This window comes from Leptosomus discolor, chromosome 1 (assembly GCF_034619465.1).
Source record: "Leptosomus discolor isolate bLepDis1 chromosome 1, bLepDis1.hap2, whole genome shotgun sequence".
NCBI lineage: Eukaryota > Metazoa > Chordata > Aves > Leptosomiformes > Leptosomidae > Leptosomus > Leptosomus discolor.
The window spans coordinates 158,253,229-158,541,586 of record NC_141391.1 but is presented as its reverse complement, the minus strand read 5'-3'; the positions used below and the strand labels follow the sequence as shown (position 1 = coordinate 158,541,586).

Genomic DNA, 288,358 nt, shown 5'->3' with positions numbered 1-288,358 from the left:
GTGCTTACCATCTGTAAAGCACCATGTACTGCACAAAAGTGAGTGATCATCAGGCACTCTTGTGTAGGAAAGCTGATATCGTGTACAGCTGCTTGTTTTGCTCCTGGTCACTCACTGTTCCCAGAAAAGCATTCAGGTGTTTTGAGTCCCAGATTAATTCCTGTAAGGCTCCCAGGATGTAGTCAAGTGCATTAAACCCTGAGGTTTCAGGGAAACTAAAGCAGAGGGATACAAGGTCTGATCCTCTAAAGTACCAATAGCTAACTCAACTCTTTATTAATTTCATTAATAGATGAGTGTGCTCATTCCCTTTAGGGATGCCAACTGCTGTGCAACATGCTCAATTCTGTTAAAAAAAAAAAAAATCCCTAACAGTTTCTGTTTATCAGTCTGATTTCTGTAATATTCTACTACAGCAAAAAGATCAAAGTTGCTGGTGGTCTTCTTGGCCTTGATGATCTAACATGTAATAAAAGTTAAAAATAAAAGATCAACCTCACTAAATGTTTTGAACAGATTAAGTAAAATATTTGGGAATACTTCCTCTTGGGTAAGATTCTGAAAATGTATCACAAACACCAGAAATTACTGAGCTAATAAAACCTGCCACTGTTCCAGCTGACTAAAAATAGAGGTCTGTGACAGGCTAAGAATAAAAACATTCAGTCAGAAGTTTGTAACTGTTAGTCATAGTTTGATCTCTTAAATCTATCTTCAGTGCAAGAAATTATTAATATAAAAGCAAACCCAAAAATAAAGTTTTGGAGAGGATATATTACAGACAGCTTCAGTAGGTGTATATTTCTGGTCTAGTAAAATCATTATAATAAATACCTAACACAGCAGTTGCATTTTTTCCAGGCGTATGAAGATCATAATTCATTATATTTAATCTACTTTTGAACTACGCGTGCTTTTCTAGAGGACTTACTGCACTTCATCCATCAGCCACCACACATCCAAACTAGCTCATCCACAGTGAGACCCGTCAGGTCCTTGGCATCAGGGGTCTCACCCTGCAGATCTGCTGCTCCTGGGCCACGCTACCTCCTAATACAGACGTAGTCAACCTTTCCTCGCCCTGTTCCCAGTACATTTGGATTTCTTAGCATGGTGTTTAAGAAGTCCCTACTGATCATACACTCAATAAGAATGCTGGGACAAACTCTTCTGTTCAATATCCCACTGTGATCCCTGTGGTGCTGTGGGAGGGAAAGCTCATTCCCCTGACCACCCAGGGTGGAGAGCAGGGAAGGCAGCCCCGGGGTGGATGACAGGAGGAAGCATGTGCAGCTGCTATTGCAGGGGTGCAGGACATCACTGAAGGACCAAGAGCACACAGGGTGCAGCAGGAGCTGCAAAGAGAAGGGAGAAGTAGTTCTTTTGCGCAGCCCCACTAAACCTGCATCTCTGGGGAAGTTGCCAAGGGCCGTGAGGCGGTTGCAGCTGGCAGTAGCACAGATTGCTTGGGACTGCTTGTCCCCTGCCAGGGCAGCTGGGGTCAGAGGAGAGAGAGGAGAGACTGTCCTTGCACATGTGACATACCTCATCTGGAAAACACAGTCTCCATGTGTTCTCTCTTCCCTTCTGCTGTCTACTATATGACCAGCAAACCAACTGCAGCGTTTTTATTGCTAGGCATGGCCCAAAACTTTACTTTCTTTCATTTAGGATCATGTTCCTTTGGGTTTTGTTCCCCACATCTTTGGCCAATTGCAACAACTTATTTTCTAGGGGACATTTTTTCGTCCTATCATACTTCACAAATCTCACAGTCTGCTGAGGTTCAACCTCCCTAGGACACAGTTAAAAGTTAACTGCCTCCTCTTTAGCTTTATGCTTCTCTACATTTTTTTAGGAAAAAAAGAGTTCTTTTTTCCCCCTAAATCAATGAGACCTCTTTCAAAACCTGGGGTTAGAAATTCCAGCATGAAATCTTGTGCAACAAGGGTGGAGATATAAATATCATAAAGTACAAATTCATCACTGAATCTGGAGCACATCCACAAATTTAAAAGCCGATGGGACACTCAGAGTAGAGATAAACACAGATGGACAACAACACTGCCAGAGAGATGGATTAGACAGGACCCATGAGTGACGTTAGGGAATGGCCAGATCAAGACAGTGCATTTTACTCCCACAAACATCCTTGCTTCCCACCTCTTCCAGTAAGATGAGGCAAGAAATTTCTTACCCCCCACTAAGAATTCTTGCAGCAGAGACCTTTTAAGGGTGCAGTCAGTATGTCCTGCCTGGGTCTGTGCTTCTGGCATGTCCCTCTTTAGAAAACTGACCACTCAGTGACCTTCCTGTGCTCTTTCCACTTGCTGTGTTGTCACTCAGCTATTGGCAATGCCAAAATTTCCCCTCTGAACTGTATCCTAAGTTCCCATGACTACCCTCGTCTGCTTTGTGTCCTCTTCAAAAAAAAAAATCGGCTCCTTGGACCACATGTGCGTGAACTTGCCCATTGGAATAAATTGTTTCACTGCATGCGAGCAGACTGCATGCAAAAATCCAATTCTTCCCCTAAGTTTCCGGGGCCTATAAGAAAGATGGGGGCAATGTTTTTAGTAGGGCCTGTTGCGATAGGACAAGGAGTAATGGTTTTAAACTAAAAGGAGGTAGATTTAGACTAGATATAAGGAAGATTTTTTTTACGATGAGGGTGGTGAAATACTGGAACAGGCTGCCCAGAGAGGTGGCAGAAGCCCCATCCCTGGAAACATTCAAGATCAGGTTGGATGGGGCTCTGAGCAACCTGATCTAGCTAAAGATGTCCATGCTTACTGCAGGGGGCTTGGACTAGATGGCCTTTAAAGGTTCCTTCCAACCCAAACTATTCTATAATTCTATGGTGACCCTACCTGGATAGCACCCTTCAGGTATTATGAAAAAAAAAAAAAGGGAGCATGATATTGCTCCTTCTTCTTCCTTGCTTCTCCCTGGGGGATTTCTGCTCTCTGGGTGCTTCAAAATGTAAAAGAAAAGCTCTGATTTCTGAGATAACCCATTCCCTCCCCATTTCTTTTGCTGGCTTTCAACATCTGTCTAGTCAGACAACTACTACCAGCATACTTGCCATAAGTGATCACCGCCCTATTAGCAGGGAGTGATGCCTCCCACAGTCGACACCTAACACACTAGCAATGCGCTAGATTTGTTTAAAACTTTGAAGTGGTTTAAGCAATTCTTGCTCCCATTTCTATATGTAGCAGGCATTGACAATGAATGTAGTAACCTAAACAGCACCCTGGATGAATCACAGAAAAATTTTATGCAGAAGGTTTTTGACATTGCAACACATTTCCCTGTATTTAGACACAAGGAATGTTGTCTCAAAAGTTAAAAAAACTCGTGCAAGTTTGAAAATGAAACCTGTAGGATGATTTTTAAAATTCTGCCTGACTTACCTGGGAAAAACAGTCAGTGGTCCTCTTACAAGATCAGCTATAAGCAAGTGGTGAGCTTAACACAGCAGTCAGCTCATACACTTTGGATATTCACACTTAAGAGATATTTGTTGCTCTGTGCCAAGTCAGGCTTGTTGCTGGAGTCCCCAACATTAGCTATTATTTTTTCCTTAGAGTTTCTAACTTTCTGGGATTTTTTTTAATGCACTGTAGTTGCAGACACAATCAAATTTGCAGCTAGTGGTTCCAATTCATTTATGGGCATGGTTGATCCACACTGCCCTGTGTGCCAAGATTGTTCTGGTGGCTCCATCCTGAAGGCCCAATTCCCACTTTAACCAGGGCCTGATTCCCTTTTACACTCCTATAAAGCAGCAACAGAAAAAGGCCTTAGCAGAAAGAAGAACTGAGCCCTAAATAAACTAAAAACACATATTTGTCAGGTAGCTCATCCAAGATGTTATAGCCATTTATAAAAACTTGTTATTTTTCTACAGTCATCCAGGAATGTTGTTAATAGCTCTTCACCACGGTGCCAAAAGACACTTTTTGAAGGGATTTAATGCCCATTTCATTGCAAATCTGATCTTTGTTTTTGCCTGTTCCCCAGCCAGCAGCTATGAACAAAACAGGCTTTGAAGCCTGCAGCATTATTAATCTGAGACTTACTACAGTAAGAGAGAGAGAAGGAAATAAATCCCTTCTCCTAGCACTACTAACTCAGTGTAATGGCCCAAGAATGACAAGTTAAACATTACTCCAAAATTATCAGGCTTCATTTCTCATGACAGATAGCAAGCAGCAGATTGCACTTTATCTTTTTAAGCTGACTTGACTGCAAACAAGGAATGCACAGAATGCCAAGGTCCTCCGTTCCCTTTGTGCAGCCTCCTCCAGCAGAAACTGTGTATCATGATGCAATATTTAGCACTTTGATCTTCTAGTGCTTAGGACAAAGATATATTCAGAGGAAGAAGATGGCTCCCTGGAAAAAAAAAATCTGAAGCTCTTTCCCTTTGCAGACCTGTGGAGCTTACGCCTGTGTTGATTCTGGAGGAGAATACAGGGTTTGGTTAGGGGGAAACACTTCAAAAAAAAAACTTCATCAACATATCTCTTGAACTCAGCTTTGATCAGCTTCGTTTACTGTCCTGCAAAACAGTTGGTAACCACTAAAACATTTGGAATGATGTCATGTGGTACAACAAGGATCAGCACCAAGTATACGATGGTCAAATGCCTTTACGCTGAAGACACTCCTCTCTGTCAAAGGGATATCGGGTTAATGACAAGCCCACGCTTCATGGGTGCCTAAAAAACTTTGCAAGTGGTCAAAATCATCAGGTATGAAACGGTATTTTAATTTGAAAAGTTGAACAACTTTTATTTATTATCATGCTCACAGTTGCATGATGATAACTTGTCAATTTTTTTTACTGCTTTTTTTCCCCCTTTATTTCCCTCCTGATAGAAAAGCTGCCTAAATAAAATGCTTTTTCTGTATCTTCTCATTACTCTTAAAGTCTGATACTTCAGTTCCTAGAGAAGGAAAACAAGCAGCAAACTGAGTTTAACACTGAAATATTGAGAGGGATCCATCCATAACTTATAGTTAGACAAGTTTTGAAAACTAAGGATTGGAACAGAGTTCAATTAGAACTAAAATTAATGGAGTTGTTGAAAGGCTTAGAAAGTGAGGTTTATCTTTTTAAAGAATATTTATGCCAGTTGCTAGTTTCCTTAGAATTTGTAGTGTATATTCATCAGAGGAAGTTCAGAACCAGTCCAAATATTCAAAACATAGAAATACATATCTAAGGGAAGTAAATAAAAATGCGTTATTATGTTAAATGCTGATAAATTATCACTTTAGGAGAAAAAAAAAAACCCAGATCTTTATTCAGCTCTCTCTTATTTGCATATCATTCCTTTAATAAGTCTTTCCCTACATCATAAACTTAGGCTAGATATATTGGAAATCATCAACTGCAAATAAGACTGCAGCAAAAACATCCATCCCAGGCAGACAAGACAGGAGAGCCCGTCCTAGGATCACAGTGTCTTTATTCTGAAGCTGCATCAATCCCAGGCTGGTCTCATCGATCTCAGTACGTAAGGGAGGTATTGCTGACATCAGGACTCTCTGTGGCTGTATTTTGAGTATGTGGTGAGCGTGCACTGCACTGTCCGAAGTCCCAGCTCCCTAAACACCTAGCCTGAGGACTCTGGTGCACCAAGGAGGCGTACCACACTTCTCTTCAAACTTCTCTTCAAACTAGCAAGCCTAGGGTACACCATCAGCATCAACTGCCTCACTTTTCTTCACTAGGCAAGGACCAAAGCTTAGTTCTCCTCCATTCAGGATCATTGCCTTTGGGTTGTGGCCTCCTTTTCCTGAGGGCATAGGGAGGCACCCACCACACCGGCCAGATCTCTCTTAGGAAGCTGGGAGAAACCCAGCTGCAGCTATGGAAAGGTGCAAACTGCTTTTGTAGCCCATTGGTTTGGAAGTTGTGGTGACTTTTACTCTCCTTCCTATCTTACCTAACCAGCAAGACAGACTTGTCCCTAGCTGCATTAATTGTTTCTAAAGAAGAGGATAAATGAGTTCATGTAGCATCCCAATACTGCAGTCCTGCATTATTATTTCTCAGCAGGACTCTGGGTAAAGCTTCTATCACCTGCCAAGGCTGTCATCATGTCCATCAAAATAAGCAAACATCCACAAGGCTGTTTGTCTCCTGGCATGCCCTGGAGTATTTTCTCCTGTTCGAAAGGGGAGTACACGGACAGGGTTGCAGCATGCAAGCTCTGGGTTGGAAAACTTGCCCATTGTCCCACACTTCCAACTGTCTTGGATCCATCTTAAGGGCTAATTTCCTTTTCTACATGCAAAGCACATGTATTTTCTTAATTCATGCTTTTAAAAAATATTATGCAGAATTTATTCACTTATTTCGTATAACGCTGAATCTCTTCGTGCTGCAGAAACAGTTTAATGAGATAGAGCAGGAATATGGGTTAGAAAAATGGCACTGCAGTGTCTTCTCTGTTTGTCAGTAATGTTTTGTTATTATAAAAATGCTTGGGGTTATATTTTTTCTGTGCTGGACTGATAGATTGTGTTTTAATCTTTTGTAAGACCGGTTGTTTAGATCCCATTTGGAAGGCCGTGGAGAAAATGCTCTTTTCATAAAAACAATTCATTTCTTCTGTAAATATCTGCTGTCATATTTATCCTTTTGGAATTAAATTCAATTTTTTTTACTAAACTTGCTACCAGAGGAAGCAATAGTTGTAAAGACTGTTTAAATAGGTACCATTTGTGAATATAAACAGTTTCAGATTTTTTTTGTCTGAAGGCATAAGTGGTTTCATAATTTCTGGTGCTGTTTTGTGAGTGTTTTTATACAGAAATAGACCAAAGCATGCTGAAACTACACATAAGCAGTGGAGAAGGGGGAGGAGGACAATTGTTTTAAAAAGGGCTGGATAACAAAACGGGAGGCTGGGAACACTACATGTATGTGAGTTGCAAAAGGAGGAGGGAGTCACTCTCCACATTTGGAAATGATAACAAATATCAGGCTGTTCTGTGATCTCACAGTCCAGAGCTGTAAATCCAGGGAGAAAAAAAAAGATCAGTAGACCACAGTTTGGATCAGGATATGAGCCTTCAATGAACATGACAAGGTAGATGTCTTTACTACAGGCTAGTGGTGGTTCATGAGGCACCACATCATAGATGCCTTCAGATTTTTACTGCTACTTAATGTCTACTTACAGGGGCACTTAAAGACAAATCACTTAAAGATAAATCATTGACAAAGGAAAAAAAAAAGAAAGAGGCAGAAACATAAGGAAGAAAGCAAAATGAGAGAAAACATATTTGCCAATTAATGGGTTAAACTCTACCCTAATGCACACCACTCCACTCCTGATCGTTGCATTTTTCGTGTTCCTCTGGGCTGCACCCCTCCCCAGCTGCTGCAGCCCTGTCTCCAGGCGTCTTTGCATCAGTTACATGAAGCAAGGGAGGGAGGTAAAATAACCTGGCTTTCTGAATCCATACAGACACAGCGGCCAAGGGTGGCAGCTATGGGCACAGCCTGATCTCTGGTTTCTTCTCCGCCCGCGGCGCTCTTGCTGGCACAGAGGGGTGGTCACCTGCACACCGAGCAGTGGGGTACCACAGCCGTTCTGTAATGTACCCGGGCATCAAGGGTGATTTGATCCTAAAGATTTTTTGGCTCACAGGCCCCAGTGTTAAAATGTCTAAGTTGTCCCTTCAAACTGCATGAAAGGAAAAGAAAAGGGTGACCCTGCTGACGTTTCAATGAGTTTGTGAAACTTTCCTCCAGCACCATTTTGGGGTATCCCTGCTCTCAGCAAGTGCTCTGGTAACCCTGTGCAAACACATGCAGGTAAGCACCCCTGCTTTCCAAGGCTTGTCCGAGCCAGGTTGGCAAGAGGCACCCGCTGCACCCATTGCTTTGGAAACGTGTCTGCAATGCTATAACTGTGTCACAAGACTGGTCCCCAGGGAATTTCCAGCATTAGCTCCTCTGTCTGAAAGACATTTCTTTGTCTTAGCTTAGCTGTCCTGCCCAGAATCATCTCCCCCTCCACCAAGTCCTTAAAAGCCAACTGCTGTTTGAAGAATGACTTCAGCCTCACGAGATCAGAAGCTGTGGGTAGTCTCACACAGTGATGCAAAGCTTCTGAGGTAAAGGATGACACAGCAAGCAGGGAAATGGGAAATCAGACCCATGTGGCTTTCCTGAGGGCTTTTTTTGTATTTGCTGCCTTGTTAAGAAGTCCCTTCCAAAAGTTACCAAGGGAAGTAAAAATGGGATCATACTACTCATCATTCATAAGCCCTGTTTTCACATCACATTGATTCACTCCACATTTCATTTTTTTGTGGCACACAGGATAGCAACTACCAATAAAACTCATGAGTTTACTGTTTCATCACTTAAGGAGCAGTGCTTGAGCTGGCCATTTACTGCTTAGCTCTTGTTCCCAAGCTGTATCTGATAACAGTTCACAGGCAGGAGCTCTGGATGTTCATTTGTCTCCAGATTCCAACACTTGCATATTATATTATAATTTGGTTATCTGGACAGGGCTGTTTCATCTCTCCCTGTTATACAGCCACAAATCTTCCTCCAAGCTGCTAAGTTACAGCAAACTCCTGATTCAGACTGCAGCTCCTTTGAGCTCTGAGTACCAAATGCTGCGGTCTAAAACGATTAAAACCAGAGATGAAACCTGATTGTTGTTCCATGCATCTGCTTTAAATTGCTTGTTCTGTTTATTCTAGAGACTTCAACTGGTGCAATGAAAAGGCAAGCCTCCATTCTGCAGAATTAATCTTGCTACTTTGGGCTTTGCCCTTTTATTTACCCTTCTTTTTCAGAGCATCACTGAAACCTTGCCTTCATTGCAAAATCAACGTGACTAACAATTAGTGTGTGCCATTAAATTAAGTTCTACCTCTAAATTAAATCCAGTAAGTTATAAGCAGTTGTGTTTTAGCTATGGCTGACTGGTCCAGGATCCCACTCATTTAAGGACCACTCATCAGCTTAGAATAGATCCTTGTTAGAGGGTGCACGCAGGCAAGTGCCATTCCAATGCTAGCAGTCCTTTCCTGTCTTCCCACAGCTCCCCCTGTGTGGCCAGCACTAATGAATACACTCTCCCACGCTCTGCGGGGCAAGAATCAATAGTGTGATTCAGCTCTTCCAGGATTTATACAAAAAGGATGAGCCCCAGAGGTGTCAGAGGCCATGTAATGAAGGAGAGGAAACACCTCACTGCCTGGCCTAAGGTGGCACTCAAGATGGATGAGCCAGAAGGGAGAAACTCAAGTCTGGGCAGCACAGTTAAGACTGACAGGGACCCAGGGACAGATCTTCCGCTTATGTCAGCCTTATTTCCTTATTCATACAACCCTTTCACGAATCAGGGAAATTATCTAAGTCCTGCAAAGAACCAAAATAAAGCCTTAGCATCATTTAATCTCAGTTGAATGGTCTGCAAGTCTTGACCAGTCTTCGGCAGGAAGATGAATCCCTGTCACTTGCATTTTTTGGGAGCTGAAATACTAGCTTAACACCACAGCTTTTGTGCTGTGATCCGTGGACCACATGAGCAGACCAAAACTGCTTCTGAAGAGTCTTTAGAAGACAGGTAAGGAAAGCAAGGCTCACATTTTTGATGTAGAACCACCAACTTCACTGGCAGGGATGTATAGGTACTCAAAAGAACGTGGGCTTTGATCCATGCAATCTAGGTAGGCAACAAACAGACTGAAACTGCCTTCCCCAAATGGCACTGAGCTACCTCTTACCACCAATCCTCCACAGAGGTCAATGCCTTGTGCTCAGGTACTATACCTGCATGACTGTTTAAAGGGCTCTATTAATGTCTGCTCCCTCTAGGAGCAGAAGCACATTTGAATGAATTTGGCTGTAGAAACAGGCACTATCACAGTAAGATTTGCAGAGCTAACTCATATATAAGGCGATTCGCAATTGCTTAAAGAAAAAGGCAGTGTAAATCGATGTATTAAAAAGTCCTAGGGCAGAGGTATCTGCCATTTGTATTATAAGTTCCATAAAGCAAAATACCAGCTTTTATTTTAAAAGTGAGTGGTCAATGCAAGCTTGTGGCAAACTGCAGTAGTCTGCCTAGGTCTGTGTAATGTATGGGGATTTGACATCCAGTTACATCCCAGCGCATTCTGGAAACAGAGATAATGTTTCTGGTGCAAGGCCAGGTTAAATGCATCTGGCACAATAGACCCTGCAGATGCTCAGTTAGACAGATGCAGAAACCTGATGTTATCCTATTTTCAGATGCCAAACAGAGTTTTTTCTGTTTTTACAAAGCAAGGACATAAGAGACATGAAGAGGAAGTGGTTTACCGCAACAAAGGCATCCATGGCTTGTAACGCCCTTCCAATTACAAGGAGCAGACAATTGTTCATCATAAATGCTAGAGAGAGAAAGCTGAAAGAACAGAAGAAGCAGCTTGGCATGAACAGGACTAAAAAGGCTGTATGTGAAATTGCACATTCACATAGGCTGATGCACATCTGGCATGACTCTGCTGTAATCAGCAGAGTTAGCCTGTATTTGTACCCATCTACACAACAGCTGCACCCAACCCTGAAATTCTCCCCCTGCAATTGTGGCAAATACCACTTCACCAAAACCTTTCCTTTGTTCTCCCCCTAACACTGGGCTCCCTCCTTTTCCAAACAAATCTCTGCTTAAAAGTCATAACAATGAAAGTTTATACCCTTTCCTCTCTCGTCTGCCACACAGTTTATTTGCTTAGGGGCTTTCTAGGAGGAAAAGATTAGCAAAGACCCAAACTCCAGCTATATTGACAAGCCTCCTACTTACATTTGCATCTTGCTGAAGGCTGTATTTGTTCTGGGACTGGTTGATGGCTCTCCCTGATTTCATCCTCCTATTACTTTCAGAGGAACTGCATTAACATAATACTAGCATAGCACAACGGTGAGTCAGGGTCTTTTACCTGGGCTTTCTAGAAGGCAGGGTGGAGGGACTTGAGGATGGTTTTAAGCATAAAGAATGCCCAAACCCACAGTGTTTTCAGGTTTCTTCAGTCAAATGGTATGTACCACTGTGGGAATAAAACCACAGAACTCTGAGGTTTTAGTGAGCCTTTGCAGGCCTTTTTTTGTGAAAGTGGCTTTCTAGACATGTCCAAGTGGCAACCAGTGAGACTTGCTTCATATGGTTGTTCAGTCAGGTTTGGTAGATAAAACTGATAGTTCTCATTTTTCATTTGGCTGTTTCTGGCTGAGACATGCAGAGTATGTTGCGTTAGGGAGTGCATCACCTTCAAAACACAGAACAGAAAAACCTCAGAGAGCTTCCATCTTCCCCAGGGTCATGTGTGACCATAGCTGCATTATGAAATAGCAATAATAATATCTTCCTACTGCATCTTACCACGAAGCTTTGCAACTGCTGAAAAACACATGTGGGGAACAATGGAGGTGCATCCAAAAGGGAGCAGAGACAAAGGGCAGTGAGCTGCCCGTCACCCAGAAACTGCAGCTGCTTTTTAGCGACCCTAATAGATAGACTTCTCCCATTCCAAGGAAAAAAAATATTAATCACCACCAACAGTTAGAGGAACAACAATGATTTCACTTGCTTAATGTTTTTATTTTACATGAAGCTACACTGACAAAACCACTTCTTTTTATCATGTTCTTAGCTTTTCCTGATAAGGAAACTCCGAAGACACGTGGGATACTTATCTTTCCCATAGTGCAGCACCTGAGGACAACACCAAAGCAAAGGAACTCTTGTATTTGCCCAGCATCCCAAATCCTCCCAGCAGCACCATGTGGAATAAGGCAGAGTTGTGAGGACTCGATCTCAACCAGGCACCCATTGGTACAAGACAGCAGCTGTAACGTTGCACTAATCTGTGCGGGGCCTCAGAGAAATAAATCTCACTATTTAAGCACACACCAGTCAGAGGTGCTGTGTCCAGCAAGATGCAGTACAGCAATGTATCAGTAAGGTTCTCGCTGCTACTAAGATATATTCCTGACAAATGAGCGGCCCTTCTCTGATTAGCATGAAAATATGGTCAAACCTTTCTAAAAAATCAATTTTTCTTAGCTGGTTGATAAAAAAGTCGGTATTTTCAGTCCAAGACAAAGCCATGAATCAGAAGCCATGAATCAAATGACTAACCACAAGAGATAAATTGGGTATGATCTTCCCTAGCTCAGCTGTGCCAGAGAACTTCTTAGCTTAGTAACACTGGTTGACACTGGCACCATCCCAGTGGTTACCAGCGCTTCCTTATTAATGTGAATGTTTTCGACTCAGCACTTCCATGGTTTCATAAACATTGAGGCTGACATCATTTAAACTGTAAAAAGCATTTATAAGCATTAAAGCTCAATAGCAAAGCTAACCTGAGGCTTGAGCTAAGCCTTGATTTATGCACTGAAGGTTCCTACTAACCAGGCTATGGGACACCTTCAGCACAAAACTGAATTTCTCATTTACTGCTGCCTCTGTAATAGAACAAGTTAAATCCCTGGAACCATATCTTCAAGCTCCAGGTTCAAGTTGTTCGATCTGGGTTGATTTTCCAGTCATTCTGCAATGGGTGTAGCATAATTCACTCACTATACTGAAGGCGCATGGAGACATTTGGTGTAAGGGCAGCTTTCATAAAGCAACTCTACCAGGTCGCTGAGAAAATAACTATGTCTCCAAGCAATGCCTGCTACCAGTTCTGCATGTAGAGAATGCAGATATATGAGAATATGAGATAGAACCAGACAAGACAGATTTCACAGTAACATCACCTCTGTCACAAAGGATCATGCACACCACTTACTATGCCCGGAGCATTAAACCAGCATTTTTTCAAAAGCAAGGCCAGTTTTGCCCTTTCCCCTACAATAACTGTGAAGGGAAAACAGTCCCTCAAGACCGACTCTCTAGACGACCTCCCTACTCCTTTTCCCTGTGTTACAGTGAGCTCGCTCTGGTGGCTGGAAATCTTTATCTAGTGCAAACTGAAAACTCCACCTCGTTCTTCCACTGCATGAAAATGGCCCTGCAGTTAAGAAATCTGATCTTACAGCTTTTACTTATAAATGCGACTTCTTCACTGGAGACTCAAAAAAGCCTATTTAACGCAATTTGCCACGTTTGACTCAGCAATTTTATTACTATATCCCTTATCAGCCAAAAAAAAAAAGGTTTCTGTGAGAAAAATATCTTCTTGACAAAGAGTTAAAAAGAAGTGTTCAAAAGGTATGCATGGTAGTGACAATTCAGTACAAATAGACAGGTACAAGTTAATCTAGTAAAACAGGGATAAGTAAGAAGAATGTATTTGGGAATAGTACAGAGACTCTGGGAAAGGAATAAGGGGGGGAAAAAATAGAAAATCAAAATGAAAGAACTGATGCATCCCCTATTGCAGATATTTGCTGGTGAGGACGCCTGTATGATGACAAATTTTCCAGCACAGCACTTTCATTCTTTGCTACAGGTAAGGTAGAGCAGTGCTCTCAGCACTTTGAATAACTTTGAACACCTTTGGTGTTATTCTTCAAAATACAGAATGAAAGGAATAGGCTTGCAGCCTTAATGGTTGCAGTGTAAAACCTGAAAGTGTGACCTATGTCCCCAAAACTCAGTGAAACCACTGCATGGGATGGTTCAGGTTGCTTTGAGAGACCCCCTAAAGATGCCATTTCAAATTTCTGGCAATAGGCTCTCTTTGTCCACTGTGTTAATCCAACTTTACTGCATTGAGAGCTGCAAAGATGCTGTAATGTTGGTGCTCACTCACCAGCACAGTCAGTGCTGTGAGGTCGATGCCTCACCTTGAGCTGACCTGGCATAAATCAGTGGATCAAAGCTGTGACTACGCACCACATGTCTGGCCTGGAACATGTGCTCTGAACACCCAACCGTCAGTGGAATGGTCATGGTACCCTCAGGCTGTTTCTCTTCTACATTTTGTGTCTCCTCCTGCAGCGTTGTCCCCCACAATGAATCTACAGAGAGATTCCTAAAACTACACCTTATAGAAAGTGCAGGTTTCCTCACTTTTCAACCAGAAGGGTGGTGCACAAATGGAGATACAGAAGGACCAGATTTGCTTTGTGTTTCATGAAACAACCCTCCCTGGCATATTCTGATCTGTCCTTCATCAAGTGAACTGGCACAGGGCAGGGAAGATGGAGATGGGAGAAGTGGACTGGGCTGAGCTAATAGGAGCCATGCTTCTACAGCATGCCTGAAGGGAATGAATGAAAGAATATACCTCAACCTAAGAATGAGAAACTGGTCCAAAAAGTCTTCATCTATTAAGGAGAGGAGCCTGCTGACGAATGGGAAAGGAATGCACAATCAGGTTTTGTCAGGTTCGACTTCATCAATCTTTCTGCTGCAGGTTCTGCCTCTCAGATGTGATACACAGGGCTGGCCACAAAACAAGAATTTTGTTTCACAATTCAGAAGGGGAAAAAAGAGGTTTTTTGAAGTTTTTCAAATCTGTTTTCATTACACATCAGAACAAAACCACTGTATTTCCAAAACCTTCACATGTAAAGCCCGGAGAGGAAAGAGAAGGGGACGACAAGAGGCAAATGGGCTAGGGCCTCGGTGATTCCCTTCTGGAGGGGAAAGCCTGGATCCCAGCTCCCAAGCTCTGTCAGACAGGAGAGGGACAGTAATTTGGACTCCCACACCAGAAGGCCAGGGACAGCCAGATTTTCTCCCCCCTGCCCTGCTTTAGTTAACTCTCTCTCACCTTCTGCCCCCATCTCCTTGGAGCCTCTCCACTCCATGTAAATAATTACATATGAACCGAGCTAGAGAGAATGAGAGTATGCAGTCCAGTGGTTAGGAAGTTCCCCGGAGATAAAAGGGAGCTGCAGATTCAAGTTCTTGCTCCGTCTGATTTGAAGCTGATTTTAATTAAGTATTCACTGGAAGAAAGCGAAACAGCCGGTATAGCTTGGCGGTTGGGGAACCACTCCAAATCAGAGCAAGGACTTGAACCTGGGGACACACTTCCCAGGGAAGCCTCCTAACCCCTGACAGATTGATCAGCTCTCACACATGAAGCAGGAATGGGAGGAAGGCTGAAGCAGTCAGCCAGTTCTGGGTGAGCTGCATTGTCTGGGGGATTTGCTCTGAAACGAAATCTGTCAGAGGGCACACGACCAGCCAGTGTGTTACAGTCATCATGTGAACTGATGTACAAGCATGCTGGTCCCCCTCAGCCCCATCATGCAGGCCCCACACAGATTGTCTCCCACCAGGATTTGAGGAAGCTGAGAAGTTGACATCAGGCATGTCCAGAGTAGGACTCATTTTCTCCTTTCCCACAATTCCCCTACCAACCTAGGAATGTTTTCTGCTGATATTACAGTTGAAACAGATACATTCCCTCAACAAGTTCCAGAGAACCATCATTTCCAGGTGGAAAAGTTGGTCTTGAATTGTATGGGATGGATCCAATACTAGCAAGAATAGCAAAATTATCAATCATAATGTGGGAAATGGAAAAGTACTTGACAAATGTTTCTGTTTCAGATTCAGAAGGAAGCAGAATGATATATTCAGAGCCTAACTCGATACTTACTATTCCACTGGCAATTAAAGATGATGTTAAACAGCAGTCATTAATAACAACATTTGTAAACCTGCAGGACTTGATTACAGTCCTGGTGAGGATTGCCAGCTTGGCTGACGGAAGTAGCTGCAAGATGGAAAAATATTTAGATCTTTTAAGGTGTTTAACTCACTCCCACATAACAATCCATTAGTGTTAAATGGCTTAAAAGCCATCCAAGGAATAGATTCCTAAAAGTAATTTTAGAAGAATCACTATCATTCAGGGAGGCGATCTATCTGGAATTTAGGGGAGCTCTATTCTTGGTGCCAGCTACTCTTGTCAATGACATCTGTACCAACAGTACAGACAAAATCAAAACCACTCTGGTAGAAGTTTGAGACAACACAAAAGGGATATAGAATGAGAAAAGTGATGTGGGGAACAAAGTTTGTTATAAGACTTAATTCCCTGTCATTTGTATTACTCGCATTTTCAAAACTAAATGTGAGTTATAAGTCTTGCAACAAAGGCTTTATGTCACCCTTTAAGCTATGAACTAGCAACTCAGATATAATTAACTTTGAAAAAACTTCATGGTCACATTAGAGAATCAGCTGAACATGACCCTTCAGAGCAATTCTGATCCTTAGATAAATAAGCAGGGGAGTTTGTAAGAGTCTAGTGTATAGCTCTAGTGAGAATATCGCTGAAATACCACATGCAGTTCTGGCATCCAAACTTTACAAAGTGTATTAGAAATTTGGAAAAGGTTCAGAAAAGAGCTACAAGAATGACCTCTGGTCTGGAAATTAGGCTGAGACTAAAGAGGTTTAATCTGATTGATCCCAGAGAAGTTTAAGAGGTAATGTGATCACAGCTCACAGATACCCGGATGGTAGAGTAGCTATTATAACTATGAGAAAGATATTTTTAACTGTAGGTGTCATATCTAGTGTAAAAACCATAATGAAGTCCACTAGGTAGAAACCAAAGCTGAGCAAACTTCAAGTTTAGGGTATGCGTTTTCTTTGAACTGTGAAGGGCATAGCAATTGAATATGATTAACTGAATTCTCCGTGCCGTGTCTTTAAGGAAAGGCTGAAAAGCTGTCTGATATTTGTTTATTTATTTATTATTATGGATGAAAAAAAAATCATGAGGTGCTGCAATGAAGTTTGTAGATGCACCATAGAGGAGGTCAGACTAGCGTATGACCATAACCTCTTCCAGATTTAAAAATCTCTGAATATGTGGCTATAATTGCCTCATTTTTTCTCTTTCTAATGGAAGATGGTCACTGGCTTTACTACATAATTTCCTAAGTGTCAGCATCTGTCAGTATTGGACAGTATGGGTATATAACTATATAAGGAAAACCTTGTTAAATATCCACTGCTAAAAATAACTTTTAAGGAGCTTTAGTTTTTTTATTGTAATCTAAATAAGACTTCTGGCTGCACACTGCAGGAGGACATCGCTTATCTTGTGACACTATGGAGAATTTGGGGCTCCAGAATATTCACTTGAGTGAACTATACTGATTTTTACTTTCTCCTCCAACTAATAAGAAGCTTTATCTTTTTCTTTAAACCAAAAGGAGGCTACAAGATCTAGCACAGGAAAAAGCTGTATTTTATGAAGATAAATATTCCTCCTGAACATTTTATATGGCCAACAGTCACATCAGTTAATCAGATGAGATTCAAGGTAACTCAAAGATACTGTTATTCACTGTTTATTTGCTAAGTCATGCATGTACCCTTCTGCGATCGCTATCATTGCACAGTAAGAGGACGTCCCATTTTCTGTAGGAGGTGGCTACTTACTTACAGGTTGAGCAGCAAGAACTTACTTAAAATGAATGTTGGTGCAAAATAATTACCATAAAACAAGCAACAGGAGAAAAGTTACCTGGGCGTGGTTTCCCTAGGAATTCTGTTCTGGTTCAGTAGTGCTCAGTTCACAAACACTTCAGCAAATCTCAGATGATTAATGGCTTTTCTTGGCTTCCAATACAGAGCAGATTAAAATCTTGCCGTTGCGGTCAAGACTTCCTTAGAATTTTGGGATTCATTGAAACCAAAACACCTGAAAGGTATCTAATGAAGTAGAGGGGAAAAGAGATGGTCCACCGACACTCTGTGCAAGAAGTTTCCCTCACAATTCCCCTCCCTATGGGCTAACAGTCAAAGCAGAAGCAAAGGTGTCAATGGTCTAATGCACGTCTTACAGTAACATAACCCCTGGATCTCATTGGTCAAAGCTCTGACCTCACAAAAGATGCCATGCCAGCACATCAGTCCTCAAGTCTAGACTGGCAGTTAGACAGGACACTCTTAACAGCTTGTATTTAGTGTGTGGTGGCAACCAGCTGAGTCGGCATCTGCCAGCAATCAGTGTGCTCTAGTAGTCAAGAGTACCACATATTGCTTTCTTAAGCTCTCCTAGCTCCCATTATCTAGACTAGGGAAAATCACAGTATCTCATATCACAGCGTATGATAGCCACTACTAAATACTGACTATTAATAGGTTCACTTCTATGTAGACTTCTGCCTTTCTCGTACTTGTTATAGATAGCATACCCTTCTTCACATGATGTTGAAACACAGGGGTAAGTTTCAGCTCACCTTTCAGCTCACTTCCAAGTTTAAAAATACAGATTTCCATTTGGTTTTGCACAAATAAACACCTTCCAGTATGTTTTGATGAGTTTAAGAACAGCACTTGCGCATTTTGTTCAGAATTTGTGCCTGGCACTTGGGTGCTTCTACAAACCCAAGGTTGTATTTGTCCACAAGCTTTGCATAGGGGCAAGGTGGACCTTGGGCTGTAAAGCAGACCCTTAGTCTAATGGACTAGAGCTCCACCACATCCAAGAAGCAGCACGGTCCAAGGCAAGTAAAGACTGCTATACATTGACTTAAAAGGCATTGCTTCGAAACTGACAGAAATCTGGAATTGCTACTGTGTCTTTTTTATTGCTATTTATTGTATTGCACTGCTGTAGTCTCACACAGGGATTAGCACTTCAGCGCACTTGACATTGTACAGCCACGTACTTGCCTTAATAATTAAACTATGTGATCCTGCTCTGCTCTCTCCATCTCCCAGTAACGACCCAACCCTGTGAAGGGCAAATTTCAGACTGTTCTGTGAAACTGTAAAATATGAAATTATTCTCATGAGATGTGACAATGTGAAAGTTGAAGCTTATGAAAAATAGCTATATCTTCTTTGCAGAGCTAAGCATGATGAAAGATTGTCTGGGCATGATCAACTTGGGTGTTGCAGAGCCAAAATAATAAAACTAGCACACGCTTAGACAGCAATATCTGTACGGATGTAATGCAAAGGTGGAATTTCTCCCTGTCCTGCCTCTCAGTGCTACGCTGACTTGCAGAGCACCTAGGCCACCTGGATGCAGCAGTGAGATCCCACCCTTCCCAGCGATGGGGACTGGCAGCTGGGGAAAAGTTCCCGCCGCCTGGGAAACACGCCTTCCAGCGAAGCCTGTCTGGAGACGCAATGCCACATGCAGCACATCGCCGTGGCTTCCCTCCAGCTCGGGGCCGCCACGCAGCTGGCGTAGCCTGCAGCAGGAGGGGGGCCTGCACCGCAGACGGAAGTGGGAGACGAGGTCTGAGAGCATCAGTCTTGCCCTGACAGCCTTTGACTAGACAGGTCTGGTTACAGCAGCTGAAGATCTGATCTGCAACACACAAATCCAGCATGAACAATATAAAAATGGAAAGCATCCTGTGCTAGGGGAACATCTGTTTAGGCGGTGAAAACCCCTCGGAGTGCATCATTCTGGGTGAATCAGCACAGCTAAGACAGCTGTTCAGCTGCCCGAGTGGCTGATTTAATTTTTTCCCAGCTTAGCTGTGTGCCATCCCCAAGATTTATTAGCCGCAGCACTGCACAATTCCAGGAGGTGCGGTTATCAGGAGGTACTTGGCTCCCCAGCACTGTTACTGGGCTTCGCACTGCATAAATTACAAGGTGTGCACTGACTAGCAGATAAGCAGACCCTCCATTACACCTTGTTGTTCTGAATTGTCATTCCTCACTGTATTTCCACATTGGTACTGACAGCACTGAACAAGACCAGCTCTCTTCACTGGTGTAAATTGGCTTCGCCTTGTGAAAGTCAGTAATGCAATGTAGGTTTGCACTCACTAAGCATCTGGCCCAGTTTCAAAACTCTCTGAATGAAAACTGTCTGGTGTCAGAATCCTGCAGACCTGATGTTCTGTGTAATTAAGCTGACAGTATTAGTTGGGTTTGTCTCAGCCCTTGCTAGGCTTCTGCAATCTCTGTAGATGGGAAGAACAAACCTTGCTCTTTGGATGCCTCCTTTGATGAAGCAGAATTGTGGCCACTTGGCACAAGATGAGTATTAACAGCTTTATCAAGCTTATGAAAATGAGTCCAGGAGAAAGAGAAGACCCAGTCCCCGTATCCTTGAGATGAGTTCTGGGGGGCTCTGTTGCACCTTCAGCTCTCCTGAGGCTATGCTGTCCCGGGGCTGCCCAGACAGAGTCAAAAACCACAGTTCTATTTTCTTCCCTTTTTTGGGCAAGGCACTGATTTCCAAATTGATTTCCCTTCTGATACAGGTCCAACATTGTGCCAGGCCCACGTATAGGTCAGCTGGACAATATTGCTTTTTTTGATGCATATCAAAAATTTATCAGCAAATGAAAACAGAAACATGCTCATAGCAAATTCTTCAGCTAAAAAAATCTGGTTTGTGATACAACTCAGAGCACCTGAAGACTTCAGGGTATTTTTTTTTGACTAAAAATGACAGTTTTCAGTTTATTTCTGAGCAAAAAAATATATTAAAACAATTTCATATATAGTAGACACTTCAGAGGTACTGAAATATTGCAGGAACTCCAATTCTCTGTCAAGTTGAAAGTTATGAAGCAAAATGTTGATAGGCTCCACCTGGATAAACCTTGAAAAAGAAATCTTCTGTGACATTGCTTTCTTACACATACCTGAGCAGTAGCCGTTTTATGAGCATGGATATAGAACTCGGATGTAAGCCAGGATTCAAGGAAGGCATGAATCTAGTCTAGCTCTAAACTTTGCCATAAATTCCAACACCTTGAAAGAGACAAATGCCTACCAAATTTTGAAAAAACATTTTTCTCCTTCTAGCCTAACCTCTAGTTATAACCACAGCTTTGCTTAGAGCAGACTACAAGAAAAGATGCTCCTCATCCTCTTCAGAAAATATTAGATTCCAATTCCTTAATCAATTAATTCCAAGTAGCAGCCAGTTTATTGGTGACCTGAAACATAGAAGACACGGAAATCTGCTGCTCTTGAAGAGACTGGTCTTTGATTTAATGACACCAGAAATGGTTGGTTGTACAACACCCTGTCTACCAGTATTTCAGTATTTGTACCAATACAATGAATAAACTGGTGCCCAAGGAAAATCTGGAAATTCAGACAACTACGGCTTGAATAAATTTTGAAATCAGAACCATAATTTTGCTGAGAGTATTTTATAAATGTCTCTCTGCTCCATGGAACCAGATTCTGTTTCCTTGTTATGCACTATGAAACTGTGGTTACAGCATTCAGCTGAGCGCCCTGTTTTCATATCTCCTATTTGTTTCTAACCACCCAGCTGAGCATCAAGTATTCTGTTACTAACACCCTATGAATCCAGGCTAAGCAGTTTGGTTGGAAAATAATGGTATTCGAAAACATATGTTGCTTTTATAGCCTTGCTACTGCAATAGACCAAAACCCCAAGACCTAAACATCTCCAAATTCTCCAGAAGAGACAGGAAAGGGAACAATGCATTTTTTAACAGCTAGAGGATGACCAAGGAATCAGTGAATGAAAGAGGACTTTTTCTCTCCGTACCCCACAGAAACATCACTTGGCACAAAGCAACATGATTCAGCTGCTGGTGTATGAAAGCACATCGCAGGGCAGACCCACCAGCCATACTAAGAGACAGTCTCTTTTGCTGCTGTCCCTTCTCTCCTAATCTCAGAGGGAACCTTCAGTGACATCCTTTGGCAAAAATATGCATAATTCAGCTGACCCTAATCTTGATGTCCTCTTTCAAACAGAACTCAGTTCTTGGCAGTTTTATCTGAGTTAGTGTTAAACAAAATCTAAGTAGAAATGGAATAAAAATATCAGGCTGTCAGCTCATAACAATGAGTTGCTGAGCCTTGGCATACAATACAATTCAAATTAATGGAAAATGATAAAAAGCCCACAGGACAGTCATCTATCAAACTGACATGCAGCATTACAAAGTGTAGTTTACCTAATCTATACTGCCTAACGTGGTTAGAGTAATGTGACTTCTCAGCCTAAGGGACAGATCTCCAGGGCCCTCATATCACCTCCCTCCTAGCACTTTGTTCTGCTGTTCCTGAGAGCAACATGTTGAAGATGAATACTTGCTTGCATCACTACCTTAAGGTCAGCATCTTAAGCCCAGAAATGGAATAAAGATTACCACAGTGTTTATTTTCATCTCACTGTAAGAATCTTATCTTCCCAAAGTTTTGCATTACTGCTCAGCATGGCAGGGCAGGATGTAACAAGCAACTCTTAGAACACTGTAAATGCATTACTGACATGCCATTAAATTGTCATGTTATTATGCCATATTTCCAAAATAAAAACTGATTAGTTACAAATCACAAAACCAATAGAAGATACTTGCTATTAAATCACTGTGGGGAGAAAGGAATTATTCTCAGGACTGTGTATTTTCAAAGAGAGTTCCTGCAAAGAAATAACTTTTAAACTAAACTTTATTAAATTCAGTGTTTGAATACTTTTCCCCTTGGTAAAGACCTTTTATCCATTAACACTGGAAAACAGCCCTTCATGGGATTCATTCCAAATCAAATTTAGGAGAGAAGCAGGCATAGTGTGTTCACAGACACATATGTGCAATTAAATGAGTACATGCTCTCATAACAAAGAGCCAACTCAATTACCTCCCAAGTATAAAGCTTACAGAGAGGCAGATGTGATCTTTATTCCAGAAGGTTTACCAAGCAAACATGAGAGAAAGAATGTGGAAGAAATTTATGTGAAAGCAAATACTTCATACCTTATAAAATCCCCATTGGCTGATTACAAAGATCTCTTGGAAATGCCAATTAGTCAGGTGTCTCTTTGTCCTTTTTAATTCTCCTACCCTTATTAAATCAGTATCTCAGACAACCTAATGGCTCCCCAAAGTCTAGGTCAAACAGAGAGGCAAGAGGAGGTGGAACGAAAGGCTGTGCTTAATTTTGTGCCATGATCTAACTGTGGGTGAGGAGAGAAGGAATAATTTAGTTTGATTAAATAACTAAATATACAGTGCCTTGAAAGGAAAATTGGACTTCACTCACAGAACTATCAAGACAATCCCTGACCAAAAACCATTACCACTGATGGTTGCAAAATTGTAACGAATTCTTTTCAGGACATTTCATTTTTTTACTGCCCTGCACATAGGGACTTTTATCTCCTCTCCAACAGCACCCTGTAAAGAAGAACCTCGAGACTGAGTCACAGCCTTGACTGCACCCACAGCACCCTCCACCTTCATGGGCAAAACAAGACTCTGCTGCTCACAAGTTGCTGTTCACCTCAGACCTTTTCAGCAGATGCATGAAATCTGGTCTTGGCACAGGAGGGACAGCAGTCACCGTAGACTTTTGTCAGGTTCAGGGATACTTGGGAATTTGGCTAGTGTAGAATACCATACATTAAAGGGAAAATTGCATCAATGGGGCAAAAATGTTCTGAGTGAGAAGGGTAATAATAAGAGGTACCAATCTTAGCCACAGGAAGGTTTGGAAAGACAGAGCTTGGACTGAAATAAGCTGATACAGTTCCACTGACCTTGAGAGAGATACTACTCATTCACATCAGCTGGAGACCTGGCTGAGGATATGTATCACAAGCTACTTCTCCCTTTTGAAATGATGGTGTTGTGTCCAGCTAAGAACTGAACTATCTATTGAATGTACTGTGTTCATCCCCCTTGATTAGACAGGACTTCAGAGCAACAAATCTCTTAAATTAAACACTTCAGTTTGGTATCTAAAGAGGGGTTGAGATGAATTTCAACATAATCATACTAAATCCTCACTTCCCATCCCCTGAAGACTGCTTACATTCTTGCTAAGAAAGCAGATCTTCCCCAACTCGAAGATCAGATTCTTACAGAAGAGTATTTTTTTTTTAAAGTGTAAATACGTGAAAATAAGCACATGCATTTCTGGGAACCTAGATTAGATTCAGCTGCTCCTCGGTAACATTTGTATGATATGAAAATGTTTAGAGGTCCCAGGGAGAACAAGAAGTGGGAGTATGCTAATTAACGAACTATAATCTTAACACTTGCTATTGACTAAAAGCAGAGAGGGAAAGCAGTCTGACTTGCATGTTCTCTGTAAAGCAGTGTAGCAAATGAACTTGATCAACAGTTTTCAGTGCATATTGATGGACACGGCTGGTTCATGTTTAATGCAATTCTATGACCTCTAGCACTAGATTTGGTCTGTCCTTCTCCTAATATTTCACATGCTGATGACATGGACCGAGCAAGGTAACACAGACCTCACATCTCACTGAGAAACCATTAAAAGGGTTTGTATTCCGCATTTGGCCAGACCAATTAATATTAAGGTTCTCATGAGAGAACCACTGTTACTTCTTTTCTGGTATTTTTGGCTATCAGAACTTTAATGCGTGTGGCATAATGAAAATGATAGTAATGTCAGGACTTAGGGAGTTTCAGCTGCCAAAACAAAACCCTACACCTGCACAATCCTGAGAGGCTGCACACCTTGGGGGGATCCATCTCCATGGCAGAGCTTCCTGGATCAGGGCCATTGCTTATTTTATACCCATGGACTGAAAATTCCTGAATTATTCTATTTTGCCTTCTACGAGTTGCAGCAGTGGATGAGTCATTTTACCTCATACCTAACATGTCATTTCCCATCATCTATTGAGTACGCAACCACAAGAAGTTGAAGCAAAACCAGAGCTATTTCTTATCTCATAACTGTGTTTATTTTGAGCTAATCAGTCATACTGACATCTGCTTGGCCCTAATCCTGATTTTGTTAATAAGCCATTTGTATAAATCTGTTCTATGCAAGACCATGCCTTACTGCACCCCTGAAGACTGGTGAATGCATTTTGGAAGCCAGTAATGCTTTAGGATAAGCCCAGCTTGAAACTCCAGTAATTTTCCAATAAATGTTGTCCATGAATGATCTCATGAACCTCCAGTATGAAGACCAACTTTATCTCTGGGGCCAAAGTCATCCAGTGGGCAAGTTTCCAAAAAGGAAAACAAAGCAACCTCCTTCCTTCCCAAGATCTTCCCCCAATCTCTGTTGCTGCTTAAAAGAAAAGGTCTGCTCTTTGATGTGAGCCCTTGGAAATACTGTGGTTATTTAATTATTCTGTTTCTTGTCTCCTGTTAACTCTCCTAGATCCTTGCTACAACATTGATTCATATCTCTGAAGGCCATAGCAGACCAGATTGATCATCTGGTCTAGCCTCTTGCATAACGCACCACAACGTTTCACCCTCTGATCTCTAAATCAAGCCTTGGACCTCCTTGGAGATCCAGGGTATCTTGATTTTGTCTCCAAGTGCTGGAGAATTTACCACATCCTTGGTTAGCCATTCCAGACGTATGTTGCCTTCATGGTTAAGACATTTGAGTTTCATTTCAAGTTTGGATTTTTCCTGTTTTTTCACCTTCCAAGCCTTACATCCTGCTGTGCTCAAGGCACAATGAGTGCTCTTTGGTATCCTGTCCTTCACCCCATACAAAGACTTCAGGCTGAGATCCAGGAGGCCTCTCATTCTCGTACTCAGATAAACCACCACCTGGAGCTTCAAGTCTCCAGCTGTCAGGAGTGGATTTAACATCAAACTTGCTCTGATAATTCCTCTCTGACATCTCTGCTGGTTCTCAGCATGTGGTCCAAGGGCAGAGAACAGTATGAGAGGCAGCAGAACTGGGCAGGGTGGGACGTCTGCTCCTGAGCAGTACTTCTTCCTAGACAGCCCAGCCTTGGCTCCCTGCCCTAGCCCCGCTGCCACCTTGTGCCACTGCTGCTTGCCCATCCGCTTGACAGCGTTTTGCCACCACTTCCCAGGACACACCACTTCCTCACCCAGCCTGCAGTGTTCGTTCCTCATCTGCCTAATCTTGCATTCCTCCTCTTGAAAAACATGGTCTTCCTCAACAGCACTGGTTATGTCACTCTCAGTGTGCCTTTGGCTATTTATTTCCTCAGGAAATGCCACATCACCTGGAAACTTTGTATTTTCCCTGTTACAAAATAAAGCTTACAGTAACGAATTTCTCGTTTCTGTCAACTTCCCTATGTCCTTGAGAGGTTCCAGATCCAAAATGGAGTCTAAAGACAGACCTTTCAAAGAGCCCATATTAACTGCTTCCACACGCTCCCACAGCCATCGGGATGTGACTATCACCATGCATCACAAGGGAGGCCCAGGAACGACTGTGCCAAAGCTATAGCACTTAAAGAGTTCAGCAACGACTGTGTTCACATCTAGACATTCACTTTTCTTTCATCCTGCAGTGTGGCATAATCTGAATTTGTAGCACGCTACTGTGAATGCATAAATAAGCATGTCTGTAAAAAGTGGGAGCACTAAAGTCAGGTTTTCTGCCACCCTGCCTGCCCATGGACCCATGGTAATCCCACAAAAGGCTGTAGGGATTCAACTTGTCCTCCAGCCAAAGCACTGGCACACTGGCAGAGTCTCTTGCTCCAAGCCAGATGCCTACTTACCAGAAAATCCCAGGACCTTAGCAATGCTGAGGTCTTTATCCCTCAGCTAGTTTGTCTGAAATTAGCCAACCACTTCAAAAGTTTCTGAGGGGAGAAAGGAATGACATGCAGGCAGACAGACACTCATGCAGATGGACAGTCACAGGCTAAAAAGGGTGTGGTGTGGGGAGATAAATCATTTGCGTTGTGGGAGTTTGCTCTCAATCACCTTACTCATCTTTTCTCCTCTGCTTTACAATCTCTGCTGTGCAGTTGCTGGCTGCTCACCCTTGATGCACACTGAGACAAATCTCACTGGCTTTTTTAGCCTTCTGGCAGTAATTCACCTAAGAAAGTTTCTCTCCTACCCCTCTTCCTGGTAAATTAAATATTACAGTAGCCATTGAGAAAAGCTGTGAAAAGTGACTACTGAGTGTACCCAGGCTCCATCTGTTGCTCTCAACAAGTCCCAGGAAAGTACTGACAGGCTTAATGTGCTCTGAAAGACCACTGAAATCTGTGAGATTCATCTGAAGCAGCCCACGTCCTATGAGTCTGCAAACCCAGAAAGCATCCCAAGTGACTTGTTCAGGACCGTGCTACTGTAAGAAAAGCCCTGGAGTCATTGCGACGTGCCAATGCCAAAATCAGTGCAGGAAGAACCAGGGTGCCACTGAGGGGACGCCACTCAGCAGAAAAGGGACAGTTATATGTCACCTTGGGCTGAGCTTCACCTTGGCTTGCCTGCTTCCAGATGGCTGCCTGGCCAATGTGGTTTTCCAGGGTGTGGATCTGGCCAAGTGTCTCATGGGCACACCAGTTTGGGCTGGGATCATACCATGTCTCTTTTTTCCCAAGGCTGACCTCTGGCAACGCTGGGGTAGCAAGGAAAAGATTCTGCAGCAGGAGGCAGAGAAACGACCCCCATTAGTTGCCAGGTTTGCTTCATAGGGACAGTTAATGCAATTAAAACACCACGAGCACAAACCAGACTGCACATCCAGAGTACTGTACAAGGCCTCCTCTATCAGCCCAGTGCGCATTTGCCACTCTCATGGGAAAAATCAAAGGGCTCAGGGCAGCAGACAGTCTGTTACTAAGCTACAGAAATAGTGAGCGGCTCATGTCTAGACTCAGGAAAGGAAATTCCTGTCCATGTTTAGAAGAGCCCTCACACACGTACACATACAAATAAAAACCAGGAAGGCGTACGCTGCTGTAGTCTTTGAGAGCAGCCCAAGGGAAACGGTGTAATTTGGTAGAAGAAGTATACAAGGCATTCACTTAGACACAACCTGTCAGGCCTACTAAGGAGGGTGCTTTGACAGACAAGTCTTAGAGAAACTGGATCCAGCACAGCAGCACAGAACTGCCTCTGCAACAAATGTAGGGGACAAGGCCCTGGGCAAGACCCCAGACACATCAAAGAGCTGGAGATCTCTTAACAGGAGTCTAGAAGGTTGCAAGTTGTCATATCATCTGAGAGAGATGCATACTTGGAACCATTATAGCTCCTATCTTTTGGCCTGGGAGACCATGTCTGTTCAGATACGTTAATCACTGAGAAGGGAACTGGGTCATATGCGCATACTCACAAGACCCTACAAAGCTCCTGGCCCAGACATATTTATCACATTATAATAAGACCTGTAGAAGTGCCAGTTTTGGTGGGTACCATCTAGTGTGGTTGCAATCACAGACTTTATTTTTCCACCATGATGAGGACCACAGTCTCTCTTATCGAAAATAAATAAATAAAAAAATGAGAAAGGTGAATGCTGCAAATCAGACTGACCTGTTGCTTTAATTAATAGCAATGCAAGCCTTTTGTTTGTTTGTTTGTTTGTTTTTCCCCTAAGATATTTGCTACTAGACTGGAGGGCACCCTGCTTCATTTAGCAAAGACCAGAACAGATTCACAAAGACTTGCCAGGTCTCAGACATTATGTGATCTGAATGCAATTTCTCCACCCAGTCAACACTCTACTTTTATTAATTTCATAAGAGGCTAGTAGGGAGGAAGAGAAGGAGGGAGGAGGGAGGGGTGGAAATGCCCTTTGACCAAGCAGAATGCCAGAGCTCAGTGAATTGTTACTAGCACAATATGCTAAAACTAAATCTGGGCCATGTCTTTTCATTTCACAGAAAACCTAGCCTTAGGACTGGAAAACAAGATTTCTGTTCCACTGGGCTGGCACAACAGCATTAGACAACTTAAGGCAGGAAGTGAAGAAGAAATTACCAACGAGATGTCAGGGGAATATAAAGTAAAGCATCTTTTACAAAAGAAGAGAGCTGGGACAATAGCTCTGCCCCTGCACATCACTAGGCTGTCTGCTGGCACACTCAAGCCAGGGCCAGCCCTTCTGGCTGACCAGACCACCATGGCAGCCCCCTCCCACAGACAAGCTCCTTGGGCAAGTAGGATAGGGCAGCTGTGAGCACGAGAGCACAGACTGTTGCCCACTGGGAGCCCGGATGCACAGAGTATGGCCAGCACTCTCAGAATGCCATCACAGCAGTGCCTACAGCTCTTGGGAAAAATAGGGAGGGTCTGAGTGGATCCTAAGGAAAAATAAAGCTCAGGAGAAAAAGATTGCCACCCTCATGACAATTCATACTCTCCACATCCTGTTTCTCCACTGGCCCCAAGTAAAAGAGTGTCTGCAAGCAGACCAGAGCCTCCTTAGCTGGGAACACTGAGCTCTGTGCATCCAAGCAGCTTTATTGTAAGCATTTCTCTTGTGTCTGGTGTCTCACCCTCTTCCCAGCTCCACAGCAGAACCTCACTGTAAGTTTTTGACAGAGGCCAGAAATCAAAGAACTGTACATCACAGCTCTTATTCTTTGCCTTGCCCCCAGATAACGGCCTTCTTGGTCCACATTTGAAAATTTTGAAGGACCCAGCAGTGTTCCCACCTTATCTGAAGTCACTGTGAAAAAGATGAGTGTTCACTTCATTCAGCCACATCCATGATAATGCAAGCTGTACTTATCTCAGTCTATCATGCCATTTGCCTCCCACGTGAAAAAGACTTTTTGCCTGAACATGAAAATGCTTTCGTTCAAGGCAAGTCTTTTAGTTCAGAGTGTGGGTCGCTAAGTGAAACGTCATAGCCTACACTATGCAAGTGACAAGGTTAATGGATCTGATTGTCCCTTTTTACCTTAAATTTGCTAGATCCTGCACCTCTGGTTACATCTACACGGGACAAAGGAGAGAGATTTCAGGTAGCTCAGCTACTGAAAACATCCTCATTAACATTTCTCCTGATAAAAACACCATAGCATTATATGTGCATGACACAGAAGGTCATCTACGTTCTGTAAATGACAGTTGGTATAGGACAATGCGTTCCCCTTTTGTCTGGTCCCCCAAACTTTCTCTCTGGGAGATTCCTATCTGAAAGCTAATGCCATGGTTGCACTCTTCACTGATGTAGAGTTACACAAAAGGGATTTCAAATACCATAAACCATAAACCACCTTCTTGGAACTCATTCCTAGGAGCAGATGGGTTACGCTGCTTGCCAAAACTTTTGTCCAGCACAGAGAGCATTCAGCGGGTGCTGAAACTTAGTAGGTGATTTTTTTTTCCTGCACCCAAGCAGTTTTCTATGAAGTTCTACACTGAACAGCTTCCCTCTCTGTTGTAAGACAGATGAAGTGAACAGAATTACAGTACGTACTGAGCCCAGAAAAACTGCATTTCATATTGGTCCATCGTGCTCTTTTCTTGTTAATTGTGCTCATGTAAGTGACAGTGACTATTGAATAATTTTGAGACTCTGCAGACACAGACTAATCAAAAGCTTATAGAAATCTGTCAAAAGCTTCTTCCTGGTGCCTTGGGCCCCTATCACACCCTATTTAATTACACGCTGTTTGGATTCAAAGGCAGCTAGTAAGGAGAAAGCAGGAATGCACCTGGATAAAGAAACACACAATCTGTTTATTTTCTTCCTTCTGTCCTTGCATCATATTCATTTGTTAATGGGTAAAATATTTTGCAGTCCCTTAAATTCCACATTCTATGCTTCTTAACTTTTTTTTAACTATATGGTGCAGCCAGGTGGTGAACCAATAACATTTTTCACCTCAGCTGACACAATTAAACACTATGATTTTCAACCACCAAGAAAAGTTGGCTGGTTAAGTAAGGGCAGTTTGACAACTGAGATATTTATGTACAGCCAAAATGAGATAGTGCCCTGTATTTTAAACAGTTCAAGTCAGAGGAGAAAAATGTAAAATTGGTTCCTAGATAATAATGCCTAATCTTTGTTTTTATGGCACATTGCTGTGCAATTAAGGTTGGCTCGTGAAAGCTGTGCGTGAGCACACTCAAATTGCTGAATGGCCTCATAGATGGCAGGAAGGAAAATAAATATTCTACTGTTTATACTTTCCAAAGTAAAATCTTCGAGATAAACAGTGTGTCAGGCTGACAGGTGTGACTTCTTTAACCTTCGCCTGATGAATTTTTCATTCACAGCTGAGGCTGATAGCCTGAAACTGTTGATGGAAAAAACCCACTGTTCAGATTTTGATGGAAATATGAATGTCTGGGTCTTAGAAGGGTCTGACTTCTGTGCAAAGAATTACAGACTCTGTGTTGCACAGGCATAACGGAAGGACTGTGCGGCAGCCACACTGCATCAGGCTGGTGTTTCACTCAAGGTTTGGCAATATAAGGGTATGGCATTTTCTAGGAAGATGATCAGATACATGTCCCCCATGACAGTTGGAAAACAGAATGGTTTTTCAGAGGATTCTCCTGGGTACTTAATTCTTCATAAAAACTCCAAAGCCATGCACTACGACACCATTCTTGATTTTGGCAAGCACCTCACTTGCCAAAATATCCTGTTCTTTGTGGAACTGCTGCTTGTAAGCAAACAGCAGGAGAGTTAATAGCATCTTCCTCTGGCTAGCTGTGCTTGGTTTGTCCAGGGTTTCTGCTTAGGTCAGTCCGGGTCCAAGGAGGACTGAAGCACAGATGGAGAGAAATTGATTTGTATTGAATACAATGAGGAGAAAATGATGAGTAGGGATCATCTGTGCAAGCAATTTCACATTGTAGAAGAAAGGCTGCAATCTCCAGGCTAACCAAATGTGAAAAAAGGCTTGCTGAGCCCCTGCCAGTACATGGAAATTCCAAGAACAACAAGTTAATCCAATAAGATCCAATAAGACATTGAGATTGAGAAGTAGAGAGACAAATTATATTCATACTCCATGAAAATACAGAGCAATTGTAAGTCCTATAAACTCCCCAAGATTATTTTTCCTGTCCAAGAAAATCACTTCTGTCTCATATGGCTTGAATTTAAACCAACTAGCTTAAATCCTCGCCCTTAACTCAATCACTGAGAAAATAAAGAGAAAGTAGGATTGAAGTTCAAAGCAAAGTGGTAGGCAGCGCATGGAGCTGGGCACAGGGATGGTGTGCCAGGCAGACACAGATCCCTGCCCCACCACTCTCACATGGGGCCTGGGCCAGATGGGGGTTGGTTACCTTAAAAAGCTGTAAAAGCAGGAACCAAAGGGGAACCCCTCCACTGACTAGGGTTTCTGAAGGGCTGTCACACTCCAGTGGGCTTGTCAGTGGTCAGTGGCCACATGCAGATGCATGACAACTCAAGGATGTCATTTTTGTATTGACAAGCATCTGAGAGTGTTTGAGAAGGGGAGGAAGGATAGATCTAACCCCTCACTGCTTCTCTAACATAAAACCTTCTTCTACATATTAGCAGTCTTCCCAGCTGTTTCAGGCATAGATCATTTCAAGTTTTTTGGAGTAATTATCTGCACAGCCTCTTTTCCCCTCTGGATTTATAAGGTGATGGCAAGACTGTACTCCATCAGGTCGCCTAGCAGTGAGGGAGAGATGAAAACTGAGTCTAAAACCTTTATCACTTTTAGGTGGTAAGTTATAAACATTGCTGAGGAAAGGCAAGAAGACTGGAAAGCCCTGAGCATGACTTAAACATAAAACAATGGGAAAATCAGGGCTAGGCTATGACTAAATTGCACGGGAGTCTAGACCACACACATATAAAAATACATAAACCAGTTCAGAGCTGAGGACCAAGTATGGTTTTTTTCATTCCCACAGATGATAACTGAGAGGATCAATTCTCCCCCTAGAAGCTCATTTCTACTTAGAAGAGCGACTTTGTAAAAAATCTGCTTCCTGTGAGTATTCAGTACCTACCATGCTTATTCCAGCAACCATATGTGCATTAATTTTTGTTGCTGTTAGCACCGAAGAGCAAATGGAGCCATGAGTCAATTCCAAAATGCAAAGAAAAGGGGATTGCAACCAAGAACAGACTGTGACCAGCAGACTCCTTACTGCTGGTGGCAATGCTCCGCCAGCACGACTGGCAGTGACAGCAGTAAGTATAGGGAACGAAACAGAAATCCTCTAACCTTCTCCATTACCACACTTAATCTGGCCTTGGCAATGCCCAGTCAACACAGAACTCCACACTGCTATTTTTTTTTTCCAAAAGACCTGCTGTTCGGTCCACAGCACAACACAATACACATATATAGCACTTCCAGAAGGGTGTACATTTTCTCTTTTCTTTTTTCAGACTAAGATTTTTTTTCTTCTTTCTACCTGAAGTTTAGAACACGAATCTGGATAATATCTCCTTTGATTTGCTTCGTTCCTTAAAAAAAATAATTCAAATAAATAACCAGGAGGAAAGAGATGATGTGTCTCTACAAGGTTATTTGTGTAAGATATACTATGCTATAAATTTACATGCACTGAGCAGTCAAATAAAAAGGCTAAAGTTCAATTTAAAGGCCCATGCCACAAGGAAAGGAAATCACAGTGTTAGTTACGTTTCCCCAAATGAGAAAATATCAGGTACAAAGAGATGCAGAGAGGAGGGGGAGAAGTAAAGACACTGTTTTCCTTTACAGAGCCAGTGAGCACCCATCCAAGCGGGATGAGGGGAGAAACGCTCACAGCCAGGCACGAGGCATGGCATGGCTGGCAGCCCTGCAGTTTTCCTACTGCCGCAAGGGCGTTCCCAGAATGTCTGAAAGCAAAACTTGGCAAGCAATATGGGAGCTGGATAGAAAGGAAGAAAGACTGGGGATTAAAAATGAACTCTTTCCAGAAATAAAAACAAAAACCAGCCACCAATTTCTCCCTTGCATAACAGAAGACATGAGGATACCAGTATGTATCAACAGTACGATACTCCCACTCACTCCTCCATTCATGTTAGCTGCACTGTTTTCTTCACTATTTATCAGAAGGAAAAGGCAGCAGTTTTATTTACAGAGTGATATAAATAACAAAGCCTCAAATGAGGAGCACTACGCCCCAGCTCTACAGTAATGACAAAAGCAGTGTGCCTGGCTGTCAGGCACGCTCCCCTATCTACTGGCAGCACAGCCATCCAATGCTGCTCTACCCACGGCTGCAGCCACCCACCAAACACGACCTTTTCCTCCATAAATAACAGTACTCCATCCAAGTGTCATTATTAAATTCTTTCATGTGTGATGCAAGTTGTCCCCGGGAATAAATAGTCTCCCACATGATTATGCAGTATGGTTTTAGAGGGAGACAGTTTAAAGAAAACACTGCCCACACCAGATTAGACTTGGGCAATTCAGAGAAAACTATGAAACAGCATGAGCATTTTTTAAAGTGTCATGTTCAAAATCCCAACATCAGACTTTCATCTGATGCTACATAAAACCTAGCCCTAGGTTCCAGCAACTGAAGGCGCTTCAGCCTCAGACAAAATGGTGTCAGCCTCATCAAAACCCCACCAAGTGCCCAGCTGGAGCTGACCGGGTGAGCATGTCTGGTCAATGTTAACTCTAATCCCATTAGGTCCAGCCAAGGACTGCCCTCTCATAACTCACAAAAGCACAAGTTTGCCAAAGTGCTGGTTTGCAGTCCAAACCAACACTCAGACAAAAACAACCTCAAAATAGAATCAAATGTTCTAATTATATCTTCCCTGAATATTAATAGAATATTACAGTCATTAAAAATAGACCTTTCAAAAAAGATCAAGGCCTTTCCAAGGTCTTCAGCCACAGCACCTCTCTCCCTTGCATTCATAGTGTTCATTGCCTTTACTCATCTGCTGTCATCCTCAGCCACAAGAGGTCACACATTGACCCTTCCAGATCAGAAGAGGTACAGGGAGGTCTCCACCCACACACAGGAGGGATGTCAGATCAGATCTCTTGTTTGGGGAGGAGCAGGAAGTCTGAGCTTCCTGAGAAAGAAGTTCAAATCACAGTGGCATTGCCCCTTACCATTTTTTTCCAAATTCCTATCCTGCACAGGATTTAGGCAGCACCGAGCAACTCTGCTGCTCACCATGTAATGCATTGTACACACATTGCGCTCTCTCTTTTGTCCCAGCTGGCTTTAGCTGACTGGGCAGGCAGGGGAATTATTTGTTTAAATAAAAAATTTTTACAATCTTCAGGGTCCTCTTCGTGTTATTCAAACAAACAAAAAAACCCAATTAAAAAGTCCATTTCTGGTTTAACCTTGTGTGATGACACTGAGGTAATCAATTCACTTCTTGCAGCTCCCTTGCACAAGAAGGAAAGAAGCCTAGTATGAATGTGTAACCCGTATGATAAGGGACAGTTTTCCATTTGCCTTCAGTCCTCTCACTTCCCATGACACTTTCATTGCACCCACAAGTCTCCTATGGGAGCGAAGGAAAGAGAATGACACTAAGGAACGGATACTGCCATGGCAGTGCTTTACTGGAAGATGTTCAGATACTGTCACCAATAGAGCCTATATAGGAGACAACAGCAACTGGGGGAATCCTCTCCCCACATTCCTCTTTCCACAGAGATGGGTGACAGAAGTATTACCCTAATGATATTTGAAGTAGTGTCAGTATTTTTCTTGAGGAGGAAGACTGATGAAAGAAAAGGTAGTGTTATACCTAGAGGGACAGTAAGGGTAAGACCATATGCAATTCAGAGGCTTCAGACAGGCATTCAAAAATCTACTGCGTGGTCTCTCTAGCTCATTGGTTCATAAACTCTAATGGCCCAGGGAATATTTTACAGCATTCCTGCCCCCTCCCTAATACAACTTGAAAGCAGTATAATATCTTGATCTCTGAGCTGTGCCGGCCCAAACATCTGCTGAAGAAAAATTAAGAAAGGACCAGCTGTGTAAAAGATAAACAACACAAACTTTATCATCTCTGTTTTTTCCTCCACTAATATTCTGTTTATTCACAGAACTACTTTATTTTATTGGCAATTCTGGCGTTCAGCTGGTCTCAGTCTATAAAAAGCCTCTTCTTCCAATGGCATGATGCTGATCTGCGCCAGCTATGGATCAAGCCCTACATGTAAGAGACATACCCTATTTCCTGTTTTCCAGCCCTTGATCTCCGGGTTGTTATCCATCGGAGGATGGATAGAGGTGGTCTGCTTGCCACATAATAGCTTCGAAGTCAGGCTGGACAGCTGCTTGATGGAGGATGCTTAACACATGTGTTCCTGGTCCTTGTCTTCTCTTTCACGTGCATCTTTCACCCTCTCAGCTGATGAGCACTCTGCCCATAAATCTTCCCTGGGACAAGCTGCGAGAGTCCACAAAGGCATCTGAGCTTGTTCATGCAGCAGCACTGTGCTGGGAAGGCAGTGGCTGACAAACAAGAAACACGTCTCCCCTCAGGTGGCCTGCTCTTCCTTGTTAGCTGCACGCTGCAGAGAAAAGTAGCTGAAAACCAGCTCTCCTGCCAAAAAGACAGAAGAGTTTCTTGCGGGCACTGCAACTGTTTTATTTATTTATTTTATTTATTTACCACACTCTAGTCACTAGTTTGATTTTCCTTAATCTTACAAATCGCCTGCCAAGGACATAGAGCATCTGGCTTTCTTCAGCAAATAAACCGTTTGCCATGTGTCTGCTGTCCAAAAAGACATGCTGCCCCCAAGTTACAATCCTGAAAAGGACTCTGTCAACATGTTTTATCAGCTAATAATAATAATAAAAAAACCTCCTGTGTTTTTCTTGCAGCTATTTATAAAATGTCTCCAGAAGCCAGACAGTGAATCAGCCTCCTTATCCAACTTTTGTTTCTACCAATGCAAATGCTCTCGGGTTTGTTATTGGAGGATTGTTCAAAAACAGCTGGGCTGCTGGCATTCAAGCTATTCCTTTATTTAAGGGGTTTTGTTCTGAGCACAAAGATGCAGATTCAGAGATCACTCATGGACATAAAGTCAAGCATATACTTAATTACTTTGCTGCACTGAGGTCTAAAGCTTTTGCATTGAAGCAAAACTATACACAAGCAGCCTTTCCAAACAAGCACACACAAGGGGCTGTGACAAGCTGCATACTTGCAGATCTGGCCCTGTGGCAGCAGAAAAGGGGTTGTAATGTGGAGAATGTGAGGGGATAACATACTCAGAGATTTCCACGCAGGGGCTGGCTGCACAGTTCACATTTAGGCAGAGGGCATGGGTAAGGAATTTTAGCCTAGTATGTCACACATGCATACTGCTCCTGGTGCTAAAAAACCAGTAGCAAACCAGCATGATTACCTCCATCCTTCCATCCTCTGTTGTCCCAGCCACAAGGGCAGCATTTGCCCAGGTTAGTAAGCACTCACTCACTCAGGGAGTGAACGCCTCCACTGAATTTAGCAGGACTCTTTCAGGGAACTGCTCAGGCATGAATTTGCCATGAGTTCGCTGGGTGCACTAGAGTGTAACAAGAACTGTTGCTAAGTCTCATGAAATGCTGTACAAGGATCTGATCCAAACCACACTGAAGTCAAGGCAAAGACTCCCACAGATTTAAATAGGTATTAGATCAAGACCTCAGACTTGTAAAATCTTCAGGGCAGGGGCCATGGCTTTGTTACATTGCACAGTGTGCACTTAATGTGCTCTCTAAGTAATAATAAATAAGAATTTGGAGGTAATTTGATGGGGGGGTTGGGAAGAAGTTTCCAAAGCTTTCCAAAGAGCCTTGTTATCCCAGCATACTAATGTATTCTACCAAAGCTGTGTTAATCTTTTTAAATATCTTTGTACAAAGACTGTAAAATCCTGGTTGGTTACGTGGGTTGCAATCATTCTGCAGCAGCTACTCATTTCACATCAATAGCTCAACTTGCAAAAAAATAAAATTATAAACCAATCTCTCTGTTATTATTCCTTTGCATGTAATTAATGTCTCGCTGCCATCCTCCGCAGCACAAAATCTTTGAAATCTTTTCTGCTTCCCTTTACATGATTTTTCTCCAACATGAGACACAACTCAAAAAGTTATCTTCAGTTTCAGAAGTCAACAAACTATCCATCACTTTCAGGGTTCTGTGGAGGAAGACAAATAAACGCGGGAATGAAGGGACAATGGAATCTCTAAAATGCACCCTGTTTCCTTTGACTAACCAACTGATAGACACATAGACAAGAACCAGCTCTGGCAGTTCACACTCAAGGATGACTGTAAAAGCTTTTGACAACTGAATGAGGTTGGGTGGGTTTTTTACATAAAGATACTTGATTTAGGACTGTTTCTTTCCTGTGAGGAAGACAAGTTAGCTCTGCCAGCTTTGAATGAGCCGTAGACTGGCCCCTTCAGTCTTACCTAGGAAATGCACAGGGCCAGCAGCTGTCTGCTTTGTGTTAGTGGCAGACTTTTCCATTCCACCTCTGCAAGACTGTCAGATTACAACTTACTGGCTGAAGCACCACAAGAACAAACCTAGAATTCAACCTGAAATCTTGCATGGCACTTAAGGAAGATAAAGGGCAAAACCCAGGCCTGCTATATACCCATTGCTTGATGTCAAGGGGGAGGATATATTTGTTTTACTGGAACTGTTTATCCCAGGATCTCTACTGGGATACCGACATTTCACAAATGCTTCCTCTGAGATACGCTATCAGTTTGCAAAACGGGCTCTTTGAGTGCTCTCATCAGTTGTGTGCACAGATAACTTAAGATGACAAGTAAGGCAAAGCACAACAGATTGTCAGTTGAGAGGGAGATGCTGATCTCGGTGACAGTCACGAGAAGGCTGCAGTAACTCAGCTTGGCTCTGTCAAATTATTTGCCCTCCACAAATGTCACCAAGTTCAGGCACTATCCCGGGAGGAGGGAGGACGCTTGTTTTCACAGCTTTGTAAGCTTGACTCTGCACTGGTAGTTGTGAGCACAAGTAGTCACAAGTCCTCTTCTCTTTTAGCAAGCCCCCGAGAACCTTACAGGATTAAAGGACAGGCTGCCGTGTGTAAGCTGTTCTGTTGGATAAGGCACACAGCCATGGATGAGAGCAGTCCAAGTCTGCCTAAGGCATCAAAAATTGGGAAGACAGAATTATCTTTACTCAGGTCTCATAAGTAAGTCAGGGAAAATTTTGCTCTGCTGCCTAATTGTTTTTCACCTGAGCAGTTGCAGTCGAAACCTCAGCTGAAGCTGGAACTTCAGCTGAAGCTGAAGGAGGTGGGGTCCCTCCAAAAACCCTCATTAGTGTTCTTTGCACGTCACTTCACCAGAGTCAATGAAAAGTTAATGTTCTCACTCCCTATTTCTTCGTTCAGCTATTCTGACAACCAAGACCTTTCAGTGAAATGGAGGGTTTAAACAATGGACTGAAAGCCTGTCATCTGACCTCCACTGTAAAACTTAAGGAACTCCACGGGCCACTTCTCCAGCTAGCCCACCTCTAGAGTAGCCCCCTGACCAGCAGAGCTGCAGCAGCTGAGGATGAGGCCCTGTCTGAGAGAGTGTTCGAAGTATTCAACACACCAATTGCAAGGCTCACTTCCATTGCCATAAATTGCATAAATTCAGAGCTTAAAGATGTCTTCAGAGACACCAGAAAGTGCATCAAAATTGGACCCTTCAGTCATGAAAGATCCATCTGAATCTCCCATAAGGATGAAGCATACAGTTAAACCTCTATGTTAGTACTAGATGTTCTTCTGGATTTTAGTTCCTGGCTCCATTCTTCTTTGTGGACACTGTTCTTGATCCAATCTAAATCTCCCTTGATCCATTAGTGGTTTTCAACATTTTCACCAAGTTTTCACTAGTAAGCCAATGGCTTTGTCCAGCAAGTTCTCTCAGACTCAGAAGGGACTGTTTGGATGAGAAGAGATCTCTTCACCCACATGATTTCTTCTATCTCCATTCTTGCTCAAGACATCACACTACATCCTCACTCCCACAGCAGAGTTCTCTACTCTGAATCATGACTGATCTTCTGATAGAGCTGTCCTGTACTGGGACTAGTTTCGTCTGTAGCTGTGTCACTACGCTGTTCCTCATTTCTAATCGTAACATCTTCCTAACCCTAATATGAATTCTCCTAAATCTCTGCTCCATTGACTAACCTTTTGTCTCTGTCACCCCTTCAGAAGTGTTGTCTGCTTATACCAGTGTCTTGGTTACAGCTATCCTTTCATGTTTTAATTACTGCAACATCCCTATTTAGGTTATCCCTGAGTAGCAGACTGTAGCAAGGACAGCAGAGCTTTCCAACCTCCTCTCCAAATAACCTCACCGGCTATTCTCCTCAGTACAACAGAAGACTGCTCCCTGCAAGGAAGCCCATGATTAGAGGTTAGTTTGAAGGAAGCCTGCGTGAAGTTAACTGCAAATATCCCCCTCATGATACCCTCAGGTAGGGTAGGAAGCATAATTTCATCTCCATAAAAATGAAGGACATACAAAAGAGAACAAAATGTGTTCCTTCCTCTGCCATACTGAGAAAACTCCTTGAGTGGCTGCAGTAGTCAAAGGGAGCTAGAAGGAGGTTGTAGCATCAGCACCTCCCTCTGCCTCCAGCCACATCCTCCTCTTTATCTACCAACTCATTGTCTGTTATCAGAAGGATGAAGGGCAGCAGCTTTATCTGCTCAAGAGGTACAGGGAACACTTGTGCTAAGCAGGGGATGGAGCTCAGGAAAGCTCAAGCAAGAGAGAGGAGGATGGAGAAGGGCTGTGTTGAGGTGAAGTGACTTGCTTATTGCCCCGTAACAAGTTTGTGCCAGGACACAGAACAGGGTCTCCTCACTTGAACCCCAGCCCTCACATTTAGCACATACAGATCTTTTCTTTTTCCATCTACTGCTACTCATTCTCATGTCCGGGCTATTTTAACCATATGTATAGTTAGATTGAACTGTCTATCTAGTGCAAAGAAGCTGCACTAACAGTCTTGAGCTTGGTTTTTATGCATATGTGGAGAAGGTGCTTTGATGTTCATCCATCATTCAGCTGATTGTGAACATGTTTCCTTAAAGAAAATAAATAAATACAAACATTAGCTGTCAGACAAAGATTTGCCCTGTTTGGTGAGCTATAAATAACTCTTCCCAAAAATGTAAAGCACCACAAGGCTGAAGTGTTTGGACACACCAAACAAAAGGTTAAGTATATGACTTTCTGAAGGAAGAACCTGTCTTTCCAAAAGCTTAAGGGTGGGCCTGGGGGAAGCTTTGTAAGAGTTGAATCAGAGCAAGTACAATATAGCACTCACTGATTTACGATCTTCTCAAAAGAGTTCAAATATCCAGCACTTGTCATGAAGCCCAGACAGAAATCACTTAATGGGCTATAACGAACATTATTCACCAAAGCGAGCACTGTAGTTCCCATCTGTATTTCTTAATGGCACATTAATGAATGGGATGTCTCCTAGTCACTAGAGCTGACTACATCTCTCTTTATCTTTAGTCCATCTAATATCTGTGCTTAAGATGATGAACTAAGAAGATAATTTGCAACCAGTCTTCAAGCAGCAAGGAGACAGACAGATACTACATCTTGAAATACCCTGCAGTTTCAATGAAAGGTTTCATCCTATATCCATCTTTACCAGCATGCTTATCTTATTAAACACTCTTCAGTTGGTTGGGTTTTTTAAGGCCTGACATTTCATATGTTGCAGATATTTGACACTTAGGGACAGATTTGCTCATAAGTCAGCCTTTACTTTTGAGTGGGTTATCACTGGCTAAAGCTCACCTCTCCTGGGGTGATGTGCCCTAAAATTGCACTTTAGCCCATGACAGCCCGTTTCAAGATCTCAGAAGGGCAACAGCACTTCCCCCTCTGCTCTCTCCACAGTTTGGCAATCTGGAGTTAACCTTTCAGAGAGACAGGGAAAAGGGGATACTGCAAAGCTTTACTGTGGGTTTGCAAAAGATTCAGTCTCACTGCTGCAATAATGATTACCCAGCAAGCTTGGAAGGCAGAGGCTATTATTATATCTGACAGAAGCACACGTTTTTTATTGGGAGCAGACACATAGAACAGATCAAGCTGGGATATAGCGCGGGAATATAATTTGGTTCTTAGTTCATTGCTATAGTCTATAGCGTGTACAAAAGTTTGACAGATAATTGCATTTTTTTTCCCTACACATTGCCACAACATTTTTCTTTTAAGGGGAGAGGCATAAATAGCTGCTCTTAACAAAACTGTCCAAGCTTGCTAGCAACTGTTCTTGCCAATCCTTGTCCAGAAAGAGCATTATGAGGACACACATTCTTGCAAAGCTCTGGTGGGAAATCCCCTGTTGAAAAAGGAGCCCATGTTTCCATGCTGGACTGTTTATGTACCGATGCAAGAGACATGATACACACAACCAGCCTGGCAGATAGAAGCGCATTTATTTATTCTGTCGGTTAATATTTGTTTGTGTGCCCTTCTGCACTATGTAAATGGAACTAACTTTAAAGCGTTTATATTTTGGGACATGGTTTGTGTTTCTGGCCATGGCCTTGGATTTGCAATCAAGAATTTTTTAACAACAAAAAACCCTCTCACAACACCTCTGTGATCTTTTAGGTGCAGGCCAACATCAGATTGCCTCCCCAAGGTCTACACTCAGGCTGCAGATTGGTAATACTGGTATTTCGTAATTTGCAAGAGCACAGCTTGGCAAACACAGTATTCTTCTAATGCATTTTTAGTGTACATTTAACTGAGCTCTTAAAACCACTATCTGAAAAAGCAGGCATACCAATGAATTCAAGCCAGAGCAAGAGAGCGATAGTCGAGATAACCTCTCAGCCCTATTACATTTTGAGGTGGAATCACTCTGACCTTTAAGTGAGTCATCAACAGGGGAGTAGTCATAGTCATTAGACTGCCCTTCACCACCAAGCAGCAGAGAGCTGCAAAGGCTCTTCTCCTCTGGTGGACAAACTTTCGTTAGAGAACAAGGCCAACAGATGCTGACTTTTCTGCTTCTGGTCCACCTAAGCCTGGTTTCTTCTTTACCCTGCTTCTTCTCCATGCCACCTCCTGTTTCCATCTCTAGCTCCTCTCTCCATCTCATCTCCACCTTCCTCCTCTCCATATCCCAGTGCACATCCCAGTCTCCAACACCAATCACACTGTCCTTTCTCTCCCCTCACCTGTATGGGAACTGATTTGCCTTTACCTTCCCTTCTTGCTCCACAGGTAACTCCTTTGTCCTTTCTCTAATTGTGTGAATTGCTTTCCTCCCTGATTCAGACTCCACAGGGCTTTGAGAAGGGGAGCCATTTCTGTTGCATTACACCTGTGTAGCCAGTGGCAGCTGAGAAGGAGGGCCATTGATCCCAAATTGTGCACTTCTCTCCAGCTCCTGAAAACACAGGACAGACCTTTGCATATTCACCCCTTCCCCATGCCTCTCACCTTCCCTCTTCAAGCATAAAAATCAAACTCTGTGTACAGCTGACAGAGCTACTGCAGGAGAAGGGCTACTTGATCTCTTCTATCAGAAGATTCATCTAAGTCAAACTTCTAGTGTTTTTCAGACACTTATTCACACAGACACAATGGTGTAAGCTGGCTGCTAGTGTAGTTAAGCACTCTCCTTTCTCTGTCCCTGGGAACAGAGGTTACAGACTGGGTCAAACACTGGTGGAAATGCAAAGGTAGGGAACTGTAAGCTCTCGCTTCCATTTTTTTTAAGTCTAATGTAAACAGCCCATGGAACCTGGAGGCTGGTGGGATGACCCAGGAGTCAAGAGGAGGAATTTAGGTCAGTTTACAGCTCTTATTTTCTATTTGTTTTCAAGCCACTGTTTTCAGCTTAAATGACCACTGTTTTGGGTCAAACAATCACACGTAAAAGATACAGCAAACCCAACCTTTGATTATGCCTGGAGAGCTGAATGTAAGCAAATTGTTAAGCCTCTCCCCTCTGAGCACCACTTCTGTCAGGCTGAGGGATCCCAGACTTGACAATTCAGATAATTAGAAGTGGCGATGGGAGAGGAGCAAAAGAAAACACCACAGCTTGTTGCAATCCCTCAACTGTCAATCTTCCTTAAATTTCACGAAGAGACAGCACAAGGGTGCAAATCCAACTTTAAAGACATTCTTTGCAGATCCCGTTACCTTTTTTTGCATGCATGTGGGGCACACTCTGTGCTAGGCCATTTCTGCAGTCACAAGCTAAACAAAATTGTGAAGGAGATGGCAAAGGAAACTCTACAAGCCAGAGGAAATGACAGCATGCCTTTTGCAGATAGCACCCTTGCCTCCATATCATCATTAATTTAACATCCTGGTAGAAGCTGCCTGGACTGAGTGTTAATGAGGTCTGTCCCTGGCAGACAACATGGAAAAACCACTAAGGTCCGACCCCTGGAGGTCACCAATAATCCTGCAGCGCTTCTCAAAACAATGCAATGTTAAGCCCCGTGTCACAAGCAAATTGGCTTTATCTACTCAAAATTTTAAAAATCAAACAGCAGCCATCATTTTAACAAGTTTGCCCCTCCCAGACCTTGATGGTCAGGGCCACTGTTAACAAGTGATCAATTAGCCTGCTTAAAAGCACTGATAACAACATTTTTGTGTCAGTGATGGGAGGGCTGACTGCCAGGACCTAATCTCCCCCTTCCTCACAGCAATCATTTCTGAAAACCAAACAGCTCACAGGCTGTATGACAACAGCATTAAAACGTCTTGCTGGGTTTCTTTTCAAGAAAAAGAAGAGAAATTAAGTGGAATTTTAAGATGCGTAAGGCTGAGAAGCGGGCCGGCCCTGCTTGTTGCAGCTGTCCTTGCACCAAGCCCCTCCAGCTCCCCTGCCCAAGGAGCACATGCCCCCTCAGGACTCTGCTGCTGACCAGCCTCAGTGGGATGTGGATTCAGAAAACACAGATGTAAATTACTCTTTTCTGTAAAAGATTGAGTAAACTGCTAATACTGATTTGACAGATGGGTGTGGTTTGCAGACCCCAGCCTTTGTGTGATTAGGACTATTTATTCTTCCCATCGCTGATCTTCCCACTCCCATCAGAAGTTTCCTATGCTATCAGTCTCAGGGCTACAGTCAACATAGCTTGTGGGTGCACAGCCATTTACATCAGCTTCAGCTTGGCACTCTTTTCAGTCTTCTTCTTATGGCAGGGAAATGAAGCCAAGTTTTGCCCTGGTATGAGAAATGCAGCTGCTGCCCCTGCAGTTTGGCTAATAAAAAAGATAAAGCAGGTCTAAACTCGGATCTGTAGGCTCCGGGCCGATCCCAAGCTTCGTGACACCATAGGCAAATTGCATCTGGCATGGGAATGACGTACCTCACCGTGTGCACCCCCTTTTCCCTAAACCCTTCCTCACCACCACAGCAGCAGGCTGCTAATGCAGGAAGCTGCCTGTCCTGTCAGCCTGTCTTCTTTGAATGTTGGTCCCTGGCATAGACAGACAGGCAGCCAGGCAGAGACCATGCTTAGGGCTGGGTGTATTTGGGCCCTGGCTGTGAGGTGCCCAAAGGGCAGGTATCCACCACCCACGTAGAGCCTGGACTGGAGCCAGCAGGCCTCTTCATGAGCCCATGGGGCCACATGTGTATTGTAACTCCAGCTACAATGCTGGGACCTTGGTTTTGCCTTGTACTGTAAAACACTACATGTTATTCCTGTCCTTACAATACAACACAAAGTCTCTTAACCTCCCATAAACGCCTGGGAATTGTTATTTGAGATTTTATAAAAGAAAATTGCCTATTTTCTTTAACACTTGTTATTCAAGCATGCAGGTTACCATGCAAAAAGGCAAAGCACCAGCAGATTTGTAGAGGACATCATCTAATGTGATTCTTAATCTGTTTGAAGACCTCATGAGAACAAAGAGCAAACAAGCTGATACAGCTGGGGCTACAGCAAGGCTTTGCCCAAAGCCCTTAGTGCTGCAGTGTCCAAGCAGAGACTGAGTGGCAAGCAGTGGCTTGGAGCCACAGCAGCTTGCAACCTGCTTTTGCTCTTCGCTGGGAGAGGAGAATCATGGTACAAGACCTATGCCTGACAGTGCAAATGCCACCTCTCCCGCTGTGCTCCAACTCTCTTACAATGGTCAGCATGACACGGGGACAGAAAATGGGCACTTCTGCTTTCCTCCCCAGCCCTCTTCTCCCTCCAGATATAGGAAACCTGGCCAGCCTGTGGACACTGCTGCCTCCTTTCTGGACATCCCTGCACCAGGAGCAGGTGATGCAGGCAGCGATGACGCTTCATGTGTATGCTCTCTGCCTGCTGGCTTGTGTACTCCACCGCCTGCCCCTGAACTACCATTACACCTGAAAACAAACGAGGCCCTAGAAATTTCTCACAAAACCTGTTGTTAACAGAAATTCTTCACTGGAATAAACAAAATCCTAAGTCTTAATTCTACTTTCCACTTCAAGCCCCCTGGAGAAGAGCTGTCTGAAGCTCAGTATATAAAGTCTCACCCTCAGGGTGTCAACCTTAGAAACATCGTATTTTGTAATAAAATATAGCTAGCCACGCCAGTTCAGGCAGAGACCTACCTGGGGAAGAGGCCTGAATCCATGATGTCCTTGCCAGCAAGAGTATTGAAAGGTGCCTTAGTGCACCAAGAAGTCATTTTTATGAGCATTACTTTACAGTACAGCTGCATCTGGTCTCCACATTTCCACTAATTCCTGCCATTTCTGAGTAATTTAAAATAACTCCTGTTACCTCACTTTCTCCCCTCCTGCCCATTAGGGTCTTTCAATCACTGATGTCACCTCAGCTCTTTCCTTCAGTCACAGCAGAATCAGTTTCTCACCCCCACTTTGGCTTCTCATTTTCCAGTCTTGTCACCTCATTCTTTGTCTGTTCCTGAAAATTTACACTGGCTTGGGCTAAGCAAGTTTCTTTCACTGCCACTTCTTACCATTTTCAGTTTTCAAAAATGGACTCTTCACACTGTCCAGCTCTCCTTGTCCTTCTTGCTGTGCCTCAAAGGAGGTGCTCTTTTATTTCTCAAGGCATGTTTATTTACTCTTAGTTTTTTATACAAAAGCAAATTACAATTCTACAACAGCTACCTATTTTAGACTTCAAGAACATCATCATGCTATTGGATGCAAAATCAGCTCCTGAAGTGTTGGCAAGACTAATTAGGTAAGGTTTAGAAACAGAGCTAATAGCCACTCCCTACCCCATGCAAATGCTGCTGTTACCCTTACCTTGAAATAAAATAGGTGTAAAGTTACAGATGTGTTAGACATGTGCCCACTCAGGCCCAGTTTGTCATACAGCTCCAACCTCTGTTCTTTGTCAACTAAAGCCATTCAGCATATGTTCATTGTCCCACTGTGTGTAAGAGCACAGTCTAGCCACCAGACAAAGAGCTGGTGCTGGAGACCACTTTTTTTCCATCTAGCTAAGGCTTGGGGGTGGGATTCACACCAGCCAGCTTCTCATCTGCCCATGTCCAGCAAGAAGTCATCAGAACCTCTTCCTCTATATGAAGGTCCACAATCCAGCTCCAGATTGGAGGCCACACATTGCCATAGAGCTAAGAGTAAGAGCTTTACTCCTTTGAGGACTCAGCATGACAGTTAGAAAGTGGACATAAGAGCCATCAGGTTGGAATTAGGCCATTGTGCAAGCAGGACTTTCCCAGGGACAGCACGTATAATTGCCAAGCACAACACGAGATCTGCCTTGATGATCTCATTGCTGAATAATTCAGAGATTCCTTTCAGTTAACTTCAAAAGGGATGAGCGATCTTCAAGGGGAGGCGCTGCCTTGCCACAACCTTATAATAGAGTTATCACAGGTGTGAGGGCTAGGGGAGCATGCGAAGGACTAAGCTGACAATACACTTTTATGTGGGAACATTAGAAATGAATCTGCAGGTCCAAGGTCACCTAGCTCTTCAGAGACCTTCCTCAGAATTGCTCTCCACACTGCATCGGAAAGCTCTACAAACAGTCAAGCTGGCATGTGCAGTCGCTCTGACAAATCACACAAGAAGTTAGAAAACAAATGCTGGCTTCTCCTTTCTGAATTATTTTTCTCCATTTTGTTTAAATCCTAGAAGTTATTTGATTGTTTCTTTTAGTTTCTTTTTTGGCAGCCCTGGACAGTCACACAAACAGCTGCAGAGAAATTGCAAAATAAACCCTCCCCTTTCCCTTTTATTTTCTGGTAAGTTACGTTGGGAAAATAAATATGAATGGCACAGATGTTCCATTTTTCTTTCCGCATAAAACAGTTTATGACATCTTGCAAATGCTGGAAAAATATTGCTTTTAAGAAAGAGATTTCTCTTTCTCAAGCACACTACATTTCAGAGAGGTTTTAAGGACAGTTGTAGAGCAAAGCTTGTTTTTTGGATGCCTTTTTCTTGTTTACTAATAACATCAGAGAAATAAACTGAATGTTTTAAAATTAATTTTACTGTTTATTATTTGGATTTGAAAAGCTATTCAAGTTTTCAGAGTTGCTGATCAGCTGCTACAAATTTATATATCTTTGTAGGCCCCCAACTAACGGACTTAAGGAACTGAGTTTCAAAATTAATGATACATCAGCTACAGCGGAAGATGTTTGGCACAGAAAGTAAAACATTACCAAAAAGTTACAAAAAAATAAGGGCAGCAACTTTTTCTATTTAATTATGTAAAAGATAAACAGAGTGGCTAAATAAAGCACTACAGTCAAATGTATCATCGCACTATATGGAAAAGCCTGCAAGCAGAGAAAACAGTAAGGGAACTAGATAAGGTGCTATTCATCATGCATTTCCTCTGCTGTCAACTCACTTCGTAGCTCCCATCATAAGTAATTGGACCTTTCCCTCAATCACAGCCACGTGGGCTGGAAAGGACCTTGAGAGGTCAGCTAGTCCATCCCTCCACCCCGGGGCAGAATCAGCTACACTTACTGTCACTCCTGACAGACCCTTGTCTAACAAGTCGAAAATCCTCCAGACACAACTCCACCACACCCCTGGGCGACCTATTCCCCTGTCATGGTCTATTGGCCTTTGGAGGAGAGTTTTGTCTGGTGTCTAATCTGAGTCATGCCTGTCATAATTAAAACCCTTGGCTGCAAGGGTGCAGAGGAGCGATGATTCCCGCTCTCCATCACCCACCAGATACATGCACAGAAGTGGTCCTCCACACAAACTGTGCCCCCAGCCCACAGGTGTCCTTGCAAAAATCTCTTTCCCCAGAGTATTTCACATCTGCTTTCAGAAGCAGCGTTGTGGCACAGTAAGGGTAAATGTCCCCTGTTTTCTTCATAAGGTTATAAATTCAACAATAAAAATGAGGAAGTAAATGGATGGTCACTTTTTTTCAGGGCATTCCCAGTTTGACAGTAATTTCAGAGTGGCCCCTCTCCTTTTTCACCCTCCTTTTCCCACAGCTCTGGTTCAGCCAGTCAATCTGCTCATTTTACTTTTCAGACACCCAGCAAATGAGAATTTATCCTTATTGATTCCCCAAAAGACCTGTAAGGACAAAATAGCACTTTGTTTGAATTGTGCTGGTAGTTACCATTCCTGTAGATTCACTGCATGCTGTGGTTACGTTGTAATCAGACTTTCAGATTTCCATGAGAAAAACATTTCTTGGAGGAAAAACTCTCTTCAGCTAAGTTATTGAGAAATGTTCTACACTGTCCATTTGTTTTCTCTTTGCAAGAAGTTCATATGAAGTATACAGATGGCCCCTTTTTCTATCGAAGAAAACCACAGAATTTTGATAGTGGGAACATGAAGTAGCCTGCAGTGTTCACAGTACACAGAAAGCATCCACAGTGTGAGTTCGTGTCCATGCACTTCCAACTTGGCAGTAAGCATCACTTCGTATTTTAGATCCAACCTGAATCAACTCTGACACCATCGTGGTACTCACAGTTTATAAGAAAGCTCTTCAGGAAAATTCTTTTCTCACCTAGTGATTATAAATCATAGTAATTGTCATCAGTAAAATAGTGCTGAACCTACGACACTGGAAGTTAAAACAGTGTTCAGCTCGCTGTTACCACAGTAATAGCTGAGAAGAATAAGACAAATCCTTCAAGGTGATCATTAACTGAATAATAATGATTTTGAGAGGAATTGGGCACTTCACTGTTAAACCATTACCTAGAGAGAGCACAACATAACTATAATTCTGGTTTCCTTATGAAAGATGGACAAAGCAAGCAAAGACAGGAAGAAGAACCATGGCCAAAATAAAGCGAAAAAACTTCTAAAACCAGCTTATTCTTTTAGCTAAGCTCAGAACGTAAAACTAGTAGATCAGATTCCTGATACTCTATGTAGAGGTTCCTTATTTTTCAGTTAAATCTCTGGAAGAAGATATTATAAGTTTGAAAAAAAGGCTCACTAGATGAAGACTTTAATGAAATTTAAATGTTAACATCTGCAGTATAAATTGGGGTCACCCACTATCATGATTCACCAGCAAACAAGGAAAGAAGAAAAGGAAAATGTAATCAAGCAGCCATAGCACAGACCATGAATCAGGACTCTTGTTATTTGGTTCTGCCAAAGGCTTCCTGTGGGAGCACTTCACTTCTCTACCCCCAGCTTCTTCCATCTGCAAAACTGGGGCAATACTTCATGCTATGAGACTTACTTCAGAAACTTATGAAGCAGTCAGACTCCCTAGTGCAGCAGCGCACATGGCCATTTACTAATTATCAGTCCTATTATAAAATAGAAATTATTCAACTGTTGCTAACATTTGTTCCACCTCTGAAGAGATCTCACTCAGTCATGAGCTATATGTCCAGAATAATTCTTGCCGTTTGAAAAACAAGTTCCTTTTTGACCTTTGGTATGTTGTACTGCAGTCCCGAGGAACCAAAGGCCTTTGATGGAGCCCCATAAATGAACACAACAGGAGCAACTGATTGATTTGCACCCAACCCCTGAGTTACCCACGAAGTGTTTCTGTTTCTAAGCCTGGCAGTACTACAACTTACAAACTCACTTATGACTTTTGCAGGACTACTGCTTTTCAAAATATTTGCATCAGAAGACAAGACCAGATGAAATTGAACAGGTTGAATTTTGTTTTGTTCAAGCCCAGTGCTCAAACAGAAACCTAGATCGAAACAGATTAAAACAAAAGACAAAGTTTTTATCAAGCCTGAGAAAAGAAACCACCAAAGCCATCAGAGCATGAAATAATTATAAGCCCATGTGAAGAAAACTTTTGGATACACTGAGGACAATTTTTAATCCACTTATTTACTTTGGCATCAAAATTCTATTACAACTCAATTGGGATTTAGACCTAGCAACGAAAGAACACTTAGGCATATAAACTGCATCCCTCAAACCTCAGATCAGTCACTGTCTACCATGGAGGTGTCTAAGCTTCAACAGCCCCACAGTTTCTGACCTCAGATTTTCCCAGAAGTCCATAAATGCACTTGGGTGTCACATCCTCGGCAGGATTGAGCTTCACTTCCTCTACTGCACGCCCAAAATCCATTTAGGTTCTTCCGTTTATTGAAGGGGTAACGTTGAGCAGTTTTGGAACACACATAACATGAGCAAGAGGGCTGAGCTCCTCACAAATGCAATAATAATTTTTTTTTTTTTTGACAGCTACCACGGTTTTCCATTCCACCTCACACTTAAAATTCAATAAAAGCTGCAATGTTCCTAAATACAGCATTACTTCATCAACATGTCCTGTGAATATTATGTTGATATATGTTCCTGCCATCCGTCTTTCCCAAATTACCTACACTGTCCACCAAACTGTGAAAATATGGGCATCCAGTTAAGGAACGGGAGAGAAGGACAAAAGTAAGGAGAAAGAATAAAGCTGCGAATCACATATTTCCATGAACAAAAGAAAGGAAAAGTATATTCAATAAATTCAATTCCTAATACAAATTTTCAATAGGGCAGTGGTTCTGCTCTTGAAGCTGAAAGCGTGGTCTATGTGGAAATAACTCAGCTTCGTATCAAACAACATTTTTATTGAAAATTCCACTTATGTTTTCACTTTCCTAAGTGATATTACACAGGAAATGCCAGTAGCTGCATGGATCTTTGAAACAGAGGGTAGATGAAATAGGTGAGGGTGTACATTTCAACAGAGGAGACTTAAAATAGAATGTATTATAGCTTTTATGGGAAGTATGATGCCTACTTATTTTGCAGTGATATTTTTTTCATTCTGGGAGCATGCAGCTTTGTCCTTTTCTCCCTTTTGTCCCATCCCTCACTTGAGGTCACCAGACTGGTCAAACACAGCCCATTACAACGAGTGAGCAGAACCTCCTTTAACTTTGGGGTGAATTGAACAGCATTTACTGAATTATTTCTCATTTGTGTGAGGTTTAGTTTAAAATGCATTGGCTCCCATATCTCCACAGTCTTAGAGTAACTTGAAATTAAAAACTTGAAGTTATTTTTCATGAGCTAGAACAATAGCTTTTATATCTGTTGGCACATACAACTGACAGGGTACTGGCAACAGGCAATTTGCAGCATGACTTGCCAATGCCTGTATGCATATTTCTAAGAATAACTCAGTGTCCAAGAATTTGGCCTGTTATATCACAAGCCAGGACTAGCTGACAGCTGTTTTAAATTACAGTGGACTGAATGATATTAGCTTTATTGTAGTTGGACTGATGCTCTGCTTTCTCTTAATCGTCTTAATGTTCTGATTTGTCCTTTAGCCAGCAGTTGCACAGCATTTATTTATAACACTCAAGGTCTGAGTCACAAATGACAGATTGGTTGGATTGTCTTGTACACATGGAACACGATCAAAGTAAAGGACTACACAGTTAGGGAAATTTAAGCTTCTTTGCAAGGGACAGCCTATAGATCCAAGGCTAGGATTTTCCTTGCATAGCAGAAAAGACTGACTCTCAAACAGACCTAGTCTAATTTTCCTAGAAGGCAGGCATTTCTTCCAAGACTTGCACGCTATTGTGAGCTACATAATCACATCCCAATTCAATTTCTTCTTGGGGAATAAGACAAAAGGTTAGCCATGAACCTGTAAACTGCCATGTACCTCAATTAATTACAGACTTCAGAACTCATTTATTATATCAAGCACCAATGTCTATTTAGGGCCAAATCTTGATCACGTTATAGACAATAGTTAATTTTCCAAAGACTTTTCTGGGACAAGAGTATGGCTATTAAACTTACTTGCATGTGAACTTTTAACAGTTCATTAGACATTTCCTATTCCTTCAGGAGAAAACAAATGGATGCAGATTTTGTTTCGTTCAGTTGTCAAAATAATGAAAGAAATAATTTACAAGGAATAGTGAAAAAACTGAATACAAGATTCTGATTCAAGGTTCAGGAAGGAATCCTTCTACTCTGGCATTGGGAAGCTCCAAGTGGGGTCCTGTGTTCAACTGTAGGCACTACACTTAAAGGAAGGTGCAGACAAATTTCAGAGTCCACAGGAAAGCAATGAAAGTAATCAGTCTAAATATGTCATATAAAGAAATGAGAACTGTGGGAAGGTGATGGTAGAATGGAATACTACATGTTAACAGTCTTCAACTATGTGAAAGGCTACAGTATGACAGGAAGGATAAGCCCATTCTCCATTTCAAAAATACTAAACCAAGATGCAGCAGGCTTAAACTGTAGCAAAAAAAAAAATCAAAACAGACTCTTAGGAAAGGCGCTCTCATGGAAGGGTACAGAAGCAACGGAACTGCCTGCCAGAAAAAGTGGGGAGTACCTATCCCTGCAGGTTTTTGAGAAGAGCTTGATCATATCCCTGGTGGAGAGATGAGTAGGGTGACCTTGCAAGGGTGCTCTCAACTCTGTCTTCTAAGATCTGCAACCCGTAGCGTTTTCTAATTTCTAGTTTATTTGAACTCAATACACTGGATAATAGCCTTTGCTATTTGTCATTACTATTACTTCTTTAACATATTTGGAGTCAATAAACAGTGTAATACTGTATGTTATTTAAAATATACTGTCCAAACGCTTTCTTGGTTCTGCTGAAACAATGTTGTAGCACTGGTAGGACTTCACTGACATGCAGAAAAAATGTGTAACAATAAGTAAAACAAACAAAATACCACACTTAGAGGCTGATCTCAAAGGACTCCAAACATAAGCAGCTGTGCCAGACCCTTGTATGTCAATGGTTTGAAAGCTAAAAGTCCTTTATTTTGTTTTACTCTATATTCAGCCTACAAAAGAAATGTTAAAGGGAAGACAAGACAGAAGTCAACATATGAGAATGACAGTGTCTCCATATTTTGAGGATATTGTATTAGTCAAGCATGATAGTACAGTCAAGGTAGAGCTGACACTTGCATTTAGCACCATAGTCTACTTGCCTTATTATATACAGAGAACCCCACAGACATTGTGCCCTGTGAAGCTTCTGCTTAATTATACATCCTCAATTGTATTTGAATGAAGTCCACTATCAGCTAGATGGGGAACTGCTGATATTTATTACTGAGCAGCAAAATTGTGAAAGAAATAGATAATTACTTTTTTTTAAGGTAGCTCAGGTATCGGTGGCAAACTCTCTGGATCCTTCCCAGTCTCCTTGATAAATGAATGTGAGAGAAAGAAACTTTCCATGCTTATACAATAAACTTTCCTGCACATTGGTGGCTCTGCGGTCTCTTGCAATACAAACCTAGTACTGCACAGAGCATGACATGTTTTGTAAAGAGCCAAGGAATAATCAGTAGAGCCTGATAATTTTGCAAAAACAGCAATGAAGAATGAAGAATGAAAATAAGGAAAGTACTCATATGCTTCAGTGATAAATGGTAGTGATAGCGTCAGTGCTGCAGCTATGGCCTCCTCCACCACTCCCTCCGCAGGTAAACCAGAGCTGATACTCTTTCCATCAGTATTCCTTCTTTCTTACACACACTTTTTTTTTTTTTCTAACTTTTGTTAAAAACATTTTTTCAGTATCTTCTTGATTATTTTGGTCTAACTCCCATGTCCACACACTTAAGTCATTAATGTATTTATCCCTTTGTTCCATTGTCTCATGGGGATTCCCTCTAATTCAGTATGTGAGGATTGCAAGGGATTAATAGAAAAGCGAGCAAAACATCCAAATCTCTCATGATTCCAGAAGTGGATGATTTCTCTTTATCTTTTCAGGTATCCCTCACTGAGTTGTCCATTAAACTAATCACACTAAAACATTCTTCCTTCTAAAGGTGGTATGCTTTTGGAAAGGGATTTATTTTTAATCAGCGTTAACAATCTATTATGGTCTACAGAGCATGCTCAGTATGAAAGGGCTAAATCTTCAAAGTGAAGTACAAAAATCTGCTAATCATTATACAGATTTTGCGGGTGTACCTCCAGCTTGCTACTTTGAAAACTTGCCCCTTTGCCTGTCTTGAACTGACTGAAGAATTTCCAGATCTGATGTATCATTAGAAATAAAGTACTGGATTGTGCACTAATAGTACTGTTTGAAATTCAAACATGCCGGGCTTTCTATACATGAAAAAGGAAGTATTTCCAAGGAATGCTTGGAATGTATTCAGCAAGGAAATATATTTAATTATATTGAAACAAAATCCTAACTTTATTATAGATTACTACCCTTGCTGATAGCAAAGGACAAAGAAGGATTTTAAGAAAAAATTGCAAAAATATGGTCTAATGGCATAAGGGCTAAACAAGGTTAAGGAACAGAGGTGCTAAACTTACCATACTTAAGCCACATTAATCTTTTCATTAGTACATAAAAAAAATCACAACTTTCCATCTCAACTCATTATGTTGATGGGACATCTTTGATCTGAAAAAAACAGCAATGATCCCAATGGGAAGCCAGAAGTGTTTTTGATTATTATCTGTAAAGTTTAAAATTCCTTAGGTGAAATTCAGTATGAAATGCATCCATGCAATGATGAAGGTGAGTGAATATGTCAACATCTGTGCTTTATTAAAGCTGGACTATTTTTACTAGGCACTGAACCAGAGAGACCAAATACCCTGATAAAACCAGAAACTCCAGGAAGGTTCTTTGAAGGTATTTCTTGCTGTCATGTTACTGAAAAATACAACTTAATGTTATTTTCCTACATGTTTAATATAACGAGTTTGCCCCACTGCACATCATGGTCGAAAACTGTCATCTTCTAAAAGTGTGCAGAGAATGAGATAGATTTCTCTTGCTCACTGTGGGTATTGAATGGATCGTGAAAATGTGTTTTCCAATGCTGAGTAGTGATATTTCTAATAAATTACACCTTAAGTGCTGCTAGGTCCAGAAATCTGAAATAAATAATCAGAATTTTATCTCACTAGGATTAATACTAGGATTTTGGACCTCCAGAAGTGCGATTTTATTTTTTTTAAAAATAATATCTGTAAATCCTCTGGGGAATGAATGCTGCAAAGCAAATATTTGTAAGTGCAAAATTCAAAGAAACTATACTTATTCTGTTGTCTGAGCTCCTGTTTAGCACAGACTAGAATGTTCCATCGGTGCTAAGCCTAGTAACTAATGCTGGGGTGTAGCAGATTGAGCAGAAAGGCAATCAACACTGTTTTGGAAACACCAGAGACAGATTTCACAAAGTGAAAATCTAGCATAGGAGCAGTAGAGAACAGGAAAGTAGAGGGTGTGCAGGCTGCTGGTTCAAACTCAATGTTAGTGAATGGAATCATTCCTCAATCTCTGCTAGATACAAATTAGGTCATACTCCTAATGCAGATGCCGTATTTAAAGGAAGAATAACTCTAGAGGCATGTCCATGAACAGACTGTAACCAGAGCTTTTCTTCACGGCGGTGGAAACCTTAATAAACATTAATTTGTGCATTTTTACTTCAGTTCAATTTCCACATATTCATACATATAAAAATTCAGTTTTCATTAAGTTTGCAAGAGGCTGAAAAATTATGTGCCATGGAAAATACAAAACCCACTAAAACCTGCTAGAGACATCCTCACTAAGCTTTGCAAAGAAGACCCATTATAAAAAAAAATCTTATAATTTAATTAATGTTCATTTAATTGGTTGTTCACAGTACATGTCTCCTGTTTATTTCCACGGAATTTCTCATGACTCTTATTAGCCATGCCTAGAGAACTATGGTGGACATGCAAATTCTGTGAGCCAGAAGATAATTTGAAACAAAGGAGTTACAAAACCACAATTAAATTGCAAACAAATTACAAAAGCATTTTAACACTTCACAGTTGAATATGGAAGTTACAGTCTGTCAAGAGGTAAATAGAAAGAAAACTAATTCAGTCTTTCACAGTCCAAGGAACTTTTGTCCCATTTCTAGCAAATTACTCCGACGGTAATACAGAAGTACAAAAACAAAAATACAAATGGGAATCAATATATTTATAATACTGCCTCTGGAAGTTCAAAGGAATTTTCACAGAACTGTCAAAATATTTTCACCCAACTTCTTTTCCATTACAATGCTATTATGTTTTGCTAGGAGGACTGTTTGGCCAGGCCAAGGAAACAAAACACACTTTGCTGATTGGTACCAGGCTCCAGCACTTCCCTGGGAAGTGATGCCAGTCCCCATCCCGTGCTGTAGAGCTCTGATCTGCATTAGGCCCCACGGTGATGGGAGGTTGCACATCCTACTTTCTGTGCTAGTCCCAGCAGCTATGAAAGAGAAGATTCACTTTTTGGTTTTGAGGAAAGACTGTAGAGGTATTTTCACTTCAAAAGGAAAAAGCATAGACCTTGCCGTGACAGACAGTATCTTCCCTCTGTCTGAGGTATTCTGGACTTCTCTTCAACATGGAAAGGCTCGAAGTATTACCTCTGTATAAAGGTTAAAAAGGGCACTCGCTTATTGCCCTTCCCCTTTCTCCCCAGTGAAGCCCAGGCTTGTCAACAAATCATATATAGATTAGCTCCCCTGATTGTATGCAAGTAAGTGGACCTGAGCCTTCATTGCTCTGTTTTTTAGCATCTTTTCACTGAATATTACAGTGTTTACAGCACAGCGCCATGGCAGTGATCAGATAGGCTTCTGCATGGTGGATCTCTGCAGTATATGGGTCTTCACCCTGTTGGTTCTACTAACGGTAGGACTTGCCAGAGGTTCTTTTGGTTCTATGGCACAATACCAAGCAAGCTCGAGGCCACTGCATCTAGTTGCAAGACCCAAAGCTTCCTTTAGTCATCACAGAAAAACTGAGCCATCTGTGGGTCGCTGCTCTTCTTCAAAGCCCTTGGATTCTCCCTTTTAAATACCCAGGAGTGTAGAAGGCAAAACAGGAAAAAGATCTATCGTATTCTTTAATGCCAAAACTCGACATCACGGGAATCTCACAATGCATTTCAGCTACAGGCTGCTTGGAGATGTATTTCTCACATAGAGGCACCATGCAGATTCCAATCCTCCGCATCAGTTCAATGAAGACAGGCTCCAGTCCCCACTTTCAGCACTAAGTGGACATATTTCTCACTGTAAACATTGGGTCCCTGCTATGGGAAATTCACTTGGGCTGTGTGGCTCAAAGCTAGACATGGACAATACCAAAGTCCAGGAAGGCACGTACAAATGAGGAATTGTGCTTGCCATTCTAGAAAAGCCTCAGCTCCAGTTTGCTATCAGTACAATCACCAACAATAGAATTTTTAATTCTTTTTTTCCCCAGTATTCGAACTTCCAAGAAGGTCATCTGTCCTAATATTCCCTTTTCTTTCTTCTTGAGCTCTGGTGATTTGCCTCCTTATCCAAGAAACTGATGCAAAGCTCACTGGGGGCAACAAAAGTCTTGAAGACAGGTTCAAGGAGCAAAAGCAGTTACAGCGCATGTAGGCGTTGTCTTATCGCTTTTCCGTGTGTTTTCCAGCATGAGATAATGTCTGCTTTTCTTGTTGCAAACATGTTACTATCTTCTACCTCTTAACATACCTACTAAGACCTTGTACATTCCAGCAATATTTTAAGCCAGAAGGCCTTAAAGTACAGGTCATGACACATTGCCCGAGGGTCATAAACCCATTCCCTTTCACTGTCTCTGGTCTGCCACGGAAACAGACTTGCTCAGTCCCTTGCCAAGAGTCCTCCTCCAATTGCAGCGGCACCCTATAAATCACTGTGCCCATTCCTGCGTGTTTACTTTGAAGCAGCGTGGGAATCAGCCCAGAGGATTGTGGGACACATGTAAGAAGGCCAGACAGAAAATCAGCAGCTGTGGAGTCACAGCAGGGAGTGAGGCTGAGGACACCTCATCGCAGCAATGTGCAAGACAGATGATACCAAAGAGCTCATGATTCAGTTAGGTAAGTTTTCAACTGTCCACGGCTTAATGAAGGACTCAGATGGAGGGAGACGTCTCAAAGCTCGCTGGGAACAAGATTCACAAAAGCATTTTCTGGGTGGATCTGCCCCTTAGTGGCACGAGGGCACAAACCTCATTGCAATCACGTCCAATTGCTCTGCTGTCTTTGGCTGATGATTCCCTTTATTCATTCCCGAGATGAATTATGATCTTAGTCCCTTAAAAAAAGCTCTTGTAGATGCCATCATGTAATGCCAACAAGCAATAACATGGATCTCTTGTGAGAGGGAAAGAAACAAACTGGTTTTGACTAAAACAAAATAACATGGATGGAGAAAACAAAGCATGTTATACTTGAAACTAAGTCACATCTCTGTGCCTGGCATTTAAAGGGTCTGCAGAGCTGCTTTCCTTGGGAGCGTTTTCCTTAGGGCTCTAGGCACTTTAGTGCAACTTTCTTAAGCTTGTGGTACAGACCGATAGCAGGAACAAAAAAGCTACTCACAGATGATCCTTTGTAGGGTGCTGTGCAAGACGATAGGGTTTTGGTCAGAGGGAAATTAGTGCAGACTTCGGGCTCTGTCACTCGATACTCTACAGATTCTTTTTGAGGACAGATTATGCCCGAGATGTCTGTGTGGGAACAACTCAAAAGTGAAAGCCTTTCAACAGAGCAAGGTTCCCAGAGAGAGGTGATAGCATTTCTTATCCCAATTAATAATGTCCCTTCCTACAAGCATTACCTTATTCATACCCTTGGATCACCTTGGCTCCGGAATTGTTACTACAACATCAAAATACTTAAATATTTCAAAATATAGGAACCACTCCTGTGCTCTAAGTAAAGTAGCACTCTGGCAATATAGTGTCCCAAATTAATACCTCTGAGGCAAGATTCCCACATGGATGTCAGGTAACCTGACAGAAGAAAGGGCGTTGAAAATGCAATACACCTTCTTTGTCCAAAATGGGCATAAAAAATATTTCCTGACTTATTCTGGGCAGTTTCATGAGCACCGATGCATAGAAAGTTCTCCAGCAGGCATGAGTTTTCCATGCTGGGTTTTCAGATGACTGTGAAAGTGTCTGCCAGATTTATTGGTGACTTCTCTAACTTAGTCGTTAATCCTCCTTGGACACACCACTTCAGGCCTCTCTGATCTACTGTTATATAAAACAATACTCACGGTGATGACAGTTCCATATTATTCTTCCATAATCTATCCTTGCCTCACACCAACACCTCTTTGAAATGGCCGCTGCCAGTCCTTGATTTAGAGCAGGTAGTTTGAAAACAGATATTGTCGATACCTGCTGGCTATTTCCTGCTTCTTACTGTTTGGCTGCTTTCAACTGGCAGGGTGAGAATGGACTTGGTAAAACATCCCGTCTTGTAGCGATATTCACTCTGGTCCAGCTTTTCCTTTCACTTTGGACTTAGCCTGCCATAGGACCACTGCCTTCTGCTATCTTTTTTCCGGCTAGCCCTAGTGCTGGGAACTAATCTAACAGCAAACCACCGATGTCTCGTAGTTTCCTCCATGTGACAAGGACACCAAACCAGACTATGTCCAGTTGTCTCTCCACAGGAATGTGCTTGATGTCTACAACCTCCTTCAGAGGAAGCGCTGAGCTATCTGGAAGCCCTCCTTCTTCCACTCTACTTCAAGATCCCATTGGTCGTAGGAGAAAAATCAAAGTGTCCACCAAGCGACTAAGGAGCTTGTGTTGAAAACTCCGATACAAAATACCCACAGAAGACCGAGGCTGGCCTGGACACCATATGGAGGTGGTCACCAGTCCTCCCTCCAGCCCAGGGGCTTTAGCGTAGCTGCATGATTACACACTTTATAGCAATGGCCCTGAGCAGTACTGTGAAAAAACACACCAATGTTTCTGCTAAAGCTTAAACAAACAGGATTTTTTCTTATTTTGTCTTGCATCGGTGAAATCCAAAGGCACCTAGAAAATCTGATTCACTGCAGTACCAACTCCATATTGGGGTGAGAGGTTAGTCCTTCTTTTTTTGAGTTTCAGAGTAATGCTGCAGCATACTTTAGAGAAGCATCCAACCCACAGCTGCTTTTAAACAGTTTACAAAAGACTGTGTCTTTTACAACGACAAGGTTAAGCCACTGGCACACGCAGTCGCTGCTTTATCACTAACGTAGGTCCTTTTTTTAGCACAGTCCAGCCCACAGCCCTTGGAGAGCATATCATAGCTTGTGGCACAATTTTAAAAATAAAGCCTTTGTAAATGCCAACCACAATAACCTTAAGGCCTGTGGCGACTATCCTGGAGAGAAAACCACCTCATTATTTCAGAGAAACCTCACAATATTGCCACCAGAAAAGACTGACCTGAGCAGAAACTGCTGTCTTCTTTTGAATTTTCCCAAAAATGCCTCTACGGATGAGCCGGCTTACCTAGGTCATTTTTTAAGAGACACCAAGATTATCGAGGAAATTTAGGTGAACCCAGATACTGCTTTCTGAAGTTTTGAATCCAGGGCATGACTCCTGTTCTGTATTAGAATTTTCAGAATCAGCCTTGATTCCAATTCTATGGCAGTCATGTCAATGCTGTTCTAAGATAATCCCTGGTCCTGCTAACTTACTGGATCTTTATTTGACTGGTTTTGAAATTAGATCACAGGATAAATAGCAGGGATGGATCCACCAGTCCTGCTTGTGAAATTCCCTTAAAAGTGTGCTCTGAAAAATAATTTCTGTGAAGAAAAAGACAGTAATCAGGCAACCTTTTAATGTCATTAGCAGGGTAAAGCTAGAGCTGGGGATGTGCTAAAAAGGAGGTTAACGTAACAATTGCATTGACTGCCAAGTTGAGGCAAGGTACCAATTGCTGGCAACAACTCAGCAAGCTAGGAATTATCTTCCTCTCCTTTGGCTTGTCAGGAGGATTACATTTTCACTGTTTCTAGATCTGGGAAATGTGTAACAGAGGTGTATCTCTTCAGTAAACCATGAAGAGATAGAGCAGATGACCTTAGTGTAGAAGAGCACCTAAAAACTAGAAAGGGAATGAATTTGTGTTTAATTGTTGATACTGTATCTGATTGCAAGTACTGCAGTCTTCCAATTCCTATAGATATTAGATTGCTTTTATGTTTTTTTTAAATTAGTTTGGAACCAACTTGTCAATTTTTTTTTGCAGAATTCCTTATATATACAGAATGCTCTAGTGGCCTGGAGATATTTGCTGTACTCTATAGACTTTACTAGGTGAGCTAAAGCAGGAGCAGGGCTGAAAAAGAGGCAGCTGTTGTTTTGACATCACAGCTGGCTCCAGGTTAAACTGTTCTTCAGATATTGCTGAGGATGTTCTTGGTACAAGGTGGAGGAATTAGCGCACAAAAGCTAGACTTCTCCAGTGCTGAACATGGAGTGGAGGAGTAGCAGTTCCCATGTGCACATCCTTCCTGCTGGTTATCATAATGAGCACTGTTCTCACCAGCTTTTAATTGATATCCACTACCTATCCACTTCTGAGGTAAGTTAGGGGTCTAGTCGGTGTTGATCTTTGTCCTGCATTAAGTGCTTGTCAGCAGCTTAGGCACTCAAATTCCTTTCAAAATCTGACCTACTATCATCAGTACTGTGTGTGCTTAGGAGCATTTACAACCAGTTGATTTGTGGCCTTTTACAAGGTGGTATAGTTTCTAACAAAGAGACTAGCCGTAATTATGTAAGGAACCGAGTTTATAGTTAAAGCCACTATGCCAGTGTTCTGTCCATGGAAATTGCAGTCTCTATTTTGAAAGCAACAGAAAAATTAACTGCATTCTGCAAGTTACTAATCCCTATAGGCCCTTTAAATGGTAGCAAATTCTCTTCCCCCAGGCATGAACCATTACACCTTAATCTACTCCCAACCCCTTTCCAACTCTTATAACTTCTTGTGTTCAGACACCATTTAAGTCAAAGACATCTCTTGTGTCTCATCATTTCCTTCACATATAACCACATCTCTAGGATTGCCTCTTTTCCTAACTGGAGAAATATTTGGAGGCTAGTGTTAACGCCTTTTTTGATGCTCCTTGTTCTAAACAATGAATTTAGCTCTTTTCCATTCTATTCCCATGATAAACAAAGATAAGCAGGACAGAATGTATTAAAAAACATTTAGAAATGTTCAAAAAATGTGGTTGCTTGTTCAGCTTAGCAAGAAAAGAGGCTACTATTGGGCTGTTCCCTGTAGAATTTAGAAAGATGGAAGAAAGAAGAATGTATCTATTTCTGAATACTGTATTCCTAATTGTACAAAATTTATAGAATAATAGAGTTTTACTCAAGTTCAGCAGCAGGAAGGCATTTCTCCCTCATAGCTATTTCTTCTCTAAAGGAGGCTAATCCTCCCAACATCCGAAGGAGATGGCTAATAAACCAGTCAGTGTGTGCAGAAGGGGAAATCATAACACAAAGAAACTGAGTGACTTGCTCAAACAGAAATGCACTCGGTGTCACATGAGGGACTAGTGCCCAAGAGGTCTTGGCTGCCAACTTCTGTGTTAAGACTGCGAGACAAGACTTTTTTCTTATTCATTCACTTGCACAACAGAATTGAAAAACCCACAAAAGGCCAATAAAATGAGCTGATGTGTAGTGAAGCACAGATGACGCCTCTTCTAGGTGGCTAGTGTTGAGCTGGTGATGGAAGCTCACAGGCATCCCTTTCTGACAACTGTCTTAGTGCTGCTAAACATACAGTTCGGTAGGGGATCTCAGAGTACTTGAAGTCTACACCACTAAAATAATGCCAGTCAGAGTGATATGCTCATTACCGGGACTATCAAATAACCCCACACTTTCACTTGGTGCAGGATCTGAGCTTCTCAGCCCCTTCCTGTCCAAACTTGTCCATCACAGCCGCTCTCCCGTACCAGGAGAAGCAGCAGAACTATCTTTACTTCCAGAAGTCTTTAAAGTACTGCACCAGACCTAGGAGCAGTACTTCAAACTTGATTTCACAGAAGCTCTTCACAGGTGAAACCACAGCTGTAAGTAGATTGAATGGATCTTGCTTCAAAGTCAGCTGAAAGATACTCCAAATGTAAACAACAGAATCAAGTTGTTTCCTTGAAAACTTGATCACAACTTCTTGTATCTATTCAAAAAACCCGAGCAGAAGACTGAACAATAGTTAAAGGAACACACCCATGAACATGAGCAGCAACCAAATGGCCAACATGCACAGCATGGTTAGCAGAGATTGATGAAGGAAGAGAAGAGTTTAAAATCACCTGAGACTCTTCCAAGTGGATGGCACAATTTTTCAGAGATCGTTTTGGTGAGGAACAGATTGATGTGGCTTCTTAAAGAGGTAAGAGTTAATTATCCATTCAAAGACATGCTAATGATTTCTGAGTAGAAATTCACTCCCAAAGCCCAAAAGAACTTTCCTTTTGAAAGTTTTCGCTGTGAAAAACACCAACTTGTTTCAATAAGCCTGTATCTTCTGACACGAGTATATATGCTAGAAAACTCCCGGCAACTTGCTTAGAACAGCAGAGCGAGAGGCACACATGGAGCATGGCTACAGCCTGGCTGGCCCCAGCGAGCAATCTCTGTTCTCCCGCAGCACGTCAAGCAGTCTGATGGATGCTCGTGGCAATATATCCAAATAACAAACATCTTGCATTGAACTCAGAAGCCAACGCTGCACACGTGTACGAGCAGCATGTGACTCCCTGCCAACTTGCAAAACCAGGGCTGTACAAGCAACTGCATTCCTCGAGATGGGAAGCCATCTTCCTGCATTATGCCACATAAAGAATCGACAGGGTGGGCGTAGAACGCACCTAACCAATGTTACTGCCTTTTTCCGACAAACCTCCCTGCCTTCTCACCCACAGCCTTTTTTGGAGGCAGAGTACTGCACATAGTGCTGGAGGAGCCTCTTCTCTGTTCTCATGACCACAAGCCCAAAGCCTAGCCATGCTGCAGACATGATCAGATTGATCTCAGAGGCAAGCCAGGCCTGTGACACCTCAGAGTACCTTGATTGTTTGCATAGACTCTTCCAGAGCACTCATGGTGACCATACTGTCACCCCTGTGAAGCACACAGCTGTTGAAGAGATCAGTCAAGGATTTTCTGACTTGCTGCGTTTGAGCCTCTCTGTTATTTCACTCATTTTTGTTGGAGACAAATGGGAAAGCTAGGTTGATTACATCGTGCAGTGAAAGTAGAGAATGAAAGCAGCCATCAAAGAGCAGAAATCCCATAAATCCTTGTAAGAGACAGAAAGGGTGCAAAGTTCAAAATGACAGCATTTCACTGGTGGTGATGGAGGTGAGTGCTCTGGTGGAAACTTGTCTCTCAGCAACGGGAGAGTTTTCAAAGGCTCGTTAATCTATTGCACTCTGCTCTTTCAGGTGCGCAGCATTGGATGAGAGAGGAGTTGGAGAGGAAGGCACCTTTTGTACAAAGAGAAGCTGTCCGTTGGTTTCCTATCTTCCATGATCCCATCAACCTGTTCATGGCATCATCTTTCCTAAACATCTGGAGATTAAGGAAAGCCAATTGTTGTCTCCCAGACAGAAGAGATAGCTTTCCAAACCCCACAGTCATTACCTCATGTAGCTTTAGGTTAGCAGTCACAGGCTAAAGCAGGACACTCTTTACACCAGGTGTGCTGCCCACAACCCACCCACCATTAACTTTCACCTCTCAGAAGGGATGCTTGACCCATGCTTCTCTCTACACCTGGCAGACCCTGCCAACAAAATTGCAAACAAACGGCAGCCCCAAATCTCCCATACAAAGCACGGGACCTGCTCTATGAGTGCCACGTATTGCCAACCCGTCTTTCCTAAACTATCAAGTGGGACAGGACTCACTCACACATTTACTGCACAGGCAGCCTGTTCACCAGGAGGCTGTGAGAAGACTGCTGGGGGATCAGAGGAGCATGCCCTCTGCTCCAGCAGCCCCAGGCTGCTCTGGGCAGTGCTAACGTGCTCTGCAGCAGCCTCTCTTGGCCCTGGAGAGGCTCATTGTGAACTCTACGCCATGCTGACATTATCCTCCCTCATGCAGGATGGAGAGTTACATAAAGTTGGTGAAGAGAAGGAAACCTTGGAGAATGAGTGAGGCAGAAAAGGAAATACCCCGGTATGCTAATGCCCTGCTTCCCCCTCAACAGTCAGATTTTGCCTTCAACTTTACACTATACAGTGAGTCCCAGGCTGTCCTTCTTCCCATGGAATCATCTGAGCTCTGGCAAGAGGACAGTGACAGCCCTGATAAGAGAACAAGAGTGAATCCCTGTTTCTGGGAAAGCAACCACCAACATCCCTTAAAGTTGAATGCAGGCGTGTTTTTCTACTCAGGGAGAGTCTTCTCTAAAGGCCCGCTACATCAACTTTTCTAAGTTCCTGGTTATCATGGGTGTAAAAACTCTTGAAAAATATAAATTAATCCCTTTTCAGCAACTCACAGCCACTCAGATTTTGACAGAAATGGGAAAGCACAGTTAGAAAAACTAAGTCCTGCCTTTGTTTCCTGAACTTTAAACTACAGATTAGTTTGACAGATGTCTGAGCCTCATTAATATTGCTATTGTCTCTCTCTGAATAATAAGCCTGATGATCACTATGCACTTTTGAGACATGCATACTTTAATAATATGCTCATTACTATAAAAGAATGTAAACCACATTAACTCGAGGGTTTTTTCACACAGTCATGAAAAATGCATTTGAAAGGGAGATTTGTAATGTTTCCAATTTCATGAAAAAACTGGAGAAAGAACTGGAAAATACTTAAAATCTGTTGCTAAGGAATTGACATGGCTGGGAATGCTTTCACCTTGTTTTACAGGCGCTCTGCATGGCAAAGCTGGTTCAACTTCCCAAGGACCCCCAGCACTGGGCCTATGCCAGGGTAGCTGGACCAGGAGGAATTTCTGGAGCAACAAGGCCAATGCCAGTGCACTTCCATGTTCTGGTGCTTTCGGGCTCCTACAATGGCTTTGAAAAACCACAAGCTTTTACGCAAAGTCTCAAGCATCCCTAAGACTTCTCTTAAATGCTCTGAGAGGCTTGCTGGCCTGTGGCTCTTTTTTCATGGAAGACCCATCATTTTGCCCCCAAAGTTCAAGTGCAGCTTACTCGGACCCGGAGGCCCAGCCTTCATGGAGCGGATTTTCAGGACCAGTTGGGCAAGTCACCTCTTTGCAGAATGCATTTGCACACCCCATGCGGCAGCATTGCAGCTTGAGCAGCTGGTGCTTATGTGTGTCTTGAATCCAATGGATCCATAGCTTGAAGAGGAGGCAAAATTGATGACCACTTGAAGGTCTTCAAGCAGGCCTCTTAGGATGAAAAATGAACTCTCCCTTTTCAGCCAGATGCAATCTGACCTCCAAGAATATTCCAGAAACTCGCTGTACACTATGTTTGCAACCCAGACTTCCACAGTTTTCCCCTTTTCTCATCTAGCCCTTTGCTCAGAAAGGCATCTGTCACCCTGATTTGGAAATGCAGACCCACATCATCAGCCCTTCCACGTCTACCTGCACACAATCCTCTTCTTTCCACCCATCCCAGGCAGACACACCCTGAAGCATGTCTGGATCCAGTAGTTCTTTGGTCTCCTTTGCTCTGCTGAAACCAGACAGTTTCTGCTTTCAAAGCTCACAACCTGGGGAGCTCAAAAAACAATGACGCAATGGAGGTCTAACTTTAAGATCAGTTCAGGACTTTACTGAGGTAAAGGAGACATGGCTGGAAGAGAAATAGGAGAATGAATGCATCCAAATTTATCCAAGATCTTTTCAGGGACTCCATGGAGAATTAATGCATCCAAATTTATCCAAGATCTTTTCAGGGACTCCATCTTGGTTTGGGAACAAGGCCAATTCAATCAGTCTACTTGAAGTCTCCAAAAGATCGCAAGAGGACAAATAAAAGATGACTCATGTAAGGGTTTCAGGGTTTCTATATGTAAAGATCCCAAGGCAGAGCCCTGGCTTTCCTGGGGTTCCCTTCTCCTCTGCTATTGGTTAAAGTCACAAGAATCATTCAAGGAATGGGACGAGCCAGTCAGGAAAATAAATAAATTGTCTCTCAGGCCCAGTTAAACACGTTTGACAATTTTTCAATTCCAATCAAGTCCCATGGGAATTTCCTAGGCTAAGATTGCTACTCCTACCACCCAAGCTACTGACTGATGTTCCTTTTTCCAGAGTTGCCAAAATTCTCACTCTGATGAAGTTTTCCCCATCTTGGTCCTGAAGAGGATTCTATTAATACCTTCCCCCTTTTCTTTTTTTTGGCAGCCTGTTCCGAAACGCTAAATCCTTATTTCCTCAGCAGAGGTATAATATCTTCTCTTATTAAAAATACTGAAACGCAAGCTTACCCAGAGGTGTGTTTTACTTGACATGAAGAGATTCAGTAAAAATGCTTCCCTGGGACAGCTAGAGTTTCAGCCGTCCTGCAAGGATTTGGCAAATGTTTCAAATGATCTGTTGGACTCTCTGTTTGAGGTTTTATTAACCCCTCTCCAAAATGGCAATTTCCACTACTTCCAAGTGCAGATGGATGGAAATTTCCAAGTCGTTTGTCTGGAGCTATGGCACAGGCAAAGAGAAAGACTGAGTCTCTTTGGATTAATTGCTGGGGAATGGAGTGAAGAAGGATGATAAAACCCCCTCTGTTTCTCAAACTGGCTGCAGGAGCGTTTTACAAACGGGCAGTGAATTTGGCCTCCAAAGACAGTGACCACCAAAGTTTCCCACCATCAGCCTGTAATGCAGGAGAGTCTCCTGCTGTGAAGGGGCAGGAGAGAGCTGGAACCCCATCTGTGAAAGGTCAAGAGCATGAGAAAGGAGCAGTCAAGGGACAAATGTTTGGTGGAGTAAAAACAGTGCCAAATGCTCGCGTGCTGCTCAGTACGAGGCCTTGTGCACAGAGGGGGAGAGGAGTAAGCAGATCTCCCATGCTGTGTCTGCGATAGAAGAGATCTCTGTGCCACAGTATGGTTATCCCAAAGGAGAGATGTCAGTGACGTGCCAGAGAAGTCCGTCCCAAAGCCAAGGTTGTCTGCTGAGAGTCCTTGGCCGTGTTTAAACGATTTGGGTTCTTGCCATCTCTCAGGGAAGCTGATGTGAGTCTTCCCACTAACTTTAATGGATATTGGGATGAATCTCTAGGCCTAATCTCTTTCTCTCCCTTTTTTGTTTGCATCCTTTTAGACCCTGTGACAGATGCCTCTCAGATGTAGTTCACCAGGTGTTTAACTTTCTACTCAGCAACCTCCCAAGCCACATTTCTGTCTTTGGAAATCCCAGTCAACAAAACCCTTCTCACTCTCCACCTCTGGTTGGTTTTTCATTCATCCACCTCTTCCTGTCAGACTCCTGGCTGATCGACTGTCTGTGGATTGTTTAATCAAACTGATAGCTAATGAAATGCATGACTGAGCACCTATGAGGCTTTTCCAACTCTACCTGAAAGCCCCCAACTCTTACTCCAAAGTCTTATCTGGAATAAAACAACTGTTGGCGATATCAGCAAAGCTTTGCTAGCTTACAACACTTGAGGATCTAATCTTCTAGTAACACAATGGTTTCAGTTAAAGTAGACAGCACCTGGCGAGGATTATCTATGTTTTGTACAAAACGATCACTGTTCTGGCAAGCAGAAAACCCCTCAGAATGTATGTTTAAACTGGTACCTGACTCCCGACCGTTAAACCCCAACCTGACTCCTGACACCTGACCTGTGACCTTTGACCCAAACCGGCTACTTTTGACATTGACCTGTGACCTTTGACACCAATCTATGATGCCTGATCCCTGACAGCTGACCTCAGACCTGGCACCTGACAGATAACCTTTGACGCCATCTCATGACCCCTCACACGAGTCTGTGACTACTGACCCATGACCCTTGATTCCTTACCTCTATCCCATGACCTGTGAGCTGTGACCCTTGCTCCTGAATCATGACACCTGACCCTGAGGAGTGACCTTCAGACACTGAACTTTGCCCCCGAGACCTGACTTTTGACCTTGCTCTGTGACCTGTGCCCCATGACACTTGACCCTGACTGTAAACCTGACTCTGACCATAAGCCCTGAGCCCTGACCCTCACCCCTCTCGGGCTCCAGAAGTGAACATGCTCTTGCCATTGATCAGGAGGACCACAGTGGTACCTCAGATAAGAATACAATGGACAGATTTTTTTCTCATACCAATGCATGTATCTTAAATGTTTGCACATGGTCCCCTTAAATTACATTATTACTGAACACACAGGTACAGCTTGAAGACATTAGTTATTACAAAAGAATTGTAGTTACAGCTAGATTCAATATCATATCACAGATCACCTAGGATGCTGCTTTTAGGTGATCTTCTCTAGGACATGGGATTGAGTTATAACTCAAGAACCAATACCTACACAGGTTTTGACCAGTGGAGTTATGGTCAACCATAGCAACACATACCCAGTCAACCAACTGCACAAGCACAAATTTATTCCAATGACACTAAGCACAATTTAATGTTTTGAACTTCAGGCCTTCTGAAAAAATAGTAGTTGCCTCTCAACCACATGATGCACATGCTAAAAAGCCAAACCATAGCAAATTTTGCCTGTGGTACAAGGAAGATGTTGTGGTGTGGGTGAAATGCACCAGCTGAGGAGGCAGAGAGCACATGGAGATAGAAAGGTGGCAATTAAACACCAGAGAGCATCAAGCAGTTCGAAGGTATGGGGATGAGATCACAGCCCATGAGGGGAAATGGGAAAATCAGGGACATGCTGCGGCCATCTGAGTTTGTAAAAGGGGACCAGAGACCTGCAGCAGGGTGTTAGGTGCAGATGCCAGGCAAGGGGCGTGGACAGACATTGTGGAAGAACCAATTTAAGCAGCAGTCAGCTCAGGATGTTTGCAGGCTCTGCAACGTCTTCCTTTGACGTTGACCATTGCCAGCAAAATCCTGGGCTCTTTTTCTACAGGGGACACGTTTCAGGCGTGTGGAGCAGGGGATTTAAGGGCTGACAACAGGACTGTGGATACAATGGCAGGGTGGCTTTCTGGCCAGGGAAAGGGGACCAGACATGGGGAAGTGGGGGCTTTGTGCTGCAAAAACCCTTCAGTGCACAGGGACTGGCTGCAGGCAGGTTTCCTGTGTAGTGAAAGCAGAGGTGAGGGTAAGAGCAAGAGTCACAAGACCATTTCCATGAAGATATGGAACTCTTATCTTCTCCTGGACGTGGCCTGTGTGGTTACCTCGTTCAGGGAATGGCTGGGAAAAATGGAAAGCACTCAGATCTCCAGGGGTATCTCCTGGAACCAGCAATTAAGGGAAAATTGAAAAGTTTTTTTGGGGATGTGTAGAAATCATGAAAGGCCTGAGGTGCTTGAAAGGGAAACATCAAGCTCAGCAAACAGATCCAGCTGTAACCCCATAACTGACAGCAAGTAACGGTGGGCACCTGTCAAGTTGACCCCCCTGAAGGCCATTGTAGATGCTCAAGGCTGATGAACAGGAGAGTGAAAAAGGTCTAGATGCTCCTGCCTTGCCTCAGGCCTCTACCTAAGGGCTAAAATCTTGAAAACCAAATAGGTAGTGGGGGCTGTTGGAGAGGGTGGACCAAAGGCTGTCCAGATGGAGCAGAAATGCAGCTGGCAGGAAGTTAGAGACCTGGTGCTGCTTGTGGTGGGAGCCAAGAGGGGATGAAGACTCTGAGAACAAGTGAATAAAGCCTTTGCGGGAGAGCAAGGAGGGCTGGGCCATTCGTCTCCTCTGTGTGTGCATGTAAGGGAGGCACCAGCAGCACGTTGGAGCTACTTTAAAGCACGCCTATTTCTACGGGGTGAAAACTGCTTTTGATCTCTCCTGCTAAGCGTGCAATGGTTGGAAGGCACTTGTGCATGCACGTATGTTTGTATGAACGCGCCCTCTCCTCTTGCCTCTTGAACGCAAGCAACACTTTCCTTGGTAAACACAAAAAAGGGACTATCGCAGCCGAGGGGCGCTGCTCTGAGCCACCCAAAAAGGCGGGCTGGAGCCGGGAGGGCCCCGGCGTGCACAGGCGTTGGCTGCCCACCAGAGAGCAGCGTTGCTCCAGCGGTGAGCGGTGCCTCTGCCGCTCCGGCTGCTGGAGGCGGCTCCCGCCGCTCTGCAGGGCGGCTTCGGTCAAGGGGCGGCGGGGCTGCCGGTGGAGAAGGAACGGCCGTGTGGAGCGTCGATTTTCTCAGGGCAGCCGAAGAACGGCACAGTTCAGAAAACGTCCTGTGTTGAGAGATTTTAATGGAAGGAAAACCCTCCTGTAGCTAGAATGAAAAGCTTTCCGTCTGAGCGTGAGGGAGGCGAAAGGTAAAGCGACCCTGGGGGCACTAGTGGCTCCTGATGGCCCTGGCTGACTTCACCTGGGCCCCCCACCCACACCATGGCCTTGGAGCCTCTTTTGGGCCAGCCCAGGGACCAGCCTGTTCCTGCACAGGGTTGTTGGTGGGCCTGTCTCCAGCCCTGTCTCGTGGCTGGTATCCTTGGAGCCATGTTGCAGCCCTGGCTCTGGCTCTGTCTGCTCCTGGCTCGCCCCTTGTGGTGCCATCAATGGACCCTCTTACCAGCCCCGCATCCCACCTTCAGCCCTTTGGGGCTGCACCCCCCAGTGAGGGCGCAGCCTGCACAGGGCCACCCTGATGCCCAGCTCGTCCTGGCTCCTGTGGCAGCCCTACGTAGCTCCCAGGCAGGGTGCTGTTTCTGCCCAGCCTGTGTCCTGTGTCATTTTGGGGCTCTGCAGTCCTTGGTCCAACCAAGTGGTGGGTCGGGCTGTAGTGTTTTGGAGGGGAGCTAGTACTTTTGTTGCTGGGTCTTACCTTGTAGTAGCCATTTCTTGAGAAAAGTCCCAGCATGCCAGACCCACTGGGCTCATTAATCAGGCCAGCAGCCAGGTAGCAGAGTACTGAGAAAAACAAATGTGCTTGTGAGTGCGGTGTTTTTTGTGGCAGACCCATTTTTGCCTGCTGGAAGACAGAGTGCTTGCAAATCAATGTAAACTGTCATGACCCTGGTGCTGTAGACACCTCCCTGCTGTCAGCTAACACATGTTGCCAGTTCATTTCTGATAGGCAGTTACTTAAGGCTCATTCTTCATTTGGGCTAGGTGTGCAAGGGCATCTTGAAGCCAAAGTTAAAGACAACCTTGGCTCTCTGACCCGCTCAGCTCTCCTTGGTAGCCCAAGGAGCGTTCCTTCTTCTCTTCTGACACTTCCCATTGCTTCTGACATCTAATCTCTTAAAGAAGCTGGGTGATTTCAGTCTGGTTTTCCATATATAGCTAGTGATATTAGGGACAATAAATACACCACCAGGAGAATTCCACACTCCAAAACAGAAAAAGAATGAACATGAGTATTTGAGGTGATACTTTCATAGTACTAAAAAAGGAATTCCTGAAAACGATTCTTTCTGCATCAGCACAGCCTAAGTGCAAAGTATATCATTTGTCTTGGTCTGTTGCAAAGCTATTGAGGGGAATGGATAATCAGGCTGACAGAGCTTTGACATGTGTTTCTGTGCAGGGAGAGCTGTGTCACTGCGAAGCCTTCCCGAGCGCTTCAGACACATTTCAGGATCCTGTGCTGCCAGTCACAGGCTTTACTCCTGTTGCTCTTAGGAGGGATTCATGCATATTGAGTGCTACGCATGCCAGGGCACTTTAAAGAATCACCATTACTCACTCACATCACTCCATCAGTCGTGCTGTGCAGGGCTTGACTTAAAGTGCATTTTCAATGCATCAAGCAACCCCGAAGTGCAACACAAACAATCCTGCTCGAGGGAAATGACATGGACTCTGTTCTCCTGCTGGGCTGAGACAAAGAGAGAGTAACAGATGTTAGCTGTGCTGTCCAGTGACACGTTGGAGGATGTTTCGATACCTTTGATTTGGTATACCTGTGCCGGGTGGATAACATTAGGCAACGCTACCCAGCAGATGAAGAAACTAGCCCTTTCTCTGGAGAAGAGTGGGCAAAATGTGGTAACCCATAATAAAGGCCAAGACTGGGAAAAAAAATAAATTTCCCATTTGTTAAAATGCAGACACTGTAAGACTCATTTCACACAGACACAGTCCCGTTGTGACGGCTGGGATGAGATCTGAGTTACCTGAGCACAGCGAGAGGTGAACTGGGCCTGCGTTTGCCATGCACACGAGTGATCGGTTTCTCTGAGGAGCAGAGCAGTGCAGGGGATGCCCAGTCTCCTCTGAGTTTGTGCTTCCATGCTTTTTTGCTTTCTAACAAGAGGCAAAACGTGCTTGGAGTTTTTCTCCTGTCTGGGACATTAGTAATGGCTGTGCCCCATGGACATGTCTACTGTCTAATACCACGAAAGCTACTCCACCCTTTAAAATCTCATGGAGATAACAGCTCCAGTCATGACGGTGGTAATTCCTCTGCTGACAGGCTGTGCACCAGAGCAGTAACTCAGTTTTAACTATCGAATTTAGGAATTCCTGCAGAGATCCACTGGTCATACCCCAGGCTACGTCCCGACATCTTCCTGCCATTTGTCCAACGTGCTGTCCTCCTTCTGCCCATGCTGTGACTGTAGGAATGGAGCACTTTCACTCTTGACATAGATGAGACTTGCTGCAAAGCCCATTAAAACTGATGCAGCTTTTTTTTTGGGGGGGGTGGGGTGGTGGTCAATAGCTTTGACTTGAGCCCTCAGCAACAGTGCTCTTGCTCAATGTGGAACTGGAAGCAACCTTGAGCAAACAAGCCAAGCTAATATTCTACAGGGTGATCATCACTGCTTGAAGGACAAGATAAAGCGTGTAGTGGTGAGTGAGTTGAAACAATTAACAGTCATTATTTCTAAAAGCTTTAACCAACATGATCCATGCTACATCAAGCTGGATTTGACTTTGGTGAAATAGATATCTAATTTTGTATGTGTATGTGGGCTTCACACTAAAGTTCAGGAAGAAGAGCCAAATTTCAGCTCTGAGAGACAGGCTTTTGGCTTGTGGCATAGGCAAGGTAGCTGCCAAGAGCACACGTTGCCCTATGGCCTCACTTGCTAATTCCAGACTCCTGGAGACCGAGCCTGCTGCTAAGGCAGAGGTGGAAGTGACTGTAGAGCAGCACGGCTTGGCCGGGAGACGCGGGATCCTTCACAGCAGCAGAACTTGCCGTCTCTCCTTCCAGCCCTTCTGACTTTCCATCCTGCTGTTCCTTTGCCCGTTGCTGCTGTGGAACAAGTTGCCCAGCCCCATCCTTGTGGTGATGGAATCTGATGTTGCCTATGCTTCTGAGAGGTCTGGAGCCGCTGCAGACAGAAATGGACAGTCTCCCGCCTCAGCCGTGGTGGCTTTAGTGGTTCTGCTTTGGTGTGCTTTTCTCAGAGGTCACTGACAAGTGGGCTTCTGAATCAGTTTGTGCTAAGTGCACTTAAAATAGAGCAAAATCGCTAGAAGCTGCATGCCATTTCCTGAAAGCAGCTGGTCCTCGTTTCCTTCAGAGATGGGATGCCGAAGCAGCAGTGTGACTTTGCGTAGCCATTCCTGTGTTGGTGTTGATCTGCAGAATATTGTGAGCATACTGGACTGGAGCAAAAATTTGGTAAAGGGAGACCACTCGGAATTTCAATAACAACTTTGAATAAAACCTTGGCTTTTTAAAAGCTCCTTGGCTGCTGTCTAGTGTTGTGCTAATCTTTCAGTGCGAAAGCGCTCCCACCGTCTTTCAATCATCAAGTGTAGGTTGTATTTTTATGAAGAGGTCTTTAAAAATCTGCAGTATGCCGAATGGGAGAGATTCAGGGTCATGAAAGAACATTTAGCCTAAAACCTTGGGAAATGGATTCATTAGCATGCCAGTGAGTGATGTAATTTTGCTGGTATAAAATTAAGGCTTGATTAATAGGCCCAGCTTTTTTTCTGAATCATTGTGCTCTTATTTGTTGTGTTTTGGGTGGGTGTGTGTTGTGTGTATGTGTGTGAGAGAATAATTCTCCTGTGTTTGTGGAGGTGGACTCATGCTTATTACATTTGCTGCCTATTTTCCAAGCTGGGCTGGTCTTCGCCACGCCTTTTGTAATTTAAGCTACTGCAGCGTTTTACAAACTGCAGGCCAGATTCAGCCCTCATGATGTGAACTGCTGCTTTGCAGAAGGCAGCAAAGTTGTGCTGAGTCTGACATTGCTTCTCTGTCTGTAGAGCCAATTGTTTTTGGGGCTGCTGTGCTACTGAGCCAGAGGAACATAGGAGAAACCTTCCTTCGCCACTGCATGCGAAAGGGTGTTGCCACTGTGATCTCTTGGTAGGCGGAGCTTTCGGCATTTAACCTTTGATGGGTAAAACGTTCTGAAATGTAATAAGGTAAAATCAGGGTCATGGTTTCTCCCCTTGTTCTTGCGGGCATCTGCAAAAAATTGAACTCAGGGAAGCAGTTTTAAAAGAGGTGTTGGAAAGAGAGCAGTGTAGATGGTAACAAAGTATGAAATGCTGGCACCAATGTGGTGTAACTGGCAGTAGCTTTAAGGGAAGTGTCTTTATTAAAAATTGCTTCTTCCCTCCTCCTGGACTGTTGTTCAGACACTGCTGACTTTGGTATGCAGCCTGTGTACGAATGCGCACTTGCTCGTGAGAACCGTTCCAATTAATGGGACCAAGCTGTTTCATGGAAGAAAGGGCCAGAGAATCGCTCTCCACGTACGTTAAATTAGAGTGGACATGAAATAGCTGAGCAAACTCTCCAAAAGGCTGAAACTGTAGCAAAGATTTGTTCTTACGGAGCCCATGGAAGACAACTGTAGTGGTTTCACTGACTTCTGTGACCTTTGGATCGCACTGCACATTCTGTGCTAAAGCTGGTATATTTTTGATTTTATTTACTTGTGGTTTAGCGGTACTGCTTCTATCCAAAAGCAACTGTTAGATTTCTGAAAAAGACGACTTGAGCAATTAGATGAGCGAGCCTGTGCTGCAAGTACATTGCCAGTAGAAACGTGTTAACGGCACCCGTCGGTTGTGTATTAATAGGGACTAATTAATGGGCCTAATTTGGTGCCACAAAGGGAACATCACAGCACTCTGACACAAGATAAATGTTAACGAGTCCCCAGAGGTGTTTGAATTTGGGTTCCAGTTAACGTAACCACATGTATGGCTTAGCCATATGCACAAACCTAAGCAATATTCCAGGCTTGAGAATCTTGCTACCTTTACTTGTCTATTGCGACAAGATATTGGTGCTCTGAAATGTCTCCCCTAGCATATTACTACTTGAGACCTGCCCAGTACAGGAGGATGAGTCCCATCATCCTTCAGAAAATACCTTGTGAACTACCTGCACAGCGACTGAGCCATCCTGAGACTTTGTGTACTACACCCCAGGAGCAAGGCTGTTTCAGCTGGTCTTGTGTGAACTATCACCAGAGCTAAGGAGTGCAATGCTGAGTCCCCCGGGCCAGGTCTGCACAAGTTTATTCCCGATCAGCTGTGTTGAGCGGCACAACACAGCACAGCACAGAGATTTCCATTCCACGAATGCAGCATTGTAGGTCCAAGCTGGCACACCTGGACAGCGCTGTGTTGCACGGTGTACGCAAGCAAAGGCATCTACCTGTGTCTTGCGTGTGCCTGCAGGTGGTAGATACAACCTCAGGTCGAAGAATACAACTCCGTGTTAAACCCTGTTCAGGTACAGGCTTCGCTCAGAAGTGAGGTCTGAGACATTGCTGCTGTCTCTTTGCACGACGCTCTGACTCACAAGTAGCGCAGAAGGAACTCGGGACACTTTGCAAGAAACTGCTATGTCTGTTGGCACTCCTTCACTCCTGTTGGCCTAGAGTCAGGTCCGAACAGGCTGTTGGTGGCTCCCTGAAGGTGTCTCCGTACAAGGACTGTGTCAAAAAAGCCAGCTCTGTGCAGCATTAGAGGAGAGCATCTGAAAGGTCCGTTCTCCATCCCTAGTACAAATCCGGTGTGGTAAGAGGTCTTTGCTGATGTGCAGATATCCTTTGAGAAGGTGTTCTTTGACGGTAGTATGGAATTACCCAGGACATCTCTGTTCCTTCCTGCACTGAGTTCTGAATCCAAAGGGACCACTCTGCATCACAGGCTCATTGTTATTCCCCTTACACCTGTGGTTGTGGGACTGGTTAAATACGTCAGCTACCAGATCTACCAGAAAGGCTTTTGGCCGTGGGGAAGGAAAAGAGCAGCGAGCGATCTGCTCTGTGAGAGCTCTTCAAGGCCCTTTCTTCTCTCTGGCCCTACTCATGGCTACAGTTCTGCGCTCCCCTGAGCAGCGAAGGTCTGAGGTCAAAGCTGGATTTCAGGCATGTCCCAGTTGAGGCTGGATCAGCAGTGTAGCAAGATCATTGCGCTATACAGCATTTCTACCAACAGGCTTGACTTGCTCGTCCCTGCTCCCTAGAAGGTGGTCACCGCTCTTCTCTCCTACCTTCTTGTTAAGAGAGGGATCACTTCATACGCGTGTCTCTGGCCTCCTGCAGACACTGGATGTGCTCAGCAGTGGTTACACCACCTGTGTTCCCCAAACTGGCACGAAGGAGCAACTCCCAGAAGCTGTCCCAGAAATTGCTCGACTTGAGGGAATCCAGCTGTCCAGTGAAAAATAGCACACCCAAAGGCTGGTGCAACGACCTGTCCAAGCCTCTGGAAATGGACACCGCCTCGGTTCCTCTATGGGCGTCACGTATGTGAGAGATGATACAAGCACGCGTTGTGCTAAGTTTGGCATTGCAGGCCCTCCAGCAGAAGCTAAAAGCTTTCTTCTGTAGTCTGATGTTTCTGGATTTGGAAGGAAGGGGGAGGACGAGAGGGCTGGAATAAAACCAAACCTAAATACCTCCCTGAAGCTCTTGTCTGCAGGCACTTAACTCAACAATTGGCTCTTTTGTCCTTACAGATTCTTACCTCGATCCTGGCTGATTTGCCAGTTCTTGCTGGTACCTTTGCTGATTTCCCCCTGTTCCTGGAGGGGCACATCTGGACTATGCTGTATGCCACAAGGAAGGGGGCAGAGCACTGAGGTGTCTCTGTTTTACTTCTTTTTTTCTTCTGTGTTGTCCAGTGACCACAGGTTTGGGAATAGGGATAGACACCTGAGTCGAGGCCCCAATAAGGTAGACTTCTATTTTTACACATCCTCAAGATGTGGCTCAGCTAATCAGCCGCCCTCTTCCCATTTGAATGTTTCCCTGCCTGAATATGAGAAACACCACAGCCACAACAAAGGGATACCTTTCCTTTCAAATTCTCTTCATGCTTTCCGGGCAAGAATGTAAGAGGTTTCAAGCAGGAGCTTTGCAGGTGTACCTGGAACGTAACTGTAGGATTTCTTTATTCCTCCCATGTTTGGGGTTGTTACCTCTTTCTTGAAGCCTTTGTATTCCTCTGACTCGGAGACTCATACTGTGCCTTCAGGCTTCCAGTCCACAAGGTATTGTTATAGCATTTGTGCATGTTCCCTTGCTGGCAGGGCTTGGGAGGTAAAATAGCTCACAAATCCTATGACCCATTACTTGCAGCATGGGTTTTATTTCAAAGCCTTTAATTCTCACCTACTTTGTCCCTTTGCTGTTGTTTTGAAATGGATCCTCTCAAGCTGTCAGACTGGAAGGCTGCCCAAAAGGCTGTGACATAGAGGGAACTGATTTTTTAACAGTTGGTCCACGTAGCTGTGGCGATGTGTCCGTGACGACGTTGGCTTTCCTGAAGCGGGCATTGGGCAAGCAGACACGGGCCAGTGCGTCCAACTTGTTCGGCTCTCTGGACCGGTCTTTTTGGAAAGAAACTGCAAGCAGGAGTTATTGTGATGCTGGCTGTCAGCAACCACAAGTGTTAGGAAAGCAAAGCTGACAAATTGGGAGAGAATGCAGCGGGCAGCAGTAAAAATAATAAAAGCTTTCATAATTGAAACCAGTAGATTTGAGGTCAGGCGAGCTGTGAATATCCCCCTATTGATAAGCAGTCAGCAGCAAGAGAAACATGTTTGTAAACATATATATCTGCAAAACAGCGATCAGAAATAGAAAGATTGGTTCAATATACTGCTAATTTGACAACCCTTGACAACAATTGACTGTATCTTGGGGCTGTTAAGAGAAAAACACACAGTGCCTGTCTTTAAGCACGAAGTGAGCAAGCTAATTCCTCTGGGCTCTTCCAACGTTAGGGTCAAAGGGGTCCCTAGAGAGGGAGAGCTGAAGATCCTGAGTGATTCCTGTGCTGGATCAGTCTCCCGGGAGCAACCCGTCTTACTTGAGGGGCAGACGGCAACCAGTTTGCTAAGTGCACAGCTGAGTGATGAAAGTTCGGGGATGCACATGCCCACGCTGCTCTCCCTGCTTTTCAGGTTGCTTTGTACGCGCTCATGTCCGGCATGCTTCGCCGCGTGAGCTCAGAGCTTCTCTGGCTTTGGGAAACAATAGAGACGGAGCAGCTTGGCCAGCCAGGATTGAAGGTTGCTCTCCATGGGGGCTTTGAAGTCTTTCAAAGGATTCAGCTTCAGAAGGGGTGGGCTAGATTCATTTTTGGAATCACACATGTCCTAAGAAGTGTGGCTCGATTGCCTCTACACACTCAGCTTCCTTCTTTTTTGCCTGCTGCAGGCACTGTGAGTTTAGCTGTGCTTCTAAAGCAGCGTTTTCTTACTCGGTTGGATTCTTCTTCTAGGACTGAGCAAGAAGTCAGCTGGACATGTCTGAACTACCCGCTGCCCTTTCAAAGTCATCATTATCAGAGAAAGTGTTGGTTATTCATATGCTTTCGACATACAAGTCCAGCATTAAAAATAAAGCTAACTAGCTTTCAGAGTTTTGCAAATGCTGTGCTGCAGGAGCTTGAATCTATGAATTGCTGCATCTATTTTTACATTCCAGTAAGAGGTGATGAAAGCGGTGCCCTGGCTGGAGCAGGAGGAAGGTGGATTGTACACGTGTCTTCATGCATGCATGTTTCTGTGATTGCGTAAGTTAAAAACCACCCCAAACCCGACACTGGAGATGGGGACCGTCTGCTGAGTAAGGTGGTGATGTCACCATCATCAGAGATACTCATCTGTAAGGCTTGGTCTGGGTTTAATATGGGTAAACATGCTTGTTCTGTAGGGGTGTGGAATAAAGAACTGCAGAGAGGATTCGTCCTAGCTCCCACACTTCTGTGGAAGGCTTTCTGGAAAATAGATTAAATGGCAAACAACCCCATGTGCTTACGGTGTTGCTGAAAATAGCGGATGGTATTTGGTTTTGCTGAAAAGCTATGTGGAGAGCTTTGTACGCTGGAATTGCAGGGTTATGGATGACAGCAATCGCTCATCCCCTTGAGTCTTGAAACATCTCTATGTTGAAAAATGTTTCTTATACCCACGGTCTATATGACATCTACTGGCTAGCTGTCCCTCCCATCAGAAGGCAGAGCTGTCTGTCCGTGAACATTTTCCTACAAAGGAAGGAGAAAGTCTGGGCGATCAGACTCACATCAGTCTCCTCAGGTGAAAAAGTGCAGGGCAAATCCTGTGGAACCTGTGAAGCTCAGACTAATGCTGCCTGCAGAAAAAGGACTTCAACATCTCGTTATCTGTTCTGCAGATATCTTGTTCTTCCTCTTCTTTCGTTATTATTCTTATTTTTATTATTATTATTAATATTAGCATTATTGAAATGGAATTATTAATACATCTTAAAAGAAGAATATGATGTGTTGTGACTTCTCTGGGGAACGTCCTTGTTTGGTGTGAAAAGGTAGCCACTGCAGAAAGGGGAATGCAAACCCTGTGCTCTCTCGTGTGCCCTGCTTGGCACAGCCGTACAGTGTATATACAATATCACTCACATAAAAAGACCTGGAGCAAGGAGTTAATTTCTTCGAGGGGGCCAGACCGAGCGAGAACAAGTAGGCTCTTGAAGGATGTCCTTCTTTTTATGGCAGAACTCTAAACTCATAGAGGCTTCCCTTATCTTTGTCACTTTCTCTTCTCGGTAAGGCTGACCTTTGTGGGATGATGCCCCTGCTCCTCAAATCTTCAAATGTGTTGACTGCGCAAAACATTGCAAAATGTGTAGCCAAACACCACGTATTTGCAACTTCCCTGCTGCAACTGCAGCTGCTCCTTATGTGGAAAAGTGATATATACTGTTAGGCCATGCTAAAGCCAATGTAACATGGGGAAATTCTCCTCAGGCTGCCAGCAGCGTATACATGGCCTGGTCTGCGGAACGGAAGGAAATGCACCAAAAGCTGGGGATGTCTCTTCTGACAGCCAAATATATATTCTTCTCCAAAACATCCCTCCCCTTCATGCATGGTTTCCCCTTTGCTCAAGGCTGTGATTCAAATCTGCCCTGTTACAGATAGAAAGCTTGTTACTGATGTTGGTGGATCTCTCTGTATCCATGTGACTTGTACGAGCTGCTTCCCAGCTAATTTCTCTGGAATTGCCTGAAAAGCGTCGTTTTATGAAAATGTAACCTGCCCTTTCTCTTGGAATCTGGGGCCTCACATGATTCTTCCTCTTAACTTCCAAGCCGGTGCATCGACCTGTTCACAGTTTCTTTGCCCAGCTCCCCCGATAGATCGTTAGCCGTCTGAGGTACGGACAAAAGCTGTCTATGAGGGCGGAAAGATCTTGATCCTATGGACAGAAATACTCCTGAGATAGATCCCTCAAGCCTGTTTTAGACCTGCAGGCACATCAACAGTTTGAGGGCACGGAGGTAGTGGGTGTGTTCATCAGCTGTTGGGCACTCGAACTTCTGAGTTTTAGTGCTATTGGTTGTGACACTTGAATGGCAGTCAAGAGCACAGGAACCTGGCAATGCAATTTGTAACAGGCACTGGGGAATATCAGTAACTGGATCCTTGTCAATTGCTTTTGGACACTCTTTGAAACCTATAAAAAGATGGAATTTTGGCTTTGATCTCAAAGAATCAAATGTGTTTAGAAAAGTTGCTTTCGTTAGAGACTGAAATCCTATGAAATAAAAGAAATGGCTGGTTAATTGGTGAAATCACAGTGGTGCCAACTTGGGGGATTAATGAAATACTCTCCTGTTTTGGTAGATTGAAGCAGACAGAGAGCCATTAGTTCTTCTTTTAGCCTGGGGATAAAGATTTGGATTGCTTTGTGTTGGAATGTGCAATGAATCCTTAGGGATAAAATAGAAGTGCATAGAGGGAACTGCACTGAACAGATCATACCGTACGGCATGTTGCATGGTGTACGTAATGAAAGGTTTGTATGCAACGTACAAACTCGGGCTGTTAAGGTGACGTTGCAGTGGTATGCTTGCTCGACTCACATTGATGGTGTGTTTATCGTTAATGCGTTTCAGTGATTCTGTAGTTTTAGTGCTAATAGACCATTCCTGTGGTTTGCTTTATCATATGGAACCTGGACAGTGTTTTCTAAGCCATTTTGGCATCTATTCCAGTTGGATGAGAGAAGCTATTCCAGTTGGAAGAGAGAATTGGTGGAGGGCTGAAAACCAAAACATATTGGAGAAAATGCCAGCCAGAGAACACAATGGGGATAATGTTAAAGCCAACGTAGCATAGTTACAGGGTTAATACTCTTAGGAGGGGTAATGAATCCTCAACGCTGTTCATTTTGAATGCCTGTCTTCTCTGTGCAGCGAAGTGCTTGGATCAAAGTCAGAAAGTGTAGGCATAAAATAGAAGGAGCTTGAAACAGAATATCCTGAACTGACCCATTCGTGTCTGTGCAGAAGAGTGAGATAATATATATACAGTTGGAGGAACTGTTTGCATACTTGTACGAAGGGCTTTGTTTAGTATTACCAGGAGAGACTTGTTTGATGCTAGCCTTAAGAGCTGGCACAGGATGGAGCACTTTGGCTCCAGTTCAGGAAAGCAGAACGTTCAGCATCCAAGAGGATTTACTTGTATCCCTAAAGTCGAGCACACGTTTAAGTGTCCTGTTGGCCTGCGGCCCACTTGTTTAGCACCTTTGAGAACCAACTTTAAGGTGGTGGGGTGGGCAGAGAAGTATTAGCTAACCTTATTGCAACCAGGGCCTGGAAATAAACGTGGTGCATTGGCCTTAAGGCCCCTCCCCTTCTTTTCTTTTTCAAGGGCTCATCTGGAGACCTTCCATACTGCTTTGGGAAGAGTCCTTGTAGGACTTGTGGGCTCATGGCAGAGCTCTTGTTGACTTCACTGGGGCAGGGTTTGGTGGTTGGTCTTCAGGGTCTATCCAGAAAGGAATATCTGTCCTGTGAAAAGGGGAATGCTTTGGTGGCTGTAACTCTCTGTTGGCAGCTCAGTGAACGTATCTTCGTTCTAGTGGTAGGTCATCAACTGCTTTGTGGGCTCTGGGATGGTGTGCTCTCACGCAGCTGGCTCTTGCGGGCTGCAGTGAGCAGCTGGGCCTGAGGCACTGCCCACGCGTCTGCAGCCAGGCACTGCCGCGAGGCACAGCCGTGGGCCATCTTCCTCGTCTGTCCCTGCCTTCCCCGTGCAGTGTCACACCACCGCCCATCCACGGGCAGATGTGACAGGGCTTGGACTTGTGTTTGCTGTGGCAGAGCTCTTACTAGCAAACTAAACAACATGAAAAACTTTCCCAATGTCAGGTAGTTATGTGCTGCGTCCTGTGATCTTGTGAATCTGAAGCCAAAAATTCACCGTTCCTCTTATGACTAAACAAGCATGAGCTGCAGTGGGATTTTTGTTCTTTTCGTCTAGCTGGAGTTCGCTTTCTTTGATGTAACACAACTGCGGTCTTCTCTGCAGTGTGTTATGCCTGGCAAGAATGCGAATGATGGAACTGAGGCTTGGAGCACCTTCTGTCTTCACAGTGGGGAGGCTGAATCGCTGCTAAAAGGAAAGTCTTTATTCATTTATTAATGTATCTTTGTCAGCTGCAGCCAACCACAACTCGTTTTCTTAGACACGTGCACGTGGAAATATTCTGTGTTCTGAATGTGCTTTCGCATAACGTGTATGTAACCATGTGCAAGTGCTAATGACCCAGCTAGGAACCATCTCCTACCTGCAGAAGGTCTCTTTAGAAGGCCACTTGCTGGTGCCTGTTTTAATGTAATTTTCCCATTTGCCAAAGGTGTTAGATAGAAAACTAATGTGTCCTAGCACTGAGAAACCCAATCTTTGATTTTTACGGTCCATCGGGCAGAGTATGGATTTGAGAGACGAAACTGGTTCTAGCCAATTTCTCCTTTGACTTCAAACAGCTCCCTTGCTTCTCAGTCTCTGTGTGTTTAAATTGCAGATAATTAGTTGGTGAAGTTTTTGATACCACAGCATTTATGGTCAGGCTTGGGTCAAATGTCAGGGGTCAAGTATCAAAGGTTACAGGTCAGTCAAATGTCAGGAGTTGGGTGTCAAGGTTCAAGTGTTATGGATGGGCCAAATCTCTGCTGACTGGGACCATACGTCATGTATCTGGGTTAAAGGTTGGTTGTTTTGATCAAAGTTTGGATCGCAGCTTGGGGGTAAAGGTAACATTTAGAAATCGGGTGAAATGTCAGGGGTCGGGTCAGTGGTCACATATTGGTCAGGTCAGAGTTCAAAGGTCATGGATTGGGGGGTCAAAAGATAAAGGTAATGGATAAGGGGGTAAAGGTCATAGGTCAATGTCAACATCCATGAGTCAGGTTAAAGGTTGGAGGTCGGCACCAAGAGTCAAACATCAGGCATTGGATTGAAGTTCCAGCGGTCAGATTGAGGTTAAGGAGTCAGGGTCATAGATTGGGATCAAAGGTCAGGAGTGAGATTTGGGGGTCATGTCTTGGGTCAAACGTCACAGTTAAGGGTCTAATACAACAGCTCGGGGTCAAATATCACAGGTCAGGGTCAAAGGTCGGGTTGTGGGGTCAAAGATCTGGGTCAAGAGTTGGGGGCAATTTTCAGGCATCAGTTCAGGATCAGAGGTCCGTGGGGTTTTATGAATCACAGAATACCAGGTTGGAAGGGATCTCAAGGATCATATAGTCCAACTTTTCAAGGTAAAATATAGTTTAAATTATATGGCCCAGCACCCTGTCAAGTTGAGTCTCAAAACTGTCCAATGTAGGGGAATCCATCACTTTCCTTGGCAGATTATTCTAATGTCTAATTATCCTTATGGTGAAAAACTTTTTTCTGGAGTCCCATCGGAATGTCCCCAGGAGCAATTTGTATCCATTCCCCTTGTCTTTTCCACGTGACTCCTTGTAAAAAGGGAGTCTCCATCTTCTTGGTAGCAGAAGGCATCCTTCTTATGCCTTTCAGCAAGAGTTTAAACACAAATTATGATGGGATTTCTTCTTGCCAGAACAGTGATCGTTTTGTACAAAACATAGGTAATCCTTGCCAGGTGCTGTCTACTTTAACCAAAACCATTGTGTTACTAGAAGATTAGATCCTCAAGTGTTGTAAGCCAGCAAAGCTTTGCTGATATCGCCAACAGTTGTTTTATTCCAGATAAGACTTTGGAGTAAGAGTTGGGGGCTTTCAGGTAGAGCTGGAAAAGCCTGGTAAGTGCTCAGTCATGCATTTCATTAGCTATCAGTTTGATTAAACAATCCACAGACAGTCGATCAGCCAGGAGTCTGACAGGAAGAGGTGGATGAATGAAAAACCAACCAGAGGTGGAGAGTGAGAAGGGTTTTGTTGACTGGGATTTCCAAGGACAGAAATGTGGCTTGGGAGGTTGCTGAGTAGAAAGTTAAACACCTGGTGAACTACATCTGAGAGGGTCTAAAAGGATGCAAACAAAAAAGGGAGAGAAAGAGATTAGGCCTAGAGATTCATCCCAATATCCATTAAAGTCAATGGGAAGGCTCACATCAGCTTCCCTGAGAGATGGCAAGAGCCCAAAGTGTCTAAACATGGCCAAGGACTCTCAGCGGACAACCTTGGCTTTGGGATGGACTTCTCTGGCACGTCACTGACATCTCTCCTTTGGGATAACCATACTGTGGCACAGAGATCTCTTCTATCGCAGACACAGCATAGGAGATCTGCTTACTCCTCTCCCCCTCTGTGCACAAGACCTCGTACTGAGCAGCACGCGAGCATTTGGCACTGTTTTTACTCCACCAAACATTTGTCCCTTGACTGCTCCTTTCTCATGCTCTTGACCTTTCACAGATGGGGTTCCAGCTCTCTCCTGCCCCTTCACAGCAGGAGACTCTCCTGCATTACAGGCTGATGGTGGGAAACTTTGGTGGTCACTGTCTTTGGAGGCCAAATTCACTGCCCGTTTGTAAAACGCTCCTGCAGCCAGTTTGAGAAACAGAGGGGGTTTTATCATCCTTCTTCACTCCATTCCCCAGCAATTAATCCAAAGAGACTCAGTCTTTCTCTTTGCCTGTGCCATAGCTCCAGACAAACGACTTGGAAATTTCCATCCATCTGCACTTGGAAGTAGTGGAAATTGCCATTTTGGAGAGGGGTTAATAAAACCTCAAACAGAGAGTCCAACAGATCATTTGAAACATTTGCCAAATCCTTGCAGGACAGCTGAAACTCTAGCTGTCCCAGGGAAGCATTTTTACTGAATCTCTTCATGTCAAGTAAAACACACCTCTGGGTAAGCTTGCGTTTCAGTATTTTTAATAAGAGAAGATATTATACCTCTGCTGAGGAAATAAGGATTTAGCGTTTCGGAACAGGCTGCCAAAAAAAAGAAAAGGGGGAAGGTATTAATAGAATCCTCTTCAGGACCAAGATGGGGAAAACTTCATCAGAGTGAGAATTTTGGCAACTCTGGAAAAAGGAACATCAGTCAGTAGCTTGGGTGGTAGGAGTAGCAATCTTAGCCTAGGAAATTCCCATGGGACTTGATTGGAATTGAAAAATTGTCAAACGTGTTTAACTGGGCCTGAGAGACAATTTATTTATTTTCCTGACTGGCTCGTCCCATTCCTTGAATGATTCTTGTGACCTTAACCAATAGCAGAGGAGAAGGGAACCCCAGGAAAGCCAGGGCTCTGCCTTGGGATCTTTACATATAGAAACCCTGAAACCCTTACATGAGTCATCTTTTATTTGTCCTCTTGCGATCTTTTGGAGACTTCAAGTAGACTGATTGAATTGGCCTTGTTCCCAAACCAAGATGGAGTCCCTGAAAAGATCTTGGATAAATTTGGATGCATTAATTCTCCATGGAGTCCCTGAAAAGATCTTGGATAAATTTGGATGCATTCATTCTCCTATTTCTCTTCCAGCCATGTCTCCTTTACCTCAGTAAAGTCCTGAACTGATCTTAAAGTTAGACCTCCATTGCGTCATTGTTTTTTGAGCTCCCCAGGTTGTGAGCTTTGAAAGCAGAAACTGTCTGGTTTCAGCAGAACAAAGGAGACCAAAGAACTACTGGATCCAGACATGCTTCAGGGTGTGTCTGCCTGGGATGGGTGGAAAGAAGAGGATTGTGTGCAGGAAGACCTGGAAGGGCTGATGATGTGGGTCTGCATTCCCAAATCAGGGTGACAGATGCCTTTCTGAGCAAAGGGCTAGATGAGAAAAGGGGAAAACTGTGGAAGTCTGGGCTGCAAACATAGTGTACAGAGAGTTTCTGGAATATGCTTGGAGGTCAGATTGCATCTGGCTGAAAAGGTAGAGTTCATTTTTCATCCTAAGAGGCCTGCTTGAAGACCTTCAAGTGGTCATCAATTTTGCCTCCTCTTCAAGCTATGGATCCATTGGATTCAAGACACACATAAGCACCAGCTGCTCAAGCTGCAATGCTGCCGCATGGGGTGTGCAAATGCATTGTGCAAAGAGATGACTTGCCCAACTGGTCCTGAAAATCCGCTCCATGAAGGCTGGGCCTCCAGGTCCGAGTAAGCTGCACTTGAACTTTGGGGGCAAAATGATGGGTCTTCCATGAAAAAAGAGCCACAGGCCAGCAAGCCTCTCAGAGCATTTAAGAGAAGTCCTAGGGATGCTTGAGACCTTGCGTAAAAGCTTGTGGTTTTTCAAAGCCATTGTAGGAGCCCGAAAGCACCAGAACATGGAAGTGCACTGGCATTGGCCTCATTGCTCCAGAAATTCTCCTGGTCCAGCTACCCTGGCATAGGCCCAGTGCTGGGGGTCCTTGGGAAGTTGAACCAGCTTTGCCATGCAGAGCGCCTGTAAAACAAGGTGAAAGCATTCCCAGCCATGTCAATTCCTTAGCAACAGATTTTAAGTATTTTCCAGTTCTTTCTCCAGTTTTTTCATGAAATTGGAAACATTACAAATCTCCCTTTCAAATGCATTTTTCATGACTGTGTGAAAAAAAACCTCGAGTTAATGTGGTTTACATTCTTTTATAGTAATGAGCATATTATTAAAGTATGCATGTCTCAAAAGTGCATAGTGATCATCAGGCTTATTATTCAGAGAGAGACAATAGCAATATTAATGAGGCTCAGACATCTGTCAAACTAATCTGTAGTTTAAAGTTCAGGAAACAAAGGCAGGACTTAGTTTTTCTAACTGTGCTTTCCCATTTCTGTCAAAATCTGAGTGGCTGTGAGTTGCTGAAAAGGGATTAATTTATATTTTTCAAGAGTTTTTACACCCATGATAACCAGGAACTTAGAAAAGTTGATGTAGCGGGCCTTTAGACTCTCCCTGAGTAGAAAAACACACCTGCATTCAACTTTAAGGGATGTCGGTGGTTGCTTTCCCAGAAACAGGGATTCACTCTTGTCCTCTTATCGGGGCTGTCACTGTCCTCTTGCCAGAGCTCAGATGATTCCATGGGAAGAAGGACAGCCTGGGACTCACTGTATAGCGTAAAGTCGAAGGCAAAATCTGACTGTTGAGGGGGAAGCAGGGCATTAGCATACCTGCAAGTACGCTGCAGCATTACTCTGAAACTCAAAAAAAGAAGGACTAACCTCTCACCCCAATATGGAGTTGGTACTGCAGTGAATCAGATTTTCTAGGTGCCTTTGGATTTCACCGATGCAAGACAAAATAAGAAAAAAATCCTTTTTGTTTAAGCTTTAGCAGAAACATTGGTGTGTTTTTTCACAGTACTGCTCAGGGCCATTGCTATAAAGTGTGTAATCATGCAGCTACGCTAAAGCCCCTGAGCTGGAGGGAGGATTGGTGGCCACCTGCATATGGTGTCCAGGCCAGCCTCGGTCTTCTGTGGGTATTTTGTATTGGAGTTTTCAACACAAGCTCCTTAGTCGCTTGGTGGACACTTTGATTTTTCTCCTACGACCAATGGGATCTTGAAGTAGAGTGGAAGAAGGAGGGCTTCCAGATAGCTCAGCGCTTCCTCTGAAGGAGGTTGTAGACATCAAGCACATTCCTGTGGAGAGACAACTGGACATAGTCTGGTTTGGTGTCCTTGTCACACGGAGGAAACTACGAGACATCGGTGGTTTGCTGTTAGATTAGTTCCCAGCACTAGGGCTAGCCGGAAAAAAGATAGCAGAAGGCAGTGGTCCTATGGCAGCCTAAGTCCAAAGTGAAAGGAAAAGCTGGACCAGAGTGAATATCGCTACAAGACGGGATGTTTTACCAAGTCCATTCTCACCCTGCCAGTTGAAAGCAGCCAAACAGTAAGAAGCAGGAAATAGCCAGCAGGTATCGACAATATCTGTTTTCAAGCTACCTGCTCTAAATCAAGGACTGGCAGCGGCCATTTCAAAGAGGTGTTGGTGTGATAGATCATGGAAAAATAATATGGAACTGTCATCACCGTGAGTATTGTTTTATATAACAGTAGATCAGAGAGGCCTGAAGTGGTGTGTCCAAGGAGGATGAATGACTAAGTTAGAGAAGTCACCAATAAATCTGGCAGACACTTTCACAGTCATCTGAAAACCCAGCATGGAAAACTCATGCCTGCTGGAGAACTTTCTATGCATCGGTGCTCATGAAACTGCCCAGAATAAGTCAGGAAATATTTTTTATGCCCATTTTGGACAAAGAAGCTGTATTGCATTTTCAACGCCCTTTCTTCTGTCAGGTTACCTGACATCCATGTGGGAATCTTGCCTCAGAGGTATTAATTTGGGACACTATTTTGCCAGAGTGCTACTTTACTTAGAGCACAGGAGTGGTTCCTATATTTTGAAATATTTAAGTATTTTGATGTTGTAGTAACAATTCCGGAGCCAAGGTGATCCAAGGGTATGAATAAGTTAACGCTTGTAGGAAGGGACATTATTAATTGGGATAAGAAATGCTATCACCTCTCTCTGGGAACCTTGCTCTGTTGAAAGGCTTTCACTTTTGAGTTGTTCCCACACAGACATCTCGGGCATAATCTGTCCTCAAAAAGAATCTGTAGAGTATCGAGTGACAGAGCCCGAAGTCTGCACTAACTTCCCTCTGACCGAAACCCTATCGTCTTGCACAGCACCCTACAAAGGATCATCTGTGAGTAGCTTTTTTGTTCCTGCTATCGGTCTGTACCACAAGCTTAAGAAAGTTGCACTAAAGTGCCTAGAGCCCTAAGGAAAACGCTCCCAAGGAAAGCAGCTCTGCAGACCCTTTAAATGCCAGGCACAGAGATGTGACTTAGTTTCAAGTATAACATGCTTTGTTTTCTCCATCCATGTTATTTTGTTTTAGTCAAAACCAGTTTGTTTCTTTCCCTCTCACAAGAGATCCATGTTATTGCTTGTTGGCATTACATGATGGCATCTACAAGAGCTTTTTTTAAGGGACTAAGATCATAATTCATCTCGGGAATGAATAAAGGGAATCATCAGCCAAAGACAGCAGAGCAATTGGACGTGATTGCAATGAGGTTTGTGCCCTCGTGCCACTAAGGGGCAGATCCACCCAGAAAATGCTTTTGTGAATCTTGTTCCCAGCGAGCTTTGAGACGTCTCCCTCCATCTGAGTCCTTCATTAAGCCGTGGACAGTTGAAAACTTACCTAACTGAATCATGAGCTCTTTGGTATCATCTGTCTTGCACATTGCTGTGATGAGGTGTCCTCAGCCTCACTCCCTGCTGTGACTCCACAGCTGCTGATTTTCTGTCTGGCCTTCTTACATGTGTCCCACAATCCTCTGGGCTGATTCCCACGCTGCTTCAAAGTAAACATGCAGGAATGGGCACAGTGATTTATAGGGTGCCGCTGCAATTGGTGGAGGACTCTTGGCAAGGGACTGAGCAAGTCTGTTTCCGTGGCAGACCAGAGACTGTGAAAGGGAATGGGTTTATGACCCTCGGGCAATGTGTCATGACCTGTACTTTAAGGCCTTCTGGCTTAGTAGGTATGTTAAGAGGTAGAAGATAGTAACATGTTTGCAACAAGAAAAGCAGACATTATCTCATGCTGGAAAACACACGGAAAAGCGATAAGACAACGCCTACATGCGCTGTAACTGCTTTTGCTCCTTGAACATGTCTTCAAGACTTTTGTTGCCCCCAGTGAGCTTTGCATCAGCTTCTTGGATAAGGAGGCAAATCACCAGAGCTCAAGGAGAAAGAAAAGGGAGTATTAGGACAGATGACCTTCTTGGAAGTTCGAATACTGGGGGAAAAAAAAAATTAAAAATTCTGTTGTTGGTGATTGTACTGATAGCAAACTGGAGCTGAGGCTTTTCTAGAATGGCAAGCACAATTCCTCATTTGTACGTGCCTTCCTGGACTTTGGTATTGTCCATGTCTAGCTTTGAGCCACACAGCCCAAGTGAATTTCCCATAGCAGGGACCCAATGGTTACAGTGAAAAATATGTCCACTTAGTGCTGAAAGTGGAGACTGGAGCCTGTCTTCATTGAACTGATGTGGAGGATTGGAATCTGCATGGTGCCTCTATGTGAGAAATACATCTCCAAGCAGCCTGTAGCTGAAATGCATTGTGAGATTACCGTGATGTCGAGTTTTGGCATTAAAGACTACGGTAGATCTTTTTCCTGTTTTGCCTTCTACACTCCTGGGTATTTAAAAGGGAGAATCCAAGGGCTTTGAAGAAGAGCAGCGACCCACAGATGGCTCAGTTTTTCTGTGATGACTAAAGGAAGCTTTGGCTCTTGCAACTAGATGCAGTGGCCTCGAGCTTGCTTGGTATTGTGCCATAGAACTAAAAGAACCTCTGGCAAGTCCTACCGTTAGTAGAACCAACAGGGTGAAGACCCATATACTGCAGAGATCCACCATGCAGAAGCCTATCTGATCACTGCCATGGCGCTGTGCTGTAAACACTGTAATATTCTGTGAAGAGATGCTAAAAACCAGAGCAATGAAGGCTCAGGTCCACTTACTTGCATACAATCAGGGGAGCTAATCTATATATGATTTGTTGACATTTGTATTTTTGGTTCTATGCTTCTGTATTGTCATCGGAGTAATTTGGTAGAAATGGGACAAAAGTTCCTTGGACTGTGAAATACCAAATTAGTCTTCTTTCTATTTACATCTTGACAGACTGTAACATCCATATTCAACTATGAAGTGTTAAAATGCTTTTGTAATTTGTTTGCAATTTAATTGTGGTTTTGTAACTCCTTTGTTTCAAATTATCTTCTGGCTCACAGAATTTGCATGTCTGCCATATTTCTCTAGGCATGGCTAATAAGAGTCATGAGAAATTCTGTGGAAATAAACAGGAGACTTGTACTGTGAATAACCAACTAAATGAACATTAATTAGACAGATTATAAGATTTTTTTTTTACAATGGGTCTTCTTTGCATAGCTTAGTGAGGATGAATGAAAACTGAATTTTTATATATATGAATATGTGGAAATTGAACTGAAGTAAAAATGCACAAATTAATGTTTATTAAGGTTTCCACCACCAGGAAGAAAAGCTCTGGTTACAGTCTGTTCATCGACATGCATCTAGAGTCACTCTTTCTTGAAACACAGCATCTGCATTCGGCGCTTGACCTAATTTGTAGCTAGTAGAGTTTGAGGAATGATTCCATTCACTAACATGGAGTTTGAACCAGCAGCCTCCACACTCTACTTTCCTATGCTTTACTACTTTACCACACTTTACTACTCCTATGCTAGACTTTCACTTCGTGAAATCGCCAACTCTGCTGTCTCTAAAACAGCATTGATTGCAGTAAATTCCTTTAGTAAATGTCAATGTACTCCAAATCATTGCACAGATCCACTGCATCCATCCACAGAGCAAAATTCTGATCAGCTCAGCTCTTATCTTTCCAGACATATGTGTTCGGATATGTTTATGCTCCAGCCTGCTCCAGCTGCTCGTTGCTCATTTGTTTTGATAGTTACTTCTTCTGTTGTGTTACTAAAGGCTGTTCCTCTAGCTGAAGATTAACCAATAGGTTTTCTCTTGCTACTATACACTTTCTTCCACAGCTTGGGGAAAAGGTCCTGCAGTCTGAAAGCAAAGACATGTTAAGAGCACCCTGCCATTATCAGTCTCTGTTTTTTGACCTGATAGAAGCAACCCATGCTGACCATGGTGAAATCTGGTTAAAATCCATTTAGGTTATTTTGAGAGAGGCCAAGGGGGCATGGCCATGTCTGCTGCTTCAGGAGACAGAGGAAATGACAAGAACTTCAAGGGTGTAGCCTCTCCTCTCACACCTGATTGACAGGTCTGCTTACTGCATTTCATACACTGTACACACATTGCACCAGACCTGGGACTCGCACAGAAAAAGAATAATGAACACCGTATTATTGGTGTAGATTTTAAAAGGCACGGCTAGGACCCTATTAGCTTCACCGGATTTTCTGTACCTTTACAGGAATGTTCAGTAATTAAATCTTAACAATAGAAAGCAGAACACACAGAATCAAAAATGCTGATTTGAGTCAATCAAGTAGACGTCTAAGTCCATGGCAAAATCATTAGCATGTTTTGACTGGAGAAAAACAGTGGGAAAACACTCTATTTTTTTTAGAAACCACATATTGTGGTTCTACTTTAAAACTATGTTCCATTGCTAAAGTAACTGGAATTCATTGAATAAATGTAAAAGAACCAAAAATAAAGGAAAAAGAAAAGTTTTTCTTGACCCATGGTAAGATTTTTTTGATCTGATTTTTGTTTCAGAAGAAGAAACAGTGTTAACCCCAAAACTCCACTCAAACCTCCTTCTATGGCTAGGATACTTTGTATGTCTCCTTTCTAGGAGAATGAATCACTGAGCATTTTGAGCTTTTACATCCATTTTATGTCTGCACAAATCCCCCCGGGAAAGACTCCATATATCCCTTAAAGGAGAGAGGCCGAAAGACCGTAAAAATCAAAGATTGGGTTTCTCAGTGCTAGGACACATTAGTTTTCTATCTAACACCTTTGGCAAATGGGAAAATTACATTAAAACAGGCACCAGCAAGTGGCCTTCTAAAGAGACCTTCTGCAGGTAGGAGATGGTTCCTAGCTGGGTCATTAGCACTTGCACATGGTTACATACACGTTATGCGAAAGCACATTCAGAACACAGAATATTTCCACGTGCACGTGTCTAAGAAAACGAGTTGTGGTTGGCTGCAGCTGACAAAGATACATTAATAAATGAATAAAGACTTTCCTTTTAGCAGCGATTCAGCCTCCCCACTGTGAAGACAGAAGGTGCTCCAAGCCTCAGTTCCATCATTCGCATTCTTGCCAGGCATAACACACTGCAGAGAAGACCGCAGTTGTGTTACATCAAAGAAAGCGAACTCCAGCTAGACGAAAAGAACAAAAATCCCACTGCAGCTCATGCTTGTTTAGTCATAAGAGGAACGGTGAATTTTTGGCTTCAGATTCACAAGATCACAGGACGCAGCACATAACTACCTGACATTGGGAAAGTTTTTCATGTTGTTTAGTTTGCTAGTAAGAGCTCTGCCACAGCAAACACAAGTCCAAGCCCTGTCACATCTGCCCGTGGATGGGCGGTGGTGTGACACTGCACGGGGAAGGCAGGGACAGACGAGGAAGATGGCCCACGGCTGTGCCTCGCGGCAGTGCCTGGCTGCAGACGCGTGGGCAGTGCCTCAGGCCCAGCTGCTCACTGCAGCCCGCAAGAGCCAGCTGCGTGAGAGCACACCATCCCAGAGCCCACAAAGCAGTTGATGACCTACCACTAGAACGAAGATACGTTCACTGAGCTGCCAACAGAGAGTTACAGCCACCAAAGCATTCCCCTTTTCACAGGACAGATATTCCTTTCTGGATAGACCCTGAAGACCAACCACCAAACCCTGCCCCAGTGAAGTCAACAAGAGCTCTGCCATGAGCCCACAAGTCCTACAAGGACTCTTCCCAAAGCAGTATGGAAGGTCTCCAGATGAGCCCTTGAAAAAGAAAAGAAGGGGAGGGGCCTTAAGGCCAATGCACCACGTTTATTTCCAGGCCCTGGTTGCAATAAGGTTAGCTAATACTTCTCTGCCCACCCCACCACCTTAAAGTTGGTTCTCAAAGGTGCTAAACAAGTGGGCCGCAGGCCAACAGGACACTTAAACGTGTGCTCGACTTTAGGGATACAAGTAAATCCTCTTGGATGCTGAACGTTCTGCTTTCCTGAACTGGAGCCAAAGTGCTCCATCCTGTGCCAGCTCTTAAGGCTAGCATCAAACAAGTCTCTCCTGGTAATGCTAAACAAAGCCCTTCGTACAAGTATGCAAACAGTTCCTCCAACTGTATATATATTATCTCACTCTTCTGCACAGACACGAATGGGTCAGTTCAGGATATTCTGTTTCAAGCTCCTTCTATTTTATGCCTACACTTTCTGACTTTGATCCAAGCACTTCGCTGCACAGAGAAGACAGGCATTCAAAATGAACAGCGTTGAGGATTCATTACCCCTCCTAAGAGTATTAACCCTGTAACTATGCTACGTTGGCTTTAACATTATCCCCATTGTGTTCTCTGGCTGGCATTTTCTCCAATATGTTTTGGTTTTCAGCCCTCCACCAATTCTCTCTTCCAACTGGAATAGCTTCTCTCATCCAACTGGAATAGATGCCAAAATGGCTTAGAAAACACTGTCCAGGTTCCATATGATAAAGCAAACCACAGGAATGGTCTATTAGCACTAAAACTACAGAATCACTGAAACGCATTAACGATAAACACACCATCAATGTGAGTCGAGCAAGCATACCACTGCAACGTCACCTTAACAGCCCGAGTTTGTACGTTGCATACAAACCTTTCATTACGTACACCATGCAACATGCCGTACGGTATGATCTGTTCAGTGCAGTTCCCTCTATGCACTTCTATTTTATCCCTAAGGATTCATTGCACATTCCAACACAAAGCAATCCAAATCTTTATCCCCAGGCTAAAAGAAGAACTAATGGCTCTCTGTCTGCTTCAATCTACCAAAACAGGAGAGTATTTCATTAATCCCCCAAGTTGGCACCACTGTGATTTCACCAATTAACCAGCCATTTCTTTTATTTCATAGGATTTCAGTCTCTAACGAAAGCAACTTTTCTAAACACATTTGATTCTTTGAGATCAAAGCCAAAATTCCATCTTTTTATAGGTTTCAAAGAGTGTCCAAAAGCAATTGACAAGGATCCAGTTACTGATATTCCCCAGTGCCTGTTACAAATTGCATTGCCAGGTTCCTGTGCTCTTGACTGCCATTCAAGTGTCACAACCAATAGCACTAAAACTCAGAAGTTCGAGTGCCCAACAGCTGATGAACACACCCACTACCTCCGTGCCCTCAAACTGTTGATGTGCCTGCAGGTCTAAAACAGGCTTGAGGGATCTATCTCAGGAGTATTTCTGTCCATAGGATCAAGATCTTTCCGCCCTCATAGACAGCTTTTGTCCGTACCTCAGACGGCTAACGATCTATCGGGGGAGCTGGGCAAAGAAACTGTGAACAGGTCGATGCACCGGCTTGGAAGTTAAGAGGAAGAATCATGTGAGGCCCCAGATTCCAAGAGAAAGGGCAGGTTACATTTTCATAAAACGACGCTTTTCAGGCAATTCCAGAGAAATTAGCTGGGAAGCAGCTCGTACAAGTCACATGGATACAGAGAGATCCACCAACATCAGTAACAAGCTTTCTATCTGTAACAGGGCAGATTTGAATCACAGCCTTGAGCAAAGGGGAAACCATGCATGAAGGGGAGGGATGTTTTGGAGAAGAATATATATTTGGCTGTCAGAAGAGACATCCCCAGCTTTTGGTGCATTTCCTTCCGTTCCGCAGACCAGGCCATGTATACGCTGCTGGCAGCCTGAGGAGAATTTCCCCATGTTACATTGGCTTTAGCATGGCCTAACAGTATATATCACTTTTCCACATAAGGAGCAGCTGCAGTTGCAGCAGGGAAGTTGCAAATACGTGGTGTTTGGCTACACATTTTGCAATGTTTTGCGCAGTCAACACATTTGAAGATTTGAGGAGCAGGGGCATCATCCCACAAAGGTCAGCCTTACCGAGAAGAGAAAGTGACAAAGATAAGGGAAGCCTCTATGAGTTTAGAGTTCTGCCATAAAAAGAAGGACATCCTTCAAGAGCCTACTTGTTCTCGCTCGGTCTGGCCCCCTCGAAGAAATTAACTCCTTGCTCCAGGTCTTTTTATGTGAGTGATATTGTATATACACTGTACGGCTGTGCCAAGCAGGGCACACGAGAGAGCACAGGGTTTGCATTCCCCTTTCTGCAGTGGCTACCTTTTCACACCAAACAAGGACGTTCCCCAGAGAAGTCACAACACATCATATTCTTCTTTTAAGATGTATTAATAATTCCATTTCAATAATGCTAATATTAATAATAATAATAAAAATAAGAATAATAACGAAAGAAGAGGAAGAACAAGATATCTGCAGAACAGATAACGAGATGTTGAAGTCCTTTTTCTGCAGGCAGCATTAGTCTGAGCTTCACAGGTTCCACAGGATTTGCCCTGCACTTTTTCACCTGAGGAGACTGATGTGAGTCTGATCGCCCAGACTTTCTCCTTCCTTTGTAGGAAAATGTTCACGGACAGACAGCTCTGCCTTCTGATGGGAGGGACAGCTAGCCAGTAGATGTCATATAGACCGTGGGTATAAGAAACATTTTTCAACATAGAGATGTTTCAAGACTCAAGGGGATGAGCGATTGCTGTCATCCATAACCCTGCAATTCCAGCGTACAAAGCTCTCCACATAGCTTTTCAGCAAAACCAAATACCATCCGCTATTTTCAGCAACACCGTAAGCACATGGGGTTGTTTGCCATTTAATCTATTTTCCAGAAAGCCTTCCACAGAAGTGTGGGAGCTAGGACGAATCCTCTCTGCAGTTCTTTATTCCACACCCCTACAGAACAAGCATGTTTACCCATATTAAACCCAGACCAAGCCTTACAGATGAGTATCTCTGATGATGGTGACATCACCACCTTACTCAGCAGACGGTCCCCATCTCCAGTGTCGGGTTTGGGGTGGTTTTTAACTTACGCAATCACAGAAACATGCATGCATGAAGACACGTGTACAATCCACCTTCCTCCTGCTCCAGCCAGGGCACCGCTTTCATCACCTCTTACTGGAATGTAAAAATAGATGCAGCAATTCATAGATTCAAGCTCCTGCAGCACAGCATTTGCAAAACTCTGAAAGCTAGTTAGCTTTATTTTTAATGCTGGACTTGTATGTCGAAAGCATATGAATAACCAACACTTTCTCTGATAATGATGACTTTGAAAGGGCAGCGGGTAGTTCAGACATGTCCAGCTGACTTCTTGCTCAGTCCTAGAAGAAGAATCCAACCGAGTAAGAAAACGCTGCTTTAGAAGCACAGCTAAACTCACAGTGCCTGCAGCAGGCAAAAAAGAAGGAAGCTGAGTGTGTAGAGGCAATCGAGCCACACTTCTTAGGACATGTGTGATTCCAAAAATGAATCTAGCCCACCCCTTCTGAAGCTGAATCCTTTGAAAGACTTCAAAGCCCCCATGGAGAGCAACCTTCAATCCTGGCTGGCCAAGCTGCTCCGTCTCTATTGTTTCCCAAAGCCAGAGAAGCTCTGAGCTCACGCGGCGAAGCATGCCGGACATGAGCGCGTACAAAGCAACCTGAAAAGCAGGGAGAGCAGCGTGGGCATGTGCATCCCCGAACTTTCATCACTCAGCTGTGCACTTAGCAAACTGGTTGCCGTCTGCCCCTCAAGTAAGACGGGTTGCTCCCGGGAGACTGATCCAGCACAGGAATCACTCAGGATCTTCAGCTCTCCCTCTCTAGGGACCCCTTTGACCCTAACGTTGGAAGAGCCCAGAGGAATTAGCTTGCTCACTTCATGCTTAAAGACAGGCACTGTGTGTTTTTCTCTTAACAGCCCCAAGATACAGTCAATTGTTGTCAAGGGTTGTCAAATTAGCAGTATATTGAACCAATCTTTCTATTTCTGATCGCTGTTTTGCAGATATATATGTTTACAAACATGTTTCTCTTGCTGCTGACTGCTTATCAATAGGGGGATATTCACAGCTCGCCTGACCTCAAATCTACTGGTTTCAATTATGAAAGCTTTTATTATTTTTACTGCTGCCCGCTGCATTCTCTCCCAATTTGTCAGCTTTGCTTTCCTAACACTTGTGGTTGCTGACAGCCAGCATCACAATAACTCCTGCTTGCAGTTTCTTTCCAAAAAGACCGGTCCAGAGAGCCGAACAAGTTGGACGCACTGGCCCGTGTCTGCTTGCCCAATGCCCGCTTCAGGAAAGCCAACGTCGTCACGGACACATCGCCACAGCTACGTGGACCAACTGTTAAAAAATCAGTTCCCTCTATGTCACAGCCTTTTGGGCAGCCTTCCAGTCTGACAGCTTGAGAGGATCCATTTCAAAACAACAGCAAAGGGACAAAGTAGGTGAGAATTAAAGGCTTTGAAATAAAACCCATGCTGCAAGTAATGGGTCATAGGATTTGTGAGCTATTTTACCTCCCAAGCCCTGCCAGCAAGGGAACATGCACAAATGCTATAACAATACCTTGTGGACTGGAAGCCTGAAGGCACAGTATGAGTCTCCGAGTCAGAGGAATACAAAGGCTTCAAGAAAGAGGTAACAACCCCAAACATGGGAGGAATAAAGAAATCCTACAGTTACTTTCCAGGTACACCTGCAAAGCTCCTGCTTGAAACCTCTTACATTCTTGCCCGGAAAGCATGAAGAGAATTTGAAAGGAAAGGTATCCCTTTGTTGTGGCTGTGGTGTTTCTCATATTCAGGCAGGGAAACATTCAAATGGGAAGAGGGCGGCTGATTAGCTGAGCCACATCTTGAGGATGTGTAAAAATAGAAGTCTACCTTATTGGGGCCTCGACTCAGGTGTCTATCCCTATTCCCAAACCTGTGGTCACTGGACAACACAGAAGAAAAAAAGAAGTAAAACAGAGACACCTCAGTGCTCTGCCCCTTCCTTGTGGCATACAGCATAGTCCAGATGTGCCCCTCCAGGAACAGGGGGAAATCAGCAAAAGTACCAGCAAGAACTGGCAAATCAGCCAGGATCGAGGTAAGAATCTGTAAGGACAAAAGAGCCAATTGTTGAGTTAAGTGCCTGCAGACAAGAGCTTCAGGGAGGTATTTAGGTTTGGTTTTATTCCAGCCCTCTCGTCCTCCCCCTTCCTTCCAAATCCAGAAACATCAGACTACAGAAGAAAGCTTTTAGCTTCTGCTGGAGGGCCTGCAATGCCAAACTTAGCACAACGCGTGCTTGTATCATCTCTCACATACGTGACGCCCATAGAGGAACCGAGGCGGTGTCCATTTCCAGGGGCTTGGACAGGTCGTTGCACCAGCCTTTGGGTGTGCTATTTTTCACTGGACAGCTGGATTCCCTCAAGTCGAGCAATTTCTGGGACAGCTTCTGGGAGTTGCTCCTTCGTGCCAGTTTGGGGAACACAGGTGGTGTAACCACTGCTGAGCACATCCAGTGTCTGCAGGAGGCCAGAGACACGCGTATGAAGTGATCCCTCTCTTAACAAGAAGGTAGGAGAGAAGAGCGGTGACCACCTTCTAGGGAGCAGGGACGAGCAAGTCAAGCCTGTTGGTAGAAATGCTGTATAGCGCAATGTTCTTGCTACACTGCTGATCCAGCCTCAACTTGGACATGCCTGAAATCCAGCTTTGACCTCAGACCTTTGCTGCTCAGGGGAGCGCAGAACTGTAGCCATGAGTAGGGCCAGAGAGAAGAAAGGGCCTTGAAGAGCTCTCACAGAGCAGATCGCTCGCTGCTCTTTTCCTTCCCCACGGCCAAAAGCCTTTCTGGTAGATCTGGTAGCTGACGTATTTAACCAGTCCCACAACCACAGGTGTAAGGGGAATAACAATGAGCCTGTGATGCAGAGTGGTCCCTTTGGATTCAGAACTCAGTGCAGGAAGGAACAGAGATGTCCTGGGTAATTCCATACTACCGTCAAAGAACACCTTCTCAAAGGATATCTGCACATCAGCAAAGACCTCTTACCACACCGGATTTGTACTAGGGATGGAGAACGGACCTTTCAGATGCTCTCCTCTAATGCTGCACAGAGCTGGCTTTTTTGACACAGTCCTTGTACGGAGACACCTTCAGGGAGCCACCAACAGCCTGTTCGGACCTGACTCTAGGCCAACAGGAGTGAAGGAGTGCCAACAGACATAGCAGTTTCTTGCAAAGTGTCCCGAGTTCCTTCTGCGCTACTTGTGAGTCAGAGCGTCGTGCAAAGAGACAGCAGCAATGTCTCAGACCTCACTTCTGAGCGAAGCCTGTACCTGAACAGGGTTTAACACGGAGTTGTATTCTTCGACCTGAGGTTGTATCTACCCCCTGCAGGCACACGCAAGACACAGGTAGATGCCTTTGCTTGCGTACACCGTGCAACACAGCGCTGTCCAGGTGTGCCAGCTTGGACCTACAATGCTGCATTCGTGGAATGGAAATCTCTGTGCTGTGCTGTGTTGTGCCGCTCAACACAGCTGATCGGGAATAAACTTGTGCAGACCTGGCCCGGAGGACTCAGCATTGCACTCCTTAGCTCTGGTGATAGTTCACACAAGACCAGCTGAAACAGCCTTGCTCCTGGGGTGTAGTACACAAAGTCTCAGGATGGCTCAGTCGCTGTGCAGGTAGTTCACAAGGTATTTTCTGAAGGATGATGGGACTCATCCTCCTGTACTGGGCAGGTCTCAAGTAGTAATATGCTAGGGGAGACATTTCAGAGCACCAATATCTTGTCGCAATAGACAAGTAAAGGTAGCAAGATTCTCAAGCCTGGAATATTGCTTAGGTTTGTGCATATGGCTAAGCCATACATGTGGTTACGTTAACTGGAACCCAAATTCAAACACCTCTGGGGACTCGTTAACATTTATCTTGTGTCAGAGTGCTGTGATGTTCCCTTTGTGGCACCAAATTAGGCCCATTAATTAGTCCCTATTAATACACAACCGACGGGTGCCGTTAACACGTTTCCACTGGCAATGTACTTGCAGCACAGGTTCGCTCATCTAATTGCTCAAGTCGTCTTTTTCAGAAATCTAACAGTTGCTTTTGGATAGAAGCAGTACCGCTAAACCACAAGTAAATAAAATCAAAAATATACCAGCTTTAGCACAGAATGTGCAGTGCGATCCAAAGGTCACAGAAGTCAGTGAAACCACTACAGTTGTCTTCCACGGGCTCCGTAAGAACAAATCTTTGCTACAGTTTCAGCCTTTTGGAGAGTTTGCTCAGCTATTTCATGTCCACTCTAATTTAACGTACGTGGAGAGCGATTCTCTGGCCCTTTCTTCCATGAAACAGCTTGGTCCCATTAATTGGAACGGTTCTCACGAGCAAGTGCGCATTCGTACACAGGCTGCATACCAAAGTCAGCAGTGTCTGAACAACAGTCCAGGAGGAGGGAAGAAGCAATTTTTAATAAAGACACTTCCCTTAAAGCTACTGCCAGTTACACCACATTGGTGCCAGCATTTCATACTTTGTTACCATCTACACTGCTCTCTTTCCAACACCTCTTTTAAAACTGCTTCCCTGAGTTCAATTTTTTGCAGATGCCCGCAAGAACAAGGGGAGAAACCATGACCCTGATTTTACCTTATTACATTTCAGAACGTTTTACCCATCAAAGGTTAAATGCCGAAAGCTCCGCCTACCAAGAGATCACAGTGGCAACACCCTTTCGCATGCAGTGGCGAAGGAAGGTTTCTCCTATGTTCCTCTGGCTCAGTAGCACAGCAGCCCCAAAAACAATTGGCTCTACAGACAGAGAAGCAATGTCAGACTCAGCACAACTTTGCTGCCTTCTGCAAAGCAGCAGTTCACATCATGAGGGCTGAATCTGGCCTGCAGTTTGTAAAACGCTGCAGTAGCTTAAATTACAAAAGGCGTGGCGAAGACCAGCCCAGCTTGGAAAATAGGCAGCAAATGTAATAAGCATGAGTCCACCTCCACAAACACAGGAGAATTATTCTCTCACACACATACACACAACACACACCCACCCAAAACACAACAAATAAGAGCACAATGATTCAGAAAAAAAGCTGGGCCTATTAATCAAGCCTTAATTTTATACCAGCAAAATTACATCACTCACTGGCATGCTAATGAATCCATTTCCCAAGGTTTTAGGCTAAATGTTCTTTCATGACCCTGAATCTCTCCCATTCGGCATACTGCAGATTTTTAAAGACCTCTTCATAAAAATACAACCTACACTTGATGATTGAAAGACGGTGGGAGCGCTTTCGCACTGAAAGATTAGCACAACACTAGACAGCAGCCAAGGAGCTTTTAAAAAGCCAAGGTTTTATTCAAAGTTGTTATTGAAATTCCGAGTGGTCTCCCTTTACCAAATTTTTGCTCCAGTCCAGTATGCTCACAATATTCTGCAGATCAACACCAACACAGGAATGGCTACGCAAAGTCACACTGCTGCTTCGGCATCCCATCTCTGAAGGAAACGAGGACCAGCTGCTTTCAGGAAATGGCATGCAGCTTCTAGCGATTTTGCTCTATTTTAAGTGCACTTAGCACAAACTGATTCAGAAGCCCACTTGTCAGTGACCTCTGAGAAAAGCACACCAAAGCAGAACCACTAAAGCCACCACGGCTGAGGCGGGAGATTGTCCATTTCTGTCTGCAGCGGCTCCAGACCTCTCAGAAGCATAGGCAACATCAGATTCCATCACCACAAGGATGGGGCTGGGCAACTTGTTCCACAGCAGCAACGGGCAAAGGAACAGCAGGATGGAAAGTCAGAAGGGCTGGAAGGAGAGACGGCAAGTTCTGCTGCTGTGAAGGATCCCGCGTCTCCCGGCCAAGCCGTGCTGCTCTACAGTCACTTCCACCTCTGCCTTAGCAGCAGGCTCGGTCTCCAGGAGTCTGGAATTAGCAAGTGAGGCCATAGGGCAACGTGTGCTCTTGGCAGCTACCTTGCCTATGCCACAAGCCAAAAGCCTGTCTCTCAGAGCTGAAATTTGGCTCTTCTTCCTGAACTTTAGTGTGAAGCCCACATACACATACAAAATTAGATATCTATTTCACCAAAGTCAAATCCAGCTTGCTGTAGCATGGATCATGTTGGTTAAAGCTTTTAGAAATAATGATTGTTAATTGTTTCAACTCACTCACCACTACACGCTTTATCTTGTCCTTCAAGCAGTGATGATCACCCTGTAGAATATTCGCTTGGCTTGTTTACTCAAGGTTGCTTCCAGTTCCACATTGAGCAAGAGCACTGTTGCTGAGGGCTCGAGTCAAAGCTATTGACCACCACCCCACCCCCCCCCAAAAAAAAGCTGCATCAGTTTTAATGGGCTTTGCAGCAAGTCTCATCTATGTCAAGAGTGAAAGTGCTCCATTCCTACAGTCACAGCATGGGCAGAAGGAGGACAGCACGTTGGACAAATGGCAGGAAGATGTCGGGACGTAGCCAGGGGTATGACCAGTGGATCTCTGCAGGAATTCCTAAATTCGATAGTTAAAACTGAGTTACTGCTCTGGTGCACAGCCTGTCAGCAGAGGAATTAGCACCGTCATGACTGGAGCTGTTATCTCCATGAGATTTTAAAGGGTGGAGTAGCTTTCATGGTATTAGACAGTAGACATGTCCATGGGGCACAGCCATTACTAATGTCCCAGACAGGAGAAAAACTCCAAGCACGTTTTGCCTCTTGTTAGAAAGCAAAAAAGCATGGAAGCACAAACTCAGAGGAGACTGGGCATCCCCTGCACTGCTCTGCTCCTCAGAGAAACCGATCACTCGTGTGCATGGCAAACGCAGGCCCAGTTCACCTCTCGCTGTGCTCAGGTAACTCAGATCTCATCCCAGCCGTCACAACGGGACTGTGTCTGTGTGAAATGAGTCTTACAGTGTCTGCATTTTAACAAATGGGAAATTAATCTTTTTTCCCAGTCTTGGCCTTTATTATGGGTTACCACATTTTGCCCACTCTTCTCCAGAGAAAGGGCTAGTTTCTTCATCTGCTGGGTAGCGTTGCCTAATGTTATCCACCCGGCACAGGTATACCAAATCAAAGGTATCGAAACATCCTCCAACGTGTCACTGGACAGCACAGCTAACATCTGTTACTCTCTCTTTGTCTCAGCCCAGCAGGAGAACAGAGTCCATGTCATTTCCCTCGAGCAGGATTGTTTGTGTTGCACTTCGGGGTTGCTTGATGCATTGAAAATGCACTTTAAGTCAAGCCCTGCACAGCACGACTGATGGAGTGATGTGAGTGAGTAATGGTGATTCTTTAAAGTGCCCTGGCATGCGTAGCACTCGATATGCATGAATCCCTCCTAAGAGCAACAGGAGTAAAGCCTGTGACTGGCAGCACAGGATCCTGAAATGTGTCTGAAGCGCTCGGGAAGGCTTCGCAGTGACACAGCTCTCCCTGCACAGAAACACACATGTCAAAGCTCTGTCAGCCTGATTATCCATTCCCCTCAATAGCTTTGCAACAGACCAAGACAAATGATATACTTTGCACTTAGGCTGTGCTGATGCAGAAAGAATCGTTTTCAGGAATTCCTTTTTTAGTACTATGAAAGTATCACCTCAAATACTCATGTTCATTCTTTTTCTGTTTTGGAGTGTGGAATTCTCCTGGTGGTGTATTTATTGTCCCTAATATCACTAGCTATATATGGAAAACCAGACTGAAATCACCCAGCTTCTTTAAGAGATTAGATGTCAGAAGCAATGGGAAGTGTCAGAAGAGAAGAAGGAACGCTCCTTGGGCTACCAAGGAGAGCTGAGCGGGTCAGAGAGCCAAGGTTGTCTTTAACTTTGGCTTCAAGATGCCCTTGCACACCTAGCCCAAATGAAGAATGAGCCTTAAGTAACTGCCTATCAGAAATGAACTGGCAACATGTGTTAGCTGACAGCAGGGAGGTGTCTACAGCACCAGGGTCATGACAGTTTACATTGATTTGCAAGCACTCTGTCTTCCAGCAGGCAAAAATGGGTCTGCCACAAAAAACACCGCACTCACAAGCACATTTGTTTTTCTCAGTACTCTGCTACCTGGCTGCTGGTCTGATTAATGAGCCCAGTGGGTCTGGCATGCTGGGACTTTTCTCAAGAAATGGCTACTACAAGGTAAGACCCAGCAACAAAAGTACTAGCTCCCCTCCAAAACACTACAGCCCGACCCACCACTTGGTTGGACCAAGGACTGCAGAGCCCCAAAATGACACAGGACACAGGCTGGGCAGAAACAGCACCCTACCCGGGAGCTACGTAGGGCTGCCACAGGAGCCAGGACGAGCTGGGCATCAGGGTGGCCCTGTGCAGGCTGCGCCCTCACTGGGGGGTGCAGCCCCAAAGGGCTGAAGGTGGGATGCGGGGCTGGTAAGAGGGTCCATTGATGGCACCACAAGGGGCGAGCCAGGAGCACACAGAGCCAGAGCCAGGGCTGCAACATGGCTCCAAGGATACCAGCCACGAGACAGGGCTGGAGACAGGCCCACCAACAACCCCGTGCAGGAACAGGCTGGTCCCTGGGCTGGCCCAAAAGAGGCTCCAAGGCCATGGTGTGGGTGGGGGGCCCAGGTGAAGTCAGCCAGGGCCATCAGGAGCCACTAGTGCCCCCAGGGTCGCTTTACCTTTCGCCTCCCTCACGCTCAGACGGAAAGCTTTTCATTCTAGCTACAGGAGGGTTTTCCTTCCATTAAAATCTCTCAACACAGGACGTTTTCTGAACTGTGCCGTTCTTCGGCTGCCCTGAGAAAACCGACGCTCCACACGGCCGTTCCTTCTCCACCGGCAGCCCCGCCGCCCCTTGACCGAAGCCGCCCTGCAGAGCGGCGGGAGCCGCCTCCAGCAGCCGGAGCGGCAGAGGCACCGCTCACCGCTGGAGCAACGCTGCTCTCTGGTGGGCAGCCAACGCCTGTGCACGCCGGGGCCCTCCCGGCTCCAGCCCGCCTTTTTGGGTGGCTCAGAGCAGCGCCCCTCGGCTGCGATAGTCCCTTTTTTGTGTTTACCAAGGAAAGTGTTGCTTGCGTTCAAGAGGCAAGAGGAGAGGGCGGGTTCATACAAACATACGTGCATGCACAAGTGCCTTCCAACCATTGCACGCTTAGCAGGAGAGATCAAAAGCAGTTTTCGCCCCGTAGAAACAGGCGTGCTTTAAAGTAGCTCCAACGTGCTGCTGGTGCCTCCCTTACATGCACACACAGAGGAGACGAATGGCCCAGCCCTCCTTGCTCTCCCGCAAAGGCTTTATTCACTTGTTCTCAGAGTCTTCATCCCCTCTTGGCTCCCACCACAAGCAGCACCAGGTCTCTAACTTCCTGCCAGCTGCATTTCTGCTCCATCTGGACAGCCTTTGGTCCACCCTCTCCAACAGCCCCCACTACCTATTTGGTTTTCAAGATTTTAGCCCTTAGGTAGAGGCCTGAGGCAAGGCAGGAGCATCTAGACCTCTTTCACTCTCCTGTTCATCAGCCTTGAGCATCTACAATGGCCTTCAGGGGGGTCAACTTGACAGGTGCCCACCATTACTTGCTGTCAGTTATGGGGTTACAGCTGGATCTGTTTGCTGAGCTTGATGTTTCCCTTTCAAGCACCTCAGGCCTTTCATGATTTCTACACATCCCCAAAAAAACTTTTCAATTTTCCCCTAATTGCTGGTTCCAGGAGATACCCCTGGAGATCTGAGTGCTTTCCATTTTTCCCAGCCATTCCCTGAACGAGGTAACCACACAGGCCACGTCCAGGAGAAGATAAGAGTTCCATATCTTCATGGAAATGGTCTTGTGACTCTTGCTCTTACCCTCACCTCTGCTTTCACCACACAGGAAACCTGCCTGCAGCCAGTCCCTGTGCACTGAAGGGTTTTTGCAGCACAAAGCCCCCACTTCCCCATGTCTGGTCCCCTTTCCCTGGCCAGAAAGCCACCCTGCCATTGTATCCACAGTCCCGTTGTCAGCCCTTAAATCCCCTGCTCCACACGCCTGAAACGCGTCCCCTGTAGAAAAAGAGCCCAGGATTTTGCTGGCAATGGTCAACGTCAAAGGAAGACATTGCAGAGCCTGCAAACATCCTGAGCTGACTGCTGCTTAAATTGGTTCTTCCACAATGTCTGTCCCACGCCTCTTGCCTGGCATCTACACCTAACACCCTGCTGCAGGTCTCTGGTCCCCTTTTACAAACTCAGATGGCCGCAGCATGTCCCTGATTTTCCCATTTCCCCTCACGGGCTGTCGTCTCATCCGCATACCTTCGAACTGCTTGATGCTCTCTGGTGTTTGATTGCCACCTTTCTACCTCCATGTGCTCTCTGCCTCCTCAGCTGGTGCATTTCACCCACATCACAACACCCTTCTTACTGGAGCTCCTCAGGAGAGGATAGAGCAGGCTTTGTTCTCTCTAATCTTCACGTGTGCGACCTGCTGATCCAAACTCTGCAGACTTTGAGGAACGCCACAATATCCTCCCCTTTAAAATACCTCAGAAAAGGAAATCTTTCCAGGCAGTAATGGCATCGCCAGGGCTGGTCACCATGGGTGACTTCATGAAAACCTCTTGGCTCCTACTGCTCAGCTGATGTTCAGCAAGTCATGGTCCCCTCAGAAAAGTCCCATAACACAGTGTGGGAACAGGCTGGGATCTCTCCTATCTTTGCCACCTCTGTGAAAGGCCTTCTGCTGCCCAAGGCTGCAGCTGCATGCAGCAGGGGAGTTAGGGCCCTGGGGAGACGACTGCTTCCAGTGCCTGGGGAAAGCCCATCCCCACCACTTCCTCACACGTCTTCAGGTCCCCGAGACAAGCAAGAGTTTGTGGCTCCCTTGCAGCAGTAACACTTGCAATTCTGTCAGCTGGTGGGTATGAATGCAAGAAGGAAAGCCTCTAATATTAAATTGAGGACAAAAGTGATCCCAGGCCGGACATAAGGAAAACACTGAAATTCCTCTTAAATACCTCTACCACTGACCCTTTCCCCCATCCCAGTGGAGAGTAAACAAGCCTTTTATCCAAATGAAACCTTCTCTTCCGAACAAAAGGTGATCAAAGAATTCACACATTTTCTTGGGCAAAACAAGGTTCAATCTGGATTTTTAGGACACTGGAGTTTTTTTCTCAGGGTGGACCTCTGCAGAGCTGTCCGGTCTGTCAAAGCTGAGTTTGGGAGCTGGCTAACACCTGTTCTTAGAGTCAGAAGAGATTCCTGCGCTCAGACACAGTTATCAGTGGGAAGTACATCTAATATGGAGACAAGTGACACTCTCAAGCAAGATAAAAAATAGCTGTTTACTCAGTCAGATCTCACTGTGTGAAAAACTCACTCTGAGTCCTTGTGATGTCTGGATTTTGCTAAAAGCCATAGGACACACAAGCGTGCTGCTGCCAGGGCTTTCTGTACAGGTGCACTGGCGGCCGTTCAACGCAGAAAGTGGGCACCGTTGGAATTAACGCTGTCAAATGAAAAGAAACAGAGACACAGACATCCCCCCGAGCCAGAAAAGCATTGACCACAATTCATGGCTTCTGCACGCGCAGAGCTGCACGTCAGCTTGCACAGTTCACTGTTCTTGCTGCTCCAACCCTGACAGAGCTGCAAACGTCATGTGAGAACTCACAAGAGGATCCATACTGTTGCATTTGAGCAGGGAATGAAAACAGGGATTATTTGGTTTTCCTCCTTTAAAAAAAAAAAAAAAAAAAAAAATCTCATTTCCAAGCTGTTACTGGAAACAGTAACAGGTTCTGAGGCTTTTAAAGAGAATAAAAGACAGAACAAAATGCTGTTTTGCTAACATGAGTAATGTTTTTTGGCATTTGTAATGAAGTTAAGCTACTAATTTTTTCTCCATCTAGAAAAGAATAATTTCCACTGAAGAAGTGCAGGGAGCAGCATTTCAATAACCAGCAATCCATCGACATCACTAACATGCTCTTGCTTTTCTGCTCACCTCTGAATCCCCCTCCTTCGCCTTCCTTTATCACACACATCAGAGGCGCTAAATCCTTATTCTCCAGCTGATGTAAAACATGTTGGGGCTGCATTTCTCAGGCAGAGAAACTTCTGTGAAGCAGCAGAAAGGAGGGAGAGGGCAGAGAGGGAGATCCAGCCCCTTGCTAAACTGCCTGCTGGCAATGTGCAGGCTCCTCACCACATCACCCAGCCTCGATGGTGGTCCCAACAGCCTCAGAAACATGCTCACCACTACCAACTCCTCTCGGCTTTCCCTGGAGAAGGAGTACCGAGACATCATTAGAACAAAAGCCCTTTGCTTGAGCATTCAAGTCTAAAAACTGTTCTTGAAGGATTCCACCTAGGTGATTCAGCCAAGACTAACAAGCCTGTGGCATAAGGAAGGCTGGAGTTTCTGATTCCCAGCCCCTTGTGTCTATCTTTAGCTCTGAAATGAGATAAACAATAAAAATCAAAACCAACCAGAGAACCTGCTGAAAAATAGCAGTTGTGTACTTTTGGCTTTCTTCCAGAGGTACCTAGCTTTAAGTAATAACAACAACAACAAAGATAAAATTAAAAGACACAGAGAGGATAAATGAGTGATTTCCTGGTTTTACAGGTTTATCATCTGGGTGGTTAGGAAAACTTTACCCTTTCACATCATGCTCCCACAGAGTGACTGTCCACCCAAAGGCGGGTGGTGCTGGGCTTTGTTTTCAGATGCCCCTTGATGTACCTACATTGGTGTTTGTGAAGCAGTAAGGGTGCCAGCCTGCTTGTTCTTTTAAAGTTTATTTTAACCCATTCAGCAGCATGATGAAAACTTTTGAGTTCCCAGTTAATTACAGTAAAGGCAAAACAAAATAACTGGAGATTCATCAAGCTGAAGGCTTGACCTTTTTATTCTGAATTTCAGTCAGCAACTGACAATCCTTATCAGATGTTGCCCTTGGTAATAAGATCACCTTTGGGTAACGAAGAACCAGCTTTCAGTAGTTCAAAAATAAGAGAAAGAGAAAAAAATACATTTTTATTGTTGAACTTGCACAGGCAGTACAGGAAAGCATATTCCTGAGCAACAAACTGGCCCAAAGCAATGACAAAACAATGATAAAATAAATAAACAAATATTTGCAAAACATCAAGGGAAAATACACTTTTTCATACCTATCTAATTAGATTCATCTATTTTAGCATGTATCCTGTGAAAAAAAAATAGTATCTGATCACATTGTCAAAAAATGTATCGTAATACAAATGTATGAAGAAGCTTAATTTTGGCATTTTTTAATGTTCAATTATTTTAGGGCTTTGAGCATGAGAGAGTGAATCTTTTGATCTTATTTACAGTTTAGTAGTGCCCAAAGTGCATTGGAGGTCATAAAAACACAGCAGGATGCAAACATTTATTTTAAGCTATCTTGCTTTTAAGAGTTTACAGAGCACCCAGAAATGGCTGGTTGCCTTATTTTCATTGCAGAATAATAGTAGCATCTGCAGAGAGCTAGAACAGAGCTATAATGAATCACCTTGAAACTGGACAACAGCATAGAAAAAAATAGCATAGAAAAAAACTCAGAGACATATTTTTATGGCTCAGAGGACAATCAGAAGTAACCCAGAGAGATGTTTTTATAGACTCTATTATCTTTCAGGCTTGACCTAAAAGCTCCATAAGAAGCAAAGTTATTTAAAATAATTTTATTTTTAAGTCATGCCCATAAACAATAACTTTGTCACAGGCAATGGCAAAGCGACAGGTAGTGCTGTTAGCAGTGCCATTGCTAAATATTTTGTAAAATGAGATAACTCCTATTTTAATACCAGCACTTGAGTCCATCTATTAAAACTAAACCCTAAAGTGAAATATAAATAACCACAAGCTTTGAAGTGATTGATGAACTAATTTGGGTAATTTCCTGGAAATCAGGATAATAGAGTCATTTTTTTCAAAATTTGAAATAAGAGTTTTGAAAAAAGGTAAATTTTTAACTGCTAAAATTGTATGCATAGATACTATGAAATCAAAACTTAAGACATTTGAGGCTTCTAAGGAGCAACTGATTGAATGTTACAGAAATGAGAGCAGCAGAGGTGTCAAGGCTCCTCACAAAGGATTCCTTACGCATTTTTAAGGGGGATTTAACAAGCTTTTGGGATTCTCTCTCTTCAGAACATCTTTTCTGTTAAGTTCTGCCAGAGGGTTCAGGCTTCAGGGAACCAGCGTTGCCAGCTGGGTCTGTAGGATTCTTTCCCACGAAAGACATTTGAAGAAAATGATTGCCAGCAGTATCGAGAAATTTGCTGTCTCTGATCACAGCTGTTTCTCGAGGCTGGGCAGAGTTTGCTGACCTATTTTGGCCAAGGATTTATTCCCACATCCCAGGCTACAGCCCGCCCACTCTGAGGCTGCCGGGAGAGCCTGACGTGCAGCTGCCGACGGGACAGTGATTAATTTGATTGTCACCAGCACAGCTCTGAACATAAGGCTTGTTCAGGAGGCACATAAAAGGAAACTCGGTGCAGTCACTTGGGTTTTGCTGCTAAGAGAGCGATGGAAGCAGAAAAACAAATCCCAGCACTATTTAAGACTTCGGTCAGCTGAAGACAAGGCCAGCCTCCCCAGCACAGCAGTGTTGTTTGCACTGGTCTGCTGTCACTGGGTGAGCACGGTACAACTGGCCTGGGGAGGGTCACCAATAATATGTGGTTGGTCCCTTGGTGGGTATGAAGCCACCATACCTCACCCAGAGCACCAAAAAGACAGTGGGATCAACAGAGGGAGTATGTCATGGAGGTGTCCTTCTGCCCCACTACTCAGCCAGCTGGTTCTTCAAACCACTTTGGCTATTTACATTGGTAGACACCATGCAGAGCCACGTGGCAAACCAGTGAGCTGCAAAGTGGGAGTTTTCAGATTATGATGAGCTATACCCTGCGCACTTCAGCCAGACCCCACGACCTAGGCAAAGAAAACCTATGGGTCAAATGGTCAGCCACTGTCAAATGGAAGTAGTTTCCCTCACTATCTACAGAGGTGTGCAGGTGAAATTATTACAAGACTGCAACTACTTTGTGGCAACCGCCAAGACAGTACAAGGGATACTGCTACAATTTGTAATGTCTAATACAGGCGTTTATGTTATTGAACCACAGGACCCGATGCCTTATTATCTTGCTCCTTTTGTCATCATTTCAAGCTGCTCCAAAAAGGCTGTGCAAAGTCATCTCTCCAACTCCAGTAACGTTTACTTTTGTTTTGCACATCACTGCTCAAACTGAAATGCAATGAAGACACTTTTATATCATCTTGTGCCTTCCAACTTTGTAGCACAAAGCTGCTTGCCCACAGACATATCTGAAGGAGGTGTCACGCAGGAGGTAAGATGAGGTTTCAAGACCCTACACTGAGGAATGGAAGACTCCTATAACCATGCCAGTCCAAATTCCAAGAGGATAGTCACATGTGCAGTAAATGCCCCTCCTAGAGAACGATCAGGCAACATTATCCATGTTTCAACTGAAGTTGAAAAAAACAGCCGAGTAGAAAGCGTTCAGGATAAAATGTTCTTCAGTGGCACCTACCTGGAGTGCTCACCTGAGCAAAGGTGTGAGCCTAGCCCTTTGGGTAAAACCTAGTTTGTGGCTGAGTTTTATGCCAGAGGGTATATTTGAGATCAAAATGGGGAACAGTGCAAGAAGTTTTGTAAATTACAAAGAAGTACACATTCTTACAACAAATACAGAAGAACTATTTTTGCCAGGCATTATTTCAGCTAACAGAAAAAAATCAAAAATAAAAAATTATTTTCCAAGTAGTGATTTTAACTGGAAATCTTTATCAAGAAGCAATTGTTACACAAGCAATGATGTTTTGAACAAAGCCCCTTTAACTGTGCTATGTAAGTTCTCCAACCGTTATTTATTCTATTAAAAAGAATTTGGAATTTATAGAAGCTCCATCTCCCCTGGCTGGCACAGTTTCCTTATTACAAATTAATTCCCTGCCAAAAATGGTTTGTTTTTATCTGATGAGCCAAAGCAGTTCCTTTGATAGAACAGTAAAAGAATTTAATCATTTATTTATTAAAGTAACCCACAATTTGGAAGACGAAAAAGAAGTAGGCAACCGTTTTCTTGTGAGACTTCAGAGATGAAGTACATTGTTATAATAACCAGATACTTGGAGTTTGCTCAAGTTGATAGTACATATACATTAAGATCTAATTTAATCTATTAATTTTAAAGAAAATCTGTTGGCTGATTTCCCAAAAGCATGAGGCTCCTACGGACAAACCAGGTAGTGGGAAACCTTCCAAGTCTTTTTCTTACAGAAAAATCATTTTGGGAATGCGAACTTAGCTTCAGGAAAATATTCAAAGTTACAGTCAGTGTCAAATAATATGTAACCACAAATGTGACATTAGATATAAGCTGAAAGGTGTGCATTACCTCCCTGATTTTATTTATTTATGCATGTGGTATTATGTTTGTGTTCTGTCAAGTAGAGTTCGGTAGTGATGCAATGTGGACTCCCTCCAAATTTGAATACCTCCCTAACTCCAACAAAGTCTGACATTTTCCCGCAGTCTGGTATCCCCCACACAACAGCTATTGAAAATGACCTGCCTCCAATTAACACGTTGCTCTGAATCATCGCCTCACAGTAAGAATCCAGTGAGCTCAGCTTTCATGGAGTTGAAGTCATCCTGCAGACAACACAGAGATTTGGCCAACATAAAAAGTGGGCAATGAAGGCTAAGGGCAGAATTTAGTATTTCACATTACTGACAACTCCTATAACATGGGAATCAAAGACCATAAACAGAACTCTGTAAGTGGACTGCTAATTCCCAAAGTACTGATAAGGGTGCTGTGATCCAAACTAATCACTTGCACAGTGATCCATTAGTTATGAGAAATGTAAAATAGATGGATGGTATAAGTAAACAAAAGCTTTAGCTCTAACTCTACTCTGTTCTTCAGATTAAGCTCTTGCTTCCTTTTTACCTGTTCTATAATCTTTCACATGTTCTACACGTCTTGTGTATTTTCTCAGTCTATTAAATTGTTTTTCAAGCATGACGCAAACTTTCAAAGTAATTCGTCTGAATAGAGAGACATAAACAAAGTCAACACCAACACAAATTTTGAATGACAAGGCAGAGTATTTATATATCCTAGTAACATCCAAAAGGACATATAAGGTTCGTGACCTCATTACACTGGGCATTAAGCAAATAAAAATGAGATAAGTTGTTTCCCAAAAGGTTTGCAATCTCAGACATCTGAGGGTAGGAATGAACCGATAAGCCAATTCGCATTTCTCTTCAGTCTTAAAATGATTTGGCAGTGGTCTACTTCTTGCTCTATTTTCAAGAGATTAGAATGACAGAGAAATGGAGCAGATACTTAATTAAACTATTTCTTTTTTTACATCATTTTCAGTTCCTAACCTCCTTCTGCATCCGTCTTTACTGTATAATATTATAATGCTAATTCTCCTACATATGTCCTCCTTTCTGGCACACGAAGTCCCTTTCATCCACACTCCATTTCATGGTATCTTTCTAATGCTTTTCTCAGTACAGTTAAGCTAATGAGAGTTTCACTGCACTTCATGGAATGATCCGTTTCACAAGCAGGGTCCTATCTTCAGCTAAAGGTATTTTAATAATGACCAGATAAGTGCCCACTACACACAAGTTCCCACAACATTGGTGACAGCCGTTCTAAGCACCTGCAAGCAGGTTTCTGCTGTCTGGGAAACACTCCTATGGGTGTACTGTAACCCAAAACCCTAGGGTTACAGTAAAAATTGTTAGATCATGCAAAATGAAATTGCTCCTATTATGATAAACCTAAGTTCTGTGCACGCTTGTTGTTAAAACAGGGGTTGAATCATTTAGCCCAGCCTCAAAAGATTTCCTGCAGTACTGGCATACCACTGCTTTATGGAAAGTTTACAGGCATGTTATTTTCTTGATCTTTTTCTAAATACGATGCAAAGCAAAAATACTCCACAAAACACCCTCCTCCAGCATGTTCTCTGCAAAGCCACTTCTCTTGAAGTGTTCAAATTGCTGTCAATAGGAAGCAATGACGAAGTACTGCAAAACTCCAAGGAACTATAACCAGGTAAGAGCTTCTTTTAGTGGGTACACGCAACTGAGGAATTGTAGTAGCAGCCTGTAATAACTGTCACTTCTGATCACCATGGGAACCAAACAGAGGTCTACTTTGCAGAAAACAGATCAGCAGTGACTCACCGCCTGCTTGGGAAGCATGATTACTGAGAATCACTAGACTTGTGTGGGTGACAGGGAACAATACGCTAGTGATGCCATTTCAACCATCGGCCGATACAGCAGAGACTCCTCTGCTAGACATGCAGGACAAAATAAAGTAAATTAGTACTTTGCCTTTGTGTTCACTAGAGACAAATTTCACCTTTATGTTTTTCTGTAGCTTCAGCCTTGTGTGGACTTTTTGCTATGAGAGGATTTCACTTCTAGCGAATGAAGTCCTAACTGAGCTTACACGGGGCTTTACCAGGTCTTCTGCAACCCTCTTAGTGACAGATTTAACCCCTGCGTGATACAGAGGTTTAAAGCTATGTCACATCCTCTGAACTACACAGTGATGTGGGTGGCACACATGAGATGGGCAGTATCTCCATCTGGACTACCCAGATATTGAGTGGGGTCCTTACAACTGTGCTAAGAAGAAAAACTAAATGCACTGTCTCATTAGAGTAATTCAAAGGAGCAGCTGTCTTTGAGGTGAAATAGTTTGTACTACTAGACCAAAATTTGCAATCCAACAAGGTATTTGGATTGTTTTTCAGCTAATCACAAACTGTAGTTTCAAACCTAGGCGTTGATATTTCTGAATTTTTCAAGATTCAGTTGTCTCAGTTATGTGAATTCAAGCATAATATTTCAGGCCTATCAAAGAATCTCAAATCAGAGAGTCTGAGATTACAAAGCGTGAATCCACTGTCTTTGCTAAGCTGGCTCCTCCACTCTGGCTGGAGAAAGAGTGACAACTGCAACGGAAATGGTATGACAGCCCCATCATTTAAATGTTTCTTCTTTACAAATGGTAATTCAAGATGTTTTGACAAAACCAAAGTATATTCTTTAATAATAACTCTGCCATTCAATGCCTCCTTGTGTTCAGTTCTCAATTCTCACATTGATACATCACTTGAGTGCCTCAACATCCTCCAAGGATGCCATCAAATGCACAGCTGGCAGCTGGCATATAGGGTTTCTTTTGTGTTCCTCCTCCTAACAGAAATATCCATAGAATGTAAGTTTTGAAAGAGCAGATATACTCATTTCTCCATGAAATGTCATGTGCTTTTATTAACAAAGGCTTAAGAAATACTGCTCACCATAGTGGAATTTCGATGAGCAGAAAATCAGTTCCCTAAGTGGAAATTGGCCAAGAGATAATACAGTGTCCTGTCACACAGTTTCTAGATCTGTGGGTTCTTGGGAAAACAAAAGTCTGCAAATCTAAGACAAGGGCATGGCCCTAGCTCTTCAGTTTGATGGGTAGATGCCTGCACGGCATAACTGAATGTCTATCTATTGCAGAGGCTTCAGTCCATGATACCGAAACATTTGTCAGTTGATCAGTAAGCTTTTGAGATGAAAAGATGCAGAGGAACAAAAATATTAAGAAACCACCATACCTCCCACACATTCAGAGGATGAATCATTAAGAGGCCAATTCTGCAAAGTGCTCCACACTTCTCTGCAGCTCTGCACAGGAAAAATTAAGCAACGATGTAAAACAAGAAAAAGTACCCTTCGCAACTGTCCCACCACCAACTGCTCGGAGCTATTCGTTAAAGATCACCTCTTTCTTTCCTCAGCCCACACACGGGGGTTCAGATGTCAGCAGTGGAACAAGTGATGTCTGAATTTAGCCCTGTCCATCTTTTTGATGATTCTTCCCAGCAATTGAAGGATAGAAGCGGACAAATAACTAGGGAGATGACTGGCATCTGTTGTTGGCTCTTCGAGCACTAGCTGCACTATGATGTATCCTAGGATGACTGGTGTTTTTTTCTGCTTTGGGAAAGGCAATCGTGATCAGGTCAGGCATGGGCCTAATTGCTTTGTACTAAATAAATTTGTGCTGTGCAAACCATTTAGACCATTTGTGGAACATGTGATGTGGAAACTATACCCTTGTGCTATGGTAAGCAGGTGGGAAGAAAACCTGCATGTTTATTACTCAGTGCTACTTGAGTTCTCGTCAGCTTGGCTTGCAAGAACAAGACTCTTTAGATGTAATCTACAGACATTCATTCATACTGAGATATTTTAACACCACCTTTTAATCTTCAAGCTTATTTCATCTCAGTTCAACGTTGAAGGGGTCAAGAATGAGATGCATATTTGTCTTCAGGAGCTGGAACCCCAAAATTGTGCATAGCCCAAATAGCAGATTTCTACAGAATAGCAGTAAATAATGTCGCAAATACTTAAAACAGAACAAGCAAGGAATATTTTTAAATACTTCTTTTTACAGGCCTCACACCAAACAAAATACCACTTATTTTAAAGCCAGAGCTGCAAGTTACTGTAAATCACAGTCAGTAGTTATTCATTGGCCTTAATAGATACCAGCGAAATCGGCAGTAATTTCATGGTTCACAGTGTTTCACATCTTCATGTCCAAATTTTCTGTTTTGCCTTTTCCTTTTAATTCTAAAAGTGGTCATTAACCTACAGTAATACATTAATGTGGTGTGGGTTGAGGTTTTTTGTTTGTTTATTTGTTTGTTTAAACTGTATGGCATATCGTGTCCTATTAAAAAAGTGTGACTAAAGAATTATGCAAAAGGCTTAATAATTTAAATACTTGTTCAGCCATATGGAAACGTACAATCTGGTTTATGTTGTGTGGGAAACCTAGAGTTGCTTTAAACTTAAAGAATTTTGAAACCTCCCATCCATTATTTAATACAACAATTTGCTAAAGCAGTAATAACTCTCATTCTGTTACAATTTGCCATACTGAAGATGCTTAGAGATGAGACAGAGATACAAGTTCAGGAGGATGCAGCACTGGAGCTTAGTCCCACTAGCTCTGAAAATACTATCACTTCATCCTTATGCAAGGAAATGTCATTATAATATTACACAGAATGGAAGACATAACATAATAGTTTGGCTCATTAGTATTTTTTTCCATGTAATGCTTTATAAAAAGAGATAAAGCTGAAGAAAATAAAAGACACAAATATTATGATGAAGTACATTGTTCTTATTTAAATAAATTTCCTTGAGCAATATATTCTTAAAAGGTGAAAATTAAACACTAATATTTGTCTTACTGTATAAAAGTGACAGTATTAGTTATAAAGAGCCCGATGGTCTTATGCTTATTTCATCATATTCTTAAGTTTTCACAGCAAAAATATTAAAATTTGCAATATTACCAAAAAAGATGCAAACCTGTCAAATATATTACTCTGAAGTAAATCAACAATTAATTTATAGGAACCTACCATAGGAACTATTATGTGGACAGTAGTAATGGTTTTCTATATAAAATCTATCAAAATTGTTGGGAGAAAATATACGAAGCGTAGCTGATAGCTGATGAAATCTGCAATATGGCCACAGAGAAATAATTTGCAGATCATCAAAGTTAGCTCTTATGCAGAAACATCCACCATGAGTTCATTAATTTCATTTTTCACTGGAGAACAGCAGGAGGTTTCCATAATGCAACCATCATAGGAAACTGATTTAACACTGTACTTTAAGCTTTACCCGTAGTTTGAACTTGCAACAGTTTAGATTTTTTGGTGCTCTGATCTCTTTTGCTCTCCAGAAGGCTACGTAAATATAAAAATCTTCAGCACAAAGACAGCTCTCTCTAAAGTACTGGCAACTGGTCTTAGTAGAAGACTGTTCAAAAAAAAGAAAGGAACAAACAGATTTAGCTGGACTGGTACAGCAACATTGGTAAAGCAACACAGTAACACTCCATACATAAACCAGAGAATTACATCATCATTAGAAACTGAGAGATTTGTAGTCTATGCCCTGCAGACACACATGCACATAAACTCCTGGAGCTCAGAGGACCCTTTGCAGATTTAAAGGTGCTTGTCTGTGTAAGTCTTTTTTAGCCTGAGTCAGCAGCCAAGCCCTGATCTTGCACCAATGAAGGCAAAGTGCACTTTCAACTATCCTGAAAAGCAAAAAATGTCAAGTGATTGATTCTTCCCAACCTCAGGCATTTAACAAAAGCACCTAGACAAGGACCTAATTAACCCAGGAACTGTTCATCAACCACAGAGGGAAAGCTCCAACCTCAACAAGGTGCTTCAGTCTCGCCCAGGTCATGGATAATGGTGTTCCTAGCTTAGACATCTCAGCCAGGTTACTGAAATTAGGTGTGATGACCATCTGGAGGTCTCTCTCCCTTTATATGAGTGCTCCTTGCAAGGACCATGGAGCTTTAACCATTCACATGATCAAAGACAATCAGTATATGTATATTCTGCTCTACTAGGCCTGCATCCAGCACCGGGACCAGCCAGAACTGTTTCTGGCTCTCCACCTAAATTAGGAAAGGGTTCTGCTTCCTGTGGAAATTGTTGGCAGCTTTATAATTTCCCCCTCCCCACTGGCTAGACATCAAAACACATCCCTTTAAAAATTTCTCAATGTTTATTTAGTTCATATTCTGAAAGGAAACTCAGCTTGTTTTATTTGTCTTCAGGCATGAACTTGTAAAGGACTTTTCTTTAGTCAGTTAGTTGAAACTCTTAAGTCAGGAATAAGGCCTACAAATTTTCACTGCCCTATTCTGGCTGGTGGAGAATGAAGCCTCCACAGATTCTCCCATAGCAAGAGGAAAGCTCCTGTATGTTACTTAGTGGGTGCCTCACTTTGGTCCTCCCCAGATGAAGATGTTTTCTAACTGGAAATTACTCATTCCTGAGAAAAGCTTTGTCTCTACAGATGCTGGTCTACACACTGCTGATGCACCTCACCTCACATGGGAGGTCTTTGTACCACTGCAGGATTAGCTGTGGTGTGGTCGGAGGTGAATACAAGGACATCTGATTTTTATTCATTCCCAAACAGGGTAATAGAGTTTCCTTGCTTCTTACTTCTCACCAAGAAAGTGACTTTACCCCCTTTCTAATTTATGTCTGCACCACTGAGACCTGGCCCCTGGCCCAGCCGTTAGGAGAGGTACACTGCAGCTGGAGAAGTAACTGGGCGATTCCCAGACCACCGGAGAGCAGCACAGGGAGCAGTGCCACTTTGTTTGTGTTCAATGAATACGATCCAAGCACATAACGTTAAGATATACTGTACCTCCAGCTGTTTGCATCTTGATGTGTTTATTTCCTTCTAATCTTAATTAGAAAACAAAAGATAAAGATGGTTAGAACATTGCAATACATCACTAACTTAGAAAACAGTTTTAAAAAAACATGCAAAAAAGGTACTACTGTTCCAAAACCAGCTACTATTACTTTGGTTAACAGTGTTATTTTTCTTCATTTTTTTGTTTTGCAGCAAATTTTGAAAGCACCAGCCAGTGACTAAACTCCATGCTGTATGTATGCAACAGCAGCATTTTGTTGTATTAAATCTAAACAACACTACATGATTTCATAATTATATGTTTATGGCTTGTATATTAACTTCCTATAAACCTAACTCTTTTTCCCACCGTTCGAAAATATCACATGGAAAAGAAACAGTTTCCAACGGGTTTCATATAAGAACAGAAATAAACCTGAAAGCAAGCACTTACTAACTGTTATTACTGGAACTCGCCACAATGCAAGTAAACACCTTCAAAACTAAAAATAGTGCTGAGGCTCTGCAAGTGCATCTATCACAGCCTCTTAGTCCTAACAGGGTTTTGTTTTCTTTGAATTCGCAGAGCACTCAGAGCATGGAGAAGCTTTTCAGAAGACAATGTACCACATTGTCAGCATCCGCTCTAGGATCCTTCTGAAAAAGTGTGTTAAAATTTAAATTAAACGGGAACAATCACTTCAATGATTATAAATAGCCCCACAGCCTTAAGAGGCTCCAAGGCTAGCCAGTCTGTCTGAAATCATAATTGATTTTTAAAGGAAATACATCCTACTAGATAAAATTAAACTGAGAAAGCAGGAGAAATGCAACACGCAACCTTCCAATACCTTTTGGTGCAGCTTTCGTCTGACTGGAAACCATGGCAGCTGCATCCGACGGCAGGCCAACATACACACCACCATAGTTCCTGATTTAAAGAAACAATTAAAGAGACATCAGAGCTTAATTGTAACACTTCTCCCTATAATGTCAACACCATACAGCAGCATTACAAAGACACTGGACAGTCAGAGAGGAGGGCATCTCTGCACGAGGATCCACAGAGGAGCCTTCCCTTCCCATGGCTATGGGAAAAGTGTATATTAAGTGCCATGTGCTAATACCGTGCCAGGCAAAAAACCCTTGTGGATAGCTGTTACTCTTAAATGGGACCCAGGCTTGTGAAAGGAGCTATTTTTCACTCAAGTTCCTAGTATTTTTCATTAAATCACAACTGTCTTGTGACAACAAACCCCACCTGCCCAGCTTCTTCTAGACACCGAAATATCCAACTGAGGACAGAGCCAATCTGATGGTAATGTTTGACACTGGGACCACTGAAGCACCTCACTTCAAACAATGCACACCAATACAGCAGAACTTTGTCCTCTCCTCATTAACGAACAGCACCTGCATGCCCCTGCTTAGGGCCACACTTCGAGAAAACTGTTAGTAGGAAGGAGCATGAGGGCATTAGGTACATTCATAGCCCAACCCTCTCCCCTTCATGACCTTGCAGTGTGTACTTTCTGGCTCTGAGGCCTATATGAAAAGCAGGGACTGATGCAGGGAGGTGAAAATCTGGGTCCTTAAGAGCCTCTGCTGTGCCTGGAGCTACCTGCAGAGACTCCCATTAGGCTGCTCTGCCCCATTAGGTGCCACATTAATCACACCTCCTCTGGCCCCTGGGGTTCTGAGTTGGTTTCTGATTTGTTTGATGACAGAGTCATACTTCCTTCAATTTCCAGCCCAGTGGAGATCTCCCACAAGTGCTAACGCCATCTTCTGTGGCAGGGCTGGTGTGAAGGCAGAGGTCACTGGCCCTTATTGAGCACGTCACCTACAGCTGTGAGATAATATGCTCTTCTTGCTGTGAAGTTCCCCCTCCCCAACTCACTAACGGGGTGGGGGGACTCATCAACACTGGGCTCTGTGTGAGATTTCCTCCTCTCTTTTCTTATTTTCTTTTTCTCTGCTCTGGTGGTGTTGGTGGGAATTAGGAGGAGGGAAGGAAGGATGTACGTCTGGCGGCAGAACTCACTGCAGCCTACTGCATATAAAGCCAGACCCAGTAGAGCACCTACCTCCTTTTGTCATCATCTGATACGGATTCTTCTGCTCTGTAACATCAAAAGATACAAAGCATGTTAGCAGATTTTTTTCTTTCAGATACTCCATGACCATCTGGGTAGCTTCAGGAGCAAAGGAAGAAGGGGATTATTACTGATCTCAGTTTAATTCAGGTCATCCACAATTCAATAACGTACTCACACAGGCACAGAAAGAGTGACAACTTTTTCTATCTAATGTACAGAAGAATGAAAAGGATTGAAAATAGATGCAGCTTACTTTTCATGACCCCCACCAGTGATGCCTGAAAGTAGATTTGGGAGCTGAAACAGGTAAATTAACACTTCCTGAGTGAGTCCCCACACTGCTCCACACATAACAGGAACATAAAGGCTCCGCACATAACAGGAACAAGTTTGGGCTGCTGTTCCACCAAAAGGGGACTGGAAGGGACTGGGCGTCCATGCTGGCGTGGGAAAGAGGATGAAGAAAGATACACTTTCACAGCACCTGTGCCAAAAGATGTTAAAGAACCTCCCCATAAAAAAAGGTGCTGCAATTCCTGAACGGAGTTGTTTGCAAACCAAATAACTGTTACTAATCCTTCATAAATAGGCAATAACTTCTTTTACCTTTAGGGTAAAATCACAGGTCAGTCTGTAGATCAATAGAGAGTCACAGAGGTTTGACTCTCCCCACTGAAATACTGTCCAGTGTAGGTGAACCAGAGCAGGGGGCAATCGGCATCGATGCGAAGGCAAATGTAGTATGGAAAACATAAAAATTTTATTCTTAATCCCTGAGGGTACAGTGCCTGTGCTGCAGTCTCTGTCTGTGCCGCAGCAGCAGTCTTCACTCAAATCACTCACCCACCTTTAATTAAATATTTGGACTTTGAGCTCTGCTTGCATGGCTGGGTATGGATCAAGGCAGCAGCTGCACTTTAGCTTGGTCTGCAACCTACCAACCTAGCAATAAAAATACAGGCAAAATAATTTGAGTGCTATTAAATCCACAGACATCCTTTACTCCTTCCCTGCAGCTGGGGGCAACTGTGACAACTGCCCAAGGAGTCCTGCACTGCAGCTGCTCAGGGAACCAGAAGATACAGTCACAGCAGTGCCCGGGGAAGGCTACAAACAGCAAAGGGGGCACCATGACCCAAGGAGAGCTCTGCTGTGGAAATGCTCCTGCACAGGCTGTTCACCCAGATATCCTCACCTGAAATTTCCCATCGAAGGACCAATTGCCTGGATTATAGGGGCAATGCAAAGATACTCCCCATCGTGAGCCAATCCATGAATTTCTGATCTGCTCCCAGGCAATTAAATTGAGAGCTGGCCTTCACCCAGTGTTAGGGCTAAATCGTGCTGTAGCCTTGAAAGGCATTTCTGAACTATGATCTTGAACAATAACAGATAACATTTCTTACTGGAATTTATTTATTCTAAAAGGCAGATGTGCCTACTGTTTAATCATCAGGACTGCATGCAATTACTGACCCCTGAAGTCAATGTGATTTTGGCCTGAAGTGCAGAGAGCTCATAGCAAGATGCAGCCTTAAATGCAAGAAAATGCCCCCTAAACCTCAGTCAGCACTCTCCTGGGAAGGTAGCAAATGTCTTAAAAATACTGCTACAAGTTGGAAATTATCTTACACTTATCTTCTTTATAAGCAGCAGAATATTACCAACTACCCTTTCTGCGTCACCACAGCGAATAAGGGTACACAGGTCCTTTTAATAGTCATGGTTTGGGGTAAATCTAAATATGCTGCAGTTTTGCTAAATGGTATTCATGAAGGGCATAGCACTGAGTGGGGTGAGCCTCCTCATCTGCTGTCTTTGCCTACGTCTTACCACTCAAGACAGACTGAGCAATAAACTCCTCATTCTCTGGCTGTCCTGCTGCTCCTCCCTGGAGGAGCTAGTGCCATTTCAGAAGGCATTTCCCATCTCCTATGACCCCACATAGCCTAAGCCACCTAATAGCCCTCATGCATGCAGCCAGAAAAATGCAGAGACAACTTTCCTTGAGGACTGTGAAGCTGCTCTGTCCTAGTGCGGACCAATTCCAGATGAAGAAAGTGGAAAGCATGTGTATATCAGTGGGTAGAAACAAGTCCTGTATTTTTAGTGAAAAAAAAAATTACAACCCTTTTAAGAAAGAGACTTTGGGTGCCAAAAGATCACAAACAATCATTTCTGTTGAACCAACTGAATGTGTCACAGGATTGATTTTCTCATAGAACTGGAAACATTTTCTATAATCCAGATTAACCATTATCCAGAGAAAAGAATCCTTTAAAAGCACTGGCAACTTCAGCTCAAAGCCTCTAAAATGGAGTTGTAAGAATAATAATCAATACTGTTCAACAGGAAATTAATGTCAATGGTTTTTTTTAAAAAGACTCTACTAGGCAACAGGGCTATTTTCTTCTGTTCTAGAAATGTTTTGTAATGGGACATCACTGGGCCATTACTGTCATTCTCTCACCAAAACAAATTATCCAGCTCTATGATTAAGCAGACTAGGTTTTTTTAAACATTTTCCTTTCTTCCTTTCCTCTTAATAGCTACAAATCAAAGTCTAACTTTGCAATACCTTTCCCCTTAAATGCACAACAGCAAATATAATCTGGGATTGTATGGGCCACAGCTCTCGGGCTGCGTGATGACTGGGTACAATCTGTTGTAGTCTTGTTAGGAAAGAGGAGGTGAGCAGACACAGGAGAAATGTGGAAGCATGAGAGGGGGGTGGGGGGAAAAAGAAAAATTCTGTTGATAGCTCTTAAAGAAGCAGCCATTTTCCACCCCTTTCTGTGGACTCCTTTCTAAGCAGTGCGGGAAGGAGTGCTGCTCCAGATCATGCACATTCACACACCTCTTGCCTTCACACACTGTAGCTTAAGGGCCCCATTTTGAAAGGTGCCCAGTAATTTCACATGTTCAAATTCCCAGGTGCCCACTGAGCCATTCTGGCAGGTGCTGCTTCTGTGCCCAGGCTGGGTGAACACGGATGGCTGTGGGGAGCAGGGCTACAATGGCAACACTCAACCACGTGGAAATGAGAATGGAAAGAAGCTCCTTTGGTTTCAGCAGCGTTTCCCATTGCTACTTCTCCCAGACTCACAGAGAGGGTATGGGGGTACAGGAGTCCAGCACATCTTTCTCTCTTCCTCTCTACCTCCAACATGTCTCTAGATGCTTCTTCTGTCAGGGACAAAGGCAGAAACTAGCATTAAAAAAATCTTTAAATATCTCCATTTACAGAGTCCTCCAGGAAGAGCAAGCCAGGATAAGCTTTTCTGCACCAGGAATATACAGCAAAGGGAACTTAGCAGTCCGATGTGCTTTGTACTGATCTGCTGCTGTGTCGCTGCACCTTCCCTCGGATGTTGTTGACATCTACTGCAGAGCAACTGAGAGCACATTTTTCAGCAGGTAGCGTAGGTGGAGTCCCGTAGCCGGTAGGCGGATTTAACAGCAAATCCACATAACAGCATTCTATTTTCAGCTAGAATAAATGTTTCTTTTGGTAAGGATTTGTCTATCCCAAGAGGCTTCCTATCACCCTCCCTAGTCTGAAAAATATACTTCGTTCATCCGCCAGTTTTTACATCCATCAGTCGTATGTCCATTTGACGGTAAAAGAAGCTGCCATTTTTCACATAATGTTTTAAATATCAAATGACAGGCATTCACATTAATTCATTCCATCCACATTTTTCTTACTTCAGCTTTTATGACTCTGTTCATGCCGAGCATTATACAAACTCTTTCTAGCTGTGCTCAGTAGTCTCACCAGAAATTATCCACTAAACTTTGCAGAAGTGACAGATTACTTCTCCTCAGTTTCTCAGCGTTTCTTGAGAACAAGGGCCTGTCATTTGTATTTGATGGATTTCTTCTAAATATTTTGAAACAGGCTTGAACTCCTGTGTCCTCTTCTTCCTAGTGTCACTAATCTTCCTATGAACTTAGCCATATTCTGAGTATCACAGGCATTGCATGATTTTCTAGCACGTACTTTATCCTTTTCCAGCTAGCAATGACATACTTCTCTTTATTCGTGTGGTGGGAGTGTTGGCTGAAGCTGGCCAACAGACGCACCATTGATTTGAGGGTTGGAGTTCACAGGGAGAGATCACGTTCCCAGACCATATGTCCTTCTTGTCGCCACACAGCCCTCCATCTCACAGCGCTTTGCGTAGGAAGATCACATCATTATCCCTATCTTACTGGTGGAGAAACTCAAGGCCCAGAGGGCAACGCACCTGCCCCACAGCCACCTGGGAAGGCTCAGAGTAGGATCCAGCCCTCCTACCCTCCACCTAGTTGCTCACTCCAGGAGATGCTGGTGCTTTGGCAACGAGTCGCAGTCAAGAAACAAGAAATCTTTTGAGTTAGAATAACAAGATTCTGTGTCAAAAAGTATGCTGCAACTAAGGGCACACCTAAATGCTTTTCAGAATCAATTATGACTGAAATTTGGCAGCAAAAAAAGGTGGATTTTTTAAAAGAGACATTTTTAATCTTTAGCTGATAAAAGTGAAAATGTGTAAAATAAAAGCTTGTGTGGATCTATAATGCCAGTTAATATAAATCTGCTTTGTTCATTTCCACGAAACTAAAATAGTTTTTCTGGTATTTTACTTCCCTCGTAAAAATCTGCTGTTAAATATTAGGATGATTGATTTAGGACTTTTCAGGTCACCATTGCCATTCCTCATTAACAGATCTGTGTTTCTAATGTCTGACGAGAAGGCTCAACCATGCTATTACTCACACAGGTTGTTCCACTGGCTCCACTATACTTATCTGAATGAGTAATGGTTCCAGGATTGACCCTTTCACGTTGTTGAAGTCTGCACTAGTAATGAGTTTTTCCTAAGTTACCTCAATACTTTTTTGAAGCATGACAGATGATCTAACACTAACAAGTAGGATGTTCCCAGTTTAACTCCTAAAGCCGGGCCCTACAAATGCTTACACACACATGAACGCAGCTCTACATATACCCATACCTTTAAGCACAGAAATGTGCCTACTAAATTCATAATTTAACAGTGCTTGAAATTTTGAAATTTAAAACTACCAAAGAGCAAAGAGAGAGATGCATTTCTCAGCCAGTCTCTTTAAATTATTTACATTGAACAACAAAAAAAGGCCCCAATATCAATTAAGAACAGTGGGTTTGTACATATAGAAGCACTGAGGGCACGGATGCTGCAGGCTGTATCAGGAAGAGGTTCCTCATGAGCTTGCCTTCTGTAATTTATTTATTGGCTGACACTGCAAACCCAGAAAACAGACTATATGGGTAACACAGATCTCAAGAGTATCTGTGACAACAGTGTTCATCTGCCAAGTGAGACCTGTCGTTAGTTCTCAGCCATGCTCTGCAATTGCAAGGACAAGCCTGTTGTTAAGCTCTTCTCTCCACTTGTTTATCTGACTTGACAGCCTGCATTTTTACACCAGAATTCCTCCATCTAATTAGAGCAGTTATTCTAAATGAAATAAATAAAACTGAAGAATGTTCCTATTGCATAACATGATAATCTTTCCCAGGTCCCTCAGTCTCAAACTCTAGTGGCAAATACCAATTATATGAAACAGAAGAAGTCAAGACCTTGGGAGGACTTACTTAATGTTTCCTTTCATAGGAAAATAAATTTATGGCTGAATAAAGCTGTTCCTGCACATTTCTGCATCAGCAAATGAAAAATGGGCTGAGAAAGGCTGATCTTTTGCTGCTGCTTTTCTGAAAACCAGAAGTTGGCAAGAGGCACAGGACAATAGAGGTTCAGACCTTCCACATCTAGAGAAAAACAGGATGGGTAGGGCTGCCCTCTGCTACTCAGCGGTCAAAGATAAACAAGAGAAAGTAGAGCCAACAGATACTATCTTCAATGCGGAGAACATCTAGAGAAGGTGGGTACTTTAAAAAGGAAGTCTGGATGGGTTACCAGGTCTCCTGCAAGGAAGGGAAATTTGCTTCAGGAGCTCTCTAAATCTCTCACAGGACTTGGTGGAAATTTATGTGGTTGCTTCATATAACGACATGGCCTTTGGAAAAAAGGTGTACTGGTATGTGACAGGGAAGAGTAGTCTGAAGTAATGCAACCACCTGTGGGAGACAACTCTCTCAAAGAAGCAGAGAAAAGACATCTCTGTTAGAAAAATAACAAGCGCAGTAATCTGTAGAAATGTAAACAACACATGAAGTTGTTCCACGGAGATGGAAGCTGTTACTAAAGACAATAAACATCTGGTGGCATTGATTATATGTTAGGAGCCAGATGAATCATGTATGACTAAATGTACTATAAGGCTAATAGGACCGAAGATAAGTCCAGGGTTACATATTTGAAAGAGTAGAGTAAGTACTTACACATCTTTAGCAGTTCCTGTGGCACCTAGAATGAAAAAAAAAGTGCATGTTTACAAGATAATGGCATAAACCTCTAAACCAACCAATAGTACACTAAGCATTTTTCTGCTTTTCTGTCCTAAGCAATGCAGAAACAGCAACAGGAATTTTCTGTTGTCAGAGAACAGGTTTCTCATCATTGTCTAGTTTATCCTTAATGATTATCTATATTATCCCTTAAGTCTATCACGCTTAGATCCGGGCCAGATTCTCAGGGGGTGAAAGTGATGTTGCTGTGGACCAGTGCTGAGGTGCAGTCACTCAGGATGACAGCAATGTAAGATTAAACTCATCTTTCTGAATTTTATATGCTTCACTTTGCTCAGTCTTCAGTCTTCTGATGGTTTTGTCTGCTACAAAGTCACAACTAACTAAGCAGTTACTCCTGAATGCCTGTTTATTTTGCCTTGGGATTCAGTTGTAGACTTGGCACTACATGTGTAAAATGCCACTCCATTCTTCCTGCCAGATAAACAAAGTTTTATTATTAAACTAGACAGGACTAATATAAACATTGGGACACAATCCATCCAAAGCCCCAGACATCTAAAGAGATCCTTCACTCCTTAATTCATCTTGCTATTTAAAAAAAAAAAAAAAAAAAAAAAAAAAAGACAAAAGCTACCACCTGGCTGCCTGATCTCAATCATTGATTTTTTTTCTTTGTGACTCAGATGCTTCTTGCTGGGAGAGGAACATTCACTCAAGTATAAACTCTTTCCTGTTTCTCCCAAGTTATTAATGCCATGTTGCTATTGCTGGTATACCATTCAGCTGAGCAACCAACAAATTACCCCTTCTATTAATTATACAAGCTAAGGTAGGCATTAGAAGACCTTTCACTTCTCCTTTTCCTGTTCCTCTTAGTACTTAGCTGGAAGAGGTTATCTGAGCTTACTCTGAAGAAACTACAGTTGTCAACCCAAAAGATTCTATGAGTTTGGAGGTAGGTTGGGATTTTTTCAGCCATGGCACTCCATTTCTTGAAAAACTTTATTTTTGCTGCTGAAAAATATCCATAAACAGCAAATATCTTTCATCTGACTCTGATGTGTAAGAATATGCCTTCTGCATCCTTATTTTATATACAGAGAGGAAGAAACAGTCCTGCAAGGCCTTCCAGCACTGTCTATCTGAATGGATGGCTTGGATGGCAGGAAACATCTCCCTTTCCAGCTAACTCTTGAACGTAACATCACTTCCAATTCCCATGACTTGACTATCCCTCCTCTTCCCAGCAACAACATAGACTAGACTTGCATAAGACTGTACACATTTCTTTTGTTAGTACTGCTTCCAGCGTCAGCAAAATCTCAGTACAGCTATATGTATCAGCAGAAACTCTTAATTAAGCTGCAGGGAGTACCCCTATGCACAATAAGCTCAGGTCCTTGCTTTAAAACTTTATTCTACCAGGCAGCTTTCTAAGACTTTTTGGCTTTATAGGCACATCTACATAGTATATAAACCCTCCAAATTAATTGTGTCCATATGGAAGGTCGGCATTGCAGTGCCACATGCAAGCTTGAACTCAGCCAATGTGGAGAGAAGTTTTCTGCTACTAAGGCTAGTTCATCCAGAGTCAGCTCAGCTATGTACCTTCAGGGCACCACCCTCCATATCTACACAGAGCCTAGGCATCAGCAACACCTCTGACAACACACATTTTGAAAAGCCTAGCTCCATTGCTGTAACTAGCAGGGTGTTGTTTTTTTTTCCAGAAGAACCTCTTCCCATGCTGTGCCTGTTCTGCACCAGAACCATAACTTTCTCATTTTCTCAACCTAAGCTCACTGGAAACAAACTCAGTTTCTCCAAAAAGGTTTATGTTCTTTTGTGAGGCCTTTGCTGAGCCTTTTCTGAGTCTCAGCTGAAGTCTCAGTGCTTTAGATCCTCATTTGAAAAACTAATGCTTTCCCTGCAGGAAGTATACCAAAATTAAAAAGTGTTTAATACACAAACTGAAACCTTAGCTGAGCAAGAAGAACTGTGTGCCTACCGTACCGCTACATTTCCCAGTGGAGATACTCAAGTTCCAGTCAATCACCAGGCATACTTCAATGCCATGCCCATGTTCAATGCCATACCTGTCTTCAGTGCATTACAGTACACACCCGTTCACACGCTGGGGACAGGAGCTGTCTCTCAGACCCACCAGCCTGGGCTTCGTATAGAGCTATACAGCTATGAACCTTTGTTTGAGAATGGAGAGGTGCCACTTGCACTCACACCTGACAGCACTTTGAATATTAGAGAGGGTGCCAGTGCCGAAAAATCACTGCAGCATTTTGAGATGCACCTCACACAAAAACATTAAGAACTAAGTATGATAAAAACAAATGCACTTTATAAGAGATAGTTTTTACTATTTACAATAAATAAATACATATAATAAACAAACAGTTTGTTTTCTATGGTTTTCTATAAGCACAAACAACCAGGTTATCCTCACTTCCATTGATGGGATTCCATTGATTTCAGTGGTGTTATTTCTCATTTTCACTAGCAAAAGTGAAACAAGAGTTTGGTCCAAATTCACTTGAGTACCTGAATACAGATCTGAAAAGTGTTTCTGGTTCACAAAGCAGTTTTCTTCCTGGAAGAGTTCTGAGCTTGCAAACGAACAACACTTCAGTTAGGTGACACATAAGCATCTCTACATAAAAACTCATAAGGTTTTCTTCATTTGAGAGCCTGAACACTCCTTATGCATAGATTTTATTCTACAAGGAACCCAATGACATCTCAGTTTGCACAGACATGTTTGTTTTTAAAGTCCAATCCATTCACCCTCACCCCTGTTAACTTCACAGACAGATTTCTCTAACTCTTCCATGTTTAGTGAGCAACACATTATTTTATAGCTACTCAAGTTCCTCCTGCCAGAAGTTCAGCCAAAGAATCTTGTTTACTACCAATTCACAAACAGTGCATAGCTGTTCCACAGCAGCAAGGCTTAGTGCTCTCAGAGCCATGATGTTTTAGATACATGACTTGAGAAAAGTCTCACGTATTTGAAAGCTTGTCCATTTTTTTCCCACTATATCAGCTTGGCCTAAAAAAAGGCAGCACTTGACCCTACAAACTTTGTCCTGATAGGCTCTTGTTGGTTTGGTTTTCCAAAATCTGCCTAACCTCGGCAACAGACTGAGGGGTAGCCAGGAACCTGCATCCACAAAAAATAGGCAGTCCTGAATTGTCCTGAATGACCTCTCTGCTCACATCACCTACATAGTAGGACCATGGGTGCATTTTGGCATTTTAGAGCTGCAGGAGGAGAAGGAAGAGTACAGTCTGCAGAATAAACAAGGCCCTTCAGCCATACATCACTCAGTCATATATTGCCCAAGTGATTACAGAAGAAAAAACATTCTGTCTAGAGAAGTGGAGCTGTGATCCCTCAAAAAAAACGTAGCATTTAAACAGTCACAAATGAGTAAGGACAAGAACGTATCCCAAAGCATCTTCCATTTAGTGAGAGAGGGGTTTGCACTTTCAAAACAACAGCAGCTTGTTACTGGCAACCCTGCAGGATTTCAGTAAATGCAGGACAAATGCAAAAGATGGTTGAAAGAAATTGATAGCCACAGGTGATACTCCTCTGTGCTGAGAAATGCATCATGAGTGAACGTGGAAGACAAAAATCTCAGAAAAACATACAAAGGATGAAAAGCAACCATATACTTAAATAAAAACATGGATACAAAAAATGCCAGTATCTAACTTTAGAGCAGATTATGAAACATTTTGCCATTCATTTTTAATGAACAATGTCCTACAGTATTTTCTTGCGAATACTTCAAATTGTTACAAAAGGCAAATAAAAACCTCAAAATTACGCATACATGCATGCAACAGATTATGAATGAGTTTTCTATCGTAGGCTCCTTTCTCTCTTTTGCTCCAAAAGACAGGAATATGGAATCAAGTACTAACATCAATTAACCTACTCAATTTATACCCCAGTTACTTCTTCAACTCATCAGGTGGCAGGTCTGTACATAGACTTGACATGATCAAATATTAATTTTAAAAATTAGTTGGATTTTAAATAGAATGGCAGTATAGTTTCCTGGGCATTCCACCAAACTTGAAGTTAATAAATCTGTTTAAAATTGGTGTGAAAGTTCTCCTTCATCATAATTTGGTTATATTTGAAGCTCTCCGCAGACTAACAGCTTCTTTGTACATTTAAATTAAGGCTAGACTGCCAGCCTCCACTGAGTACCATAATTTAAGGTGCTGTCATTGCTACTACAATTGATACAGAAAGAAGGAGGAAGTTAAAAATGTTAGTGAAGCAACACTAGAATGAAGGGAAATGCCTTAACTCAGAATTCAGAAAAAAAAAGTAAATTAATGTTGAAGGCATATTTTTAAAAGACAAAAAAAAAGAAGAGCTATTTTGGAGCTTCTAAAACACCAGGAAATAACATGAAAGCAGGATATGTAAAGCGAGGTAAGAAAACATCAGGAAAATAGCAATTTGTTAAAAAAAAAAAACTTCCTATGGGTAATGGAAAAATAAGTATAATCCATAGTTAACACATAAAATAGCTAGGGGATTTAAGAAAGCCGGGTACACATCAGTTCACTTGGATAACAGAAGCTGCCATTTCTCAGTTGAGGAGCCTTTTGCCAGTGTCTTGTGCTGTGGAAGGAAAATTTAAACTCTGAGAGTTATGTTGGTGTTCTGGAGTACTACACCACAGACAGAAATGTTATTCTAGATCCTGTCTATTAGTTTAGATCTCGCAGACCATAGGGCTGATAGCCCCTCTGATGTCATTCTAGCCATGCAACAGAAGATAATATCATTAGCTGAACTATCATTAGATATACGTCTGCTTAGGAAAAATCAAGTTAGGCTACAATAGAAATTTTATCAGAGTAAGAAAATGGGGACTAGCATAACACATTTAATGTATTCTGTGAAGTATGCTACAATATTATCCTTAGTCATATAATATGACAGAGAGTGTTACAGGTTAATTATACGTTATGTACCTCTAGCTTTGACATTACTGACTGTAGAATAGTCATAACTTTAACATTAAAGATGTAGTCATGCAGTACAAGCCACAAAATCAATTTGTATTTACATAGTTTTCACGTCTTTGGGAAAATATTGAGAGTTACACTTTCCTTAAGAGCTCTAGAATTCCGATTAAACATAGTTTTCTCCTTCCCCTATATAAAATAATCTTATTTTTACTAGATTCACTCTGTAAGGAAAGCTAAATGGAAAAAAAATTAATAGTAGACATCTGACTTCTTACTTTTATCATCAGTTGACTGCATAAAGTTATTCTTGACCGCCAGTGGTAAAAGTGAAAAGATATCTGGACCTTTCAGAGCTGTATTTGATTTGGAAAGGTCTATCAAGGCAACAGTAATAATTCCATTATACTAATTATGTGTTTTACACTGCATTGTTGTTTTTTACCTGCGCTAAGCCACTGCAGAGCTATGGACTACTTCTAAAGAGTATGCAAAAGGCTGCCACAAAATGCAAGTTCAAATGTATTATGAATAACAGTACAGGTAAGTTAAACTCCTGAAGGGGCCATACCTTCAGTAAAAATAATTTATTAATCTACAAGCCGAAACCTGTTGAAAATAGCTGCCTTTAATGCAGTAGTGGACACAAAAGAAACAAAATTTTAGCTCAACATAATTCATTAAATACTACTGCTGTCAGAGTCAGTCTATTTGACATTCACGCATTTGTGTCCTGGTACAAGTTCCACAGAGTGGCCAGATCAACATTAATAGAGAAGCTACCACAAAGGCACCAATAATTAACTCCAAATTTGCCTCCAAACTTCTCTGATACTTGCTCTGGTGCTTTTACCCAGTAAACAAAAATGGGATGTGAACAAGCATCACCCCAGCAGTATGAAGCTACATTGGTCATAAACTGAAACAACTTCCAGTCACAGCAATGCAGGAATCAACTGGTGGGAGAGAATTAAGGTGTGCAAACAGGACAACTCTAATACAAGTGCTGGAAGTTCCAGCAAATTCATACAGTGCATGCTTTATGGATGAGAGGCTTCTGATTGAAACACGATACCTAAAACCTAATTTATAATAATTTAACAGAAATCAAGTAAACGATAATGGCAGAAAAGCCTCCCCTTCCCCTACAAGTGCGAAGTGCAGGGTTTAGTGGGTAAATCAGCAACACACCACACACAAACATACACACATACATACAACTTGGAGAAGGCATCCTTCACACTCAAAGATATGCCCAGTTCTTCAAATCAGGACTAGCACCACCCGAGGCACCACTGAAGCTCTGGAAACAGTAAGTCAAAAACAGGAAGAGACAGAGACCCAGTAATTTTAACTGGTCCAGCTGCTATTTTGGTGTGTGTTTTCAAGAGGTTATGAAGCTAAAGCGTGCATCTGAAAGACTTAATACAGGTACTGAAAACAGGTGGCAATGTTTGCCAAGCCCAGTTAGGATGAAAACTGATTGAGAAATGCTCATATTTATCATTATATGGTGAAGGTCCACTTATCAATTTCCATATATTTTCCTTTTTTGTGGGGGCTGGGGGCGAAGAAGAGCACGACAGCACCATCACCCCAGATCTCATCTCTTTTGAAAACAACGATGAACAAATAAGGGAGCCAGCTGGACGCACCAGCCGGTGGCACACATTAACACGCAAGAAACCTCAATCTTAGAATACCCTCCAACTTCTCCGGCAGGCAGAGGAGAAGAAGTGGCACAAATTCATTTCAGAAGTGGCATTCGTGGCCTTATAGGGAAGCAAAGAGGATGGAGCTTACACCCCCGGTGGGATCCTTACGTCCAGCTCCCGGCCTGGGCTCGCCGTGCCTCGGACAGCTACTGTTGGGAGACCCTAACGACAACCCCGGGCACCACAAAGCCTCCGGTGGCCCCCGGCCGGCCACATCACCCTCCTTCCCCTGGGATCAGCCTCGGGAAAGGAGGATGCTCTTGCAGGAGCAGCGGGCAGCGATTCCCGCGGCTCGGACAGGTATCCTCCAAAACGGGGGGATGCAGCCCCGCCGGGGCTAGGTGTCTGCCCGCCACCGCCCACCCCACCCCACCACCCCCCGCCCCCGGCCCCGCTCGGCGCCCCCCGGCAGGGCTGCCAGCGGGGATGCTCGCCCCGCCGCTCCCCCGGCCCGCCCCGCCGCCGCCGCCGCCGCCGCCGCCCTACCTCGCCCGCCCGCGCCGCTGGCCGTGGAGTTGCCGCAGCCCATGGGCGCTGCCCTGCCCGGCGCTGCGCCCGGCCGTGCGGAGCGGAGCGGAGCGGCGACGGCAAGCAGCCGGCGACGGGCGGAGCCGGGTGGGAGATAAAGCCGCGGGGACCCCTCCTCCTCTTCTTCCTCCTCCTCCTCCTCCTCCTCCTCTCCCCACCCATCGCCCGGGAAACCGCCAGCCCTGAGCGCCGCCGCCCGGCACCAGCCCCGGCCCCTCGCTGCACCCCCGGCCATCCCCCAAGAAAGCCTCCAGCCGCCTTCCCGGGCCCTGCCCTCGTCCCCCCGGGCCGGAGCTGTTAAGCCGGAGATAAGGCTATAAACCTGCAGGACCCCTAACGACCCCCACAGGCAGGCAGCAAGCTCGGAGCTTCCCCGGGCGGTGAAGGTGCCCCTTGCCCCACGCGTTTCACGGCAGCTTTGGGACACCCCTCGTTCCCCAGGGGGGGAACCGGTGTAACCACGGGTTCAGGCTGCGAACCCTGCATCTGCTACCAGTAACACCCAGTTTGCTATTTTAAGCAGATATTTATTGGTTGCTTTCAGAATTTCTCTTCTTACAGAAACATGATGTGAAACTGAAGACCCACAGGGTTGGCAAGAGCTACAGATTCACTTTTCCCAATTAATATCAACAGCACTGAGAAATGTGCAAGATGAGTTTGCAAAGTCTACAAGCAATCTTTTTTATTCAAAATTTGTATCGTTCCTCAAAAAGAATTTGACTTATTTTCTACTAACCTGAACCTTTCTTCCACACAGAGAAGTAAAATACTTCCAAACCTTGATGGCTTACTCATGCTCAGTCCTCTCAAACCGTCAGGGAGCTGAAACCCAATGGATACAGACAGATGCAACCACAAATATTCTAGCTGGACAGATATTACTGCTACAACAAAACTGTTTAAGAGCTCAGAAAGATGTTTTAGGGGTGTCACCTAAATACCAGTGCAAGCACCATGTACACATATGACTGATAACTGTCTTTACTACAAAAGGACCAGATACAAAATGCTGTTCCCTGATCTTTCATTTTGCCCAGAGAAGGGAAAGAAAGACATCACACTTCTCTTACAGGCTTCCCAAAAAGTATACATTAGAAACAAGCAGCTCCATAAGCATCACAGTCAATAAAGTCCAGTTTCCTCTGGATTTTTGCCCTGGGGAGGCACACCTGCGTGGGCTTGCTGATGCCCAACCAGGAGTGAGCACACCTCAGAACTGGGTGGGCATTTGTAGGATCTCCCTTCTCTGGCTGGTCACCTATTTTCATGACATTTGTAGAAAGTCAGTGTTTTCAGGGTCTTTGCCTATACCTTCCTGACAAATTGCCTGAACCTGAAGAATTAGTTCAAAATTTAAAAAGGCGGGGCTAACAGGCACACACGCACGGCTACACACTTTCTTCGCCACCACCAGCCCCCAAGCATACAGGCAGCGTGACTGCATGCATTTTGCCTCAGAAAAAAAAAATCTCACAGAGGTTCACAGGCACATCTTTTTGACAGCAAATTTTCTGAAAATCATATATAGAAGAATAAATCCTCATGCTGAGCTTTCAAGTGGTACATCAGCCCAAAGTGAATTTTTAATGGCAGAGTTAAGAAGGAAGAAAGAGCGCTAAGAAAGCAAGGCTGAAAGACATGCTGCTTAAGATACAGTATGGTTTTCTGATACAAAACCAAACAAAAATTCTCAGCAACCCACACTGACCATAGAGTTGCCACACTGTGGAATAATCTATGCACATGCTTTTAATATATAATTTACCTGGGAGGAAGCAGTTGTGAGCACAGAAGCTGAGCCATCTCCTCACATATTAGAAGAGGCAGCTGGAAGGCAAATATCCCCTGGAGATGCCTTCGTACCAAGCCGTTGCCCTGGCCGCAAGGAGAAGATATGAGACTGATTCAGAAACCTGCACTAGTATTAAGGATGAGAGAAGGATGCTGTCACTTCCTTCCGAGTGCTTTCACTCCTCTTACAAGTTCTGTGTGTCGTACACCAGCTGAATGCCCTGCGTGTACAAAATAAGGGCTCCACTGAGTTCAATAATAAGGCAAGAAACTTCAAGCGCACCCATCCAAAGCTGGAGCTAGTAGCGCTTCCAGGGGACTTGGGACAAAGGGAATGTGATATATCCTCCCATATACTGTCTGGGATTGTAATGAGTCAGCCCCTCCTCAACCTTTTATAAGAAAGGCCCCGAGGCAAACTTTCTCTCTTGGCAGCTGTATCGTAGGTACCTCCTATTTCAAATGAGACGACACACTGTAGTTTCAACTTTACCTATGTTCTATACAAACCGAGCATTTCACTTTCTTACTGAAAATAACTGGTAAGAAAATAGAGTTCCATAAGCAAGTTAATTAAATGGACACTTTACATTAAAGGAATGAAGTGTTGTGTTCCCTGCATTAACAGATCTCAGTGTCTGCCATCACACACCCTGCACACTCCATCTCCTCTGAGGAAGACTGGGACATGTACGGATATGAGCTTCTCTAAGTATTTCAGAAGGGGTAGTGAGAAAACACTTTCTTACTCTTTCCCTAAATCAACCTAAAATTTACCCAGCTGGGAAAACAGGTTGGTTAACGGGATTATACAAATCTGAAATTTCAGCGATTTTCTCTTTTTGGACATTTTTGCTAGTTTCAGCGTTCGAAGTCCAAACAATCTGTCTGTTGAGCTGGTATGCAGGTCTATGGAGAAGGATTTTTAAAGCCATAGTTACTTCTGGGTATTAGGAAACAGCTCTTATTTGTACAAGAATGTATACTTTCTCAAATCTTTTTTATCTGAGCATCCACAGAGAAACCTTATTCACCCATGATTTTTTCCTAACAAAACACTTGCTTCCAAAGGCTTGTATCTCAGCTCATGCAAGCATAGAAAAAATATAGTGCTAATTACCATCTTCTGGGTATTTTCTTTTGAAGAATGTCTTTTAGATATGGATGTTCTCAAAACCACGAGTGTCCTGAAAAAAATGTCAGTTCTTCATCAGTAGTCAGCACCCTGAGATTAATTTTTTCCTAATCTAATTTTCAACAGGAATGCAATTTAGACCAAACTCTCCCAGTTTAAGAGTTGCATTACAAATCTGTTGTCAGAGTTAAACAATGAAACCACCTTGTTCATGGCGGATTCTCGGTTCCAGTGTTTTCAAGTTCAAATTCCCGTGTTTTCAGGCTACCATGTATTATTATGTTTCTCCCTGGACAGTTTTACAGTCTTGCTACAGCGTTGTTGTTTTATAGCTAGCAATATGGGCTGGTAGTTTTCACTGACTTGTTCAAATATCGTGGTGCTGCAGATGGTGGTTGTGATCACTTAGCCACCAAAAATCAGACAGTTACACCCTGATTTCCCAGTAAATCCGCAAGGATGATTCTACTTGAAAAATTCAGTAGTCCAAGCCCCAGTCTACCACAAAAAAAAAAGCACTCTTGGGTCAACTGGGAGTTGGTTGCTTCTACATGCATCAAGATATTCAACTATTTCATTGGCATAAAGAGGGGGAAAAAAAAAATTAAGAACTTATTAGTAAAAGCTACCATGATTCCACAACCATCAAAGGTGCTCACTACATGGCAGTGGGAAATGCTTCAGAATTTTATATACAGAGAAGATGTCTACATTGCTGTGAACATTTTCAGAAAACCCATTGCATTCTTAACAAAAAGGGTTAACACATTTGATTTGGGGAACAGAAGATCAAATGCCAATTCTAACAAAACCCAGAGGCCACCAAAAAGAAGAAAAACCAAACTACAATCCGCCAGGTTTCTACAGTATTTCTTAGTAACGCTTATATTGTGATAGCATTTGATGATCACACCTGTCTGACCCCAACCGCGCAAGGTACCATCTGGACACACAATGAATTTCCTTCTTTGCTGGCAGTCAGAAAGTCAAGAAACAGCTGATGGGGGAGATAACAGAGAAGCCAAAGTAGGAAGCAGTGGGATAGGATTACTATTTTTAAAAAGGATACACCTCAAAAGAACATGAAAAAGCTGTATCAGGTCAAAGCCAAGATCCACCTTGCTCAGGATCCTGTCTCTGATAGCAGCTGAAAGAACACAGGAAACTCATATGGTATGTCCCCCCCCAAAACTCGCCCATTTTCCAGCATTTGCAGATCATAGTCTGTGATTGCTATATATTTAGCAACCCCTAACACATTTCTCTTCCATGAACCTGTCCCACCCACCCTTGAACCCACGTAAGCCCCTGGCACCCAAAGCATCCTGTGTTCCACTTCTCAGCCACATGTGATTTGAAGAACCTCCTTTTGTTGCTTCAAGCCTGGCTCCTGCCCACTTCAGCTGTTGATGGTTTGTTCCTTGTATCAGGATAAACATTGAAGAATTAGTACCCCGCTTCCCACCATTCATGATTTTTGTTCTTCATAGTAAAATAAACACCAAAGAATCAAAGCATCAATATGCCACATCCCCTTTCCTAATCTTTAGTTAGCAGCAGTGATGGTTAAGTTGTCATTTCCTGGCAGCCAGCTGTATCAATAGGTAGTTAAAATACTTTGAAAGAGATTTTCTGTGAAAGGATCTAAAACCTGCATTCTACAGACTAAATTCTGCTAGTAATACCAAGCTTATTCAAGAAGCAGTGCAGGTACCCTACATAGGGGGAGCAGCCAAACTGCTTTGCCCAGCATAGACTTATTATAATCCATGCAGTGTGTCCCCCCTTGCACCCCTTGTTAGCAATGAGAAAACATGGATAAAAAGCTTTCTGTAACATCCCTCTCTCTTCCTTTTTCTCCCCATGCTCCCTGTGGGAGCTTCTCAGCACCAACCCTGCACTCCTCTGGGCCCTGAGCGGTTCTGGCCTCACCTCAAGCCCATCGCTGTAGTGAGTAGCCCACAGATGGGACAGCTACCAACTAGCCTTAAATGATCCATGCGACAGTATTTATCACGGCAACACAGGGAAGAACAGAATCAGACTGCAAGAACTTAAGAGGAAAAGCAATTTGTCTTTCTCCTTGCAGTGATAGTGGAAATTTTGAAGTGTTTCTTTTAAATCAAAATGATGACTCCTTCTACTTAAAAAACAAAACCCAGTAAAACATGTTGGTTTATAACGGTCCATGGAAGCTGACTTAAAAAAATACCATTTAAACTCCTCAATTTAAAGAAAAAGAGTATTTGCCAAGACCAAGGGTTTTTTCCTTTCTAAGGCACGAAGATTTTCATTCATTTATCTGTTCCTGCTCTCACGGAAGTCACAAATAAAATTCTCATCATTGGGTCAAATCAGACATGGATTGGGACAAAATCAGTGACATCCATGAAACTGCAGCATCCCCTAAAACACATGGCAAGAAATGAACAGGGAACCCACTGGTCAGCCAGGGAGAATCACAAGCATATCACTAAGTAGAGGGCCAATAAGTGCCAAAGAAATGTGAATATTCTGCTAGTGGATATGCCAGCTTTACAAAAAATCCTCCCCAAATCTCTGACAGAATAAATAGTAATTAATTTTGCAATAATTCTTTCTCAATGTGATTATTGTGCATAGTCATGAAATCCCCTTTGTTTTTAAAAGCTAACAGTCCAGGGCATATGATTCTTAGCTGATTCACAAGGTTCAGGAGCAAAATTTTCAAAGCTAAGTCCATAAGGAAGAAATAAGTCACAATTCAACACTAGTATGTTCACATCAGTGTCACATCTGTTCCTAAAAATGTCTCGATTTTAGCACACAGACCTGCACAGAGCTTTTGAAGAATTTGCTCCCAAGCTCAGCTATTACCCACTCCCTGCCAGACTTTTCTTTCAGAGCCATAAGGATGATTCAGTTTTGGGCCGTGTAACCAAGCATTCTCCAAGCTCATGGGATCCCTGTCTGAGTGAGAATCACTACATCAACCTCAAAGCTGATTTAGAAGGTATATTTTATCAGTCTCCTTAAACAGCTGCATTCATATCAGCAGCAGTGAAATACAGTTCCAACATCTACAGCATGTTCAGGCCTAGGAGAGGGAACTACCAGCTTTCAAGAAATGATTACATGTGAGACACCAAAGTCCTCCCTGGGAAAGGCAGAGGAAAACAAGGAAACCTCCCTGGAGATCTTTACCGAATGCAGATTCTGACCTTCCATGTCTTATTTCTTCAGAACCAGTTAGGGAACTATCTCATCTTTTCCCTTACCAGATACAAACAGAGGAACCCAGTGACTTTTAATTAATAAAATCCTATATTTGTTGGCACATTTTCCTTAATTCCCCTCCCTTCCATTTGAAAAAGATGCTTGGCTTAGTGTTGGTGCATTTGCTGCTACAATCCAAGGCAGGTGCCCTTGAAAATAGCAAACAGGCAAATGCTCACACTGTATATTCAGAAACAGTTTGGAAGCCTTTCTGTGCCCAAAAAGTTGATATATATATATGCTGTATTAGATGCTTCTATTAGAGGTCTTCTAAAAATACAGGAGACACATACCTAACGGTGCCTCTGAGGTCACTCAATCTTCATTTTACTATTGCTCATAACAAACAATCTCCTGAAGCTCTATTCCAGAGGACAAAAGCATCTTACTCTTGTCTTTTAATATGCTATGCAGACAGAGTAATCTCTTTGCCCCATCTCTCACTACACAAATTGATTTGCAAGATGCAGGTAAATCAGCTTTTACAAACAAAGAAGGGATCACAAAAATGAAAACATAAAAAAATGGCAAAATGCTAGAGAAAGGACCTTTATACTGAGATGTCATTGAGGTGCTAGTGCAGCAGTGCACCCCTTCGAAATAAAGCATGTGCTTCACTTCACACATATGCTTAATCCCACTGATGTGTACTTAACACACACTTGCACCATTTGATAAGCCTAAACTAATACTCAAGTAGTGTAAGATATCTAGATCCCTGAGAGAAAACTCTCCTCGCCTCAAAACTGTAGATGAGAAAAGGCACGTGGCTCAGGAGATGGTCCTCTGCACAGTACACTGGTCTGTCTGATGGAGTCCCACACTTTTATTCCAAGGAGGCCCTTCTGCACACAAGGCTCTTATTTGCTCGGTATCGTGGGAAGATGGTAACCCTGCTTTATTTTCTTTTCGTTTTCATGCACTTTTTCAGATGTAAATTCTTCCTCTGTTGTTGATACAGATTTCCATTACAGTTTTCCATGCATAGTAATTGCTTTTGCTTTATATTGGTAATGAAGCCAAATAGCACAGTCACTGCCTCGTTTTTGTGTGCAGTGTACTCGCAGATTGTAGAAACAGGAGATACATCCTTATGAGGAAAAATGTCTTTATCAAATCTACATATTTATCCACCTCTGCTTAATTATCTTTTGAAAACTTAGGTAGGCTAAAATTTGCCAGTATTTTTACAGTGGCTATATATCATTCACCCTGGGTGTGATTTTATGTGCCATTTTATTGAAAAAATAGAATTCTGCTTCAGCAAATACCAGCCAGGTTAAAAAAGACAAAAACTGTGAGCATCAAAACAGCACCTCTTTATCTAAATATGCGTTTAATACAAGAGGATACTAATCATGTTGAACAACTGAAACTTCTGTCATATTAGGCATACGGTAAACAGAAGTTTACAATTAGCAACATGGAAGCAGCGTGCGTTAGCCTATTCAAAAAAGACACCCACATACGCCAATTATATTATTTTGCATTGACTGACAAAGAGCAAAAGTATGTTTTTAACACTGAATTTTAATCAGAATGTGATTTTTGACAGATAAAATACTAATAATTTTTAAGTGCTTAGAGAAGGCTTTTGTACACATAATTTGAAATATTTGTAAGAGCAGAGTATTTGTACACACAAAATAAAATAAACTAAGCAATCAGTATGAGTAGTTACATGATGTTCTCATAGGAGACATCCTTTTAGCACCTATATAAGATGACAATCTCCTCTCACTTACATTAATAAAGATTAAGAAATTCACCTTTATTCTAACATGGAGTCAGCTTCTGGATCCACAAGTAGAGGTAAAGGATTGAGAGACACACAGAAATGGAGTTTGGGAATATCTGCATTAAACACTTAATCTAGTTTCGTCACTCCAGGTTTAACATAATGGAGTCAATGCACCAAAACCCAAGACCAGCTGTTCCTCAATATATCCCTGGAATTACTCCCAAAACACTAGTATTTTGCCTACTAGTATTTGCATCTGTAAATGTGTCCAAAAATCATGACTTGCAGCTCTTAAAATGCATTCATAAAAATGATGAACTTGTCTTAAAATAATTGCCGTGGAGATTTACTTCTTTGATCTCTGATTAGTGAGCATTTAGGTTTTGAGGATTTGCATTTGCTCTTCCCTCCACAACGATAAGGACTAGCCCTTTTCGAGCAAAACCGAAACCTCTCTCATCTCATAACGAGAAGCACATGTCGCCCGGGGAAGCGCTGACGGGGAGATCACAGCCCCAGTAGCCCCTCGCAGCAAACCTGCCCTAGAAGGCTCGCGACACGGTGAAACCACGCGTGCCGGCAGCACCGATCCAAACGCACGACAGCGTAAAAAAGAAGAGATCTGGACTCAAATCTACCAATAGATTATTTCAAGCCAAGCCGCTCTTTCTCGACTTAGTTTTCAAAGTACTGAACGTTGCTCCATTTGGCAATGCTACAACCCCGCAGTGTAAACCAAATGTAACAAAACCTCTGAAGTACTGTACGCGCAAGCAGCTCTGTTCAGGCAAGGGCTGAAAAACTCTGGAGACTTTTCTTTTGTCATAGATTTCTTTCAAAGCAATTAAGCCAGTTTAAATGCTGACGAGAACATTTTCCATTGCATTATTATTCATGTTCTCCCAGTCACAGATATGCATTGCTATTCTGCTTGGGGCTTTCTTCTTTTTGCTATTTCATACAGGTTTGATTTGAGAGGGTGAAAAACTAATTGGGAACCATTGGTCCTCTCTAAGAAAAACTCATGCATATTATTAGGCCCTATTGACTCTGTCTGCTGTACATGTTGTCTGCATGCTTCATGGTTTTCACAAAGACAGATTCTTGCTGACCTAGTGATCCTGTCAGCACTTACATTTATGGAGTATTTAAAGATAATGACTGTATGTGACCCTTGAACTAAATGTTCTGTTTTTAAAAAGTGAAAGAAAAACAAGGATAAGCAATGCGTTACCATAAATGAATTTGAAAGAGCTGGAAAAGTATTTACAGATCCAGCCAACATTTATATGCCTGATTAACCTCCAGGAATTTGACAGGCTAAACTCAAGCTTCTCTGTTTGCAGTACTGGAGCCAGGTAGCCAAGTGCACAGGTAACACACAGCGTTGTTACAGGGGTCACAGAACACCTGCCTGCACCACAAATCACACGGTGGAAAGCAAAAGGGCAGGGCAGCTTCTCCGCAGCAAGGCAACCTCCGCGGCTGGTGTGAGGTGCTCCAACAGTCACATAAGGTGGGCGGTTTACAGCCAGCAAGCTGCCTGTGGCCCGGTGGGATAATTCATCTTGCTTGTACCTTGCCCACAGTGGCCTTTATCCTGGGAAAATACTGAGAGAGGTTTGCCAACTGGAAGAATTATTTTGCTAACAGCGGCAGTCTGGCTCTGCTGCCAGCTTTCCTAGGGGCTGTGCTCTTCCCCATGTTACAAGACCAGCACATCTCTGACAAAACACTCGAAGAGCTACAGTGCTATGAAAGGTAATAACAATTCATTATAGTTGTGGTTGCAAGCCATCATTCAGATCTCTGCTCCCCTTGTACTCCTGACGGGCCACAATGAAAGCAAGCCACCAGCATGCCAGGGTGTTGATCCTGCCACCAGCAGCAACGCTGGATGGAGTGTCAGTGCACGCGCTGCGCAATTCTGGCTGTCTGGCAAGCCCTGCATTTGCAACAGTAAGTCCAGTCATATGACAGGAAAGGGTTTCCAGTATTTGGCTTTTTCCAGACAGCAGAAGAACTTCTAAGTGGCCATCACAGGAAGAAAAAAAAATTGGAAACGTCTGATCTCGTGAAGCTGGAAGCATCTGAGCACTGTGGAGGCACAGAGCTCGGTGAGATGGTTCCCGCTGAGCTAGACTGGGGGTGTCCAAACCTTCTGCCTGGCCAGCAATGCAGCAGCGTATTTCCCTGGTATGCCAGCACTTGCTTGTGTATGTGTGTTCCTGACGCTGCCTTGGCAGCCTGCCCAAGCCGAGTCACTCCCCTTCAGGAAACAAACAGGTTGTGATACCAGCGCCCATTTGGGTGCTGCCTGCAGTTTCCTTACTGCTTTCTGTATCATCCTCTGGGTTTTCTGCTGTTTCTCTCAAAACACAGGATGACACCCTGTTGCACCACCATGTCCCACTCTGCCTGTGCCTTGGGCAGCGCCAGCAAGCTCTGCTCAAGGGGGAAGCAACCTGGAGAGCCGTCTGGGGCCTCTGTACTCTGCAGTAGCCTCAGGTATGGACAAGGACCCCCTTGTGCTCCATCATGTACGCAGAACAAAAAGAGCCCAAACAGCAAGCAGGAAGGCTAAAAAAAGGATACAATAACACTAGTGGACTTTTGTGGACTTCTAACAGGCCTTAGGATATGTTCTGATATATATGTAAGTAAGCGTTACGACTTTATCTTCCAGCTTTTGTAGCCTAAGCAGCCATAGAAAGATGCCAAGGCAAGGTGATTCAAAGGAAGTGATCAGTTAGGACAACATGACCTTTTCAATTCTGTTGTTCAGAAGGAAACACAAGAGTGTAGGGCTTGGCTGGTTCTGGTGATCTTGTGACAAAAAAATCAGGCTAAAAGCTAGCTTTAGAGGCAGTGACAACATTAAGTGCATTTGCTTCTGATATTTGTATTAATGTTGTATTTTAAAGACTATAAGAAAAGGGCTCTGAGTCAGTGTTCCCTCTGACACTGAACTGACAGTCCTACCTGCAGAGCCAACCTGCATTTGCAACACAGTATTCTGACCTCTGGTAACCTTTATACCTAACAGGTTACTTATTAGCATTTCATAAAACAATTATATGCCAGATGTCTCTTATTTTAATCTACAGAATCATACCACGTGCACATTTCTTTGACAAAGCACTTGCATTATTCTTTCTGTCACTTGTTGTATTTCACAGGAAGATTTTTTGTTACACCTCAGACGGATACCCCAAACTCCATTGGACCATCACATGAAATAGGAGAAGCGTCTGCAAGGTTAGAGAGCAACATACATTACAAAAAGCACAGGTAAAAGGAGAAAGGAGCCTGTAGCTTAGCATTTGCCCAAGCACTGCAAAAACTGTGGACAAAAGGTAATAATATTAGCTTAAAATATTTCAATACTTCTCCCTACCAACGAACCACCCATTCTCTGTTTGCTCCTGTTCCTTGCAAAGCGAACACAAACTGTTAAATCAGATGCCCTGCATCAGGCAGGCTCCCAAAGAGAGTCGTGCCAACACCACTGGAGGCCACGCACCGCAGGGCAGAGGCAGGCATGGGGGAAGTGGTGGCAACACCTGTAGCCAGTATTGTCATTAGAGACTCCAGCTTATTCTTATTCTGGATCTGGATGGAGGCTGCTGCTGTACTTGGTTACACGAGGAAACTTAATTGTCCTTAAATTACATTAAATCAAAGATGGCAGTTACACCCTTCACCTTCAAAGAGATTTTAATTTGATCCATCCCACTAGCCGGTACATCTGTACGTATCCATTTTGGCATACTACTAATGTGCTTATGGAAATAAACAAAGCCATGTGTTTTACGTTAAAACAAAGAGCATGAGATCTTGGTTAACTGGCAATTAATAATTTCAATGGAATTTTATTTCAGCCTGGTATTATCTTGTGGGTCATATGCAAAATCACAAGATACTCCTTCTCTATGTGTCCAAGAGTTCTCCTGTACGTTAGATGCCCTATTATTAATTTAAATAGTAATTTATTCACATATTAAAGAATTGTTTTGGGATGCTTCTGGTAGTGAGAGTGGTCAGAATCTTCTTTAAATCTTTCACTTGCACAGAATTCATTCGAAGCAATTTATTGCTACCATCATCTAATATACCCTTTATATTTATGCAGGGCAGCTGCACAACTTAGGGTAAATTATTACACCTCTAAAAGTCATCTGTACTTCAAAGATTTGTTACTGAGCATGAAGAAGAAATGGAATATTAGACACTGTGTTAAATGCATAAATAGACTCAGCTGACTTAGCAAACATGTGACTAGCACACTACTGCTCAGAAATTTCTTGTAAAGTATAAGGTATGAAGCCAAAAAGGAAGTATAACGCAATACGTTCTTTAAAGTTACAATGGAACATATGAGAAAGAAAACACAATGCAGTATGACTTACCCTGTAACTAGTCTAACCAGAAAAAAATAATTATAGTCAGCTCTCCATTAATACTGGGTGGATTATCAAATTTGGAAATAAATTGTGCTAAGGATGCACAACAGCTGCCTTGTTTCCAAACAGGCCAATTAAAGCTGGCAGGGCTTACTAGCTCACGCACAGCACCATCCAGGTTCAGCACTGCTGCCTCCAGCCCCGAGCTGGCGCTGGGCAGTTAGGTGGAAAAGCACTTGGGCAAACCTGGAAGCACGGCACTGAGACCCCCCAGTCCTGCAGAAGGCAGGAGTCCCCAGATGCCATCTCATGCTGTGGTCCCTTCTGTCACACGAGTCTGGGGAGGACCATACTTGACTGGCTGGTCACCAAGGGATATTCCTGACCAGCCTCAGGAACAAGACTGTCACATGTAAAACCCCAAATTCAAGTTTGAAGATGCACTAATTTCTGCAAAACTGCAGTAGTACTGGAAGATTTTACATCACTTTGCCAAGAGATTCATATAGCAGACAAATCTCAAGCTTACAGGTCAAGCCAAACTTTCTTCTTCTTTCCTATAGAATGGTTCATTGTCTCAACTGTGAGATTTTTGGGCTACATTCAGGCTTTTGATGGAAAGAAGCACCATCTTTTCTTAGAAACAGTACAATCAGTTCACATAATGAATTACTTCATACTCAACGCTCAATTAATTATTTATTTTATTTGATTCTATTAATTCTTATTAGTTTTATAAGTAGTATATATCAATTTCGTTTTGGTCATTCCAGGGTTTTTACCTTAAGTTTTCACAGTCTAAGAGGCATTTATCTTAACATAATCAAGTAATCTGTAGGTTACACAATATACACATAAAAATTAACTGGACTGCTTACTGCAAGTGTTCTCCAGCCCAGTTCATACTGCTGTGACAGGTTTTTTGAACATTCAGGTGACGGATTCTAGGTACTGCTGTTTCCCTGTTCTCTTTCCATACGTACAACCTTCCCATTAAATCTGAAGAATAGCTATCAGAGTGCTTTTCACTAGCAAGGCTTTTTGTAGCAACTGAGTACCGCATTCAACAACCGGATTTAGGAGACAGGAGTGGAAGCGTTGTTAGTTCCCTGCTAGCACTGCCCAGGGCAGTGAGCAGCAACTGGACCACACAACAAGATAAACGCCATGCCGCTTCTCTTCCAGATGGGGATAAAAATACTGTGCAACGTAAAGCTACCCAGACAGCCCTGAAGAATCCGGCTTGGGTATCAGATGCAGCACACATACCGCAGAGCGCCCCAGAAGCAGGCCGTCCAGAGCTGGACTGGCCAGGCTGCTTCCAGGGTGCTGCCTAGGCCTGGCTGCCCAGCACCGCACCACTGGCGCCCTGCACGGAAAACCCCAAAACCCAGAGAACGCGTCTTCTTGTGTCAAAGGCTTACACATCCCCTACCCAAAGGTCTACCTATACACAGAGGTACCTACTTTTTTTATAATATCACTGCTGTTGTATAAATAAATTGTTGAAATGTTTGGCGGTAGCACTATGGGTTATTCTACTTATTTTAGAAACATTACTTGGAGTTACCAAGACTGAAGAATAATTCTTGAGACCTCATAAAACTAGGTGACTAGGAAATTAATTTCAATTATCAGTAATACAAATAAAAGGTAATTTCAATTATTAGTAGGCAAGATTATTTTTTTTAATTCAAAACCACCTGGATTGTATTGGGAAAATTCAATAAAAACGTTTTGATCACTATAAATAAGCAATCCACCAAGTTTATAGCTGCGTAAGGAACGATGCTAAAAAGAATGACAGATAGTAAAAGCATCACCCTTTAGTAGTTACTGAAGTGTTTTTTGTTTTATTTAAATAAAACTAGTAGAACCTGTTCTGGAAATAGCTGTCCTCAATTTTGGAATGACAACAGGCTTCCACACTTGAACCTTAGACTAAACAAAGCCATCAAGGGGAACAAGATAAAGACCTTAAAGGTTATAGCTCTTGGGGCGGGAAGACAATGTGAAACAAAAACACAAACCACGCAGATGTTTTCTTGGTGAAAGAAATACTTTGACCCAATGGGGAAGACCTGTTGCTGAACTATTTCAAGACTAGAGGGGGAAAGAACAGGGCAGAGTTGTAACAGAAGTATTTGGGAAATACTCAAAAATGCCCTGAAGCTACTTTAACAGATACAGAAAATCTGATAAAGCATGGTCTTCTCCTCCTCACTGAACTTCAAAGAATGTTTTCAAAATCTCTGAAGAAAGAAAAATAAGACTTTAACACAGACGAATAAAATTGGCTCAGAAGTGGTCATGGATTCTTAAGTTCAATGCCAAGTTAGTGCCTTACTTCATATTCTCTAGGCAAAAAAAAAAATTCTCTGACCTCTTTCCACCATTCTAAAATTCGCTGAAACAACATTATTATGACAAAGCCATATCTATTTTTGTTTTCTCATTATGTAAATATATACTGTCATTCTTGATATTTTTGGTATTAGCCAGTGATTTTTATTATGTGTCAGTATCTTTATTCAGGCAGGAAAAGTGGACTGGACGTGAGAACTCTGTTCTTACTCAAGGGGCTGGAACAGGGAGTCCAGCTTCAGTACTGGTGGAGCAGAGTCATACCACGGCAGGCTTGGCACATTGGGTTAAAGGTCCTATCACGAGCTTCAGAAGCAATACCAATCAATGTCAGACCCACAGAAATATTTTAGTCAAAATTACAGGGTTCAATGATCATTTCTCATACATAATTAAAGCAAACAATCACCCAGCTGATCTGCAAAACTTTCCTAAGGCCACCTGCTTGTGTACAGTCTTTCAATCAGCAAAAAAAAATCTGTATTAGCAATCACCTTTCTTGCCATATAAATGCTCATATTTAAGAATGACAGAAGAGAAAAAAATCCACTGGGATTTAGATGCAAAGAGCAGGCACTTACCATAATGGCAAAGCAGGCCAATGCTGATGTTTGGAGTTCTTTTACAACTCAAACTGCCATTTTTTAAAAATTATTTTTCTTCTTTTAAAAGAGGGCAGCAACATGAGTTATCTGAAGACTGTGAAATTTCTTCAAAAGTGATAACATCTTACCATTTTACAGCCCATATTTTTGTCTGCATATTCTGTTTAATTGGCAGGATTCTTCCTCAACTCTTCAGAAATGTTTTCTTAAATGGGATTCTAGTTTTGAGAATCTCCATTTTTGTCTTGAGCCATGCTGGAACAATAAAAGCTACAGCTGACAAGCATGGAGTAACTGATCTGCACATCAGTAACTCTGGATTTTTGGAGAAACTGAGGCATCTGAAAGCAGTGGTCACTCCTCAAAAACACAAATATAATGAAACACTCACAGATCAAGCAAGAGCCTGCTTACTTTGAACACATTAGCTTTGTTCAACTAGAGCATCCGAATTAATGTCCGAATGCCGAAGTTATCCAACCCAATCAAGACAGCGGTAAAACAGTAACAGAAACACGGCTTTGTATATGAAGGACCAGTAGCTTAAAATGCATCCCTTCCAACTCCCCCAAGCACAGGGACAGAGCTGAGAGGGGATTGACCTGCCTGGAGCACTCTGTGGTCCCCCAGTTTCACTTGCAGAGCTGTCCATGAACTGGAACGAATGCAGATGCCACAAACGAGGGCTGCTCGTAAGCAAGCCCATCTCAGCCAGCGGCTGCACTGGCCCTCCAAAGTGGCCGAAGCACCAGGGGTGCTTCTCTGAGCCACCAGGGGCTGTGGTAGCCTGGCTGACCCTGCCAGCAGCCCCCGGCCCTGCGGCGCCCCGAGGGGCACAGCACAGGGCTCTCCCGCAGCTGGAGGCCCTCGAGCCCCTCGAGCCCAGGCTGGAGGATGCGATCTGCCCCTCATTTCCATCACACCCACAGCCAGGAAAGATCTCCCTCAGCTGCATCCCCCTTCCAGCCACCCTACTGCCCATGGGACGGGGCCAAGAGCGGGGCTGCGGGAAGCCATTCCAGCCTCTGCTGCCCACAGCTGGGGAGGAGGTGAACGGGAGTCCCCACAGGCGAGGCCGCCGCGACGCCGGCCAGCCCCGAGGAGTTAATGGCGGCAGGAAACCACCCCCCCCCGCCTGCCGCGCTCCCTCCTGCCGCCGGCCCTCTCCGTGACTCGCTTCCTCCGGCCGACGGGAACTGGGAGGAGTGAGCGGCCCCGGGCTGCCGCCCTCAGCCCGCCAGCGGAGCCAGCCAGCAGTCGTGCCCCGCTGCCCGCGGAGAGCCGCGGCCGCCCCCGCGGGGAGGGACGCCGCCGAGCCCCGCCGCCGGGGCGTGCCAGCGGGCGTCCGCCGCCACCGCGCACCCAGCTCCCTGCGCCCAGCCGCGCCGCAGCGCCAACATGCCCGCCGTCGATAAACTCCTCCTGGAAGAAGCTTTGCAGGACAGCCCGCAGGTAGCGGCCCGCTGCCAGGGGAGAAGCTGGAGCGGGGGGAGCAGCGGCGCCGCGGCCAGTGCCGGGGGAGAGCCCGGCCGCCGGCGTGACGCACCGGAGCTGGCGGTGCCGGTGGGCAGCCCGCTGGGTCCGGCCGGGGCGGTGGGGGGGTTTGACACCTCGGGAGGGCCGGGGAGCAGCCGTCCCGCGGCGGAGAGAGGGGTGTCGGCGGGCGGTGCGGGAGGGCAGGGCGGCGGGGCAGCGGGGCGGGCTCCCGACGGGCGGAGAAGTGGGTCAGGGTGAGTTCGGCTGTCGGAGTCGTCGGGGAGCAGGAATGCCGTGGAGCAGGTAAACGCTACCCCTGTGGCGTCGGGGGGAAGGCTTTGGTCTCCTGCTGGGTATCTGTGAGGGGAAAACAGGCCTTGTCTGCTCCTGGGGGCCTCCGGGGAAGGGGGCTGCACCCCAGCGCGGAGGGGCAGGGTGTGAGGAGGCCTGGGCACAGTGCCCTTTCTCCTCACCTCTCTCAGAGAAACCCCTGCTTTGGCTTTTTTCCTCACGTTGCCTTGTCTTGGTGTGCCCTCGCTGGCCGTAAGGGTTGCCCCGAAGAGATGAGGTGTGTTGGGGAAGGAAAGGTGGGCATGGCTCGGTGCCCTGCCTTCCCCCGAGGTCTCTGAGGGAAAGGGAGACTTTTGCTCTGTGAGTCACCTGGCCCCGGCGACAAAAGTGGGCTGAAGGAATGTCACCGTCAGCATGCCTGCTCCTCGTGCTGAGGGGTCCCAAGAGCGGTGGTTCGGATACAGGGGCTTCCCGTGAGGATAGATGAGGCGAAGTGGGTCCCACCAAAGATGACCTCCTTCTGAAGCAGTCCAAGAAACGAGGACAAGCAGTTGCCGCCCTTTCCTTCCCAGCTGCAGGCAGGGGAGGACATTTCTCCCCTCACCCCAGTGCTGCACCCAGCCCAGTGTGCTGCCCTGTGCCCCAGTGCCGGGAGCCATGACATGATGCAGCTGCAGAAGTGACCTCTGAGGACCATGGAAGCCTCATAGTGAAGAACATGCCATGTTGTGATGTTTTCAGAGGGCAGAGAGGTGTGAGGCTTTGAGAGCTGGGAAAGGAGGATGGAAGGAGGGAAGTTTGGGTGGAAGAGAAAAGTGCGAGGAAGGGGAAAGTGGAAGTTTCAGAGGGGTGGGGAAGGTGCACTTTAGGACAAAGCATGGTGCAGGCAGATATACGAAAGTTATCGATGAAACAGGGAAAGAAGGGGGGGCAGGGTGGATCAGCGTGGATCCTGCTCCCAAGTAGCTCTGTGTTGTAATCCTAACTCATCTGATGGATCAGGAGGAGGAGTGAATACGTAAGCTGTGGGGCAGATTGCTGAAAGGTGTTATAGAGTCTGTCATGACACATTTTCAAAGGAAAGATTAGACATGCATCTGTCAGGACTTAATGAGTCTTGGGGCTCATCTTCATCACCTCTTCTTATCCTTTTTTTTCTGTGGTTCCATGAGATCCCATCCTAGTAAGAACTATTTTCATCATCTGTTTGATATGGTGTAGGTGGAGTCTCCATCCTTGGAGGTTTTCAAAACTTGAGTGGAAAAAATGTTGAGTAACCTGATGTAATGTCAGTCATCCACGCTTTGAGCAGGGGTTTGGACAAGGTGACCTGCGGAGTTCCTTGCCAGCCTGAACTGTTCTGTGTTCCACAGTTTACCAAAATGTGATAGGTTCATTATGAGCAGTTAACGTTTTTTAGTGTTAACCTCCCCGCTGCATTCTGGAGCTGAAGAACTTGACACACAGGATAAGTGAACTCATCTACCTCTTCAGTCAACACTTCCTTCAATGATTAAAAATGTAACACTGACTGAAAGCAGCTGAACAATGCACTGAATTGGGTTTGGAGGTCTTCATCTTTCTTCTGACGTGAACTGAAGGCTGTTAACATCTCCTTTGCAATTACTGGAAATACCAGGCTGTGCATAAACACAAGTATTTGCAGGATGTTTTGGCTTGATTTGGTCATTACTTCTTGTTCAAGTCCTGCAACTTTAGGAGGGAGGGGCATTGTTTAATTTTTATAATGGCCCAGTGTTGCTAAGATCTATTTTTTCATGTGAGGAAATGAGTGGGGTCTTTCGGTCTTTTATATTTTTATTACTTTTTTTCCTTGGGGAGAGCTTTAGACTCACAGCGCAACAGAGTCCCTATGTGAGCTGGGTGCTACAGTATCAAAGCAAAATGCGGTCTCTGTCCCGCAGAACTTACAGCATAGTAGCTTATGGGATCATTTACTTCTGCGTAAAGTGACCTGATTCTCATCTGCCTTGTGCAGTCACAGCACTGCAAAGGGATGGTGAAATGAGGATATAACATCTCTTTGTATAAACTGTGTGAAGTATGTAAATTACGTACAAGACAGAAGAGAATTAGGCTAAAGTTATTTCTTCTTCAGTTTTCTGAAAGTTGTTTTCTCTCTCCCCAACAATATAGTACTTTTGTCTTGATTTGTCTCCAAGCACTGGCTGAAAAAGGCCATAAGAAGTGTCTTAATTTTGAAGTGTTGGGCCACAAACTAGGAGAGAAATTTACGTAAGCAATCATGCTAAAACCAAGGGAAATACTTACATGAAAGTAGAAATTTTTTCCTATGTTTCCAGGAGCCAAGATAATGGTGCTATTAATGAGGCCTCCTAAATGTTAGCTTCATACTTGGATTCCTGCTTTATTAGCATTAGCTGCTATTCCAGAATTTGTCAAAACAGAAACAACGAAAATATACACATGCTGGTATTTTGTTGCAGTGATTTAAAATGGTGTTCTTAAATATAAAAGTTTCCAAGAATAACTTCCAAACTGCTTGAATCATTTATTGTTTTTATTATTTTTGAACAATATGCTAATAACTGAGGCCAAGACTTTCACAAATTATTTCCCAGAGCTGTTCTACCTCAGCCCATATTTAGACATCTGAAAAACTGAACCTGCAAAAACTCAGTAAGATTTAGGAATGCAGCTGATACTCCTGTGCTTGGAAACCTTTTCCAGCATGCAGAAATGTGTGATTTGTAGCCTGCTTCAGTCAATTTCTTTATAACTTTTTAGTCTCGGCTTGAGATTTGTCTTGATAAACATTGTGTCGAGTTTTATCATTTTTGCCTTCCCTAGATTTATTTTTTAGCCGTCTTCATACCCTGTGCATTTCATGTGCTGTCCTAACGCAAAACAAGGAAGATGAGCACTCTATGGATGCAAGATAGTTTGTTGACATTAGTTTTGCTTGTCTTAATGCATCATTGAAGATAAAACATTTAAAACCAGATATTTTTGAAGTGCAATATGTTTTCAATTACTGGAATAATAGCTTAGTGTGGAAAACTCTCAAAGCCATGCTACTGTCCTTGTAGGGAAGTTCTGCACAAAGGTCCTTTGTGAGTTTGGGTTCTTGGTATCCGTTTCATTGACTTGGCCTTCTCTCCGTTCTTTGGGTTTTATGTTCTCTTTATTTGAAAACAGTGCTTTGTATTGAGTATCTCCTTACATGCTAAGATCTCAAACTAGCTTCCCAAACGTATTTTCTGCCAGTGTCTCTAAGGTAGGAAGTATTGTAGCAGCTTAGCATGTTAGCAGTCTGAAATGTTGAGATCTTTAGAGTGACTCAAGGTATGGAAATACTCCCCTGCAATGTCTAGAACAGAACCCAAGGACTGACTCCCAAGTCATGTACTTTAACTGCTGAGCAAGCCTGATTTCTGGCTTAGATACTTTTCGGCAGAGGTGAAATGATAGTTAATCTTAGGCCAGGGTTCTTGAAAAATGCTGATTTAGAGTTTTTCAAGACAAACAAAGTCGGGGCAGAGAGTTTTGCAGATAAGAATAAATGCCTTGGGGAAGTACGTGTGCCTTCTGTTAAAGTAGTGGAGCTATTACTATTTTAAATCTTTGAAATAAGTTTCCCAGATTCGAACCTGGATACTTCAAGTACATTAGAGATTTCTGTAACAGGAGGATAGATAAAGCATGCAATTGCTCTGTTAGAGGACTGAAGTGGTTATGAAGGTACTGGAATTCATGCATGCCCCTCATGTAAGCAGATGAAACTAGTTAATGTCATATAAGTTAGCTGTGCAGATGGGAAGACATTACCAGTTAGCATCAAATAGATTGGATTTACCAAAGTTAAGACTAAGGATGGATCATGACTTTGTTAAAGAGACAGCCTTCCCTCTTTCGTTATTGTCGTGATCTAGCAAATTCTGGAGCTCGGCATTATTCTGAGATATCTTTGTTTCCCATCTCAGAAGCTGTGTCAGCAACATAATTCTTTGTTCCTGGTGATTCCACCAAAACAAACCAAGGGAATTCATGTCTTTAAAATAACACAAGTCATTATGCTCTTTTTCCCCCTGTTTGCTGACAAGGATGAGCTAGCAGAATGGAGAAGGTACGGGTATCTCTGAGTGGGTGTGTACTTCTGTGCCTGTTGTTGTAGATGAACACTCAGTTGTTTGGTCCGATTACATCAGCTAGCTTTGGCAGTGGCCCTTTAAGAGTTGCTCAAGACAGTTGAGAGTGAATAAATACTCTGTAAATTATCTCATGGAAAGGGGCGCTTTTAATGCAGTCTGACATTAAAGAAGTAAAGCGAGCAAGCAGTGGTGTTTGACCCAGAGTCCTTACCATGGTTTGGATTACTGTAGTCAGCAGGCAGATATTCAGGATTTTTTACATTCCTGACTACGTTGGAAGTAATGTCTGTTAGTTAGGGGAGGAGACTGGGAGTCAGGATTTGGCCATGGTATTTTGTCACTTTGCTTCCTTATGCCTCAGTTTACCAATCCGTAATAGAAGGACTAATTTCTGCATGTTTTGAGATTCTGAATAAACAGAGTAATGCAAGGATAAAGGCTTATTATTTCTGATTGATTTGTATTTTTTGCTATCATCTATTTACAGATTTTTATGATTCTTTTTTTATATTTTCACTCGGCATTAAAACAATTTTTTTTTTTTCTTTTATTGAAGACTCGGTCTTTGCTCAGTGTATTTGAAGAAGATGCAGGAACCCTTACTGAATATACAAACCAGTTGCTTCAGGCAATGCAACGAGTCTATGGTGCTCAGGTAATTTTTCATTTGTGTTTCTTTCGTTCGATGTGGAGTAGAAGATAAATTGCTATTATGATGCTGTTATTTACATGAAAGTTGCCAGCTACCTGCACCTCTTGTGGTTTAAGAGGAGTTGTGGGTGTTTTCCATCTGATATCTCAGCCCCTTCCTGCCTTGATGTTCAGAAAAGTCATATGCATGAAAAAAAAACCCTTAAACTTGCTTTGTCTGTCTCCAAACAATTAACAAAGGAAAAATTGTGGTATGTCCTTACCTTATGGTACATTGGAAGGCCAGCCTTGACAAAATTGCTTGCCTAGACATAGGCACAATACAGAGATAGGTATTCACACTGACTTCAGGCATCTAACTTAGATGCTGTGACTCACCGTTTGGAAGGAGCTGTCTATGTCCATTGATTACAGAGAGAGTGTACACTTTGAGTCATACCGAAGCTGAGTGCCAAAAGTAGTCAGTGTGAAAAGTATGGAAGCAGGAGCAGGAAAAAGATAACACTTTGTAACATACTTACATGACCTATATGACTAAATCCCTTTGAAAGTAAAACTTGTAAGGTAAACCACATCCAGTGCTTTGAAAATATTGTAAATCTGAGTGAATTTCAGAGAAGCTAGGATTCCCATGTGCATAAGACTAGATATTTCAAAACACCTTATCTAGATCTTTAAAGAAATACACAGTAACTCATGGAACTTTTGCAACTCTTTATGTAGGTTAGATACCTGAATTCCTTAGAAACAACAGCATTTCTGTTCTTAAACCATTAAATCAGAGGACACAGAGATGAGGAGGATGGGGGTATTTTGAATTTACAGGAAGACTGAGCACCTGATTCTTATGTTATCAGGAATCAGTTCAGCTATAAAACTACTGCAAGTGTATGTCCGTTTGGTGGGATTGCTTTTTTGAGTGACTGATAGTATGACTTGGAAGAGCCATCTGCTCAGCGTATAGCTACCTACACCTGGAAGATCCAGCTTTGGAAAGCTTCAAAGTCTTCATGTCCTGGATCCTGTGCAAATGCAGAGCAATCAGAGGCTTACAGCACAGCTTAGCTACTTAGAAAACAATACAGTGTATAGCCAGGGCCTGGAGAGGTGACATGAAATCAGCACTGAAAGTCAGTTGTCAGCATTTTGGTAGAGTCACTGTGCTTTAAGAGTAGCAAGAGTGTAGGCACATTGGATGGTAGAAATCTGAGACCAAAGAGCAGGTAGGATTGAAATGGATGAAAGAAGGAAATCAGAGGATAAATATGGTTTGATTATGAAGTGCACAGCTTGTGGACTTTCCCTGCTGATGCCTTTTTAGGGTGGCACTTTAGGAAGTGGCTATTCTGGCCTGTGATTCATGAAAAAATGCTTTGTCTGCTTTTGCTTGCCTCTTCCATCTCAGTTTTTGGCCTTCTCTGTTTCTGTTGCCCCACAGTTATGACATTTCCTCTTTCTTCTCACTGTCTCAGCATTTTTATGTATTTACCCATCTGTACTTTGCAGTAGTACTGAGCCTACTTCATTTTCCCAGCACTTCTTGGCCGCTTCTTCCTGCACATTTCCTGCTTTAGTTTGATCTAACTATTCAGTCACTTGTGAATATTGGATGTGCTCCTTGAAATACCTCATCAGAATTTTATGCCATTTTGAGATGGGAGGCACACAGCAATTGTTTAAAGTCAAGCTTTGTAAGGATGTGGAGGAGGGCACCCCACACTACCATTGACTTAGGAAAATTCAGCTTTAGTGGCCAGACTTTACCAAGGACACTGGCTGAACATTTAGTGTTCTTGGTGTTGCTGCTTCTGCTATTTAATTCCTTGGGAGTCACTCATGTGTTGTGACTTCAGTTTGGGTTTGTGTTCTCAGAATCCAGTAGTGGCAAAAAAAATAACGTTGCAGTAACAAGAAAGTATGAGTAGATCATATTAATTATGTAAGTGGAAAAGAAAACTGAAACTTTTTGTGGTTTTTTTTTTTTCCTATATGTGCTTTAAAAGGTCTTGATATTTTTGCATGATACCTAAAAGAATACACTAAAATTGGGGCAAAGTTCTGGTATTTTAAAAAATAATGGAACTATTTAATTCAGCCGTATATGGTGGTTAATTCCCGAGAGAATAGTGGTGTTGGATAGGCTGGCATGGATTTCTGACTAATTGTACAGAGCTTTGCAAATATGAATATATCTTTTCCAGGAGCTGTTACTGAATATTTCAAAGGAAGGCACACTTTCTGACTGAATTCACCCTCAATTTTTGAGAGACACATACCTTCTTAGAAAATTTTATGACTGCCATTGCTGTAGAAAGAGAAGTGTAATGCCGAATTGCCCACTAAAGGAACAGTTAAGAAAAATCTATGTGTAATATTTTTTTGCTGCCTAATCACAACTTCAGAGAAAATCAACTTTTGATAATACATTGTTAGGAGACACATTGTCTGGCCCTCAGTAGTGGCATGTTAGGAAGTGCTACCAACCCTTTTCATTTTGAGAGGGAACGAGGTTTGGTAGAAGGAGTGTAAAAGTTGAGAGCATTGAGAAGCCAGGTTCTGAATTTGCCGTTTTATTTTCCTGACTTAAATTTTGTCTTTGCAAAGTCATTGTCATCTCCTGCTCTGATTTCCTTATCTGTAAAACAGGAGTTACAGTTACTGACCTACTTTGAAGGAATGACCATAAAAATGGGTGGAATCAGTCATGGCAGTCAGACAAAACAGCAGTGGGTTGTACCAGCATTGGAAAATTGTGGTTTATGCCCCCTCAAAACAGTTATGACAGTTTAAAACAAAGTTACTCTTGTTTTCTTCCTATCTACATTCTGAACTTTAAAATTTCCCAGATGTCTCAACCATATTTTCAAGATTTTCTGGAGTAGTTTGCTAGAAGTTTGGTGTTTCTTGTGATGAAAACTCAGATTTTCATGTAATTCAAACCACTGTAGCTTGTGATCAATAACAATAGTTGATGGTTGTGAATGGATGCAGTGCAAAGTCGCAGGGGAGTAGCAATTAGTACCAACTGCATGCTGTTAATTATCCATGTGGATATATGTGTATATTTGTCCCAAAACACTCCTTTGTGTGCAGAGCAGCAGTAAGCTTGTAAATTGACAGCTCAAGCTGCTCTAAACACTTGGATCAGTGCATTTGAAAAGAATGTGAGAAAGAGAAATATGTGCCCAGAGCTTTTTAAAACACTGGAAAGTAGGAATCTTTTTGAACCTTCCATTCCCCCTGCATGTGTGTGTGTGTGTCCCATTTTTTAAGCTACAGATTTCTGCTAGGTGCTGGGGACTTAACTTTTCAGACTTACATGTATTCAAGCAGGACTTCACTTTGCATGGCTTTAACTTTTCTAATGACAGTAGGGCAGTTGTTGGGGTGGGCTTCAGTGAATGATGTAGATGGACCTTTGAAATGACTTGAAACTGCTTTTGTTCCAAGAGTGGAAGGAGAGATCTGAGCATCCTCTCTCAGGGTGGAGGCGTTGCAGGGTGTAGCAGTGGATACCTGCCTAGGCATCTGGAGCCACTTGATGTGGAAGGGCCGATAACACTGGGCTGCAGCTGAGTGATGTACTGCTAGCAGATTGCCTTTGGGTGCAAGGCCCTCAGTGCGTGACAAGCCCCTGGTTGCTGTGCAGGATCGGGACAGTGCTCTCCCCTCTTTGGGCGCCCATGCCGGATGGTCAAACATTGGAACAGGCTGCCCAGGGAAGTGGTGAAGTCACCATCCCTGGAGAAAACATGTAGATGTGGCACTTTGGGACATGGTGTAGTGGGTGTGGGGATGTTGGGTTGACAGTTGGACTTGATGATCTTGGAGGTCTTTTCCAACCTTAATGACTCTGTGATTCTATGTGATGGAGTGGTGACTCTATTTCACACACGGAGTTCTTTAGGGAAAAAGAGACTGTGATGCTACAGGGCAGATGCAGCGTATGATGCTGTGATTAAGGAGAAGTCACAGGAACCAAATGTATGAGCCATGCTCAAGGAGTGAGGTTTGGTTGATCCGGCAAGCCCACGTGTGTAAATATAGTGAAGCATTTTTATATTTCTTCATCAAATAAACCACATCCGTGTGAGTACATTCTGTACTTCCTGCTGTAGTTCTCCAGTCTGTGCTGTGGTATCCTGAAGTACTTACCATGTTAGTGGTCTTACAGAGGAAATCTTCCTTACAGAGTTTATTCTTGTATTTCTTCCTCCTTGAAAGCAAGCCCTGGTGGTGCATCTGGCACTACTGCTGTCTGATTTTTGTGAATGTTGTATTCATCATTCTGGACATTTTATTACCTGAGCAACATGTGATGCAGCAAGGCAGGGAGTGTTAGAAAACTTAATTTACTTAAGCTGCATGCTGAGGCTCTTGCAGTGTCGTATGAGCGAAGTGTGCCCAGTTTACATTCCTGACTTCCTACTGCCATAGTAAATTATTTTCAGACCTTTACTGTCATCTCCAGTTCATCATACTGTAGAAAGGGCTCACCTGGGATCTTCACTTGAAACAAAATGCCATTTAGAAACTCAGGAGACTGTTGTGTGTCTACTGACTATTAGAAGGAATAAACAGTTAAGCAGATTAGAGGAACGTAAGATGCAGTATTTTGTCATTGGAAAGAGGTTTCATGTCATTATTCCTGACAAATCTGTCTAGATACTAAAAGGAGTGATGACAGAAGAGGAATAAAAAGAAACTCATGTTGCTTTTATCAATATATACAGAGGGAGAACAGCATGGAAATTGTGAAGTGTAATTCTGTTCAGCATCTGCGTCTCTTGAGCCGTTGTCTTGTGATTCCAGAGTCACATGAGCAAAGCAGCAACAGCCTCTGGGGCTCACTGCCTTTTTATGTCCAGACTCTTAAGGAAACTCTTTGACAATTATGGAATAACCTTGGGTTATACATATCACATTACATGGATATCAGGACACCTTCTATCTGTCCAGGACTATTTTAGGTAGTGCTTTATACCAGTGGTACTTCTCTCCCCAGATTCATGACACCTCATGTCTACGTTTAACAGTGCTGCTTCTTTCATCTTCCTGTGTATTGACTTCACTAGGCTATAACTCAGGTGTCATGCTCTTTAGGGTATGCATAGATTTTCATATTTATTACGTTGCATAGCTAACCCCAAGTGTTTGGGATTCTTAAATTAGTTCTTGCTAAACTAACAAGTAAGCACTGATAAAGTTTTAATTGCTTTTTTTTGTTTGTATTGCCTTTTCAAAAGATGAGACTTTTTTTCCCAAAAACTTTTTGAAACAATGAAGTTTAAGTTAGTGTTTTGTAAACTTTCAGTTCCACATAGAGAAGCTTCAATAGAGTATTAGGTGGGACAAACGTTTGCAATAACTTGTCAGAAGTCAGTTGTCAGCACTGACTTCTGTGAAATACCATATATTTTGTTGTTCCATATTCATTATAAGTTTGCATCGTATACCTCTGCGCTTCCTGAGGCATATTTACCGTCTGCTGCTAACAGGTCAGCAGAGCATTATCACATGAGAACTAATGTATTTACAAAGCCATGGGAGTTGTTTTTAATACTGCCTAAGAAGTTGGAGTTGTCACCATGCCTGGAAGCAAATTAACATTGCACTAAGCAGAATCTGGAGATTTGAGTACTACAAGGAGGCATAACTGACTGCTTGATACCTGTTTGCATACAGTCCTTTCTTTTAATGCTGCAATGATATTTTCCCTACTAAGTAAAATAATCTAACGAAAATTACTGTATTTGCAAGATCCAGTACTGGTTAATTTTGCCTTAATTTAGAATACTTGGATTTCTGTTCAGGATTTTGTTGGGTTTCTGCCTAACACATCATCTCATCAATAGCACTCCAGAAATGCATGATGAGTTCTGAAGCGTCAGAGTAATGTGGAAGAGATGTGAGCAGGCAGTCAGGGTTGTATAGTAGCTTTTCTTTTGCTGTGGTGTACTGGATTTCAGTCACTTCAGGATGAAAGAAGTGAATGTTGCTGTATTCCATGGGAAAATGTCTTGGAAATAGATTAAAACCTGTTAAAAGTAATTTGCCTGGATTTAGTGGATCTGTCAGTTGAAGCAATGCAAATAACTTTTAAGTCTTGAGACTGATTAGTACCGGGGGAGGGGGGGTAGAAGGCTGATTAGGAAGAAATAGGAGGAGGATTAAACCAAACTTTCCCAGATTAGTGTGCTTAGCAATGCAGTATTACCACTAGGTCAGCAGAGCACTTTGCCTGCTTCCTGTTCCTTATGCAATGTGGCCATGTTTCAATTTGTTAGCTTAATTTGATTTGTTTACAAGTGTTTGGGGGGGGTGGTGTGTGTTTGGTTGTTGGGTTTTTTGTTTGTGCGTTGTTTTTTTTTTCCTAGTGTTATAATGAATGATTTTGCACCTCTAATGGGAACAAAGTCTGGCAGATGCTGGGAGAGAGGATGAAGGACCCAGGATTAACTCTTCCACCTGGGCAGTGACTGAGTAACAAGTTTGTCTGTGGTGTTCTGACACAAAGAACCGAGCCTATAAATGAAAAATGTGACCTGCTGGCATCAATGGGATATCAGTGATGTGTGGAACTGTTGTCCCAAAATCCCGAAGTAAATTTTATGTTGGGCCCTTCCATCAATTTGTGCTGTATCTGGTGTAACATGCCATGAATGTCTGCTTCGGGTCTGTATGTGACTGTTGTCATCTGATCATATACTTGATATGATGTTGTTAACTTAAAATCCTTTGAGACCCTCAGGGTTTATGTATTCCCCCATTATCCTGTCACATACTGGAAATTGCCCCTGGGGAGTGGTGATCACTGGAAGATGCTTCTTCCACACACCTCTCTGCATTGCCCATCCTCAAGCTGTCCCACACAGTTAAGTAATGATGCTCTTTGTTACTCTTTGGCTATTGGGTGAGGAAGTTGAGGATCTGGTAGCCTTCAAAAACCAAACTGGTAGAAGCTTTGAGGATGGCTAAGACAAAGTGATAGGATGCCTTTGGTGTCAGCACATTATTCTGAGGCCTCCTTTAGTGTTAGCAAATTTGAGCCAGAAGCATTTATTTTCCAAATTCAGAACAGACCACACAGTCGCAGACTTCGCAGGAACCAGTGAACTGAAACAAAAAGAGAAAAAAAAGAGGCATGTTTCTAACACTCAGTTTATTTCAAAAGGTTTCTATCACCCTGACCCAGCTGTACCACTGGCAGATGGCATCACAGTTGCTGTGTGAGGACTTAGTCTTCTTGCAGTTCTTACTCAGCTCTATCTTTGAGGTTGTGTTTATCAAAAAGATCCTAGGTCTGAGAACTTCTGCTTCTTTTTGTAATCTTAAATTAATCTTTGGACACATGCATACAGACAGACAAACCCTTTTAATGTCGTCAGTCCGCATAGAAGGAGTCTCGTCCTTCTGGTCATCAAGTCATGGCTTGCTAGCTTCCACTTTGAAGGTGGCAAAGTCTCAGGTGTTCTTACATCCTGAGTGCAGATAGTTAAGGCTCATTCCTAAGCTTCCCTGAGCTCTTAGCAACGTTTCTTGATTTATTATAAGGTACAACATCGTTTTCCATCCACTGGCTTGGGAAATACTTAAATGCCGAGTGTTTGCATAAAGCCTTTTCATATTAAAAACTACACAGTCTGCATAACCAACCTGCAAATCTTACATGAATCCTTGGCATTATTATTTAATGAAAGTGTAATGCTCATTACTAATTGGTCTTGATGCAAGAAACAAGACTAATCCATCACTGTGAGGTGAGAATAGTCATGGGGTGCACATGATCTGAGTTTGGACCCAGATTAACTCAGTTCTGAGCCCTTGTTTTGTACCTCAGGAGGCCTCCGCTCTCCCATCTCCACCACCTGTAAGTATTATCACCGTAGTGTTTTAAATTGGTCAGGATTAGCTCACTCATCTTTTCCTGCCATGCACTCCCCTACAGCTGCTGTGGCTATGTATCTTGGTTCTTTCAGAGCATCTGGGCGCACTTAAGGCTCTGGCTGAGTGTTTGGGCCTTGCTGTCCATATTAACCCTCCTTCCTGGCGTGCCAGGGTGGTGCAGAAGCACCAGGCTGTAATGCAGTATGTCAGAGGTGGTGGCATCAAGCCAAAGCAAAGGATGTTTCGGAATTTCTGGCCTAGATAGTTGACAGTGCCATGCTCTGCTTGCTGAGGATGACAAGGGACAATAAGAGAGCACACAAACTCTGTCCCAGTTTTAATGGTTTTCTGTACCAGCTGCAGCATAAAGGGTGCTATTAAAGCAGTTCAGAGATTGCTCTGAGTTTTGCAAACTCTCTATGGCCTTATGTGTTTGGAGAGAGGAATAGATTATGATAAGATTTAAAATTAAATTGAAAGTTACTAGTTTTCTGCATTACTGAGGAAGAGAAGGATCTGACAGGGATTAAGACAGATCCTAGTTTCCCCCTTCCCCTTTTCCTTTTATTCCAGTTTTAAGTCATTGTTAACAAATCAGGGACAGAAGAGTTGATATACTGATGTTAGGAAAACAGTGATTAAAGATTGACATATCCAATGCTTGTCTTTTTTTTTTTTTTTTTTCTTTTTTTCTTTTTTTTTCCTCCAGCTGCCAAGCAAAATTATATGCCCTCCCTAAAAATCTTGCTTTGTTTAAGCACATCTTGAGGATGTGTGTACTTTCGTTGGCCAGTTTAGCCATGAGAATACAGAACTACATGGTGTTTTATACTCCTGTATCAACTTAAAACACTGTAATTACATCAGTACATTCCCTGGGCATGAATGCATTACATGAAGGCACATCTACTGGTTCTCTTTATTGCTGTAGATTTTGGGAAAAGGTGATTAAGCAATGTGAAACATTCTTATGCTGGTATGACAGCTTACATGTTTAAGATTGTTCTAGTTTTGTTATTTTAGGGGGTGGGGGGAAACCCAAACCCCAAATTAAACACCAAATCCTACCTCTATTCAAAGTAGTTAAACTGAAACTGTGTGTTGATTAGGTCTGAAGCATACCTGTTATTGCTGCTTGTCTATGCAGGTATTTTGGGACTAGTGTTTACATACAACTGAATGTTTGTGTAAGTAGTTTAGATTCAGGCAAGAAGCTGACAACAAAGTAGTAGCAAGAGCTGAGCTAAAGACCTTCCATTATTTCTAATAATATGTCACTTTTGTTTCTAGAATGAGATGTGTCTTGCCACACAGCAGCTTTCGAAGCAGCTCCTTGCCTATGAAAAGCAGGTATGTTCAAAGTATGACCTTGATTTCTTTTCAGCCTCAGCACTTGTGAAGAAGTCTGTGTAAATAGTGTGGTTTCCAGAAGTGCTTCAGGCACTTGCTTTACTTGGTTTCATGTGAGGCTGTTGTAAAATTCCCCAGGATGTTCAAGGGAGTTAGGTCGTTTCTGAGAATCTTAAAAAAAAAAAAAAAAAAAGTGCAAAATGTGAGTTAATAAATAAATTTATGAAGATGCGAACTCGTTTGTTCCTATTGTATGACTGTGACTTTACAATGAGTATAATAAGCATTAGTTTATATGTTATCCAAAATCCATTCATTTAAAACAAGAGGAACAGGGTAAAAGAATCTGTATTAATGAGTTACTGGTTTTCCATTTAGCTTTATTGTTTGCTGCATTTTGTAGGAGTATGCATTACCTTTGTAGTACAACACGTGTTGTATTTTATACTCACCTTTACTGATTTACAGACCAAATGTGTGTTTCTATTTTCAGCATTTTGCCTTGGGTAAAGGAGATGAAGAAGTGATATCCACCCTTCATTACTTTTCCAAAGTTGTGGATGAGGTAATTTGAATTGCCAAGATTCTGTTTTTACAATGTAGAATATATGTGGGTTTTTTTCTTTTGGTCTTTGTCCTTTTGATTCCGAGCCTTTCTGCTGAAAGCTAGATTGTGCCTGGGTTTTATAGAATCATTTAATTGGGGATAAAGAAGTATAATATCACCCTTTCATAATGGTTAGAGCTGTTTCTGTGGCTTTGTCCCACATGCTGTCCTCAGAGCAAAGCTGAACTTCCTAAATAGGGGAATTAGAAAAGAGACTGAAACAGGATGTGTCATCTAGGCTGGAGCCATTTTTTATTTAATCCCATTTAAAAAGGACATTTACATTTTTTAGCTTTGAACACTGCAGTTTGAGCCAAAACTTGCCAGGGATGGATGCGGGGCAGCTGTGTGAATTAGTGAAGTTGCAGTTGAGTTGCTGTGAGAACATGCAGAATCCAGAGGTGTCTCGGGGAGGCTGCAGAAATGGCTGCTGAAGGCAGGTTAGGCGCTACAGCTGTGTGTGCTGAACACTTCTGCTCCCTGTAGGTTGCTGCTAAGTACTGGGAGTCTTTCTAAATGCTTTTGTTAGACCTGCCCATATAACATTTCAATAGCATCTTAGTATCTAGGCCCTTATTGCTTAAGTATCATTTGTCACATCACTGTTCCTGTTGTGAGCAGGGCTGTGCCGGCAGAAAAGTGTTGTTCATCTTGTTAGTCTACTTTCAACTTCGTTAAGAAGGCAAAAGGCTGTATTGAGGTCTGCTGTTTGGCAGAGGAGAGGAGATAGAGTTGTGGGGCAAAAAATAAGTTAAAAATTTTAGAGCCCATGGATAACTCTTAACAATACAGTGAGAGGAATCCCAAAGGTTAAGTTTTCCCTTGGGCTTCTCCTGCTGCATGGGTGCTCTCAGGGGATATGTGAAAGGAGCAATTCTTGTCACAAGTCTTGTACTTGTGTGTGAACTACGAATAAGTCAAAACAAGAACTTTCTCCTTCTTGGGTACAAAAGAACCATTCCGTTTGGGAGCAGAAAGCTGAGAGCCTCTCTGTTCAGTGCGTCGGTCACATTTTCCCTCACAAGAACCTGCTCCATTCCTCAGCGTCCTTTTCTGTATGTTAGCCACCCGCTGTACCTGTTTCTTAGTTGGCTGCTCTACAGGCATTGAATTGCCCTTGTTTAGTTCTGTGTTGTCTAGTGGGAAATACTGACTTCATCACCTGCATAACCCCACCTAGAGACCTCCAGTATGCTGTGAGCAAGCAGGCAGAATATCATGTCAGCCTGTCGCACACTCCTGGCTCATAGTACCAGGTGCTCTAACAGTGTGATCGATAGTTGTCCTGCCTGAACCCCTCTAATACTCTTAGCATGCCACTGCTGACACAAGAGCCTTGCCTTTATCCTAAACAGCGTCACACGAGTGCTTTAAAATGTGTCTTGATGTGCTGAATTTTAGAGAAACTCTTACAAAGACAGGAACAGGAAACTGCTCTGAAGGTAAAAATATTTGAATGGGACCTTTCCTTGTGGTTGCCCCCTGTTGTGATTGTGTCCTGGGTAACCCTCATGAATGCAAAGAGATTCAAGTCATGGTAGTGGGACTGTAACTGTGTGGTGCAGAGACTAACAAAAACTGGTTAATAAAGGCTAATTATGGATTAAATCCTGTTGGGTTAAGCATTAGAATTAATGGTCAAATGAACTGCCCTAATAATATGGTACGTGGGAACTGAAAGGTTCTTGAATCCTTGGAAAACACCAGGCAGGAATTAAGCATTTAGGGGAAAATCCTCATCTGTCTCAGAAATCTTGAGAAATGTATTTTAATTACTGAAGTACATTGAAGTACATTATATCCTTTTTCTTTTTTTTTTTTGTCTGCTTAGTGCTTTTATTTTTATTTTGTTTATTTACAGTTTCTTAGAGAATTCTGCTATTCTCTGTTTCAGCTCAATATTCTTCATTCTGAACTGGCAAAACAGCTTGCAGATACAATGGTTCTCCCAATAATACAATTTCGGGAAAAGGATCTCACAGGTAAATTTTAAGTTTTAATTTTCCTCATGTGTTCCTTCTTGCTTATTTTGTAATAAACTGAGACATAATGCCACGTAATAATTTGTTCTTTGGTGATTCACAGAAAAGTTTTGTGTTTTTTTTTTTTCTGCTATAGAATTTCATTGACAGGTGCGTGCGTTTACTCAGACATAAACAGTGCAAGTTCACCACATAACATTTTATGCACCATATGGTGCAAGTTTGAAAATACACAGCTTTGTTCTTTGCTGGGTCGCTCTGCTTTTACACTAGTGTAATTTCACTGAAGTCATTGGTGTTATAATCGCCTAAAGAAGGGAAGTTTAGCAGTGAATCTGGCTTGCAAATGGTACTTACCTCACCTCAGAAGTTTGGGTTTGTTTGAAAAGCGCAAGCAAAAATGTTTTTTGAACTTCACAGTATGGTATATTCCCTCCCTTTTAAGAATCAGTCTTCTTTAAATCCTTGCCATCCAAGGGTAGTTGCAAATAACGTGATTGCACGAACTTGGAAATTTATTGCTTAATTACTTAGGCAGCAAAGCAATAATGCAAACATTTGGTGTAATTTCAAAAGAAGCAAGTTCATATTCAAGGTCAAGGACACTAACCTACTCATGCAACAGAAACATGAGTTTTTACTGCAGCGTTTTCTTCTTTTTTTTTTTTAAAAAAGCCCACTTCTCATCTCACTAATCTCTGTCCTGTTTATGCACTTTTGAAAGACATCATTTTGATGGGAGGCAGAACTACAGCAAAATGACAACTAGTTTAGGTTCCTTATATCATAGCATCTTGCTTGAAATTGTGAAGACATCAAGGTGTCTATATTAATGAATGGTAACATTGGTAATGGTAATGAATTGGATAGTAACATCTTGGTTCTGTAACCACTTTCCCACCTCTTTAATGTGGCTTCACTGATAACAGTGATTCTGCTCCCATATTTACGGATTCTGTCCCCTGGTTCATAAAAGAAGATGTAAAAAGTAAATGCAAGTGAAGCGTGCAACCAAAGCCTCAGCTGCTTCATGGCAAACATGAAGTTTCTTCAGCTTCCCTGGATGTCAGAATCTTTTTTGTTCTAGCCACCCATCCATCGCAACCGCCATTGTTCTCTGACACAGTCTGTAGAACAGCATTTTAGTAGAGGCCAGGCCATATTGACATTTCATCATAGGATTAAACAAGGAAGCCTAACTGTGTTCTTGTTTTTACTTTTGATCTTGTCATGTGTATGTACTGAGTACTGTAGCAACCTCGAGGTACAAGTTAGTCACACCTGGGAAGAATTTCTGTCTTTCTGCGCTAGAGTCACGAGGAAGTGTTCTGGGGAGGAAAAGGTAGCATGAAGCTGATTAATGTGTAGGTTGTTACGGATAAACAGAGACCATGATGACATTGTACAATTTCCCCTTATTCTTTTCACAGTTGTGTGATGTCTGTTCTGGTGAATGTGCTTTCTGTGTAGCTTTTTGAGAAGGGTTTTGCCAGTTGCAGTGTCCATTGATATGGACACTGAGAGTAGCTTGTGCCCAACAGTGGTGAAGTCACCTGTTTACTTTCTTCTCCTTCTACCTGCATCAGAAACTCATGGCCAGTGTTTGTTCTGTAAGCATCACAGCCAGCAGTCAGGTGTGTTGGACACATATTTCTTTTCACAGAGAAACTTAGCAAACAATGTTCCACACTGATGAAAATTCATGTCCAGGAAAGGGGCTTAGTTCGTATCTCTGGGACTTAAGATTTCTCAGTATCACCTAAGATTGTCAGGAACTTGTTCAGAACTGCTGATCTTTTAGGAGAGTGGTGGGCCTTTTGTCATAACAAGCATCCTGAAATGATGCTTCTTTGGGTAAATTACACAGGCAGATAAGGAATCTTTTTCATAGTGATAACTTGCTCAATCAGGTAAACTCACTTGACTCATAATTTGCTGCCTGCCTATTAATTTATCCAGCAGCTGATCTGGTTTATCATTTTCAACACAGGCACAAACTATGCACCTCTGCTTTGAAAGGATTGGAGTGACTTAGGCATTAAATGTGCCATAAATGCTCTCACTTGAACAGTGTTTACAGCTGGTTTTACTTTGAACGTTTGATTTCTCTTTTCCAGAAGTAAGCACGTTGAAGGATCTTTTTGGCCTTGCTAGCAATGGTATGTTTCCCTGTTTTGTTTGTTTCTAATGGTGTGCACCTGTTATATCACAGAAGACATTTTTAATCTACGCACACACACATCACATTTCTAAAAAACCAATATTCCTTGTCTACAGAACATGACGTGTCCATGGCAAAGTATAGCAGGTTACCGAAAAGGAAAGAAAATGAAAAGGTAACTAACGTGAAAGGGAAAAGGAAAAGTTGTCATCAGCTGTTCTGTCTGCATCATTGTTCACTTACGAACTTCAGAGAGTTCATCCGTTAAATTCACAGTAGCTCAAGAGTACTTGCAATTTTGTTTCCAAGCAGACACAAAGCTTTTAAACATCAGTTCAGCAGTTACACCTGTTTTCTCGAAGTTAGGCAAGTGATCAAGTATTGTGCTGAACTAGAGCCCTTCAGATCTAGGGGAGCTCTTCAGACAGAGACAATCCAAGCGGTTATAAATAGATTTGTGTAGGCCTGCTGTTGTACAGCTAATATGATGATGCTGTATCACTGGCTGCAATTCATTGTGAACTGTCATGAAGCCTTGTGTCTGCTGTTCGTAAAGCATTACATTTTTTTGTGCCTACCTTCCTGCTAAATTTCTTTGTATGGATTGTCGTTCCACTTAGAGTACACATAACTCTGTTGGTGGTATTGTTTTACATTTCTTTGTTGCTCACTGTTCCAAAACATATCTCTGTATGCCAAAAAGGTGAGATTGGCCCTATCCTAAGAGTGCATCCGTTCTACGGGATGGTCCTTTAAAGGAGATGCATTACAGAACAGAATGTGATGCAGCTCATTGTGAATTATTCATCTCTGAATTCTGCTCTTGGAGGCTTGTGTTGTGATCTCAGCTGCAAATGAATTTCTTGCACTGAGATCAGATCCAGAATTTTAATTGTGGTAGTTATGTAGTTTATAGTCACAGGGAGTCCCCAAATGCTTAAGTATGTTGCCAGAGAAGGGCTTGATGTACTTGCTCTGGGTTTTGGATTTGCTTTTTTCATTTTAGTGTGGAGAAGTTGTGTAGTGAGAGTTGTTTAAAGATAACTTGAAGATAATCAGTAAATATATCCATATGCACAGTGACACTTTGTCAACCTCTTTATCAATTTTTACTCAGCTGAAAGCAGAAGTGGCAAAAGAAGTGGCAAATGCAAGAAGAAAGCAGCACCTTTCATCTCTGCAATATTACTGTGCCCTGAATGCTCTGCAGTACAGGAAGAGAGTGGCAATGATGGAACCTATGCTAGGATATACACGAGGACAGGTATGGACACTTTATATAGTAAGTATCTATATATCTATATCACTTAGACATGTCCCTGGGAAAAGTAAAACATTGTAGCTCTGGATTTTTTTTTTTTTTTTTTTTTTTTTTTGAGAACTGACAAAAGGTAACGGGGCGGGGGGGGAACTTTTGTGCAGCTTGCCTAGATTCTAACAACTGATTTTGTTTGGGGCAGAGAGTTGAATGTTCAGGAAAGACACCAATGGAAAAAAAAAAATCCGATACATTTGTATGCAAAAGCAGCCCGGGGTTAGTTTTTTCACAGCTAAGCTATCAGTGCAGCAGCATTTGCTTCCACTGTTTACTCTGTCTGCACAAACTCTCCTATGTAGCAGTTCCCTTCCTGGCACATAATGTTCAGCATACTGATGAGGAGCGTACACGATAGGGAACAGAGCATGCACTGGAGAACTGGAAGGACAGAACAGTGGAGTAGGTTGAGCATAAGGCTGGCAAATCCTCTTTCTAGTCTTCATTCTGCCAACAATTTGATAGAGCATTTCTCAAGTCTGTAAAGTGCAGTAGTAATACTGATAATCTGACTCTCCAGGATGTCAGGACGATCAACGAACTAGTATTTTCACAGCACTTGGTTCTCATTACCGCCCATTTTAAGGGTCTATTTTGCTACAACATTGATGACAGAAAGCGTTGGGAAAATGAGAATTGGGTGGTGAAAACAGAAACAATAGATGCAGTGCTCTGTTTGAGACTGTAGTATGGATCATCATCCCCATTGTCCTGTGTCTTTTGCAGATCATGTGCCCCATATAAAGTAGGTAATAAATGAGAATTCAGTCACTTTTCCCACCACAGGAGTTCACACTGCTTCTTGGCTGTAATTATGCTAAGTGAAGGAACTGCATTGGTTTCCTTTACTGGAAGCCAAACAGATCTTTCTTTCCCCATATTTTACCTGGCAAAACTGCCATATCTCAGTGCTTTATACAGGAAAGTCTTAGGTTGTCGTGGGAATGACTGAGTAGCCAGAAGCCAGTTGATATTGATGCTTAAATACTGTGAACCACCCTTCAGCCCAAGTATATATTTTTCCTGTTAGTTGCTCAAAACACGTGTCTCATATTTCACGTTTCCAACGAATGAGCAGGTCTTAAAGAATTTTTGGAAGAAGCAGTGGCTAATACGGGGTTTACTTGACTGAAAACTGACATCAGCATCTAAGCTAGGCATGTCAGTCTATCATCAGCGGAATTGAGAGCTCTTCCCTCCTGGAGTACGCTTCTGAAATAGAATAGGTGAATCATTCTTTAAGAGGTGTGCTTTCTCTCCTTTGTCTGTAAAGGGAGTCTGTAGTCAAGAACATGGTTGCAGAAATCTGAGTCACTGGTTAGAGGAATCCCACATCCCAAGGTTAGGGAAAAGGAGTGGAATCGCAAGTAAAATGGAATGAAATTGCTAATAAACTGTTTAACAGCCAAGAATTTGTCTTTACATCTTTCCAGAGTAGTTCACTATTTTTTAAAAAAAAAAAAAAAAGCTAATGAATTTGCACACACGTACTAGCCACATCCATGTTTCGCACAGTTGCCAGTAGGTCCTAACGATGACTGTGTGCCCCACAGCAGTTAATCCAAGGCCAAGTCTACACTGAGTGTTTTGCTGCTGTTGCATGCCTGCTGAGCCATACCAGCTAAGTGAATTCATCCTCTGTCACAAAATGTGCACTTTGGCCTTAGTAGCTTTTTTTAGCTCCTTCAGTAGAAAAAAATCCATGGTAAATCTGATTGCCCTGCTGGCTTCTGCTAGCACAGCTGCACTTTGCTTTCCTGGCTGGCTGCGCCATAGCAGTTTAAAAATTTCCAGGTTGGAGTTGGCACTCCAGATTGGACTACTGAATCTGATGGGTGATTTATGTCCCATTCCTTTTGATCTGGTAGCATTGCATCCAGTGGCTTGTAACACCACTAGACCCAATTCTGCACAGTGCTAGTATGGGAGAAGGCTACTTTTTCCCTTATTTCGGTCATTTAGCAAGTTCATTGGAAACATACCTGTCAGCAGCCAGTAGCTCATGTGTGTGTAAAAGGGTGGAAAGTTGCAAAAGTGAGAAATAGAAGGAAAGGCAACATAGCTGTTTTAACCATGTATTTCATCAGCCCAAAGTGTGTCATAATGGGATCGCTGTTAGCACACACCCCACAATCTGTTGTTTGTCTGCCAAAGCCAAGATAACTTCCAGTGTCCGTATTTTTGTGGTTTTCAGATCAACTTTTTTAAGAAAGGAGCCGAGATGTTTTCCAAAAGAATGGACGGCTTTTTGTCATCCGTTTCAGACATGGTTCAAAGGTAACGCAATACTTCTGTTTCCTTTTGTCATCCCATTGAATTCTGAAGAATAGCGCTCTAGCCTGCAGCACGTAGCAGAGAGCGCCTCTGTTTCTTTCTTAGGAGATTCCTTCCATGCTTGTATTGCATTGTTGGGCACATTTTGTTAAGGCAGCAGGTGGAAAGGAGGTGTGTTTGTGCATGTAAAGGGAAGTGCTGTCAGTGCACTGCAGAGGGTGTTTTTACAGCGTAGTCAGGAACTGTAAAGTGTTCACATGCTTTCTTGCATCACTGTGTCTCTTCATGGGACCACAAAAGCATGGAATTTGGGCTTGGAATGCATGAACAGAATTAAAATAATAGAGCGAAAGTGCATTCTGAATTAGAGGTATTTATACTTGCTGGGTCTTCTGTAATACTGTAACAATAACCCATTAACCTCTCAAATAAGGATTTAGAGCCTGTAGTGTTTGATGTTGTAGTTTCACAAGGCAAACAAAACTCCTCGCCCTGGAGAGCATATTGATTGCATCCAGTATAGGCTGTATCAGTCCACTGAGTTCAATGTGCTTTGGCTAAGTCCTTATTTCAATAAATCGCCGCACTTTTGTACTCCTAATTCTGTGATTATTTTTCTTACACCCTCCCCCTACCCCTGTCCTCTACTGGTGATGGTGGTTGACAATTTCTTTATAATTAAGTCCCTGTAAATGTAAACTTTACATTTAAAATGTAATGATACTAGAGAGAACATTAATCATGTATTTTAAATCAGCTGGAACACTAGACTGAGCCCATCACTTTGTTGCTTCATACCCTTCATATCGGACTGTAGCCAAATCATTACTTATTCTGACTCTGGTGGCATTTTAAATAATGCATACTTGTTAATTTGAGAACAGCGTTATAAGTAATTGCCCTGTATAGTAGATTCTTTCACTAAATGATTCTTTACTTCCTGTACCTTTATATTTACTTGTATATCTTTTCACACTCGCTTCTGAAAAAAATCCCTCTGCTGTCTACACAGCATTTGTACAGGCTGGAGTACAGATTTTAAACTCCCTTGAAATAGTGCCCTTTATTTGGTAAGGCTAGAGTGTCTTGCTTGTGTCATACAGGCACAGTGAGGATCCTGCCACTGGATCCTCACCCTAGAATAAGCCCTTGTTTTCCAAAGTCTGATGGATTTGAATTCTGGATAGTGCACAGTAGTAAATGGAAGCAAAAATAGGCTGCTCAGTTGTTTTGCCGAGTCTGGTTTTTGTGTTTTGAGTCTTGTCACACAGCAAAGCTTGAAAGTACAACTCAAATGTAACTAGCACAGGGGTGTGACGTCTTTGGAAAAGCCAGAAGAGAAGCTTGCAAAATTCTGAATGACACTGTGCAGCTTAGCAATTACTGACAAAGGACATGGTTTCATGACTTAAGATTACACAGCCACTGAAAACCGTGCTGCCCACTCCTTTCCTTCTTTAGTGCTGGGGATCACAAGGCCTCAGTGAGTCAGATCTGCTTGCTAATCAAGCTAAAAGCTTTTTGTTTGTCAGATTTGTTTTCTTGGAGCAACAAGCCGATGAGACCCATTGTGCAGCTACAGAATTTCAGCAGCGATGTAGTCTTGCATCTGTTTAAGCTGATGGTGAAACTGAGTCTTCATATTTATTGTATAAATTAAAATTCTTTTAAATATTGCTAACAGTGTAAAAAGACATGAGAAGACAGATCATTAAAGTATTCTCAGTAACCAATTGATCTAATTGCCAAAAATGAATATAACTTCAGAATTGTCAGCTTTTCTCTCCTTTCTACCTCAGAGGTAGGAGAAGCATGCCTTAGGAAGAGGAATCCAGTCTTGGGAACCATGAAGATGCCAGGGCAGTTTTGTCAGAAGCAATTTGTGGTGCAACAGAAATGACTGATCAAAAGATTCATTGAAGTGGCACGTACATAAAAACTCACAGCACTGTTCCATTTTATTTCAAAATGGAATTTAAATAATTCTTATTCTGGCATTTAATGATAATATGGAAAAGCACTAGCTGGCAAAATATGGTGTAATTTACTTCAGATCTGATGGTACTACTCAGCCTTTTTAACTCAGCCTCTCATATGACTTGGCTGGGTGGCAAGATGCACACAGCTGGTCTCATTTTGGAGGTGATGTGGGAGCTTAGGAAGTCTCAGCTTTCTGAAGATGTGGAAAAGCTGGAAATAAGCTGACATGAAACAGACTTAACACCATGATGCAAGAGTGACTCTTCGTCTGGTCAGTCAGATACTGACTTAAGTGCAGCGCTGTGTCTCTAGATTGCTTCAACAGTTACAGGCTATCACCAACTTCTACAAAAGACGGGAGGAGAAGAATCATACATACTTGCCTTGTACTTTTCCACAGGCTTTTTGCCACTGTCAGAAACAGTGGACTTCATGGATCTCTGGTCCTGCTGCGTACAGCCTGTGTTATGTGCTCATCTTCTTCAAAAGGTTTAACCACTCGGGCAGGAAGTAGGGAGAAAATTGCTTATTGCATTGGTTCAGGTATTGATGGCTTTCTAAGGTACGCAATGACGAGGATTCTTATGTTCCCATCCCATGAGTTTTCCTAGTAGCCTGAATATGGTTAATAACTCCTCAAGTTTGGACAAATTTAAGAAAGAAATCAAATATTTGTTAGTATTGTTTCTCCAAAAGTCAAAGAACAGCCGCTGCAGTATGGACCTCGAGAGGTCATCTGGTCTGCTCTCCGTCTGAGAGCAGGGTCAGTTAAAGCAGAATGCTCAGCAATGTGTCCAGTCAAATTCTGAGCATCTCTGCCTCTCTCACGTGGCGCACACACAGTATCTGGTTACAGCTTGTGTCGGTTGTCTCTCATCCTGTCACTTCACACCTCCAAGAAGGGTCTAGCTCCACCTGCTGTATACCCTCCCATCAGGTAGTTAAGCTAGCAGTAAGATCCCCTCCTTAGCCTTCGTTTCATGAGGCTGAAAAACAATTCTCACAGATTCTTCTCATGTCACATGTTCTGGCCCCCTAGCCATTCTGTGGCTCTTGACTTGGCTTTGTTTCTGTCTTCTGTGTACTGGGGCACCAAAACTAGACACAGTACTCCTGTGTTGGAGTCTCACAAGGCTTGAACAGACAGGAATGATTGATTCCTTTTGACCCACTGGTTATACTCCCGTGCGTGCAGCCCGGGATGTGACTGTCCTTTTTTTGCCGCCAGGGCACAGTGCTGGCTCATGTTCAGCTTGTCCTCTAGGACTCCCAGGTCCTTTGCTGAAGGTTGGTTGCTTTCTATCCAAATGCCTCCGATCCTTTACATTGCATGGAGTTATTCCATCCCAGGCAGGACTTTCTTTTTGTCTTTGCTGAATTTCACAAGGTTCCTGTCTGCCCATTTCTACAGCATGCGAAGGTCCCTCTGAACAGGAGCCCTCCACTCTACCATATCTGTCAATCAGTCTTCCCAGTTTGGTGTCATATGCTCCTATGGGTTGCCCAGCTCTTACTCAACACTGTAAACCTGTGAGCCTCTGTGTTGACCCATGAGGAATATCACCAATAGCTCGGTACCAGTTGGGCTTTGTCTTGCCAATTACAACCCTTTGAGCTCAGTAGTCCAGCCATGTTTTCTACGCATCTTGTGGTCCTCCCGTTTGTTTTTCACCAGTTTGGCTATGAGGATACGATGGGAGACCATGTGAAAGGTCCTGCTAAAGTCAAGCATCCACCACTTTTCTCCTGTCCACCAAGCTAGTCATTGCATCGCAGAAGGCGATCAGGATGGTCAGGCATCATTTGCCCTTGGTAAATCTGGGCTGGCTGTTCCCAGTTGCCGCCTTGTCCTTTATGTGTTTGGAAATGGCTGGAGAATTTGCTCCGTAACTTTCCCAAGGGCTGAGGTATGGCTGACTGGCTTGTAGTTCCCCAGATTGTTTTTCTTGCCTGTCTCAAAGGCAGGTGTGACCCTTGCTTTTTTTTTCAGTCATTAGGAACCTCCTCTGACTGCAGTGAACTTTTGAAGATGACAGAGACCAGCCTTGCAGGGGCGTTAGCCAGCTCCCACCGGACCTCAGTTCACAGACCTGTAGCCAGACCTCAGGTTCACAGAAGGGCAGTGCAAACAGGTGGTCTAAAACCGTTTTCTACTTCCTTGTCCACAGATGCACCAAATAGTGCTTGCATCTGACATGGAGATCTAAGCCTTTTTATGTGTAGTTTATCTAATAGGGTTTTTTTTAATTATTGTATTAATTAAGTCACATTTTCAAAATGGCAGGCCTTTAGTTGCTTTCTGATTATGCCCGTTGTATTGATCGGAAGAGTCTGCAAGTGAGACACTTACTAAGGTTGGTGGAAACAAGGCAGGTTTATCGGTGTGATGAGACTGTCAAGCGGTCTGTGGGAAACTGAATATTAAGTGGCTCCTAGTGATTGCCTGATAGTAGAGATGAAAAAAAAAAAAATGATGAAGGTATTTCCCTGGCGTATGATGATGACTCTGACCTCTGTGCTTGCTTGTTCCAGTAAAATGGCTGCTCTGTTTCACCCTTTGGGCCAAATGTGTCTTACAGGAAGATTATGAATGCTTAGACTTTCAGCACTGCAGTATGTATCTGTGTGGTGCTTCTGCAATGAATTATCGCTTACTTTCTGCGTTAGGTTTTGCCCTCAGATATCCCTTCACAGTTACCACTTTCAGCAAACCGGATTTTTACAGATGTGTTCAAAAAGAGCTCAGTTTTGCCAGCCTGCACCAAAGATGTTTTCTGAAACGCACCGAAGTGGAAGACAGTATTATAAACAAAAATTAAAGCTAAAATGAGACTTGAGCTATAGATTTTGTTATTGTGTTGTTCTGAATTCATGGAAAACTTCCTGTGGAAAATCCATGACCAGTTAATAGGTGGTCTCATGGCGGGAATTCCTGCATGTTACACAGTTAGGAATTCCCGCCATGAGACCATGTATTAACTAGCCACAGATTTTCAACAGTAAGTTTGCCATGAATTCAGAAAAATAGACGAAGCTCTGTGGAAGCCAGGAGATACTGTAGTAACACCTACTTTCAATTGTGCTGCTAGACTAGGGCAACACCTGTGTATGTTCACCAGTGTAAATGCGTACAACCATTGGTTTTAGAAGCTGTCTCCCTCAAAAACTAAACTTCACTCTCAACACTTAAGCATTTCACATGTGCTCATTTCAGTATTACAAAACCATCTCATAATTCTGATCGTTATCTCTCTGTACTGTTTGGGGAAAGAAGATAACTTCATTTAGTACAAATTGCAAAAAAAAGAAAGCGTAGCTACTGTATGAAACGTATCGAGAGTAACATCTTCAGTCTGGGCTTTCAAAATAAAGAGCAAGGGGAAATCCTGGCTGTGGTTTTGCTGCCAGTCTGCCAAAGGTAGCCATATTTTCCTTAAACCGTTGTTAATACCTTCAGAGCATATACAGCTTGTCTCTTCAGGCTCAGAGGACATTTTCTGGGAGTAGTTCCCTACTGTATGCCTTTTCCTTCCATTCTTTCCTAACTGCACTGATTTATCTAGTCCTTAGAGAAAGCCTTGGACATGTAGTCTTGCATTATATTTCCTTTAAAGTCTGTTCTAAAAATAAACTTTATCTTTGCACTACTCTCCAACATAATCTCAATTATTTTTGTTCATTTTGGCTTACAGATGTTAGCTCTGTCCTGGTGTAAGTTGTCTAATGATGGCTTTGGGTTTTTTCTTGTGTTGTTTCTTTTTCCAGCATACAGGGAGAGCTGGATGCTGAAGCTGAAAAAATGAGGGTATCCCAGCAGGACTTAATTGCAGTTAATGAATCTGTTTACACCCCAGATTCTGATGTAACTTCCCCCGCTATCAATAGAAATCTCATCCAGAAGGCTGGCTACCTTAATCTGAGAAAGTAAGGCTGTTGCTACCTGCTGGTTTGTTTATTTGCTGACTAGTTGCTACATTTTGGGGGTGGTTAGGTTGTAAAGACCCCTCAGGTCATGATGTCTGAGGCTCTTGAATCACTGTGGTAACTGTACTCTCCAGCTCCTAAGCGTCTCTGTCATCTTTGGAAATGTGTTTTAGAAGTTTAAACCGAACTAGAGGCATTTGAGACGATTTTCCTGAAAACAGATTCAAACACATTACTTCTGTTTGAATTCACCTACAGGGATCATTTCCTGCTTTCAAGTGGCTAAAAATTAAAAACTGATGGGGCTGGGTTCAGGTTGTTCCCAGTTCTTAGGGCTAATGGACACATAGTGTTTACAAAAATAAACAGCTCTATTTTGTAGTTAATAGAGGCTTTCATAAATGACCTCCTTTACATAAATAAAAGATTTATGGACACTGCAAGTGCAAAACTTCAAACGTATACCATACTTGGAGTTACCTCTGCAGATTTTCCAAATAAAATCTTCCATCAGCTTCCGCAGGAGCTATGTATATTGGTGGCATATAGTAACCCTGCTTATGTCATTGATTAAATATCGGCTTATTTCTGTTTGACTAGTAATTTTTTTGTGTGTGTGTGAGAGGACATTTATTAATTTCTCGTAGCATTCTGAGAGCTGGATTACAATATCATAGGACTCCACAGCTAGGGCGAAGATGGACTCTGAGATACTACTTGCAGAATATACTTTTATTTTTTTAATGGTGATTCTTTGTGCTGAAATTGCTCATGGTGCTCTTCAGCTTGAAAACACTTGGGGTTTTTTTATTTATCCAGCCTGATAGTATTTCACGTGAGTTATTCAATACCAATAATTCTTTTGCTCCTTAACTAGGAGATACTGCAGAGAATGTTTTTAACTTGGGACGTTTGGGTTAGTTTAATTCCTCAGCTTTCATTAAGGATTAGTCTCTGCTAGGAATAGGTGCTGCTTTTACTTCTTAACAGAGACTAATCATTAAAAAAAAAAAGTGCAGGGTTGAACATAAAGCCCAGATTAGCATCAGGATATGTTTGCAGTTTCATATATGTTTGGAGTAATTTCTAAATAGTAATGAGTCTTATCACTGCGTCTTCTCTTTAGTAAAACAGGTCTGGTGACTACAACTTGGGAAAGACTGTATTTCTTCACTCAAGGTGGCAACTTGATGTGTCAGCCAAGGGGAGCAGTAGCTGGAGGATTGATTCAGGACCTGGACAACTGCTCTGTTATGGCTGTAGACTGCGAAGACAGAAGATACTGCTTTCAGATCACTACTCCTACAGGCAAAGCGTATGAGACGTGTTTTATTTGAGGACAGGCAGTCACACCTACCCTTTCAGATGCTGTTTCATGTAAAACATGCTTGCTATAGTAGTAAGCCTTTCTGGGTTTCCAGAAGGGTGTTTCCAAATTAAAAGCATGTTCCTTCCCATCCTCCCCCACAGCTGCCTGAACAGCACATGTGGCATCCTTTAGCTGCCAGTTATTCATGATTTTTGTTCCTTTGGTGGTTAATAGATACAAAGCTTGGTGATGTTATTACAAGACCTGGAGTCAAACAGTCTTGGTGTCCGCTGTTAGCACTGATATACTGTGTTTATATTTTAGGGGTATAACCCTTCAAGCAGAAAGCAAGAAAGAATACGAGGAGGTAAAAATATTTTCTTAATGCTGTTACTCTTGTATACAAGTGAGCTTGAAAGGTTCAGTTTCATTTTTCCCTTCCAGTGGATATGTGCCATCAACAACATCTCCAGACAGATCTATCTCACTGACAATCCAGAGGTGGGAGCTTCTTTCCATCTTACAGTCCGTTCCTTCCACCTTGCCCTCCCGTTGTTCTTTACGTGGCAATTTAAAGAACACGGGTGAAAAAAGCTGTTCACTCTTGTTTTCCTAGGCAGCTGCAATCAAGTTAAATCAGACAGCCCTACAAGCAGTGACTCCCATTACCAGCTTTGGGAAAAAACACGAAGTTCACCACCCCAGGTAACATTCTCACTTGCACAGGCTGGAGACTGGGTGCTCGGTCATGCTCTTCTTACAGAGCGACAGCCACCCAGGAGAAAGCTCTGTCTAGGCCCTGGCAAATTCAGGAATTCAGCAAATTCCTCTGCTTCTGGTGTTTCCTACTGAAAGCTGTAGGAGATGCCAAGGGTTGAGAGGAACGCTTACTGCTCCACACTGCAGCTTTGGAGCTCCTTGCTGTTGCCATTGGGATTTTGCTGTTTCTTCAGAAACACACACAGCGCTCTCTTTGTGAGTGCTGTGCTGTACAGCAAGGATTTGTAATGTGGGTAATACAGCAGAGGCCCCAGTATAGGTTGGAGTGACGATATTCTTGCATATTGCCTCAAGCAGTTCTTGTCAGTCTGTCACAGGAATATGCCTTACATAGCTGTCAGAATAATGACTGTTGTTCTCTTGTGCTCATTCAGCACAAGCTCTCCTCCTTCAAAAATTGTTAATAATGCTCTAGGATATGCTTATATTGAAAATACATTTTTTTTTATCATTTCTTTGTGTCCACGTGATCCTAGCATCTTGGTTCAGTGGCCTTTCTTCAGACTTCATCATCAGAGTTGGCTTTCAAGCCCAGTGCTGGACTGAAATCTTGCTTTCAGCAGCAGTGTGATAAATAAAACAGGGCAAGTTTCTGTCACACCGCCTTCAACATGAAGGGACTTCTCTGCAAGTTTTGTCAGAAAATTGTAAATTCTTACTCAGATACTTACTTCTAGAAATTCTAAACCTTTTCCATAATGTCTGCCTCTCACACAGTGCCTTTACTATGATTTATGATTCCCTTTATCATGATCACTTACAGATTCCAAAGATTCCCTTTAGCCATGGGGAATGCCAATCAATTTCTTTCTAATTTTATTCACGATACAGCTGTTTCACTTTGATTACAGGTTTATAAATAGAATAGTATTGCCATCTATTTCACTGGGCAAAAGAAATAGCTATTTCATTGACAACTGATCACCCAAGTCACTCTCTCATCTGTATGCAACCCGAAAACTTTCTAGAAATAGAGCGATGCTCCTAGCAAACCCAGCGTACCACACGTGGTGATGTGTATAGTTACGGCTTCTGTAGCTGTGGGAAACTTTTCATTCTCTTTGAGAATGTGCAGGAAGAAATCTGACCCAGTGTGTAACTGTTCTTCTTAACTACCGCGTTGTCACAAGGCCGTGGCCAAGCAAGATCTTAAAAAGGTGTCAGGATCAGCCATGGGCACCCATAGACACAAGTCCGGGTCTCCGCTCTCTGAGCGGGTCGTGCGGCTGTAAATACGGCCGCTAGAGGGAAGGGAGGCAAGCAGCAACCTGTTGTGACAGCCTGCCCGCGCTCAGTCGGTGTGCATTCAGCGTTGATAGACCAGCAGTTACTTTTTTTCTTAAATAGTTTTAGGTACAAAAAAATAAAACGGAGATTTTATTAGAGTCGTCAGTAACAGGTAAATAGGAAAATACTCTTATTTATGTTTACGTACAGGGGTTCAATCCCACTTTGGATTTTTGAATAATCTTGTCTCCCTCCCAAAGGAAAGACAGGGTGTCACTGACTGATTGAAACTTTTTTTTTTTTTTTTTTCCCATTTTCACTTTAGCCAGAATGTAAAGAATATGGAAAATGATAAAATCATTCCCAGTGAATCAGCTGGCATTCAAGACTCCCCACAACTCATCGCTCCTGGAACACCAATTCAATTTGATATCGTACTGCCTGCCACAGAATTCCTGGACCAGAACAGAGGTGGCAGGTATGGCCAGAGACAGTGGTCGGTCGCTTTAACAGTGATTTTAGGGGAGAAGATTAGGCATTACAGCATATGTGTGTGTGGTGACCAGAATCTGTAATTAAGAGGTTTTATTCTTATTTCATAGGCGTGCAAACCCATTTGGGGAATCTGAAGACAGCAGCAAAGATGAAGAGGAAGGTCAGTGCTTCATTTTTTTCCGGTTAGATTTAGTCATGATTTTAGGCCTAATTCAGGTGTCAGCTATCCCGTGTCTCTTGATGAAAGCACCTGACACCGTGGAGCAGCGGTAACAGATCCATAGTACAGTTGAAGGTAGTTACCTTTCAGAAGCCAGCCTTTTAAACATCACTGCCTGTGAAAACTAACACCTTTTTTCCTTGGCAGTCCAGGCTGTATTCCAGATTAGGTTTATTTCAAATGTTTAAAGGCAACAAAGACTTGGTTTGCTTGGGTTTTTGTCTTTCATTCTTCTTTTTTTTTTTTTTTAAAGTAGCTGTTGACTTCTTTAGAAAGCATTTGATGGGGCTGTTATTGTAATTCTGCTCAAGTTTGAGGTTGCTTAGTAGCCATTTCTTACCCACGTGTACTCTGAAATCCACAATCTAAATCTCACAGAGGCCCAGCATGTAGCTAGCGAGTCCCTGTTCAGCAAAGGGACAGTTTGTTATTGCTGCCCTCTTTCCCTCCTCCCAGTCACGCGCCAGCACAAGTCAGCAGTTCTGACCTCCCTCCACCAGCACACGCGGGGCTCAGACCCTGGCTCTTCCCCTCGTCCTCTGTGCCGGCCGCGCCTGCCGCCTGCAACCCACAGCCCCTGTCAGGAAACTACAGCCGAAGCGGAACCCGCTGACCTGAACACTCGCTCGCCTGTGCTGTCCCGCTGCGAGGCGGGGTGCGTGCGAGCTGCCTGACAGCAGAGTGGCTGTGGACAAGCAGGCACCTCTGCAGTGTCGGCAGCAGCGGCAGCAGCAGCACCCTGCTCCGCTGCAGCACGCAGAAGGGAGAACGGTGCTGAGGGGCCTGCCCCGGGTGCTGAGGGGGCTGCCCTGCGTGCTTAGGGGGCTGCCCTGCATCCAGTACTGCACAAGGGGATCCGCGTAGCTCAGCTCCAGCTGATGCTTCACAACCTTTGTGGTGTCTCGCGCAGCGTAGACACAGCTGTCGTGGCCTTCCAACAGTCGCGTTCAGCAGGAGTCGTCCCGCTTCCCCTGGCTCCCCGCCAGGCGTAGAGGGAGCCGGATCAAATGATGGCTTTGTCACGGAATGGCTACGTAGTTGTAAATGGGCGTCTCACGACGATAGCCAATGAGCAAGGAAGGATTTAGTGAAAACCTCACTGGAAGCAGCTGCGTGGAAGGTCAGAAGGACATAGAAGAAAGCGAGGAATGTGCCCTGTTTAAAGATAAGAGTTAATTTGATGGAAGCCAAGGCTTGTGCACAATCATAAATTTATCACAGTTTATGTGCACTTGATAACAAGGTAGGCAAGTGAATTAGCTCATCAAATAAGGCATAAAGGTCTAGTTACACTTTTAAAGCTTCCAAACAACTGTGAGGGTTTTTTTTTTGTTTGGGGTGTTTTGGGTTGTTTTTTTTTTCTTTTCCCCCTACTGGCTGCCAGTTTGAGCGCTGTTTAAAACTGGGTCAGAGCCCTGCCTGGCTCTTAGCAGGAAGTCACCACCCACAGGTTTAGTGTTGAATTTCCAAAGTGAAAAAAATCATTTAATTGGTGACTTCAGCTACTGGAAAATTGAAGTAGCACAGTGAAGGAAGCCACACTTTTTATCTTCCAGATTCGCTCTTGCAGCAGATGTTCGTAGTTCGGTTTTTAGGCTCTATGGCTGTTCAGTCCGATGACACAAGTGAGGTGATTTACGAAGCTATGAGACAAGTGTTGGCTGCTCGTGCCATTCACAACATATTCCGTATGACTGAATCCCATCTCATGGTCACCAGCAAGAACTTGAGGTACTGTAAAACCTTTGACTTGTCAACATTCTGTTCTCTTCATACCACTTGTGATTAGCAAAAGTATTTTTGGTTTTGTTTTTGTAAGAAAGACATACACCCTTTGAGGGAGCAAGATCACAAGATTCACTGTACTTTGTAAAAATGTCTCTTTTCTTAACTCTGTAGTATCTAGAAGTTATCCTCCTGACTAAGTTGCAAGAACATCCTACCAAAATTCAGGGGCGCAGTGGGGCTAAAAGGTTCTGCAAAGATACAGAAAAAGTGAAAAAAAAAAAGCAAAAAAATGCATTGGCAGATTCCCTTTCCTTGCACGTAGTAACAGCAGGAGAGCCATCGCTGTCCTGTGTCATCGTTGTCACTGGAATGTGCTGACACAAGGCCGTCACTTTAGCCTCAGTGCGTTTGTGTCCATGCGCGCGTGAGCGTTACCAGCCCGTACGCGCGGGATGCTTACCGAACGTGTGGTTCGGGAAGGCACCATGACCGGTCCGTGTCGAGCAGCTGAGAGCCAGGGGCTCGGGCTGAACCTCACCGTCAACCGACGTGACATCACAGATAAAGCACTTGATTCTGTGCATGTTTTCTCATTGGTAAAACTCCTAGAGTGATTCCCTGGCTATTATAAACCACGTTGGAATTACTAAGAATCACTCTGAAGTAACTTCCTTTTTTTTTTCCCCTACACATAATTGCAGGTTAATAGATCCTCAAACCCAAGTTACACGAACAAGTGTAAGTAACTTTTGTTTTGAATCTGGTTTTCTACCGCAGTATTGAGTACTCAGTCACATGAACTCGAGCTCTAACCAAATGCTGGGTAAAAAAAATAAATTCTTTATTCTACTTTTCCAGTTTGAACTCGCCACTGTGACACAGTTTGCGGCTCATCAGGATAACAGGCGGCTGATTGGCTTTGTGGTCCATCTCTGTGAGACTCTGGGAGAAGAATCCATGAGCGCGTATATTTTTGAGAGCAACACAGAAGGGGAAAAGGTTTGCATAACCTCTACTAAAATACTTCATTTAGAAAACAGGTCTTAGGCTTCTTGGCTTACAGATCTGGGAAGCGGTGCGATAGAAGCTAGAGCAGCTCCATGTCTTGCCCCAAAAGCATGCCTTCACCTGCAAGCCTTTGATGGCTTATGTCTAAAAAGCACCAGATTTATAGATGATGCAGCAGCGTGCACAGCGGTGATAACAGGCTGCTGGAAAGGAGGAACGTGCTGGAGAATTTTTGTCTTAAAAACCAGTGGCGCTCTTACGCGCACTGGAAAAGATCCCCCAAGTTTGGTGAACAAAACTGAGTTGAGTACAAAAATGTACCAGCCTCGGGGAGCTTGGAAGCAGAACCCAAGGCAGTTTTATTTTTCTGTGGTTAGCATAGCGAATTGGCGTTCCGCCTCTGCTTTTAGACCTGTCTTTAAGTTTGCATTGACTCTTCTGGGTTTTAGTCCCAGTTAAGGAACAAAGAAACAAACCAAACCGAACCTGAACTTCACATGTATTTCTTTTTTTTTTTTTTTTTAGATTTGCTATGCCATTAGCTTGGGAAAAGAAATCATTGAGGCACAGAAGGTAAGTTTGTTTCATTCCCCATGTCCGTGTTGTGAATACGTCATATTCTGCTTTTGGTTGCACTGTCCAGGAACCTCTGGTGCGCATGAGAAAAAGGAACTGCTGTTCCTCCTCCTGACGGAGTTTTGCCGGTGTTATTTAACGCAGCCCCCAGGTAGTTCATGTGAAAAGAAACTGAGTTTGACTTTGCGGTAGCTTGATTTGAGATAAAATTTCCTACCCAAAATCCCATTCAGAACTACACCCATCCAGCTGGTCACGTTTGAAAGGCAGCTGTGAGCAACGTTTTCAAAAAAAAAAACCCCACACGCTCTGTGTGATGAGGTGTAAATCACACACAGTGCTCTTTCACTCGTAGAAATTCATGTTCCTTCCTCACTTAGGGACCAAAACCAGAGTGTTTTTCCACTTCACATGAGTGGCACAGTTCCCTAGCCCCTTGTGGGTAACTCTTACCCGTATAAAGGTGTGACACCAATACATCAGTATTTGCTGTACAGTTTTGCTGCTAGGATTTCAGAACAAGTTGGGGAATGAGCTTTTAGTCACAGGTATAATAAATAATTTATTTAGACAGTTATCTTTCTCCTTGTTTTTCAGTAGTTAGATCAAGGCCAGGTAAGAACAGCAAAGTAAAGGCTCAAAATGAATGACTTTTTTTTTTTTTTTCCCTCCTTACACACCTAACACATGGTTTTACTGAACCAAGAGGAATTATTTAGACCTTTAGACTAAAGGTTGTCATTAAAAAAAAAAAAAAAAGTTGCAAGACCTTAACCAGCAGCACTGGGACAACTGTGTGCTCCTCCCGGGCTGCTGCAGCCTCCTGCCCTCTCTTTCGGTTTGTTCTCCCTCAGGACCCCGAAGCATTAGCGCAGCTGATGAAGTCGGTGCCGTTAACCAACGATGGGAAGTTCGTGCTTCTGAACGATCAGTCAGAAGAGGATGGAGCCCTACACGAAGAGGGGGAGGAGTCAGAAGCATAAAAACCTTGTCGTTTCCTGGAGCCTGTGGGGGAGCAGGGACAGCGGGGAGGCGGTTTGTGAGCAGCTCTGGTTCTCACACCCGCGAGGCCTCCTCCTGCCGGCAAGCGCGGCCTCCTCGCAGCGGCCTTTCCTCTGGGCTCACAGCACCACCCCAGGACTTGGCCTCCGAGGCTTTTTGTGAAGGGGGAGCAGGGCTGGCATGGTTCAGCGTTAGCCCCTTGCTGCTGGTCCTTCGGTCCGTGCAGCTGCCAGCCACAAAGGGTTAACGGCAGCAGCCGGCAGTTCCAGGGAAAGGGGCACAGGCTGCCAGCCGTCAGCTCCTTTAACAAGTATCAGGCCTCAACGTTCCTGCCCTAGTCCATGTTCATAGTTTGCATGGTTGTGTGCACCTGAAGGAAGGCTGGAACTGCACTATTACTTACTTTGTTTCCAGATGAAGTTATTTTTAGTCTAGTTTAAGCGTAACACAGTTTTTCTCTTTTGTGCTAGCCTATTTACAAAACAATTCGTTAAACACTAAATTTTTCCTATTAATATAATCTATTTTTATATTACATCTAGAATAAGCTTACGAAACAAATCTAAGTGCCTACTCTTACCTTCATGGGGACGCCCTCACAGTTCTGTAATTAAGTAATGGACATAGTGGACCTCTGCGATTTATTATTCTAAATCCCGCTGCCCTGCAAACATCAGAAGTAGTCACCCAACGGGGCATGGTGTGTGCAGTTTTCTATGGTTAGGTTTCCTAAAAGTTGAGTTGCCAGAGATGATAATTGTAGGACAGAATAAGTACTTTTATAATAAGAATTCTTTGTATTTTTAACATGACGGTGACATGCAACAGCTGACTGTACCAGCAGTCTTGAGTTTTAAGAAACTGAGCAATAAAATGCTAGATTATAAGTACAGTGTATTGACTAGTCTCACTAGATATATTTGGCTAATCAGTTTAGATTTTTCCCCCCCTCCAGTTTAACCTGAAAACATGCAAAACTACTTTGCAAGAACAAACAAAACCAAACAAACAGTAGTTGGGGGGGGCGTGGGGGGGTAATCTGTGGCATAGTTTGTATTAATCAAGATAAGGTAACTGGAACAAGTGGCTGGAATTCCTCACTCACTCACCAGGAAACTAGATTTTCTGTGAGCAGAATCAGTGCTACAGCATCTGAAAGATCCCAGTTTGCAAGTGTTTGATGTGGCCTAAATTCAGTTTAGCTGGTTGTTGAATGTTTAGAAGAACCACAGAAGTGTAAGTAACTGACAAAACCTTCTTCATAAATAAAAGTTGAAGCTGTCTTATTAAAAAAAATTAGCACCTGCTGAACTGCTGTTACTGAAGACACTAAGAATGAGGTTCTCAAAATTGCATTTATTAACAGAGTTGTATGTACATAATGTTTGCTACTCACAAACCAAAGAGACGGAGGTAACAAAATACCCTTTTGTACAATGAGTTTGGAAACATGAAGTGTTACATTTGGTCCTTTGTACCTGAGAAGCTGAAAACAGCTGTTGTTGATGGACACCAGATGAAAACTCCAATTTAATTGCGATTACAGACCCCATTGGGACCTCCCCTGGGGCACCAGCCTGCGTTCCCCAGGGAAGCACCGGGCAGTGGGCGCTGCCAGGGCCATCCCGCACCGCCCGTCAGTGCAACCGCCACAGGGCTGGCAGGGGGCCACGGGCAGGGCCCTCCGCACGAGGGGCAGCAGCCTTGTCCCAACGCTGAACAGGGGAGGGCAGGGGGGGCAGCTGCCTGCTCAGGGAGCGAGCCTGGCCTTGCGCCCGCTCTGTCCCTCTCCTGAAGGGAAAACCCCCTAGAGCGCTGTTCTCCTCCCCTGCAGCAAACTCACCGTCCTCCCTTTCCTTTTGTCACCTCTGGGAATGCCGAGTGAGCACGTTTGGGTAGTTTGGGGGATTTTTTTTTGTTTTGGCTCCCTCGTCTCACCCCCAGCCAAGCAGTTAGGGTCCTTTTTGTTCCTACAGTCGGAACAGGAGGGCAAAAGCAATGAGAATAGTAGTAGCACCACAGCAAGAATTTTGCGCCCCTTGGGCGGGGAAGGATTTAATGCAGCTCGCTCTGACACAGAAGGGAGCGCTGTAACGTCCAAATCCAGGACCCAGCTCGTACTTCAGCCGAGAAGCGCTTTCTGCATGTAGATGCTGCTACATGACAAAAAGAAGGAAATACAAACTACAAGCTCGTATGAGCAAGAATGGCTCCATTATCACTGTACATAGTTGTGGGCATGTACGTGTGCCACTTCCAGTATACATTCAGGTCTCCCAGACTAAACAGAGTTCCATAAAAAGAGGCTCATGTCTTTCCTGTAGAATTTCCGTCACCAGAACCACATGAATTTATTAACCACCGTACATTAAGAAAATGCACAGTTCAACTTCTGTTCAACTGCAAAGCGTTACCTACCCCAGATGGTGTCTCTCCAAAAAAAAAATAGGAGAAGGGAAAAAACACAAGTGCAGATTTTATTAAGAGTGCAGGTAATGTCTTGACTGTACATAGCTACCTGGCGCCTCCACCCCGGGGAAGCGAACGCCATCTGTAGGTGACGCTGCAGTTGCTGCACAAGGAAAGGTGGTGCTCGGCCCCTCCAAGAACTTACAGGACTTCAGTGAGACGGGACTATGGAACACGGACACTGCAACTGCCACAGCAGGGAAACCAGCAGCAGCGAGAATCGCTGATCTTGGCAGCGCTACCGAGGGTTCAGTGCGGGCACAATTTGGTCAAAAAAGAAAGCATACACGGATTACAAAAAAACCCAACCTGTATCAAAATAAAAAAAAAGGCAAAAATAAAAATCAACGCAGCATTCTTTAGGGCAGTCTCTGCAGTTACAGTGAATTAAAAATGAAAACTTTAACGAGCCCAGCTGATTTAAACAGTCCAAGAAGCTTCTGCGTCATGTTTTCAGAAACCATGAGAGGATTTTCGTATCAGTCTGGTCTTCCCAGTTCAACAAAACATTTCTCCTCACTTTCTGAATGTTGAAGTGACTGGCAGGAAAGGGTGAATCAGAAGCACGTCAGGAATTGTCTTAACCAGTGACCCAAGGGTGGGTAGAACAGTTTGAACCATTAAAACACCACCTTTCTTGTAATTAGAAGAAATGAAAGAAGCTGACATGCAGAAAGAAGTATGGTCTAAAAATACAGTTAAGAGTGCCAAAACCACCCCCAAAAGTAATTCTCACTTGGACTGACTAGAGTAGTTTATTCTAGTTAGTAGGACCTAGAAGTGTTTTATGTTCTGGGAGATTAAAACACAGCTATATCTTTCAATGAACGTGGTGTTTACTTTTAAGCTAAGCCTAGCTACTTACTTCAGTTAGGAATCTGAGTGAGTCTCACACAATCTAGAGCCTCTACTTGCAGGCATTAACTGATGTTACATTTATACAGAGTTCTCACAGTGTTCAGCAGCTTCTGAAGCCTGCAGTGCAATTATTGTTAACAATCAGGCATGTAAGACTGTATAAACAACACGGACAGTACAACAGACTCACAAAGCCCAGGAAACACAGAACTGAGGCTGAAACTTGGATTAGGCACAACATAGTCATGAACTGTAAGCTCACTTAATAGTTACAGACACCCATCACACAGTGTCTGGTCATAAAAGGAAGAGCTGATTGTGGCTCTGTCTTGGCTCTGGATTTCCTTACTTCTGTGGATGCAAATCAGACCTTCGGTATGAAATGAGAAGTAATTGTTACGTTAACTTCCCTGGTTTTCCCGTTCTCAGATATTGGGGGGAAAAAACCAACAGGGGAAAATAAATGCTTGACAGGATCCTAAGCTCCCACAGTGTAAATACTATCTGTAGTAATAATAAGGGTTTGCAGAATAAAACATTAATAAGGATTTCCATTTTATCATAGCTTTAACATACATTCACAACGTACACTGTTGCACCTCCAGTGTAATCTGTGACTGCACTGAATACAACAGGACTGCACAAAAACATGTCTGAATTATTTTTTGGACATTTTTGAACAGATACACACAGTATCTCAATTCAATTCTTTTTTTTCTCCTGGTTGAGAGATGCACCAGTTCAAATCTTAGACCGATGACCTATGAGGTTTTTTTTTCTTAAGTGTTATGTTAGAGATGCAAGAATGCATCTAAAAATCAGTAAGGTTTTTTTTTTATCTGTACTTTAAAATAACTACCTCTAAGGTCAACATTTATATAATTATTTTCCATCTAAAGAAAGTGCTGTAAATAATGTAAACTCCTGAAAAAAGAGGAGTTTCTACAGGAAATATAGATAAACACAGACCTAGCCTCACTGGATGCTAGTATACTACTGTACATTTTCTCTTGGGTTTAACAGAGCAAGTAAATCAAATCTAGAGCTTTTACCTCTACAGAGTGTTACTGTTAACAACAAGAACACAAATTATTTCAGTAAGTAATCATCACCCATACCAGCCGTATCATTTCACGACAGGATCTGCAGGCACAGAGTTGGAAAGATCTCCGTTGCTTGCTTTAACAGATTCTTCTACAAAAATAAAAAATTAAGACATGGATCATGATTAACATTTTATTCGAGGCAGCAAAACCAAAGTCTTGGCATATCTGCTACGGCTGGTAACATCTGATAACAGCATACCGTGGTCAGCATATGCAAACTGACCTTGCAGCACAAAGGGTCCTGGCCCTATGAAGAAACCCGTATTTGGGGTGAAAGGTTTTGCAGAGTCCAAGTCCAAACATTACAGCAACAGGCAAAGGTATTACCATGTTCAGAACTTTTCACTTGTGTATGCATGTCAAGCTTTTCTCACCACAAAATACATTTTTCAGGGAACTGAACACGTATCACAACCGTGAATGTTTAACTTAAAATATAATTAACTGATGTTCTACACAACGCTTTCCTAAAGGCGGCAGGGGAATACGCCTGTTCTTACTGACCACAAAGCTTGTAGTTGATTTTTGAGTTGAACAATTATTTAAGCTGAACAATTATTTGAGCAACTGTACTCAGTATGATTAAATATAAATTCATGCTAAAAGATGACTTCTTTTGCAGAAGAAAACCCATCTTTGGCTCCAGTGACTGTAATCTCACAGGTCACTTCTGCCTTTGTCAGAACTACAGTAGAGAATTATTTACTGATTCCATTTTTAATATGCTGCCTGAGTTTCTGAGTAAGTGGTGACTAAACAGCACTTCTGTATCTTAATCCTCAGCAGCATCCTCATTTCTTTGAAAAGAATTTTCCCATACCCAAGAGAATCTTCCAGAATTCATGAGGGAGAATACATAAGCATGAATATAATGCACAAAATATCCATGTTCTCTAAGCAAGAGGCCACACCACAAATTAAGATCTTACCCTTTGAATGCAATTCAATGGTAGACCAAAACAGATCATGAGTATCTGAAAGTCACGTATAGTGCCTGCATCATCTGCCCACATAAGCTGAAAAACAGCTGGTAAACAATAGGTGAAAACCACCAGTTTATTTCACACCAGCTGAGGTTGTGCAGAAAAGGCTCATTGTCAAAACTGGTAATTGAGAGAGCAAGTATGATGCTGAAGTTACCAAATTTAATATTATTACAGGTATACAATTCTCCCTGTCCCAGATTTTTTTTTTGTGGGTCTGTTTTTTTGGTGTCCCCCCCCCCCAGAAGCCCAGCTTGGAATTCACCCATTCCAAAGAAGGCCTCTATGAGCTGTTCTTGACTCCTCAATCACCCTTGACCTCATAAAACTTGCTGGAATATTGAATCAACCCACTAGCAAGAAAGCAGCTGTGGAAAAAAAGAAAAAAGCACCTTCCCTACTAAGACACACACTCTCATGAGCCAAAACGTTCTACATATAGCGTTCACCCACCTTCTTTTTCTTTCTTTTCCTGGTTTTCTTCTGCTGCAGTTTTATCTGCTCTGAAAAAAATTCTTGCACTGCTTAGTGAGAAATAAAGGAGTTCAAATTCCTAAGGGAAAAGATACAGAACAGGAGCATCAGTGTATCACAAGAATGAATTGGTAAACAAATATAAACAGGATTTTTCAGAAGCATCTAAGGCAACTAGGTTTCAGTATCTAAATCACTTAAATGCTTTTGAAAATCCTCCTCCATTCTTATCTTGTTCATGTGCATTTTACAAAGCAAAGGTCAGCCAAAAACTTTAAAGGCTAATTTAAGCAAAGCAGCATCAGTGCAATAAATCTGTCACTAATCCACAGAGGCTGGATGAGATTTGCAGCACCAGTGAGAATTTGGAGCAACTTGCCCATGGAAAAACATGCAAGCCAGTAATTTAAATGACCACAAGCTTGATCAGTCTCTGAACAAGGTTCAATGACGTGGGGTTTTTTTAACAGCAGAGGACCAGACACCGTGCACACTCATGGGAGTCATGAGGACACACAGGGCTTTATCTACTTCAACAACAGATGTGCTTTTACAGCTGGCTATTTCTAAATAGCCAACTATCGATTTGTCCCATCGCTGCCTCAAATCAAGAGCAGAGAGAGGGAAAGCATTTACATCACTGATGAAACCTGAACTGGTATGCTTCAAAATTCAGATTCATCCTTCCTGTATTTGACAGCAAGCACATCATTCAACTTAGCAGCTCAGAATTAACACCCAAACAACGCTGAAGGTTCAGTGTTATGTAAAATCCTTGTTATAAGAAATTTAACCAAAGAGTTATTCTCTCCTGTTGAAGCATTTAGGTTTCAGTTGCATTAGATTTCCAGCCCCATGGGACAAAGACTTCCAGTCAACCATATCAAGTTCCTGCCTCACTCAAACAGCACAAACACTTACAACATCCCCTTTGAATCATACACCCCAAGCCTTCATACTTTTTTGCATTGCTGCTGTAGACAATGCTCTATGGTCTTTGCTCTTGATAAGCTCCATCAGAAAACCAGTACCTGAATTGTGATGGGCAAGTACAGATCAGACAACTAGACCCATGCTGTACCTGTAAACAAACTTCCAGTCGCTTGTGGGTAAGGTTCATAGTTTGTAGTAGTTTTTCATCTTGATTAGTGGACTGCACATTCTGTTGCTTAGCTACCGCTCTTATTTCCTTCACGTACTTCTCTCTAACAGACTGGAACCAGTGCAGAGAATCAAACTCCTGGTACTGATCCAAAAGCTTCAGAATGTAAGCCACACCTACAGTCATTAACAAACCACGTACCAAAGTCAACATGCAATCTGTAAAACGTTTTGTGAATGTTTTTAATGGATCAGCCTAAGTTGGTAATTCCCACACAAATACAATTTAAATTGCAACTAATGTGTACAACTAAAGCTAACGGGAAAAAAATCATAATAAAGAACGAGCTTCATTTTTTGAAAACCTCACAACTTATCCAGAGACTTGCGTACCTTCTCATCTGCTGAGATCTGCAAGCTTTGGAAGAAATGGGGGAGCAGCAACATATGACAAAACTGTCTGCTCCCATACTCAGCTATTCCATGCCGAGGAGACTCGGAACACAAAAATAGCCCTCAAATCCATCACGCCGAAGCCAAGATAACCCAAGTTTAAATTGTGGAATTTGTGGTTATGGGAATACACAAGATATAAACAAAACTCTTCTTGCAAATATCAGTTATGTTGGGTACCCAAAGGCTAGTCAGCATGCTGAAACTTACCCATGGCAAACCCATCATCAGTGAAAGCTGCCCCACTTTTGTTCTTCTTATTCAATTTCTCCTTGCAACTGATAGAATGCTCTACAAAATTGAGGGTCTGAAAGAGTGAAAAGCTGTCTTAGAATCATCAAGAAAGACTCATAAATTTTAAAGGATATTCACATACATGCTGTTACCTACAAATGTAATTCCACACCCAAAACTGTGCTAATTGTGTATCTTATCATTAGGCATTTTTGTACAAAAATTTGCTCTTTTTCTAGATTTTTGGGGAAGTTAGTTAAGCTTTGGAAGACCTTTGCATACGCACAAGTAAAAAAGCAAAGGTACATCTTAATTTCCGCTGTTCTTCTAAGGCTCTATTACTTTGCATTCGCTTGGTGATTACTAGAGGTAAACATGTAAACAAGTAAAGGATCATTAAAATAGCCCAGGTTCCTGGAAAGCTTAAAGATATTAAAAGCTACACTATGTTATTTCACTGTATTTGGAAAACAGTAAAAATAGTTCAATAGTCTTATGTTTATGATTATGTGGAACAGGAGATCCAGGTGGGGGGGTGTGCGTGCAATAACTACTTCTTGAGACACGGAAACGTGCGTACACTAACTACTTCTCACAAACCTCTGACAGTTTCAAATTTAAGTACACTGAAATGCCTTTTTAAACTCAAATGGATGGTATGTTCCTGAAATTCTGTTTACCAGAAAAAACCCCACAGACGGGAAGGAAAGAACAAAAGTACTTGTCACAAGTCTTTACTTTCTCTCACTTCTACCCTCATGACATACCTGCCCCCTCACAGTCAAGTTTACAGCTCACCGACATTCCAAAATTAGTTTCTAAAATGGGATGTTACAGATGAATCTGATTAGATTATTTAGGCCTTCAAACTGAACTGCTTCCAAACGCCCAGCATGCTGCACTCAAGTGCGCACCACCTCAACTCAGCTGGACTCTTTCTAAACAAAGCCAACTAGCAAAAGCAAGTCCAACTGCTATAGAGAGGGCCTCGAGTTCACTGCATTAGAACATGACATTAAAAGAGCCTAAAGACACCTAACGTGATGCAGAAAGAGCACACACGACAGAGCTGAATAACATGGTTTTAATGTCCCTTCATCCTTGCTGTTGCAATTCCTCCTTTTTCCCCTTGGCTTCTCCAAATTTTTAGTTTTTAAAGTTACCTTTTGAGTGCTAGTACATGAAAAGAAAAACATGGCTTTGGACGACAATTGACAAAGCCACACTCAAAACATAGTCCCACTCATAGCCAAGGAAGAAAGCAGAATATGGTAGTCAACAGCCTAATACAAAATACTTAAACACAAACCCAATCCGAATCATTTTTTTAAAAACAGGTACTGCTACAGACAATGCAAAACACTAACCAGTGGGGGAACAATTATATAGAAGTTCCGCAAATGCATATTCTTTGGACTGCGGAATTCAGGAGCAAATACATCCACAAGCATTTTGAAGTACTCTGTTCCTTCTGCAAAGTTACGCGTGAGGTCACTGAGGACAGAGTCCAACTGCCTGCAAAATATAAGCAAAGTGTTACCTGGCTTCTGCTAGAAGTTTCTTTGCTTACTCACCCCTTGTGGTACCAACCCCCTCTTCACCCTTCAGCTACCCCCACAACCCAGTATTCAGACCAGAGTGTCCAAGATTACAGCCTACCTCTACAGCCACCTTGAATCCCGTTTCTTGATTTAATTTTCTCAAAAAAGGTCTAATAATAGAATACTTGCATCTTTGTTTTCTAAAGCCCTGAACATTCTAAAAGTAGATATCAGACACGTGGTGAGGAAAGCTCGTTAGCCTTGAAGCCACATGGATTTTCTCAAGAAACCAGGTTCTAACAGTCTATTAGTACAAACGCCACTTGGCATTTTTAAAACAACTGCTTCTATTTTCTGTGCTTTGAAGAAGAAGAAATATTTTTCCATAAAGTCAATTGAACTTTTAACACACACACACACACACACACAACTAATAGCTGCATTTATAACTTTAAAACTACAATTCTCTCATCCCATCCCTGCCCCAGGCCTCAAAAACATGATGTTAGGGTACCTTGCTGCTTTTTGCGTTTCTTCCGAGAGTCCTTCTTCTTTCACCAGCTCTTCAAAGTTAACAATATCTTCCAGATCGGGAACAAACCTGAAAACTTCCTGTTTGTTAGGATTATGCTCAACTGTCTATGTTTACTGAAGCATCTGCCATAATTTAGAAATTTAGTTAATTTAGTCTTCTGGGCTCAAACTACTTCCTTGAAGGTCTATAACATCTGCTGTACCATTCTCATCCAGGCACTATTAAATTAACTTCTGAACAGACACAACATTTTTTTGTACTTCTGCCTTTACCAGGCTACCATCTCCTCTCTCTAGCACTCGCTGCCTTTGATAACTCTAAGTTTACTATTATTCGCAAGAAAACCAACTATTTATTTGTATGTAAGAGTCACTATGTTTTAACAACCTTATATAAACACAATCATCTATACAGAAAGAAGTATCAAATAAATGTTTCTTCCACGTTCCTCAAGGCTTGTACAATTTTTCCTTAATACACCCTCGAAGTGATTATCACCAAGAATTAATGACTTGAAGGACTAATGGCTTACACGTACATTCTATTAACTCTTTTGCAGCGTTTTTTCCATAGAATTTGTTTGATTTTTAGTGGCTTATGGCAATGACTGTACAGTTCTGAATTCCAGCACTCGTTTTGATATCACCTTCAATGAAGGCATAAAAATAGACCTCTTCAAATTTTCTAGGGGACGGGTAAGGAATATCAGCATGAATAGGGAGCAAAGGAACGAGAAGGAATAAACAGAAAAAATTGGAATATTTGTGGCAGTACCTAATTGCACTACTACAGCAGTGAAGTCCACCAGATCTTATCATTCGTACGTAACCCATAGCGTTGCCTTTAAAAACAAGAAAAAACATGGAAGTAACTTATAATTACTTAAATACACTCAAACTCTTCATAACTCCTACAAACTCTGAAATGTAAAATAAAGTTGCCATATAGTTCTGGCAAAGAAACTGTTCTGAAAGCCAAGTTAAAAAAGTTACACTGAACCCTGGTATCAAAAGTCTATGTAGAGAAATAAAACACAAATTTCATGATAGCATAAGGTCCAAGTAGTACAAACCTTTTCCACTGGGCACATTAAACACTTGCAAGTTCAGATCAGTCCTGCACATCTACAGCATCAATGGCTGAAAACACCGTTGTAATGCCATGCATCACTTACAGTTCCTTCAGCTGGATATATGGCCATTTTATGAAGTACGTGAACTTCAGAACACTATTTTTTTACTGGGAAATATACTCAAACTGGATAAAAGTCAGTTCCACAACATAAAGAAAAGAACTTAAAAGGGAACAGGCACCTCTGCAAGCTCTAGCTGTATTTTAGACTAAGACATACAAGGGCCATTTCTGTGTTATTAGATGAGAGTATTTATCTCACATGGGGTCCAAGTACTATCCATCTGACTGGAGTTAAATCTACTTTTAGCCTGAGCTAAAAGTTCAGTTACTAGGCAATAAAGCTCTCTTCCATTTAATAACATTTATAACATTGTCTTAGACAGCATTTCATACCTATTTGACTTATGAGTTGTCTGAACTGGTCAAGATAGCTCTGGCCATCTGGGGTTATTCCAAGTTTTCTGATGCCACGGTTGAATTTATCTGCTCTTTCAAAGGGATACTAGAAAAATATTTTAGAATAATTTGTAAGAATAATTACCTATCCTTAAAAAAATTATTTTCATCATGTCAGTACAATTCAATTTGCAATGTATTCCTACTTCACATCTACAGCTTCATTTGTCTTAGAAATTATACACCTCCCTGTCTATATTAGTTCACAAAAGACATTTGGCAAAGTCACTTCTGCAAGCTGAGAAGCAAAACAGAAGCATTACTGTGGGCGAGAAAGTATTCACAAAACAAATAAGCACTTAACTTACAAAGAAGCTGGCAGTCTATTTTATTAAACACAGTTGATCTCATTTTTTGAGAAATCAATTTTCCAGCATGGAAAAAAAATCAGACCCTAGTCTCCAAATCTTTACATACTGGAATAAGTGCTACATGTTCACATCATTTTGGATTCAATTTGAATATTCTTATCATTCAAAAGTGACAATAACTGTTAAGCACTATTTGGCCCAGAAGTTTAGAACCTCCAACAGACTATGGCTCCATCAAATCATCATTTTCAGGTCACCGAGAGCATGGTTTTAGCCAAGCTCGTGTTTACAGAGCAGTCAGAAGGCAAGCAAGCCATCCTGAATGCAGACATTTGTAATACTGCATTCTGCTAGGACAAAAGCTGTCACTTCGTCTGGAGATACACGTTTAAACAATAGGAATGTTATGGTTTGGTGCACCTTCAGTCACACTGAAGTAGCATTTCTTTTAGCCAAGTTACTTCCAGTCCTTCAAAAGTTACTATACCTTGTGATCATTTTGATCCTTGACTTCCCTGAAGAATCTGATGTCTTTGATAAGTCTGGATTTGATATGTTCATCATACATGAACTGACTAAAAATATAGAACTTTTTCCTCAAAAATTGGTAAGTGAAGTTTACCTAGAAGAAAAAAGAAGTCAAATCAAGAAAGTTAGCAAAGGAGCAAGCATATCTAGCAACCTGTTTTCAGCACTCAGTGACCTGCATTTATATGGAACCTTCCACTCAGTTTACTTCTATTTGTTATTTTCAGCTTACCTTTTTAACTTCACTATTTTAAAAGAATAAAAAAAAAATCCTTCTCCTGAAAGATCTAGTCTCTTCCAGGAAGGGCAGAGGGATCACATTAGCTATTTCAGTTCTATGACCTGCCCTACTCAGCCATTAGTTTATGTCTGGAATATCCTGTAACTGCCCTCTTAAAGCAATACAAACATTTTGAGTTGAAAAGGGCAGACAAGCTCAACTTTCTCAGTCAAGTTACAGAATCTGCATAACCTCCTGACACCTTTTCACTTTCTCAAGGTTTTCTAAAACATTTTCCCATAAGGCAGAAGCACGCTTCAACCCTAAACATCTCAATTACTTCTCATGTCTGCATGAATAACTTTACTCACAATCAGAAGTGAAAAAATTTACATCACTAGGAGATGATGTAACAGGTTTGTTTCAGTGGTTTTTTTTTGTTTCGGTTTGGTTTTGGTTTGGTTTTTTAGTAACTGATCTCAGCAGAATAATGCAAGGGAAGTTATTTCCAATAGTGCAAGAAATCATGGAAAACTTATTTTTCGAATCATCTCCACTTTTAAAGTAATGACTTGAGAGCGGGTTCAGTATCTCAGCAAGTTTCTTTGGTTTTTTTGATAAGGCCAGAAAAATGGGAAAAAGAAAACAGCAAAGAGGTAGAAAGAAGCTGAGCAGCAGATTAGAAAGCATCGACCTGAAAAATCCCTTTGGCACTGTATCCAAATTTGAGACCCACAAGGATAAATTCCTGCTGCAGTAGGCATACCACTGGAAATGCCCTTATCTACTTTGCAAAGGGTTAAACGCCTTCGGCTGGTTAAAATGATCACCTAGCTACAGACATCATTAAAAGCATTGCAGTAAGTAGTCACAGACTTCCAATAAATGATCAGAGATCTGTAGCTTTTGTTTCACAAATTGAAAAGCTGACGCTCGTTAAGCTTCACAAGTGCAAGAGGAAAAAATTAACACTGCCTTTCTTCAAGACTTGCTTCAACTGCAGCAAAAGTATCTGTCTACTAAGGGTCAATAAGGAGAAACTTAAGAGCATGCTAATTTATGCAGGTAACATAGAAATAAAAATATTTTACTATGCTGGTTTGATAAGTATTATTTACCCTTACTGAAATTCAGAGTCCCACCAGAACATCTGTAACTTCTTTGATGTGTTTTTAGATCTCATTGTTAAGTTTTATGTAACAACTGGAAGCGGTATAACTCCCAAGAGACTGATTTCTGCCATGTCCATCAACTGATTTGTTTTATTAATACACACAGAACATTATTATTGCATTACTGAAACTGCACAACCAAATAAACCATCAGGAGATGCAAAAGCCTGGAGGCATTTGTGCACTATTAAAAAAACAAAAATCCAACAATGGCACAAAAGATACTCACTGTTGTGTTCATGATTCCCGTTCCATGAGTTCGAATTGAGTTAGCAATGTGTCGGATATTGATAGTATTCAAGTGTTTGTTATTACTTGTTCTTTCAATGAAGATCTGGGAAATGGGGGGAATGAAATTATTTAGCCAAAACAGATTCTGTGATAAATTATCAATCTACATAGCCCACATCCTAGTTGAGAGCAGCTAATAACTGGCGATTAGGGAAAAGAACCAAGAAAATACATCATGCATACAATAAATTTTATCTGTTAGGTTCTTCTGATCTCCGCAAAGCAGCGATTCAACAATTCCGAGGCAGATGTTGCATCCAAACTCTCATATTTACTGAGACTACACTACTATTATTATCATCCTTATCATCCATTATTATCCTACATTAATTGGTCTAAACTCTTTTGGCACCTGTTTGTACTTTTGGCCCCACTATATGCCACAGCAGTGAGTTCCACTACTGAATCATGTGCTGTGAGAAAAAGTACTTCCTTTTCCTTAAGGAAGCTGCTCATTTTCATAGTGGATCCCTCGTTCTCACATTGTGAGAAACCACAATGGGCTGTTCCCTGTACATGTTCTCCACGTCATTCACTATTTCATCCCTCTAATAACCCGTTTTCAATATCCTTCTCTCAAATTGAAAAAATCACATTCTTAGTATGTCCTTATGTAGCAGCCAATTATCCTTGCTGCCTTCTCCTAGCTTCACTGGAGTATTTGACATGGAGTGATCCTACTGGCACACTGTACTCAAAACATGCTTAGAAAACATTCTGAGACCGACCTACAGCATCCACAAAGATGTTTTTGTAGAGCAGCAACAGCTATTTTACAGCTTGTTATTATGTATGTTCAGCTTGGGGTTTTCTTACATGTATACTACTCTGCATTTCTCACTCCCTTCAAATCAGAGCCAAATCCAGGAAAAAGTATAGGATATACCTTACCTGATTATTCAGATTGTAGAGGTAGCGGGATACAAACACATGAATATTTCTCATGATTTCCAAAACATCCAGACCCTGAAACAATATTATCTATTGAGAATGATTATGATAAAAATTCTCAAGAACTACTGACATGCCTAACCACTAACGTGCACAAATACTATTTCTGTTGTTACTTGAAAGCATTTTAGAAAGCAATGTTTTCGCTTTGCAAAAGGAAGAATCTCTTAATTTTTGTTCAGTGTCTGAAGACAACGATTAGAGGAGAAAAGAGCAGCTCAGCTCATGTTTTAACATCTACACTTCTGCCTGTTTTTTTCCCAACTTCCCCTAAAAGTAAGGGATCCTCCAATGTATTCCACAAGCCCCAGTTAAAAAAAAAAAAGACAATTGAGATTCAGCTGTTCTCAGATTCCAGAAAATGGAATCTTGCCTTAAGAGATTTCTGTAGAAATCTATGTGTCTATAGAGACATAAGCATCTAGCTACTTTTTGATATTATTTTGCCCAACCTATCTAGAAGACTGAAGTTTTCTATTTACAAAATAAGTTTTACAATTGTTTTGCTTGAAAGAGTCCCTTTGGTATCATTGTGCATAGAGAGGATGCAATTTAATTTATACACTCTATTTCCAGTTTTGACAAGGATTTCATCAGGATTTTGCTGAGGCTGGTGGGGAATGGAGCGTGGGGTGTCTTTGTTTTGAAGTAAAGCTCATACCAGAATGAATATCATAAAACCGATGTTGTGAAATGATTTAACTCTTTATAACAATGTGGTGGCCAAATATTGTCAATAGAAAGCCAAAGCCAGAAACAAACTAATTCACTGCACTTTTGGGCCAAGCAGCAGCTAGAGTTCTTAGTTCATGCCCTCTTTCAACTTACAAAGACACAGCCATCATCAACATCAGAAAACGAGGCTGTATTTCTAAGCGCTTTCACCAATGTGCTAACCAGACAAATGAGGGAATGAAGCTAACTGCCAAAAATATCCAAGATACTGAAACTCTCAAAAGAAAGTCTTCAGAAATATGCAAGTTGTATTTCTTTTGCACCAACCCTGTAACAGTGAATGCCTTCACCATTAACCTGACAAAACTACAACTTTACTCTATATACAACCATGTTCAGCAGTATCCAGTCACTCTCCTACTAAGTTAAGCACGGATGTCCTAAAGTCCTCTATGTCCAGCCTGTGAAGCAGTTTCTCATTATGATCACTAAGCAGAACCTACTGAGAAGCAAGTAACAAAGACCCACCGTTCGAAGGTCATTCATGACTTGTGACAGTTGTATTCCATATGTATTGTTCGCCAAATTGCTGATACTAAATTCAAGAAAACATTGACTTCGTACATTCTATTTCATTTTATTAAATCTTAACTAGCATTGGTGTTATCTCCAAAGGCAGATAAAGAACTTGTCTCAGAAGTCAACCAGAAATTAAAGGTCACTTTTTCCAAACAGTGCTTTAATCTTGGGTACTTTCATTTCAACGACTCAGTCCTTTGAATAGCTAGCTAGTATGACAGTGTAAGGGAACAAATGATATTTACATCCTGCGGGCACTGTACCTGTTCCAGAGTCTGGCTGGGAAGATGTGCTTCAGTCATACACAACCCGTAGCGTTGAGTTGCTAGGTTTCTCATTTCACTGTAGGTGGCCCAGTCATGAAGAGCTACAGTCGTCAAGTTGTAGAAGGTCTTGTCCAAATAGTGAGTGACATAAGCTGTAAATACAAAGAAGGATGAACTATAAAATACCACCTATTTAGTTAGGGAAGTGGGGAAAAGAGTGAAAAGATACACTAAGCCAAAGTGTAGGAGAGATGAATGTAATGGAATCAAGAAAACGTGTAACTCCTCACCTTTTATGTCAATGAATCGATTGAAAAAACGTATTGGGTTCAGAAAGAAGAAGTGAGCCAGATCCTTCATACCAACTCTGAAGGGGTTTCTGTCATCCAGCTTTAGGTGTGTATGAACTGATAAGCGCAGGTCCTTTTCTATCTCTTTACATAATTTGTCCAGTAAGTGCTATTCAGGGAAATTAAAAAAAGGTCATGTTTAGCACCTGCTTACAATGCTCTGTCAGTGGAACTAACATCTCTCTCCAGAGATGCATAGAAGACTGATTAAACTAGTGAAGACGGCTTTGCTACGCAGGGCCACACAAGTCAAAGTGATTCAGTACTTGAGAACCAGAAAGATACTCGTTTCCTGTGTTCTTGTTCTAGTACACAACACCAAGAAAAAGCTACACAGCTCAGACAAGGTACAGGGTTAGCTACCTAATGGCGTTCTGTACACGATTAAAACTTCCGTCTAGGAAGTAACACAATTTAAACTTAAATATTATCGCTTCTCATCTTAAGGGGGCTAGGCTTAGGGCTATCTTCCTAGGTAACAATAAGACCTAACTCAGCGAGGAAGAATCTTGCAATAAGCAATTTGGCCTGAATTTCTGCAGATGATGTAATGTTTGGTTTTGAACTAGTCAAAAGAAAAAAAAAAAGTGGTTCAAAGGTTAAAACCTAGGACTCCGGAAATCTGAATTCACATTTTCTCCCTGTCAAACATCCTTTGTAATGCTAGGTAATAATTCACTAAGAGGCCACCTACGTTTACAGAGCCTTCACTACTAAAAGCCATGCATACATACTAAGAACAGTAGTACTTATTTTAGGCATTCACACAAGCAGAAGCTAATCTGACAAAAAGCACTCCTGTCTGCACAGTCAAGTCTGTAACTGAGGTTTTGCCAACTTACGTAATTTAGCATGCAGTATTTTCCTGTTCCCAGCCAACACAGACACCATCAACGACAGGTCTTAAATAACCAAAATCATCAGTGAATTCTTATTGTTAAAACACTTCACAGCAATCTCAGAGGTCTCTGTGCTATTTTTATAGATCATATCAGGTTTGGTACAATAGTTGCTGGCCTAGAAGATCTTTCAAGCTAAGTGTTGCCTTCAATTTCCATTCACCACAAATTACCTCATTGAGCACTTCCATGATTTCTTTGTCATAGGATTCCAGAAGCACCTCATAAGATTCCAAGTGCCTTGCATGCATCATAGCAGGTACACAGTCCCGCAGTGCACTAAACATATACTGAAAAAAGAATCTGTCGGTTAAACATAATAGTTTAAACAGACATGTTACACTAAAAATGTTCAAAGCTAACACACACAAAGTTGCTTGTCTTCCCACTTTTATTAAAAATAAGACTTCATAAACCTTACTGCAATTTCCTGTCCTTAATGTGTTCATGTGAAGTATTTAGCTGCTACTGATCCGTATACTGAAAGGTCATAGTTATTAGCTATTTCATCTGAAATTATTTGCACTATATCCATTTTAGTACTGCAACTGACCATGGCATGCGCAATACTGGAACAGATGATTGATTTTTACCAGGATTAGCATGCTAAAGCATGATTCACTCCTGCAGCAAATACCTGATACTTCAAAGAGGAGAAGGGAGATGGGGGGTGGAAAAAGCTACAGGACAACTATCCCACACAGCAGCACTGACCAGTGATCCATGCTTTAGAAATATGTAAGCACAACGGGGAACAAAGGCTTTTGATGTTCAAGTCTAGCAAGAGGTGTTCATTTCAAATTAGAATGAATGAAGATAGGAACAGAGAGACTGACAGACACACAGAGACTCAGTGTTAACAACAGCAACCTGAGATTTTTAAAGCAACCTAAGAGATACACTTTAATTAGATTTAGAACAAAGATTGCTTTTATATCCTTCAGATTGTGAAGAAATTTCTGCCTCAGTAGTAACTCTTCCCTGGGTTTTACTGTTTGGGTTTTGGTTTTTTTGAACTTTTTCCTTAAGAAAACTTTCCCTTCAGTCTAAGCTTTATTGTCTCCTCCTCTGAATCCCTCCCACTAAAGTGACTTGTTAAACTAAGTTGTTATCATCATTACTTACATGCAGTCTAGCAGAATCAACTGCATTTTCATACACATCATCTAAATAGATTGGAAAGACTGCTCGATGCCAGTATAAGAAACGACAGTCACATTGTGCTCGAATTCTAGAATACAAGGTTACTTATTAGACACAGAATTGGAAGAAGCCGTTCTTCTAACACAGTGATATTTATTTTTATGACAACTGCTTTTCAAGTCCAAGTTTTACATGGTTACTTTAACGCTCTTCAAAAAAAAGTTCTTCAATAAAAAAATTTTTATTTCTTGTTTTCCACTAGGCTATTTATAAATAAAAGGTAGATGCTTTAGAAGAAAGGTTTACTCAGCCTCTGAAAGAATTAAACCTTACATTACAGCAAAATCCTAAATAACTATTTTCTTATTGCATGCAATTAGTAGCCTAAAAGTCAAACATATACTCTAAGTTTCTCCTGTAATTAAAAAAAAAAAGAGACAGGCCTCTCCTGATACCAGCTGTGTAAAACACTTATCCCAGGAATTTATCCTGTCAGCCATCCACTGACAGTGTTTTTGACTCTCCATAAAGCATGCATGGAACCCAGATATTTACCTGGGTTTCAGACAGCCAACATTATGTAACTAGAGTGTCCACTGAAACTACAGGAGCAGTAAAACAGTGTCACATGTGAGCTAACAGCCTGATCTCTCAAACAGACTGGTATTAACTTGTAATTTTGGGGTTTGGGTAAGAGGAAGACTAACTTAACATAGAGTCGAGTCATCCAAGAAAGTGACAGAATCTCTAAAGAACCAGAGAAGTGGATTACTTAATTGGCAACAGTTAGGTAAAATACAACTTGCCCAAAGACCAGTGAGCTCCAGGTTTAGCTCTGGAATTCTTTCTGTCCATCCCTGGCCTACAACACGTGCAAAAAAAATCACAACCAGCATGCAGCTACCAGATTTTGCAATTCGCACAGTGAAGATCCAGCTCCCCCAGCGACACTACACTGCTTTCTACAGATTACATGCCACTGCTTACCGCTCTGTAAGTTCACTGATCAAGTCTAGTTTTTTCAGAACTAACTGAAGGGGCATGAGTTCTTCATCTTTAAAAGTTTTCTGTGCAAACAAGGAAAAAAAAAAAAGACAAGATTATATTTCTTTATAAGATACTACAAGCAAACAAGGAAAGGTCTGCAACAATCACGGTACTTACCATCTGCGTTCCCACACTCAATGCGAGGGAAACAATTAGTCGCCTCTGTTTTGTACTTGGCCCATTGAGGGTGTTCTCAGCCAACACCAAAGCAGAGAGGACATCCAGGCGTTGCTCACTGTACTTTTTATCAGAAATTACTCTTTTCTTGATGACAGAAAGACAGAGAAATTCAGAGAAAAGTCATCTAAGCCCAAAATCAATAGCTCACCTCTTCTTTCCCAAGCTTATGGACTTGTCATAAATTAAGTATTTCTGCAAACAATTTATGTTTTGTGAACTGAGCTAACTGAATCCAGATTCACTTACTCTGTCACTTCAACGGTTCAAACCTATCTATACACTTGGAATGTGTGCAGTTCAGCGTGAACATGGGTCAGGTCATACAGCATACAAATACTGTGCAGGCTGCATGTGACTGCATGCCGATTTTAATTCTAATACACGTAATCTACATTTTGTTCATTATTTTTTAATCATTGACTCCCTGTTGTTGGTAACAAAATCCAGTTTACAGCTGAACAGCCAGAAGACACATACACACAGTAATAACGATAACTTGCAGTTTTCTACAAATTCTAATTTATCAGAAAGATTAAGTGCAAACACATTTGCATGAACAAATGAAGGGAACCAAGTCTTCTGGCTAAGTTTTAGTCACACACATATTTGCAAGCAGCGTAACTCAGAAAAGGTACAGTTTCATGAAAGAGTTAAAGAAAACCTCTTCTGATTCTAAGGCAGAATGTTCAACATGAAGCTCCTAACCTTACATGCTAAAGCTATGTTAGGTATATGCCTTAGACCTTACAGCACTTAGAAACGAAGTGGAGCAGATAAGAGATTAGTACTAATGAATATTTCTATTTACCAGCATTTGCCTTTTACATGTTTTCTGAGTAGTCGTAAAATATCAAGAATTGTTTACAGATGTGTTCTCTTTGATGTCGCTCAATATACAAGTCTTAGCATATTTCTGTGCATTTAGAAATACTTTGTACTGTAATTACAGATATAACTTTCATAACCTTTTCAAATTATCTAAATATATGTGAACTGTTTGAAGATATACAGGTTTGAAGCTTAGGACTTCTTCAGTTCATGTCACTCCTGATATACAAATACAAAGAGATATAGATCAGTTTTGTATAAGTACAACTTTTTTTTTTTTGCTTACATTAGAAGATATGGAGATGCCAGATACATAAGTTGAGATTACAGCCAAATAAAAGGAAAATTTAATAGCTTCACTGATATCAACAGTATATATCCTTTGTAATTCTGCTACTGAATGTAATGAAAGAACAAAACAATCAGTAATACATCAGAATACGTATACTAAAACCTCATTTTTTTTTTCCATTTGCCCTGAATTCAGAAATTCAAGATTTGATAAGCAGAATGTGTAGTAAACTGATCTAGTTTATAGAAAGATCTAACATATAGGTATTACAGTGTCTCACCACCAGAAGCCATTTTATCTCACAGTGAAATAGTGAAGTTATGCCCACATTAGACTCCTGTAAGCCATCAGGTATTAACCACTGCTACTTTGCCAAGCAGACAAAGATTTAAGTAAATAACACCCTGTTTGCTTAGATCTATAACAGATCGCTTTAAGAATGTGCATCAGAAAAGACGTAAGAAAAGGTCAGTTTGTGAAAATCACTAGAAATAAAAACTAAAAACACAAGAGGAACACGACAAGAGATGCAGCAGTTTAGAGGAAGAGAGGAACTATTCTCGGTCAAAACCAGACAACCATCTATGCTGTACTGTTTCTAGGGCAAAGCTCTGACCTACTGGACAGCTTATCTATCTGTCAATTATGACAGAGCACTACACTACAGATTTTGCAAAATTAAGAAAAATACTTTAGTTTTAAATTAAGATGTTTTTTAAACACTTAGATAGGAAGATTAATTATTAGAATTATTAGAATGATTACATACCTTGGCTACAGAAATAGAGTGAAGAGCCTGATACTGCAGGTGCTGAGCGATGTGTGTCACAGAATCTGCCACAACCATGCTTCTTCGGTAAAACATGTGTTCTATTGCCTAAAGTCAAGCCCAAAACAGAACAGTTCATATAGTTACCAAAATTGCTGCCTTTAGAATTTAGCTTTACACTGGCTGACTCATCCACGCTGCAGATACAGACCCTTTCCACTTTGTAATGTGCTGTTTGTAGCAGTTGCAATTAACCCCTAGAAATTGAGAAAAATCAACCACTCAGGAGCATAAAAAAAAGTTTCACGACTGATGTAAATTTTGCTGGTTTTTTTGTTTTGTTTTTTAAATAATCCAGTTCTGTTCACCATTGCTTTCTGAAGTTATCAAAACAAAAGTATCTTCCTTTTGGAAAAAGTACCAGAATTGTGAAGACCTGCACCTGGGGAGGAACAATCCTCGACATCAATATACACTGGGAGCCACCCAGCTGGAAAGCAGCTTGGCAGAAAAGGACCTTAGGGGTCCTGGTGGACACCAAGTTGAATGTGAGCCAGCAGTGTGCCCCTGCTACAAAGAAGGCTAGTGGTGCCCCGGTCTGCATTAGACGAAATATTGCCGGCAGGTTGAAAGAGGTGATCCTTCCCCTCTACTCAGCACTGGTAAAGCCCCACCTGGAGTGCTGTGCTGAGAAGCCCAGAACTAGACACAAGAGTGACATCAACATACTGGAGAGAGTCCAGCCAAAGACCATGAAGATAATTAAGGGACTGGTTTCTCACATATAAGAAAAGGCTGAAAAAGCTGGGACTGTTCAGCTTGGAGAAGAGAAGGCTTGGCAGGGTGGATATTATCAACGTGTATAAATACTGTAGGGAGGATGCAAAGAAGACTGAGCCAGGCTCTTTTCAGAGGTGCCCAGTGACAGGGCGAGAGGCTGCGGGCACAAACTGAAACACAGGAGGTTCCCTCTGAACATCAGGAAACACTTTTTTTACTGTGAGGATAACCAAGCACTGCATAGGTTGGCTGCCCAGGGAGGCTGTGGAAACTCCATCCCTGGAGATACGCAAAAGTTATCTGGACACAGTCCTGGGCAACCAGCTCTAGGTGGCCCTGCTTGAGCATGACAAGGCTGGACCAGACAACCTCCAGAGGTCCCTTCCAACCTCAATCATTCTGTGACACCAACTAAGGAATCCAGTTAGACATTACCTAAAAATCAGTTCTAGCATCCCAAATCTCCTGTTCTTTAACCAAACCCAGTATTGAACAAGAAGCCATCCATGCAAAACTATTTCCCATCTCAGGGTTTTTTCTGTTCTTTTTTAATACATGATGTTTGATCAATGTAAAGACCTACATGAAATAAACAATTTTCATCCAGTGACCTACCTTCAGAAGTTCCACAAGCCTGCATAGAGCTTTCACCGAGGTTTTGGTCATAGGTTTTTGCATTGACATGTAGAGATTCATTGTAGTTTTAATGATGGTGCTAAGACTGTATGCATAAAGAAAACCCTAAAAATAAAATTAGTATGGGGGGGGAAAAAAAAATACTTTCACAACATAGCAACCAAATAAGTCCTCTGTTTTCTTCCATACCTGACAGACAGCTAACTTTTGCCTCTTCACACTAGAGAACATACCACTCCACTTAGTAAGCCTGTGATCCCAAAGCTGAATAAGAGTCTTTGAGGCAGACATCATAAAACTGCCTACAAGTCATCAGATCACCTCATCATTAACCTCTTCTAGAGCCAAATTAAAACACAGGTCAGTGAATTAAATCACACAGCCTCAAAGGTCTAATCATTTCAGACGTATTGTAAACCAACCCACCAAACAACTCCCATCCCCCCCCGAAACAGCCTACCAGAAAAAAATCTAAAACTTCCAGATTCCATGGAACAAATACACTGGCAGTATTTACACAGTGCTACACTTTCTAAATGGATTTGCTCATCCCACAATAAAAAGCGCAATCATTTCTAAATCAATGTATGCTAAGCTTTTAAATACAATGTCAATTACACACAGCATGACAAAAATGTTATTCCACTTATTTCAAAGGAAAAGTAGTAATGATAAAAGGGGTGCCTAGGAAAACACAGCAAGTGGTGTAGGAAACAATTCGCTACAGAGCAAAATTTTAAGCCCACTGCAAATAACTCAAATATAAAAACCACAGAACCTAGTACATGTATGTCTTTACGCGTGGAAGATTCAGGATCATGCTTCTACCACACACCTATTCTCATCAGATTTCTGTCAGGCAGATAGATACATAGAAAAACTAGCAAAAAATAAATTCAGAAATAAGATGCATCTTACATTAAGACTACATGCTGTTAGTAGGCCAAAAGAAAACCAGCTGCCTCGGAACGTAGTAAGATTCTTGCAAAGTACCATCACTAGGCAAAGCACAATGAAACAACACAAAACCTTTACTGGAAGTATGTACTGTGCTAAATAAAACTAAATTAGACACTGGTTCAGTCCAACTTATGTACCTCATGACTGACTCAAAAGGAAAAAAACCCAAAACCTTTACTACAGAGGAAATGAAGCTTTCTTGATATCCTAAGTCATGAGAAAAATCCAAAATTTTAGCCACTGAATATTTAGTCAGATTCTCTTTCCCCACATGCCTTATGGAAAAGCTTTTTACAGATTTACTTAAGAGTATCATTGTAAAATAACACACCAATAATCACAGAACTTCTGTGATTCCTGTTTATGTTCAAGAACTTTTACCAAAACATCAGCTCGCTGCATCACCACATTAAGAAACTGCACACCTGGATGAAGACATTGCAGCGGTTAGAAAGATCTTCAGCAAATTTATCCATGCGTTGCTCCTTTGACAAGATAGATTCCATTTTTGTCATCCATGAGCTCACAAAAACATAGTATGACTGCATATCTCTGAAGAAAGAAACAAAGAACGTTGCTCGCTTCAAGTAAGAAGAGTATGAGGACTTTCTTTTCTCTTTCCAAAGCTTAAATTCTTGCAAGGGAAATACATTAAATATTCAGTCGCCAAAATAATAACTCTCCATTCTCAAAAGTATCAGAATCTCGCATTCATTTACATTTCAACCCTTTATAGATAAGGATTAGTTTGTCTGACAATTATACCTGTGTAAGTGTATCCTAAAGAGTCAAAATGATCTCTTTCAAGAGAGCAAATGTCACTTTTAGCAGTACAAACACTAAACATCTTCAAATTAAAACAGTATATAAACCTGCTAGAAAATGCTTTTAAACACCAACCAAAAATGTCCTGCACTGATGTTAACTTTTTTCCTCCAAATTTTAAGTTTTTGCTATATACATACACACACACAAATGTAACTTGTCATTACATCAATGCCAGACCGGATTTTTCATAAATAAGGTAATACTCCAGAAGTTAATCTGCTTGGATTACACTAGTTGTAATTAAAATGTTTAAGTAGAGTTCACTTTTAAAACTGCTATTTATTCCATGCTACGGAATTTTGACACTGCAATACTACTTACAGTAGTTACAGCAGGAATGTATTCAGGCCATTATGACATCAAAAATTACACTTTAAAGAGTACTCATTTTTAAGGTGACAGTCCAATTATCAAGGGCAGTGCAAGAATTTGTAAAAATGCCAGAATTGGCAGAACTCAAATCAGCAGACACAAGATCACAAGATCTGGATTTTATTACAATATCCTCAAAATTGTGCATCCAAAGGCCACAAAGCTGGTGAAGGGTCTGGAGAACAGGTCTGGTGAGGAGCGGCTGAGGGAACGGGGGTTGTTCAGTCTGGAGAAGAGGAGGCTGAGGGGAGACCTTATCACTCTCTACAACTGCCTGAAAGGAGGTTGTAGGGAGGTGGGGGTCGGTCTCTTCTCCCAAGTAACAAGCGATAGGGCAAGAGGAAACGGCCTCAAGTTGCACCAGGGGAGGTTTAGATTGGACATTAAGAAAAATTTCTTCACCAAAAGGGTTGTCAAGCATTAGAACAGGCTGCCCAGGGAAGTGGTGGAGTCAATATCCCTGGAGGTATTTAAGAGACATGTAGATGTGGTGCTTAGGGACATGGTTTAGTGGTGGACTTGGCAGTGCTGGATTAATGGTTGGACTCCATGATCTTAAAGGTCTTTTCCAACCTAAATGATTCTTTTTTTCAACCTTTTCTTAATCTTAGGAGCTGCAAGGCATGACTTGTACCACTGCCCAAGACCAGAAGCAAAGCAGCAGTACAGTTATGCTCCATCTAGCAATTAAATTCCAGAAAATAATTCAGTCAGAGCTCTTGAATCTTCCTGGGGATGTAGAACACAAACCAGGAAGAGGCAGATTGAAACAGAAACAGGGCAGTAGTGAAAATAATCTGTCAGAAAATCATGTAGGCATGGAGTTGCTTTTCCCTCCTCCCCTCCAACCCAGTTCTGCCAGCCTGCATACATGGCTGGAAGACAACCTGCAAAATGTTGTTTTTATTTCTATTCCACAGACTCAATTTTCCACCTTTTTTTTGGTCTGCAACATAAACAGAAGTCTTAGCCCTGTTATCTCCCTGTGCAGTGCAGTGCAGCACACTTGTTCACAAGACTGACAACTAAAAAAATTCCAACTTGTCTTTAAATGTATTTTAGAAAGAACTTAGAGAAGTGACCTGCAATCTACATGCAGAGCATATAAACCAAGCAAAGCCTTTTCAAATACAGATATTTCCAAAGACCATTAAACAAGCAGTTAAAATAGTCATGAAGAAAGAAATGCTTGCAAAGAAAGTATCACCACCAAGCAGAGAAAAACTCCTCTATAAGCCTACCAGCTACCTACCTCCATAAACACATAGAAAGCAGAGAGCCCTAACAGAAAACAAAGCAGCTCAGGTTACTAGACACTAGTTAAAAAAACGAGGAAGTTTAAAGTATGGAAATAGAAATAACTGAAACAATCAAATGAAACAATCACACCAAAACACATATAGCTGCAGTGAAGTGGAAAAGTTAACACCACTGAACAACACTACACAACATGCTACTACACTGAAAGAACCACCCCATGTGCTTATAAACTATTTGCCAAACAGCACTGTGAAGCAGTAGTTAGGAAGCATACTTGGTAAGTGACTGTGCCTTCTGTTGTAGAAAGTTCTCCCTTTGTATTTTAACTGTATGAATACTTTTCTTGTCCAGAAGTTTGGCAGCAGCCGGTATCTTCTGAATCAGGAAGTTGTCAGCAAACCAGATAATGTTAGCAGTTAATGTGATGGCTGGTACCTGGGGGTGGAAAAAAAAAATACAATGAAAAAAAGAAAAGAGGGGGAAAATACTACACAGTAGCAATAAACATAAGTAACTACAACAAATACTATGCCACCATGCATGTTTCTTATGCCTCTTTTGAACCGTAACACATAACTCAGTTTATTTCTGCATAACTAGTTTCTGCAAAGTGTTACAGTCACGTTACAAAAAGGTTTCTCCCCTAGAAGTCCACTAAGGACACCACAGGCAAAGTTGCAACCACTCTCAGTGATTCTAAATAGTGTTGGAGAATTTAATAATTTTTTAATACCACCTGATATGAAAAAGCCCAAATCGCCTTTGGACTTGGAGGTCTTTCACAATACATGTTTATAGCCAAGGTCAAAACCCACAGCATTTATTCAGTCCCACAACACTCATAACTCAATTTTTTGTCTTCAGTGACACATTAATCTTAAGAAACATTTTAACAACAATTTCAAGATATTTACCTTGCTGCTAAGCAAGTGCACAGGTTTTAGACCATCTTTAAAGGAAAATGGGAGGGTGCAGGGAATTATAAAAAGTAGAAAAATCTTAGGTCTGCTTTCCAACTTGTTTTGTTAAATTGTGTGTTCTTTCTTTTCCCAAATCTGTGCTATGCAACTAAGAAAATTACTTGCCTCATTACTGCAGACTTCCCCCCGCTCTTAATTACTGAGAAAAAGAATAAAGCATTCACCTTTTTACAGACATCCAACAATGACTTGTAAAATTTCTTGTCTATGGTCCGAAAAATTTGAAAATGCAGTACAAAGAGGCCGCAGATACCCACATATTTATCTCTCTGGTCAATTTCTGAAGGTTCACCTGCAGAAAAAACACTTTTTTTGAAGTCTACTCCCAGACAAACAATACAAACCATTTTAGAAACAGTGAAGCTGACAGGAGAAGCATGAGCTTGCATTACCAAGTTTGGCTTCAACATTTGCAAAAGCTGTGCGAAGAGTATGAGCAAATTCTTCAGCAAACATGCTGTTCTTCGACACTGACACTCCACCATTCACAGAATCAAACTGTTGCTCTATACAGGCCTGAGCAAAAAGAAAAAAAAAAAAAGCATTACGATAATGCCATGAATTGTGTACCTTAAAAGAATACTGATTTTGCAAGAGAAGAATACTGCAAGAGCACATTGATTTAACACTAATCTGAAGTTACTTATACTTGACATATAGGTTTTTAACTATGCTTAAATTATTTAGTGTAATAATGGAAAACATTAAAAACTTCTCTCACACCTAGCATTCAAAAAAAACATTAGGGAAGTGATCATGCCCCTGTACTCGGCACTGGTGAGGCCGCACCTTGAATACAGGTGCAGTTTTGGGCCCCTCACTGCAAGAAGGACATTGAGGCGCCGGAGCGTGTTCAGAGAAGAGCAACGAAGCTGGTGAAGGGTCTGGAGAACAGGTCTGGTGAGGAGCGGCTGAGGGATCTGGGGTTATTCAGTCTGGAGAAGAGGAGGCTGAGGGGAGACCTTATCGCTCTCTACAACTGCCTGAAAGGAGGTTGTAGCGAGGTGGGGGTTGGTCTCTTCTCCCAAGTAACAAGCAATAGGACAAGAGGAAACAGCTTCAAGTTGCACCAGGGGAGGTTTAGATTGGACATCAGGAAAAATTTCTTTACTGAAAGAGTGGTCAAACATTGGCACAGGCTGCCCAGGGAAGTGGTGGAGTCACCGTCCCTGGAGGTGTTCAAAAAACATGTTGATGTGGCACTTCTGGACATGGTTCAGTGGGCGTGGTGGTATTAGGTCAATGGCTGGACTTGATGATCTTAGAGGTCTATTCCAATCTAATGATTCTCTTATTTTATTTACTTCACATATCTGTTAAGAGGCATTTCTAAAGAAACCACTTGATGTGCTAGTGGTAAGAAACTAGATGCCTATTTGCATTTCTACATTATAATATGTTACTAACTACTCATTAACTAAACAAGATCATCATGCAAGTCACTTGTAGGATGTGGTTCATGAACATGTAGTGTAAAACCCCACACCACTGGTGGCGGTTAAAATAATTTACCAAAAATCCACGTAATAGTTAAAAAGACACACACTTCAGATTCACTAAAGATATTAGAAAAGTCTTGAATGGAATTGTATTTATGAATATTTTTCATGTATTTTTGTTAGGAAGGGGTGTATGCAGGACAGGAGGGGAAACTGTCTGAATGAACACCAGACAAATCCTACTGATGTCTCAAACACACAATGAAGTCTTTGAACTAATGCAACATTAGAGAAATATAAGATGAAAAATGGATAGCTGGTAGCAATATCCTTTGAAAGAATAAGCCAAATTGTGCTTTACTATTTATCTAAAATTTCCCTTTCAAAGGCTTTTACAGAACAAAACCTTTTTTCCTACGCCATTTAAGACGAAACAGCAAGAACTGAGCAAGTCCTGTTCAACTGACTCTGCTGTGACCAGATTCAGCAATGCTATCCTCTGCCCACTATGCCACAACATCCAATTTCAGTGTCTCGAATACACTTTTCTAAAAAAGAGATAGTTCCTTGTATGAACACATTTAACTGTGTTGAAAAATAATCCTTCTCATCCACCTGTACATTTGCCTTTTCAGAGGTATACACCACTGAAGCAGTACCTAATGACAGATACCTGTCTCTTACGCTAAGAATGAGACAAAATATATAACAAGAGGTCACACTTAACATATTTTAAAGATTACTGAGGAGACTAACTTGCAGCTAAAATAAAGTGAACCTATGCTATGTAAGCCTGCCCACTATTAAAATCTCTGGCGGGAAACAGAATCCCTGAGAATACATAGTCCTAATGCCAAGTTGCCCGCGTTTCTTTAATTCTGCAAAACAGTAAGTATTAGCTGCTACCATTCAAAGCCTGGCACAGTTCTAGCACATGAGAAGAGCAAGGAAGAATCTTACAACAGAGCCTTTTTTTGCTGCTGCCCGCCTCCCCCCCCCCCCCCATGCACAGACAGAAGAGCCAAATTCACACATCACCATATCCAGAAACAAACAAAACCAAACAAACCAACCATTCTAAAAGGAGTGTTGTTTTAACATAATAGTTTCCCCTTTATCATACTGGAAAACATAGATTTCATTACCTGAAATATCATTCCATCAAGTAACTGGCATTCCAGTTTTAACAGCAGCTTTTCAAATGGCTTCAGTTTATCTTCCTGAATTCCAAACTTAGAAGGGTTGTGATGGACAGATTTTAGCAGCCTGTAAGGAGTAGGTGTGGAACACTTACATATAACACAATTAAAACATGCTAACAGTTTTATCATATCCTGTACTATTTTGATAACAGATCTGCACATCTGTGCCCAGCAGCAACTCCAAAATTAAAAAACCAAAACCGAAAACCCACTAGGTCTGTATAAGCCACCTGCATTTGAATATCTCCCACTTATTTAGGTTTTCAGTGAGACAGAGTTACCATTCCACTAATTTAACTACCTTTATAATTCTTGACTCTTCAGCTTTTACTTGAGATATCATTCTTACTTAAATCTGTATTCCCAACCCCATGATTAATATGGATAGGGATAGTCTTAGATCAGTTCTGTACAAAATCAGATTTCTTATTGAATATATTTTAAGCCGCACCAACTACTACTGTTTGCCAAGATGCTTACCATGTACTGTAAATGTAACATTCAGCCCTTTAAAAAACTTAACTGGTGCTGTTAGAAGGACACGGTGGGAGCTTAGACTTACTCTTCACTGAGATTTCTGGAAAACTCTCAGGGCTACCAAAATCCATGTTGCCACACTAACTTTCTTGGAAAAGACACAGGGATATGCTTTTATCTTAATTATGCTGTGGGAGTATTTTTCACACCTTCAGAGACACACCTCTTATACATGGTCCAGTGATCTTTCAGAGTGGCATGATTGTCAATTATTTCATCCAGAGTGATTAAGACTGTGAGCAACTCTCCCAGATGCTCATACATTGCCTGTGGGTTTTTTTTTTTTTTTAAAAAAAAAAAAGACTGTAGTTACTGAAAAGTTTATTGTATTGCATGGCATGTAAAATTTCAGTTCCTTTCAGTATACTATCAGCAAACAAGTCATCAGAGAGTTAAATCAGAGATTTCTTGATTTGGTAGCTTAAAGGTTTAGTATTTCTTGTAGTGACACAAGGAACATTAGTTTGTGTCCTGGCACTGCTTTAAGTTCACTGACCTATTTCAACATTGAAGGTAGGATTTTTAAAATTGTCTACATGCAGAAGCACATATTGCACACATTAAGGGAGTGTGCAGAGACTTTTCAGCTAAGAAAGCTAGAATATGACAGACACGAAGATACCAGCCCTTTCCACATAAAGGCCATAAAAAGCTGATTAACAAAATAAAACCTTTAAAGGAGATCCCAGATGGAAAGTTGTACTTGAAACTCACTTTCTTGCTGCTTTTCTCAGGATTAATGACTAAGACATATATATATGAACATAAGCAAAAGGGTTACAAATCATTCCCACCTGAAAATGAACTCCAGATGTCTCTATAATTTTAGGTGCATTCCTGTAAATAAAATAAATATTGTAATGTCTTTTTAATCCTTAGAACAGAGCATATTTATCAATTGTGTACCATGGTGTGTTCTTTGTTTCTTGTGGTACATTTTTCTTCCTTAACATAGTAACTTCAGAAAACAAAAGAACCTCAAAATCTGATTAAAAATATGTTATCTGAAATCTGTGTGCTACGATCACATTTAACATTGCATTTTTAAGTGTACAGCATGCAACTGTTTCAAACGATTGATTGCATTCAGTGCACATGTGTATTGGCAATTCCCCATTCCATTATGCTAACAGCAAGTAGCCTTGGTACATACAGCCTTGTGGCCCAAAAGTACAAAATCATTTCACATATTTAACCAAGTCATGCCCAAGCTACACATCCAACCTTGTTCATTCAGCACCATACAGAAAGTCTACCTTGTGCTGTGGTGCAAGACAAAAATGAAAACAACAAATACAAATGAGAAGAATGATGCTATCCTATGCAGAGGCAGGAAGGAATTAAGGGCCCTGCAATTATATTCAGAGCTAAACTCTCCTCAGAGTTTTCAGAGGAGCTAAACCCAACAGCCCTTACTAAGCTCAACTTCAGGTGTTAAAACAACAGTTGTTCTGTGAGGAATATATACCAAGATTCACATATTTAAAACAGTCTGTGGAAGTGATCTGATTTTCAAGCTTCTGAAGCTACTGGTATCCACTGTATCAGCCAACAAAAGGAATCTCTCTCAAACAGAGCAAGGATGAAAAAGTAATAATATCTCTTAATCATAAAGACCGAGTGCCTCAAACATCAGTTGTATCAAAAAAAATATAAAAAAAATTTCTTGCATCTCATTATATAAAAGCACTGCGTCTTCCAGAAGTAAATAAATCCACTTCCGTAATGGCTTATGAAGCCCAAACTTGCACAGCGAAGCACTCTCCATACCTCTAGACAATAACATTCCAAAAGTGACCATGCCTTAGACAGAACATTCATATTTTATACATTTGTTTAACTACATAGAAACAATACAGCATTTTAGGGAACAATTACTTGTTGCTAGTATAGAGAACAGCCAACTGATGCACTACATTCACCACCACTTCATGACATCGGGTAACGAAGCAAGACAGTTCCTGAAATACAAGAAAATAAAATTCATATATATTTACAGACCTTCCTCATACACAAGTTATTACATCCAAAATACTGAACATAAACCATTGAACTTGCAGCCCAAGCTCTAACTACATCCCTAACCCAAGTCAGTGGACAGACCTACAGCAGGATGGAAAACATCCTACTAAAAGCTCGAAAAAAGGATCTGGGACTACACTAAGAAGCTACTGAACACAAGCTTCCAGTACAACTTGGACTATTTATAGTATTGGTTCAAAGACAGTAAGAATTGACTTGACAACAGTGCCTAAGTACTTTCAGAGAGAATATCCCTCATAGCAAAGGCTGTGCCTTTTCCTACTAGATTCAAGAGTCACTCTCTGGGAGCTGGTGATAGCCGAATTCAAATTAGAAACTAACACAGAAGCCTGTACCTACTGTAAGAGTGATAATCCACAGAATATTGCTTTAAAAATAAAAAAAGAGACAAGACAATGTCTTTGAGAGAATACTTGAATAAAGCAGAACTTGAGCTCAGTTACATAGTACAAAATGAGTAAGAACAGGTCAGCTCCGACCACATAGATTACTATCTTAATTTCTACAACGGATTTTAACAAGGCATTCCTTGAGCAACAGGATAAACGAAGCTGAGTTTCCCTTAACAGCAATAATATTTGCTCATTAATGCACCCTATAATCCCATCGGAAAAGTCAGAGTGTGATGAGTCTAGCCAGTCAGCACACAGATGGCTTCACAGCAGACAGCCCACACTAGCGAACCAGCCAGCCTGGGCTCCTGCCAGAAGACTGGCTAACAGCTGAATTCTGTCTTCCTCTCCATCAAAAATAGAGCTTATTTGGGCTTCTGCCTTCTATTAGTCACCAGTTTTCACAAAACATAAAAGTGTTGTTACTTCTTATACTTGTATTGCTATAACAGATGCAGCTGAAACAAGCCAACAGATTCCAGAGGAATAGATTAATAGACAATTGAGATCATGTTTCCTGGGGAAGGGGCACCAACTGCCGTTTTAAAACTTCCAGAAAACAGTCCAATTTAACAGCACACACGTATTAGCAACTACATAATACAGACGAGATTATAATTTTATCAGACTTCTTCAAATACACTGTCTTCTGCCGGATCAAGAGTACCTAACTGGTGTTTCACAGCATTATTTTGATCATTTTTAAAAAAAAATGTTTTGACAGCAAATTTGAGGCTATTACATACAGGTAATCAAGAAATCCTGAACTCAGAAGAGGCAATAAGTCAACAGCTGGACATTAGCTCTACGAAAGCAATATATCACCTGTCATCTTCATTCATGTTTTCACACTGCCTTTGGGATACGCTTATAACATTGACTAGAACAGCATTCCCCAGTCTATGGATACAGACTACTACTGAGGGGATTCAGTGGAACGCAACAGTTGAAAAAGAACAAACTCCATAAGGAAAAAAGTTTCCTCATAGCTTTCCCCAAAGCAATGCACACTCGTTAGCATAGTAACCCTCCCTTTGGGGCAACATCCTGCATCTCCCTTCTTTCCAAAGTTCCTCAACAATCAGCAAGCCATCGTAGCACACATGTGAAGTGGCTCACAAGCAATACTGCTACATTTTTGTGTAGTGTTTACCCTATATACATACATATCAGCATATACCCCACAAATAAAAATAAACTTGTTCTACAGAGTGAGTTTGCAATACACATTGATATCCAGACAATCAGTCACCCTGCTCTCAACTTCCACCTGGACAGAGCACGAGGGAAAAAAAAAGTCTGGAAAAACATAAGTGTACAGTAACCCCAATTTGAAACCACTAAAAGGTCTCAAACATCTGCTTGGAAAGAAATAGAGGATGAAGGATGAAACTGACAAAGGTGATAGGACAAAACGCTTGAAAGATGAAGAAACACCCACAAAGATATCCTAACAACTAACTGCACTTGGGCACTGCAGAAGAGGTTGAGAAACAGCTTCCTATAGCATTCAACCTGTTATGACTCAGTAAATGACTACTGCCATGCTACTATACAACAAGAACAGGAGTTTTAGCCCTTTGTTAAACCAGAATTTGTTTAAACATTCTGGAAACTTCCTGTGTATTCTCTACTTCAATACAGATATTTCATACAAGCAATACTGCATAAAAATAGAAACATTTTTTGGAACAGGACAGTCACTTAAGCTATAGTAAAGACAAAAAAATTCCACAAAATAAACTGAAACTCAAGAGCACAGGAAATCCTCAGAAGAAACACAGATCCTGTTTTCATGCAAAGGACCTTGATAACAACCAAACTGTCTAAGAAATGAGTGTTCTTCCCTGGAAGTTTGAATGCGGCACAAGCAATTTTTTTCCAGGCACATGTTTTAGTTTCGCTTTCTTCTATCAGCTAAAAATAAAATAAACAATTAATCCATTCCCAATGTTCAATGAAAACTAAAACTTGCTAATCAAAACCATAAAAACAGAAATCTTTAACTTCACCATCAAATGAAACAACATTAATTTATCTTCTCTTACTGAAATTTTCTTAAATGAATTCTAATTTCTTTGAACAGTGATTACACAAACTATAATTTCTTCTCTCATTAGACTTCCAGAGCTTTAGACAAGTATAAAAAAAAACCCAAAACAATGTGTGATACATTAGCTGGTTGTGACAGGTCTGCAGGCAAAACATAGTAACACATCAAATGACTGCAATGCCTTTCAGCAAGATGCAAGCAGGATACTGAAGACTTAAATCCACTTTGCAAGTAAAAATAAGATTATAATTGCTGTCAAAAAAATCAAAACATACTCTACCTGCAAGAAAGAAACAAATCTGCCCATCTGTATTTGGCAATCTCCCTCCACCATGCTGGAATCTGTGGCTTAAAAGACAAACATTTGTCACCACTTTCAAAAGCCTGTGCTATACCCATTAAATGAACACTGAAGCTTGCCCTCCAAGCCATTTGTTTGTCATACAAGTGGAGCGCACTATTATAAGCATACTCATGGAGCCTTAAAGACTTTTAGTTTCCCTTTCCTAAACTGGACTTATTTTTGAAGTTTTTTTCTCATTAAAAATTACAACTAAGACACAAAGCAGGAAATGAAGTCTCCATCACCTGAAAGAAAATATAGAATATGAAACTTAATACTTCAAAGGCATATGTATTATGTAACTCCATATAAAAGTTTCCTTTTAAAAAAGTTTGTATGAAAGCACAAGGTACTTATATTGCAAGGAACACCCGCTGGTAGTTATTTACTGAAAGAATATACCACATCATTAATCAGAACAAAAAGCTGCGTAGTACACAGTTTCCTCAAGAAACTGATTTTCTTCTTCCTACAAATCATCCTGCACAAAAGAACCGGCTCATCACTACAGCTCCAAAGTATTACCTGTACAACAAAGTACACTTGCAGGATACTATGAAACACAATCTCTACCATCACCAATGTCAAATTGTTTCAGTCAACTACAGCAGTCGTAATACCACCTGACAAAACATGGTCTTTTTAGTGTGATGACAGATTAATGCTCTAGACTTGAGATTTTTCTGTTGGGCCACCCTGAGCAGAAATGGCTCACAACTGCAAGTTTACCTGCATAAGAAATGCAGGTCTTATTGCTTCATAAAATAAATTCTTTTAGAGCAGTCACCAGAGACCAAAGAAGTCTCCATACTACTGAAAGACAGAGCTCTAGGACAAGATACTAAATATTGCATGGTTCCCCTTTACACATTTTATGTAACCTTTACTCTGTTTAGCGTATGTCCCAAAAAAACCCCTATCTGACTAACTATTTAAAGTTCCTAGACTAGCCCTAACCACTCCAAGGACAAGGTGAAAAAAAGTGTTTCTTTATACAGGAGGAAAAGGCCAGCACAGTATTTGTTTAAGTTTCAACCATCCTTGAGCCAGTAACTTTGCCAGCTGTTCTAAGCAAGCTTGCTGTGATCAAAGCAGATGTTAGAAGGAGGGATACAGAAATGCAGAACGTATTTTCTGCATCCCTACCTAATTCACAGAAGTCTGACCTCTCAGGTCCTGCCATCCTCAAGCACTGCCTGCAGAACACCTACCAGGAACAAACTGTAACATGTTAGTCCACAACAGCCTGATTTTTTTGTGCTCAGGGAACCCTTAGTACCATTTTGGCAGCATATCACTTTAAGATATTTAAAACCATAATAAGAAGGGAGAATCTGCTAAGAAAAAAACCAACCCAATAAACCCCATACTTTTTCACGTTCCTTAACTGAACCACAATAGTCATATAGCACTTAAAAGAATTATAAACAGTCCCTAGCTCAAAGATTCCACATTCCCCAATACCTCTGTCAGTCAAGTCTCTTGAAAAGCTTTTAAAAAGTCCTTTTACAAGACTACTATGAAAAGGCCTTCTCTTTCTCTCAAATTTCTGAAATAGAACACAAAACGTGGTGGTACATCTCTAAATCAACTCATTAATACATTCCTCAGGACCAAGATCTGTGCTTATTCCCTGACTAGCATCCTTTAAGGGGGAAACTTAAGACCAATCCTTCGGAGGAGTTACTGGTTTAACTCCAAGATAAAAAGCAGCTTTCACCTAAAGCTTTGTCAATTGAATTGGCTTACAGTCACTTAGGTCCCTGTATTATGTCACTGTCTAAACAGTAGCACGAGCACTATTACCAGCACTTGAAGGGCAGGCGACATTAACACACTGCAACTTCTCTTGGAACAGCTATGATTGCTTAAGTAACGTAGGCAGGACTTGGCCCAAGTTATTTAGTAATGGTTTAATTGTTTACTATAATCAAATTATGGATCTATTGTTTTACTACAGCCAATGAAAAATCCAGTCCCAATAGGAAATAAGTTGCCTTAGGATGTGTTTACATGTGAAAAACAGGTTTTCAATGCCATACTTGTAAAAATACCCGCTATAGTGTATGAGCTGTACATTATACATTTCATACAACCTCAACAGCCCATACCCCCTACTACTCACGTCAATAAGGGTGCAACAAAACTTCCTGTTAATTTAACAATACTTACTGCAGGTAACAGGGCTTCACAGATAAATCTTATTATTATCTTAAGCTAACTAAGGACAGTTACAAGACACTAACATATATCTCTATAACCTCCAAGTCCGTTATTTGGTGTTTATCAAAGATACAGAGAAAGCATGTATCTGTATTATAAAATTATACTTATTGTAGCATTTAATATAACCTGAAGCAATAACATAAAACTACAAACTTTTACAGTAAAGGGAGCTACTTACCTCCTTCTCCATAAAACAAGATGCCATTATAAAATTTAGTTTCTGCCTAACAACAAAAGCAGAAATTTGGTTTTTAATAAACAGGATACATGTAATCATGCTACAAAAATTGTTTAGACATCGTATCTTGTTTCTTTACAGTAAAAGAATAAATCTACATATCAGCTTGCCAATCTGCAAACATTTTCATACCCAGTAATAAAAGACAGCTGAATTTACCTCGTATTTTAACTTCTTGATTTCACAGCAAAGAGCAGCATACACAGTTATTACTTTGTTTAGAACCTAGACTCAAAGGGGGGGGAAAAAACCACACAGATTACAAATAGATTCATGTTTAGAGGGCTTTGTTTTAGCTAGAATAACTCTTTTTTAATTTTTTTTTTTATTTTAAGCTTAAAAGGCTTACCTTGTTTTCTGTCTTTATGAGCTCCAGTAGGGAGGACTGTTCATATGGCAAAAGCTAAAATAAAGAAAAACAAACAAACAAAACAAAAAAACCACAACAAACTTTAGAAAACATTGGTCAAAAATACATTTATACAACTAGGTGAGTACTCCCCCTCCCCAGTTTAATCTCAGATAGGATCAGTAATGAGAGCAATAATTGCACATTACTGTCAATCTACACTGGAGGAAACCTCCACTCTTCTCATTTACATGGAAATAACTTTCCTTTCACTCTAGGCAGAAAGGCAAATAACTACATATACTATACAGCAATTACAATAATTTACTTACAAAACTTGGAAAGCAAAAGCATGGTCATTATGGAGTATGTAGAAAAAAACAGCTCAGGAAACCTAAAATATGAATTAAGAATCCCAAATGCAGGAAACAGGATGCATAATGTATATCCGTACACAGGCAATAACATTTTGTTCTGAAGTCAGCCACCATATTGACTAGTTCATGTACCTCCAGCACTGTAGTGGCCCTACAAATAATTTATTCAAATTATTCAGACAGGTGATTGCTGGAGAATGCATCTTCAGCACAGAGAAGTTCCATATGGTAACAAAAGCGCTTTTAAATGATGCCTGCAAATTCAGTGAAGAGAAAAAAATAATGTTCCACAGAGGACAGAGAACTCATGACCAAGAACTCTCTGGAGGACAGAAAATACTGTACCAAGGCAAATAAGTCAAAGCACAACTATAAATACACACACAGCTCACTCTGCTGTTGCACAACTATTAGCGAGCTCTTCTGAAACCCCAAGCCCCAGATAAAAACACCAGCACCCACAGGGAAGAAGTTTGCTGCAATTAGCCTTCCCAACACGTGAAGAGCTATAAATTCATTTAACTTTCACTAGTATCCAAAAGACCAGAAAAGAATAATATGAAAACATCTTCTCTTATGATATGCACCAATTTATTGATTACGTGATAATTAAAATCGTATTGGACAGGTTTCTCAAACATGAAAGTCAAAATTTTAAGAGCACAAAGGCATCAAGCTTTTACTTCTCAGGTTTTGAAGGGAAGGAGGAACCAGGAAAATAACAGTTGCAATGCATATTAAATATATGAAGACCTTTAATGCGATGGGATCAAGACTGAAGTCCCAAACATCTCCAATAGAGTCATCCAAAGCATCTTCAATTCTCTTCAGCTGAGATGTATATTCCTCAAGAAATTTTCCATAATTCTTCAACTGCACTTCGGCATGAATTTCTGAGAATTTATAACATTTGTACAGTTTTATAGACCATTCAGTAAACTGCAATATCAAAAATTTTATTTAAAAAATACATAATCTGTTGCTATTTAACTTTAGTACTGTATTCCTCATTTTGCTGTAGCGTTTTTCCTTAATACAACCGCATCTTAATACAAAGTTCTTATTTGTTTAAAAACAATCCTCCAGCTTCGCGTCAGTTTAAAAGAAATCTAAATACTATTTAAGAATATCAAGCATCTAAGTGGTTTGCAGAACATTATTTTTTAAGTTTACACATATTTTCAAACTAAGATCTTAAACCTAACAATCACATCAAGATGCTGAGCAAAGAAACAACTATAGAAATGGTAACACAGCAGGTAATCTATTCTACCCAGCAGCTGAAACAGTTCATAGGCAATTATATTAGAACTTTGAGGCAACTGTCTAACCATTTCAGCCTGAGCAGCAGTTGTATCAGTAGCAATCCTCCTTCCACTCTCTCCCTGCTACCTCTCAGTAAGTTAGTTGAGCATTATACAGAAACTTTATGGCTTTTAATCATTCCCCCCACTTGCAAATTCACCATCTTTAAGCAGAACTTCTCTTGCGCTTAACACCTGGACACCGAAACGCACAGCTGTCCTGTTACTGCTAGGGTCAAGCAGGTTCAAAAGGTAACGTGCAGTTGGTCAAACACAAGAATAGTGCTATTAATTAGCGAAGTAAGTCTAAATACAATTGATCCACAAAAGTCTCACTCACTCTGACCTGATCTTTTTTCTTCCCACATGAAGACATTCCACCCCTCCTCTTCCCTCCCCCCCAAATTACATACAATTGCTGACTTAGTTGCATAATCTGAACTACGGGGTGAACGATTACAGCTCAAGGCTTCTACACTCAGTAAGGAAGTACGATCCTTCTTCGTGTGCCTTCTCCATAATTAGATGACAAATCTAACAGCTTGTGATCTTCTGCTATTTGTTGAAAATAGGATTATCTAAAAAAGTTAGGGAACGTTAAGTCAGCTGAGCAACTGAACTTTTCCTAAACAAGAATTCAACTCTGACATAGCTTTATACGTGCCCTTTTCACATTTCGGCAGGTAGGCTGCTCTAGAAAGTTAAAAACCCTTATATTCTTTTATTGTGCATGTTTAACCTCTTAACCATCCACGTTGCCAGTAACTAAGCCAAATGGTAGTTTGGAAAATGGGAAAGCACTGCTGAATCAATTATCACTTAAGGCATTTTCTGGAGAAAGAAAATATTTGACGGAGACAATGCATCGGGCATAAGGGGGGGCTGAATAAAGACAAACTAATAAGGAAAAGATAAGAAGAACTATGCACAGGAAGGCTGAGACTAAGGAGAAATGACTGTAGTGGAGTCCTGAACTAATTCTAAGCTGCTACTTTGAAGCCAGCAGCAATGCCAACCGCAAGGGCACACGGACTGTAAAGTCTATCCAAGAAGCACAGTAACCTCTCCCACACTAAGTTCTGCGATAGTCCCATTCGGTTCTACCTGTGCCTGCAGCCTAGACAGTGTACAGACACTGCCCAAGTGAGGAGACTGAATTTCATGTAAACATGTAAGCAGCAAGTGAATGAAAAACATGAAAAGCAGTATGCACCCCAGACACAGATGTGCAGCCCTTGAGTTGTATCATCACGTTATTCTCTTCCATCAAATTCACCTCATCTTTCAGGTTCTTTCTAGTGCACCTTCTGGAAGCTCTGCTGCGGAAAACCAGTAAAACACTCATGGATGCAGAGCCCTGCAGAACGGAGTTTAACTAGCCACCATGTCAGCTTCAGTGCTTTACTGATAGAAAATTTAGATGGAGACATTATTATTATTAGAGAGGTATGCTACAGTATTCCCCCAATCCCATCTCCGCCCCTCACACAAAAGACAAACGAAGAGCAGAGAAACAGAGAGATATTGGGGCTTTATAGGAAGAACAGAAAAGGTTTCCAAGTCATACAAGAGTAGGAAATTGGCACTGCTGTTCAAATCAGTTCCCTACAAAACAGGCAGCATTTCTCAAATAAAATCTCATGCCAGCGCTCTGCTGAAGACCCACAAACTGTCACCTTTTCAGCAGCCAAACAATGGATTTGAACAATGCTATAGCTCAACAGAACTAATATTAAATATTTCCAAATACTTAACTGCTGATAGCCATTAAATTGCCATCTTGTACCAATCATATATAAAATAAGAGACAAGCGTGAATAATTTCTCACTATTTTAGAGACAGAGAGTGAAAGCTATTAGCTAGCCAGAGACAGGCAGGGTTGAAATGATAAAAAATGACCTGGATATGGGGGAATCTTTATAAGATGCAGAAAAAGTTTCCTAAATAAACTTGCTTACATGGAGAAAGAAAAATATATTACAGAAAGCAGATATTTTCTTTTTCTTCGGAACAGCAGATTAGACCTCGTAAGGTATAATCTGTTTACAATAAAGTTTGATTTAGTTTCTCCTCAGGTGATAAAATTAAAGCATTACAACTGGAACAGTGCAAGAGATCTACTCAGCAGTACAGATACCCCAATTTAATCTTATCTTCTTCCCTAACAATCAGCAATATCACTATTCAATGGACTTACTGCCACAGCAGGATTTGCAAGTGCTATGTCCATAAATACCCATGACCGAGATGCAACAGACCAGACCTGCTTAGTATCTTGTGTCCTCGGTTGAGGACATTATAATTGCTAAATGTTAGTGATATAGGTATAAAGCAAAAGCAGACAACAGCAATAAAAAATGCTTTTCAAGTCACCGTATTTTTCTCTGGCTTTTTCTCTATGAGAACACTGTGTGCTGTTCTCAAGAGAAGATCAGCCTGTTTGTTCACCATCAAGAGGGTGGTAATGGAGCATATTATGTCACGTAAAGTTCTCCCAGCTGCACTTAATGTCACGGTCAAACTGGTGGAGATCTGGCATTTTGACTAAAAGCTACATTTTCTATTCCACAGCTAGAGAACTGGTAAAAACCTCAGCTCAGGACAGCTTCAGTTTCCACTAAAATCTAGATTAAATGAATATGGCATAAACGGTATCATCCCTCGGGATAACATTAAATGTGAAACAGTTGGTCCATGAGTGACATATTTTCACAGCAACACCTGGTGTAATTAATTTGGCACAGTCCAATTTGCAGTGGGTATTAGTGTGACAACCATACACGCTCCCTGTTTAGAAAGTAGGTCACCTCCACAGGCTGAGAAAAACGTGGATTTTGATGGGCACACAAACCCACTGTCAAGAGATTTAACTATTTTTTAAAGGTGAAACTGCAAGTGACCACCTAATTCCATGCCAGAAAGCTTTTACCACTGCTACATACAACTAACTTATCTCCTTATGACTTCTCTGGCTAACCGAGGAAGCAACTGCAAAAATTTGTGAGCCACCAGAAACGATCGGGAAGGAAACAAACACCATCCCCACGACAAGCATCTGCTCCTCCTGCCCAGCTGGTGCACGAAAGGAGTCACGCAAGCCAGCCTGCCCCCTCCCTGCCATACTGGGGGCACTGGAGACTGCTCCCCAGAAGGCGTAAAGGATGAAAAGGGTTGGAAAAGCCGCTCCTCCACCCCAAACAACCCCCGACAACTACGGAAAGGATGGTGGGAGGCAAAAAGGTCCCCGCGACAGCCCACCCCCGCAGGCCCGGCCGCAGGAGGGGCAGCACTCGGCCGGGGGGGGGGAAAGGGCGCGGCGAGCGCCCGGCTCCCCGCAGAGGGCAGGGTCCGTGAGGGAAGCTGGGGAGAGGGACTTCGCTCCGCTCCCCCACTGCTTCCTCCTCCCTCCCTCCCGTTCCCAGCGGCGGTGCAGAGACGTGAGGGGCCAGGAGGGATGCGGGGCCGGGAGGGGACCAGGGTCTCCTCAGCCCGCGCCCCCCACCCCCCTCACTCCGTGGCGGTGACGGCCGCAGCCCAACCCCGCCGCGCCTTCCCCGCGCTCTCACTCTGCGAGCCGTCGTCAAGGCGGTCGAACTCCCAGTCCGGGGAGACGGTCTCCAGCGCCATCGCCAGCGCCGGGCAGCGGCTCCCCCTCCGCCCCTGACTCAGGCGCACGAGACTTCCTGCCCCGCTCCCGCGCCGCACTCTGGGAAATGGAGGCGGGGGGGGGGGGGGGGGGGGGGGAGCGTTTGGACTCCGGTCGGAGGAGGCGGGGCGGGCGGCAGCGCCCCCGCGAGGACGGCCGTGGCACACCCCCGCCCCTCCCGCTGCTGGCGCGAGGCCCTGAGGTGGCGGCGCCGCCGCCGCCTCGCCTCGCCTCGCCTCGCCCCGCCGCCGGCCCAGCGCCGTTCCCGGCCGCTGGCTCCCCCAGGGCTGGCCCAGGGCCGGTTCTCAAGTGCCGGTGCCGCCAGTGCCTGACCCGCTGCGAAGGTCGGGGAGGGGCCGGTGTGAAGCGGAGGGGGGAGCGGGAGGGGAGGCAGGCGGGCACGGCGGCAAGAGCCGCGGGCGGTGGCGCCTCGGTGGGGCGGGGCAGTCCGCTCCCTCCCCTCTTTACTCCGACCCCCCCCTGCGCCTGTGAGCTGCTCGTTCTGGTGAGGCAGGGCCCGGCTCCCAGGTGCGGGGGGTTTGGGAGCTTTCCTGCTTTCCAAACCGTGGTGTCCCGGGTCCGAGCCCCTCCCCAGCGGTTCCACGCCTCTTGTCACGCCGCTGAGCAGAGGGGAAGCGCTGCCGGGCACGGGCGATAGAGCGTGACCCCCCCACACCGCCCCCCTCCCCCGGCACTTCCCCTCGCTGGTGCTGGAGGAAGGGAGCGGTGGGAGGAACTATCCCCGCTCCGGGGCAGGGTCTGGAGCTCCGAGGCAGCTGCAGGGGGTCACTGCTGCAATAGTGCCATCTGAACATCTCGCTGCCGTTTGTCGTCACACAGAGCCACGAGGTTCTTACCTGCGTGCGGTCAGTCACTGGTTTTGGTTTTTTGCTGGGTGTAATATCAGAGAATAAAAATAGAAGTACTGCAAGAGAAGTAGCCGTTCAGGACCATTAACAACGACCGCGGCAATTACATTACCTCAGCAGAATCTGCAGCACCAGCAGGAAAGGAAATGGCTTCAAAAGCGGTGTCACCAGGAGCATCAGCAATTTCAGTGGGGACAGAGCAACAAAAATAGCAACTCCGATGAGACATGTATCAGTTAAGTGCAGGATCATCCATAAAAGCTGAGTTTGTAATGCAGCAGGACTGACAATAGCTCATACTACAATCGTTTTCTGATTAAAAGGAATCCATCCTTTGGAATCTATTGATTTTAAAAGTTTCTGTGGAAGAAAGGTCTGTTGGCAGGTTTATCGTTGATGAGTTTTTACCTATTTAAAATGCATTCTAAGAGACCAGCCTGGGTCTGGGAAAGAAGAGATCAAATTTAATTTTGTGTGAAATGACATAAACAATGTTTGGAATAACTTTTTTTCTTAATGGGAGGAAACTCTGCTTTGGTAAATGTCAAATACTCATAATGTCTCCTCCACTCATTGCCTTCTGTGCAAACTTAAGATGTTCATACCGGGGTTTTGAAGTCCCTGGAAGTTTAATGGTGCGGGATATTGACAGCTGGCAGTGAGCACAAGTGTCTCTGAGGAGATGATAAGTATCACACAAAATGAAACCACAATTTATGCTAGACTTTAAGGGTTGCTTTCTGCCTACAGCTATGCAGATGCAGCTTTCATTGAACTCAGCAGAGCTGCTATACATTTATTCAAAGCCAAGGTATGTTTTCCAGTTTTGAAAAAAACAATAGAAAACATTTCTCTAGAAACCCTATATGCTTTCTTTGAAACAAATACTGTTTCTTTTCATTACGGAAGACTTCACGTCCACAGAGGCTTTCAGACTTCTTAAAAAGTAGTCACCAGGCTTTTTGTTATCTGTCTCAGAAAAACGTGTCCTTGAATTCTGCAGGACGGTACAAGAGAGAAACTTGTAGAACTGGCGCTTGGTGGGGCCCTCCCTTCCCCATGTCTGAACGGAGTTCGCAAAGAGTGAAGTGCCGTAGGGCTGGTTACTGCCCGGTTGTGCGACCGTCGAAGCTGCACGCGAGGTAACCCAACTGGTTGGTCCGTCCCACGGCCGCACCAAAGAGCGCGCTGTGATCCCCACAGCATGAGCTGATGTAACCCTTATTTTGAGCATCGAAAAAGAAAATTATTTTAAAAGAAAAAGTATGGAAATAGTGCATTTTTTAAAAAGGAGCAAGAGGTTTCATAACTCAAGTAAGTACACTGCTTAAATTTTGGGCTGCCATTCATTACGCAGTTATTTAAATGATTTACTGAGTTTCCCTTTGGCTCACTAGGTGGCAATGTGTTGTTGCTTACACTGAGGTTATTTAGGTCAATTCTAGATGCTGTTAGAATTTCTATTTCCTCTGAAAATCGGATTTAGACTTTATCTTGAAGCTGGCTATTTTAGTGACAGCGAGGCTAGCCCAGCTTTGATTGATAAGTTTTCTGTGCTGTCTTATCAGTGGCTTTATGCTGTTTGCTCATGTGAAGTTGTTGACATTTTATAAGCAGCATTTCTGAAAGCTGGGTGACACTCATGGCTTCCATCTGTACCAGGAAACTTTTCTTTGGTACAAGCTTGTAGGAAGTTGCTAAGATTGCTCTAATATCTGTTAGTATCTTCAGGTAATACAGTAACCAGAAAGTCTTTAGGCTTTGTTTAATAGAGTGATTTTTGGCAAGCTGAGTATCACTGAACACGGGCATAGCTGAGATGACAACAATTTCTTTTGAACAGACCAAAATCATCATGAGAGTAAAATTACGTATTGGACTTTCACATGAACCGAGCAAAATGCGAATATAAATACCTTCCAGTTGAAATGACTTGTTACACTTGAATACTACAAACGGTAGGTGAGAGAATAAAATCCAAAATACGGTAGAATTAATAAGGTACTATGACCGCTTTGTTTATGGAGTAAGTGGCTAAGTATCTACGGATTCATAAAACAACAGGGGCTTAATTCCATGAGGCATCAAAAATCTTTTTTCCTTCGAAATTATCCCACTTGGAAATACCATTCAACATTGGACAATACAGTTACCTGATATTTTTAAACAGTATTTTTATGATGTTTGAAAGCTTATTGAAAACTTTAACACAGCATTCAAATGGGAACCGTCTTATTTAAAAACCAACCAACCAAAAAACCCAACACAAACCAAAACCAAAACCAAAAAAACTTGGTGAAAATCATCAAAAGCAAAAATTGCTTCTTGTGTGTACAGGCAAAGCTCCAAGACTGACAGAATTGGAGTTACTTATAGGAGAAAGAATTTGGCTTGCTGGATCTGCAGGAAACCAACTATGCTATACATTCCTTGTCTGTGGAACATTTAATGCTCAGCTGTCTGAGTATGTTAAATAAAATAAAGTTCTTGCTCAAAGTTTTTGTGGCAGGATTCCCAGACAGGATTTACTATCTGAGATATTTGCTCTTTGCAAGTCTGTCCCACAAAGATAACGCCAACTTTTGCAGAAGCAGTTTCTATCCTGTGGTATGGAATCTGAGAGACTATTCGTTTATGCCTATGAGTAAGGCAGATGATAATTCTTTCTACTGGTTAAATTAGTGAAACAATTCTCTTTCCTCATTAAATATATATGCCTCCTATTGGTTACTCTGGAAAAATGAAACATCAAGCATAAGGTTTTTAAATGGTTGTCTAGATAGCAGAAAATCCCTGCCAGCAGGTTGTGAAAGCCTTTCTATCATGGGGGTGTCTGGCCTGAAATGAAGTTAAGACCCAGTGAAAAAAAAAAAAAAAAAAAAAAAAAAAAAAGTGAGTTTTAAATATAAGTGTTACACAGATAAAACAAGACATAACTTTCCCATGAAATGTGGCTTCAGTAAGTGGAAAACATTAAAAGTTTCTGTTGTATAAAATTTAAGTTGAAACTTGTCATGCAATTAACATAGTTAGGGTATAACCAGTATGAAGCCCTACTTTATTTTTTTTAATTATTCAGTCTTTAAAACTGGGTGAACTCTAACATACTCCTGAGGAATTTGAGCCTATGACCAAATCTTTACTCATCATGAAAAGCCCCATCGAGGCTGATTTCTGATGACAAAAAAAGCCTATACAGAGCTAATTTAGTGGATTACTGAATCCCAGGGCATGATTTTCAAAAGCAAGCAAATCCTGGAAGATTCCGAGCAGTTTCTGAAGCACTTCAGTATGTGCACGTACTCGGCGTTCTGTGGAACACAGCCTTCCCTGATGGTCTTGCCAAGTCTTGATGATATCTTCAAAGTCACCAAGTAACTTCTTCACAGAAATCAACAAGGATTTATAATGTTCAGCAGGATGAGGTCTTACATTTGTTCCGTACATTTCTGCACGTGCAAACACATGCTGCTTTGCGAGCATGCTATTGAACAAGCATGTTTAGCTCCTCAATAGTTTTTGTACACATATCCCCCTATCTGGCTTTGCGACTTGCTGACGTACATCTTTGGATAATTACGGAACAGAAAGGGAGAAGCCGATGCTGGAAAGCTTACTATAGGTAATTGCAGGTTTTTTCAAAGCTAAACTTTGCCTTTAAGAAACGAGGACCAGAACTGGAAGAAAAAAATCGGCAGAGAAAACTTAATGTGTAAAATGTGCTCCAACCCAATTGCATAAATTTACACTGTTACCACTGGAATTAGGGTTTCTCCCCAGATTAACAAGAAACTTTGATAATTTGCAAGGGGTACAGACTTTTCTGACTAGGGTACAGAAATCAGGGGGGAATACTTTGTGTCGCTTTTCCCAAACTGCATAAATGCCAGAGGAGTTCGTTGTAACCATTACAATATTTAACACTGATGTTGGAGTTTACTGTGTCACACAAGACCTATTGCTCGTTCTCAGGCAGACAGGTCAACCTAACCATTTTCTGGATGATGAAAAATGTACAATTTGAATTGACTGTAAATCACAGAACCATAGAATGGTTTAGGTTGGAAGGGACCTTAAAGACCATCTAGTTCCAACCCCCCTGCCCTGGGCACGGACACCTTCCACTAGACCAGGTTGCTCCAAGCCCCATCCAGCCTGGCCTTGGACACTGCCAGGGAGGGGGCAGCCACAGCTGCTCTGGGCAGCCTGTGCCAGTGTCTCACCACCCTCACAGTGAAGAATTTCTTTCTTACATCTAATCCAAATCTCCCCTCTTTCAGTTTGAAACAGTTACCCCTCATCCCATCACTACCCTCCCTGATCAAGAGTCCCTCCCCACCTTCCCTGCAGGCCCCCTTTAAGCACTGGAAGGCCGCTATAAGGTCTCCCTGGAGCCTTCTCTTCTCCAGGCTGAACAACCCCAGCTCTCTCAGCCTGTCCTCACAGGGGACATGCTCCAACCCCTGATCATCTTTGTGGCCTCCTCTGGACCTGCTCGAGCAGGTCCATGTCTCTCTTATGCTGGGGGCCCCAGAGCTGGACGCAGCACTGCAGGTGGGGGCTCACCGGAGCAGAGTAGAGGAGGAGAATCCCCTCCCTCGACCCGCTGGCCACACTTCTCTTGATGCAGCCCAGGATGCGATCAGCTTTCTGGGCTGTGAGTGCACGTTGCCGGCTCATGTTCAGTTTTTCACCCACCAGCCCCCCCAAGTCCTTCTCCCCAGGGCTGCTCTCGATCCACTCACTGCCCAGCCTGTATCTGTGCTTGGGATTGCTCCAACCCAGGTGCAGGACCTTGCACTTGTTTACGATGTTTACAATGATTCTTGAAATTCTAAATAGACAATCTGTCAAGTGTTTGTGAAAACCCATGCACATGAGTTCATCACTCTGATCATAAGGAAGAAGCTGATGGTATGCAGATACCACCCTTGCATGTGATTCAGCACACCCTTATCCCTGTTCCTCTCCCTCCCCCTCTCATTACTATGAAATCTAAAGTAAAGCCCACATCTTACTCCCCAGCTCTTCTTTATACCATGATTCTGCTGGCAACGGACAACTTGTCTTGTGATTTTTCCCTTTTGTCATCTTACATTTTAGTAGTCTGTAAAGGAGATGGAGATATATTGTCTCAGTAGGTTGGGAGTTATGTTTTGGAGATGAAAGTATGCCAACTAATTAAAACCTTGGTGTTTTACACATGCACTGTTGCATTGTCTGTGGTGTCTGTGTGTAACAAATAGAGCCAGAAGTCATTAAAAATTGCTTACCGAGGAAAACCAGGTATTCTGCCGTAAGCCTGTGTGTCAGTGGTTAAATGCCAAATATGTGGTGTTCTAGTTGGAGAGGATTTTTGTACCATGAGCCAGGATTTGGAGTTTCATGAACTTCAGCAATGCTTGAATCCAATTCCAAACTTTGCAGTGTAGGACCATTTTCATGTCAGCTTTTGTAATAGAAGTTGTTTGTACTTTACAGTATGGAATTTGTGCGACTGCCATCAAGTCATAGGAAGATGACACATATATTGATTCCTCCTACTGTTTGAGGTAGTGAAATAATTCCTTGAGTAAGGACTAGTTGTCTACACTTTTTATTCGAGCACACAGTGGTTTTGGTCAGTTGCACGACTGTCTGGTGCGTGCATGTGTGTTGTCCCTGTGTTGCTACAACATGAGCTATCAAACTGTGCAACTATTAAATTTTTCTTAAAGAAATTGCTAATTAAAAGAAGATTAACAACAGGCATTTCAGACGGACAGTGCCTGTAGTAGTTCAATGATGCATTTTAGTCCAACAAAATTATGATTTTTAATGTGTTTTTTGTACCATTTAAAGAGGGAGTATTTTAAAGAAGCACTTTTAACAATGACATTTGGTAGATTTTATGTGAGATAATTAGAAGATATGAGGCCACATACCCATAGAAGTAGCCAGTAACAACAGAGTATATACTGTTTTAAAAACAAGCCAAAAGCAAAGTCTTTTAGCTTTCTTAGTGAAAAAACAGAATTGCTATACACCATTCTTCTCAAACCCGTAGTACCACAGATACCACAGAGAAGTAACCACTTGTACAAACATATTGTCCCCCCTTGTTAATGGGACTTTTTGATTAATTCTACTAGTTTTGTTTTAAATATCTCAGAGTGAAGAAACTCACTAAGTCCCCCAGCTGACTATTCCATAACCTAATAAATCATCACACACTCCACATGATGGCATCATGAGAAGAACCTACTCTGAAGAGGGTCAAGTACTCCCCTAGGCTTTTTGCCCCACAGAGAGGAAATTTTAGGAACTGACTAGTGATTTTCTTCGTTGAATTTTCATTGCAAAAACAAAGTCCAGTAGTTTATTTTAATTAAAAAGTTTTTATTATCATTTCTGTTGATTCCACTCAATGCCACCTACACTTAGGGGACTGCCAAGAGCCTTGAATAAAGGGCAGGATACGGTCTTGCCACGCAGGAGTAAATCAGGGAATGAATTATAAGAGTCATATGCAAGCCCTTATGTGACTTTACTCCGCGGGGGAATTGTGTTGTGCCAACGTGACTCCCTCTGGGACTGACACAATTTGCCTCTTGCAGCCCCTCTCCTTCCCATGTGCCCTGATCACGGAGGGAGCAGCAGCGCTGCAGCAGTGCTCTTCTTTCGGGTAGAGCTGAGCATTTGGAGTACCCCAAAGAAGAGGGAGGGGGCTTGGAATTAAACCTTGGGGATTTCTGTCATGCCTCTTTTGCAGGCGAGCATCAAAAAATCAGTGAGAAGTGAACGTTTGCAAGTGCTAGGCCAGATTTGTCTACTGTATTTTCTACTGTAGTGAGATCTCTGCAGGTCATACATTTGGGTTGAGCATTGCTTCTGACCTCTCTGGTGTGGTTCAGAACTTGGCCGTATGATAACCAACTTCTGTATTTCCTTTCCTTGTTTTCTTGACGGGAACAGTATATTTCAGCCATTTGCCCACCGTTGTTCTTTAAGTGTTGCTGGGATTTAAACCTGACCCAGTTTGCAATGATGCTTGTACTACTGCCATGCTAGCTACTTTAGGGTTTGCTATTCATACCTCTTTTGGGGTAATTTTCATGTGCCTTCTGATTTTTTTTAGCACTGTGACTGTGTATCTTCAAGAGCTTCTCCATACCTCTGACAAGAAGATTTTGTTGAGACTTCAGAGAAATATTAAGTTGAAACATTTGTGTTAGCAGATGACCTCAAATACTGCAAGATTTTTTTTTTTTTCAATCATTAGGTAGAATGAGCTGCTTTAAAAAGTCATTGATGGTTTTTAACGTAAATACTGGCATTTTTTGGCATGCAATAAGCTAAAACTTAATGTCGATAATCTATGCGATCTTTTGATTGTCACAGCAGGTTCACAGGAACGTGTCGCCGACGGCAGCGTCGCTAGAGGGGACAGAGCCGGAGATGACCGGCTCTGAGGCGGGGAACGGACGGGGGCTGTGGTGGCCCCCGCGGCAGGGGAGAGCTGCCTCGGACCGCAAAATGCCGCCCAGGCGGCCGCGACCCGTATCCTCCCGGGCCGGGAGCCCCTCACCCCGCCGCGCCCGTCCCCGCCCTCGGGCCCCGCGGGCAGCAGCGGGAGGACACAGCCCGCCTCCGGAGGCTGCGGAGGGGGGGGGCGGCGGCAGAGCCGCTCACCTGGCTCCCCGCCCCCTCCCCGGGGCTGCGCGGCCCCCAAGGCGGCGGCAGCGGCAGGTGCGGGGCTTCCCCCCCCTCCGCCCGCCGCGGCTTCCCGCCGCGGGCCCGGGCGGGGCCGCGCCGCCGCGGCCGCGGATGCAGGCGCTGGCGTGGCGCCAGCGGCACCGGCGCGGGTTGCATCAGACGAGGCGGTCCGCCGCCGCCGCCACCGCCGCCGCCGTGCCGGCTCGGTCTTCGCCGGGCGGCCGAGGGAGCCGGGGACCCGGCGGCGCCCCGCACGATGCTGCGGAGGACAGCCCCCCGGCTGCTGCGGGCCATCTGCACGACGGCCGCGGTGAGTAGTGTGGGGCGGGCAGCGGGGGACGTGAGGCCCCCCCCCCGTGCCGTGCCGTGGCCGGGAACGAACGGCAGAGGCTGCTCCTCGGTGTGCCGCCTCGGTCGGCGGGCAGCTGGGGGCCGAGGAAGGAGGGAGAAGTGGCGGGAGGGGGCATTTTTCAGGATGGCGTGCGTATTGTCTCTGCCTGGCGCGGACAGGGACGGGAAGGTCGGGAGGGCTCCGTTGGGTGCAGAAGCAGCATCTTGCCCGGTTGCTCTGCGGGCAGGATCGCAGCCATCATCTGGGCACTGCATCCTGCGGGGATGTGCCTGGAAGCCGCAGGAGCAGGCACCAGCGACGCTGTGATAATCCCCAGTAATCGTGTGTGGAGAACAATGCGAGTGTGGCTGTTCCCTGCCTCCCTCACGCTGGATTTGCCCTGTGAGAAGCTGAAGGTTGCTTTCTCAGTTAGGAAGGACCATGTCCGTTCCCACAGCCGATGAAAAGCCTCACTCTTTGGCCTAGGAAGAGGTGAATTTGTGACCTTCTCATCTCCAGTTCCTAGCTCTGGGATGTTGGGTTGCTCAGGGTTGAAGCTGATGGTCTAAATTCCTCTGCACCACATGGTTTAGTTTTTTACAGCTCTGCACATTTGTTCCAAGCTAGTCTTCATGTCCTGTTAAATACATAGACTGCAGAACTCCTGCAAGTAACTGCTCCCTGAAAGCCTTGCCCAATCCAAATGGTCCAGATGTGTAGTTCTGGCAAGCTGAATGAGGCTGCAAGAAGGTTTTTTCTTTCCTAAAGACTGTTTTTTGTTTCATGCACGACTGCTCAGTTTAGCGTGAGGACAGCAGTCCTCCAAAGGTGTCTACATGGAAGACATTAGAATAAAGAGATGTAACACAAGCTTTTTGGAAATGTAATCAGTAGTGCAAATAAATGAGAATGAATGACTGGTGAGAATGCATTGCCCGTAAATGTGCAGATGGGAGGGGAGGTTCTACGATAGATTTCTATTTGGAGGCACTGGAATTTAGCACATGTAGGGGGATCCTCAGTAGAAATAAAGTTGCAGTACTGCTTTTCAAAGGAGTTGAAAATTTGTACATTAATTTTTAAAAATATGTAACATATTAAAATCTTTACAAGCTTCACTAAATTCTTACACAGAATAAATAAAATATTGTAATCTTTTTGATTGTGAGCTTCGTAACCAGAGTAGCAGTTACTAAATGTTAGCCTTCAAGAAATTTGATTAGAAACTGATAACCAATTGAATGTTAGGCACACACACAAAAGAGGCAGCAACAGAAAATTATTTTTATCTGTGAAATAAATATTCTCCTGTGGATAGGTTTGGTAACATTATACACTTCTGAGAGAAGAAAATGTGGCTCTTGGACTTGTCTTCCATTTTTAGGAATTAGAACTTGAGAAGACAGTTACCAGTATTTGTCAGAGTGCTTCTCTATACAGTGCTTTATTCTATTTGTTAGTTTTATTTCTGGTTAGGTGTTTTGGAGGAAAAAAAAAAAAGAGAATGGAAGCAAACATTAAAATACTGTGTATCTTTTAATGTGCCATTGTAAAATAAATTCCAGTATGGTATCAACAGATGGTATGGCAATAATTTTTAAATAGGGAAATTAAACTTAAATCTGTGCTTTCATACTGAGGTGGTAAAATAAAAGTGGACTTTCAGACAAGTTGAGCATTCAAGGTAAGACTGCTTGTACAAGCAGTTCTCAGTTTTTATGCTCCTTACTTTTATCTTATTTTCTTCATGCAAATTGGGAGCACTTGAGTCAAGGAAACAGAATTAATATTAATCTGTGTTATAATATAAGCAAAATAGAAGGTTAAAGAAGAAATTAAAAGTTCAGACAATGAAAACAACAGAATCTCAGTAGAATGAGCACCAACTTTCTGAAGTCTTGTATTTTGGTAGCACTGTCATAACAACTACATTATCCTGTGGTTAGTCATAAAAGAAAGGCCAGATCTCTCTAACCCACCTGAACTGCATTGTTTGCCATCACTAGGAACTGGGTAATCTTACAAAAATACAGCAAAAAATCCACTCTGATACTACATGACCGTTAACTTTTCCATGCATCTGTTAATGAATGTTACACGTCCATAGTCAGCCAGGCAACTGCAAAAGAAATCTAATAACCCCTTAACATCATGGACAGAAACAATAAAAGGTTTAATATTTGTATATGTTAGTGATAATGATCCAGAATCCATCCAGCACGGTATTCAACAACAAGATGATTTTAGTGTTCTTTAATCAGCTTCCTTTCTACAGCTTCTTGATGAACGCTAGTGGTGGTACGCTGCTCTTTCTGTAAGAAAGAAAACACCAAACTGTTTTTCATTTTTGTGTCATCTTACAGAACTTTCTGTTTCAATTGGGTGTTATGTCCGCATTAAATTCTTCTAAAAGGATTTTCCACTTTCACAGGTCTAACTCATTTTAGGTAAAAATGCTTGAGGAGAATTTCCAAAAGAAGATACAGGGCAGCTCTAAGATCTCGTGCAGTTGCTCAACTGTATTTTTCAAATAAAACAAAAAATGAAGGACTGAATTTGTGGCCTGAGCATGCAAGCCCCTCCACATATGGGTTTTCTTTTCTTTCTTTTTTTACTCCGTAGAAATCCTGTGTATGGATGACTTGTGGGTTTGGCTCCTGCTTTCTACTGATGGCAGTGTACGTGTTAATGCGCTACAAGCAAATTGCCACGTCTAAGCCAGGCGTTAATAGAAATCACACAACACACATGTACGGTTCATTGGAGAAGTAACTCAAGAGTTACTGGTCATAGCACAATTACCAGATCCATCTTGCAATTGAAATCAGTCCCCATTTCAGTAACTTTCTGTAAATGTGAGAGAGCAGAGCTTATTTGCTGCCAGGCTAATCCTTTTGTGCATTGCAATGAAGAAATGGGACTTAGCCAGTCTGCAGTCTTCTTAATTTTGCCAGGTTTATTTTTTTTGTTTGTGTTTGCTTCTTACCATTGGTTGACTCAGTTCCACAACTAGCACAAATGAAGCACGTGTAGCTTTACTGAGACTGTTAATTTGCAGCGACTCATGATTTGGAACTGGAACTGGTATGCAGTTCCATGTAATGTGAGAATCAGATTTCTTCATAGGGAAACATGAACTAAAAGTTAAGTTTAGGAATAGAGGATGCATGTGTTATTAACAATTTGTGAAGAAGTGGAAAAAAAGTAGCTCTTAAAGTGGTGATAAATTTGGACTTAAAATTACAATAAGATTGGCCAAGTATCAGAAAAGCAACAGAGTACAGCAGTGTTAAAAGTACTTTAAAAATGAGGTCAGGTAAATTTATAAACGCAATCATATGACATGATTGCTTGTGATGGCAGAGGACTAGATCTGTTAACTAAGAAGATTCCTGCCAGTCTTGTGTTCTTTCTGAGAGATGTTAACAAAAAGACAAAAGTAGAATAAGTAACTCTCATCTGGACTATCTTTAATGTTTCTTCAATGTACAGAAATCAGAGGATTTCATACCATGCTAAACATGTTCAGTGATCCAGCAGGTTAATTTTTCTCCAACTTGCCTGCTATAGTTAATTAGGAAAACCTGATGATTATGAAAATCTGATGATTACTTTTTCTAATGCAGCAACATTTCTGCTGTAAAAACAAAGATAGCAGGCATAAAACATTGGGAATGAGATTTACCTGCATCCATTGGGCCTTGCTAGACAAGGATTGCAAGGATGAGTTGTGCTCATGGTAATTCAGAACAAGGTCTTGTCTTTATTAAGAACAAAATAGTGGACATATTTTAGGCACTACTGCCAGCAGTGCAGCGTTGGTTAGTAATATTATCGTCACCAGTCTCACAGGCGTTTTTTACCAGCCAACTGTAGCAACCTGATTTTGCAAGAGCCTGAGTTACATCCCCTTCGCATCTCACTACTTGTTACTGCCGTAGTTGCATTTGTGCTGACTAATGCTGTAATACAGGGACAGTTTTACTATACAGTTTCGTTCTGAGGGAAAATATTGTCTCTGGACAAAATTTCCTCTTGTTTTATATCAAAAATAAAAAGCACACTTCAATATTCCTGCAATGGAACCTACCAATTCATAACTCCCTTTTCTAAGGCCAGCTGCGCAACTAAACTGTAACTTGGAAACAGCAAAATAACACCCATAATATTTCAGCTGTGAAATTAATTGCAATGATATGGATTGTGGGTTTGAGCAACCTGTTTTCCAGGATATCTCTTTGTCATAGAATTTGTCATATCGTCTAATCGGCAGTTCAGACCTTTTGGTATCCAATCAATAACCCACTTAGTCAAGGTATCCTCATGTCCCAGCACCATAAGAAAGGGAGAAGAGGAGGGAGGAGAAAAACACAAGTGCCAACATACAGAACAAATGCCAATGGTTAAGATATTCGGACAGTGCTTTGATTCCTCTTTATTGTTCTGAGCTTATGGCTTCTAATGGGTCATTCAGAAAAAAATGGAAGCCAAAGTCCAGTTGGGAAAGATGAAGTCGAGAATAAAGGTGGGGAGTATGTGGATTTATCTTCTACCTTTCATTCAGGCCTCCTAAGAGGAGGGATCTTTATGGTTTTAGTCTAGGAATAGTTTCTACTTGATTCTGCTTTAAGGAAGGTGAGTTTTCTGTTTATTCTGTATAGACCTTTCCTTCATAACCAGGTCTACTAGTCCATTTGTTTTTTGAAGGTTTCCAGTTTTCTGTTTCCAGAAGCTGATGCAAAATGCAAAGGCAATACTTATAGGGACAGTTCCAGCCTTCTGCCAGCACTTGCATGCTCATTCCTGCTCCTCAGCTGGACCTGCGTTAGGACTCATGGCAGTGCATGAACTAGATCAGTGAATAGATTCAGTTAAGAATAAGCCGTATTTCGTCAGGTCAGTACCTCCCTACCTCAGTACCCTAATTCAGTTCATGCAGCTATGGAAATACAGGTTCTGGGATAAAGGAGGTGTTAGAGGTGAGGGACTGGAGTAGGGTGGGAGAGGAGTGTAACTGTCCCCTAAATCTAAAGGGACTCTGAAGGAATTAGTAGTTTTCTCAGGGTGCAAACACTTGAATAACGTAGCAGTACATGATATCCTGATATCATAGCAGTGTTGTGATTCCAGCTATCCTAAAAATAAAAAGTTGGGGCAGTTATTCATACCTACTAAGTCTGAAGAAGCTTCAAAACATGAGTCCAATGTACTGGGATGCAAACGCAGAAGGCAGTGGAAGTCCAGCAAGGGAACCTCACATTTAGCAGTATTTCCTTGTAGGAGGACCAAATGGATGATCATTACCTTTAACTTGGTAGGAAAAATGCAACTTGTCTTCTTTAGCCTATGCATACTAACCACTAATAATATGCTACCATTTAATTATAGGGATTTAGAGGGCGTGTTCCAGGCACCTAAATTATGCCTAGAAAAAATGTTTTATGTACCTGTTTCAAAAAATGTATCTTCATTTGTTATCATATTGGTTCTGACTATGAATAAGATCATGGAGCCTGTTACGCCTCTTGTAACAAGCAGTTGGGTCTGTCTAATGAAAATTCTGGAAAAGCCATATAAACATCAGTGACAGTATCAGATGATACTTTTATGTTAAATATAGTCTCTCTGAATTGTACATTGCCTGTCATTAATCTCAAAAAGTTGATTATTATTCCTTCAAAGGTGATTGGGGTAGAAAGCCTACTCCATTTTAAACTGAAACAAACGTTTCCTCAAGAAAAAGCAAGAGAGAAATGTGAGCAACAACGTATTTTCTTTGCATCCTAGAATATGATTTGTTTTAATTCTTTTTACCAGGCTTATCAACGTAAGCTAAAGCTAGCCCTTATAGGTCAAAGTATTTTTGGACAAGAAGTTTATAACAAGCTGAGAAAAGAGGGACACAAAGTTGTGGGAGTATTCACGGTGCCTGACAAGAATGGACAAGCTGATCCTTTGGGTAAGTGTAACCTTAATCTAAATGTTAAAATTACAGGCATACATAACAAACTTGCCTTTTCGTGAGAAGGTGGTATCTGTATGGGAATGACTTGCATATATTGCCTTTATTAGACTGGATTCAGCACAAGACCGATGCTTTAACAAACACAGGTCCCATAACCGGTTTAACCCTGTCAGTTAGTCAGTATTTAAAAGTTTCTAACCATGCAGGGCAATACATTAAGATATTTGAAAAATAGATTAATCTGTGTGCCTTATTTGAATGTACATCCTAGAGGTAATCATCCTGAACTAGATCTGTATCTTAAAGCAAATAGCTGCTGAGCCTGTACTCAAGCGCAAATGTCTGTCACCTGTTTCACTGTGCTGCCTGGGACACTCAAGGCACAGAGCCAAGACTGTTTATCCCTGGCTTTCTGCCCTTTCTGACAAGCTTGCATGATGCAGTGTACCTGCAGAGCCTGAACTATGGAAAAAACATTGAAAAGTTTAGAGGAGGCTTTGCTCTCCCTTTTTCCGTTGTCAAGATGCACAAGGATTTTCCAGGCTTCCGAAAGAAAGAGCTGTTGCCTGACTGGTATTCAGAGTTGTACTCACAGAACCGAACCCAGTGTGACAAAGAAGGTGCTTTGGAATCATCTGAATGGTAAATTATTTCTTTTTTCAGTGCCAGAAAAACAATGAGTTAATATGATTAGCAAATAGAAGTGCCAGAATGAAATGTACCTTTATAGATAATCTGAAATTAAAACTACATTCCATAAGCTGTCTCAAGTCTTTTTTTTTTCTTCCTTTTTTTTTTTTTTTTTTTTTTTTTCTGGTTGAGTCTTGACATGTATTTACAGAACTCTTATGAGGTAACAATCAAACATAAATTTTGCTTACTCAGGCTTTGGCACTCCCAAACTAGCTTCTAGTTCTCAAGTTTATTACATTCTGTAACTCTACCTCGTTAAAAGATTTAATCACACTTTGGAAGAATTAGAGGAGGCAACTATTAGTTTAGAAAAAGGCAATTTGACTATCCAGCTCTGGAAGCATTCCATGATACCTGGTTACATTGTATAAACTATTGTTGTACAATTAGGACACTAGCATATGTAAGTAAGTAAACCTTCCACTGAACTCAGTCAAATATTTATTTTAACTTAACCATAGAATTAATTTATTGCTCTCTTGAAGAAACAAAAGAAATTAGCAGATACTTTGTTGCTTTTTACTTCCAGGTGACTCAAAGAGCTTAGGTCTCAAGTGAAATTTGCTAACATTTTTGTATCCTCAGACAGCTACAATTTTTGTTTCTAAAAGCAATTGCAGTACACGCTAACTTCCCTGGAAAGATATTTAAGTATTAAGACCTAAGTTAATAGGCTAAAGATGCTTCAAGTCAAACTCAAGATCTAATTTTAGAAGCGAAAAACAGAAAGGAAAGTACAAAAATTTGTTTAGATATATAAATTAAATTAGGTGAATTTTCCATACCTCTTGTTTTCCCTTTTCTTCCTAGTACACATACAACTCAATGGATGTAGAGTTTGACTCTACTATACTACTCTCTGTGATGAGTTATTAAGCGTCTGTACAATGGAATTTCACCTAAAAATTCTCTCTATGTTATTAGTGCAGTTGTTTTTTTTTCACCTTTGAGCCTGATTTTGGGTGTAGCTGTGTGTTTCACAGATAAATGAAAGCGTATCCAGAAGGCATCAGTAAACAGAATATTGAAGAAATTACTGAAGGCCACTAGCATCTCTAATTGTTTGCACCACATGGCAAAATGCTGCTGACATGAGTGAATCTTATTTGTAGGTGGTCATATTCACATACAAATTGTGGAAGTGGAAAACTAAGTTCTGCTAAACCAAACCAGTCCCAGGCAAAAGTAGTGACTGGTCAAGAAATGAAGTGTCATCGTTAAAGAGACAATAACACTCATCATTCTTTTCTGCTTTCATTGGTACATATTAGCCAAGTTGTAAGAGTGGACTGAAAGTTGAGAATGACATAAGTTGTAGGAATGAAAATCAAAGATGGAATTAATAAAATATAACCAAGCGCAAAGCTTTTTGAACAGCATACAGAACAGTACAAAGGGCACTCTATAATCATACGTTTGATGATCTGCTTGAGTTGTCATGCAATATCTCTATGATTTCAGTTTGAATTTTTAACATAAAATGTAAATTAAGAAAAAATATTGTTCTTGCCCCTCAGCACTAGCAGCAGAGAAGGACGGCACTCCGGTTTTCAAGTTTGCCAGATGGAGAGCTAAAGGGAAGCCTATCCAGGAAGTAGTTGCAGCCTACAAATCTGTTGGAGCAGAGCTAAATGTCCTTCCATTCTGTACGCAGTTCATCCCCATGGATGTTATTGACTGCCCAAAACATGGCTCAATTATTTACCATCCATCCATCCTACCACGCCACCGAGGAGCTTCTGCAATCAATTGGTGAGTTTTGTGCATGTGTGTGTCACATTAGGATATTGGTCTGTACCCATTACTCATGTAAATGCTGGCACAGTTGTGTTGACTTGCAACTGCTCTGAAGGAACTTCTCTGAAGCAGCTGAGTATTTGGTTCATGAACTGCACTTCATACCTAAGATTCATTATGATTTCCAGTGCAAGTGCAGTTGTTATTCTGGGAAGATCAGTGATGTGATCTGTACATTTATATATTTCCACTTACATAGGCAAATCAACAGTCTGGAGTTTTCATAGGCAGGACATTGCCCTTATAGCTCATCCCCCACAAACACTAGATAAATATCACAACAAGGCTTGAGGCAGAGCCTAAGATTTCACAGAAGGGAAGGGGGGAATAGAGAAGATAAGAGAATCCACAAGAATAAAACCCTATATTGCTGTCTTCCTGAGCAAAGCACAAGGCTAAGTTCAAAATGTGAAAGAACTGTGCTGCAATAATGACCACAGTAGACTTGGATCTAGCATTCTTGTGACAACAGAAGTGCCATTATAGCCGTGTTTAAATTCAATAAGAAATTGTCTAAATACAAAAAAACAATTTTAACAGAATCTTACAGGCAGCATGGTGATTATCTAAAGACACAGTGTTGTAGATTCAAAGCAAAAGCATATTTTGTTTTGTTTCGTTATTTTTAATCCTTAATAGAAAAAATTCCAAGCTGAAGTGCTTAATCAGAGGAGTAAAGGAAACTATTAGAGATGTAAGGAAAGCCTTCAAAAAGTGGCAGTTGTGTCCAAGTGAGTAAAATAAAAAAGAGCATAAACTCTGGCAAATCAGGTGAAAAATGAGAGTAAGGCAGACTAGAAAAGAAATAAAGAACCAACATTTAAAGGCATAAAATTGAATACTAGCAATTTTCTCAAATGTGTTAGAGGTGGGAGGTATGTAGGGTGATATAGAAATTTGATTTTAAAAAGGTACTTACCAAAGAGAATGCAGTAATAGGAAATCTGTATTGGTATTCAGGACGGAGGAGCTTAACATGTCACTAGCATACAGCCCTTCTTTGTGTAGAATAAGTCAGAACTGTGAGTAGAAGAGATTTTAGACAAACTCAGGACTGAATAAGAACCTCTTTTCAGGACCAGAGGACTTTCAAGCAGAAGTTCTGCAGGTTTGGAGCAGCCCAAAGCATTTCTGTTCCTTCAGATTGCGTTAGTGCACAGGAAGAGCAATATCAGTTTTAAAAGGGCTGAAAGAGAAAGCCAGGACACTTTAGATCAGTCACTCCAATGTCAGTCTGTAATAAAGAATACAGTTTCTACACAAATGGATAAATGTGATAACGTGAAAGTGAGGTGAAGAAAATGAGAGGTCAAATTCAAGGTTAAAAAACATAAGGTAATGCACGTAGGGAAAAAAAAAAACTGCCTATATGTAAGCAATAGTAAAATTTAAGTTAATTGTTGTTATGCAGAAAAGAGACCATGGAAGGATCTTAAATACTGTCTGCATCTCAATTAGAACATGATGGAACTATAAATGCTTCAGAAAAGGCTAAGAAAGATGGTCAAAGGTATAGAACAGCTTCCACATGACAGGAGACAAATCTAGGAGTCTTCAGACTGGAAAAGAAGTAATTGGGAAGAAAATACACTAGCAGTGTACTAAGCCATGAAAGACATGGGAAAGTGAATAAGGAACGATTGCTCATTCTTAATCAAAAGTTTAGGAGGTAACCATCAAAGAGATCAGGTAGTTGGATTTGACTAAATAAAGAAGGTACTTTTACTCCCTGCAGTACATCATTAAAATGCGGAAATGCACATCTAGAGAGCTCTAGAAGGATGCTTTCATGGAGCAGATGTTCATCAAGATCTATTCCACAGGAAGATGTAGATTCAAACTCTCTTTCAGGAAGTTCCTGAGGTGAAGGTTTCCAGAAATGGGAATGTATCCCAATGGTGTATCACCAAGTCTTGCTCTATTTTGCATATTCCTTCTGTAAGCATCTGCTCCTGCCCTTCTCAGGTAAAGGCCGTTGTCCTAAGACCTTTAATCTAAGCTAGGATCTGGCCTTGGCTGACCACTCTCATGTTTCACCCTCACACCCCTTGCTCTCATCACAACTTCTTTCAGTGTTGTGGCTACGGCCCTGGTGCTGATCCAGACGCTTTCCCCCCTACAGTGTGACCACGAAAGCCTGTGGTAATTAGGCATGGCTAAAGGGGCACCAGGCACAAACAAGGGCCCTGGGCCTCTGAGGGTTCCTTACTCCATCCTTCACAGCCTCTTCTAGCTGCTGGCACTTTGTTAACAGCAGCCATCTGCGGAGGGAGCTGGTGGGCAGAGGAGGGGGCACTCAGTAGTTCTCATCTTGTCACCTGTCCAGCATCAGGGACATCTGCCCGTGATACCTTCATCTCCTCCTGTGCCATGCTGAAGACATCCACTTCTCACCACAGTGCTCTTTTGGGATTTTTACATGATATAATACAGGAGAAATGCAGCTTAAATGTGTGAAAGATCTGATATGAGCTAGCCAAACTTCTGAAAGCTTTCGCTTTTGTTACACCTGTCAGCTTCCCTGGTTGTCTTTGGAATTTGTTCCTTGTTCTGCACGAATGTGTGCTTTACTCCTTTTAATAATGTAGTTTTCAGTGCTTACAATTAATAATGAATTTTCCTGTGTATAAACCTGATCTCAGCTAATCCTGTTACGACATGGACTGCCAAGGGAATACTTGCATGAGATAATGTCTTACTGAAAAGTACGTTGATGTTTGCATGTGGACAAATGGTTAAAAGCATGCAGGAAAGAGAGATCTCTCCACTTCTGACTGCTCACTTAAACACGCTTCTATTTGATTTTCCGTCGTTCTGAGGCACATGCAGCTCCAAAGGAGAACTGAAAAATCTAAGTGGCTGAAGTTCCCTTCAGATTTGGAGGCAGACTCTGAGCTAATGTAAATCAGCATTGTTCTATTGTAAGCAGTGCTATGTTCACGCGCAGCAGCTGGGAATCTGGCTGGATACAAATTCCCTTAATAACTTTTCCCTAAACGGTTGCATATCCATCTTTTTTCACTTTGAGTTTAGCTCTTCTTCAGCTGTGCGACAACTATTTCCCTTGCCAACCTACAGATAAGTCATGAGGTTTAGCTGATTACAGTAAACAACAATGAATTAAGATAATATGCTGTCTAGATGCTTCCATCTTTCAAATGATGTCATAAATATTGGACACCTTTTGCTTTGTGTGTCTTACCACTAATAACACTTCAAAAATAATTATCACAACTGTGTGATAGACACCTTGTATTCGGTTGCAGTATTTCTTATGTCACTTTGTGGAAACCACACATTAACAGTATCAAAACTGTGGGTTCCTGACTATGAAGTGAGCAATGAAACTAGTATTAAAGACAGTTAGGATTTTCTTTTCTACCTACCTAAAGTAAATGAATGTGTAACAGATGGGATGATATCCCTGACTACTTTCATACTGTCTGTATTTACTGTAAGGCTTTTTTTATGTCCAGGACTTTAATTCAAGGAGATAAGAAAGCAGGATTTACTATTTTTTGGGCTGATGATGGTTTGGACACCGGACCAATCCTTCTGCAGCGAGAATGTGATGTTGGCCAGAACGATACTGTGGATGACCTGTATAACCGGTTTCTCTTTCCAGAAGGAATAAAGGCTATGGTATGTTTAACTGTGCTAAATATTAACATTTTAAGAGGAAAAGAAAAGCATCTGCTGGAGTTTGGAAGTAAATATAGACAAGATACATATATTTGGAAAGACAGAGGCTGTGATGCTTAGCTGAATCCTAGACTTCCATGGAGCTGTGCTGCTTCACAACAGCTGAGGAGGTAGCCTCAGAATATTTGTTGCCAGCAGCAGGCAGAGCATATCCTGTTTCCACAGAAGGCGAGAATTCGAATTTATCTGGAATGTGGCTCTTTCCACAGATTTCTTGAATGTCTTTACAAGCTGAAGTTTTATGAAGGCTCAGAGAGAACAGAAAGTTAGGGGTGAGGTTGAAAAAAAAAAAGGAAAATGGTGTTTTAAGTTCAGAGCCCTGGTAGATTTGCTTTGGATTTTGTATGCTTGTCCTATTTTCTATCATTTTAAAATGAAGAAAAGAAAATGCATAAAAAATACTTGGCATGGATAATTAGAGAATTTTTTATCTCTCCATTTAAATGCAGAGAAATAACTTTTTGCAGAAAGAAAAAGGAAAGAGTTAAATATGATCATACAGAGGCACATTCTGGTCCTGCAGAATTTAGGCAGCTGCTCTATGTTTGGTGGCTAGGTAGTCCCATCAAATTTCTTTTGTCAAAGAAGTTTAAGTATATATGTGTGTTAATCAGAGCAGCATCAGTCTTCTAGGTTTTCAAAATCCTAGGTTTTAAAAATAAACCAGTTCCCCTTGTGTCACAAATTCTTCTGTTGTCATTCACAAGTATGACTGAGGAAAAAAAGCGAACCAAGCTAACATTAAATCTGTTACTTTTTCACTTAGGTGGAAGCTGTACATCTAATTGCTGATGGTAAGGCCCCTCGTATACCTCAACCTAAAGAAGGGGCAACATATGAAGGGATTCAGAAAAAGGAGAATGCGGAGGTAGTGTTAAATAACACTGTGTTTTGTGCATATCACTAGAAAAGTAGTTATTAACTCAGATTACAATAGCAGTGATGTGAAGTTAATGTGAATTTTAACTCCTTTGTTTCGCAGCCTCTTATTCCTGGGATAAATCCAAGGATGCATGTAATGGAGCCCCAGGTTAAGTTCCTATTCTGTTTCAGCAATTACATACATATATTAGGAAACTTGGTGTCCTACTTGGGATCATCTACACACAACTAGATGGCAGCTGCACCTTCAGTGGATTCGTGTCACTGTACTTTTAAATATAGCATTGAATGAAGAGGACTCTCTTTGTTTACCAGCAGTCCATACTAAATTCTCTACCAGATATAGATTTGGTGTTAAGAAAGCAAGTGGCACCAGGAAAAATAGTATAGGTCACATAAACAAACAACAGAGAAAAAAATTATTTAAACACCCATATAAGAATTACATTATATAAGATCGCCCACTGCGTTAGCTGGATCTTCTTTGTGGTTGGGAAGGCCACCATAAAATGATAATGAGTGCTGCCTGTACTACCTTCTTTCCCTTTTCTAGACCAATGCAGAAGTTTAAAAAAATTATAAAAAATAAAAATTATTCCAACCATTTCAGTCACTTGTCCATGGTGAATGTAGTCCTTTCCACCTGAAATATAGTAGGTGATGCTTTTCATCATATTTCAATTCCTGACTTACCTTAGAAACAAATAGCTTTGCATAAGGATATTTTTATTTATCCGTTTAATATAATGTATAAGGAGCTTCCTTGGAGTGCACTAGCATAATCTCCTTGCTGTAAAACTATTCATATTGGCTTATAACTTTCTTCTAAATATTCTTTGTGCTTAAACTAAGAAGACAGCTGGGTACCCGAGTTTTGTTATTTAATAGCTATTCTGATACATTCTTTAATTAATTTTGTACATATACCCACAATACTGCAAAGATAAAGGAATACATTTTCCCTGGTATTACGTATTAAATGTACGTGATATTCTTAACAAAACATTATTTCCTTTTTCCTCAAAGTCTTGCAGGAATTTTTGCAGTAGGGATTCCATTTATGAAACAATTTATAAAGACTTAGTAAATGATTAGAAAGTATTTTAATAAAAGCTTGTAGATTTATTAAAGAACTTACAACACTCCATGCAATAAATAGATCATTTTCAGCAGAAGGTGATACCCCGGACATATACTTATTTGTTATTTATACTATGCTTTTAAAATTTGTTAATCATAATATTAATTATTTATGAATGAATACCTAGTAGCGAGAGTTGTGTTTTCGTTATATTAGTGTAAGAAGGAGAATCTATGAAAAGATATAGGCTGAAGAGAACACAGAAGTGTTAAAAGCATCCCATTTGTCAGGTCTTTGATGATTAGCCACCCAGAGACCACTGATCTTCCTTTATCACACCAGACTCTTTCTGTGTTCTTTATTGAACCGTCGAAGGAGAAAGAGGGAGAATTTGTAATTCTTATATAGGAAAATATTACTAACTTGATTTATAACTAAATAGAGAAGGATTAGCTGGCATGTCTTGATTTCCTAGATCTCCTGGGACCAACCTGCAGCAGCTTTGCACAATTGGATTCGAGGGCATGATAAAGTGCCTGGAGCATGGGCAACAATAGATGGCCAGGTATGCTCTGAAAACCGGAAGAATATTCTTCTTTTCTATATCCCATTTTTGACCTTTTTTGATTGTAAAACTAAAGGTGTCTGCATACAGATGAATACAAGTGAGAGTTAAATTGAAGTAGCTCTCATTTGATGACTATATGTTTTGTATACATCTAGAACAGGCACCTAAACAAATGTACAGAACACAGTAAAGTTTTTTTTTAATGATAGATCCATTTAACTCAAAGAAAGATAACAGCAATATCTGAAAAAAATTAGGCACGGTACAAAGCAATAAGAAAGAAGGGTAGACCTAGACTGTGCCAGTCATTTTGGGAAGTAGGTGTGCATTACAGCATAATGCAACCCGTGCTGTACAGCGATCAACATCGCAGCATTAACAGCAAAATGAAATACTGTGAGCTACTGAAATTAAAAAGGAGGTTTTATTTTAAAGAGATTTGGGCCTAGATCATTTGCAAAAGTAAATATATCTCATTTTATCCCAAACCAACTACTTCTTTTCAATGTATTAAAAGTGCTATATCTTTGATCCTCATTGTACTTGCATGAAATATTTTTAAAATCACATTATTTTTCCTGACAGATTTTGTTATTTAAACTATCAGCCCTCTGCTGCTAGGCTGCTCCAAAAAGCCTGGTTCTGCCCTAATGTCCAGGAAGTGTTGCTGATTTGAGAGCTCAGAAAGAACAAAAGAGCCCAAGAGAGAGGCAGTGTTCAGCATTGCCAGCCTGGGAGCAGAGCAGGACACCACCAGTCATAGTCAGGCTTCTGCCTGCCGGTCTTTCACTCTTGACATGCACTGACAAAAGCTGCTTCCCTTTCTGCACTAGTTCCAGCATAGATGTTATTATAGCTAAGCAGCTTTGCAGGTTTAGGCAGCTTGCAAAGTTTTACATGTCCTGGATTGTAAAGATACAAAAATAATGTTGTAACATGTTCTCCATGCGTAGGTACTTACATTTCATTTATATTATGTTAAAGCTTTAAAACAGTATAATTTAATTATTAGAGTTTTAGAGCATGTTTAGAATCCATGCACTTTTAATTCCATTTATTTTTAGGTGGTTACTTTTTATGGGTCATCATTACTCAACGCTTCAGTGCCTGCTGGACAAGAGCTTGCAATAAAAGGTGCTTCAAAAGCTGGACTTGTAACCAAGAATGGTCTAGTTGTTTTTGGTAATGATGGGAAGATGGTAAGTGCTCACCTTGGCAAACATAAGCATGGATGGAATAACTTTAGCAAGAAGTGGAAGTAGTGTGGGATTGCCAGGCTACACAATGACAGACAGCTAATTTGCTTGGAGTTTATCAATCCTCTACCGTTCTATAGAGAAGACATTCATGTTCTGTTTCTCACTCAAGCCATATTCATTTCCAATATGAATTAAAATGTGCTAATACTAGAAGAGAACCTGAAAGACAGATAGGCGTGGCTTGTGTTAATTTACCCGCACCATAGCAGCTTTCCTGCAAGCTGTTTATTTTACTATTTCAGTAACCATATTAATGCCTATAAATGCTTCACACAAGGATGTATGCCTCCCAGATAATTTAAAATCATATCCTCTCATTTTTCAGGTACTAGTGAGAAATCTGCAGTTTGAGGATGGAAAAATGATCCCTGCATCTAAATACTTCTCTGCTGATGAAAAAACTGCCCTGGAACTTACAGAAGAGGAGAAGAAAATGGCAGAAGATATAAGGGTAATATATGCTACTAAATGCTTTAGTAGGATATTACTTCAGACAAAAACATTGCATAATTCATTATAGGCAAGGCATATAATTTATTTAGCCACACAAACTGTTTTTTTGATAAAATGAATTCAAAGTGTATGAGGTTGAATCTTTAGTTACTGACATCAGTTCAGGTAGAGGTGGGAATTCACTTGAGTACTTACCTGTCACTTTAGAAAGTTTTCTTTCAGATACAAGTGATACAAAGTCTGTGACTGCAGGGTCAGTGATTGTAAATATTTATGAATGATGAAGGTGGGAGTGAAGAAAAACAAATGTGAGGTTTTCAGCACTGACAGACTTGGACAGTTCTGAAGTTCTTTCTTCACTGTGGTGTTACCCACTAGGATGTGCTCAGAGTGGTCCTGTTGGACAAGCTCCACGGACCCTTAGAGCAGCAGTCTGAAAAAGAAAAGCAGCAATTTTCTCCCTATACCTGTGCGTGCTGTCTCTCTTCTGCCCTGCCCCCCCCATACCCCCCCGTGCCCCAAGGGGCTAGGTGGCAGAGGGACGCAGCGATGGGGCAGCTACAGCAGAAAGCTCTCATAGCCAGAGAGGCAGTTTGCTGCCCTCTCATGTAATCCATCCCTCCGTAGTGAATGTCAGGGGCTCAGCTGAAAGCCACTTTTTTCATTACAGTTTTGTGCCAGAGCAAATGAATCACAGAAGTCTTCCATTCTGCTAAGTCTTCTACAGGGTCAATAACTTTTGGCACAGGTCAGGCAGGTTGGTGCGGTAGTGTTTTAAACTGCTGCTTCAAGATTACCTTGAACCTTCTTGCCAGCAATGTAGAAGCTGCCCGGAGCTATTGACTGGCTGACACAATGGCGAAAAGAAATATAAACTCTTCAGTTCATGGCACTATTCACAACTCTGAAACCTAATTATAATTGATTGAAATATTATGTTAGCAGTTGTTTCGCTATTCACATGAGTGTAAATCTCCATCTCATGCATGCAGCTTAAACTACTTCTCAGCTCTGCCCAGGTGCCAGAAATGCCATCAACCCAGCCATAAAGTGCTCCAGGCTGTACGTGCCTCTGCTGACCATGTATTCCATAATGCAATAGAAAGTTATTACTTGGAGGATAAAGATATCAAAAAAATGGGCCTGAAAATTATTAGCATTGTACCATTCAGGTTACTTGCCTGATCAGGTGAAGTTATCATGGACAAAATATTTTTTGATAAGCTAATTATGCTGAAGAATTTATTGGCTAACGTCAGGTCTTTACAGAGGTTGAGAGTCTCCTAAAGTAATTTTCTGTTTTATAATCCTTTGAAATAATACACATTGTAGGCACAGATACCACAGAAAGTATGGTTTGATAAATACTTCTTGCAATTAGAGGATTATTCATTATTGTCTCTGTTGGTTTTTTTTTTTTTTTTTGTATTATTAGGCTATTTGGAAGGGAATTTTGAGCAATGTTGCCATAATTGAGGATTCCACAGACTTCTTCAAATCTGGAGCATCCTCTATGCATGTTGTCAGGTAAAAAATATTCAAAATTTTGAAACCAAAGTTAATGGAAACGTAATTGTCACGGTGCTTTTAAATCAGGGTTGATTAAGTAGGGTTAAAATAAATAATTCCCCTATATTTTCCAATACTCTAACTACTCCCTTTCCTGTCTTTGAAAATGTGGTACGGTTCTGCTCCCAACATTAGGAGACAAAGATGTAATCCTGCTCTTTCTATTGAAGGAGAATTCCCCTTGACTTCAGAAATATCAGCCACATGGGGGAGCATGGTGATGCTCAAACCTGTCTGCATGCAGGTATCTCAAGACCGGGGGCTGATTGGGACGCTGAGCAAAGAACTCCCCGGAGGGAAAGGGGAGCTTTCCACAGAAAGAATTGAGCCTGTGCTTATAAGTGCACTGAGTTCATACTTGTGTTGGGTCACCTCAGTTACCTTCTTTTTGCAACTCGGATATCCCAGGCCATAATATAAGACCAGTAAATCAAGTGTTGTTTTTTTTTTTAACAAAGTGATTGTTGTCCTTATTACTTACCAGTCTCATAGAGCTCTGAATGTCCTCCATGTTTTGGTTAGAGTAGTCCCATATTGTGTTTCATCAATCAATAGATGCTATTTGTCATTTATTTCCAAAAGTTTACCTAAAAGTATTCCAGAACTGACATTTTCTTTTCCATCACACCCCCAATTACACCAACAGATTTCAGTAAGATGCACAACTTCTGTGCCACTGCTGTCAGAGAAACACACACACATATTCACATGCATGCAAGCTGATGCCCAGTTTTGAGCCCTTTCAACCTTCTAATGATTCAGTTATCTGAAGAATTCTTTAATTTGTAATTACACTTACTCTTTCTTCAAAATCTTTAGAATGCTAGAAGAGATCAAACAGAAATACAGTGGACTTCAACTACAGAATGAAGATGTGTATATGGCCACTAAGTTTGCAGACTTTATTCAAATGGCTGTCAGAAAATTCAGAGGAGAAGACAAAGAAGAAGAGTTAGAGATTGATTATGTAAGATCTTTATTTTGCCTTTATTGCTTATTTTTTCTCTTTTTTTTGCGGGGGGAGGGTAGACAATGCATTTTATTAGTCTGCTTGCTGCAGTAGGAAAAGCAAACAAATATTTGGTCATAAAACTGTTCTGTGCGACTTTTTTTTTTTTTGCAGATTTTGTATATTTGCATTTTGGAATGGAAGTATGTATGTAATGTCACTTACTGTGTACCAGAAACCAGGAGATCAAGAACATGCGGTAGAGTAGATCACAGACGGGCAGACCTTCTTACCTCCCTTGCACTCTGCTGCACTCAGTCAAAACGGTTCTAGAACTTCTGCTTTCCTCGGGCAAACAGTGCTAGATTTTTCTCCTAAGAGTCTGTTTGAAAACTTCGTGTGGAAGGAGGATTGCACATTTTTTAAGTCATTAAGCAAGTCGGGATTTCTTGAATTTGAGAATTATGGTTTTGATTGAAGTCCACTAGGAGCAGCCTCACCCAAGGTTTAGTATTGGTTTGAACATAGAGATCTGATGATAAAAAATACAGAAATCTGCTTAACTATCTCAGAGTATGGTCACTGGTGTTCAGGGAGAATATGATTTACATTTCATTTTACTGTTTTGTCCACTTCAAACAGCCATATATACATTGTAAGATGTGGCTGGATGTTGGCTGTAGATACCAAAAGCTTGTTAAGCCACATTAAAATTTTAGTTATTAAAACCTTAAATTAATTTGTTGTTTATTTCACTCATAGGTTTCAAAAAATGTGAACAACATGACAGTGAATATGCCATACCAGTGCTTCATAAATGGACAATTTATAAATGCTGATGATGGAAAAACATATGACACTGTAAATCCAGCAGATGGATCAGTGAGTAATTTCTAAATATGATCAATACCAGTTTATTTCAATTTATTTGCCTATTAAAAAATCTAAACCACTAACTGAATAGTGCCAATTTCAAAACCATACAGTACATATTAAACAACCCCCAGAAATAATTTAAAATTTCAATTTACTTCTCAGTCTGTATATTTTACAGTTTTTGCATTTTAGTCAAGCTGCACAGTAAAAATAATCTACTTCCGCTTAACTGTTATGTCAGTTTCCATACCCAGACGCATGTTTTACTTTGATTTCATTCTTGTTTAGCTTCACAAACAAAAATTGCTATAGTTTATTTGCTAAAGAAGTGTTTCTTTTAGGACATTGTATGTATTTCCTGCCATCATCAACTTCAGTTTTTATTTTACTTTTTTTACAAACCTAATGTCTTAGGGCAAGTATAACTTTCAAATTTCCCTTTAAATTCCCAGTAGGAAAAATAACTCTTCAATAGGAAAATACACACAGTTGCACTTTGAACTATTGAATCTTGGTTGAGCAACTCATAACTACAAATTATAAATAAGAGTAGTAATTCTGATGTCCATGTAATTGCCGTTTAATCCTGAAGTAAATAAATTCTGCTGAAATCAATATCACAAATTTAATTATCATCAGAAGTCAGACTCTGGTACTTTTTCTGAAACTCATTGTGGAATTCAATAAAAGCCATAACAATTCTGTGTTAGAATTTATAATGTGTGTATTTATAGAACACAATCATCATAAAATACTATGTGTATATGATGCCTTATGGTAACAGAAGCTCCATTCCTAAGAAATGGAACTTGCAGGAGTCATTTTAGTGTGTTTGGATATTAGATCATAATGCCACATACAAAGACTTCCAACTTTGGTGATATCACATTGATTTTACATCTGGAAAGAGAGAGTGAAATTGGGTAGGATGATGCACTTTGATGTGAAGAAGAAGGTGGATGTAGGGATCAGAGTCCCTGCAGCGTCCTCCAAATTCTGCCACCTCAATCGTTTCTGAACTTTTTGCAGCCTGATTCACCCATGCCAGCTGCTGGGGTTGAGGATATTAAATATTTGCTATATCCAGTCAAGAAGTTTAGGAGGAAGGAGTAACACTCTGCATCCCAGCCTTTCAGTTTGAGCTAACACAATGCTACTTTTGGACAGATAATAGCCAGTGTATCTTCTGCTTCGCTGGCCGATGTTGACAAGGCAGTGGCAGCAGCAAAGGAGGCATTTGAAAATGGTGAATGGGGAAGAATGAATGCAAGGGAAAGAGGGCGACTCATGTACAGGTATGTATGTGAAAGGCAGCTTGTGTTTCTTTTGTTTTCTTAAATCTTACTGTTTTGTTCCTCTGAAGAATTGTTGCATAAATTTTCTGAATATGATGGATATTCATAATTCCACTGTCAGAAGAACCAGACTAGCCATCTTTTCATCCTCTAATTTACTTCAGTGTACTGGCCTCAAGTCTCAGCTGGCTAACCTTTCTTGTGGCAGAGAAAAATCTTATGATCTCTCACTGCTATCATTTAAAAAAAGTATTTATGAACGGAAACAAAGAATTTGAGGAAAACATCTTTTAAACATTTGATGGCTTCATTTAATCTATGTGCTTTTTGTTGCAAGGATTGAAAATTCCCTTGTAAAGTCCAATTCCTTCAGTATAAATGAGGCTAAGTTTTACAGGCAGAGTCTACTACCTAGGTGACGTAGGCAGAGATTTTTGACCTTGTTAAGCCTGCCTGCATCTATACAGCAAACACATTGCCACTAATTCTGAAATACACTGTAACTGATTCTAGATTTTCCAGGATCCTATCCCAGCATACTTCTCACCTGGCTAAAGACCCATCTGCTGTAGAAGAACTGTCCTGTATAGAAATACTTTTAAGCTGAATCCCACAGTTATCTGAGACACTTCCAGCTCAGTGTTTCTTATTTGTATCTGTTGCACTGTGTCAACCCTAAATAATTCCTGGTTCTTTTTCTTTGGCTGTGGTGGTGTTTCAGAAGGTGAACAGAGGTTATACTGATTGAATGGTATTTTAGTGGTGGTTTCTGATCCTTGAAGGGCAAGAGGTGGTCTTGGAAGGATGATGAAGTGGAGGCTGAGGGGAGACCTTATCGCTTTCTACAACTACCTGAAAGGAAGTTGTAGCGGGGCGGGGGTCAGTCTGTTCTCCCTAGTAACAAGCGACAGAACAAGGGGAAATGGCCTTAAGCTGCGCCAGGGGAGGTTCAGGCTGGATATTGGGAAGAATTTCTTTGCTGAAAGGGTTGTCAGGCATTGGAAGGAACAGCCTGCCCAGGAGGGTGGTGGAGTCACATCCCTGGAGATGTTTAAGAGACGGGCAGATGTTGTACTTAGGGACATGATTTAGTGGTGTTGATAGAGCTAGGACAAAGGTTGGACTCGATGATCTTGAAGGTGTCTTCCAACCAAAACTGTTCAATGATTCTATGATGCTAGCTGCGTATTGTGAGGGCGGTATTGGAGGCAGCTAATGTAAGCCCAGTTGCTATGGACTCTCCATATGCAGCATGATGCTTCTGGTTCCTTACAGCAAGCGCAGGGAGAACACTGTCTTGCAGACTTAGGATAACTAGAAGCTCCAGAGCTTCCCTATAAAGAAAGCCTCTTTTGTGGAGGTACATGAAGAGTTTTTACTGCTTTTTCTTTTCCAGGACATAAAAATGAGTAAGTAGAGTAGAGATGAGTAAAGAAGCAGATTGCTGCTCCTGATTGCCACAGGTCTACATTTAGCTAATGTGATGATGGAAAATCAATCATCAGCACAGAGGAGGGTATGTACTAGGCAAATTCCATTCCTATTCAGCAGGTGGAGACCTTAGTTACTGTGCTTGACATAGCAGCTGGCTTTAAAGAAGTTAGGATCTTGAATAGAGCTGAAATTTCCTGCCCCAAGGAACTCATGAAGGAGCAGGTCCTGTGTATCAAACACCTTTCTTCTGCAGGGTTTAGTCTGCAGGCTTATCAACATTACTATTGGATGTCCTGGCCAAGTCAATTGTGCTGAGGAGACTGCGTATTTATCTATAAGGAAGAGATATACCTTCAAAAAATAAGATCTTCAGGAGTGTACCCATAACTATTACTGCATTAAGTCTTTATTGTGCTGTGCCAGGGGGCTAGCCCTGGACACCAGAATAGACAGCAGAAGGATCAGTTACATGGGGAGCAGCTGCAGGATGATAGCAGACTATGTATTTGGATGGCAAGACCGTCTGGCAGTTCAGTTGGATGCAGGCACGGGTCACTGCCTGTCCTTTGATTGTTGCACACTGCTCTCTGCATAACTTCTGTGAGAATTTGGAAACCGAAGATCCAGCTGATTCAGAGGTTTGGAATATGCAAATAGAAGATGGTCCTGTCCTCGTAAAGCTGGGCTTAGCCTAGCAAGACAGTAAGGAATAGGGAACCCATTGCTCGTTTGTGCTCTGGCAGCTAAGGAAGAGGAGCATAGGGAAATGCAGTGCTGCGCTTGGGAAACATGGGTCTATGTCCGCTGTAGTGTATGCAGCAGATCATTTGTTATCACATTAATATGACTGTATTTTTTACTTTGTTGAATGCCTTGGATGTAAATTCCCCTCCCCTCTTTTACCATATCCATATAGGCCAAGTAGATGTAATCAGAAATAAAAAAAGTATTTTAAATTGCACATGTTTTACAAGACATTGCAGGCATCTTGGGAAAAATGAATGAAGGCAAACCTGAAAATTCTGCTTGCCTCAAAAAGTATACGAAATTTGTAAAAAGCCTCCAAGACAGTAAAAAAGTCGAGTAATCATCACAACAGAAAATGAGCGAGTCAGAACACATATTAAAATTAAATATGGTCAATCAGTTAAATTTTTCACAGGTGTGCACTGATTCAAAGCATGTACAAACTTGGGTTTAATCTGTATTAGGACACAGAGCAATTGAGAGCCCAAGTTAACTCTGCCTTGAAGAAAAACTTTTAAGGTCTTAGAACTACTGCTCTGTGTTTTACACTTGAAAGATTTGCAAGCATAAATATGTTAGGCGTATGGAAAATGTAACTCCCCTGCACTGCATAGATTATTCCTGGATTAAATTCTTCTCTGCTTAGGCTACTGTCTCTCTAGGACAGCTATACCAGAGTGTTCATGTTGCAAACTATCCCCTGTATGAATGAAGCATCTCTCTGGTTCACCTTAATTCAAACAAGGCCCCTTTTTCTCTGGTCTCTGTTCAAACTATAGTTTTTGAGTACTGAACCAGAGGGAAGGTTTGCACCATCAAAACCCCTAGATCTGCTGCTTTGTCTTAAGGAATCATTAGGAATCATATTAGAAGATATTAGGCATGCATTAAATGGAACTTTCTCCTTTGTCCCTGCCATATCTGTTCTTTCACACATTACTGCTGATGCCCCAACCTGTTGCTGAGTCTCCAAGATACAGTTAAAACAAGTATTAAAGAGCATTTTCCCACATGTCTATAAATGCTTTAAATGGGCAGAATTTACATAATGGAAAAATGGGTTTCACACTTAGTTTTGAATACCCTTTACAAGATCTGAAATGAACTTGGTTAAGCTCTTAAAATCACATGGGAGCATTGATTATTCATCTGAGTACCAAAACACAGACAGAAGCTTAAGAAAAGCATTGATGCATCTGTTTCACTGCCATGTGAGAGATATAAGACCTGAATGTAAAAATTGTTTCACGCAAACAGACCTTTCTGCCTGAGCAAGGGACCACTAAAACTGCAAGAACTCCTTATAAGTATAGATATCTGTCTGTGCAGATGCATTTTTGAGACACTCTGATAGCTACTATTAACTCAATAACATCTACCACAGCCTTACTTACACGCCATTGTGTTGCTTCATAAATCTAACAGATGGAGAACTTGAGGCCCAAGGAGACCGTGGGCCAGATTTTCAAATGTACCAAGGCATATAAAATTCAATTTGCATTACAGGTTAGGAGCTCTGTCTTCGGACATCTGGGTGCCTTTAAAGCATCTAACACTTAAGTATTTTAGTCCAAGTTCAGACAATATAAAACAGCATTATGTATATATATTGTTTCCCAAATCTAAAGCTAGGACTCTGAGTACTCCTTCTTGGTACTTTTGATTATGTGGCATTTCTTATGTTACTGTGTATTTGCTTTCGACTTACTGGTCTGATTTTCTATAATCGGCTTCTTGTAGTACAATAGAAAAAGAGTACAAATTTTCTAATTATTATTTTATTTACAAAACCATAACTGAACAATCAGGTAGTTTTCACTGTTCATATCTTCAGTGTCTACCACAGACAATGTGAAGGTATTTGCAGACTTTAACAGGCAATTGTTCAAGCTCTTACTGATATTAATGGGCAGTAGTTGCAGTGCTCCACCTCCAAATTCAATAGGAATGCAATTTTAATTATGGTTCTTTGCCATACCAGATACCATTTTAGGCTGACAGTGATTGGATGTCACTTATCTTTGATGTGGGTTTGTAATGTTTTTATTAAAGACTTGCAGACCTAATGGAAGAACATCAAGAAGAGTTAGCAACAATAGAGTCTATCGACTCAGGAGCTGTCTACACTTTAGCTTTGAAGACCCATGTTGGAATGTCTGTTCAAACATTCAGATACTTCGCTGGATGGTGTGACAAAATTCAGGCAAGTGAATATGTAAAAGAAATAATTAATGGCAATGCTTCTCTACACTGTTTCATTGTTGGTTTTTTTTTCTGATGCAGTGCCAAAAAGTAGTGTTAGCAAATGTAATGAAGGAATTAAAAAATAAAGCAAAACTAGAATTTTACCTAAAATGGTCTCCTTGGCAATACAAAAGGACAGTCTGCTTCCAATAGGAGAATATGGATTTAGAATGTGACTCTAAATATCCAAGAAATCAGTTGAACTGTCACAGTGGATATGCATGCTTAGTCAGCTCTTGATTACTCATGGAGCAGAATGTCGTGGTCATCATGTGCGTAAGTGCAGAGATTCATGTTCTATGTTACGTTCTGACCAAGGCTGGTGAGTTTGCTTGATGGTACAGCACGTGGCATAGGTTCAACAGCATTTCCTCAAGTACCTTTAAGATTCACAATCAAGAATATCATTCAGCTTTTTTTTTGTCCATCAGACCCTCACTTTATGTTCTTCTGTACTTTGTTACCTGTGCTTTCATTTCATTCAACTGAAAGTCGGGATTTGACTACAGTATCCATGGCAGAAAATCATAGAGTAGAAGCATCACTGCCCCTCTCTCTGATGCAAAAATGGTTCTGGTTTTGAAGCCTACTCTGTGGCTTTCCAAAACATACTTATATGGCACATACGTTTGTAATAAAAATGATTAATCAGTATCAAAATTTTTCTCTCCTTTGCCTTTTAGGGTGCTACAATTCCAATTAACCAGGCCCGGCCAAACCATAATCTAACATTCACCAAGAAAGAGCCAATAGGGTAAGTATCACTTTTTTTCTTCTAAGTGACAGCCTTGACATACAGAAAAGGCGTTCAAAAGCTGCAATCAAAAATGTAATCTTTCCCTGTTTTTCCCTACCGTAAGCGTCTGTGCAATTGTTATTCCCTGGAATTACCCACTGATGATGCTTGCATGGAAAAGTGCAGCATGCTTGGCTGCAGGCAACACACTCGTACTCAAGCCAGCTCAGGTAAAAACAAAAAAGAATGTACAGATGGCTCAGGTCCTACACTATTTGTTCAGTCAAAATAATTCAGGCAATCTAATGGATTTCACCCATAGGTTGACCTGTCATATGTACCCATAGGTTGACTGTGTCCTATGTCTTAAATTGCATGTATAATAATACAATTTGCCATGATGTTACAAGGTACTGATTGTCTTAAATTCTGCTCTGATGCTACTCTCATTTTCAAGAATTAATTCTTTTCTGCAAGAAGCTATCACTTTTAATTTGTCAGTACTGTAAGAAGGTGAATACTGTATAAAAATTAAGATGTGTGGAATGTAAAAGATATTATCACACGTTTGTTTAAACTGGAGACCTAATCTAAATATTTCTACTTAGGTCACACCTCTGACTTCCTTGAAGTTTGCAGAACTCTCAGCTAAAGCTGGATTTCCTAAGGGCGTTATAAATATTCTGCCTGGTTCAGGTAAAACTTCAGCTAATCATTTTTCTGGGAGGAGTAGGTCGTGCTAAAACTGGTGAACTAGCATTTTACCTTTCTGAAGACCTATTATGTAAGCACATGTATCTTCATAGGTAGTAGGCTTGCATCTATGTCATAGAGCAATTTCACGTATCTTGTATATCCTAATCTTATCAGCAATTGGAAGTGTTTAAATGTGACTGTGAGACCTAGAGCAAGCTAGTAACATGCATATTGGTCACTATAGGTAAGTCATGGTCCACGCCGTGTTACCTGATGTCACCATTTTCCTCTTTCTCCTAAGGAAGAAAAGTGACAACATATGGGGCAGGCTCTGTTACAAATTAGATTATTCCATCTACAGGGGAATATTAAAAATGAATCATAGAATCATAGACCCATTAGGTTAGAAGAGACTTCCGAGATCATCAAGTCCAACTATCAACCCAACACCACCACGCCCACTAAACCATGTCTACAAGTGCTACATCAACATGTTTTTTGAACACCTCCAGGGCTGCTGACTCCGCCACTTCCCTGGGCAGCCTGTTCCAATGTTTGACAACCCTTTTGGTGAAGAAGTTTGTCCTAATGTCCAGTCCAAACCTCCCCTGGTGTAACTTGAGGCCGTTTCCTCTTGCCCTATCACTCGTTATTTGGGAGAAGAGACCGACCCCCACCTCCCTACAACCTCCTTTCAGGCAGTTGTAGAGAGCAATAAGGTCTCCCCTCAGCCTCCTCTTCTCCAGACTGAACAACCCCCGTTCCCTCAGCCGCTCCTCACCAGACCTGTTCTCCAGACCCTTCACCAGCTTCGTTGCCCTTCTCTGGACATGCTCCAGCACCTCAATGTCCTTCTTGTGGTGAAGGACCCAGAAGTTCTTTAGTCCAGACAGATGGAGGAATCTGGAGACAGCAATGTAATCCAAGTTAACTAATATGAGGTTTTTTGTAGTCATATGAATAAAGCTATAAATATAAATAAGGATGTGATATTGTACTTGATTGACATATTGCTAGCTCTTCCTGTGTTATGGTGCTGCTGCTGGAGTAGTAAAAACTGCCTATGTACTGTCCAGTCAAGCTGTTTTCTTCACCCCAATAGGTGGTTTGGTGGGACAGCACCTGTCTGAACATCCAGATGTTCGCAAAGTTGGATTCACTGGTTCAACACCAACTGGTAAACAGATCATGAAGAGGTACTCTCAGCAAAAGATTCATAAATAAACAGTGCTTAATCTAATTCTGAAGTATTTTATCAGTTATATTGTGCACGTAGCAGTAACAGAAAAGCATAACTACATATAGTTGTTTATTTATGTAGAATTCTGCTAAGTCGCTATTGGAAAATAGAAGTTTATACATTTTTGCTAGATATAATTCAAAAGAAATAATGAAATAAGCTATTTAAAAGTTACTTTTATATGGTTATTTATATTTTTTTTACAGTGCAGCCACTAATCTGAAGAAAGTTTCTCTTGAACTTGGTGGTAAATCACCATTGATCATATTCAGTGACTGTGAACTTGACAGAGCTGTAAAAATGGTAATGTTACTTCAAAGGAAAACGTATTCAAAGCTTTTGTAATACATCCTCTCATCATTGCAATATTCTTCTTGACTTGTCAAAAACTGCAGTAGGAAGAACTTGCATGAAAAATCAAAAGGGACTCTTTTTCTACAGGATGTTTATTTATGCCAGCGCAATTAGACCGTTCATGCTGCATCAAAAAACCCCAACAAAAGGGGTTGTTATTACAAGAAATATACATTAGAAAACACAACAAAACAAAGAAGTATAGCTGGAAAGTATTTTCACTAGCCAAATTAACACGTTAAAATTGATTTGTCAAAATCTGATGACCAAAAAAGAAAAGCACTTAAAAAATAAAAGCCTGAAAGTGAGTTAAAATATACATTGAGCTCCCTATTGCATATAGTTCTTAATTCACCATCAATCATCATAATCCACCTTCCCAACCAGCCGTAGTGTGTTTAAAGTTCATAAGTAAGATGTGCAAATGAGAAATTCAGTGAATTTAGGGAGCTTATTTCCTGCTCAGGTAATCCGATTCATCAAACTGACAGCAGATGCAGCTTGCTCACCAAGAAGCAAAGAAAGGTCTGCCACACTGCACTTACCCAATGTACTCATTCTGTGAATTCTCTAAACCAGCATAAGCAGGCACTACTAGGAAGAAGCTATTATGCACTTTCCCCATTTTTGAAGTGCCTTTTGGCAGGACAAGGGTCTGAGTGACTGCACAGTGAAGTATATGTGGAAAATAATAAAAGCTGAAACTTGGCAGTCAGCACACTGCTTGGTCCTACCACTGTTCTCAGCTGTAGAAGTGAGAGGGTGACACAGAGGCTGGCCTGAGCTATACCTGGCATTTATGGTTTTAAATAATTGTGAAACATGTTTTTTTGCCACACACTTGACACTAGCACATGATCCCAATCATACCCACTAATGGCAGTACCCTTGGCCTTTGCAGCTGCCTTTTTAGGAATTTTATTTGTCCTCCTCTTCCTTCCCCCACCTCCCTACCCCCGTGGAAAAACAATGGCAGGTATCTGTTCTTGGTGAGGAACAAACTGCATGGGGTGTGAATCCACACTCTTGAAATAGGAGGTTCTCTGCAGATCACAGTTAGGTAACGTTCACTCAGTTATATGCAAGTTTCGACACAAGCAGTATCGCTCAGTGGATTAGCCCAGTTTTACATTCCCTGCTCGTGCTGCCAGCTGATGCTGCAGCAGGTGTTTCTGTGGAACGCTGATGGAAGTGAAAAGGGCAGTGTTAATGGGTTCATCCTGAGCCGTTTGTCTCCACGGAGGTGTGTTTGCCAGTTATAAGATTAGTCCGCTTGTTGCATTGGTGATATCTGTTTGCATAAAGCATTACACTTGGAGGGTCACAAACACAGAATGAAACCCAAGGGAACAGAATGAAAGGAAGACTCAACAAAAGGATGCATATAAATATTGATGGGTTTTTTCCTCTCATCAGGGTATGGGAGCAGTATATTTCAACAAAGGAGAAAACTGCATTGCAGCAGGCAGGCTGTTTGTGGAAGAATCAATCCATGATGAATTTGTTAGAAAAGTGGTAAGATATTCAAGGACTAAAGTTTAAGTAGATACTTTATTATGGCACAAAGGTCCATTAGTTTTATAGACACTTGCATTTCTTCTTATTTTCAGTTGTTTAATTTCTCATTACTGCTTGCAATAGGCAATGCTGCTTCTCGGGAACCTCTTACAGGGTTAAAAGGAAGGCACTAAAGGGAGGTATTTTCATCAGTAGTGCACAGATAAGTGACATTGAAATGTATATTGTACTTTCAGTGATGTTTCATATTTGACTAGGCAAGTAAGGTTAAAAAAATTACTGAACTTAGGTCAATGTGATTGAAGGCTGCTGTGAAATTAAAAAAAAAAGGCATATTGGAAGCATAGCTGGAATAATACAATATTAAAAACCCAATAGTCACCGCACTGTATCACTGGAGAATTCATTTATTTAGATCAAGGACAGGAAATCACTGTCATAACTCATTTACCACTGGTGAAAGCTAACATTTTACATGCCTATCTTAATAACAGAAAGGAATGAATACATGAAAACAGCATCAAAAACTTTCTGAAGTAACCAGAGATTATCAAACATAAGACAAAGCCTCATTTTAGAAAGGGAGGAGTATTCCACCTTCTAAGAATCCACCCTTTTCTTAGGGCCTAACTTGATAGCACAAAACAATGAAGCATCCTGAATCACTGATCACTTTAACAACTATTTGCTACATTATGTAACTTTATTTTAATTGGGTAACCAATAGGTGGAAGAAATAAAAAAGATGAAAATTGGTGACCCACTGGATAGATCTACAGATCATGGTCCACAAAATAATAAGGCACATTTGGAAAAGCTGCTGCAATATTGTGAAACCGGAGTAAAAGAAGGAGCCACGCTAGTGTATGGAGGAAGACAAGTACGCAGACCAGGTAAAATACTGTTCAGAGGCATTTGGAACTTCTACGCTTTAAACAAAAGTCATCATGATTGTCTCTGCTGCATTATGTGAAGTAGCAATATCATGGGAACAGCACCAGGTAAGCCCAAGATACTGCTTGAGAACAGGGCTTTTAAGTCTCATATTAAGAGAAGCTGTGCAACTCAAGCGTAGCATATGAAACTGAATCAGAATCTAGTCTGTATGGGAGTATTTTTCTCGTTCCTGTTGTTTGTGAGGCATTGAGGCTCTTTTTGCAACATCTTTGAAATGAACAGTCATTATGAGGTGGTACTTTGCCCCAGAATTGTCTTCACTTCAGCACCCACAAATCTTAGGCAAAGTTGCTGCCTATTGCATGTTTTTAATAGAATCGTAGAAAGTATTGGGTTGGAAGGGACCTCTAAAGGCCATCTAGTCCAACCCGACTTCCTTGTTCAGAGTTTACAGATCTTTCTGGCTACAGTCTATCTTCTTATTGAGTAACAAGGAAAACAGTGGCCTCTGCGGCATGCTATAACCTTGTCTTCCTGCTGTCAAGAGCGCAGGGTCTTCCCCGGAGGAGTCACCTGGGCTGTGGCACACAGACCTTCTGGCCTGGCAGGGAACAGCACATGTTGTTGCTCTAATCAATACAGGCCATTCTGTTAACTTTTTTCTGCCATTTCTCTGATTCTTACACACATGCATCTCCGTTCATATCATCTTGGTATTTTCTGTTTCAAGACTCAACATATTGATGACCTCAAAGTACAGGAAAGAGACGGCCTGGACAATACAAACTGTGAAGCATTTTCGCCATGCTTAAATGATGCTCTATCTTCTGTTTAGGTTTCTTCATGGAACCCACTGTTTTCACAGATGTTGAAGACCACATGCATATTGCTCAAGAAGAGTCCTTTGGTCCTGTGATGGTGATTTCTAAATTTAAAAACGGGTATGTTCTCCTCTGGTTACTGTTAGAGTGAAAATGAAAAAGTTTCTAAGTGTAGAAATGATAGCATACATAGTATGATTTTGTTAAATCTTCTAAGATCAGTCTGAATCCCTAGATCCTCTTCCAGCTAAATTCTGAGAAAATACCCTTTTTAGTAAGGGGTATCCTGTTCCATGTTGATACAGAACTAACGCTGTTAGCAGTGTGTGACTGCATAGAATGCAACTGTAAGTGCCAGTTCTTAAATAAAACTTAATATTCAGTGAAACATTCTTACTGAAGTTCACATGGTAATGGCAACGGCTTGATCAAATCACAAAATGTGTATTTTTTCCAGTGGAATCGCTTATTTTTCTCTTTGTCACAAAAGACCGCATAGCATTGTTGTGCATTGTGTAACATTGGCACGTTACTGTTGCGAATGTAAATCTCTGTGTATTTTGTAGACTGAATAGTTTTAATAATAGTTTTAATAGCTTTCACTTCAGATCATAGGAATTATTTTACACACAGATGAGATTAAAACCCTATATAGAAAATTCATATAACTATTTCTACCATGTTTCACTTTCTGCAGCTTGATAATGAAGTTAAGAATCAGCCACATAGATAACCCTTCACATCTATAAATTTTGTATGGTGATAAGGGACTGTACTGAGATTTTTAAATTAATATGGATTTTTTAAGCTATGTGGAGGTAAGATACAAATAGAAAACAGCACTCCGGACACGTCCTGAAAAGTTGTGTCTTGATAGAAGTCTGAGTTTCAGCACTTACTGTCCATTAACTTGTAAAGCAGGGCCAAAATTTTAGCAAACTGATTTGTAATCTAGTGCCAAGCTCTGCTTTACAAAGATTTTTGTACTTCTCTAATCCCCAAGCTGTGCTGTAGCTGAGCAGTTGGTATGCATAGTGCAACTTCTCCTTTGACATTTCTTAGTGTAGATCTTAACCACTGAAATGTAAGGTTATAGGCTTTACAAGTTTGAAGTAAGGGTATGAATATCCATAGATCTGTCAGATGGACACAGAGATTCGTCCTTAACAACTTGTCTTTAAAAAAGCTAACTGGAGAAGAGCGAGCATGGGAAAAGGTGCTTCAATGACATTGAAGGCAGAAGGTTGCTAACACCTTTTTATTTTACCCAGTTGCAATTAAGTAATTTCTTTCCCCCGTAGGGATGTCGATGGAGTGCTGCGACGGGCAAATACCACAGAATATGGCTTAGCTTCAGGAGTTTTCACAAAAGACATAAGCAAAGCTCTCTACATCAGTGAAAAGCTAGAAGCTGGAACAGTGTTTATTAATACATATAACAAAACTGACGTGGCAGCACCATTTGGTGGATTTAAGCAGTCTGGCTTTGGGAAAGATTTAGGTAAGTTGTTCTCTCCCTCCGTCATTTCTCATCTGACAGTCCAAATCAATGAAAATCAACCTTACCCGTGTACAGTGTGTCTAGTAAAACATGAGCCATGGATGCATTTCCTGCATCCCCTACATTCCTCCAATTACAGTAATCTAGTTCCTCTCCCATCCCTACAATATTCCTGCCTCAATACCTCCAGTTCAGCTCTTCCTGTGGCTAAATTGGCTAAATAATTGGCTAAATAATACTACAGCACGCAGAATACTCCTTTCCAACTCCTCTCAGAGCAGTCAAATTACAGCTTGTCCAGAGCTGCGTTCAGGCTACAAAATGCTATCAAACAGCAAAGGTATTAGCCAAAACCTTGTTTCCTCTCCATCAGAAAGAACACTAATTTAGGTTTCTCCTTTCTTCTAAGAGCATGGAAAATTTTTAATGCCTTAAAATGTCATAAAAATTTGCCAACATCCAGAGAGAAAGATGCGTTAAAAAAATATTTTCTTTTCAAAACCAGTTTTAAAAAAAAAGTGAAGTCTAATCCACCAAAGGCCAAGCCTCGTGGCAAAGAAAAACGAAAGAAAAAAATTTCAGTGACATGATGGATTTTTGCCTTTGGAATCTCTAGCAAGTATCAGACATTTCCTGAAACCAAAGTGAGTAACGGTATCAGGAAAAAAAGATTACTAATTTTTGCACAGCTTCTTTACCTAGAAACTTTAACACAGGCAAACCAAAGTTTGTAAATTCAACTATGAGCCCCCAGTGACCATTTAGAGACTGACGCTGCTTCAGTCCCACCCAGGTGGCTGCTTGTTAAATTCCAGCTCCTTTTTCTTTCCGCATCTGTTGGGTTTGGCCTCTTCTTGTCAAACTGGTTCTGTCAATCTCAGTGGGATTGTTTCCTCAGTTTCCATTGTTCCTTAAGGACTCAAATATCGGCCAAAGCATTTAAAATCTGTTCTTAATAGTATGTCTCTGACAACATTCTCTCATTTAGCTACTATTCTAACTGGTCAATATTGTGCTTGTACAGGTGAAGAAGCTCTTCATGAGTATCTCAGAACCAAGGCTATCACTGTGGAATACTAAAGTAACAGCCTCACTTGGAAAGTAAACTTTCGGCAGAGTTTGAATCTTAATGACTCCATGAAGCACTTAATACCAATATGCTGTCTGCAGTGCTACAACTGAAAAAAAACCCCAAACAAAACACCCATTCCATAGATATAGTTCCTATATATTCCATATAGTTCCCATAAATCAGGTCCAAATTTTAGTCTCACTGACAGATAAAAGCATCTGGAAATTAACCCGAGTTATCAGCAGCAGTTGTTAGCACAATCCCCCCAAAAAGCCCAAGAACATGGTTTGGTTTATTTTTTAACCCAACTGAAGAATGAGTTCGCACATGCCTACTTATGTGAACATAATATTTACACGATCGTTTTAAATCCTTAGTCATTAGGCTTCTCTTAAAGTTGAACGAAAATACACTGATTATGCCATTTTTGCTATAAACCAGCTCAAGTTCTACAGTAGCAATTAAACATTCTGCTCTGGTGACTCTTCAGCAGTACAGAAAACCTTTGTGCCATAAGAAGTAAATCAATGCAAGAAAGTGCACTTACTATGATCTTTGTATAGTACATACAGAGTTCAACATTGGTGTTAAACTATGCACATCAAGCTAAAGTTACTGAAAATATTTTCTATCTTTTTGTTGATATGAAATGTGTGATCTGCCTGCAATTTGAAAGGTGGTTACATTACAGATTAAAATCATTTTTTGTGTCTGTGCGCATGGACTGTTATCACCATTTTATAAAGCCTGATTATTACTTTGTATTTCATACTTTCAAAAAAAATATTCTACAGGAAAATCCCTTGTAAAATGTCAAGAGTTATGATGCTGGCTTTCAATCTTTGTTCAGTTTGAAGAAAATTTTCCATAGATCGAGACCTTATCTAACAAACTAAGCCTACTAAGACCACTTGCTCTTCTTAAGAGCGCAACTCCACCCAAAGCCTAATCTGACCTATGGGCTGCCATTAAAAGTAGCAGTCCCATTCTTTGATTCCCATCCTTCCCCTTCGCTAAAATATTTTGTGGTTTAATCACTTAATCCCAGTAAATCATGCCCCCATTCTATTTTTAAGAAGCTGTATTGTGAAAGACCATAATCCTTGTTATTTCTTATCACAAATATTACAGAAACAGATGTTAAAACTATAGCTTTAACTATGGGATTCAAAATAAATTCTGTAAATAATTGCAGGTTTCAAGTCATGATATTAAGATTAATATTTGAGCAAATACAATATAGAAAATTTTACTTTAATGGTGTTGAAAATACAAAGTTCCTTTAAGAAACAAATTATGACCTCCAGGAACATGATAGATACTCCTGAAATGCAAACCGATCCACAAAGTAAATACACCAGCCCAAATCACTGTATTCCATCAATGTGAGACGAGTATGAATGAAACACACTTTCACTGATCTGGATTTCACAATTGTTTCAAGCTAACTTAAGTACAGGCCATCTGAAAATTCACCTTCTTATTCTGGCAGTGACAGTTGTTAACAAAATGGAGAGGACAGAAATGTGGCAGGGAAGACGGGAGATTAAAAGCGTAGATTAAAGCAACTGTGACACCACAGGGGCAGACGTGACCATTTAAGCACCAAGGGTATCTGCACCACAGCCACAAACGTTCCAGACAGGAGCTACTGACCTGCCCGTAATCATACGGAGCTCAGTGCAGGCACAGAGGGTATGTCATCCTTTGCTGAACTCTCCTGACTCATGGCTGTCCTTAGCCATGCCAGCTCATCTTGAAACGACCTCGGCCGCTGCTTGTGTCAACAGTTACTGTCACGAATGCAATGTAGACAAACCCCTAATGTACTTTAAGAGAATGTTTAATATTGAAGACATTGTACATAACACTTCAGAGGACATGGAATATAAAAACCAAAGCTTTTTGCCTAGTTCACTCCTTCCTGCCCTTGAAGCAAAAATTTTTTCTAGCACACTACAAAAATCCGTCTTCAAAAATGAACAGAACAAGAATTTTAACTAGTTCAAGTGCCCCAAATTCTAGCTGCTTTCTTAGTCTAACCTACTACGAAGTTCATTTCCATGCTGTTTGATGATGTACTTAATTCTTCAGGAGTCCAGCCTGCCTCATTCATGAGTGGATCCTGAATTCTCCGCCATGTAAACTATAGTATTTCACATGATCCTGAGGGATGCCACACTGGGAAACAAGGTAGTTCTAAGGGCCAAGTCTTCAAAGTAAGAAAACACGATTTGGGTTTTTGTTGTTTTGGGCTTTTTTTGTTTGTTTGTTTGTATTTTTCTTTTTTAAAGTAAAATAAAATGGATTTACTCATTCACTTTGCTGTCCAAAATTTCTATTTTGCCTTTTTCTCCCTTTTGTTCAGGAAACTTAATATTGTCTATTGTCACTTCATCAGTTATACAGTCATCTTCAGATTCAGAGTCACCTTCTGAAGTTAGTATCTCTTCATCTGTATCAGAACCACTCAGTTCAACTACAGCCATATTCTGGAAAAAGAGACCTTAGTTAACACATTATACATTTCTATACCACTTCCATCATTTGAGTAAAACATAAAGCAAACACATGGAACAGACTACTACTATAAGAAAGCCACAATTAGAAAGACTTTTGGGTTGTCCTAAGATTATAACAAATATCATGAACAGATTAATAAACATTTAAATTGTAATTTATATTGCCCTATAGCAAATATGAGGCTATTTGTCATTATCAAAGACAGAAACGGGTCAATAGCTGAACTCAGATAGTCTAAATCACATGTTTAAACTGACAATCAGGAGGCTTCAAAAGTGATTTTCAGTAAAGAATTTAAATGCAACTATTTGGATCACGAATTGGCTGGATGGTTGTACTCAGAGCACCACAGTCAATGGCTCAATGTCCAAGCAGAGACCAGTGACGAGTGGCGTTCCTCAGGGGTGGGGTATTGGGACCGGCGCTGTTTGACATCTTTGTCTGCGACATGGACAGCGGGATCAAGTGCACCCTCAGCAAGTTTGCCCATGACACCAAGCTGTGTGGTGCAGTCGACAGGCTGGAGGGAAGGGAGGCGATCCAGAGGGACCTGGACAGGCTGGAGAGGTGGGCCTGTGTGAACCTCATCCAGTTCAGCAAGGTCCTGCACCTGGGTCGGGGCAATCCCAAGCACAGATACAGGCTGGGCAGAGAATGGATCGAGAGCAGCCCTCGGAAGAAGGACTTGGGGGGGCTGGTGGGTGAAAAACTGAACATGAGCCGGCAACGTGTGCTCACAGCCCAGAAAGCCGATCGCATCCTGGGCTGCATCAAGAGAAGCGCGGCCAGCAGGTCGAGAGAGGGGATTCTGCCCCTCTGCTCCACCCTGGTGAGACCCCACCTGCAGTGCTGCGTCCAGCTCTGGGGCCCCCAGCATAAGACATGGACCTACTCAAGCGAGTCCAGATGATGCCACAAAGATGCTCAGGGGGCTGGAGCACCTGCCCTATGAGGACAGGCTGAGAGAGCTGGAGTTGTTCAGTCTGGAGAAGAGAAGGCTCCAGGGAGAGCTTATAGCGGCCTTCCAGTGCTTAAAGGGGGCCTGCAGAGAAGGTGGGAGTATAGTGAGAGGACGAGGGCTAACGGTTTCAAACTGAAAGAGGGGAGATTTGGATTAGCTGTTAGGAAGAAATTCTTTACTGTGAGGGTGGTGAGACACTGGCACAGGTTGCCCAGAGCAGCTGTGGCTGCCCCCTCCCTGGCAGTGTTCAAGGCCAGGCTGGATGGGGCTTGGAGCAACCTGGTCTAGTGGGAGGTGTCCCTGCCCAGGGCAGGGGGGTTGGAACTAGGTGGTCTTTAAGGTCCCTTCCAACCCAAACCGTTCTGTGAGTCTATGATTTAGTATACAAGGGGTCATGATATATACATAAACAGGTGTTTATAGATTTATTAATATAGTTCATATCTTAGAACCTAGTAGTGTTCATGGCACTACAACTACTGCAAAATAACAAGTAGTTTAAAACACCTTTTTTTGAAGCAAAAGTGCTCATATATTTCCATATGCAGAGCCACAATTTTTGAGGGCTGTTTTGAGGTCTGTTGAGGTCTGAAGTCTGAAAACATCTGTCTTAAAATGATAATCCTCACCTCAAAAACTTCCTGTATGCTGCAAAGCAAAATACAGGAATTTGAGATGCAAATAAACTTCTTCAGTAATTTGCAAATAGCATTATGCTATTAATCACGATGTCTCCTGGCTTGTTTATTATAAATCCAAGACACTGTCACATGAAAAATCTTTTTAAAATCCTGGTTAAGTTGCCCACTACACTTCAGCATATTAAAACAAACAATTTTCATGATCCCCTTTGTTTTCTCGCTACTTATTTGGAATTCTTCAGCATATACCAGCACTGAACAACCTATTGCTTGTAGGGTGGATGCAATCTTCAGGAACTCTGAGTCCAACCAGCAGCCAATAAATTGTTCTGACAGCTCACACACCAAACCCCAGGCTGCCTTACTTCTGTCTTTCACCTTGTGGGTCTGCAGGCCAGAAGGCACTTGTCTGGGACATGCATGTATCACACCACCTTCATACTGAAATTTTCTTACATAAGCATGTGGCTGCAGCAATTCAGTTTAAAACAGAAGTAAAATACTGATGTGAATGTAACTAAATAAGCAAACACCAACCATAAAGGAGCACAATAACACTAACAACCTTTCTAAGCCCAAGACCTATAGCCAGTCCTAAAAATACCTACAAAGCACAGCTGAAAGGCAGTTATTACTCGTACACTAAAGCCTTCTGTTATGCCTTACTAGGTCTTACACCATCCACTTTCTAAACCAAATTACTCATGAGACATTTAAAATACAATTCGTAAGTCACTTTTGATACAGAGTAGCTGATTCAAAAGTCTGTCTTATTCTGGCCTTAAACTACTTCATCCCCAGTCATTAAATTCTGCAAGTATAAAAACCAAGTAGTAAATTTTAACCAAATAAGCATTTTTATTACATCTATGTTCTAAATTTGCAGATCGCAGACAAAAATTGTAAAGACTTAGCCTTATCTATCTATCAAATCATCTCATTCTAACATCAGAGGATTATTTTAATCACATCTAAATTTACTTTATAAATAAAAAAATATAGGAGTATTTACCATTTCTATAACTTTTTCTGTTGCACTGTCTAGATTTTCAATATCAAACTGATGAGCTGGTGCTGTTGCCATTTTTCTTCTTAGCTCATCATTTGCATGGGCCATCTGTGGTAAAAAGCTCTGTACTCGGTCCAAAACTGAAAAAGAAATAATTATCACATGTAGGTATACAAACAGATGCACATTAATTTATAAATTTATACCTCAGAAAACTAAGCATTTAAATAGATTCCATTTCAACTGTAATTTCCAGCTGTCTACCATATGTAAGATGTTTTAATAGGAGAATTTGTTACAGTATTCAAATGCCCAAGACATAAACAGCAAAAAGATACCAAACCCATTGGTCAGCATGTGGTGCAGGAAGAAATAACTTCAACAATTCCACCTGGATTCTTAAAACAAAATGCGACTACTTTACAGAAAACTTGCTTGTAAATGCCATGGTTTTAAATACACATTGAGTGCAATCTCAAGAAACTTCCACATCAGCATTATGTCCAATGGAAATATAATTATGTCCTCTTTTCTTCTCTACTAAGGTATAGACTGAAGAAAATGGAAAAATCAGCAGTAGCACAGATGCCACCGATGTCATGCTACACTAAAGAAAGTTCAGTCATCAAAAGGGGCTCTGTAATTAACATGGTGGGAGAGAGATGGTTGCTCTAGGTTGAAGGATAAAGCACGTATCCTCTACAAAAATATCCCTCTAAGCTCAGTGGGACTTTCCAGCGATTTTAAGATAATCAGTGTTGTTAGGAGAATCACACTCATTTCCCTTCCATGGAGGAACAGAGTATCTTCACCTGCCTCCAGAGTTTCTTCAAACAATTTTTGCTCCACACATGCAGATGAGCCAATCACTAGTTTTCACTCTCTTGTGAAGTAAGAGGTACTATTCTGAGTGAGCTCCACAGAAGTCTGACAGGTATAACCTACCTTTGAAACACTGTCATCTTTGTAGAGACTTTTATCCAAGAAAGCTCAATATAACAAATGTTTTTTCTACTACTTTTTAAATCTCAGCTCAATCACAAAATAAAAATATAACAGTTTGACAGGAGTCCATTTAAAATTAAATGCTTTTATACACCAAATATTTTATACAGAGAAATTACTTCTGAAAAGAGATAAGAAGCCCAGATCAGCAAAAAAGCAACAATTCTGTAACAGAAAAGAGCAATCTGAAACTAAAGAACTCCGGTATATTTTCACAAAGAGAGAAACTCCTGAAGATACACTACTTTCAAAGAATAACAATTTTTACACGATGTCCTCTTATGCACGGAGTTACACTGAAGAGAATGTCAGCAATCTTAGCTTTGACTAAGAAAGAAGGAACATGGATCCATTAAAGAAACAGGTTTTTTCTTAGTGCATTCAAATTAACTTGTTATGAATGAATGGTTATATGATCTGGCTTAATAATTTTGCCAGCACACTTACTAAAAATAAAGTTCTGAAGGTAATCTACGTAACTTGCACCAATCTGAAAGCAGCTGACTAAGTGAAAAGAGCAAAGGCACAACCTGGCAGACCCACTGCAGACAGCGGGAGTATCTCTGCGAGGAGAACAGAGTCCCTAAAACCTGCAGCTGTCACGCCTCCCATCACAAAATCCAGCTTTGCAGAAGCAGCACTTGTGTGATAAACCTGTGGGACGTGCAGCTGCCACAGAGGCCCTGGCACTAATTGAAACTGAACACAAGAGTTTCTCCCTTCACTAATGCAAGGAAAGCACTGAAGCAACAGTCATGTCAAAGACGGTACCGACTACTTGATGCTGTTCTAACAACAACAACGTCCTACTTACCATCACTCCTTGGCATCCTAACCGTCTGTAAAGTTGTGGCCTTCTTGCTGCTACACTTTGAAGTAATCAACAAAGTTTCTTCCAGCCCTGGAAACAAACAAGTATTTCAATGTGTACCTGTGTCAACTGCAAATGTCACGTTTTGACTGTGAGGTTCTCTTCTTGCTGCTGCTTTTCCACCTTTCCACAACAAGACTAAACACAAGCGTTCAACTGTCTCTGCCTCCATCAATGCCACTCTGCTTTCCTGCAAATTCTGTTTCTTGATGTCCGTCTGGGGTGGTCACCTCAGTAGCTCTGTACACAGTAGGCAGTGAATGCCCAGAACTTGCTACCACAAGAGGCTGTGAAAGCAGATGGATCAGCAGGTTCAACACGTAATTAGACGAATTTGGGCAGCAGACTCACCATCAGATACTAAAAGGACTGAGCAGGAACATACTCCCTGGCATCCCTACCCCTTCAACTGCAGCTACTGGGCAACGACAAGACTGGTGAGCACACAGTGCTTAACCTAACAAGTTCTCTGTAACTACCATCTGCTACTGCAGTTGTTGGAAAAAAGAATACTGGGCTACACGGACCACTGCTCTGACCCAGCAGATCACTTCAGCCCACTGCTTTTAAAGTCTTTTGCCAAAGACTTATTTAGCGACAGATATCAACGCACAGAGAAACAAACTACCTGCAATAACCGACAGCAAAGCACTGTGAAGTGACAGGTAACGCGTGCCAGTCACACTGATTTAAATCCCTTCCCTCACGTGTGTGGCCGAGTGGTGGCAAGCAACGAGAGAAGCCACACACGGTGGTGCTAATGACCTAAGAACTTATTTTCAAGCATCGTAAAATCCAACTGATGTAGGGAAACTGCATTAATTAGACAAGTTAGTTCTCATCACCGCCAGCACAGCCATCAGCCCTTTACCATTAACTAAAATGAAGCTTTATTTCTTTTTAACAGTCTTTTTATCCACGTAGAAATGTTGTTACGACTAGCGGTACGAATCCAACGCTTGTTTGGGGTTTCCTCACCCCTTACTACGGGAGAACGGCACCTCTTCAAACCACGCGAGAAGCACTAACAAGCGCAGCACAAGCAGCCAGCGGCCTGAAAAGCCCCTCCCTCGGGCAGCCCAGGCCGAGGGCTCACCCCGAGCCGACCCCCCGCTCCCTCTCCCCGACCACCCGACCCAGGGGGCGGTCGCACTGAGCCCCGCAGCGCCAGTCTCGGCGCCCGGCCTAAAGGCGAACGGGAGGGGGAGGCCCAGCTCAGCTCGGAGAGCGGCGCCACATCTCCCGGCCGCGGGGCCCCCGTCGCCCCCGCTCACCTCCTCGGCGCCCCACGGCCAGCAGCTCCCGAGAAGCGGCCGGGCCCGCCGCTCCGCCGGCCCCCGCCATGCGCTGACCGAACCGGAAGTGGCTCCTGGCCGAGCGCAAGCGCCGCCGTGGCGTGGCGCGGCGCAGCGCCCCCTGGAGGGCGGGAGGGGCAGAGCCGCCCCGTGGTGCGGCGGGGGCGCTCCTCTGGGGCTCCGCGGCGTCACCGCCGCTTCTTACGTCAGGTAACCGTCACGAACACCTGCAGTCATGTAAATCTGGGGTTAGTAATGCAGAAAGGAAAATAATTCACGTTACAAAGAGTAGTAGTCTTTTAGTCTTTATGAAGCGGTTTCCTGGCCTGTATCAGCAATGGTGTGGGCAGCAGGAGTAGGGAGGTGATCATCCCCCTGCACTCAGCACTGGTGAGGCCACACCTTGAATACAGGTGCGGTTTTGGGCCCCTCACCACAAGAAGGACATTGAGGCGCTGGAGCGTGTCCAGAGAAGGGCAACGAAGCTGGTGAAGGGCCTGGAGAACAGGTCTGGTGAGGAGCGGCTGAGGGAACGGGGGTTGTTCAGTCTGGAGAAGAGGAGGCTGAGGGGAGACCTTATCGCTCTCTACAACTGCCTGAAAGGAGGTTGTAGCGAGGTGGGGGTTGGTCTCCCAAGTAACAAGCGATAGGGCAAGAGGAAACGGCCTCAAGTTGCACGAGGGGAGGTTTAGATTGGACATTAGGACAAACTTCTTCACCAAAAGGGTTGTCAAACATTGGAACAGGCTGCCCAGGGAAGTAGCAGAGTCACCATCCCTGGAGGTGTTCAAAAAACGTGTAGATATGGAACTTCTGGACATGGTTTAGTGGGCGTGGGGGTGTTGGGTTGGTGGCTGGACATGAAGATCTTAGAGTTCTATTCCAACCTTAATGAGTCTATGATTCTATGATTTCATCCATGGGTATTCCGTGATTTCAGTGGAGGGAGGGGCATAATACTGCCAAGGAACCTGTAACAGGGAGTCATGAAACGATTGCCCAAGATCACCTGCCAAGCAATTAGAAAAGCCAGAAA

General features: G+C 42.1%; 4 protein-coding genes across 4 annotated transcripts; 2 read left to right on the top strand and 2 right to left on the bottom strand.

The window, feature by feature from the left end:
* The first annotated feature begins 154,984 nt into the window (after nt 1-154,984).
* On the top strand, nt 154,985-191,943 carry APPL2 (adaptor protein, phosphotyrosine interacting with PH domain and leucine zipper 2). The gene is made up of 21 exons (XM_086468382.1): nt 154,985-155,038; nt 160,043-160,141; nt 169,315-169,374; nt 169,868-169,939; nt 171,876-171,963; nt 174,081-174,122; nt 174,241-174,299; nt 175,242-175,388; nt 177,634-177,716; nt 183,459-183,617; nt 184,744-184,932; nt 185,251-185,293; nt 185,371-185,427; nt 185,543-185,631; nt 187,259-187,411; nt 187,536-187,588; nt 189,205-189,379; nt 190,078-190,114; nt 190,235-190,375; nt 190,910-190,957; nt 191,815-191,943. The coding sequence occupies exons 1-21, from the start codon at nt 154,985-154,987 to the stop codon at nt 191,941-191,943; spliced, it is 1,977 nt and encodes a 658-aa protein (XP_086324508.1).
* A 2,475-nt stretch (nt 191,944-194,418) lies between these two features.
* Nucleotides 194,419-235,764, bottom strand: WASHC4 (WASH complex subunit 4). The gene is made up of 34 exons (XM_086479536.1): nt 235,694-235,764; nt 231,576-231,715; nt 230,446-230,499; nt 230,256-230,321; nt 230,037-230,082; nt 227,570-227,637; nt 224,680-224,762; nt 223,596-223,638; nt 222,965-223,068; nt 222,208-222,328; nt 220,016-220,139; nt 219,788-219,915; nt 218,918-219,078; nt 216,609-216,735; nt 215,203-215,328; nt 213,808-213,915; nt 211,856-212,002; nt 211,679-211,758; nt 210,674-210,779; nt 209,722-209,838; nt 208,590-208,758; nt 208,297-208,451; nt 206,720-206,794; nt 205,767-205,871; nt 204,105-204,239; nt 203,244-203,352; nt 202,491-202,557; nt 201,696-201,782; nt 201,008-201,155; nt 199,617-199,713; nt 198,934-199,130; nt 197,832-197,931; nt 196,408-196,483; nt 194,419-195,659 (listed from the first exon to the last, which is right to left on the bottom strand). The coding sequence occupies exons 1-33, from the start codon at nt 235,752-235,754 to the stop codon at nt 196,416-196,418; spliced, it is 3,522 nt and encodes a 1,173-aa protein (XP_086335662.1). The 5' UTR covers nt 235,755-235,764; the 3' UTR covers nt 194,419-195,659; nt 196,408-196,415.
* An 8,684-nt stretch (nt 235,765-244,448) lies between these two features.
* Nucleotides 244,449-279,025, top strand: ALDH1L2 (aldehyde dehydrogenase 1 family member L2). Its single transcript, XM_086468378.1, has 24 exons — nt 244,449-244,566; nt 244,598-244,647; nt 250,486-250,627; nt 252,844-253,078; nt 256,600-256,765; nt 257,592-257,693; nt 259,264-259,353; nt 260,421-260,555; nt 260,941-261,066; nt 262,504-262,595; nt 263,457-263,604; nt 264,349-264,468; nt 265,630-265,757; nt 269,991-270,141; nt 270,866-270,936; nt 271,043-271,148; nt 271,527-271,614; nt 272,717-272,810; nt 273,061-273,157; nt 274,625-274,723; nt 275,454-275,619; nt 276,459-276,564; nt 277,746-277,945; nt 278,970-279,025. Exons 1-24 carry the CDS (start codon nt 244,449-244,451, stop codon nt 279,023-279,025), a joined length of 2,886 nt encoding a protein of 961 aa, XP_086324504.1.
* Nucleotides 279,026-280,842: 1,817 nt separating this feature from the next.
* On the bottom strand, nt 280,843-287,371 carry NOPCHAP1 (NOP protein chaperone 1). The gene is made up of 4 exons (XM_086468369.1): nt 287,302-287,371; nt 285,971-286,057; nt 284,155-284,291; nt 280,843-281,509 (listed from the first exon to the last, which is right to left on the bottom strand). Exons 1-4 carry the CDS (start codon nt 287,369-287,371, stop codon nt 281,327-281,329), a joined length of 477 nt encoding a protein of 158 aa, XP_086324495.1. The 3' UTR covers nt 280,843-281,326.
* Nucleotides 287,372-288,358: the final 987 nt, after the last annotated feature.

Bases quoted from the DNA above. Each gene is read 5' to 3' on its own strand.
- APPL2 (XM_086468382.1), top strand. From the start codon at position 154,985: ATGCCCGCCGTCGATAAACTCCTCCTGGAAGAAGCTTTGCAGGACAGC. The intron at 174,123-174,240 runs GTATGTTTCCCT...CCTTGTCTACAG, and splicing joins TTTTGGCCTTGCTAGCAATG to AACATGACGTGTCCATGGCA. The intron at 190,958-191,814 runs GTAAGTTTGTTT...GTTCTCCCTCAG, and splicing joins AAATCATTGAGGCACAGAAG to GACCCCGAAGCATTAGCGCA.
- WASHC4 (XM_086479536.1), bottom strand. From the start codon at position 235,754: ATGGCGCTGGAGACCGTCTCCCCGGACTGGGAGTTCGACCGCCTTGAC. The intron at 223,069-223,595 runs GTGGGAATGATT...AAAAACCCACAG, and splicing joins CATCTGGAGTTCATTTTCAG to GCAATGTATGAGCATCTGGG. The intron at 219,916-220,015 runs GTAATGCAAGCT...TTTTTTCTGCAG, and splicing joins AAATGTTGAAGCCAAACTTG to GTGAACCTTCAGAAATTGAC.
- NOPCHAP1 (XM_086468369.1), bottom strand. From the start codon at position 287,371: ATGGCGGGGGCCGGCGGAGCGGCGGGCCCGGCCGCTTCTCGGGAGCTG. The intron at 286,058-287,301 runs GTGAGCGGGGGC...GTTTGTTTCCAG, and splicing joins GGCCGTGGGGCGCCGAGGAG to GGCTGGAAGAAACTTTGTTG. The intron at 284,292-285,970 runs GTAAGTAGGACG...TTTCTTTTTCAG, and splicing joins TAGGATGCCAAGGAGTGATG to TTTTGGACCGAGTACAGAGC.
- ALDH1L2 (XM_086468378.1), top strand. From the start codon at position 244,449: ATGCAGGCGCTGGCGTGGCGCCAGCGGCACCGGCGCGGGTTGCATCAG. The intron at 261,067-262,503 runs GTAATATATGCT...TTGTATTATTAG, and splicing joins AAATGGCAGAAGATATAAGG to GCTATTTGGAAGGGAATTTT. The intron at 272,811-273,060 runs GTACTCTCAGCA...TTTTTTTTACAG, and splicing joins GGTAAACAGATCATGAAGAG to TGCAGCCACTAATCTGAAGA.